The 288,358-nt window shown below is 40.3% G+C and overlaps 4 protein-coding genes across 9 annotated transcripts; 3 read left to right on the forward strand and 1 right to left on the reverse strand.

Annotated features, from left to right (window-relative positions):
* Nucleotides 1–1,918: 1,918 nt before the first annotated feature.
* On the forward strand, nt 1,919–165,168 carry ADCY1 (adenylate cyclase 1). 6 transcript variants are annotated; one of them, XM_068936073.1, is made up of 20 exons: nt 1,919–2,707; nt 49,393–49,542; nt 67,073–67,191; nt 79,505–79,616; nt 94,336–94,463; nt 105,796–105,954; nt 107,467–107,608; nt 119,978–120,133; nt 124,021–124,215; nt 126,227–126,324; nt 129,732–129,816; nt 133,318–133,407; nt 136,294–136,550; nt 137,188–137,318; nt 145,640–145,752; nt 146,962–147,108; nt 147,508–147,606; nt 151,322–151,436; nt 153,624–153,748; nt 154,632–165,168. In XM_068936073.1, the coding sequence occupies exons 1-20, from the start codon at nt 2,039–2,041 to the stop codon at nt 154,968–154,970; spliced, it is 3,429 nt and encodes a 1,142-aa protein (XP_068792174.1). In that variant the 5' UTR covers nt 1,919–2,038; the 3' UTR covers nt 154,971–165,168. The 6 variants fall into 6 exon arrangements, 5 of the variants coding, with proteins under 5 accessions (XP_068792174.1, XP_068792175.1, XP_068792176.1 ...); XM_068936074.1 differs by having other exon boundaries at nt 137,188–137,314; nt 145,636–145,752; XM_068936075.1 differs by lacking the exon at nt 49,393–49,542.
* A 10,012-nt stretch (nt 165,169–175,180) lies between these two features.
* On the forward strand, nt 175,181–176,827 carry CCDC201 (coiled-coil domain containing 201). Its single transcript, XM_068933820.1, has 2 exons — nt 175,181–175,746; nt 176,664–176,827. The coding sequence occupies exons 1-2, from the start codon at nt 175,195–175,197 to the stop codon at nt 176,748–176,750; spliced, it is 639 nt and encodes a 212-aa protein (XP_068789921.1). The 5' UTR covers nt 175,181–175,194; the 3' UTR covers nt 176,751–176,827.
* A 10,917-nt stretch (nt 176,828–187,744) lies between these two features.
* IGFBP1 (insulin like growth factor binding protein 1) lies at nt 187,745–193,307 on the forward strand. The gene is made up of 4 exons (XM_068936078.1): nt 187,745–188,169; nt 189,234–189,412; nt 191,084–191,212; nt 192,383–193,307. Exons 1-4 carry the CDS (start codon nt 187,785–187,787, stop codon nt 192,512–192,514), a joined length of 825 nt encoding a protein of 274 aa, XP_068792179.1. The 5' UTR covers nt 187,745–187,784; the 3' UTR covers nt 192,515–193,307.
* A 9,415-nt stretch (nt 193,308–202,722) lies between these two features.
* On the reverse strand, nt 202,723–218,113 carry IGFBP3 (insulin like growth factor binding protein 3). The gene is made up of 4 exons (XM_068936079.1): nt 217,708–218,113; nt 213,457–213,683; nt 210,636–210,755; nt 202,723–203,505 (listed from the first exon to the last, which is right to left on the reverse strand). The coding sequence occupies exons 1-4, from the start codon at nt 218,096–218,098 to the stop codon at nt 203,380–203,382; spliced, it is 864 nt and encodes a 287-aa protein (XP_068792180.1). The 5' UTR covers nt 218,099–218,113; the 3' UTR covers nt 202,723–203,379.
* Between the last annotated feature and the right edge of the window lie 70,245 nt (nt 218,114–288,358).

The raw sequence follows: 288,358 nt of genomic DNA on the forward strand, positions 1-288,358 counted from the left end.
CCTCAAACATGAAATATTTTGAGTCTGTAACACACAGACTCCAGCAATGTCGATTCATTCCCTTTTCCAAATGAGGTCCATACAAGTTGTTCAAAAGAACAACTGCATACCAAGTCTGGAGGGCTAAAATTAACATAAAATACTAAAATATTAATGTGAAAAACTATCTTGCTTTAGATCATATATCAGAGATTTTATTTAATACTATTTTACTATGCAGAACTGAAATACGATTGTCTTCCCTAGCTGTAACAAATGTTAAAGAAGCCCTGCCTGCTGTTGGTCTTAAGGCTGTAGCTCAAATCAAGAACGGGAATCTGACTTCAGTGACACTAAAACCAGCAATTAGATCTTCAAAATATCCTTGGTAGTAGGATTTTGCTTGGATTTTGGAAAGTATTGCTACAATACTTTTGAAAAACCAAATGTGATCTGTCTCCATAATTTGTAAAAGTATCCTACCTCTGTGCTTTCCTAACAGTATTCCTTAAAAATGCTTGATCCAAAGCCAGCAGAAGTAAAGGAGTCCTTCCCCTTGTCTTGGTGAGTTTGGTATCAGGCTCATAGGGTCTAAATTAGACGCAGTGCTTAGAGAAAGTAATATTGTACTGTATTCTTGGGTGGCAACTTGACTGTAGTGGTGTGGAGTAGTAGTGCTGTAGGCAGCGCTGAAAGTTTTTTTTCAGAACGACAAGCAGACTGGGAGCTCGTGTTCTTGATGAGGCACTGAGTGCAATTCTGTGTGGGATGATAATTAACTCCTGTCACAAGTGTGGCTGTCCACAGCCCCTGACTGATTTGTACGCTCAGGCAGGCAGAAGTGCTGACAGAAACGTGGTTTGGTTTGGTTTGGTTTGGTTTTAATTCTCTTTGGCTGCACTTTTTCCAACTGCTTCACAATCCAGCAGGCAACACTGGTAACATCAGCGAGTTCACTCAGGCAGATAGACTTTATTTCTCCAAGGAATCAGGATTCACCTCTCTCTCTCTCTCAATATTCATATAAATATATATATATATATTTGATAGCTGTCAAGGCAGACAGGGCACGCAGGGCAGCCTGGCAGCAGCCGAAGCCCGGAGGCTGGCACGGCGGCAGCCCCGGTGGGCTGGCGGCCCCTGGCACAGCGCGGGGCGCGGGTGCCCGGCGCTGCACAGCCGCGGGGTGCCCGCCTGTTGTCGGTCGGCGTGGCGGTGCCCTGGCTGGGGGACGTGTCCGGCTTCCCGAGCGAGCGGCGCGCAGGCGCCTGTCGCTCCCCAGCCCCGGTGCGATGCTCTCGGACGTGGGAAGGCGATCGCCCTGCCTTTCGCTGCCTCTCTCTCTGGCCCCTCTGCCTCGTTCTTCCTCCACTTGGTCCAGTCCCCTGGCTGGGCTTCCCTTGTTTGTTTGTTTATTTATTTACTTGTTTATTTGTTTATTTATTCCGGTGGCGTTGTTTGGGTTTTATTTTATTTTTCTGAAGTGTTGTCCACACCCTGGGAACCCATTTACCACCGGCTCCGTGTAGCTCCTGCAGACAGCAGTACCTGAGGGAGACCCGCCTGTTGCTTATCCCCCACTCCCCTTCTCTCCTCTCCCCCCCGCCCCCGGCCCCCCACACCCCCTCCCTCCGCCTGATTCCAAACCTAAGGATGGTGTTTTGGTGTCATTAGGAGATTAACATCCCCGGAGCACCAGGGAAGGAGGAGGAGGAGGAGAAGGAGGAGGAGGAGGAGGAGGAGGAGGAGGAGGGTGGTGGTGGTGGTGGAGGGGCGAGCGAGCAGGCGAGGCAGAAAGCGGCAAGGTTGGCGCGCTGACACCAGCGCGGCTCTCCCTCCTGCCGCCGTCCCAGGCAGCCCGGCTCCCGGGCGGCCTCCGCGGGGGGCGTTTGCCGGCGCCCGCGGAGCCGCTGCGCGGGGGCGGCCGGCGGGCGGGCGGGCGGGCGGCCGCGCTCCAGCTCGCAGCCCCCCTCTCTTCTATGAGCAGCGCGGCGGCGGAGCGGCGGCGGCGGCAGCAGCAGCGGGGGACACCAGGAGGAGCATCTCTTCCCCGGGGTTTATGAATGGCCCTGACATGGAGGAAATACCGTTTCAGAAAGTCAAGACCAAGAGGAAGAAGTGCTGCCACTGCTGCTGCTCCCCGCCGGCTGCCGCGGCGGCGGGAGCGGGCGCCGGGCTGGGGGACCCCCCTCCCTTGCTGCTGCTGGATGCCATCGCCTGCGAGGACGAGTTTGACTGCAAGGAGCTGGAGGCTCTCTTCCAGAGCTACAACCTGAAGCTGGAGCAGACGTCCACCCTCAAGGCGCTGGCCGTCCTCATCGTGCTCACCGCCAGCCTGGCCCTGGTGGAGCTGCTCTCCGGCCCCAGCCTGACCATCTCCAAAGGCTCGCACCCGGTGCACTGCATCATCTTCCTCTCCCTCTTCATCGTCACCAATGTCAAGTACCTGCAGGTCACGCAGCTGCAGCAGATCGTCAAGCTCACCTTGCTCTTCAGCTTCACCTTCTCCTTCCTCTGCTGCCCCTTCTCGCTCGGCGCCTATGGCATGGAGCCCCCCAGCGCCCCCGAGCAGGGCATGTGGCAGCTCATGCTGGTCACCTTCGTCTCCTACTCGCTGCTGCCCGTCCGGACCCTGCTGGCCATCGTCTTCGGGCTGGTGGTGTCCGTCTCCCACCTCATCGTCACCGCCACCTCCGTCAGTGCCAAGCGGCAGCGGCTCTGGAGGACGGTGAGAGCGGGCCGGGGCACTGCAGCAGGGCACCGCCGCGCCGCGCCGCGCCGTGCGCGCCCGCTCCTCCGCGGGGCCCGCGGTGGGGGGCGCGGGGAGGTGCGCGGGGAGGTGCGGTGCGGTGCGCGCCCGGCGGCGGCACGGAGCTGCCCTTTCCGCCGCACCCCGCTAGTTACAGAAAGTTGCAAGGGGCGGTGGGGGGCGGCTGGCCGCAGACGGGCGCTCTCAACTTCGCGGCGGAAAGGAAAAGCTGCGGGGAGGGCAGGGGCGCCGCGGCCCCGGTCGGCGCAAAGCCGATGCCTGTGTAGAGCCCCCCCCCCCCCCGCCTTGCCTCGGCGCACGCTGAGCGCGGGCAGTGCGCTGCGTGCGCAGGTACCAACTTCGAGTTGAGTCGTAGCCCACCTTGGACCCTGCGCGCTCACAGCCCAGCTCAGGGCAGCGGCGGGAGAAAAGGGCTGAAAGAGGCAGGAAACCCAGAGGGGGAGCCCCCCTCGCCTGCTCTCGCAGCGTGCGTGGCAGTCCCCAACACAGCTGCTGCCCCCTCTCCACCCACGGTACTTTGCATGTCGGTGAACTTCGTAGCAGTTCTCCCCCCCCCCCCCCGGGCTGAATTAATCCGGCAAAACCTCCCTCTGCAGCAAACATCTTGGGAAACGTGCTGCTGCACTCCCCCCCTCCCCCGAGCAGCTATTTATAGCCCTGCAGGGCTTTCTCCGGCTCCCGTGGCCTCATGGGCCGCATTGGCGGGGGGGGGGGGGGAGGAGGAGGAGATGTGTGTGTTGGGGGGGGGGAAGCGCTGGGGCTGAGAGTCGGGGTTTGCTGCTCACAGCTCCGCTATCTGGTGCCTCGGAACCATTGGGAAAGAGAAATCGAAAATTTGTGTGTTCTCCCTCGTGTTGTATCGGTTATGTTTGCCCTCAGGGGAAGCACACGGGGTCTGGGGTCTAGATTAGTGTTAAATAATAATTCAGTGCATAATTGAAGTACTTAGTACATTACTTCTGCCGAATCCTCGTATTATTCTCCTTGGCCGTGTGGGGCTGTGTTGTGGTGCTAGGACATACGGAGTCGACGCGGGCGTAAACATTGCCATGAGCAGATGTGCATTTGTACACCTTCACGCCCAGAAGTGTAAATTCCTTCTCCCTCCTTCCATGCACGCGCAAACACACCCAAACATGACATATATGCACATAATGGAGGTACACAGGGCAAACGAAGACAGTCGGGTTGCTGAGACGTACAGGATTATTCTCGGCTTGATGCTGCTGAGCTGGTGGACAAAATAAATTGTATATTTCGAAGGGGAAGAGAGAGATAAGCTGAGCTTTATGATTTACCCAGATAATCTGATGGTCTATTTTTAAATGCGTGATTTAGAGTTTCCATGAGGGGGAGAGCTGATGAAATGCAGGAGCACTGACAGGAGTTGTCTTTGATAGCATCCAAAAGGATACTAAAAGCACTAACACATTTCCCTTTGAGTAGGGCTGCAGAGAGCCCTTTTTACTGGGTACCAGTTTAGTCCTTCGGGAAGTCCAGACTATCCTGGCTCTCCTGACATGGAGGCAAATTTTCCTTGATGGTAAGTTGCAGCTCAGTGTGGCACCTGCTGTTCTAGACAAACAACATAAAGAAGCTGACAGTAATGTCTGCGCACTAAATTATCTAACCGAGGGCTTGAATGAGTAATATTTTGAAGAGCGACAAGCTGCTAACTTTTTTCTTCACGCGAGTTTAACTCAGGTATTCAACAGGCAAGAAGCTAGCTTAAAAATGCATAAAATATTTGACTAGGGGCTGATATAACACATGTAGGTTTCTTCTTCATCACCCTCTCCCCCCCAACCAAAGTAATTTCAGTAGTTTGTATGCAGTCCCCTGAGCAGTATGCTTTGCTGGAGGCAAACAGGAGGCAGAAAGCAGCTCTGAGTCAGGCAAAATAACTGGTCTGTGAACTTGCATCGCACAGAAATGCACATCGATTTGTCACACATTTGCAAGCAAAATGTCTTATGGACTAACCCTGATTATAGAAGGGACCTGTTCTTTATAGAACAGGTCCTTATAGAAGGGTCCTCCTCCCCCCCCCCCCAACAACGATTTCACAATGTCTGGAAATTTGAAGCTGTATAAAGGCCACATCTTCTTAATTTTATTTGGCTGTCCTGAGGGTATCGCAGCTCTTTTTGTAAAGGCTAGAATAGATGCTCGCGCTCAGCCTCGATCTGCTTTCCAGCCACTGGATTTTATCACGACCGTCCCAGTGCGCATAGACGCAGCGTGCAGTCAGACTGTCAAGGAGGCAGGACTGCTCCGTGCAGAGCATGAGTGGCTGTGCTCTTCCCCCCAGCCCTTTGCCCCTCAACCCCTAACAGAGGGGTAAATTTCAGTCTTTAAATACAAGTCTGCTGTACGCAGAAATGCAGAAACACCAGCACTGCTGAGACCAAAGTTCTGTTAAAGAAGCCTCTGATTTTTGAGCGACTCAGGCTGGGACCCAATTTGAATTTTATTTGGCCTGAGCTTTAAAAAAGTGCAGATCTAATAAATTCCACTAAAGCTGAACCAGCACTACAAGTAGTCAGCAAGACTGAGTATTTCATGGTGTTTCAAGTTCAACACTTTAAAAACAGACGTAGGCAAGTGAAGGGGTTTATTCCAAAGTGGACTTTCAGTGTGTGTTTTCCTTTCCATGCTGCATGAAGAATCACTGTATGCAGCTCCTTGAATGCCAGAGGTCTCATTGACTTCAATTGTGTTGAATCAGAGCCTGCCTGGGCCCCATGGTGTGCTTAAAATTTGCATTCGTATAAATGTACGAACATTTCAGCGTATTAAAATCAATAGATCAGCTCATTATGGGAAAAGTTTGTTATGAGGTTTACACTGTAAAGCACATTTAATTCAAGCGTGATAGTTTCCTGACAGTGCAGTGCTGTCTGTGGGTGGTCTGTGGAGATCGCAGGCTCGTTGCTTCTAGCTCTCTCCACCATTAGAGAGGGTTTGTCTTGTCAGAGACACATGAATGCAGAAAAAGGAGAGGAGGAATGGGAGTGCTGGGAGGCGAAGGGAGAGCAAGGAGTAACATGGAAGAGCTTGAGATTTATCTTTCCGGTTTTTAGACAAGTGGCAGATTCCAATCTGCCCATCTTTCCTGCTGACTTCTTACCTGAAATGTAATAAAATATAACATATGTATGTAAAATCTAGAATATGAATAATACAGAAAATACTTGCTGGCGACCTTGGCCCCATTTGGAGTAAGTTCATGGCAAAAGATGTGTTGATTCCACATCTGTTTTTGCATATCTTATGTGATGCTGTGATAAAGATGTAAATGATGTATATAATCAACAGCTTATTAGTCACATTAGACAGACTCCCCTTCACTTCCTTTTGGAGCTGTGGAATAAAATGTTCTTGCCAAATATTGTCTTGGGTAAAAGTGTGAGGAAGTAACCATAGAAGGCAGAAGCTACAAAGAAAGGTCTAAGAACGTGTACTCTAGTCTTTCTTTCCCTGTAATGTCCAAATATATTGTAGGTGCTTTAGAGCAGTTACAGAACTACAAAACGCTGCCCCAAGGAGCTTAATCTAATTTTTGTTGTGATGCAGTGAGTGGGTGTTAGAGACATGAAGGGCAGATGGGGTGAGGAAAGTGGAGGCTGCTCACAGAAGTTACTCGGTTGTGGCACGCACACATTTTGATGACTTACTATTAAATCACTCTTTTTTAGCCCTTTAAATATTTTTGTCCTTTTTTTAAAAAAAGTATACTTTTTACAGAAAATTCATAAGCAAATCATATACCTATGAAGTACCGACACATATGATGTAAATCTTTGTGAAAGAGCAGACATTTGTTAGCACCCTGTTGACCCAGTTCTTTTGGAAAACCAAAGTTGCAACTTGAGTAGCAAAGAGCAGAAGAAGGAAGGGTGCTATTAGTGAAAAGATATTTTGTTTTCCACTGTGTCGAGAAAACAATGTTATTGTATATTGGCTGTATTTAAAACAAGTTTCGTACATCTGTTATTTATTTATATGATTTGTGCTTTCATTGATTTCAGCAAGTAACAAAATTGTAGTGGGGAACTGGTAGACTATATAAAGTGTAACATGAAGAAAGCTGATGGTTCAACAGTTGGCTAAAATAATGTATTTAATACTTACAGTTGTATTTGCTAGCTTAACTCTTTCCAGGTCAGTGTGATAGTAATCTGGTGTAACACAAGGAGTCATCGTTATACTGTTGTATAGTTATTTTTTCTTCTGCTAGTGTTAAAATGTAATTAATGAACACATCACTGAAGGAACTGTTAATCTCCACACCTCTGTTTCTCTCGCGTAGAAGGTAGAGTCTAGCAGCCTAATAGAAGGGTTGCAAATCAAAGACAGCTCAGCTCTCTATTCCAGTGCCTATTAGAGTTTGGTGCAAAGCTTAGTTTTTCTGCTCCACACCTATGGAATACCGCTGAGGGACCGTTTTCGTTGATTCTGTATGGTGTTTCTCAAAGATTAGTATTAAGACTATCTGTGAGTCTTGCAAGTACCCCTGTACGCTAACAAGCCATTTAAATTTCCTGTTTGCGTGCCTTTCCAAACATTGATGCTGCTATTGTTAAAGAAAGATTCTCAATATCCATGTGTAACTGTAGCTTCAAGTTGACTTTTGGTCCACGTTAAAAGATTACTTAAACTTCCTTTTTTAATGTGTGGAAGGCACATAGCTAAAAAGGGATTTTAATCTTCATTTGTGGCATGAGGGTTGCCAGGGATTGACCACAGTCCTTTTCCCTAGGTGCTGAAGAACAGGAGTTTCTGGAGTATAGCGCTCCATGTAGAGATTAATGTGCTTTTGGCTTCCTGAGTCTGCAGGCTGCTGACACTGCTGTTGTTCATGGCTTTCTAAACAATATCAGCATGCTAATGGTCCTGCCTGCTTGAGAAACAAGGAGCCTTTGGGGAACTGGCAAGAATCATACAGACTTGGAGAAGTACTAAATAACAAATAATTTATCAGATAAGTTCTGTTGTTTTTCTCCTGCTTAATAGGCTGGGGAGAATGCTGCTTCCCTCCAATGTATTTCGCCATATTCACAAACTCAATTTTCAAAGAACTGAATTTTTTTTTTTTTGGAGCAATTCTTTGTGATGATTTGCTGCATAGCCTGTGCATGGACAACTATGGCTAGTATATTGTTGTTTGTGTTGCAGTAAAACCTATGGATCCCCATCATGGACCAGATGTCGGTTAACCGGTCCAGTGAATGGTCCAAATACACACTGAAAGCACAGACCCTCTCCTAAATGCTTATAAGTTTGTTACAGAATACTTTCTGAGCACAATGACTTTAAGAAAAAGCAACTTTACTACCATGTGTCCAACTCCGCAAACCTCAGAGGACAGGAAATATTACACTAATGTTAGTGAAAAACTCCAAAACTTCCCCCATATAGTTTTTTTTTTTTCTGTAAATAAATTCATCATGTCTTTTGCTATACCAAGATGACATGTCTCGCTTTGCTGGATTGGAGGTTTCTAGCTCTCTAGTAGTGTTAAGCACCAGTCTGTAGCATGAGGGTTGCTGCTTCTGGAGGGAGATTTGTGAACAGCATATACACAAGTGGAATGGTCCAAAGTTAGTACTAAGTGCAATTTATTAGCCAGTGCCACTGTTTAGCAAATTAATTTGGAAGCACACATAATGCATATGTGTGCCATTGTATTTCATAATGCATTAAGGAAGAGCTGATCCCAACAGCATCGTTCAATATACAAAAAATGTAAAGCATCTTATCTGTGGTGTTTGGCTGCACAAACACTTTGCATGAGTTGGAGCTTGTTTTATTCCTGGAGTTTCTGGATCTTTCCCTTAGATATCAAGCTATTTCTTTCATTTTTTTTTCCATTAACATCTGCATCTTTTATAAAAAACATTTTCTTTATATTCCTTTTTTTATTAGAATTTTCTGCATTGTCAGGGTACTTCTGATGTGAATTGAACTGACAGTTTATATTGCTGTTTCTTTCTTCATATGGTTACTGATACTGTTAGTCATTCAGTATGCCTAGTCATTTAGGTTATCTTTATTGTCCAGTATGCTGATCTGTCCATTGGTGTTAGGTATTAGTAGTTGAATCAGTTTTAGAAAAAGGTGGTCTTCTGGCAATTAGTTAATGGATTTTGTAAATATATTTCACTGGGATATGACTTTCCTGTACTTCCACAAGGTATGAACAATATGTTTTATGGTCTTGTAAATGTATAGTGCTCAGCAAATCACATAATTTCTTAGCATCTCCGTATGTTCTTGTTTGATTTCATATTCAACTTAAACAGTCCACAAGTATAAGCATCCGCAGGATAAAACTGTAAGTGATTTTGGAAGAGTTATCCTTTACTTTTGTAAATCTGTGAGTCTCTTCACTCTCTCTCCCTTGCTCACTCACTCTTTCTTTCTCCTTGGCTCCACCTCTTCCTCTACCATTTTGTGCATTTTCTTTGGAAAAAAAAAATCTGAAGGCAATTTGCATTGGTTTTATTAATGGTGAGATCTGAATGACTTGTCAAACATTTCTAACATATCTTGGTCTTGTTATGCTCAAAATCTTGTATGGGCAAAAAAGGAAACACGCCTTACATATAAAGTCAGGAATCATTTTTAGTATATTTAATAGTCAAATCCAATAATCATTGTTAGTCTAGATCTAATTACTACAGAAAGAGAAAGAATACTTCTGTGCAGAAAAATAGTAGTAGTACAGTTAAAATTGTTATACCCACACTCCTTAGTTTCTTCCCATTTTTCTAATGTTATGCTCACCATTCCCCTGCTTCTGTGGGTGTTAAGGTTGGTGGTTTCTGGTGGTGAAGGTGGTGTTATGGCGAGTGGTCAGCAGCTGGAGTCCCTCACTGGGAGGATGTGATGTTCGTGTTGCTGATTTCTTCTTCCTTGCTCTAGGATCTGCTTGGGGTCATTTGTACATGTTTGCTAACGCTCTTTTACACCTCACTGTTCCTTCATTGGTCTGCAGCTGCCTCTTACATCAAATTTACTTTATATGGTGCCTTTTACGTATGTTAGCTGTTCTCTTTGCTACCCCTAAAACCAGTTTTCTCCATGTTCAGGTCTGCATTTCTTTGATTGCCCATTGGTGAGTTTTTTGGAGCCTGTGCCCCACCTCTTATCATCCTGTACCTGTACTCCTCTACACTGCACCGTGTCTCCACTTCTCACGGACTCTGTTATCATACCAAGCCTGTATTTCTATATGCTACAACTGTGTGCTAGAATCATAAAACCATGGTGGTACCATGCAAAGATAAACAAAAGGAACACAAATTAGCCATAGACACCTGGTAATTTAGAAAAATTGCTGTTCTGTCTAAACCAAGTGAGACAAAGTTGCAGGCAGGCCGAAAAAGTTCAGAACAGAGCAAGCCTGACAAGGCTCAGACCAGAGGCTTTGCAAACTCAGCACAAAGCTTATGACCTATTGCTAGCAACAGTACTGTGCAGTACTGTATTACAGGGCTACATGGTTGCAGTGTTTGTTCATATAGGTGCGTTTCAGACTGTCTCCATCTGTCCCATCATTGCTTTTATTTTGCTGCTAACAAAGTGGGCTAAATGGTGGCCTCGTTTCAGAATGGTAAAATGTCATTGTCTAGTCCCTGGTTAATAAGGGAAAGTTGCACATAACCTTAGGAATTAGGGGCTGTAGTTAGCTTCCATACTTATTATGTGAAAACTCAGTTTGTGCAGCTCCTAACTCAAGGGCACTCAGTTTGAGGTTAAAGACCTTTGAGGCATCTATTGTAAAAATTATTGAGGGTTTTTATTTTTGTTTTGCGGAGTTTATTGAATTTATTATGTTTGTTCCTTCCTTTACCTATGCACCCTGATCTAGCAGGTTTTGTGCAGTTCTGCAGCAGTGGGGACACAGTCGTAGAACTGTGCCAAGAGTTTTGCACAGTAGAAGATTCACTGCTTTCATTAACCCTCCGGCTTAATAACCAGCTTCTGAAGATGTGATTTTGCATATATTCACTGCTGGCTTCATGCAAAAAGATACTGAGCATAAGAAATAATTGTCTTTGTGATCTGCTGTGTCTTCTGAAGTCAACCCCCCCCAACTCATTTTCCCCTGCTGTTATTGTAGTACAGTGCCTTGCTGCATAGAACAAGTGCGGTGCGGCATCTGTCTAGGGTGGGTTTCAGTTTATTTTCATCTGCTTTAAACACAGCCCTGGATGTCTGTATTAAATGGTCCTCATTAACTAGAGCAAAAGTTTTCTTTCTAGACCCTTTCTTAGCTCATTCTGTCAGTTTAGATGCGTCGCATTCTCAGCGTTAGATGTTGCTGCTGCCATTTCAGAAAACGTCAGTAAAATAATATCTTCTGCTTGTTGCCGTTAGTTATTGTCTTATGCTTTCTTAGATTCAAAAGCCGTGTGCTTCTGCCTCCTCTACAGGAACAAAGTAGCACAAATCATAAACAAGTGCGAATGTCATGTGTTTAAGGTCAGAGGTGAGCCTGAACAGCATTATTCCTTATTGCTCCTCAGCTCTAGGTGCCAGAACAGGACAATTGTTGAGAGACTCTTTATGAGGGTAGAGAAGCTCAGGAAAGGGGTAGCATGATTCTCTCCTACGCAGGTTTCATATCTTGATTAATTCATAATATTTAATAAGAAAATTTCATCAAGAACTTAAGAAGTTCATGATTTACAAATCTTGAACATGGCTGGCAGGAAGAAGTCAGGTACTGCAATTCCTGGAAGACTCTTGCTGTTAGGAAGAAGAAGGGAAAATGCAAGTGGAAGAGATTGGTTCAGATTTTAGGGTTGAGAGCTATCTTTGGCTTGATACGGTGGATAAATCTGTGAGAACATCGAAGAATGCAAGTCACTCAAATCTTTTATTTTAAAATTTCTGAACTATGCAGTTTCCTTCTTTCTTACTTTCTTCCTCTGGGCCACTTTTCATGGGAGAGGTTGGCTATGCTCCCAATTTTTAAGATACGTACCTGGAGAAATATGAAGAAACAGCATAGCCACTGCCCTTTCCATCTGGAAATGGAAATAACCGATGACAGTAGCGTTACCTTGGATTTACTCTGGTGTAGTATGGGCTGAGTACTTCCCTTCAAAGCAGATTAATACAATATACATTTTAATTCATATATTATATTTAAGCATTTATTTGAAATTTTATTCATATACATGCACATTAAATATAATGCAGGAATATTTATGCTGTGTGAAATTTCCACATGAGCTGTTCCTGAAAAAAAGAAATCCACCAAATACAACGAATAGAAGGAAAAGATATTTTCTTCAGCAGCATTTGAAAGAGTAGAAAATCTCAGAAGTTTAGATCCCATGTGGCTCTAAGGCAGGCAATAACGTGAGGGAAAGCTGTAAGAAATACAGTTATTTCTTTAGTTGGGGTTCAGGAGCTACAGAAGTTCTCTGAGATCCAGTGGTGCGTACTGCAAGAACTCATCTAAGTATGGCTAATATAAAAAACGTCATAGAGCAATATTCCAGTATAACACCACCTTTCAGACATTAGCTCTGGTACAGTGTTCATTATTGGATTCAGTAACAAATGCTTCTGTGTCCTCCTATAAAACTGCTAAGACTATAGAAGTAAACATAATTAATTATTTTTTACAGTGGTTAGCACATAAAAATAAGGGGTGCTTATAGCCAATCTGCCAGTTTCTCTTTTTTACATAGGTTGTTCATTCATACACTACAATAGCAGAGAAATGTTTTTCAATTTCCATAAATTTGCTTGTGATTCTCTCTAAGAAGATGAAAGTAATTATCCACCCACACAAAATTAGGAAATGAAATAACATTAATAAACACAGACATAAAAAAGGTTTACTTAAAATATACCCTTAATTTGAAATATTAACAAGAAAAAAATACTGTGCTGGACTGGAACTTGTGTAATTTGCTCATATAAAATTGAGAATAGGCCTATGTCTTCTAAGTAAAGAACATCTTTCTGTACATGTTGGAGCTAATCTGTATAAAATATAGTGGGGCAAAATGAAGCTTGGAGATAGACTGATTAATGCTCATCCAAACCAAAGGGTATGGGCCTCAGCCTCATACCACTTCTAAACCCTGAAAGCTATCTCACAGGGCTTTGGGGGGATTTATGTGATGTGCCAGAAATTATTCTTTCCTGTAAGCATTTCATCCTAGAATGCACTTAGATGAAGTGGCACACCATTTCATGTGAGTTATGTAGGAAATCAAGATATGTTTAACTGCAATAGTAACTACATTGAAAAGAACCTCTCCTTATGAACAGACTGGCTGGCAAGATAGGGAAGATACTTCTGTATTAAATTGCCGTTACCTCTCGAGAGTCATCAGTGTCATGGGCTGTTGGGGTTTGGGATGCTGCTGCTGCCATGGGCTCATGGATCCAGGGCTTTGGCACTGTGCTCTGAGGATGGAGGATCACCCTTCGTGGGTCTCTGATATGATACCTGGCATGTGGCTCTGCAATAGCTGTGTTTGTGTCTTTGCTGATACATGCTGTTTTAGAGCAAATCAGTTATAGTGGGTCTATGGGAGCTGGAATAAACCTGGTTTCTACTCTGTGGCTGGATTAGAGGTGAAGTGACTGGTCTGTTTGTCATTCAGCTGTGCTTTCAAATGTAAGGAACAGTGATGCTTTACAAAATACGCAAACACAGTCAGTGTTATCTCTGCGTTCAGTAAGAGTGTTGCCTCCTCCCACCCAGTTATGTAAGTGGAAGTGGTGGACACAGGCTGCTTGTGTTCCCCAGTTTGAAAGTTTACATTAGTTTTTTCTTACTTTCTCCATGCAACTCTCCCTCTATTTCGGGCAGCAGTAGTTTGAGAAGATCACAGCCAAGTTAATTTGCCTCGTCTGATAGCCAAAATAAGCTGCTTTATCGGTAGTCTATTTCTTCTTGCTGGTGCTGTTAAAAAAAAAAAAAGTCTGATTTACCCTTTTAGGAGACCACATCCTGAAGAGAGGATTCCTGTTCTACATTGCACTCTACAGTATGTGTTAATATTAACACATAGGCTGAAATAGCTTTGATAGGAAGGTAATGCACTTTTCTAACTGAAAGCGCCTGCTCTTGTTGTGACAGCTTCTAGAATATCTTTCACTGAAAAGGACAGTTGTGCTTAAGAGGAGAGCGAGCTTCCTTTGCTGAGATTTTAATCAGTTCCATTGCTGCTGCTAAATTTGAAATCTAGAGGGGGGTGACTGATTGATAAAATTGTTTGGCTTGGGTTTTTTTTTTTTTAAATCTCAATAGCATTATTCTAAATCTTACTCGATATCTGACAGAAACATTAAGCAGCTCATGCACATGAGTCTCTGAATACTCACTGTTTAGTACAAACCTATGCGTAGTTAAGGTATTTATTTGGTGAACAATATCTAGAGTAAACCTTAGGATTTTCCTAGCTTGCTAACAAATAAGGATGTGAAAAACACACTGCTCTGATTCTTGGAACTTAGGAAAGTATATGCTGAGAAATTTTACAGTTGTTATTGAGTTAGAGTGAAAAAAGTACTGAAATGGGCAATGACCGCTTGCAAAGCTATGTATTATTCACATTCCCAATTAATATTTCCATAGCATTACTGGCTGAGGACCATCTGAGGACCTAATCATTTAAAAAGAAAAACGTGTTGCTTGCTTGCTGACTTTTTTCTTTTTCTGCTGCTGCTTTTATGCAACCAATCCCTGTCGGCTGTGTGCCAGGTATTGCAGTTCTTGGTCCAGTGACCTCCATTGAACTTGTCCCAAGTGAGAACATCAACCAGATGCAAGAAGATGGAGCGTTCTCCTGGGGTGGGCATGACTGCAGACAGGATGCTGATCTTTTCTAAGTTCCCCAAGGGTGGGCGATATTCAGTGATGGGACTTCATCTGTCTTGTCAGTTTGTGAATCTGCACTCATGAACCTTAGCCCCAAATCTCTATGATGTTATTTGCGAAAGCCTCCATTTCTCTGGTGCAGTCAGGTACTGAAGAACTGAGCTTGGCTACTGATCATGAGGATTTGTCCTTCTTTTGGGCAAAATGTAAGAAACTTTAGGGAGAAATTGTCTTTCTCACAACATATCTCAGATGCCCCTGGAGCTGTCTTTTGAAGTTTACATAGAGCTTGTGCTGGCCCTCTGTAAAGGCAAGGATTTGACGCATACATAATCTGTGATCTAAAGTTCTCCAAAAAAATTCTTTCATGGGTAAATATCAAGTACTATCATGGCTTCTTTGGCTTTGTGCCTGATAGTTGCTGCCATTCCACATGTTAAAACAAAAGAGAAGGCTAAAAATTCCAAGACTTATAACTACTTTCTACAAGACAATTGAAAACTCTTTTTCCTAAGGCTATAAGTTTTAAAGAATAATTTCAAAGCTGATATAGAATGCACTTCTGAGTTGCAGTAATCTCACTGTACACAGTCCTTGATGCAGATGATTTTATTCTACAGTACAAATGTTGGTAAATGTATTTTTTCTTATAGCAACTAAATGGTTCAAGAGCAGAGCTGTACGATGGAAAGGCTTTTTTTTCTTTAGAGTCATAATTGAAATTTATGTTGATACTGTTCGAAATTTTATTACCATCTAAAGGGATTTTGATAGCCTACCAACATGTGTAAGACAGACTGACGACAACAGTCCGGTTTCTGAGATGCAAGCATGAGTTTCACGTAGCATCACTGTTGGAGAACCAGAAGCTCACTAGCAAAGTATTAAATGCTTAATCCTGAAAGGACACAGAATGAAGGATCTTACTCAGCTTTAGTGAGAGTTCCCGGAAAACTGGGAGTCAAATTTATTACCATCAAAAATACATTGATGGCTGTGGTGGGGACTTCCTTTCAGGCCTGAAGGGATGCTAATCACCTTCATAAAAACCTCCCAGATTGAGCTGATCCATGAGCTTGTGCCTGTTTTGGTGCCATACTGAATTAGTCATTTTCATTTCTATGGTACTTGCCTCACTAAGACTGCAAAATTTGACTTCCCACATACCTATCAATGTAGAGACCTCCTAAGCAAAACAGTATCACAACCAGGATCTTCTCTACAGCTAATTCCATAACAAGTTGCAGCTCTAAGTATAAGACTACTTATTTGGTGCTTGCAGGTACCAGATTAGGCTAGATTATTGTTTATGTTGTTTCCTTAGTCTGTGGACAGTGCTGCTTTACTAAAATTTCTTACGCGGTAATATACGTATCTTACATGTAATTATAATGAAAGTTCGCAAGACCTCCTCTCTGATAGTATTAATATGCATAACAACAGAATGGGAGGGAAACATCTCTCTGAGTTGGTACAAAGTCTACTATCTTGTTTTTTTTTTTTTTAATCTGTTAGGTAAAGGCCAAGATTTTTACTCTGGCAAAAGTCACACAGAGCCTAATCAGTCCCAAGGGAGAACTGAGGGCTTTGACACGTCAACAAGTTATGGCAGGGTAACGCATTAGGACGGCATGTGGCATGCTGCAGTAAATGCAAAGTATTTTTAGGTTGTTATTTCTTTAAGGAAAAGGGGTAAGTCGTCTGGAAATGGCCAGGTACCGTGGCTGAAAAGCAGGCATGCAGCAGGCTGTCTTGGAGGAGCTGAACAGTGAAAGCCCTGAGGGTCAGGTTACTCATCCTCAGCAAAAATAGTTATCTCCGTAGCATTTGGAGATCTCGCAGCTGTTTTCACAGAGTTGTTTAAACTGTCTCCTGTTGGAAAGCTTCTTGGGATCAAGGTAGATCTCAGAGGTCTAGCAGTGGCTTAGGTATATCACTATAGGTGTTGACAGGTATTATCAGAGTTTGTAGTTTCTGGGTTTACTTCTTTTAGGGATTTTGCTGTGACAGAAAAGTACCACAGGAAAAATTGACTTTAGTTAAATTTTTCCATCTTTGTCCAATGAGCACAATGGATCATTTGTATATACTATGACCTATTCCTCTACTGAACTCTCTTCAGGGATGGATTTCTAGCCTGGCACAGGATCCTCTGAGCGTTAGGAAGAAAGTGGGAGTGTTTTTCTTGAGACTGAATGAGTGTTTTTTACTGTTGAGTTATGAACTGATTCCAAGCAGAGCTCTAGATTTAAACAATACATATTTTAAATGATGCCTGTATTCCTATGAGGTATAGACTTAAAACAAAAGCAGAAAACTGAGGGCTCAAATATATCTAGTGGCTTTTATCTTTTTCAGAAATTTCAAGTTCTTCAAATACTTTGATGGGAAAATTTCAGAAAGCACTTGCTAAAATAATGTACTCTCTAAGGCACATCTCATGGAAAAAATTGAAAACCTCAGTTAATATAGGTAGTGCAAATGTGTGCATTGGTGCATTAAGTGGGAATATATCTGAGAAGTATACACGGGCAAAAATTGACTTGATCTTTTGTTAGTTAACATTTTTAACAGTAAGCAATTTGTATTTGAATGACAAACAGATGTTACCCTTGAAAAGTCTTCTACAGCTGTAGCCAAACTGCAGCCTAACCCATTTCATTGTAGAGACTGCATTAAAACAAGATTATTTTCATACCACACAAATTCATGTGTTCTTCTTGTTCATATTTTCCTTAAATGTAACATTATTGAAATTATTTTTGAAAAGTTCTGAGATTTAAATAAATAATCAGATACAAAGACTTGCTTTTATCAATTAACAAACACCAGCGGCTTGGTCCTACCTTCCATTTTATGGATTAATTTAGTCCTTATTAAACTGATGGACACAGAAGACTGCCAGTGACAATCCTAATGCCAAAGGCAAGAAGCAGACTTCTCTTCGCACTAGCCTGTTAGTGCACTTGGGGTCTAAAGCATGTTGTCCCACTGCTGAGCGTTGTATGTACGAATGTTATCTCACATTTGTACCTGCTGTATAATGTGTGCAAATATCACAGTAACTCCAACTAACAGATTTTCCCCTGTGGCAGGGAAACTGGAACACAGGGCTTTGTATACAGAAGGTGGTGAAAGGTATGGGCACCGTACCTTGGTGTGCCATGCTGAGGCAGTGATGGTGCATTCACTCTAGGCACTCCAAAGTCACTCCCTCCAGCTTTCATTTTAGGTTAGTTGTGCCTATGGCACTGGGAAGCATGTACAGCACTCCATACGGTCCCATCTGAGGTAACAGGTATGCTATGAGCTGGGAATCTGTCAGTCCAGATTAAGTATGTGAGTTTATGGACTCCATCAAGTAACCAGCTTCCTTTTGGCAATTCAGCCTTTCCCTTCTCTGTTGTAATCTCATCTATGTGCATTATAATGTGCATCTATGTGTATTATAAAATGACAAAAGAGCGCTGGCACAGCTCTGCACTGCAGCTGAGGACGGATTTGTTGGGGAGTATTTAGGAGATGTTTTGGCAGGAAAATTACGCCAAATTTGTTGGAACCATCTCACAGGCACTCACACCATCTCACAGGGAGCTGATCCGGATTTGAACCAGTCTAGCAGCAACAGCTCTCGGATGAGTCTGCTAGTCTTGATCGTGGCTGCAGGGACTTTGATGCTGGCAGGATCAGGTGGGAACAGGGCTGAGGAACCGGGGAAGCAGAGAGGGCAGAGCTACTTAGATTGACTGTTCAGTCAGCTCATGTCCTCATGAAGTGCTGCAGCAACACCCATGATAACTTCAGTGGTGTGTGCACATCAGTGGGAGTAGATTTAGCCCCTGGTGACATCTTTTGTAAAGGCAGCCTAGCTTTTCAGTTTATCGCTAAACACAAGCGCATTAATTTAGATCCAGCTGTTTGGAAAGTAGGTAAATCAGGCGATATGCTTAAAGGTTAAACTGATTAAGTGTGTGCTCTAAAGCAATGGTTTTCACTGATGGACCCGTGAACGTTTTGCGGCAGAGGTGCCCAACCTTTAAACAATTCACTTACATAAATTACTGTTAAGGACCAACGATTATATTTCCTTATGTTTCAAAGACCTCTTAAAAGTAATCCAAGGACTGCCCACTTTAGCTGTTTGTACAGAGAGACTGCCAGAAGTAGGAAGTAACTTCCAAATGGCTTTAGCAAATGAATTTGAGTTCAAGGTTGTGAATTCATACATTTTAGGCATCTTTCAATGCCCCAAAACTTTTAACAATCATCTCAGCATCCATAAAGAAGTTTTGTATGGATATCGATTATGGCAGGCTCAATGAGTGAATCACAAGAATCTGTCTGTTCTGGAGCAGTTAAAGATAATAGTGTCACTGGTACCAGTTGTGCATGATGGTGTATTTTGGTATGGGAAACCAATGGGTTTTTCATATTATTATGGAAATGTTATGTAACTATGTTATTTCTTTCAGAACAGAGGGAAACTAGCTACTCTGCATACAAAATAGTTTCTGCCTTTTACTATTACTTTGATTATATTTGGTTCTGAACACCTGAGTTACAAGAAAGACACCCCAAAAAATCTTAGTTATGGTAGCAAAGATGACACTCTGTAATTGCCCGTGCTCCTCGGCACTGAAGCATTCTCATACAGTCAAGAGTTTTCTGTTAGTTTGGCCCGCAGTATTTTTCAGGAAGAGGCCTTGCGTAGTAGTTTGGATGCATATTTTCAAATATAAATGTCTTGCAGCAAATTCATGGAAAAGGCAAGAGAGAGTTTACTGAAAATTAGTGATGCAGTGCTTTAAAATATACCTTGAAACCAGTCTCACTTTGTAGTAGTGTCTCAGGGAAGCACTGTTTGGTTAAGATGTTTGTGTCTAAATCACAGTTTTCTCATTACAGCTGAGACAATATTAACACAAAACAAACAAGGAATTGCTCAAGAACCTTACTCTTCAAATTCTGGTCTGAAATTCAGTTTTTCTTCTTATTATTTACCATTCATGTTATGGTAATGCCTACAGGTGTCAACTTCAATTAGTTTTTCAGTTTGCTGGTTGTTACAAGTACACAAATAACAGGCAATCCTTTGTCCTCTTGCTAGACGTGGCAAAGAATAGGAAAAAAATTTGGAGACATAGAGAAATGAATTAATTTGGCAGAACTTAGAGATCAATGAGAATAGAGCACGTCGCCTGACTCCAGCTGCGGTTGTCTGGGACAAGGTTTTCATAAAGTAAAGGCTTCATCTTGAGCATCACAAAGCCCCAAGGAATAATTTAAGATATTTCCATTTACTCTGGGCTAAGCTGTACTGTCATGTCTTCTTTTCAATTACTTTGAGATGAACCTTTTCCTCTTGTCTGCATGATGACTTGGGGCAGGATGTTCATAAAAGAGTGAAGAGTTTCATGTTACAGTTAAATGGAGCATGTTTATGAGCCACTTAAACTTTTTTCCAACATATTTGCCTCAATAGCTTTGTTATTAACAGCACAAGCTGTAGATGAGAGGTTGATCTTGTTTACCCGAAGTGATGGCATCAAGGAACACAGCCAAGAATAGCTATTCATACATATATTTTCCAATAACAGTTGGAATTGTTTCATGTCATAATTTTTTCTGTCTTGGGCAAACTGAAGCTACAAGTATGTTTTTGAATATTTTTCCGTCACATTTTATAAGAAACCAGCTATAGTTTGTACTTTATAATGGCTATTCATTATAATTTTACATCCCAGATAGAATGCAGAGATACAGATGAATGGTCTTTTCCCAGAACATATTGTATTTTAATTATGACAGTGCTGAGAGACTGAAATTGTAAGACTAAGTGATGTGAAACCTGAAAAAAGATCCTTAAATTCTATGTTTTCTAGAAAAGTAATTTTAATTTCTGTTTGATATTTCTAAAGGAATATTAATAGACTTTTTTGGAAACAGTTCACTGGTTTACCTGCAAAGAATTTTGTCTTCTCTTTGCTCCACTGCACAAAATGAATAGATGTAGGATGTGTGTACCTGGCCAAGTGGGGAGGAAGCTTAGAGGAATCAGTGGTTAGTCAAACGAAAAAGAGGAAGGGAAGCTGCCGTTTAACCCTGTGTTAATTGATATTGATTCCTAGAAGCTGTTTTAAGCTATTTTGTATTAGGAGAAGACATTATCATACATGTTATGGCCTTTTACCTGTAGTTTTGTGTTTTGACAGCACATGGTTGAAGCATACGTCAGAAAAGCAAATTAAAATAACTAAATAGTAGATGAAAAGTTTACAATATGAGGAATATAAGTGGTTGATTTTATCAAATATCATGCAAAATCACCATTTCCCTTCTTTTGTCTGCTTTCATTTGTGGTACTTCCACTGTGCCTGTTTTGCTGTCTATTTGAATATTACATTTGAATATGGTAAATGCTAGTCTAAAGTCTACGATTGCCTACACAAAGATGGAGCAGATTTATTCTGAAAGATATTGAAAGAAGTATCCTGCCTGTTTTCTATTTTTTCTCTTTCCTCATTCATTTTTTCCCTCCCAAAGGAAATGAGTCAGAGGCCTCTTAATTTCTGCATTCTGTCTGTCTCTTTTTCTCATTAGTGTTCTTGCATAGCACGCGCACAGATTTCCCCTTCATTCATCTCTAAGCATCTCCATGACTAGAGGAAGGTCTCTTTTTTGATATCTTTTCTGGACTTGCTTATTACACAAGCCGTAAATAGAGATTTCTGCAAATTGTCCACAACTCCGTCTTGTGCAAGACCCTCAGAAGAGGAATTCATCTTGGTGCCTCTTCAATTCCTCACTCTTTTCAAGAGTGGAAATTGATGCAGAAATGGGAAAAATCAGGATAACTCTTTGTGTGTTTTACTTCCTCCTTGAATAAGCAATTCACGCACTGACTTCAGTTATGAGTTTGCTTGAGTATGAGCATCAAGATTCCTCCTTCAATCGTTTTCAGTATCTGAGTTGAGGAAAGAGTAGGAAGTGGATGGGCTCTTTCTGTTCTTAAATCATCTTAAAACAACTAAACTGAAATTTGTGAACCTCTGACAGAGTATGCATATATATATTTTTAAGTTGAAATAATTCTTCTAAAAAATAAAGCCCTTCCTTTTCCTGGCACTATCACAATTTTGTCAGTTAAGTACTTGAACTTTTACTGCCTGCTTAATTTTAGCTTTCTGAATTTTAAGTTTTTTGTAAGGGACTCTCCTTTACTCTGTGATTATACAGTAGCTAGTAATCTGACTGAGGTGTCTGGTCTGGGTGCAAGCTCAGTTTCATTGCTGAACAGTGGTAAACAGAAATGGTGACAATACTTAAAATGTTGGTGTTGCTTTTTTCTTCTTCTGTCTGGTTAGTAAGCTCTTCGTGTAACCCTGGGCAGCAAGTGTAACATTGTAGGTGTATTGCTCTTGACTTTCCGTAAACACGTCACAAGTGTACAACTTCATAGTTTCTTATTTTGCTTCTTGAAAGATCATTTATCATCAACTAAGAAAAAAAATACACCACTCCACCTCCTTAAAGTGAAGTTTGTTTCTTTTATGAATAAATACTCCCTGGCAGTTCTCATTTTCTGAAGCTTTGATGCAGATGTTAAAAGCCTCAGGAACAATATAAATTGTGGCCCTTTACAAATATAGTTTCCAGGGCAACTGAAGGGCCTGCTGTTTCATAAACACTGTGCTCTCGAGTAGAAGCATTTGTCTGTCTTCAGGAAGACTATTTTATATTTAAGCACATTCATTTTGAAGTCATATCCCCCAGTGAAAAAATGCCTCTATCATACTCATTCGGATCTGGATTATTTGAGAGGAAAGCTCTAAAATGTATTGTATAACTGCTCTTGTAAGTGAGGTTTAGACTGTAAATATGACTAGTATGATGCAAGATATTTGACAGATTTTCCCATGTGCTGGCACAGCATCATTCCTGTAGAACCCAATGAGGAGGCTGCCAACAGCCCCCTCTGAACGCAGTGCTGTTAGCCACTCCTCTCTGTCAGAAGATCGTCGTTAAAGCCCAGGTGAAGTTTTTATTGCAGTTAGTTTGTGAAGAGGGGGATTTTTTCGGTTAATAGAATATATTTGGGTTGTAGCTGTGCTATTTTGTGTATGTGTGTGTATGTGTATATATACATATATATATATATATTTATATATATATAAAATTTGCTAGCATAATAGCAAACAATAGTATAATTTGCTATTGATAGGAACGTGTATACTTTTCCTGTGCAAAAAGTGATTGTGTTAACAGGCTTGTTTCAGACACTTCATATACACCCTTATATCAATTAAATAACATCCGTCTTGAACGATTTAATCTCTTTCAGTGACTTGCACCATTGTCGACCTTTAGGCTTTGGAGTAAATTCTTTACTGTTCTTCTTTGGGAAGTAGGGGTGGGGAGAATAGCTATACTACTCTGTGTGATCACCAGCATTACAAGCCTTTCTTTGGATATCGTATTTCAGTCTTTATGCAGGACCAAGAGACAGTATGTGAATCCTACCTTTCTTTTATGGAATAATCAATGTGGTGTCTGAGCAGATAATTAATTGACTTGGCTGCACTTAAATAACTTGTGAATAGATTGAAAATCAAGTCCAAAGCAAAGATGCAGTAAATGAGTTGAATGGTTTTCTAATTTTGCCATGGATCATGTATTTTCAGTATTTGCAACGTAACTAATCTTGGTAAGATTTAGAGAATGTATTAAATACTGTTATAACGTTATTTAGTTTTCTGCTGCAACTAAAGAGTATTTTAAGGCACAGTCATTTTGGAAAATGAACTAGATTTTGTCCTCAGTTATTATTTACATAGTTCTTCCTGATATCTGTACCAAATTTGTTCATGCATGTCTGAGTACTATGCAAAAAAAATGGCCTAGATCAAAAGCTTGTTTTCGTTATGTATGCTCAAAATAATTTGGTATTTTTTAAAGAGTTAGCTCAGATTTTCACTAATTTTAAGTGAGACGAGAACTAGACTTTATTTTAGACATCTGTCTCTGGTGAAGTTAGTTCATGCAGGATTCGGGACACTATTACCTACTCTTTCTCTACATGCGTCTGTCCGTCCATCCATACATTCCTCTCTCTCTCTTTTTTCTCTCTCTCTCTTTTTGCTCTCTCCCTTTCTTTCTCCCTCTCTTTTTCTTTCTCCCTCTCTCTCTCTCTTTTTTTTCTTTCTAATGTGATAGGGTAAAGAAAATAAACACTATTTTATTCCCTCGAGTACAAATGTTGATTTCACTCTGCTAATGAAGACTGCTCAGATAACGATTAGCGCAAGACTAGCACACTGGAGAATCCATAAAGAACTGTACAGGGATGAAGCCAGCGATCTTCTGGAGGAATGTGGTCGGAGGCTGACTTCAGTGGGAATTTTGACTGGAAAAGCCTAAGGAAAAGTGAAATACAGATTTCAAGATTTGATCTTCTGGCTACTTGTAGTCTTTTGCAGATTAAAGCGTTTTAGCTTCTAAGGCTTGAAACAAATACTTGGCTGAGGGTATTTTTTTATTTTGTTTTGTTTTGTTTTTTTCCTCCATGAAAAGCAGTGACCTAGTCAGGGCTCATCACCAATAGTAGTCAGTAAATGTAAAGCTGTTTAAGCATAAATATCTAAACCCACTGTTATGAAGGCTAAATAACTCTACAGATAATTTAAGACATGTTGATGATTACATTATGCATTGAGATACTACATTATGCATACATTGAATGAGACTTGGGCTGTGAGGCACAGATCCTTAACGTTATTTATGTCTCAGAGCCCACAGGTTGCTTTCAGAGACGATTAGGTATCTAAATACCTCTATGGATTTGTATCCAAGTCAATTGTGCTGGGCTGAACACTTTCAGCTGCTTTGCAGTATTCTCCACAACCAAGTTTTCATGAGCAGACACCTTGAAAAACTTGAACGCTGGTGAAAGTTCTGGTTCACACTGAAGCAAATTCTAAGAAAAGGCAGAAAATCACTTTTTTGCTAGTAGGGCGAAGTTTGTTGAATGTTGACTTGGGAATTACTCGTCAGAGCCCACATCAGGAGCCGTATCCAATCTGTGAAGTAAAAAATAATGCAGACAGAAATGGTTCGTGGAGTCCCTATTGCTTCAGGTATTTATTTGGGACAAGAAGGCAAAGATGGTTAGACTCTGAGAAGTGGTTTTAAGTGCCTTTCCTTCTGCCTTTGATTCCCAGGGAGGCCTGATTCTCTCGGGCCCTTGATCAAAGACCTTGGGCTTCCAACATGGGCCCGAGGTAGATACCCCCGATGACTTGCTCTGCAGAGGTTGTATTACAACAGCGTTACAACAGCATTCCAACCGTGCCAGGAGCATTTCTTTGAACACCTTTGAGGGTTGCGTACAAACCTCTTCTGAAGTTAGACGGTGGCTGTTGAAGTCAATGTAGGCCAAAACACTTGAAAGCTATCATGAAAAGTCATAGAAAGTTGCATGACTTTGATTCATGATTTTCGGGAGAGCTGATCCTCTAAACCTAGAGCATTGGTTCTTGCAACGTTGAACAGAGCAGTGCAGAAATAACTTTAAGAGTTTGAGCTACTGTATCGTATTGGAAGATCATGGCAGCTTTATAGGACCAAGTTCCTACTGCTAGGCCATCTGAGTCATGTCTTTCTCAGGGGAATTTCCGTGAGGACCACAGACTGATAGTTTCCTAGATGTACACGTGAGCACTGACTGTGTACTGCAGGTCTAGTCAGTTTGTGATTGGCCTTTGTTAATTATTAGACTGCAGAAAGATGCAGTGTTTCAAAGGTCAGTGTAAGAAGTACTAGTACCAGTCAATCAGAAGTGTGAACTAAAATGGTACTGGTGTAATAGTGCAACTGCTTGCTCAGGCACTGGCAGTAAACGTGTATTGATAGGTGCTTCATTAATTATGGAAGCCTATTCAAACAGGAGAGATATCTGGGTTTGTTTATACATTCCACTATTAAGAATTGAACTTTATTCCCTGATCCAGAATATACTTACCACCATAGCACTTTTAGTTTATATAAACTGAAAATCTACTCGATGCTGTTTTTTTGGTTTGTGAATTCTGTGTCTGATTATATCCCTTTATTGAATAAGCCAGAATACATTTCCCAGCGCTGAATTAGTACTCTGAATATACTAGAAAAGAAGCATTTTAAGACCTTTCTTATGGCCATGTGCTCAGTAACAGGGAAGAATATAGCTTGTCAGGCTGAGATCATACAGAGAGGAGAAAGAAAGATACGATCAGAGAGAATGGCACAGATAAGTGCTATTATCTGGGTTGCCAGGAGGGATCATGTCTGGGCTATCATATGGTTGTAACTGCACAGCTTACATTTCTGTTCTTAATCACACTGAAGAGTACAAGCAACACAGCATCAAGACTGGGGATTTCCAGAGCCTTAGCAATCTTTGAAGACAGAGCATATGAGAAGCACATGCTAAATTTTCATGCTAGGGAGTCTAATGAGTCTATGGAAACTGGAGGTCTGGATGAGTTAAGCTGGTACAGAGAAGTTACTCCTTTAGAAAAAGAATAGTAATATTTTTGGAAATTTCTTTGGCTCCATTTAAAAATGGCATTATAGGCGCTATACTCCTGAAAGGGGAAACTTTAGGTTCATAAGCTATGATACAGGAAAGACAGCATGGCCTGTAGGTTATCCTATAGTGCTGTCCTAGTGTTTCTTAATCATTTCCCATTCAATTATCAGGGTATATAGTACTACCCCTTATATTAGTAATCCCTATGAAATTAATGCAATGCAGAGAAATCAAAGGGGAAGTGAGGGGCAGGCAGATGCTAATCAGACAAGCAGATCACCCCCTAAAACCTTACACCTCCTTTCTGCAAAACCTCCTTCCTCCTTTTGACCAGAAAACAAAACAAACAAACAAACAAAAAACCCCCCAAATTTCCCAAGCAAAGGCATAGATCAGGACTGTGTTGAACTAGGCACTATATTAACATAGACTAGAAAGATGGTTCCTGTCTCCTCCCAAATGATTTGTGTGCTTCATAGTAAATAGTAAATATTAAGGCACTGAAGCTTGATAACAAATGAGCATAGCAATCATATCATTAACTCATTCACATTGCCTTAAGGTAGATTGTTAATGTCTATATATTAGAAAGAACCTGACTGCAGGGAGGGTAAGGAACTCTGTCACCTCTGTCCATAAGCTTCCCATGTCTTCTATCAATAATTTTTTCTCTCTTTATTGCCAGTCACTGTGATATCTTGTCCCTTACTTTTCTCTGCAAGTATGCTTTCGGTTACGTGGTTATGAGCTCTTTAGTAGAGCACTCCTAATACCGTTGCTGGTTTGCTGTGTGTATAGATCTCAGGCACTGATCTGTTCCAGGAAAAGTGTATTTCCTTGCAGCTAGAGGAATGGTCGCAGTTGCCTGTCATGAATACAGGGATTTATACAGCAGAGAGTGAGGTCAAATACACTATTAAAGGATTGTAGGGAGAGAGAGGGGAAGCTAAACTCAAACTGAGAGTTGTGTAAGGGAAGCCTTCAAGAAGCCAGCTGAATATTAGGTGAGGATTGCAGCATGTTGCTATTTTTCAACTTGGAACTCAGCTAAGTGAGCCTCGTCTTAGCTGTTCACTATGTGTCCTATGGCTGAACGAGACCTGTGTCTCTTACAGAACCGGAGTCTGTGCTTTTTGTGTGTGTGTCTATGTGATTGGTGGATTTCTGTCTGATTATCTAGCCTCCCATATCACATTACCTTCATGGAAATTATGATCAAGAACATGGTATGTGTAATTGTCAAAGAAATTCTTGTTTTATGGATTGTTGCCCACGTACCGTTTTATGCTTGCCTCACTGTGCCCGATGCCTAGGACACACTGGGTAATATTCTCAGTAGAGATCTTTAGAAGAGATTTTATTGATGCCCATGGTGTTGGTGGCAGACTTGGAAACTCCTGCCCCACCTCTTTTAATCTGTATCTCCCTTTTCTTTGCATCAGAATGTAATGATCTCTCAGTAAAGTTAATTCAGGCCATTGAATTGTGTCAGACTGCAGAACACTGTGGGAAACAACGCGCTGTGGTCTACAAGGGTAACACAAATTCCAAATCAATATACAAGTTGTATCAGCTACTTGCACAAAATCCTGAGTAAGGTAACAGCCAACTCAAATAGTGGTCGTGCATGATCAGTTTTAATGTGAAAAAGGCTTTCTATGGAACTGCCCCATACACTTAATCGATATTAGTTGTAAAAAAATCCCAAACAAAATACCCCATTGCAAACAAACCAAAAAGCGTGATATTAACAGATAAAAGTCAAAAGCAAACACGGAGGCAGGTATGTTCTCTTCTTGTTTCCTGAAGTTATTCCTGGCTTCACAGACCACGTGCGTCAGGTTGATTAATTGTGAACTCTAAAAGTGTACTACAGGACATTAAGTAATCCGTTTTTAAGGTATTTCAATGTATTATCTTCTTTCCTTCTCCATCCCATTAAATATAGAGGGTATACAATGCACACCTCTCAGGGTTGAGAAGTGGTGTAGGAATTCTGCAAGACCTACACCCTACAACCTTCCTCTCTGTCTCTCTTTCGCACATGTATGCTGACGATACGTACAGGGGACACTAGAGCTGATGTGATGTCTCCCCTTGCTCCTCATTTTGAGGCTTACGTGAGGGTGAGGATGAAGGAAGAAATTGCAAAGTGCAAACAACCAAACACATTAGCTCAGAAAATGAAGACTTTCATATAAGTTCCTATGGTTTTCACTGAACTGTCTCTGGCCTACAGTGACTAGCAATTTTTCCCTTCACATGCTCTTTGCCTTCTCATAGCTTCCAGGTACCATTCACACTTGGCCGTCTACCTTTTATTTCTTCTGTCCTTTCCCCCTCTGTTACTTTATTTCCTTTTGTCCATGTTTTTAAGACGGTATCCCATTTCCCCTGCTCTTCTCTCACTCCCCTCCAAAAAGAAAAAAGTCTGGAAAAATCGTGCCATTTATTATCTTCGCATTCTTTGCTTTGTTAATATATTATACGTATTTCCCCATCCTGCGTTTGCCTTGTCTGAGTAGAATATTACCGTGGAAGACAGTGACTGTTGCTTTCTCTTTCTGCTTGGTTGGTCCAGTGAACCCCAAATCCAGATTGGTTCTTAGATGCAATTATGGTTCTGCATATCTAATAATAATAATAAATGACAATTTAATGATAACTCTGGCACGTAATCATCACATAATTACCACTTGATGGCTGTTCAGTCCGGTGACTAAAATGATTTGGTGTTCCTCTTGCAAACAGGCCACACTGGTGCTAGTACTGGTAGGGAAACTAGGGACAGCCCACGGGCAGCATCAGGTCTTTTGCGGTAGTTGTTGCTGCTGGTTAGAATGAGATCTGCGGCAGGGCAGATATCATCATATGCCCTGTGGTGCCTTGTTTTTAAGGACTGCCAAGCCAGTTTATACTTCTGACGTATTATGAAGTTCCCTTTTTTGCGTTTATGGATTGCATTCAGTTTAAATTCACAATAACTCATTGACAGGTCAACAGCTAAGCACAACAAACACACATCTGAAAATCCCCAGGCTGTACCGCAGTTCTGCTCTTCGTACCCTCAGTAGAAATCCTCTGGGTTCCCACAGTAGAAGCAAGGGTAGTTCTTGGTATGTTTGTGCCTGAATAGAGTGTCACGGTACATTCGAATGAGTGGATAGTTGCTGTATCAAAATTGGACCTTACGTTATGATAAGTAGATGCTGGATCACTTGGCAATAATTACACCTTTGAGTAACTGTTTCAAGCAGAATTGCATGAAAATTATAAATTCACGTGTGTTACTTCTGATTCTAGTTTGGCCAGCACTCATTATTCCACCTATTTTTGTACTAATACTTAGCGGAGAAACATTTTGATCAAAATGCTAAATCCCTGTTGTAAACATTTAGGTTCCTTAAGATAATTAATACCATCTGCATTTGGGAGGTAGGAGGTTTGCATGTAGATTTCCAGGAAGGTGGGAGTCATTTGCAGGAGCGTAGAAGTGTGAGGTACACTCATAGAATTACATGTGTCCATATTGCTGTGTGGGATTGCTAAGCACATAATGAAAAAAATAAAATAAAAAAAAATAAAGCTTGTCAAGGGCTATTTTGTAGGAAATGATATCAAAGCGTTAGTATCTCTTGCTCGCTTGCAAGGCAATCCTGGGGAAGATTGGCTACATGAAGTGAGAGTGGGCAATATGGTATGAGAGCATGGCAATTTGGTTTGGGTGATAATTAGAAGTGGTCAAATCTGTTGCATGCATGATTTAAATTTAATGTGTTTTGAGTTTATAATAATATTTGGAGTGGTTTTTTTGGTCATTCTAAATTGTGGGGGGGGGCACAACCCCCCCCCCCACACTCCAACACACCCCCCCACACCCTCACCTCCATCTGTCTCTCTATCTCTCTCTCTCTACTATATTTATCTCTTTGGACCATTTTAGAAATAAGTTTAAATTTAAAACTCTTTTAACTAGGCTAAGATATTCCAGTTTTCTGATCAATGAAATACATTCGCTGTTCTCTGACCTACATTCATGAAGAAATAATTTTAAGGAAAATACTGTTTTAATTGAAAAAGGATCATTAATGGAACATATCTGGCAGCCTACTTTGCATTTTAGATAACTCAGAATTATTAATTATCATATTTTGCCCAGGCAGACTTCTGATTTCTGCAGAAAAGTATCTAGGCCTTTACAGCTTGAAAGGAGACAACCAAAACCAACTATGCAACAGGGGATAGCTATATGGGATAAGAGGGATTTGATCTCCTAGGGATTTCCTACTGTGCTATTTCTGATCTTTTGACAGGGTTACAGGGCTAGCCCCACTTCTTTCTCCCTGACCCAGTTTTGGCCTTGGTCCTTTGCCATGTCTTGTCTCAAAGTGGAGTTTCGGGATTCTTTCGTAAACACGGGTCTATCTCCACGATGAAATTGTCAACATGATTGACTTACTTGGCTATACAGAATAGTTTGTCTGTTCCTTTTTTTCTGTTTGTTATGTTTTGTTTTGTTTTTCAGAGCTAGTGTCTCACAACACTTTGTTGCTCTCATTCATCAGAATTGCTGACCAGGGGTCGTGCATCAGAACAAACCCAAACATCCAAAAAAATATTTGAGCTGTTAGAACCATTTGGTCTATGTTGTCATCAGTGTCAGAACTGTCATCTCTCTTGGAGGTCAGGGTGCAGAAACTATTTCATCCCATCTGAGAAGCCAAACGCTTAACTCATTTTTTGGATCAAGCTGAAAATACAAAATCCTTGCACGTATTCATGGTTATATTTCATCATAGGCACCACCATAACGTAATATAAAATGCAGTTACTTCAGGCTGCCTAGGACCAAATAGAATGCCTTGTGCAGTTGTTTGTTATAATGCTGCAGCTAGTGGGCTCTACATTAATTTTCTTTAGTGGGTCTAAGCCACCCTGTATATCACACAGGAGAAGAATTTAATTCCTCACCACGTTTACCAGAGTGCAACTGCAGGGCGAAAACGTCCAGAGTGAAGTGCTTTTCAGGGAAGGCAGCTGGAGGGGTGGAGAAAGCTTTCTTTAAATGAAAGGAGTTGTGCAAGAGAAAAACAGCTGAACTAAATATTGCTGACTAGGAACTGTATGAAGTACCTTTGCTAGAGAAGTTGGATATTTGCGCTCCTCTCCTGGGGTGCTTATGTAAATGAAAAATTTTATCAGAATGCTACACAATGCTCATAACGTTCAGCACCTGCTGAAAACATTGATTTTGAGTAAGGAATTATTTAGGCTGGGAACTGTAGATGTGATTGTTTCACCTTGTAGCACTTCAAGGGAACTCTGTGGCGAGTGGTCGTCTGTCCAGGCTTTTCAGGAGGTAGTGCTGTCAGCTGGTTCATTCCCTAATCTTCTGATTAGTTCTGGCGGTCCTAGGAAATGTGACAGCTGGCTTGGCTTGTTTTCTAGCTGCCTGCTACCAGAATCGTTTGCACCATGCACGTTGGTTGCCTGACTGATTTTTTCAAACGAAAAGCGGCAGTATTGCTCTCTTTTGTCTGCCTTTCGGTCTTTAGGACTTTGAAGCAGGCTGGCTCTCTATTGCTTGTCAGCCTGTCTGTAAGCATAGAAAATTGAAATGAACATTTGTTTGTTTTTAACTTTCTATTACTTTTTTACTTGCAGCTTCATCACTGCAGATTTGAAGTCTCTGTAGCTCTCAAGCGCTTGTGTCTAAAATCTGTGTACTTTTACTATTTTGTTTCACTGACCCTGGAAAAATCAGTTTGGCCTACCTTTATCAGAAAGGCACTTCATATTTATATACTTCATAATAATGGTGTGAAATATTTGGAGTCTTTCTGAGCAAATAAAATATTACCTGGTAGATTTATTTCTCCTATGGGCCCAGTCCTATTTCCCGTGTAATCCAGTAATGAAACCTCTATTGCTCTCAGCTGGGTAAAAAAAAAAACAAAACAACAACAAAAACAAAAACTAACACCTTTTCTCTAAACTTTCTTCCCATAAGCATCTACTTTTCTTGAGGAAATACTCCTCAATATTTCTCCCTTGTGCTCTGGGTCTCTGCAACTTCCTAAAGCGTTCTGCTGTAGCCCTCGATGTTTTCAGACTGCACCTCTGCTTGCCAAAGTAGCTCTTCAACCATGATACAAACTGTTCTTCCTGTTTGTAGTGGACTATTTTGTTGCATATTTGGGCCCTTTCAGAAGTGTCTTCTGGAAGAGTGTGGTTCCAGTGCAGTGGATCCCAAACATTCTTGGTCTGTAGACAACAAGAGTGGTAGGGGGCAAATGCTGCACTTGGTTCATAACTGACCTCAGTTTGGGGTTTGGAGGTGATTCCCCCCTGCCCCTTCCTGCAGTGGTCATGGGCGCCGTGCATGAGAGCTGTGGGGGACCAAATCTCTAAGAAGTCACTGTAGGGTTCAGAACGCAGGTTTATTATCAGTTTAAGACAGAGTCTGGATTATGCTCCTTAAGTAGTGTTCTTGTCAGAGCTGAGGCTTAACATGGAATACGGTTTTCATCTTGCTATTTTGTACCTGTAGTGTTAAATCACCTTGATGTTTGAAGTCCTTTTCCAGGTTCTTCTGCTGTTGTAACTTTAATGCTCTATACAGCTTCCAAGTCAGTACCTTTGTAGTTGTCACTAACCTCCCCATGGAAATAAGCAGGGCCAACATTTTATGACTTAATAGGAGTATTTGTGGCATCTGGCTTTATTAATTTAGCCAGCTGGAGCAGGTTTCCATGCTGTAGCACATCTCACGTTGCTTCCTGTTGAAAAGCATGTGACCTCTCAAGGCACACAGTTACGAAAAGTAAGATTATTTGTAAAGAGTGGGTAGCATTTTCAAAACCGCCTAAACTCCTTCAGACCCTAACGATGCAGTTCCACGGCAGCTGAAGCCATTCGAAGTCGGCAGCTGCTTTCCGGTCCGGCCTTGTATATCTACCACTCCTTTCCTGCTCCCTCCTGCACTCAGTGGTTCAGGGAACTGATCCCCACAACAGCCCTTCTATTTTGCTAGGCCTGTTTTGGCCAGGTGAGTTCCCAGAACCGGTTCAAGATGTGACGGCACCAGCTCGTCCGCTGGCACAGGAGAGAGCAGGAGCCTGCAGAGGGGAAGGCAGCGCCCCCAGCAGCACAACATTGCGTTCGGAAGCGTAAACGCTCTTAAGAGACGTTTTCAAGTCTCTCACGCAGAGCTGTGCTAGTGTGGCTAAACTGTTCTCAGATCTCAGTTGGGGTTAGTGCTTTGCAGCACTGTGCTGTGCACAGGGGACGTAAAAGCACTGGTCAGCCGTAGGGCCTGTACCTTTGAACCGTGTTAGGTGACTCACTCTCTGTTCTGGACTATGTGAAGAAGTCTAACTCCTAAATAGACTGACTCATTAAATTACGTAATGCTTTTTGCCAAAAAGTTGCATTGCTAGATCAGATTATTGATCCACTTATTCTTGTATCCCACTCCTATCATCAGCCATGCGTTGATTAGCCAAAGTACCATTCTATACTGTGTGTATACGAGTTACTAAAACACCCAGAGCACCGCCAGTGTTCCCTGCCAGTAACGCAAAAGAGCGCAGTGGTGAGCTCCAAGGTACTGAGTTGCTACCAACCACATAAGGTCATGTGACTGGAGACAGCAACAGATAGGTTTAGCTAATTGTGCCATTATACAGACGAGTTACATTTTACGTACGTTGGTCCTTTTGAAAGCAGGGTACAATTTTACAGGCTTAGAGGAATCATTTTGCCCGCTGCAGCGCTGAAAAGCCGCTGCTCTTGAGGTGAAACACAGCAGCTACCTAGCAGTTGGGAGAGTCCTATAATCAGCTGAACCTACGAGGTAATTTAGGTGGGCAAAAATGTAATTGCTTGATATATTTCATACACTGAACTAACTATGCAATGCCTTACGCTGGAAAAATGCCTCATTCGCCATCCCTCTCAGCATAGGCCTCCAAGGGTAGAGCTGTATATGATTTGTGTAATCTGAATACAGTCAGAAACATTTATTAACATGTATAAAGTTATTTAGACTTCTTTTTAAAACTTTAGTCTCAGTCTTTGCCTCAGTTCTTGTGCTTAGTTAATTCTGACTATAAAAATAGTCCCTTTAGATATTACTCAATAGGAAAATATACATTTTAAAATAACTGTCTTTTCAAGATGACGAAACAAGACCATATAGCAAATGCAACAGGAAACAAAAGAAAGGATGAAATAAATTTCAAAATATTGAAGTGATGTAGACAGACTGGCAATAGTGACATAGCTGCAGTAACTCAGATGATAGTGTGGAAGCCCTAAACTATTAAGGCAGAAGCCATGCTATCACTTTGACTTGCATGTAGACACATGAGTAAGTGAGACTGTGAAGTCACTAGCAGAAGAATTTAGTCCACTGACTATAGACTTTACATTGCGTTTTGGCTCTTAGAGATGATCAAAATAATTGCATGGGGGCAAGCATTATGTCTTATTGTAAAGGATAAGGTCGTATCTCTTTAAAGTTGTCAGAACATTGAATGAAGGTCATGAATTTGATCTCTTACTAGTGTTTTAGCTGGCATTTGGACTTATCAAAAAATACTGCCAAAGTTGCTGGAGGCCCCTGAAAAGAATGCAAGTAGGGTTCCTGTTGTAGGTGTTTGTGTTAGTTCAGATTATTTTTTAAATAAGAATGCCCTGCAGAGTCAGACCTATTGTTCACAGAATTAGGAGGCATGCCTTTCCTCTAAAAGCTCTATGTTTACTTTTCCCTGACTATGCTATTAGTCTGTTTTCTATAGATTCTGTTGTTGTTCATAATTTTTACTAGTTTGCCCAGCATAACGTCAATAGTTCAGGAATGTCATATTTGGGCTTTGCAGGAATGCTTAGCAGAATATGACCTGATCCTGGCACTGTGGTCCCTCCTCCTGGGATTTGTTAGAACCTCTTCTACTGTGAGTTTGATCTAAGACAGATTTCCCTGATGTTTTCTCTGGAAAGAAGAATTCAAGCAATGGAAACCTCCAAGACCTCCTCCACACTGAATGCAGTCATGAAAAACCTATTTAGTTTTTACGTATAGGCGCTCTGCTCTGGATGTTTTTGACAAGAGGATTTATTACTTATTTTTATGCCATTAGCAGGCTGTTGGGTGGGGATGAGGAGAACAGAGGAGTCTTATTGGTTTCTGTATTTGACTTATCAAAGCTTATATATTTTTGTGTGTGTTAGTCTAGTTTTTGTGCTTCTTGAGGAATAGCTTGGATACCTATAATGTTGTTTACTCTGCTATTAAATCACACTGATAAATTTGCAGGGGAAGCTGACAAGTAGTTTGCCTATAAATCATCTCCATGTCTCTGGCCTGGTTAATACCCTTCTGACTGTTTCTTTTAATTGATATCCTTTTCACAAGCATCTTCATTTTTGTGTAGTTCTTTCTGAAATTAAACACTATGGTAGATTGTCTATGCTTTCTTTTATGGGGCGTGTTTGCTTTTACTTTTTATTTTATTTTATTTCTTTTCCCTGCAAGGATATCTGTGAGTACATTGTGGTTACTGTGACGGTTACATTTTGAACTAGGTACTAGAGCAGTACTCAGAATGACTTTTCAGAAGGGCTTCCCCTCCTGTCGGTTGCCCAGTTAGCTGACTGGTTCATAAACCAGTCATTTAGGGAATCTAAAAGTTTGCCTTAGGTCATGCCCCAGTGTTGTCATTACTGAGTCTCCAAGGAACTACTGAAGCCTCCCATTACTGGCTATTCCACAGTGACAGCCCTTTTGGGAGCTCCTAGGTGAACCTCATTCCTTCTCTTCATCCTCCTCAGGTTGTGGTAGTATTGCCCTATTAAGATGCTTTTCCTATGTAAGAATCAACTTTTAATCCATAGTTGTTAATACAGTTAGTTTATTTACCTGATTGGAGTGAAAGCTTTCTTTAATGTATAGTACCACTTCTCCAGCCTTGCCTCTTTTTTTTTCCCCTCCATGTAGTTTGTACCTTGGAAACACAGTGTCCCGCTCATTATTTTCTTTCCAGTGTGATTCTGGTATGGTATTTCTAATTCAGTATTCAGTTCTAATTCTTTCAAGTTCTCCCATTTTGTATGTGTAGGGGAGCAGATACCCATTCGATCTGGCTGTCTGCTTTCTACGTTCTGTGTAGACGGGACTTTATTGGTTCAAACTGCTCTTCATTATTGAGAGAGTTTTCATTACTTCACCTGCAAAGGATGAAATCTCTTGAGATGTGTGATCTTCCGCCTTGCCAAAATCTCCCCAGTTCATAGTTTTGCTTTGACCTATTTTTTATTTATATGAAGTTCATCCTGCTTGAACGGACGCATCCTGCTCCAAAAATCTCTGCAGTTGCTACTGATTTAACACCTCCATTTTTAGTAGGTCCCTGTTGAACTTTGATTATTGGCTGAATCTACAAGTAACCTTGACACGATATTCGATTACATATTCTTTTAAGTCAGTACTTCAAATTACTTCATTGAGGGATTTAGGATCAGATCAATAGTATTAAGTTCTACAGGCAGTAGAACTATCCCTAATAAAAATGTCTGTATAAGAACCTGGCCAAAAAAATTTTCCAAGCATTTGACATAAAAGATTAAAAAAATATCTTTAACGCTATCTTCGTATCAGAAATGAATCCCATAAAGCGTATTAATAATGAAAACAGTAAAGCAAAATCTTCCTAACATAACCTAATACATACAATTCTTTACTTATGCTTTTGTTGCAATAATATATGCTTCACATCTGTTTTTATTCTCAGGCATAGATAGGGGAAAATGAAGGAGAAAAGGGGAGCAGTTGTAGTCTACTGTGACATTATAGTTTGCTACTTATGTTTGTGGTCTAGATGTGTTAAGTCCTAAATATCTGCACGGTTATTATGAAGTCTTAATTCGATGCCGCGTATCTTATTGCTAAATCCCCTCTTATTGGGATACAGACTTATAATTTCCGAGATTGTTTCTAACATCGTCCAAAAATGATTGAGGAACTACTATTTAGTTACTTTTCTAGACCATTCAGGAGATATTAGAAAATATTAAAATGATTGGGAAGTTACTGAATGCGTTGGCAATTAATACTTTAATCTTTCTTTATAAGGTAAAGGTTTCCCATAGTAATCCTTATTACTATAAGGATCTGCCAGACTTTTGCATATATTTTAGCTTGCTCATATACAAATAAATGATGAATAATTATATCTGCTTTTATTATGAGCTCTTTTTTTATCTTTTCAAATACGTTTACAGTTAATATATTTCAGCACGTATCCCTATGCTGTAAGTACCATCTTTTCCTGTAAGTGTGCATTCTTTATGATACAAGTCCTTTGAGGCTTGTAAGCTAGTGGATCCTTTCAAAAAAGGTCATCACTATTTGTGCCATATTGAAGAAAAAAGCATGAATCTCTTGTCTTTATTTTTCTTTTTTATTCTGGTAACACATCTTCTGTCTTTAAGAGCATGGAATTCAGTGGGAAGTGGGCTAAGTGACATTCAGTCCGTAGGACCAAACTTGAGCTAGTCCAGAGTAACCTTTCCCAAAATAGACGTAGCGCGAACACCAGGTCCTCAGCACCACCTCTTTCCCTCTACAAGTACACACATGTTGGGGACTTTACTTGCTGATTTACACGTAGTCGAGCACAATCCTGGATTTCCCTTGTGTCTTCAGGATCAGACCAAGAACATATGGAGTCTACAGGAGAGGAAAACAAAAATAAAGCAGGGCTGAGGAGTTCATGCTCTGTTCTATATTTTTTATTTTTCAGTTTCTTTGTGCACAAGAGCGTGCAGTCAGAAAAGCCTTAAGAGGGGATTTGTGTATAGTTAAGAAAGAAGTAATATGACCTAATAGGACATATTAGAGCAATTGCAATATACTTTTTTTTAGCAGTGAACAGCTTGCTTTGAGGCTTAACAAATGAAACAGGGGAGACAATATCTTCTGAGGCAGAATAAGAAGTTACTGATGCATTTTGTCTTCCCCTATATTTCTCAGAGTTCTCAGTAATTCAGTTAAATCCTGCTCTTTTCCAGGGCATGAAATTCTGCTGTTCTCAATCTCTTATAATGCATATATGGAAATATGACCATTTCTCTTAAGAGTATGCTTTCTTGATTTGATGGACAGTATTAGGCTCATCAGAATTGACAAGACGTTCAAAGTAGAAAAGGGACCCACCAGACGGTCTGCAGGAAGGAGAACTTTAATTGTTTAAATGAGATTTGGGAAGAGTTTTTGGATATATGGTAACTATAAGAGCAAAACACAAACAAACGAACAGGAAAACAACTTACCTGTCATTCTCTTTTATTCAAAATAAACTCCATAATACAGCATTGGCAAAAAATAAAACAAGCAAAAAAGCCAAAACACCCCACTGTCTTCAAGACTGTATGATAGATTTTTCTAAACGCAGCATCATATCTGTAATTCTAATCCCCTTATTCTTTAGCTCTTCTTTCCAGCTCTGAGTAGACGTATTTCACTTCTACTTTTAATCATTCTGTTTCTCTCAGTCCTTCTCTCTTTTTTCCCTTTACCCCCATTTATTACTCCTCTTTTCTAAAAAGGAGTAATATATATTACTCCTCTTTTCTCCTTTTTTCTATTTTTCTATTTTCTCCTCTTTTTCTCTACTTTTAAGAGATGCAATTAGCTCTATGTTTTTGAATGCTTGGCATCGACAATATTTTACCTTTTTCCCAAAATATTTTTTGCATGCAAATAACGATACATTAAAACAGAACCAGAAAATCTACGCAGGACAAGAAGATCATATAACTCAATGAGATATTAATCAAGTACTCTCATGGTGTTTCTTTAAAAGCATCCTGTTGCTCACAAAATCAGAACATTGTTTCTTTCTAGGCTCCTGATCCAGCAGTGAGATTTGTATGCATCAATTTGGAGTGCTACCCAAATTTCCAACCATAGAATCATGCCTCCATTTCTAGCACAGTTCAGCTGTTTTTAGTCATACAGCTTAGAGAGTTTCTAACAACCAGCTTGATTTGTAGAATTACTTTAAAATCAGTAGACTTTGGTTTTTAATGTTTTATCTTTATAATTTCTTCAACTTCTCTTGAAATCATTGGCTGATGAATTGTTAAATAGAATCATTAAACAGTAGTATAGAATCATTAAAAAGATCCTTTTGTTTTCCTAATAATTCTCTCAAAAAAGGGACAGAAAATACATATTTTTTAGATTTTCCATCAACTTATTGTTTGATCTGTTGGTTACTGACATGCTATATGGATGGGTTCTCTTTACAAAAATAATTTTCAAAGTTGAATATGAAAATGAGTAGCCTTCTCTATTTTTTCTGCTTAAATTACTGCTTTGCAACTTTGTCAGAATGAAAGCTCTCAAGTGCCAACACTGACAGAAGATGCCATAGCTTAAATGACCCTGCAGAGTGAAAAATCTTATTAGCTGCAGAGACAGCTCTCGCAAGTTGTAAAGCACAATAGGAGAAAAGTAAACGGGCTCAGTGTAATAGAACATAGTTTCCTCGAGGCAAACGCTTTCATCTTTTCAGGACATTCGACCAAAAGTGACATCATTCACCAAACAGCTTCAGATACCTACACAGAGAGGAAAAAAGAGAGAAGAGACACAGGAGGACATTTGTCACGTCTAGGAGGCAATCTTTTTGGCGGAAAAGGAAACTGATTGAGATCAGTCTAGTCCTAATGCAGTCATGTTTTCACTTAGCAATATGCAGGCAGCCAGAGCTGTGTATGCACTTTTTCCTGTCTTTATCTCTGACTGCCCTCATTCACCTTGAAAAGGACCAGGTGTTTTTCCAGTGAGTGAGAACCAAGGCCTTACAGTTTGATCAATCAATTTAATTTGCAGGTGAGTTGTTAGAAGACCTCTGTATATTTCTTGACTTTTATTTAGCAATCTTTTTTAAGTGGCATAAAATAAGTATGAAGTTCTGTGCTTGATTAAAAAAATAATGTGTGCCTGACACTGTCTGGGTCACCAGAAGTGACTTGGATTTGCTATATAGGTTCCTTAACCTTAAATAATGCATTTCAACATGATTTCCTCATGATGAATTCATTAGAGTGTAACATTTGGACAGCTTCTTAAACTTACCCCGTGCTGATTTTTTCATCTGTGATATGCCTGTGATCCTACGTAACTGACATGCATGACTTGGAAATCTGGCTGTAGCCTTGGCCCTATCCGAGATACCCTGTTAGATCTTGAGAAAGTGCCCTGAAGGTAAATTCAGAAAAGGCACTTAGAGACTTTAATGCTGGGGATAGCACTTCCTAGATTTTAGGCACCTGACCTTCCAAGAATAAAATTCAAAACCCGCTTTGGGACTAGGCTATGTACAGAGCAACATAACGCCATTCCAGTACCAAATAGATATTTCAATGTCTATGTGTAGTTTATAATATGACACTGTGACAGTATTTTGTCCTCAGAGGTACAGTTCCTAGGTTTGAAAAGAACTACTTTAACTGTTGGAAAAGAGAAATGGGACTTGGACGCCCGTGCTTTGTAATCAGCTCTGCCATTGGCCTGCAGAATGACTACTCCTCCCCTACGAAGCCTCATTTTCCCAGCACTGCCTATTGGGAACGCTATATAAAGCACTTGGAGTTTTTACGGAAAGTACTTCAAAAGAACTAGAGGCCTTCAGCTAAGGGAACTGAATTAACTTTTAAGAGGTACTTAGCAAAAGACCGAAAGTGCATTCCAGTTACCAGACCATGCAGGAACTCTAGGCTAATTTTATCAATCTTCAGTAAACCAAATCCTATCAGATGCAAATGGTGGAGTGTGTTTGATGGATAACAATATAACCAAGTTATGGCACAGGTTGTCCAGCAACACGAGGAAGGTAGGAGCATGAAACGGTGCTGAGTTTGCTCTGCCAGAGGCACACATTGGGCACAACTGGAGCCACTGAGAGCCTAGGAAGGAGGCTGTCGCGCTGGAACTAGATAGTCTCCTTCCTAGGGTATTACAGAGGCAATCTAACACTGTGGTGCCCCTTGCTGAACTGAAGTCTTGGCCCCCTTTTGTGTCTCTGTAGTCTCAGAAATGCACACAAGGTAAGAAATGCTTTCCTGCAAGGGGCCAGACTGAGGCTGCTACGTGTCATTTCTCAGTCACACATAGGACTCAAATGAAGAAAAATTGCATTTAAGATCTTAGGGTGCAGTCACCTAGCAACTATATTCCCACCAAAGATTTCAAAACTAGCTTGGATTGTATATCCTCAGAAGTCATTATTTTTACGAATTTAATGTACTATAGCTTTTAAAGAAAACGTTTCACACGTATTAAGAGGTCTAGATGGATTTTTTATGGGAACAAGTCTTGGAAAGGAGTCACATGTTGCATATAGCAAATGCAAACAAATGCTGGACAACAACTTTCTCCATTGTGCTCTTATTGCACAAAATGGCATTATGCTAACTAATGGGAAAAGGGGAGAAAGCTGCACTTTCCTATTTGATGCAGAACAGCTTCAGGACTGATCACAGGAACTCTGCCAAGCAAGTAAAAGACTTTTGCATAAATAGACAAAAATATGCTGGTCGTAATTTCTATAGAAATGGTTGAAAATAGCTTTGGCACGATATACTAAGTTTTTTGTGATAGCTGGAAGCTATTCGTAATGCTTGGGAACAACTGCAACGTCCAAAAAAAACCCCCAAACCATAACAACCCACCCCCAAAGCACAGACGAACTGAGGGCTTGTTTGTTCTATTATGACTCACAATATACTACAAAAAAGAGAATAATAGGTAAATCAGGAAAGGAACACAAGTAACATTTTCCTTTCTTCTCTCAGCATGAAGAAATTTGTGAGAAACGCCATGTAAGCCAGTTTGCAAGAACATTTTGACTTTTTTTCTGTGTGGCTCATTGCTGCAGCTTTCCACAGATGGAAGAGATTGAGCCCGTATCATTACGGTTAAGGTATATGTTCTGCAGTGAACGTGTTACACACTCTAGAGCTCAACGCCATGATGTAACTACAAGAGAAGTCTACATCTGAGATAGCACCATATCTCTCTTATCATATCTGGGAGGTATGGAGGTCAGCCTGTTTTTCTGTGTACCTAGACTTGACTGATTTGTCTAGTTGAATGTGAAATTGCTTTGGCTTCTTACATGATATTCTTCAAATAGTCTCTTCTGTCCACCGTAGCCCCTGTACTTCTGTGGGCTTTGGGGAGAGTTTGTTGATTTGTGTAGAGGTAACCTGCAATTAGCCATAGGGAAGGTCTGGTTTGATAAACGGAGATATGGCTACTATTAACTTCATCTGAGCTTAAAGGAAACCAAGAGAAATAATTAAAAATTTTCAAACACTATCAAGTGACAACTAAAAAATGTGTGTTAGTACACACATATTGTGTATAAGAATAGGCTTCAGATGGAGGCAAATCAGGGCATTTTCTTGTGGCTTTTCTGAATTTCTGTAGTGTGACAGCCTAGTGCTGCACTTAGCAACTTTCAAACATTACAGTTGTAGTTGGACCAACCATCCCTATTGGAGTGCTGCTATATGTTTAGCTTCTTTCCTGAAAATATAGCTTTTATGAATTCATTCATTATTTGGAAAGGTTGGAAGTAGCAGAGAAATTATGTCTGAAGGTGTTTCAGCCTGTATGTTGCTTGCATTTTTTTCCACCTAGTCCTTTATTTCTTATTTGTAAAATTCTATATTTCAGTGCTCTGTTGTGTATTAAGCATAGGTCCTTTGTTGTACATTTTTCCTTTTCCCCAATGTGATAGCTAAAAATTAATAGTCAGCTGCCATTCATTTTCTGTTTAAAATGAATTCCAAAAATGCAGACAGGAACAAAAGGTGTTATTGTGAATAAGTACACCTTTCGCTCTTCCTAAAAAAAATAGTTTCCAGAAGTCTTTGTACACCAATTAAAATTTGTATTTGTTGTTACTGCGGTATGGGAAAAGTGATGGAATTATAAATTCCTTTCAGAAATTCATTAAGAAAGGCACAGCAGCTCAGAATCTGAAAAGTAGGCATTTAAAATTAATGTCATAAATCCATATTTCACACATTTGAGTGAGAGTCTCCATGAGCAGGCAGCTAGCAGTCTAGGATGTCAGCAAGAAAAAACAAATATTTGGTAGCTTAAGTAGTCAGAAATATCTTTTTTGAGAAGCTTTTGGACTGCAGAACTACACAAGGTTTAGGAGCCTAAATTTATGATTCAGTCAGTCCTAGTTCTGATATTACATCATAATTCTCTGCTGCTTCATCTTAGCGGTAGTTGCTTCTGACACCAGATAATCGGCCAACAGCGTAACTTCAACGAGAAATGCGTGCTGACTGTTCTTCCAGTGCCTGTTTTAAAGTTGAAAGTACTTCTGAGAAAGGTACAAGAAAACCAAAAAATAAAACAAAAAACCCTGTTACTTTTTAACACTGTGGAGCTTGAAGGCTTTTGATGACGCTATTTTTGTAGTATTTTTTCAGAATGATTTACAGTGTGCGTTTTCAAAAGTAGTCATATGTTGTAACTTGTGCCTTAGTCAAACAGGTAAACAGAGGGAGAAGTACATGGTACCTTTCTGCTGTTACACATTTTGCATATACACTTTAAAAAATCCGGCCATGACTAATCAACATAGCATCCTGGATCTCTGAAAGGCCTCTCTTCGCTTCTCAGGAGACCCTGCTGATACTATCTTTTCCTTGACAGTGACATTAGCTTTCATTCAACACTAACTCCATTTGTCCTTCCTTAAGCACTTCCTTACCGCACCGTGCACAAATTGCATAGTCTTGATGTAGAGCAGTTTCTTTCTCATTGCTGGAGGATAGTTTGTGAGAAACGCCATGCAAGCCAGTTTGCCAGAAGTTTGCCTTCCTTTTTTAATTCCTTTGCAAGAAATTTGCAGTTTGCTTCCCCCTCCTCCACCTTTTTTTTTTTTTTCCCTGCATGCCCGTCTATGCATGATAAAACAGGCTTATGACCACAGAAATGAGAAAACTGATGGTCAGGAAGGCTGAGGCTTGCCCAGGCTCACCTGTGGGATCACTGAAATAACTAGTCACTGACTCCTCTTAGCCTGTGCTGTAGATTAAGGAGTGAAGTGAAGGAAGAAAGAAACCAAGGAGAATAGTACAGCAGAGCATTTCTTTAATAAGTTGCATATACCAATTGGGAGAAAAATTAATAAAAATAAGAGAGTATTGCGTATTGAAAATAGGAGGAAATTTGTGTAATCTGGAGATAATTTGTATGGCTGACTTTTTCTGGTGCTGGGAATTGCTTTCTGGGAAGCAGTCAGGAGCGAAAGGAACGTCTCTCTACTCCTGAGTTATGCTACTTCAGTACAAGGAGGGAGCAGATGTAGTAATTAAGTGTTCTCAGAAGGTTGCAAAGTGAGTTGATTAAGTGAATAACTAGAGTTAACAAAGCCATGTCAAGTTCAAGACGCAATTGTGCATCTGAAAATATTAGAATTGATCTCTTTTTGAAGTTCTCTTTTATGCAGTCTTGAGCTGTAAATAAAGCACTGGTCTAATGGTAGCATATCCCATAACAGGAAAAAGAGAAATGATTTTTGCTTAAGCTTACAGTAGACCTTGTTCATGATAGCACTCATTTTCATACACAGTGCAGTCTTGCCTTGCTCTTCAGCAGTTTTAATGGTGGAAGCACTGACTCATTTTGGTACGAAGTTCATGACTCTTTCCTTAGCCTCACAAGAGAAGGTCTTATTTTACAGTAATGCATTTCATTGCTATATCTCAAAGTATTTTGATGGAATGAGTAAACGCTACTTTGTCTGCATAATGGGAACAACAGTAACACAGAAATTACTGGTAGTAAAATTCAGTAATGTGACAAAATTGGAAATAGAATTCGGGCCCTCTGTACCTCTCACTTTATCAGCTATCTCAAGGTTAAGGCATACAAAAACTGTCTTAATCGTGCTTTTTCAGCAAATTTCAGCCTTCAACTGGAATTGCTGGCCATGTTTCCTACCTATTCTCCTTTATTTGTGGGATGGCCTAACAGTTCATGCTGCGGGCCAATTGCCCTGTTAGCACTAGAGGACCGTAGGGCAGGCTTAGGAGCAGTGATATTCACTTTGCTTCCCCGGGCACAAATAAGGTTAGGAGCACCACAGACCACAGCATCACTGTCATGCTTGAGAATTAAATTCTTCAGAGAAATTGGACAAACCAGGAAGGCAGCTGTCATGAGTACAGTGGTTGAATTGTAAAGTATGTCGGCTTATGGGGGAGTCTTAGTGGAGTCAATAGCTGTAGGGCATCTGAGTGCTTTTCTGGTTCTTTTTCCATTGAGTGGTAGCAAACAAAGATGGGGAAATGTCACAAACCTAACCTGAAACCTGTGAAAGTCAATGGCAAGAAAAAATAAGGGACAGAAACGTAGCCAATACCTGCTGGAGCTGTCAGTCTGTTTTCAGTGACTAGATAGAAGACAAGAACTAGCTCTCTGTGTTCAAAGCCTACCTTTCTTAACATCCTCCAGGGTCTGCGTGACAAGGAACTGTGCCACAGAGTCCATCCAGAGATGGAGATGGCATTCTGCTAAGAACTAGGGAAGCTTAAAGTTCAAGATGTTGATATCTGAGTGCAGCAGACTTCACACGCAGGACAAGAATCAGTGACAACAATCAAAAGCCAAAAATAGCTTTCATGACCCTGATGCACGTGTGTTATTTCAGCTGATGGGTAATCTCAGGTAGCACAGGTAGCACAGTTTGAAAGAAGTTGCAGAATAAGAAATACCTTTGTGTTGCATTAAGTAAATAGAAATTATTCCTTCTTCAGTAATTCTTTAGGTAGAAGATGATGGTGAAACGTAAAGAAGAGCACTCTTCTTGATACTAAGTAGTAGTGTAGTGAATAATGTAGGAGGGATTTCAAATGAAACTCCTTGATTTCAAATGAAACTCCTCAGCAGTTTTGGATGCCTCAATGCCTCTTAAAATATCCTTAGTTTTAAATGCGTGTCTCAATCTTGCCTGGAGTTATGTCAGATAGTATGTGTGGGTTATATATGTATGTGTGTATATATAGAGTGAGATACACTATTTACATACTAAAGTGAAAGGGACCAGAAAATAGCATGCATTTGAGAAACCTACAGAGAGAGAATATATTTATGGGGAAAAATAGTAATTAAGCAGAAGGTGGGTTGTGGAGGGGAGGAATTCTTACCTCAGGAGACAATCTGCCCTACTTTCTTTTCTCACATTTTGAAATCTATGAATCTTTTACTTGCTTTATCACTTTCCCCGATTCCCTGCAGGCCAGAGCTGACAGCTAAGCCTCCGTTTTATCTTAAACTGTTCAAAGTTTGTTGGAAAATGACTTATCGTGCTGTGTTTGAAAGTGGTTACGTGACTGCAAGATCCCACCTACTGGTTACTCAGGGTCCAGGTGATCACTGTTGTTTGAGTGAAATCATAATGATAGTCCCAGAACAGCTGGCAGATTGTTAAAATATATGATCTTTTACTGCTTCCAGTTAAAGACCAGGAAATGAGTTGACTCTTTTTTATTCCCTCTGATAGTAGTAACCTGTTTCTTGGGCCACTCTGATATCAGTATGTAAAGATTAGTTCTTCACTCTATATTATTAATAGCTGCTTTGTATATGGAGAGGGTCAAGCAATTGCATTGTCCATAGATGTCTTGATTGTTTATTCTGTGGTCTCTGTTCACTGCCTTTGCATATGGCTTCTACAAGTCCTTTCTGGTTTTATTCCATTGCACTTCTAAGAATTAGCTTTGTAATATACTGTTGTTGCTGCACTTCAGCATGATGAAATGCAGGCATAAGATGAGCGTGGCAGCATTCCTGTCTCTGGAAATAAGTTTCTATTGGAATTTCTGTAGTAATTTCGTTTTAGTGGGTTTTAACTTTTGCTGAAACTTGATATACTTCAAATAGCTCTCTGTGATGTAACAAGATAAAGCAGGATAGGAATTGCAGGCTGTTTATGTTCAGTCTGTATCGTGAAATAATATGCTGATGTACTGCTTTTCATCTTCAAAGATTTTTTGTAAATAGTAATTCCTCTGTATTACCATCTCTAAAAAGTTATTATGTAAGTAACCAGTGTATGAGATTCTTAGGTTGAAATTCGTCTGACTGATGGCAATTGAACTCATGTTGCTCAGGAGGAAAACATAATCGCTAGCTTGTTGTTCCTTCTGTGGATCTAAGCCTTATTTCTCTGTTGTTGTTAGTTCCAGTGGGATAACTGCCTCTCTGTGTGGACTTCTGAGGAGAAGGAAAACATTAATACTAGGCACAATTCAGTTCTTGCCACAGGATATTTTTTGTTTTGCGCTGGTGAGAATGTTTTCTGGAAAGTTGTTTTTGGTATCCTATTAACTCATAACAACCAAGTAGGTTCACCTGCTTTTACCAAGAGAGTAAAAATTAGGGGACTTGTGAATCCATGGAGGTCTAGAGAACCTGCCCAGAATGCGTCTTTCAATACTCCCCATTATACTGAGACCACTGGGAGATGGCGATGTGTACTGCCATTAGTTACACACATGAAAAACTTCCTTCGTATTTTTATGGAATGAAACTCTTCTAAAAGGTTGTCCAGAATCAGTAGGAAGTTCCTGGATGTCATTGTTTTGGGTCTTTACTTACTGGATTGGCTGAATTCTAGCCTTCAACCCTCGCCCCATTAAAGTCAGAAGGAAACAGTGGCTGTGAGCTGAATAAAGTTGGGACTTTATCCATAACCCGATAGTGTTTTTTTCTTCATTATCTACAGTAATGTTAGTAGGATTTTTTTTTAATTTGATTTCATTGTTGGCACAGCTGGGCTTGCTATGCAATGCAAACAGTGGCAAGGGACTACCCTTCAGTTTACTTTAGCAGAGCATGTGACAGTAGAGAGGTACTAGCTCAGCTGTAGTATATGATGTTTACCTGAAATTGAGAAGTAAGTATCAGTTATATGGATTTTATGACAGGAATTTTACATAAATTGTATTTTTGTTACAATGTCTTTCTTTACTCTTATTATGCCCTGTCTTGACCACTTCATGTTCCTCCTGAACTCTAAAATTTTGGAACTTATGAAACTCATACCATCTCCTCCCCTCTCCCTCCTCATGATGCTGTGGTAGTAACTATGGTAAATATGGAACATCAGACTGAAAGGATATTAGGTAAACAGGCTTCACTGCCTCCTTTCTAAACAATCACTACATTACAGAATTTACCATCTAAAGACGTCTATATGTTACACATTTTCGTTCTCACCGTTACTCTATAACTGCATCACTTAAGTTAACAGAGAAGTGGTGAGAAACTTGGTCAGGATTGTCTCAGACTGAGTGCAAACCAGTGTTATTGAGCTTAGTTAATTAACTTATACTCACGTATTTAAAAACATCATAAACCAAAAGGGCAATTGGGTCATTTATGTGTTCTTCATGATGGCGATGCTCATACAAGTAATTCCAAAGTAATTCACTGCTCCTATTTGTAACATTCCTGCAGGGCTTGGCTTGTGCCACAGGCCGTCGTTTCGAAGCTCTCAGTGTCTTCCCAGAGGCACAAGGCAGTATCGAGTCAATGATGTTTTGACTCATTTGATGGGGAAGCTTTCAAAAATTCAGTATGGTCACTATCAGTAGGGATATGGGAAGAGAAGCAGGTTTTCCAAGTGCCACCTGTGTAATATAAAAGCTTAGAGTACCCAGGCTTACATTTTGATACAGCCACAGATTTTGTCAGTTTGCTTCTCAACTGTAAAAAAGGGACAATAATTTCCCTGCCTTACAAGGGCATAGGAAAATAATTTCTGTCTTCTGGGTGTCTCATAATTACATGAATGCTGAAGATAGTGCTCCTAGTAGACGGACAGGTCCAACAATAGGCTGGTGAAAGACCGGATGGTGAATGAAAAAAATAAGTTATCATAAGAGAAATTAACTTCAGCAGATGAGAAATTCTGTAATACTCAGTACTGTCTGTCTGGAGTTGTGGTAGCTGGTGTCATTACTGTTTCTGTGTAGTTGTGCTGTGGGAACAGTTCTCAGTTACGTGGCTAACAAGGCAGAAGTTTTAGACTGTGAATTTTCTATTTTGCTGAGTAGAAATGTAAAATAAAAATCTGCATTTTAAAATATTCATTTCTTTTTCTTTCTTCCTTACAGCTTGTGGCCAATGCAATCCTTTTTGTCAGTGTAAATTTGTATGGGGTCTTTGTGAGGATTTTGACAGAAAGGGCTCAGAGGAAGGCGTTCCTCCAGGCCAGGAACTGCATAGAGGACAGGCTGAGGCTGGAGGATGAAAATGAAAAACAGGTCAGTTTCAAAGTATTCTTTCTTTTCTCTGTTTCCTTTGAGATCGCTACAGTTGCATGAACTGAAGGTCAGGACGTTGCTTCTGAGTGCTTGATAGGAAGTGTGCCTTTCCCCTGCAAAAGAGGAGCGTTCCCTCCTCCCCTGCCTGCTTCAGCTCTTCCTCCCCAATGTACGCGCATGCTTGTCGCTTGATCTGCAGCGCGCACAGCGCATGTAGGGCCCGCCCCACTGTTGCTGTAAGTCCCAGCACCGCAGTGGAAGTATTTGAGGGCTGCGGAAAAGCTACCATTGCAATCTAAGATCCTGGTTTTTTTCTGCATGTGTGTTATAGGGTTGGTGGTGGATACACTATAAAAATGTCTCCTGCTTGTTGGTGCTATATCCCGTTTGCATTCAGGATAGCTTTGAAAAAACCTGTGTTTTGGGAATAGTGGACTGAACTGATATACCTGAATAAAAATGAGAATCTATTCCTATTCTCAAAAGCAATATTACTAATATAATGTTTTATTTCACTCAGTTTTATCAATCAGCCTTCCGAGCAGACTCAGGAACAATGAGAAAAGCCACTACGTAGCAGAGCTTGCTCTTGCTCATATGCTGCTTATATCTTAAACCCACTAGTATCTGTTGATTCTGGGAGCTTTGGATCAGACCTTTCTTTCTCTCTGGGTGATAATAGAGGGCTGTTCTCTCAGCTGGAATAAATAGCTCTGACTTCAGTGGAATTATGGTAATTTCTGCCAGTAGAGGAGTTAAGTGGTATTCAAACCTTACTGTACAAGATGTTGGGGTCCTCAAGGCTTATATACTCTACCCCTTCACTTCCAGTTTCTGTAACAGGTTTGAAATAATGCATGTGCTTAAGTGCTGTTCCAATATAGATTGAGTGAATGCATTTTTAATATGAACATACTCTATAATAAGTAGAGAAAACTGCTCTTTAAACAGTTGCACACCTTGGTTGGCTGGGTAGCATAGTGCTAGGATCAAAACCTTTAAGTCTGACTCTGAACTTTAGTTACCCAAAGCTGTGGACTTTTCAAAGGCATATGTATGAAATGAGTGAATTTCAACGGGATTTAGGCAACTGTTTGCAGTTTGTGCCTTTGAAAACCTGCCTCTGGGTTCCAACATGAAGTTATGCTTGATTTTTGTATTTCTCTAATTAAATCATTAGCAATTTGTCTTATTTTATTTTCATGCTTATAGAACCACAAGAAAGAAAAAACATTACACATAAACTATTATTGTTTATCGTATGCCTAAAGAATGCTGTAAATATTTTTCCAATGCAGCAAACATGCCAATGAAGAGAATATGCTTTTCTCCTACACTTGTGAAATGTCAGATTAACTTTATGCATTACAGTGCAAAACTCAATGCAGTAGTGACACATGTTAATTAGCTGTCAAAAGTACTGTCAAAAAACTTTCAGTGACTGCTTTTAAACTACATTAGAATACTTCTAAAACCCGGATAAGAATTAAGACCTTATTACAAGCTACAAAATTATTCTGCATATTCTGTGGCATAATGTAGCTCAAGTTTCCAGCTGGTAAAACTTGGAGTGTTTCAGAGGATAAAGAGACTGTGCTGACCTGGTCCCATAGCTACATTCAGTCCTGTATTTCCATTTTCTGAAGTACAAATGTTGCATGTTAAAAGGACTGAAATTTTTCATCAGACTTTCTTGTCTTATTCAAATGCTCTGACCTAAATACTGCAGCCCTTTTACATTAAGAACTGTAAACCAAAACGCTAAAGCCTTTCCGTGGTATTTCTGTGCAAATCTCTGATGGAACAGGAGAAAAGACGCTGTTGACTTTTGAACATATATACAGCCTTCTGGAGTTAAAGCGTTGACTCTGTGCGACAGATACCACAGCTGTATCTGTAAGTGAGATTGCTTCCTCTGTGCCCTACTTACAGTGATTCTCCTCTTGTGGGATCCATCTGTAGCAATAGTCACACATGATAATTTTGATAAGTCTATTTTTAGGAGCAAGAGCAAAGACCTCATGCTGTAGCCTTTTCAGAGTCCTCATGCAAGAGTTAGCAAGTAGGCTTTGGAAGAAGGAGTACTGGCAAGGGGAAGGGGAGCAGACTGGCTGTGTGTGTGTTTTTTTTTTAATTCAGTTTAATGTTCACCATTGTTCTCTGGTCAAGACAAATGAGTACCCTCCGCTGTGGCAGAATGCGTTTGTTATCTTGCTAAATGGTAGACTATGATTCAAGAGCCACAACAGTAGCCAAGGCCACAGACCAAATGAGTAGAACATGAAGGAATAATTGTGATCGTTCTCTTGGGAAAATCGTGTTGCTCTCGTTGTCTGTAATCTCAGCAGCAACATCATCCTTTGCAGAGCAAGAAGGTAAGAATAGATATAGTGAGTTGGGTTCTTTCCCCTCTGCAACGGGGACTGCGCTTCATTGTGCTTTCAGTCAAAGCACCTGAGCTCTTCCCCTTTATTCTCGCCGTATGTTCTCTCTGTGCTCACTTTATGAAATTAAGATAGGCCCTTGCCCATATGGCAATCGTGGCATTGTCACCCTGTTTGGTAGGAGGACTCCTTGCATTAAAGCTCCCTACCAGTCATGAGAGTAGTCTCCAGGTAATGCTTAAGCCCTTTCCAAGTGAGCAGGAAAGGGAGCGAGCTGGGATGGGGAATGGGTGACATCTTTCTCAACATAGAAAGAGAAGTGGTCTGCTACTGATTTAGACAACTGCCCACCTTATTCAGAGGGGAAACCAGGAAGTTGTGACTCATGATACAGTAATTCCTATTCTGGCTGCTTCTGAGGCAATGCCTTACTTAGAGCAAATGGTAGAATTATAATTTTAAGGTCTTCTTAAGTTAGAAGTACAACTGGACTATAGTATTTAGTGTTCTGTTTTTCTAGTCTCTTTCTCTTAACGTATATGTAGTTTTGTCCTCTACATGATTCTGTGATGGTGAATGTCACTCCAATTATGCACTTCGTGAAAAAGAACTTCCTTTTTGTTTGTTACAGACTTATAGTCTGATGATTTCTTGGGTGCTCTCCAGCACTTGTTTTGTGATTAAATTATAAGTAATCATTCCACAGTAACCTTTTCCATGCCAGTCATGACACTTTAGACTTCCCTCTTATCCCTGCCCGTCTTTCTTTCCAAGCTGAAGAATTGTAGTATGTTTAGTCTCTGTATGTATGGAAACTATTTCTTCCCCCTAATCCTGCTGACTTTGTAACAAATACTGCTCACTGGGATTTTTTCCTGAGTATTTTTATGCATATTCATGCATTGAATTTGAGGATGAAGCAAATGATTTCCATCGATGAAATGCACTTGCCTGCAGCACAGACTGATGTGAAAAGTGCCTGTTGTTTTCATGTGAGAAAGGCTGGAAAAATGTTTGAGTTTGTGCAAACCTACAAAACCCAGAAAGATAGCTTTGATATCTTAAGTGGTTTTTTTCATTGCAAAAGTACAAGTAAATATGTTTGCAAAACAGAGCCATCTTTCTAGCAAGTTATTTAGGTGTTTCCTTCTCTCTGGATCTTTTGTTCTTGTGCAGAATTAGAGCATGGTGATGGGAAAAGACTTGGAGAATAGTAAATTGACAAAAATGGCATTCTAATCATCTAAGAAACTGCTTGTGAATTTGCATTTAGCCAGTCAAACCATCAGGACTGGAGAAAAGTGTTTGGTGGTGGCACCCGCCTTTCACCAAGTAGTTCTGTACTGCACTACAAAGCATGAAACTTAAGTTTGTTGCAGGGTTTAACATATGAAGCTGAAGGAAGGGCTAAAACCTACAGGGAGCTGGGAAGCACTGGGCAGAGACAGCCAGCTCTGCAGCTCCCTTCAGAGCCCAAAGCGTGCCACTCCAGCCAGTCTCATTAGCTCTGCTGAGAGATAGGGCTGTTTGCTTTGGTAGCACAACACGGTGCTGCTGCGGTAATGCTGGTTCTGGGAGACCAACCTGTATCTCGGAGTGGCTCTGCAGTCGTTCTGTACATGCACATCAGATTGTTTGGAGCAAGCTTATTTCTCTTTATGCAGTGCTGGATTGTGTGTGTAAACATGTGTGCATAGATAGGAATTGTAAGCGTCTCCTGCATTTTAGGGCAGTATCCTAAACAGTGTATATAGTAACTGGGACATCATTGAGTCAGACAGTTGATTAATAACTATTCGTAGAGAATGAAACAATGTCAACAAAAAATACATTGAATCTCAGCGCAGAATACTTTTGAGCTTCTGCAAAGGACATTTTGAATTTAAATTCCCCACGGGGTTCAGATTCCCCTTCAGAACAATTTAATCTAGATTTTTGCACATTTTGGATATGTGTACTACTTCCTGTACCTTTGAGTAAAAGGATGATGCCAGTAACAACCCTCCGGTAGTTTCATCCATTATGTTTAGTTGTAAGCATTTGTGAAAAAAGGAAAAAGAATAGAACATTTTATTTGAATAAAACAAAATTTATTGGGTTTTTCTTATGGTAATGGATAACAGGCCATCAGTGGTTTTTTGTTTTGCTTTGTTTTTTTCCCAATTCAGCAACCTAACTGAAAAATTAGTTATTTGCACAGCTTCAGGCAGAAATAATTTCTAGGGTGCCTGACAGCATGCTTATCAGTGCCTAATCAGGTTCTTCTCATGTTTCCCATACTTTTTTATTTTCAGAATCCTGCATCTTTTTCATAGCCGTGCAGAACAAAGTATGAAATGTATCATTAAAACACAGGCCCTGTTTCCATAATCATTCATCCTGGCTCTGTGCATCAGCAAATCACCCTGCAGCAAAAATTTCATCTGGATCATGTGTGGGCACACGAACATGTTCTTGTCAAATTATCCAGAGTGTGCAACAGGGAGGTGATCCTGGTTTTACGCAAATTGCAGAGCAAGAGATGATATCTGATCCTCCGTAAAAGCCAGCCAGTACAATCTTTGAAAAATGTGGGTGGATTAACTAATTTTAGCTGGCAGGGTGAGTCTGTACTACATTAGCACTGTGTGCTATGCTACAAGGAGACCTAAAATTGAATTTATTGTACCATTAAACTGCAGCGTTGCACAGTAAAATCCACCTTCAGAAATCCATTCATCCTTCTCTAGGATCAGAGAGAGGAGAAAATAATGAGTGCTACCATTTCAGACACTCAGTGTAAACTGCTGGGCTTCAGGCCCTCTCATGCAGTGGTCAGCATTGTCTCTTAGCCAAATAGGAGCAATGGCAGCAGAGATGGCAACTTGTCCTGGTCTCCGCATCATTTGCTACTTTTAGCTGCTCAGATCCTTACGCTGAGCTGAGGCAGACTGCTTCACGTGTTATGTGGTACTCCTGGCCCGTCTCCCACCTTTCTCAGCTAAAGGGGCACGTTTCTATCCCCTTTGCACGGGGGCACATTGCTATCCATAGGAACCACTCCGTACTCCTTGTAGTGCAGGGTATGGCAACAAAATAAATGTATTCTAATTTCACAGCTCTATTGCACCTGATTTTAGGCAGATAGACATCTCTGCTAAATGCACGTTGGGCTGGAAGCTGCATTATTTGCCATATCAGTGGGTTTCTTCTCGCCTAACTTTGGCCATCTAAAAGTGAGGCATCTAAGCTAGCCTTGTAATCTATAGACTTCTTAGCAGTAATTGGAACATCTAAGGGAAATTCAGCCCTCCTATCCTGACCACCTTGCTGAAGAGGAGATGAGGTTTTTTTCTGCCTGCAGTTGTAGAGGGAGATTAAAGCTTAGTCTAAACAGCTGTGTAGTAAGAGAGAGATTTCTTGCAACTGGATTGGAAATTTCAAAGTGCAAGAGGATTCAATAACACACAAGAAATAACCTGCAGTGGTAAATCATGCAAAGTACATATATTGTAATTGCGTTGCAATTGTGTTTCTCTATGCACATTCCCTTAATTTGCAAAATGTTAACATATGGTATTATATGAAAAGTATAAAAGCCTTTTAAAAAAAAAAACCACTTATAACAGCAGGTCAAATCAGTCATAGAACAATTGGGCCTGACTTTAATTCATCCTCTGAAAACTTCCTGATGTTAGTAAGTATGTAAATGAAATCACTTACCAGCCATTTCATTTTTTGACACAAGATCTGAGCTTTGCCAGCTGAACGTTTTTTTAAAATCCTGAAAATTTGGCATATTAACTTTGCTTTCTGTGATAAGTCTATGTAATCATTGATACTCAGCATAACAGGGAGATGTCTTAGACTGGTGTTTGTTGCAGTTTGTTTTTCCTCATAGCTATATAGACATATCTCTGTGCAACTACAGTAAGCTCTTATTTGTTGTAATGAGTTCCTAGCTGGCTTACATTGAATAGACAAACATAAATAGATACATTAAAAAATACTAGTTGCATCATTCTTAAACCTGTTGATACTTTGGCTATTAGGAGTTTGGAAAGAAATATTGGGAGATTTCAAACATGTTCTGCTTCAAACAACTGCCAGTTAAATATACTGAAGTTGTTTTGGGTTTTTGTGATTTTTTTCAGTTTGTTTTTCCTACTTGCTCCTTTATTTTCCTTTAGAGAGAATGGAGGAGGAGGGATAAAAAAGAACACACGAACCTGTCATTAGATGATTAAAAATACACTACCATATAGTTTTCAATAGATAACATCTTGAATAACAGTTGCTAAAGGATATAATCATATGATAGAACATCAGATAGCGCATTAGATCCTGAAGTTAAATATTAAGACAGGTACTTGAAATGTACTTTCTTATGGTTATTTTCTAAATTTTCCAAATTTTCTAAATTTGGATCAATATTCATGGCAGCAGTGCTACACGTGTGGACACTCATGCAAAGACGCACACAGAGCCAGTTTAAGCCTTTTCAAACTAAGAGCGAGATTTAATTTTTCTCCAGCTGCTGCTGCTTCTGTCCTGGGGAGTGGAAGGACAGGAGTTAGACGCAAAGCTGAAATGAAGATCCCTGCAGAGCTGAACCGTCTGGTCCTGCTGCAGTTGGAGGGAGAGGGTCAGGGTCAGGGACAGGGACAGCAGCTGTTTCCCCTGGGAGAGGTGCCACCCATCAGCAGCACTAGCTGTCCTCTGATTTCTTCTGGATTAGCAGCCTAATTCTGGTACAGCCAACGAAGGCAGCAAGAGCCAAGGCTGCTTTTCTGGCCTCAGGAGTCTGTTCCTCCAGGCCACAGCCTATGTCTTACCTGTGCCTAGAGCAAGCCTCACAAACACGCGTATGCTACAGGTGGCTAGCACAATGGAAACACAAGTAGACATTTTCAAATCAATGAAGTATTTTATGCCTTTTAGTAGGATGCCACAATACAAAGTAATGCAACCTCAGGAGTGATTTCTGTTGTGGTTCTTCCCGCAGCAGCAGGAAACCATAGGGAGCTTTAAAATGTTGCTAGGAAAGCTCTCTTACATGTATTTTTTTGTTGTTGTCCATAGAATTGTGTTCACTCCTAAAACCATACTAAAAAGCAAACTGCTGCTTTAATATGAGCTTAGCACATCTTTTCCCATGCCACTCCTCAAACTCAAAGCAGTTGTGCTGTAGAGCAGCAGCTCTGCCGTGGCGCTGTTTCAGATTACATCAACAGGTCTAGCCCTATGTGCAGTTTGCCTTAGGTTCATGAATTGCTATATCACTGCTTAATAATAGATATTCTCCATGAAGGGGATACTGAGCAAAGCACTTTGCTTTCATTGTAATGTGTGACAGTATACGCTGCTTAGTAGTACCTCTCCCTTGATCCAGCACACATGCTTTTCCAGACATTTTGCCTGTTCCCTTTGGTCAACCAGCTGCGGAGGGAGGGGGGAAAAAAAAGAGAGAACAGAAAGTTCTAAAAAACATCTTACAAAAGATGTTTACTTACAAAAAGAAAGGATTTTAAGGTTGACTTTTGGTTTAGGTTTACTGTTCTAGAGTGGAGAATTTCTACTGTGTAATTTAAATTCGTTCCAAGGTTTCTGATCCCTCTTACCTCTTTGATAACGTGCTGATTTTCATTTTGGGGTTAGCTTCCCTTTCAGCAGAGACATCTAATTAGGAATTTCCCAGTCTGACAAGGTAAGCATGAATATAATCTGAGCGAAACTTGGTATTGTAAGAGAATGAATACGCTCATTGCTTCCTTAACGTATTAGTGGCTTTTCTCTTTGGAGAGCAATCAGGTTTTCTGCTAATGGGTTAAGCTCAATTCCCTGCTCTGCTGAAGACAAAATGTGAGCAAATAGCAAAGGACAAAGATTGCTAGATTGCTGTGGTTTGTTTCACATGGATGTACTAAAGCTATCTGCAGTTTTTGAAAAAGGAAATGCTAAGTGTTTATCCCCTAATATGTCTTATTTAGATTCCAAAATTATTACTTTAGACCTTTAGGTTCCTATTATATTAAAACCTTCAGTCTGTTTACACCTGCTGCTGAAATCGGTTTCTATCACTTATCATTAAAGTTTTCCTTTATTGAAGAGTTCTTAGTTGTTCCACTGTAGGTAAAAATCCATTATAGGAAAGGATATGGACTGAGGTTGGGTGGCTCCTGCAGTTCTGAATGTGTGGTACAGCAAATGATAGCAATGTTATTAAGCACCACTGCTACCACAGTGGTGCGTGCTTAGTGTCCCTCTGTCTCTTCCCCCTTTCCACTGCCTCGGTGGCACAGCCTTTATGCTGCAGCAGTGAGAAGAGAAGGGCTGGCAATGGCTGCATGCTTTCTCTCCCTTCCTCCCATGCTGGCCTCATTTCTCAGCAAGGTGCCGGAGCACAGCAGATTTGCCACGTGTATATATATATACATGGAATTGTTGTACATCTGTGGATTCTGGTACAGAAACGTGGGGCGGTAGGGTGACACATCTCACTGGGCAGAGCAGAAGCAGAGGGTGCTGCAATCCCAACATCATCTTGAGCTATAATGTCTACAGTGTTCCTCCAGAAAAAATCACACTAGCTGAGGATAGGAGGGTTAGTGAGGGCAGAAGAGGAGGAGGTGTCGACCGTGCCAGGGATTGAGCTCAGTGACTTTCATTTGCTGAGGAATACACAACTGCCTGGTCCAGGTATTCAGTGTTATGTTGGTGGAACAGATCAAGATATAAACTGTAGACTGGAAACAGAGAGATCCTTTAGCTGGAGAGGAAATTTAGCATAGTATGGGTTAGCCGGGGAAATGTCTGCTCTTCCATTTATCCTGAAAGTGAGTGGCATCAATGAAATTGCTGCTAGTAATGCCGTCTTTGCATCTTCAAGAGGAAGGCAGAACCAGGTACAATGACAGGATTATTGTCCGCATCCTATTCATAATGCAGTGCTTTGTTCTGTGCAATGGTTCAGTCCATAGCGAACTTGAACTCACACGTATCAGGACTGAACGCCCGCCTAGGTATTGCAGTAGCACTTCCATGTTCTCTCTGATCATGACGTTGGCACGTCACTGGTATTCTTTGATCATTTTTAAGGTGTCTGTTCATTTGAAACAGAAAATCCTTTTTGTAAAGGAATTATTATTTTTAGTTATGTTTTAAGTGTGTCTTTTTGTTTTTAATGTTTCTGTTCAACACACATACGTACTATCATAGCTAATATAAGCGGATCGTTTAACTGAAAGATGAAACCTGCCCCGCCAGACTCTGCAAAAGAGTAGGCAAAATATTTACCTTTCCACAGAGGGAGATTTAGAAGTGCATACTTGGCGGCTGTTCTGTGCCAAAACAGTTTCATCTTCACTGATGTATGCTCAAGAACCTGCTCTTGAAGCACTCACTGAAGCTTGATAGATAGAAACAAATAAGTGTATTAAACTAGCATTTAATAAATAAGGTATATTTCAAGACCCCCATTTCAAATGTGGCTTTACTGGTAAATTTTTACAGATACAGCATGTTAGTGTCCTTCACATACCCACTAAACTTCTCTGAATCAGTGTTCCCATGATGGGTAGCATGTCTTTTACTGACTCGTACGTCATTTGCACAGAACAGCAACCAAGATTGACAGAAACAGTTTTTGTGAGACTTCAAGTTTTACCTCATAACTTATGTCACTCTGTCCTCAAAACAAGAGCACTGAGCTGGACTATGTCCAGAATATGTATTTCAAGCAGTATGATTCCCTAATTACTGATTATTCCGGCACTGGTGTTTGCACCGAGGGAAGTTGTCAGATCACTGACACACGCCATCTAGAAATATCCCCTCTGGTGCACTTCCTGAAACAGACTCTGAGCTTTGGCCGGATTACAGGCAAGGCAGAAGTTGACAAGAATCAGATCTGTGGGAAACTTTTTGCAGTGGTGTTTTGATTTTCTTATTCTCTGAGAACTTCATCTGTTTAAGCTGAGTTCCCTTCTGCGAAGGAGAGGGGAAACACTCTTTGGTCACAGTGGGCCTTTCTTCCCGTGAAATGCCCAGCTGGCGCTAGTAGCTGAGCCAGGAAAGAACCTCTCTCTGAGCCTACCAAAATGCTGCCTGACCCTGCTCCATTTCATCTCCTTTCCTTCCCCATGTTCACTGCAGAAATGCAAAGAGCTTTGCCGTTGCTTCCCGGCCCCCGGCCCCCCACCTTATCTTCTTTTCCTCCATCTGCCTCTGCTTTCATGGAGCAGAAGAGAAAAACAATGTGAAATGCAGCGTTCCACACCTAGTTCAAAGGTGTCGCTGTGGAAGAAATATCTCTGTAGGAGGGGAACTTGCACTTGAGAAATAGGTATTTTTGCTGTCCCGAGCCATACAATGGAGAGATGCTTTTCTTCCCAGCCAAGCATGAACAGGGTTTCACGGCAAGTTATCACTGCAGTTATCTATCTGCTGTAGAGACTGCATGGCTACTTGCCTGAGCTGTAGTGAAGCAAATAAAGATGCCTTAAGGATAAAGTCTCCATTTCGTGATGTGAATTTAGCTTCTCCTCCCTCCCTTTTACTTCCAGCAGGAGGATTTTCATTAACCGAAATGAGACTCGTCCCTTTCCTGTCAAGTTCTCTGTGATCCTTTTATGGGTACATTGAACCTTGCCGGTTAGATTTCAGAGAGGGAGAATGCTAAGGGTATAAGGTGAAAGCAAAAAGATTGGTGGTAGGCTGATGCTGCAGTCATTTATTCATTGTGCGTTTATACCTTGTGTTAACCGTGTTGGCTGGCCTTTCTGGGGATTAATCCATACTGATATATTTCTAGAGAGTTCTGATTTACTACATATGAGGGCGAACAGATAAGCAAGCTATGTTTAAATTTTAGACTTCTTGTTTCCATGTTTGCCCTCCTATTCTTTCTCTGCTCTTGTTCCTCTTTGAACATGATTTGTGGAACTGATCTCAAAAGCGTTAAGTTTCATCCTGCTAGTAATCTTTCTCTCAGTACCGCACAGACTCACACTTGCCTTTTTAGGGTAACATCACATAAATATTCCACAGCCATTCAGCGCTCAGCTGGTTTGTGGGGCTTTTTCACCTTCAGGGATTTCTACCCCTCACTTTATCACAGTTGTTCTTGTAGATGACACCTAAAATGAACATTGTGCTGTTGAATTTCTCTCATCCTTATTCCATTTCTTGTATCCTGTCCTCTGTAGTTTGTACCTTCAACCATTTTGACGATCTTTTTATGCCCACTCTCCAGCCCAGCATTTCTGCCCTTGATTGCTACCTGTTATTCTCTCTGTTTTAGCCAAGACTTAAGTCTCCCCTAACCCTTTCAGTAATCCCTGCCTTCTCTGTTATAGTAATCTTCCATGTGGAACCATGACAGTGCATTGTCAAACAGTACGCTGATGACCTATCCTGCGTTTCCTTTGTTTTTTTAAAAAAAATAGTTAACCATAGAACGATACCAGATTGGTCTGGCACAGGTCCACTCAGGGTGAATCCATCTTGCTTTTTATCCATGAGATACTGATCACCTGCCATAACAGTATGCTGCTAGCCATCACCCCCGTATGCAAAACCTGTGCTCTTAGAATGCAACTTCATGGATGGTCTTTTACGATTCTGATTTTTATAAGGACTCGCGAATAGAACTTTTCAAGAAATCTCAGGAATGTTCTGAAATACTGCCATCTTGTGGCTGTCTAAGGAAAGCCTCACCCTCTTTTAATTGTGTTTTTTTTTAATACTTCTTATGCTTATTTGGAAGACGGGACAGTACTTCATTTTTTGTAGCAGCGTTTATTTTAACATAATGCATGAATAAAGTCTGCTGTCTTTGTTTGCCAACTTACAGGAAGTATAAATGAATCCTAGTAATTTTACACAAAGTGGTTCTTCAGGGCACTGCAGTAGGCTTCTTTTCTCTCTTTCTCTGTCATTTTTTATTTTCCTTACATGGAATTACAATATCTGTGCAGTCCAGTATAGGGATACAGATGCCATAAAAACACTAAGCAGTAGCTTTTAAAATTATGCAAGAATGAACTTATCAAGGTATTATAAGGTAGCAAGTGATAATATTTAGGATATACTTTGGAGATTCTACTGACTAAGTAGAAGCAGAATCTCAAGTCCACCTAAGAGTTGACTTTGAAAAGGTCTTACTAATTTTGTATGCATGTCTGATGCTTGTCTTCTCCAGGAAAAAGAAAATGTGTGTTAAGTACGGTGGCCCTTTCCACTGAAGTATAGCACTAGCTGTACATAAGATTTCCATTTGATTTGCTCTTTATCTCATGCAGTAATCTACAGGAAATATAAAGCCGCCTGCAGAAGCATAGCAAGTGCAGCCAGTTCATGGGTAGAAGGTTGTAAGGGACCATCCTAACTACACAGCAGGCAACGAGGAAGGGAGGAAAGAATGGGAACACTGAGGCTGGCTGGGAACACTGAGGCTTTTTACTGAGTTTAAGGCTTCTCTCCTGATGAGGGAATATGATTTACAGCTTGTTAAAGGGATTTCAAAATGTGTCACAGTCAAAGCCCATACAGAAGTTGAAATAAATCATTTCATACAACAGTAATAGAATGTGCTACTAGGCTGCATAGTATTCTTTGGGGAGCTGCATAAAATGATTATAAATCAAGGTGGAAACTTCAGAGGGACTTGGAGAAAGTAATGAGTGGCTGGAGAAAGCAGTAAAATGAGAACTTTCATGGCAGCACTGTTCAAAATGGGGCTGTTGCTCATTTGGAGAGAGGAGCAAAAAATGCATTAGGAACATGTAAGAGCAGAGCAGGGCTATGGTTAGGAAAAGGAGATGGAGTTTGGAGAGGGAGATGTACTGAGAAGCCTCTAGCCTGCTGAGCCCTGAGCTCCCCTTCTATGTTAAGAGCCCCGCTTGAATATCGTAAAGTGGTGGGATGGATTCAGTAGCTTCCCAGAAGCCATGGACGTTTTTGTGTTGTGCCCCCCTTTGCCATGTATCGCAGACTGATTAAAAATGTGGGTTGGAAGGGGCCCCTGGAGGTCGTCTAGTCAAGCTTTCCTCTCAGGACAGGACTGCCAGCAACACTAGATCAGGTCAACTGTGGCTTTGTCTACCTAAGTCCTGAATGAATAACTGCAGGAATTAATTACTGAACAAGCTTTTCCTTAAGTCCAGCCTAAAGTGAGAATTTCAGTACAGAAGTTTGTATTTGCAATTAGGGTTGAGAATGTTCCAAAAAACCAATTAGTAATTTAGGGTCTTTTTGATCATTAACAATGGGGGGGGGAGGGGGGGGGGAGAAATGTTTATTTTAATTAATTTCCATTTACATATTTTCCCTGTTTGTCACGTGCATAATAGTACTAGTTGTTGAATGCTGCCAATGTAGCACTGAGCAATTCCTAATTGGCTCAATACACACATTTGGACTTGATGCAGAGTCAAATGTATGTGTTTGTTCCTTTTCTTATCTCTAACAATGCTTCATTGCTGTGGGAGAATGAAATCTGGATGTTTTTCTAAATTGAGTGCTCTTGTAAGAATTAACTAAGTCTTCATTAATGGTGCAGAAATCTTCATTAATGGGGATAAGACAGTTGGCAGAGACAGCCCAGTTTGGCATTCCAGATCTCAGACTGCACTCGCAATTTAAAATACAAGTTTGACAAAAAACACTTTGAATGAAGGCGATATAGGTCCTCATCTGTCATTTCCTTTTCTAAATGAGATTTGTGCAGGGAATGCAAAACACTCAGCAGGCAATAATGATCCCTGAACAGAATCTTTTTTCAGTACGTGATTTCACTTCAGATCATGTTAATGCTGAGTGAAAATTTAATGCAGAACGAAGGAGTGCAAATTCCTGGAATAGCAGAAGTTGATCACAGGGCCAAGATTCATTCTCCAGGTAGAAACTAGCTTCAATAAGTTTAAACAACATTGTAGATCAGAGAGAAAGGTGAAAACATTTTTATCTTTCTACTAGTTCCTGCGTTTTGGATTCAAAACAGGAATATGCCACATGTTGAGGCTACCCCAAGACAAATTCATTTATCACTGAAAGGAAGGCCTGCAGCATGAATGTTGTTTTTATTGTAGTCAAAGTTGTTGCTAATTGATTAGTGCTCCCTATCTGTCTCACTTTTTCAATTTTTTCTGTCATCACCCATCACCATCAGAGGCAGCAGCCACTCAAGCATGAATGTCATCACAAACGTGACCAGCCTTGCTGCTGTGCTGTCTCTTGTTCCCTTCAATGCTCTGTGCAACTGTGCACATCCAGTTTTCCTTTTGGTCTGGTTTTCAGATTATTTTTTGAAGTGGATCAGCCTCGCAGAAGCAAATGAAAAAAATCAGACAATGATGGTAGGACTTGCTGAACAGAGATCCAAACGGAGCCCTTTCCCAAACCTTCCCAAAATTGTATTTGGTGTATATGAATTCATTCTTACAGCTCTGCATCTCTAAGTCCTAAATCATTCCTTAGGGTGACCCGGAAGGCAATACCGCTTAGCTTGACAGATGAGATTTTGCCAAAATAAAAGAGGCTTTTCTTATATTTTTCTTTAGAGAGCTAGATGCTGCCTTTCATTCTTTTTTCACTACAGTAATTTCTACTGTGGGATTGTTTCTTGTATTTGCCAGTCTCTCTTCCAGTGATAATGCTTTACAACCACACTGCTGCTTCTCTTCTTGGCCTGAGAGGTCAATCATGACGACCCTTTGATAAAGTCAAAATTGAGTCTTTACTCACTCAGTGAGTTCAGACTGCCAGCCCTCTTTGTAAAGATTGTCCAGTTCTTCCTCCTTAATCCATCACTTTCTTTTTGATCTCTAATTTTTTAAACTACTTTGTAATATGCAAAAGCAAGCCACCACAATCTGAAATAGGATTTTCATAAGCACCCTTCACATCTTGAAACAGTCGTACTAACGTGCGTAGGAATCACCATTTTTGTAGCCTGCCTTAACGCTTCTGGCAGCATAACCTGCAGGTTTCGAAGCTGTAAGACGATGCAGCTCTCCGATGCTATTTTCAGAGCAACGGTTGCTATTGTTTCCCTGGCCTCTCTGCTGCTTGCTGTGCACTGCAGAAGTTAGTTGTCAGATTTTTATTCACCCCTTTTACTATAATTGCGTGCACAGGCCAAAGAAGCGCTGATCAATCAACAATGGTCTCTACAAGAGCATGTCAGAGCCTGTCCGTATAATTTTTTTTGATTGTTTGTCTGTCTCTTTTAGTCTGGCTTTCTAGGAAAAAGAAGCTGAAACCATACTCTCTCCCCGAAACAGCTTTGGAATTTACTTGTCCGTTCCAGCAGAACGGCAAAGATCTTTAATACCCCCACTCAGAGAAGCTACAGCAAGCATTTAGTCCTTATCAGACATCACAAAATTGACATCGAGGATAATACTGCAATTCCACTATCATCTGGAGTTTATACTCTCTTAAGCACCAGAGAATTTAATCCTCAAGCAAGACTTCTCTCTTGTGTGGATTCTCTGTTGCCTAATAAGGGGTCACCTCATGCTACAGATTCAGTATAATTCAGTTAAAACAGTTAATCAACTGCAAGATGACAAGTACATGGGAAACAGACCTTCATAAATCCCACTTGTGACAAAACTATTTCTTTTGGGTTTTAACCAACACTATACAGTTCTGTTGCAGAGATATGGTGTATGCTTATACTTAATTAATTTGACATAAAAATGGTAGTAATTTACCATTTTCCTAACAAGATCTGAGACTATTTGGTTAACTTGAAATGGATATATACATAAAATGTTCACAAGTATTTAATTCTATCATGTTCTTTGCAGCGTTCTTAGTATATATGTGAGAACAAGAGGAAGTAGATTTAATTAAAGGGAATAACCTTTAACCTCAAGTTCACATGTACTGCCCTAGGCATATTAAGGCACTTCAGTGTAAAACAAGGACAGCAGCAGTTCTGCAAAGTTTAGCTTACTCATCTGTGAAGTAAATATTCAATGTGTCATCTTTCAGAAGCAACTGTGTAAACCAGAACTGTAAAATGAGAAACCTTTTTTGAGTAGTCTAGCATTATTTGGAGTTTTTGGCCAGTGAACACGTGCTTGTGAGCAGTATAGAGAACTTGTCTGTGCAGATACCCTCTTCTCAGTGTTTATTGTTGCTCCTTATTTATGTAATGTTATTCAAATAAAAGGAGGATGCAGTCTGGCCAAGATCTGCACTAGTGTGATGTCTCATCACTGCCATTACTTTGGCTCCAGAGCAGATGTGGTAATGTGAATTCCTTCAGTCCGCTGCAGTGGCTGAAGCTAGCAATCCTGACCGATAAACTGGGAACTGCACACAGCAACAAAAATAGGCATAGTGCATTTTAAATGGCAAAGGTTTTCTCTATGAGAAAAGAGCATTAATAGGTATGTAAGTACAGTACCTGCTATAAGCTCTCTAGGTACGTGTGAATGGGCCAGAACACATGGAGTAACTATGTAAGCCTTTATAGTTAATACCGAAAAGATCCAAAATGTTAGGGGTCCTTTATTGTAAGAGGGTCAGTGACACCTGCTAAAATCTCTCTGTGGGTATAGCAAGCAGAGATGGTTTTAACCAGGGGTTTGTGCTGATGCATTCTGTTACTGAACCTCCTCGAACGGGCATTTCCGTGCTGGATGAGATACCATTAAAAATGTACCTTTATTACTGTTCTGCTGATTCAGACTGTGTGGATAAATCTATCATCCATTCTCGCTGCTTAATAACCAGCTGTCATAGTCCCTGTAATGTAACACTTTCATTACATTCCCAAGTAGTACACACAAAAGGATAGCAAGTGATCCTGGAAATTCTTCCACAGATAGATAAATGGTACTAATGATAAAGTAAGTTATTATTCTTAGCATTGTGATGTTAATGATAATTATGGGCAATTATCTGCTCTTGAAGCTGGCTCTTCCCTTTCTGCGTAGGTTTTTTGATTATTTTTTTTGGTGCAGAGGAATTCAAAAACACACCCCCACAGGCTGCAGAAATCTGAGGGAAACAGTCCATGTTGTTTATGGAGCAGAAGTTCTCGGGAAGCAGGCTGGATTAGGAAAAGTCTGTCTGGTTTACTAGTTTAAAACTGTTGAACAGTGGGGAACATACTATACCGCAAAACTAATGTTGTTTACGTTTTCTTTTAGGAGCGTCTCTTGATGAGTCTTTTGCCCAGGAACGTTGCAATGGAAATGAAGGAAGATTTTCTGAAGCCTCCTGAAAGGATTTTCCACAAGATTTACATTCAAAGACATGACAATGTTAGGTAGGATTGATGTAGCCCATGAAATAATTTAAAACAGGTTTTTTAGTACAAAATATAGTACAAATATAGTGACATGCAGTAGCAATTAGATTTTAGAGCATAAAAAACAAGCAGTACGGTGAAGATTTGTTGTTTATGTGCAGGAAGAGAATGGGCCCACGAGGGAGCCTGCAGAGTCTTCTCAGAAGATAATGTTGAACCAATAAATGGGTTAGAGTAGTAATGCTGGGAGGCAGGAAACCTTCTGCAAATGGGTGATCGTTCTGTATGTGCTGTATTATATTCTTGGCGAACAGAAATACTCCTGTTGCATGCTAACAACAACACACTTATACTTTCCTGAAAATAAGAGAGATTGCTTTTAGTGCAATAGTTTTGCTGGAAAATAGCATGGAAACGTAGAAAGAAAGTGTGGTGTAAACTTAGGAAAATCTACATCAGTTCTCATCATATGAGCATTTCTTCTCAGGGCTTATTGGCTGAGGCCCAATTCTACTTCTTGCTCTTGTTTAGTGACAGACCGTTCAGCAAGTCGCCTCATTCATGCTGATAGTTGTTAAAGTGGAGTGTATTCTCCTCATTTGCTATTCTCTGTCCTTCTAAATGAGTTCCTCACAGGCCTTGTCTACTTGAAGCTGTTTTATCACACTGCCTGTAGTTGCATTTTCTGTTAGTGTCTTGCGTCCCTGCACAGGAAACTGTTTCGGAGAGGTTTGGGTAATGCCACAGAGCTGCTGTCTCGTGTGACTGCTGTGTCGTGTGGACCGTGTGCTTTTGCAGAGAAGAGGGAGTGAACTCCCAGAGCACCTACTCTTCTCTCTCACCCACCGGGAAGCTCCTTCTTTTGGGGTGCAGTCTTCCTCCCATTGAGTTCACTCTCTTATTTGCAAGGATCGCTGCCAGGGGACTGAGCAGTTGAAACTGAATATATCTGTGTCAGGGAATTAGAGATTGCTGTGATGGAAGCGTTTAGTAGAATGACAAATCGGGCAGGCTGTACACTGTAAAACTAAACATTACTGAATTAATTCATTAGCAACACATTTTTTGCTAATGGTTAAATCTTACATAATATTAATCATCATCACTACATATGCAGACTCTTAGTCTTTATCACTCCTATTGTAAATTAGCTGTAAGTGTACGACACCCTGGAGCTGACGCCGCGTAGTTAGCATGGATGGCTATGGTCTTTGGTAGCTCTTAATTGCTGAGGTCAAGACCAATAAGTAAGATATGTTCCCTACCTATTTAGAGAGATGAAGACAACTTTTACGTCCTGAGTAATGGCAGTTCAGTGCTGTGCTGGGTAGAGTTAGGAGACCATTCCCATATTCTCAAGACTTGACCCGGTTATACCAAGCGTTCCATAAAACAGTATTATTAAAACAAACAAACAGAAAAAACCCCTTTAGCTCTAAATTTCTGGAACTTCTAATCCCAAAGCTATGCAGTGGAAAATGGAAAATATGCTGCACTCTTACCTTTTTCTTTTCTTTTTCTCTTACCTTTCTTTTCTTTCTCTTACCTTTTCTTTTTCTCCCAACAAACATCTGAGAATGTCAGAGCATCGTCTTCCAGAAAGGACAGGCTGGAGGAGGTAGGCATGCAATTAGTGAAGTGCATGATTTTCCCACTCTTTGCCTATTAAAAAGAAAAAAAAAAGACAAAATAGAAAACCCCACCAACAAAAAACCCATCTGTTTCAAGCTTCTAAATATCCACCTCAAAAAACAGAAAATCATCAATCACTAACTTTGCATGTGAAAAATAAATTATTCACACAGCTATCTTCTTTATCTTCTCAGATCCCAGAAAAACACAGGAGGATGTATTAAAGTAGAAATATGTATACCTATAGGAAGGGAACCATGGGCTAGGAAAAGATATTGTTGCTCCAGGAGTGTGAGAAGAGACCCCGTAGACAGCAAGGAATAATAAAATATGCAGTTATAGCTCTTGGATAATGTTATCAAAAGATAGACTTTCCAAGTCTCAGTGGAAGAAAAGAGGGTTAAAGTACGTATGTTCCATGGAGCTGTCAAAGGGAAAGATTTCCAGAAGCAGTCTCAGAAGAATAAAATGGATGCATGATTCCTGGAAGTGAATGCAAGGTCTTGGAAAGTCTTACAGGGATGCAAAACAAATATAGCTGTGATGGTACAGTGTGCCCAACACACGGAGTCTGAGACGGTGCACGTTATACTGCAAGTCTCATTCAAATCAGCTTAATGAGATCTCCTGCCCACTACCTTCAACTGAGGTTATGAGAGAGGCATGTTAGAGAGTAGAGAATTAGAGGCCTTTGGATGCCAGCATACCTTTCAATGTTTGGCAGCTTTTAGTCATCATTTGTCACTGAGTTCGTTGTTTCTTTTAACCTTTTTCTGATGTACTTTTTATTTAATTTTTTTAGCTTGCTTGGGGAAACATTGTTAACTATTTGCTTTTATTAAATCAATAAATGCAGTTTATAATGAATTCTCTGGAAATCTACTAGAGCATTTGTTATGCACAGCAGTCCTTCCCTTGCCCTCCCTGTGGCTTGACAAATTGGACCATATAGCAGCAGCGTACTTTCTTGATCCCCCATAACTGCGAGAAAGTCTTTCTGCTATCCTGCAGCTGCAGTTCCTCCGCTGGCCTCGCTGTACAGAGCAAACTCTGTACAGCAAAATGGCAAAAGAAACTGCATTCCAGAAAATGGGGCAAAATGGAACATGGGCCACCTTGTTTTTATACAGGCCCACTAGTTCCTTTTCAACATTTCGAAATGACTGTCACATTCATTTTCAAATACTTAGGGAAAAAAATTAAAGCACTCTTTTCTCTTGCTCAGACATACTTTCAAAGGCTAGCTCTTGAGAAGAGCTAAGAAAGGAGGAGTCATGCTGGATCTCAAAGAAGGATGTTTTGTAGCGTCATGGTAAGCCACGCAGGTAAAGTTCTTAACTTCACTGTAGGGCAGGCTTTGACAGCACTCAGTGTTTCCTCTCGTTATATTTCAGATCTACCATGGCAACACCTCTGATTTATCATTTAGTTGGCAAATATTTTACCAGCAATCAAACAACTGGTAAATGACTGCCCGCAACTGAGGAGAGCGAGCCTCCAGCAGGGAACCGGGAGCCAGCTTCTCCGCACTGAGGGCACAGCTGTCCTCAGGCTTGTGTTGCACTGGGGCGAGCTCTTCCAGGTCTCCAGTAAAGAAAGGCATTTCGTTTGGTCACAGATAACTCTTTAGGTATAAATAATTTCAAACCTCCAGCTTAGTCCCCAGGGTTTTATTTTTCTTTCTGCAGTACAAAGCATTAAATTCCTTGAACCTCAGTTGAAGAATTCTGGGTGGAGCAGGGTCCAGTTTAAAACTTGCTTTATATTTCCATGTGAGGCTATTCGGTGGGCATCAATGAATATGGCCCATAAAAGAGCACAGAGTAGTTCTGAATGGTTCTGTATATGAATATATGGCTGTACAGCTCATGGAACTACAGTGTTATCAGAGAAACTTGGAGGGTCCCCTATTAACTGCAGTAGACTGTAGGTTAAAACCCTTTTCTCCTCCAAAATGATCACATCTAGCAAATGAAAAATAAATTGCATTTTGAATGAAAAGTTTTACCAGCTTCCTGGAGATAACAAAAAACCTGGCCTAAATCACTAACTAAATAATAACAATTTGCCTGCTGCCGCTGTTGAAGAATTTTACAAATGGAGAGCTATGAACATTACTTGCTTAGGTATCGTAATTCCCTTGCGAGACAGATATATTTAAGGCACTGCCAACTCAGTCTTCCGCAAGCCAAAGGAAGGCAAGTTTTAACACCCAAGAAACTTAGCTCACTTTTTCTTTTCTTCTAACTTTCTATTACTTAGGTTTTTGAGACTTGCTTGTTAGGGAAGGCCAATGTACAAGTTTGTAACTTGGGGAAGATCTATCATATAATTTTATGTGAACTGCCAGAAGTGAAGAGGAAGGCTGTAAGCTTGAGCCTTCCAGGTTTCTCCAGTTGCAGTGATGGAATTTTTAGTTCAGCATTAATAGAAGCAGACCCTTGTTTGCACAATGTTTGTGCTTACTGCTTGTGCTTTGCAGAAACAAATGCTAATGCTCCACACTAATCTGAAGTATTATCTGATCGCTTCAGATATTCCTTTTCTTCCTCTCTATTTTCTTTTTTTTAGCTTTTTATTTTTAAGGTAATTGCTCTGAATATTAGAATTTTGTTTAAATAAACTCTTAATCACCTTTGCATTTTATTTTTTATGTTCCTTCCCTTCCTGTCACTTGGTTTCTCCCAGTACAGCTTAGTAGTGATTTTGTCATGATTTTGCAGAGGAAATTAAATGTATGAATAATTGTTTCACACACACACACACACACACACACACGCACCCTCCTAATCTGTTACTTTTGAAGACCATGGAAGCTCTGCGTTCAGCATCAGTTTTATATCAAAAGAGAAAGAGAGGCTCAAATTCACCTTGTATTTGGAGGCAAACTAATGGAACAAGAAAAGGTTGTTATTCATGCCAACCCTGTGAATGTATTTGTGCCTGTGCAGGAGGGAGAAAGAAATCTTTCTCAGCTAAGTTTAATTATCTCCAGTGTAGACTGATATGCGTAAAGGATAAGGATTAAAACCAGAAAATATGGAAACTTTCCAAAGAAGAGGTCAATGGAATTTTCATAATCTGATGAAAATCAGTCCTTTACCAAAAAATTTTTCACTCTTCTCTACAACTTTGCTGCTTCTTTTCCTACATTTTGTGCGGAATACCTGATTACTACCAAGTGGGTAAATCCTGACCTTGAAGATATGACTCTTGTGTCATTCAAAGAGGAAAAAGTATATCTTGTGTATCTACTGCCTTGCAAAGTTTTTGAACAGGATTGCTGAACAGCAGGAAGAGAAGTGCCTGTGTGTTCAATGGAAACAAATAATATAAGGCAAATGCAGTATGCATAACAAGACAAGCAATTGCACATCCCAAACTATTAGAGTGTGAACCAAGTGAGGATGCAGGATTCGAGCATCAGGAAGGAAAAATAATCATGGACCAAAATCATTTCTGTGCCGCGTGAGAAAGAAATAGTCCATGTGCAATTCAGGAGCCGTTTCAGAAACAGCATAGATTTGATCTTAACTGGTGCGATCCCAGCCAAGCTCACGATGAAACATAGGAGGACCAGGTGTCTACTTATTTGTGGAGAATCCCCAGCGTACCACCTCTTCTGTGATACTTGGGAGCGCGCTCGCTTATTTTTCATGGTTTGTTATACAGGAAGAAAAGTTCTTTCCTAAGATTAGGGTAGGTAAAGTAGGATTCATATTTCATTTTCTTACCCCTTGTCTGACTTTGTAGGGCTGAGAGCTTTTCAGGTTACATACCTATACATGCATGCATATGCACATATGTAGGTGCAGTGGCTACCGTACATTTTCCCTAATGGTTGATCTTTGAGGAAGTAGTTTTAGATGTCCTACTCCTTCCTACCAGATTCCTTTCTGAAACAGCATGTTCCATTAACATATTGTTCTTATTATAAGTTGTACTCTAATTAAATAAATGACCTAAGCAGAAATAAAGAGCAGGGCACACGATGCTTCCTTGTTTTGCTGAGCATCTGTTTATACAGCCAGTTCCCTTGAAGGCAGCAGGACTATTCCTGTGAATAAAGCACATGAATGAATCCCACTAAAAGTGAACATTTACCGCCTACAGGCTCTGAAATCTCCAGTGGAACGTGGCAGGATTTCTCTTTCAGCATGCCCCATCGAATGACTTAGAGAAGAGCTCCTCGAGTGATGCACACAGTTTGGGGACAGCGTGAGTCTCTGCAACTAGGCAGCAGGGTTTCCACATTCAGTTTTAGCCAATGTAGTGGTTTTCTCTAGCGCTGCAGCAGGGCTGCTGAGTCACCACCAGGGCAGGTGCTGCATATTTGTGACTACAGGGATTGCAGGGAAGTGGGAGAAAAACAGGAATATAATAGGTCCTGGAGGGACAGCTCAGGGCTTGCTGGTGCAGAAATTCCCTGGGGAGTCAAGGAGTATTTGGTAATGCTGTGACACTTGCGTGCCTATGCTGAACCAACTCAAATTGTTGTTTGTGATATAGATGCAAGGAACAACTATTGATAAGGCTACCTTTTTTTTTTTTTCTTCTTCTCTTTCTTCTATTGAGTTGCTTATTGGAATGCTGTCTTGTTTGTATTCAGAAATATCAGGAACAGTTGGAATACAATAGCTATTGGAGTTGGGGACTGCATGTCAAATCTGCAGGTGACTTTAAAAAAAAAAATCCTTGAGAAAACCCTATTAAATTTAGGAGGTAAAGTAATAGTCAAAAGAAGAACATTCCTCTTCAGTACTTACAAATCTGCTTTTACACACTAAGAGAAATAGATATTTATCTCTGCTGCTTTATTGTAATATTCTGTTTGGCTTATGGGGTTGTGCTGAATTAATGTGGATAGTAGAGGTTATGTATTTTGTCTGTGTAAAGAGTGTGTAGTAGGAACTGCTCATCAGTCATGCGTAGATGAAGTTACTATGTGTTTTAATTGTAGGAACTATTTTTTTCAAGCCTTTTTCAAGCTATTTTTTCAAAGTTAGCTTTTCTGAAAGCTAGATGGGTTTCATTAAGAAGGAGGAAATGCCCTAGGATCAGAGGGAAAGAAGCAGTGCTTAGCATTTGTAGGAAATGTTTTGTAGCAAACTTTTAAGTGTTTTGAAATGAGACAAACTTGGAATTTACTTACAAGAAGCTACTTCTCAAGAAACAACTTTTTGAGATCACTATGTATATTTCAAGGTGTTTTAGAATAACTTATTGTGAGATCATCTAGTAGTATTGGTAACTAAAGCCATTTAAGTATAAAATACTATTAATCAAAAAACTAGATAGCTTTCTATCAGGAATAAGCCCATTTTCCTATCAAACGTAGAAAGGTGACTATTGAAAAACTGTTAAAAAGAAAGGCAGTGTTTTCACTGGGGAGTATTTAAGCTAGGCTCTAGGAATCAATACATTAAAAAAAATGCTAGAACTAAAATATTGTTATACAAAAAAGCAAACAGTTATAGGCTTGCTTTGCTAAGTGTGAGCAAGACTGGTAGGATGTTTCCAAAAAGAGCCTCACAAAAGTTTAAGTGAAAACTGGGTTTTATCCCTGCTCTGAGTGCCACAAGAACAACGGCAATAACAAATCAGCTGCAGCTGTGCTCATAAGCTGCTGTTATTCATGGGTAGAAGGTGTTACTGGTACCACTCAGGAGAGTTTTATGCTACTGCAAGGGTAACCCTGGTTGTTACTTTTGTTACCGGTTGTCTGTTTTAAGACAAAATATCTTGCATCTGTGAGAGAACCATCAGGAGAAAAGATCTTAAATCACTCTCCTTCTGCTGCTGGCTTTAGTAATGCTCGGTCTGTTCCTCTGATCTCCTGCAAGGAAGCAAGCTGCATCAGGAGCAAGCAAGCCTCTAGCCTCAGACGGCGCTGCCTCTGCAACACAAAGACACCGCGTGGGGGTTAAAATCAAGAGCAGAGCAAAAGTTTGTCAAAGCACTGCTCAGTAACTGATTATTTTTTCCCCTAGGGTTTAATTGGAGTAGTGATGTGCTGTCGTAATGTATGCTGCTAGTAACTTATCTGTCCAAAAGCCAAAGTGATTTAAGATTTTACTGGGTTAGCCAAACCTCCTGACCCCATCAATGTAGTAGTAAAATCTTCATGTGAGTGAAAACTACAGCACAAATACTGAATATCTCGGAGTGCATAAGGAGTGCAGAGTTTTTGGTATAGTCCACAAGCAAGAGAGAATAACGGCTCCTCTGGGCCCCTCGGTTCAGCTGTGGGAGTGAGGAATGAGAGCATTGCTGAGTCCCTGGTTAATGAGGCAACGCCAGTCTTGGTACCCTCGTAACTACTTAGCCTGGCTAACCATCACATCGTACACCACTTGTCACGGAGAGCTGCTCTTGAATTGTGTGCAAGTCTCATTGCTGACAAACAGAAGTAACCTTTGTTCATTGTTTTCACTTTCTTCTCATTTTCTTTTTCTCTTCTTTCTTTAATAGTCACAGTTTAATTGAGATTGTTTTGTTGGTTTTTAATCAGAGGTTCCCCTAAGGCATGATGAAGAATTCTGTGGAATTAAAGTAGGGAGAGTTGCATCCCTGAGCAGACATTAAGAGAACCAATTGTTATCACGTAGCTTGTCATTACTTTTCACTACGTGTATTTTGCTATTGTCTCTTGAAAAGAAAAATGCATGGCAATCAGTGTGAAGTGTCCCTTTGTATACTGTACCATTGTGTGGATTCTTTCATGCCTAAGTAAGGTAGCCCTAGTTCACTCTAGGCTAATCCTTCTTGAGGAAGCAGACCTCTGTGGTGATTAGCAATTAAGTTACAGTGAACTAAGGCTACTTTTCTTTGAATGACTGTGTCTACTTGAGAGATTAACGTGCCTTAACAGTGATGTCACTACTATTGCTAATTTGTCTTAACTTTCCTAAGTGTACCGATGGCCTAAGTCTAAGACTCGCCATTTTTGTGTGAATAATGTATCAAAATTGGAGGAAAGGGAGTCTGAATAGTCAACTGTGTTCTGCTGACAAATAGGTAGGGGCTTGGACTTCTCAAATATTGGTTGATACTGGAAACATTTGAAGCATGGCGTATCAGTGTAACTCTGGTATTATATATCTTATCATTTCTCTTTGGTAACCTTACTAATTCCATGGCCATAAAAGTATTATAATCTTCTGTTCTTACCCCGTGTAGCTGATTTTTAACACTTCCTGACAAAGACCTTCTATATCCTTTACGTTCCAAAAACCTGAGCAGGGTGTAACAGAAGGGGGGGGAAAAAAGTGCACTGCATCAGGTGAATAGGTATTTTACCTCCATAGTCAAAAACACTTGTTGCAGACCAAGGTTCACTTTTTCTTTTCCTTTTTTTTTCTTTTTAAGGCATTGTACAAATAAAGAACAAGTGCAGTCACTGGCCCAGACACTTGTAATCCAAGTACAAGGAAGAGATAACAGATGGACACAGACAGGTGAAGGAGTGCAGAAGATAATATTGGTCAGCATGCCAGCTGAAATAAAATGAACTGGCTAATGAGTTTCGATTCTATTTTTAGGATATTAGAGCTCAGTATGCATCAGACGGACTCTCAGCACTGCCCACCCCCTGCATGGTGACAGACCGTGGAAACAGCAGGCTCTCAGACAGGGACACGCTTTGGGTCTGTAAAGCCCCTGCTCATCCACTGGAGGCTTTCTGCCTTCCATGCTGAGACCTTGCTTTTGCTCTTCTGTGCTTCAGTCAGCATTCAAACGATATTCAGCAGCTGCTGTGATTTTAACAATTTGTGGTGAAAGAAGGCAGAATTTACCCATAAAAGGCAGGGCTTGAGGCAGGACTTATACTTGCAGAATTGCCCCCCCCGTGCACTCTGCCTTGTCCAGTGCTTGAGATATTTCCACAGTTTTCAGGCATGGAAGTTATAATATTCTTAAAATGTGCAGAATATATTAAAAACTATCGGCTGCAAATATTTTTTTAAAGAACTTATGCCAAAGAAGTGTAACAGTGGGCAGGCTGCCTAATCTATTCCATTAGCTTTAAAATGTATAGTATGGTATTAAATAGTTCGCAAGCATAAACCTAGCCTTGTCTCAGCGTGCTGTAATTACATATTTTACTTAAATTTATGTATTACATGTTCCATAATGTGTTATGGGTCCTTGTAATTATGTGCCAAACTGAAGGCCAATACTAGTATTTTGAATCAAACACTGATGGCTAGGGATTAATAAAGATAGCAGTAAATACTCCCTTAAAATGTTTAAAGGATTAGCAAGGATATCACACTGACTTGCGAAGGTGCTTGGGTGTAAAATAACTTTCTTTTTGAATGACTAATGATGCATGAATACATTTTCTGCACTCGTGCGTAAGTAATTGAGACTTTCTGCTGAATTGTGCGTATCAGTAGTGTATTAGTTGCTCTATTAGTTGTTAACCCATGAGTATATAATATCTTTAAATGCTTGAGACTTCTGTTTTGTGCGTGTTTGATGGCGCTGAAGTAAACACCGTGATAAGCAGGTAACAGTGTCACTACATTCAAGGTCTTAAAAAAAAAATAGTGCAATGCTAATTTTTTTAAGTGGAAATTGTTGGTTCTGTGGGAAATATTGGACAACTACTCTTTCCCATAGTAATAGTATCTAATTAAAATCTGAGCAATGCATGATGTGTTGGTATGCAACAATTTAATTTTCCCTCTGTGCCTTTTTCTTGGTGACTATATGAATTTTGATGTGATTATGGATCATGAAGCCAATGGGTTAGAAGACTGTATAGAAGACCTTGGTGTATGTTTGAGTAAATCTGAAAATCTTTAAGGAACTTAGAAGGATGATTTGATATTGACTGATGAATTTCCAGAAGGAACATCCCAGCCAGGGCTGTCAAACAATGAGGATGCCAATCCAGAATTAAGTGAGTGGCTAGATCTTCACGGGCAAAGTTGCAGAGCAGTTTGTTGGCATTATTGCATTTATTGTACTCTGATACCTTTTACCTCACCCGTTATGAGGGTGGTTCATATTCACGATAGCAAAGGCACAAAATAGTTCAACTGACTAAATGCTGAATGTCTTATTTTAAGGAGTCTTTTTTTGATGTTTAAATAGTGTAAGAATTAAATAGCTATTTTTATCTTGACAGTTTTACGTATGCTCAAGGAAGAAAAGAGTGAAGGATTAATATGACAGCACGTATGCTGTGTTTGTAGATGAAAGCCAGTAAACTTTGGAGCAGTCAGTTTTGTATTGGGATGTGTTAGCTAACCTGTTCTGGTAGAGAAGGGATTTTTTTGCGTTTAATGGGTTAAATGGAATGGAGTTATTTGTTCTTTTCCGTGGCTTTGTGTGAGAGTTCAGAGTGGGTAATGGTGACTGGGAAATAGTAGATTTGTTGGTCCTTTTCTAGCACTAGTTACTTTATCTACAGAGTGAAGGTTTCTTGATGGGAAGAGGAGTGTGTAATGTTTAACGTAAATTACAGCTCTCAAGCCATGTTTTACACTATGTCAAGTATACCTAGGCCATGTGGCATGGGACTGCTCACTAGCATTTGCATAAATAAACACTTATTTGACGTTTATAGTCTGGGTGTTGGAGATAAATGTATTAGGTTTCTGCAGCTGGCTCTGGGCCTGTGCCAACGGATGAAGGAATCTAAGTAATTAAAATGATCATAGCTCCGTACACTCTCCAGTTCCAGGGTCAACACAGGAATTCTTACGCTCTCTGTAACTGTAGTATTTCTTCCAAGTGTCTCCCCTTATCATTCCAGATGGATAGGGATGTTTTATTAAAGCAGAATAAACTGTTATACGTTAAAACTTGGTGAATGCTGATGGAAGCTGGACGCTTACCTGAGCATGCAGCGTGGTAAAAGAAGCCTGTCCCAGCGCTGTGCGTGCTAGCTCCTGAGCTGGAGCAGTAAAACCACATCACAGAGCTACAGTATGCAAGTTATTAACTCAGGTCTAGCAGTGCTTAAGCCGCAAGCCAGGTTTGTCGGTTTGGCCGTAGAGCTGTACCAGTGCAAGACCTGTCTTTGGGATCCACCTCGGCACTTCTGCAGGGCGCTGCAGGCTCTCATTGCAGCTGGCAAGGAAATAAGTAAAAGCTGCTTTCCTGATTTGAATCCAATACCTTAATTCTTCCAACTATTTTGCAAGTGTTTGTCATTAGGCCTCATAATATCTGCAAAGACTAACTGCAATACAGAAAAGATAGACCTCCGATAAAGTAGTAAGGAGTGTCTAAAGGTGAAGGCATTAGTTACGTGCTTGGAGGACTACATTTCTTTCCTTGCTCTACCACAGATTTAACAAGACTTGGCCAAGCTGTTTAGCCTCCCTTGTGTCTTGATTCGCATTCTGTAAAGAGAAGTAATTGTGCTCTGTGTTCCTGAAGTACTCAGAGGGTAGATGCTTGAATCTGGTGTTTTGTCTTATGTATGCCTTAGATGGGCATAGAGACATTAAGCAGCGTCCCAGGACTCTCTCCACGACAGACCAACAATTATCAGCCCTAAACTCATACCCAGTTCTCTGCTTTGAGTATGTGATGTTTTTGTTTCAAGCAGCACTTTATCAGTAGCATTTCAGGACTTGATTGTGTTTGTGCTTTGCGTTGCATTTGGTCTATAAAAGAGGATAATGAGAATGCAAAGATGTCTTCTGTACCAATATCTCTGTTTTTTCTTCCTTCTCTACAGCATTTTGTTTGCAGACATTGTGGGGTTCACGAGTCTGGCATCACAGTGCACTGCCCAAGAGCTGGTGAAGCTGCTGAATGAACTCTTTGGCAAGTTTGATGAATTAGCCACAGTAAGTACAGCATTCATTTTTCAATTTAATTCAAATTTCCTTTTGCATAATGATGCATGAGTTACATACATTAGAAACCTGTAATAGACTTATTTTAGCCCTGTGTGTCATGAATTTCTAAAGCTTCCATTTCTGATTAATATTCTAGAGAGAAAAACAACACTTTAAGTGTTTAGGAAAGAAGCTAAAGTTTCTATTTTAAAATGTATTTTTCTTCCCCCTCCTTGGAGGCCATCAGTGTTCTTCATTGGTCTTGTTTACACAAAATAGAGAGAATATTTCAATATTTACATTTTTATCCTGCATTGAGGGGAAAAAAACCAGGATAATGAAAAGTATGAATATTGGAGGTACAACATAAAACTACTTTCCATAATGTTAAAAATGTAGACACTCAACTTAGCTCTTCCCAGAGAGCCCTACATGTCAAATAAATGATTGTAGATTTTCGGAGAGGCTGTTGTAGGCAAAATGGGATCCATATTTTTACTGATGCTTGTTTTGGTCATGGCACTTACGTTGTGCCAGATTCCCCAAGGAAAAAGAACATGAGAGAAATGCTCCTTGCCTATGACTCCTTCCAGTCTAATGGTACTGCAGAAATAGAGTACACGAGCATGACAAGGATTTGACAAGAAATGAGAGGAATGGATGTGCCTGAATAAATTCACACTTCTTATTCCAAATTACATTCAACAATATACTGAAAATGTGTTTTCCCCTTGAGCAGCTTTGTTAGGACAAAGGGAAACTTAATCAAATCCATCTTGTTTACCAGCCTTATCCTCAGAGCCTTCATTGTGGGAAAGTATCACCGCTGCATAAACTATGCCCCTCCACTGTACGGCTATCTCCTTTTCTGACTCTACGCAGCAGCCTAGAGCACATATTTCTCTGGGTCGCCAACATAAATGGCATCCACGTTTCCTCCATCCAAACTCACTTCTCCTCAATGTAGCCTTGCACATGGGACCTCTGAATCCTGTGGATGCTTTGCATGTATGGCTCCCTGTTGATTAAAAGATCTCAAGGACTCCAGGCAGAAATGAATCTTGTATTTCATAAGATGCCAGGGTTGAGGAAGGCTTCTTCCTCTCTTAGCTAAATGGAGTAGCTTTTGATCAGTTGCTAGGTTGTGGTTTGCACTAGATCTGTTCAAGTCAGAACAGAAAGGAACTGCTGTATGTTCCCTCTTCCAAGAAAAACAGAAGGTTAACTTAGACCCTGAGTAGAGAGGCAATAGAGGCATTTTTCGGTAAGAATTTATAAATTTACTCAAAGCCTTGTGTAACAAATCCATCACTGGAATGGCTGGCCATGCTCATGTAAAGCATGGGGCCCCAGCCTGGAATAGTTCAGAGAAGTGTAGTTTTGAAATGAATGGGGCTGCCATGTAGCTGAGCATTGGCAAGAAATGGCTTTAAAAGTTCAAATAGCTGCTCTCACTTTTCATTTCATTACTGAATTTCATCCTCCAAATGGCAACAAGCCATCGAATAAGCCCTTTATGAACTTACAGTACTGATCATTTGTAAAGTCATCATAGCCATGAAACACGAGGCAGTGTCGTATGTGGCAGTGCTGTGGTTGCATGCATGCACGTACAAAAGCACGTGCCTATGACAGAACATGGCACTGAAGCCAGGGAGGTTGCTGCTGTGCTACACTTGTTCCAGGAGCCCTGGGCAGGTGCTGCTAACTGGAAATGTTGATGACACATGACACCAGGGTACCAGGCAGATGCCAGCTCTTGCTGCTGGGTTAGTTCTTTGTAGGGTAGTAGATCAGAGATAGTGAAGGAGCTAAAAAAACCCCTTAGGTTTCTGTTCAATCTGCATGCATTTTTTTTCCAAATCTGAAAATAAATCTCTTGTCTTTCAGCAATGTGGGGAAGAATTGCCACTTACATGTCATTCTTGTTCATACTGTGCTGCATCAGAGTGATTAAGGGTAGAACATATGAGCTTCTCTTTATCGCCTTCTGCCGTAGTAATGGGAAACTAGTTATTGTCTCCTGCAGTCAGAAGAAGCATGCAGAGCTCTCTAATTTTTTAGGAGGATTCTGATCTGCTGATTAAAACAACTTCTAGATGTTCATTAGACTATGGACTGTGTTGCTTTAAAAATAGTGTTGTGCATTAGTATTCAGAATGATGAGGGAGGAAAGCTCAATCCCAAGGATAATGCAACGGTGATGGATGCGGTCCCTGTGATCTGTGAGTGTGTGTGCTGTATGCTGTTGGTCCTTAGGAAGGAATGTCAACTGCAAGTGGCAATTTGTGACAGCCCTTGCTAAAATAATTGCCCTGTCTTACAACTGCAATGCCTAAAAAAAATCCCTGTCACTGCTGAGGGAAGTATAGTAACAGGAGCGAGGAAGTGTAATGCAGCATGTATTTGTTGGAAATCTCATAAAGACAGTCTTGGCATTGTTTAGCATTGGCACGCTGGAAGATGTTGTTTTAGTAGCACTTTTCCTCTCAGTTGATGTAAAAGAATTAAAATCTTTTAACAAATCAGTGGTCAGTCTTGACTCTGGATCACTTTGTACTACTGCCTTGTTGAAGAATGTATGGAAAACATTTTTTCATTCTCCTGATCTTGCTTTGCCAGGACCAAAATAGTAAGTCTCTGCTTTTTGGCAGTGCAGCTCTGAATTTGGCCAGAACTGGATGCTTCAGAGGAACATATAAAAATTCTTATTGAGAGCCCTGGGACAATTTAATCCTAAATAAATTTATCCCTTAGATATTTAGGAACTGGCTTATGCTTTAAAGTATTTAGATTTTTCTCTCTTTCTATATGCTGTTTGTCTGATTTTTTTTTTTTTAAAGGCAATAGCTTTGCTGTTTTTAAATGCAACTGTAACTATTCCTTTTTAAATCATAGTAGCTTCAATTATAGTTACAGGTTGTAACAGGGAACCTGCCTAAAGACAAATCTTAGGCTTCAAATTATTGTCTTTCAAATCCTTTGAAAGTTTGCTTTTTAGAGAGTGAAGAGAATTCCTGATTTACTTATTCCATAGTAGGAATTATTTTCTGTATTTTTTAGCATGTCCCTTTTTGACTCATCTCTAGAACAGATATGTTTTTCACGCTCTCATCTTGTGCAGGTTATTTTATCTTGTAAATCATTAAGCCTTTGCACTCTGTTAGAAGAGGTGATCAGAAGAAAATGTTTAAAATGATGGCATGTTTTATGTTTTCACAGTAGCAGTGTTAGATTGGGTTCTTAAAGAAACAAGTCTTTGGTAGTCATATTTTGTGTGAATTTGTGTATTACCCTTAACCTCTGAATCTATTGGCTAATTTCAGTCCCTTGGAAGAAGGAAAAAGGAGTCTCAAAAATATTAAGGCAAAAGGAACTGACAATATTAACATCCTCAGTGGAGTGTAACATTCCTCTAGACAGACATTAGAGAATCCATATGGATGGGAGTTGTTAGGTATGTCGCAGACTTCACTGATTCGTCTGATCACTGAAGCACTTTTAACAGTCTTTCAGCACCCTTATTTTCTGTCTGCATTTTGGATGAGTTAGCCCATTCCACAGAGATCTTCTTGGGGCTGTACACAGTGATGTGAAGTCACCTACCTCGATACATGCAGTTAATAGAGATTCTCATAAGGCATATGGATTGTTCAAATAGCGCACAATAGATCGAGTAATTTTACATTAGTTTCTGATGAATTTTATCTGCTGTTCCTTTCACTTAGTTCAGGCTGTCGCTCCTGAAGTTTCTCAATTTTTTCCAGTTTTGGTTAAGCAAAGCAATTTTGTGCCATCTTGAATTTTGCACTAGTGGTCATTCTGTTTTACGAGCTGTCAATAAACGCTTCAACTGATCTTTGCATGGAGTCTTCAGGTACCTTGTAGTTAGACTTCAACAATATGGCTAAAGGTAACGATGGCTACTGGTCATTCACTTTCTCTTCATTAGCCACTTACTCGTCCATGGTAGTAGCATGCTTTTCTAATTAGTAAGCAGGTAAATCGGTAATTAATAAGCAGTAATAAATAATAAGCAGTAATCTATACTCTGCTGTTTAAGTCCTTTTCAGAAAGGTCTCTGAAGAGGTCAAGTAACTTATAAAAACCATATATTCCTTTGTTTACTGTTTCTATTGAACTCTTAAAATATTTACACAGGTAAATGAAGCCTGGATTTTTCCTGTTAAGAGAATGATGCTTGAATAAATGCAATTGTATCTCATGAACGTTTTAATTTTAATTAGACCCTCAATGATGTTTTAGTGCAAAGAAGAAAGGTTTACTATTGTGTAAATCCTAGATTGTTCTTAAACCCTACTGAAAGAGAGATTCAAACTTGTCATTGTTCAGTTTACTTCAGTTTTAATAAGAAATATGATCATCTGCATCATATTCCTCTTACATTCCTGAGGAAATCTTGGACATATGGCATCTAAGCTGGGTGACTTGTTGCTTTAATACACACATTTCAGTGCATCTTCTCTTGATGCTTGAGCTGTGGCATGGGTTTATGGTGAATGAGGGAGGTTTATCAAGGCTACAGTTAGCCAAATAGCATCTTTCAGAATTGCACATGCCTCTGGACAGTTACTGTCATGGTCGCAACTCCATTACCTTTGGATACATTTCAGAAATACCCACAATATTTTAACTGTGATAAGTCAGCCTTAATAGAAAAGACGAGATATTTTGACAGCATCCTGCATGGTAAAGATGAATGCAAAGAAACAAGCATGCGTTTTACAGAAGTTTTGGTCTTTTTTTAGTTGTTCTTTCCCTGGTAGATTTCCTCACATACTTCCTGCATCTGATCCACATGGAGATCTGTTTGTGTTTACAGATTTAATTATTTCCCTCTCAACTTCTGTCTTACTGCAACTTGGATTTCTAAGAATTGCCTTGTACAAGGAGATAAGAGTAAATGCAGTTTATTCTTTTGCAAACACCACTACAGTAGGATTTCAGTGATTTGAACGAAAGATTTTACTTGTTCATGTCACTTTGAGGATCTCAACAGTTAGCCAAACTGACACACTTAACTTCCTGTTGTCCTTTCCATTTGCAGTTAAATATGCCTTCAGGCTCTGTCAATATTTGTAGGCTAAATCTATTTTCATTTCTTTCAATTTTAATTTAGGATCTTTTCCTGATTAGCTTTGCATTTAAAGATTTTTTTTACTTTCTGAATTTCTGTTGCTGCAGTGGCTTTTGTACCTATTTTCCTTCAAAGATATTGAATTTAACATTGCCAGTGGGTCTTAGGCAAAGGGTCAGTAACTTACATTTTTAATCGGCTTCTGTGGTGCCTTTTTTTGACTGTGTCAAGAACAGCCAGTCCTTTGCTGTGCTGTAGAAGTAGCTGTTCCTAGAAGGCATCATTTTAAGAAGCTGCTTCTACAGAGTCTACAGAACACTTTTAGTTTATATGCTGATAATTATGATAAGTTCTTAAAACATAAAGTATATAAAGTGTTGTGGGCTGGTGTGGATGGGGAAGCTCATATTAAAAAATGCTGATATAAACACTTAACAACACTTAACCCTTCTTTATGGAGGTTGCAAGTATGCACTAGGCAGGGATATTTACAAAGGCTAGTTTTAAGGAGACTTATCTCCCCAGGTTTCCTTTAATAGACAGGGCAGTGACAGGGTCCCTCTGAGGCAGGTCAGGCACATGAGCTTGAGTCCTCTTCTGAACTGCCCGCTGGAGAGGTCTTCTAGGGAAGACCTAGGGAAGCTAGCTGTCCTAAATCAAAGTGGTCTTTTTTGCATGTGCCTATATAACTGTATAGGATCAGTGAGTGATGATGTGTATGCTGTTATGCTGCAGTGCCTGTGGGGCAATTTCCCTGGGGAAGGTATGTCACACACTTCGTATAAATATGTAAAGAATATACCTGTGGGCAGGTACCATCCTAACTTTCTTTATAGTACTTTTTAAGTTGGAAGATACTTTGCTTGGTATGCTAGTTGTGGCTGTAATTCTCATCTTAGTTTGGATGCTCATGGTAAAATTTTACCAAGTTCTTCCAAAGCTCGTGTTCTGGAAATTTGAGACTTGTGCCTTTATATAGGGCTATGTTGGATTATTCTGATCAACTGTACATACCCGCAGCACGGGCATTTGTGCTGAAACTAGTTGTTTAGACACCTGTAGTCAGCATAGAGAAAGGTATTTCAAAGGCTCAATCTGTGTCGTCCATGAGAGATGTCTAACTGTGCTCTAGCAGCACCCGCTTCATTTCATTAACTATCAAGTCAATTGGGCTGATTAACCCAGGTGCCTCATTTTAGCTGTGTAACGTTAGAAGAGATGACTATTACCTTGCCTGTGGAGGAGACCTCTGCACAGCCCTGTTGTACAGGGCAGGCCCCTGGCAGCAACTGTCGGCTGTCTGCTTGACCGGGGACAACCATGCCTCTTGCGCTGGGTACCTGCAGCGCTGTCCACAGAGTTACCTTTGCTTTTCTCAAGTCAGGCTTCTGGCCTTGAAGTCTCTGGAAATGTCTACAACAACTGCTTCCTTTATAGCCAGCTGTTGCAGCCTCTGCCTAGTTCTTCTCACCTCAGCATATTTCAGAAGAGAATGGCTATTTCTAGTGATCCCATCTTGAACATTTTTCTCTGGTTTTTCATTTGGAGCATGACTGCTTTTCATATTTTAGGCTGTGCACAAAATGACAGTTTTTTTTTAAATCCTCTCTACTGTTTTAGAAGCACTTGGGAAAAATATCCTTTCCATTTCCTGAGCTTTTAGAGCTAATTTTTCAACCTTTTGTAGCATGTTTGTTTTAGGACTGTTTCTCCTAGGATATGCTTTTTCATATAAAGACAGCATCTTAAATGCTGGTTGGGGGACAAGCATGTGTATCAGTCATGATTGTATTCTTGCTAAGGTGCTTTATCATTTTTCAAGCAGGTAAATTAACATATATGACTGTTAAACAGATTCTCATCCTCAGGGACTGAAAGCATTTAACCTTGTAGTGTTGTTAAATGATTCTCCCTGTGGAGAAGAGAGGGACTTTATGGTGGTAATGGAAATGCACAGAAGAGAAAGGCCAAGAACCAGTAGATTATTGTAGATTAACAAGTATAATTGCCAACAAAATTGATGGAAGAATATGAAGCAAAATGTCTTCCATTTTATCGCTATCCTAAATAATTCTACATTTTTTCACGCGCTGTATGGCTCCCATGATGGCAGATAATGTTTCATGACTTCAAAAATGTATTACTAAATTACACACTTCATATGCTCAGCTGGAGATGGCCAGTTTTCCTCGATCAGAACCATCTAAACCTTTGCTGGGGTCCTTCCTATACTGTACCCAGATTTGTTTTCTACTATTTCTATAAATCTGTAAAAGCTCTTTTTAAGTCTGTACTTGCTGTCAGTGCTATGAAATGTCTCCATTACCCTGTTAAATTGAAGTCGATGGAGCATGACAGTTAGTTCAATCTGGAGTTTCTTTACGCTGGGACTAGTGAATGTGAGAGAGCCGGTGTAACTTAGTAAAGTTACTATTGCAGACATTATTCTGTTAAGAGGCTAGCAGAATAGTTGTTTCAGATTTTAAATCCACATCTCAAAAATTGGATTAGAAGAAATATTAAAATGTGTATACAGTAATTGACAGGATAAAATTAAATCTTCTTATGGTCCAGAGGGTTTTTCAAAGTGTGTTATTGCTATTGGAACGTTGCAGGGTAGTGAAGCTACTGCTAATTTCCACATCACTTCACTACAGTCAGAATTTGAATACCAACTTACTTTATCTGATGAGTGTCATTCAATAAGCTATTGCATTTTGTGGCTCACATTCAGCACAGTTATTAAAATAGACTTGGATACTACAAAGAGAAGCCATAATAGCGATTTTTTTGCTTTACTGGAGGGAGGAAAAAAGTAAACTAGGGGAAGTGAAACTATTGTTTGTCATTAACGAAGTATAGTGAGGAAACTGTGGAGGATTTTCGCAGGCTAAGTTAGCTGATGAGCTTAACTAGGCTCTTTTTTACTTCCACAGAGAAAGAGAGGCCCTTTCGAAGCAGGGTTCTAAGGATTGTTTTTCATGTGAATCTAAACATTTCTTTTTTACTCTGAATCCACTGATCTGGTATTTCTTCTGCATGCTTTGTGAACACTCCCACACTCTAAGAGATTTTCAGTGGGTTCTGTGCTGATTTTTTTGTTTTGTTTAATTTTATAACAAAAATTAATATGGCAAGAAAGTATAAATAACAAGAACATAAATTGATCTCTAGGAAAGATTTTCTCATTCTCACCTTTCCTCGTACTTAATAACTTGGTACAGTATTGTTCAATTGCAGTTGGCAGACAAAATACGGCCCTCTGAATAATACCATCCAATTCACTCACTGCCCTTCCTTCTGTGATCCTGAAGGAGGGCTGCTTGCCTTTACTCATTTCCCTAACAGCTAAGCACTTCTTACTATATGCCATTTCAAAGGTGAACACTAAGTTCACCTTTGAAACAATAAGTCATTATATCTCTGCATAAAGGAGGAGGTGGATGCAATGCCTGGGAGCAGATATCAACACCAGAACTAGGGTGTGGGTAAGTTTGCAGAACTGTGTGTGTATACACACACATCTATGTGTATGAATGCATGTGTTTGTACAGCATGATAGCCAAAATACTTTTTCCTCGCTTCTTTTCTAATGTTACCGAAAAATTCAATAAGTGGAATAGAGGTAACATTCCAGCTTTAGAGACTATAATAGAAAATACTGTTCATTCTGCAAGTCTCTTTAGTGTCTTTATACAGTTCTGTAATATAGATAAACTGCTAACTTCTAGAGTGATTCAAAGCTTTCTACGCCAATTTTCTACTGAGATTAATAGCCCTCTGGCATAATGTGCTATAGATTTTAAATACGCTAAATATATTAAGTACACTGAAAATAAGACTGATAGCAGCAGTAGCTTCTGTCTTTTTCTCACTCAAGTCATAATGTCTCTCTGAGCTCTGTGGAAGCAGCACTAACTTCTAGGCTTGCAAAGACAGTTCATTTTATTGCTGTTTATGTTTGGGGGAGTGTTAGAGGTGTGTTGTTTTTTTTTTTTCCTAATAGTAATTTTAGTTCTGTAATCACTAAGCAAGGATTGCAACTGCGATGTGTTTGGTCTGGGCCATCGGCCTAGGGCTTGGATCCCTGGGGAGAGAAGGACAGCTGGTCTAAATTAGCATAGTTCCACTGAAATCCGCAGTGCCATGCTCGTTTATGAGCTGCAAATTTGATCCACTTTGCCTACCTGATACAAACAATCCAGCTCTGAGCACAGCAGACTGCACAGAGGATGTTGTGGAACGGGGCTTTCAAAAAAGAAGCTTATTGATAAGCCAAGAAGGGAGAAGCATGAGAAAAATACAGAAGGAAAGAAAGAACTGAAAGGTACTCGGGCCCTAACTCCTTTCTCAGCATCACTGATCTTTCCTTTGGCTCACTGAACGTCTCCATAAGAGAGGCGACCGTGGGCTCTTTTCCCCTCTCCAGTACTGGCTTGCCGCAGCTCCTTGCAGTATTTTGAGGGCCATGAGAGTGGTGTAAATGCCCTTTGCATCCTACGCACTACTCCTCCTGGAAGTATTTCTATTCCCAGTGAGAAACTGAGCCATCCGAGATTTTCATTTTGGTGATTTCCCTCTCCCCAAGACTTCTTTGATACTTGAAGGAAACATTGAGTAATAATGTTCTTCTTGGGGAGCAGGAAGATGTTTTTCTTCCCCTGATTCAAACAATTTCAGGCAGCAAATGGATGGGGGAGGGAGGTAGGGTTTTGAACTGGGGAGCTGCTGCCTGCGGTGGCAGAGCACCTCCCTCCGCTACGTGCGGTGCTGCACCTTGCAGTTACGCAGGGGCTGCGCCCAGAGGTCTCCCTGAAGCAGAAATCTGTGGCCAAAAGTCTGAGATTTGGCGAGGATACTTGAGCCTTCCCCCGGGGGAGCGAGGTCTTCAGCACAAGTACGTGCCTAATAGATTCCCTGCCTTTTACCCCAGCGCTTAAATAGCTGAACATGCATTGCATGCGTGTTGGTTTGGGCCTTTTCATTTTTTAAGGCTCCAGCTTTGTAATCATTAGGCATCTGAGGCAGTGACCAAACTCTTGTTCACGTTTCTCTAGCCTAAGCAGAACTGAACGTTGCTGGTGATCATGTCCCAGAGCGTTCAAGGAAAGGGTGTAAGATTGGTAGGGTCTGAGTTGGAAGAAATGTGAATTACTGCATTTACATCTTTTCATAGGCCCTATTAATCTTTTCTCTTGTTCTGAACAGCGTAGCTAAGGCCAGATTGGTTGAATATGGTGAGGAAGCTCTTTATGTACCTTAGCTGATGTGCCTTAGCTTAGTTTTTATTAGGAGAAAGAGCAAAAAAATGTGATTCTAATTTATAGGTAAATAAATTCCCTCTTACTCATAGACTGTGATTCCAGAAAGGCAGGACAATAAAAGCTTGAGAAGCATACCCACAAATCAGGTTGCTACAGGCTTGCAGAAAAGGAGATGGATGTGTACAACAAAGACGAAATATATTGCAATTAAGTCACACGGTCAGATTCATCGCTGGTGTAATTCCACTGCAGCTAGTGGAGTTATGAGAGAGAGAAATACTATGTTTAGCTTTTAAAATCTTGCTCATTTTAGTTGTTGGATACCTGATCTTCATTTTTGGCTCACTTTGATAGATGCTCGTATACCACGGTGGCACGCAAATAACACAAAAAAAAAATTGTTGCAGTGACACATAGCAGAACAAGGACTCTTTCTTGCATTAGTATCTGTCTTCTGTAAAATAAACAAAAGCTTTAAAGAAGCTGTTCTTCTGCCATACAGTGTTACAAGAAACAAAAAATATTCTGAGCATCTTTGCCTTTGGATCTACTCATGTAACAAGCAATTACTTACTTGGATAACCTATTCCTCCCCCCCTCCCCCGGCCCAAAAAAAGGAGCCCCAGCAACAATAGAAGGTCTTAAAAATGTCTCTGGATTGTTAGAATTTGGCATTTAAGGAAGACCCTCATTTGAAAAACTAAGCACTTATCCAGCACCCTGTCACTGTTCAAGGGAACACCTAGTTGTGTGCGCTTAGGTATTCTGCCGGGAGAGGTCTGAAAGCTCCTTAAACTTTATTGCTTTGAGATGGTCTTTTTTTCACAACCTGTAAATTCTCTTCCCTTTATTTTGCTTTAAAATATCCTTACCCTTAGCATATGAAACAACATTTGACTTGTGTAGTACCAGGATATGGAATTAATGGTCTGGATTTCCAGTGTTACATTTTCAAGTTGGCACACTGCACTCTTTTTGCGAAATACATTACAAAAAATAAACACTACACCACCACCACCATCAGCAGAGTTCTTCGATACAGAAAGCCCCCCCGTAGTACCTAACGGCTAGAGATGAACTGTTTTATAAGGTATTTGGCCGAAAGTGTAAAGAAGGCCCTTAACTTTAAAGGATCCTGTGCAAATCCTGCCTTAGCCGGGTGGGTTTCTGCAGCTCAGTTTGGTAACGTTTCAGCGAGACACCGCAGGTGGGCAAGCTGCCTGGCTAATGCAGCGTACTGGGAACGCTAGCAATCTTGGGCGCTTTTTATCCTGCGTGTAAAACCAAGTTATCAGCTGTTTCTAAACAGACGTTGCTTATATCAACTGTGACTGGAATTTATAACTATCACACTGGAGTTCATCTCTGTCAACAAATCTGAGAAATATTGTTGAGTCATGGGCTTTTTTGGAAGTTGCTGAGGAGACAAAGCAAAGAGAGGAAAGGGGTTTGTTTTGTTAATTTGCATATCAATCTTTAAAAAGATTGTTCTTGCAAAGCTGCACTTTTTATCCTTCCTGGAAATCAGCCTCACATGGTGAAAATGAGAAAACAAACAATTTTGCTAGAGATTATCTTTATTTTCAACAACCAATTAATATACAGTACTGAGCAAAACATCTGATAAGGAACAGAGTGGTAGTTTCAAAAACAGCAGGTGATTTAGCCAGGTGTCTTCCGTCAAAATTAATATGTCTCCAGAAAATGCTTTAGTCCTCCCTTTCCCTTTCTTTTTTTCTTGCATAAAGAGTGAAGTGACTTGGAAAGGTGGTTATAGATCAAGCTCTGTCCTGGTTTCCCTTTCTTGGAACCTGTAGCAGTCTGCTAGGCTGTGCTGTGCCCATCTGGCAGCCAGAGTAATTTTGGCTAATTCTTTATGAAAACCACCGTACTGCTGTATAGCACAGTAAGCTCTTCAAGAGAACCAAGTCTCTTGAAATAAGCCATTTTGCAGGTAGACACTAAACAGGATAGATCGCCGATCGATTGACACAGGTATAGTTTACATCTTCTCTTACTGAAATGGCTTTTCTGAATGTTTTTCAGTTGGGTCAAATAGTCGTTGCCTGGCCACAGACCGTGCATACCAAATTTGAAGATGAAAAGGGCTTTATAGAGGACTGTAAGGTGTGGGCTGAAACTGGATTTATTTTGGAAAGTAGGTTCCAGCCTCAACTACTCCAGCCTCAGAAGTTGCCCACAATTTAAAAAAAAAAAAAAAAAAAAAAAGCTTATTTTGGCAGTGTAATTTAGTAGTTTCTATTAAAAAAACTAGTGGTTTCTATTCAAAACCTTTGAGTTGGAAGGCTTGTTCCGTGTCAGGTTGGATTTTGCGGTCTAAATATTACGTGTTTGTATCGATAATTCTTTTACTTATATAATGCAATTTAGCCAGGGATCTCAGAATAGTGAGTTAAAACTCCAAGTAAAATCAGTGAGGCGTTCCCTGGCTGTAGGCTGCAGGAATGCTCTAAGGCCCAGTGATAATGCTTCTGGAATAATTACGCTCATGATCATTAAAATATATATTAGGAATGATAAATAGTGGTATATTTAAAACCCTACTGTACAGCAAAAGAAATGTTAAGCAGGCACTCTCAGAAAAGCCTTCCCTGCTAGTTAAGCATACCCAAAAGATGACTCTCTTCTTTGATTCAAGATGTGGATTTCCTACTTTATTAATAATGCATGTGGGAAAAAAAGGGATAAACCTTTTTTCCTAAACAGTGTCTGCACGCTCTCTTCCAAGCCTGGACGGAGGTAACTATTATTTTATAGTCTTTGTTCTTTATTCAGAAACACTCATAAAGAAGGCAGACATGGGAACGCCTGCAGCTGAAAGTGTGTGTAATGACAAGCCCTGAGCGCTTGTGTACGGCATGTCAGAAAGAAAGGGAGCGCTGCAGACTAACCATTGCTCCTGAGCTGGAATAAGGGTAATGATGTGGAGAGTGTGGTCAAATCAGGAAGCCTTTGATTCTTGTAGGCAGGAGACAGAGTGAGAATATGCAGTCATATGAGAAGCTGAACAGGTATTATTAGGCCATTTTTCAGACATTTTGAAATTTTATTTTATTTATTTGTTTTCCTTTTTTCCCTTTTGTGTCAATGAAGTCAAGTCTATTTAGTACCCTGCTTCAAAGGGGGAAAAAAATAGATTTGTATTAATCCTCTGTCATCATATTCACACCAGGTAATTTTGCAGGGAACTTATCTGCATAGCCCCAGCTGTGTAAGCTGTATTCCTTTAACTAGGGCATTCGCTTTTTTGTGCCAGACTCTAGATGGGGAAGAAGTTGGCATAGGCTAGCTTCAGTGGATGCCATCTTGTCTCCTCATATTTTACCAGTTCCTATAGCTTCGTGTGCAGCAGTACAGTAAAATTGCATTGAATTTTCAGATATTCGGGTTTCTTCAGAGTTCTGACTAAATAAGCAGTAAACTTGCGTATAGGTGTGATTGGGAAGGGACTGCTGGATCTCTTGGTTATGTATCTGAGAACAGTGCAGAGACTGCAGAAGTACCCCCACTCTAATGCTTTGTTAAAGGCACTTTATGCGCTCTGCGTTGAGAAATGAACTTTCTGCTCAGGCTAATACAGCAGTCATCACATCCCAACCTGAGGGATTTAGACAGATCTCTCTAGCTGTGGAATTTACGCTGTACGTAAATAGGAGATGAGTTCAACGGTAATGAAAGTTGACTGTGTCGACTGATCTTCAAGTGTGTCATATTTCAACTGGGAATGAGTATGTTATGTTGTAAATTGTGATTTACGGATCGGTAATGCACGACTGTGTGTACTTTTAGAGATAAGTGCACCGTCTTTGCTTGTAAGCTGGAACTGGATTTGAACCAAAAACCTACAAATTTCCAATGTGAACTTTCGCAGAACAGTTTAACAATACAAACTTTTCCCAATATTCAGTAGGTGTTTGGCTTCAGTCTTTTTGTTTGAATTTATACAGACATAAAGTCTCACTGCAAATCTTGAATTCAGACTGACCTAATATGAGAGGAAGGGAATAGATAGTGTTTCATTTTAGTCATTTCTGTTCACAACCATACTGTCAATGAATGGTAACCCACGTGTACTGAACAGTGCTGGGCTGATCTCCAGTATATATCTATATGTATATATCTATATTGGTTTATGTATGCATGCATGTGCATACACAGGTATATATACATATTCATATATGTTGTTCTGTACAGGAAATCCAGATTTTGTGAATTATAGCTTATTTATTTAATTTAACAACAAAAGGATTGTCTGAATGAGTGCATATATTTGCAGGAGATCTTCTCCAATTATTGGAATATTTATATGAAAAGTAAAACTTTTCCCATTCTGTTTTTGTTAAAGGAAAACCACTGCAGAAGGATAAAAATCCTAGGGGACTGTTATTACTGTGTATCAGGATTGACCCAACCCAAAACAGATCATGCCCATTGCTGTGTTGAAATGGGACTGGATATGATTGACACCATCACGTAAGTATTCCCTACGGTGAACCTGAACATGAGTGCTGCAGTGACTTTTCTGTGGCATTCAGGAAGTGTATTTTCAGAGGAACAGCAGTGTCTGCTAGCACTGCCCAGCTAACAATTCACACTGTTAAATTTAGGTCACAGCATGCTGTTTTTATGCGGGGTCATTCTAGGCATTGATTTTCCACTCCATTTAATCACCGTGAGGAAAAAGTATAAAAGCATGAATATGTAGAGACACATAAACTTACAGACTAGGAGATGAAAAGAAACTGGGAAATCATGAAATATTCCTGTTATCATTTGCCACTAAGAAAGAAGTCTCACTTCTTGTCTTAGTGATAAACACTGCTCATTTTGTGTACCGGTATGTAAATTCAAAGCCAGCCCTGATGTATGCTTGTTGTTTGTATTCCCCAAAGGATAGCTTGCTGATTCCTTCTTTCTGTATGCCATTTTAAACCTTTATTTTGCTTTTCAGAAGCGTAATGGGAAATTCACTTTGCTGATCAGAAGAATTTTTTTAATGCTTGAAAGCTCTGCACTGATCATCGCTTTAGCAAGGGGAAAATGTGAATGTGAGAGGACTGTGAATAAGGTTCTAGCTTTCAGTGAGAGCTGGAAGTCTGTTCCTTAACATAGGAGGGAAGGGACAAAGATGGGAGATTTCTCCACTACTGTCTTGCTGTGTGAGTGTGTGTTTTATAGAGAAGCTATAAGGAAGAGTGCACACACATATTAATGCTGTATATAAATAAATACTGGTTAGCACAGTGCTATTGTATCTGGGATCACGGAATCACAGAACGGCCAAGGTTGGGAGGGACGTCTGGAGACCATCTAGTCCAACCTCCCTGCTCAAGCAGGGTCCTCTAGAGCATATTGCCCAGGATCGCATCCAGACGGGTTTTGAATATCTCCAAGGATGGAGACTCCACTACCTCTCTGGCCAACCTGTGCCGGTGCTCTGTCACCCTCACAGTGAAGAAGTTTCTCCTCAGGTTTAGGTGGAACTTCCTGTGGTTCAGTTTGTGCCCGTTGCCTCTTGTCCTGTCACTGGGCACCACGGAGAAGAGACTGGCCTCATCCTCTTGACACTCCCCCTTCAGATACTTGTACACGTTGATGAGATCGCCTCTCAGTCTTCTCTTCTCCAGGCTAAACAGTCCTAGCTCTCGCAGCCTTCCCTCATAGGAGAGACGCTCCAGTCCCCTAATCATGAATTTGCTTTTCAGGTATATCCTGTATGAGTGGCAGCATGCAAGTGTGTCACATCCGGGGCCTTAGGCTGCGCTGTAGTGGAAAGTGTTTGGCCAGTGTTTCCAGTAGCCAATTTTTCCCTTGCTCTCTGGTGTTAGCTGGACTGTTGGGAATCAGGAGTTGATTTAAGATTCTGCTTTGCTGCAGTTAATCTCCATGTTTCTGCATTGCACACAAAGAATGCCCTGCCTTTTTGCAAAGGTGAATAGGCCACAGTGTAATATCAATTTAAAAATAGATAATAAACTATTAAATACAGAAAAAATATTTCAATACAATAAACAAACATAAGACTGTGAGCATATGAATTCAAATTATGCATTTAACAGTTCCAAATAGTCCTTAGTAACATGCAGTGTTATATTAAAGAAATAATCTGATAAATCTATACAATACTTCTGTATGTTGCTTTCTTGTCTCAGTCTGTCTTCTGGTCTTTATCTTATGCATGTTCATGTGATATCACATAGTAGTACTCAACAGCCTTTTGATGAATGAATCAGTCGTGTAACTTGAGCATTTCATGTTTGCTCTGTCTGTCATTTCCCCCCTCCCCCCACCCTGGGAGCTTGCACTGAAATGTTTAGTTTTTAAGTAGATCTTAAGCAACTGCCATGTCTCATTGCATGTAAATCAGCCTGCCACAGAAATATTTCCTCTTCATCTCCGAGATGGAATTTTCACCCCCCGCATATAGTCAACAAGTATTAATTATTGGAATAAACTAAATGAATATTCATTTTTCCTCAGATAAGAGGAAAAACAAATTTCAGGTCTTAGTCAGTGCAGACTTAAAGGCAGATTTCTCACAGATTTCCATATCTTGGATTTGGAGAATTCCCCCTTGTTTCTTATTCTGATAAAGTTCGTGCCACACCGTGGATTCTGTGTCTTCCCTGTGTATTTGAGAATGTGCATGCACGTATATACCGATTCATCCACAAAATGGTAGGTTTTCAGAATCAAGATCATCCTCCTTGGTGGAGAGGTTTGATATTAGAGAAAAATGGAGCAAGAGTTTACTATAAGTTTGGCTCTTGAAAATTGGGTTTGTCTCTGTAGAAGTAATGGCTGGTTCTTCAAACCTTGCTAGTACCTGAGGGGAACATGAATGTCAACACATGTTTCTGTACTTTCATTTCAACCTTAAACTTTTATATTTACCTGGATCTGTTGATCCTCTTTCTTTGAAGAGGACTTTAAAGCATAGAAAAAGGGCAGAAGAAAACACAGCTGCAAGCTGATTCTCATTTTCAACCCAATCCAGGTATTTTTATTGTAATGTCCATTTATAAAATATTTTACTGTGTTAGGAGTTGGGTAAAGGAGTCCATATTCTCCCTCTCATTGAATGTAAATTCCTGTCATCTTTGTAAGCATTGTAAAACTGATGAAAGGCACTGGAATCTATGATGATATAAAATCCCAAAAGAACTCTTGTGAGGCACTTCTACTCCCTATAAACACAACAAAATGGAGTATTTAACAACTTGACGCATACAGAAAGAAATCCTGAAATATAAAGGAGATCCCAAGCATGCAAGTGAAGTATGCATGCATTCTCCCTGTGGTAGAGAGATACTCCATTAATAAGGAAGCCTTGCACTTTAGAAGTACAACCATATGCAGGCCTTGTACACGTTTTCCAATGCCTGTCTGCCTTTTTCTTTTTTTTTTTTTTCTTAATCCCTGGAAAGCTGTGGCTACTGCTCTCATCCTCTTTTAAGCCTAACATTAATCATTATTTCATTAGCTGTACTGTCTTTCATGTATACAAGTAAGGTATTGATATAACTACTTAAACTTCCCCTTTTTGAATGTTTCAGTTTTAGTTTTACTAATATCAAAAATGAAACATGCTCCCTTTCTATATTATAATTTATTGTCTGCCATCATGATAATGTGAACTTCAATAAAGAAGTTGAATTAAAAAAGAAGGAATGAACTGGGATTGTTTAGCCTAGAGAAGAGAAGGCACAGGGAGAATCTTATCAGTATGTATACGTACCTAAAGGGAAGGATTAAAGAAGATGAATCCTGACTCTTCTCAGTGGTATTCAGTGACAGGATGAGAGGCAGTAGACACAAACTGAAATACAAGAAATTGCACGGAAGCACAAGTAAAAGCTGTTTTACTGTGAGGGCAGTTGAACACTGGAACAGGTTGCCTGGAGAGTCTGTGGAGTGTCCATCCTTGGAGATATTCAAAAGCCAACTGGACATGCTCCTGGGCAGCCTGCTGTAGGTGACCCTGCTCTGAGTGGGGTGTTTGGACCAGATGTTTTCTAGAGGTCCCTCCCAATCTTAACTATTCAGTGATTCTCAGCAGATGGGCTGTAGTGTATTTTCTATGTCCCTCATGGCGGGAGAGGGCAAGATGGAGAAGAGTCAAGGTTATTAGAGAGCACCGGATTTATTTAGGGTTGTGGAATGGGTAAAGATCTTTTCTGCATCCTTTATACATAAGCACAATGAATTACTCTCGTAAATGAGGAATTAGCAGCATAGGTATTGTAAGATGCAGGCTCAATGCATATTTCTTCTCTCAGTTAAATGAACGCATCTATTCTGCTTATGTTAGAAAATGAAAAGAGGGTAAATTTTCAAGTGCTGTTGCCCTTGATGGCAATAATATTTTTTTCCTTTTACTGCAAGTGGAGTGTCATCTGTTCAGATATTATTGGATTCAAAGTGCAGATCTTTTGGTGATGGAAGCTAATCCAGTTGTACAGAGCTGCAGAAACTGGTGAGCAGATTCTGTTGAAGATTAGGAAAAACATCTTCCCTCCTAAGACTAAGGTTAGAAGATGGATTCCCTAAATTAATTTGTTTGAATATATAATAAGCAAATTAAAAGGAAAAGAGTTTATGATGTTGAAGTTGAAATGCAGCATCCTATTTTCCATTAGTATGACTATTAGATGCTGCAGTTTGTCCGTCCCGTGAGATGTAGAGTCATTTTTGTTTTTTAAACTTTCTCCTTTCATCTAGTGCCAGAGCTGGGTGGCAGCTGTTGGTCTTGTAAAAGTCTGTTCACCCTAATGCAGAAGTAATGCCCTGAAATTGTAGATTTATGTTTAGAAGTCCTCATCCCGAGTGACTGCTTTCTCATGTTTTCTGGAATAAATAAAGTCATCTGAGTTATGATTCATCTGATGGATCTGCAGAAAGTACCTATCGCAGAGATAAGTACCATTGACTTTTCTGGTTTCCAATAGCTCAAGGAATAGAAATTTCTAGTGGTACAATTCAAGCTGTTAGTGTACAATAGATCTATGATTTGACTGAGATGAATGTTAGGATGAGTTCATATAAACTGATACTTTTAAGTATCCTTTTATATGGTGTTATATGTGAGTATGGTCTGAGAATGTTGCCTCGTTTGATTTAGTTTAAGAAGTTCAGGGTAATCTTCAAAGAACATTTGAAAAAAACCTTAATCTTCATAATTTCATCTGCATTCTACAAGGTAGTTTTTGCAAGGGCATAGTTAAAGTTAGACAAAAGTCATTATGGGAGTTTTTTTTTTTTTTTAATAAAGTGGAGAGTGTTATATTCTGTTTATTCTCGTAAGGAATTTGTGCTGCCAATGAGTTTTGTGTCAGTGCATCCGTACAGGCCAGGTGTTTGTTCCACTTCAGAGTCACTTAAATGATCATGGCAGCTCTTAAGTTGGAGTCAAGTCTTGCATATGGCCTATGTTGCTATCGTCAGGTGAGTTTTTACTGTCAGATTGTGTTAGTAATATAATTAAAATGCTCATGCTCATTAGCATCTCTAATGTGGCAGATGTTGTCCTTGCCTTAGTTTTGAACAGACTGTTAGGCCAAGTGTGCTCTTCACCTTATTTAAATTACTTGCCACATTTGAAGGTTCCAGTCAATTTGCTACAATATTTTGCTTTCTAAATGGATATATTTATTAGTTAATTGCCATGCAGTAAAATTTTGCCAAGCTACCAAGCTCTTCCCATCCCACCATATAATGGCCAAAATTCTAGATTTGATTTGTTTTAGAGGGGGGAATTTTATACATTTTTAATAATAATTCATCTTTCCTTCTAGAGCACTTCATCAGCTGATATAAATTATATCTAAAGAATCCTTTTGCTCAGTCCAGAAATGTAACATGTTAGGAGATGAAATGTGGGTGTTCCTCAAATGCACTCAATAATGCTGTAGGGCAAGAAATGAACTGTAATGTTTCCAGTTGAGAATAAGGAGGGACTTTGAATGACCACAACATAAATACTAGAACTGGGGCTGGGCCAGAATGCTATGTTTAACATCCATAAGCTTGTGGAAAGTGTAATGGGATGCTGCATAATCAATCATATCATCATATACATGGTACATTTCATGATACTCCTTCCCTTGACATCTTACTGGGATGCTGCTTTTGTAGTGACTCGGAGGGAATTCACCACCAGCTGAGTCACTGGCTATGTCTGCATTAGCAAGTAGCATGGCATAACAGGAGCACATCAGTCTCCATCATCTTTGAAAGGTCATGGAGAGCAGGAGAGGTGCCTGAGGTTACTGGAAGAAAGCCAGTGTCACCCCAGTCTTCAAAAAGGGCAAGCAGGAGGAGCCAGGAAACTACAGGCCTGTCAGCCTCACCTCCATCCCTGGAAAGGTGATGGAACAGCTCCTCCTGGAGGGCATCACTAAGCATCTGGAGGACAAGAAGGTGATCAGGAGTAGTCAGCACGGATTCACCCAAGGGAAATCATGCTTGACCAATCTGATAGCCTTCTCTGATGGGATGACTGGCTGGGTAGATGAGGGCAGAGCAGTGGATGTTGTCTAGCTGGACCTCAGCAAGGCTTCTGACACTGTCTCCCATCACATCCTCCTAGGTAAGCTCAGGAAGTGCGGGCTAGACGAGTGGACAGTGAGGTGGCTTGAGAACTGGCTGGATGGCCGAGCTCAGAGGGTTGTGGTGAATGTGACAGAGTCAAGTTGGAGGCCTGTGGCTAGTGGTGTCCCCCAGGGGTCAGTCCTGGGTCCAGTCTTGTTCAATATATTCCTCAATGACCTTGAGGAAGGGACAGAGTGCACCCTCAGCAAGTTTGCTGATGATACTAAACTGGGGGGAGTGGCTGACACACCAGAAGGCCATGCTGCCATTTAGAGGGACCTGGACAGGCTGGAGAGCTGGGCCGAGAGGAACCTCATGAAGTTCAACAAAGGCAAGTGCAAGGTCCTGCACCTAGGCAGGAATAATCCCAGGCACCAGGACAGGCTGGGGGTTGACCTGCTGGAGAGCAGCTGTGCAGAGAAGGACCTTGGAGTCCTGGTGGACAACAAGTTAAACATGAGCCAGCAGTGTGCCCTGGTGGCCAAGAAGGCCAGTGGGATCCTGGGGTGCATTAGGCAGAGTGTTGCCAGCAGGTGGAGGGAGGTGATCCTGCCCCTCTCCTCAGCCCTGGGGAGGCCTCACCTGGAGTCCTGTGTCCAGTTCTGGGCTCCCCAGTACAAGAGAGACATGGCACTCCTGGAGAGAGCCCAGCGGAGGGCTACCAAGATGATGAGGGGCCTGGAGTATCTCTCCTCTGAAGAAAGGCTGCAAGAGCTGGGCCTGTTCAGTCTGGAGAAGAGAAGACTGAGAGGTGATTTGATCAACGTGTACAAGTATCGGAAGGGGGGCTGTCAAGAGGATGAGGCCAGTCTCTTCTCCGTGGTGCCCAGCAACAGGACAAGAGGCAACGGGCACAAACTGAACCACAGGAAGTTCCACCTAAACCTGAGGAGAAACTTCTTCACTGTGAGGATGAGAGCACCAGCACAGGTTGGCCAGAGAGGTAGTGGAGTCTCCATCCTTGGAGATATTCAAAACCCGTCTGGATGCGATCCTGGGCAATATGCTCTAGAGGACCCTGCTTGAGCAGGGAGGTTGGACTAGATGGTCTCCAGAGGTCCCTTCCAACCTTGGCCGTTCTGTGAACTGTCAGAGCAGTATTTAGGGAGATGGACGAAATTCCTTATGATAAGGGGCACTATTATCGCTTAGAATTTTGCATACATAAAAAGCAAATGTATTTAAATGAACGGAAAAGCTGGTCTATGCTTTTATCAGGAAACATCTACTTCTACACAGATATTTTTGGATCAAAAAAGAGCCCTAAATAACTTATGAGAAATGGGATACTGAGCTTTTATTTTTATCTTCCATTGCTTCAGTTTCAGCACAGGTCTGCTGAAGTGTATTTGCATCACATAGCTGTTCAGCAGCTTATCTAAATGACTTTGATAGTTTGTAGCAGCACGTAAAATATTTGTTGCTAAGTAGAGGATCTAAAATTTTAAAGCTAGTTAGGAGACTTGAGTTGTCAGGGTAGATGGTTTTCTTCCTGTAAGTCATTTACATGGACTCAACATACTTCTAGTTTTAAAAGAAGCTATTTTTCAATATCCATTTGTTTCTGGGCCTAGTGTTATGTCAACATTTGCAAAAATTTTGAGCATATAATATTTGAGCTTAGGAGTGAATAATTTGCAATGAATAATTTGAGAAACTTCTTTTTTTTTTTCTATTCATGGCTTGTCTGCTATTTTTTCATAAATGTGTTTGTAATTAAAGTGTCTCGCTATATGCTTTTGTGATATTTTCATAACGAAATTTTGATTTTCGTTGGAAATATAATTGCGATACTAGATTGAAGTGTTCTAATTTTATATTTGGGAGCCCATTCTTTTGATATTGCTCATTTTTCATTCTTCAGTAGAAGAATTCGTGGAAACCAGTTGCATACAGGGCACACAAATATTCAAAGTACATTCAAAAAGTTTAGTGAACTCTTTGTGAGCTTTTTGCTACTCTAAATATAATAATAATGAAAACATCACTGAAACATTTTGAAGCTTCTGGGAAAAATGGAGAAATGTATTATCAATTTAGATTTTTTTACTAACTGATAACTTTTAAAAATGCCTTATTCAAAACAAAATGTTTTCCCATTCTACTTCATCATTTATTGGTACATTAGACAGTCCAGCGTTTTTAACAAGTAATATGATCAGTCATGTTGTATTTTTCATGTTTCTTTTTCTTTAATTTCTATTAAGATAGTCATACGTCTAAAACCGCATCAACTTCCCCTCACCCCCAAACCTCTGGAATCAGCTGGAACAAAGAACGGTCTTGAGTACTTCGGTCTTGAGTTCTTCACCAGTGTTTGAATTTCATTTTCGTTCCAGATGCCTTTACCTGAATTTTTATGTACTTTTTAAAATGAAAAGGTTTTTTTTTTTTAACTTTAGTTTATGAATAGAGAAAGGCCTATACTCAGGCATCTGCAGGTACGTCAGTGAAGATAATTACATAGCTACTTAGTTACGTAATAAAATACAGATAAGCAACAAGGCGCTAACCCTGAAATGCTTTGGCTTGCAGACTGCAGGGTTTGGTCTTGGTATAAGGTAAGTCTGCTAAGGGTAAAATACATGTGCGCATGTGAAGATGCCAAGGTTAAGTTACTGTCAGGTGGCATATATTATTAGCTCCTTTCTTTTCTTTGAAGCTTTGTCAAGGATCCTGTGTACACAACAACCTTTGCAACAGCTCACAGGTAGAGATGTTTTTAGGACAGTTTGGAGACCTTTCTAAGGCTTAGCTGGAAGCAGATCCTGAAAAGAGAAAGGAAGGCAGACGTACAGTGGGTAGAAAGAGGACAAGGAAATGTTTAATCTTTTAGAAAGCCATGTATAAGCCTCTCTGCTGTTGCATAAATTATGACCGGAAAAAAATCTGGTGGGCTCAGATTCCCAATGGGAACAAAAGAGATTTCCATGTTCTTCACATTCATGATGGCTGACATGGTATGTACTTCTCCATTTCATGGCTGCAGAGCTCCCTACTTAAAGTGAGACCAGGAATCTCATTCAGCTCACCGCACATCTTGACCTGTGCCACGTGTGCCTTTTTATTTAATTATATTTAAACAAGTACATTGTACAACAGAGAAAATACAATAAATACCTCTGGAATAGTTGCAGAGTTCTCTCCAAGACTTCTCTGCCAAATCCAGGGTAGCAGGATGATATTTTTTGAAAGATATTAGTCAATGAAAGCCAAGGGAAAATTATAGCCAGAGCCTCAGTTTAAGATCTTCTCCTCTGAAATGCATTAGAGAAAGTAAATCTAAAAGCCCTACAGAAAATTAAATCTTACACTGATTAGCTAGTGTTTTTCATCCCCCATTTTATTTCTTTCTGGAATGCAACTTAGCTGTGGATTTGCTGCCAGGTTCCTCTGTAAGAGAAAAAGCTGCAAAGACTTATGCACAGTGTTATCTTTATATGTACTGTGTAAGATTATTAGCTTCAAGGCTCCTTTTAAGAGTCCACAAATCAGTGTAGGGTGAGAGTTATAGCTTGTTCTCTGTTCAAGGAGGTAAAGATTTCTTCCTCAATGTGGCACCAAAATTAAAAATGCCTATAACAGTGACTTTGCAAATTAATTCCTCCTTTCCCAGATATACAATGAAAATTTCTGAAGATTAGGTGTAATTTACAGGTGCAGATCCAAAACTACAGGTGATTGTTGGGCCGCGCTTGCAGGAGCATTTGAAATATATTAGTGTTTATAACAACTCCTTATCTACTGTTCTTGCACTGATACATCATAAGTGATATAGTGATTTCATCCTTTTGTTTGTCTTATACTCCCATAACAGGGTAACTGAGCTATCTAGAGCATGGTGAAGTGCAGTCACTGCTTTTTCATTTACCTTCTTGACTAGTGCCTACCTGTTTTCTTGCGGAAACCGTTAAAAGTGGTAAAGTGTAAGTCTGTGCCTTTAGCTGTAAGCATACTGTAAAGGTAAAGGCACAATACAACTCCATGTGTTTACTAATAGTTATAACAGCTCCTAGGCAGTAGCATAAAGATCAGGTGAAAAATGCCATGGATTGTTAAATAAGTACCTTCCGAGATGATTGATAATTTGAGACACTTGAAAAAAAGAGACTTGACCTGAGTCACACTGTGGTAGATAAGACTTTCAGTTTCTTTCCTTTTTTATGTGACTCAAGTTTAGATTTTACTCACAACACCAATCTTTTCCTTAGTGTTTAATATTAAACCCGTACGTGATGAAATTCATTTTACCCATATAGTATCAAGCACGGTCCTTATATGAATGAAGTGTAGGTAGTAAAAAGGACTTGAGAGAAAAATCCACCAGCCAATAAAACCAAGAGCATAGTAAAGAGACGTATAAACAGATATATGTTTTTGGTTTAAAAAATTTAAAAAAAAGTCATATAGTCCGTTTTAATGCTGAGCTGAAAGCAGTCCTTAGTAATGAGAAAACTGAAACATGTCTTCTTTCTTACATGTCAGGTTAAAATTAAACCCAAGAAGATAGCTTTAAAAATCTTTTGATTCCAGCAATCACCTTGTGGTTACTTCTGATCCTGCCTAAGATAAATAAGCATTGAGAAAAAGAAACATTTATGATGGGGGAAAAAAAAGTAAATAAGTGTGAGACAAGATAAACAGGAAAGTGCAGAAGTTAACTTGGCTGTCTCTTGAGGTATTTGAGCTACAACTAGAAAGTTCTTTGTTTGCCCCACAATAAAATATCTAAGTTTCTGTAGGAGCTTGATAGCAAATACTGAAAAAGGGGCAAATAAAAACCCCAAAGTTATAGTCTCAATGAAGTTTCATGGCAAAGCTATTTACCACTCTTGCTTTGTTGTCACTTTTTTTCTGGATTAAATGAAGAGAAACATAATATCTTTAACTGACTTTTACTGAGTTTCCTTGAAATTTGGAAGGTAAAATCATAACACAATTGAGCCAAGAAATTAAGGAATAATGAGATTTTGGTTCAACAGCGCTTAAAATAAGACCAACAAAATTATTTCTTTAGAGGTACAACTGGGGCTTTGAAACTACCCTAGGAGCGAAGGAGAAGAACAGAACCTAGATAAGTCATTCATCAGAGATTTTTAAAAGAGCCTTTCTTTTCAGTTATGTTTTTATGTGTTAACTTTTGGAGAAAGAGAGAGAAAGAAAATGAAGAGCAATCTCTACCTGAAAACTAATATCCTGATGCTATCTCTTGCAGATCTGTTGCAGAAGCCACAGAGGTGGATCTCAACATGCGAGTTGGATTACATACAGGCAGGGTGCTTTGTGGGGTCCTGGGTCTACGGAAATGGCAATACGACGTCTGGTCAAATGACGTGACTTTAGCCAATGTAATGGAAGCTGGAGGATTGCCTGGGTAAGTCTGAGGAAGAACTGTAGACCTGTATGGGTGAAGGAGTTATTTTGTTCTCTGAAGCATTTTGCTATTTAATTGCAATTGATAAGAAGGGCTATCTCAGGTAAAAGCTATCACTGTGTTATGTGGTGTCTCCTGTGGGATTCTCCAACTGATCTTGAGATTTCTGTTAGTAATAGATTAGAATAGATGTAAATTATTTCTTTTAAAAGTTCTCTTAATGCATAAACCTTCTCCAAACAAACTCCTTGTTTGAAGCTGCCAAATTTAAAGAGTAGGAACCAGGCAGTGCTAAACCTTCCTCAGAAAATCTCATGAAAGTAAAACTCTCTAGATGCTCCCTAGAGCCTAGGTTGCAGCTCTAAGCATGTGGAGTGTGTGACTTATTCCTTTCACAAGATGAGATTTCCAAAACTAATTGTGTGCTATAGCAAGAAAGCACCTGTTAATGCATTCTATATATACAAATATATATGTATATGTGTGTATGTATGTATATATTTGAATGCACGCTCACACATACACTCAAATATTCAAGGTGTATGTACATGCAGTGTACATTAATGCATAAATTTGTAGTCATTCCATGAGGCATGTCTTGGGATTTTAAGTACTCTTTGGGCACCATTTAGATGCACACAGTGCACTTTTGCACAGGTACGTAGGTGTGCTTTTGTGTGCAACTCAGTTTTAAATTTTTACAAGATTATGTTCTGCTGAGCAGGAGGACAATGGAACCTCTTAATTTTTTTCATTTAGATGAGTGACTTTGTTACACATACATATGTCTCAGACAATTTTGGCAGTGTATTTTTGTATGTTCCTTACTTTAAGGATTCCCAGTGAAAATAATCTGAACACATGTTTAATAGAGGAAAGCAGTAACAGCTTTTCATATATCTTCTCAGAAGAAGTTTCCTGTATAAGGCGTCTTGCAGGAGAAAGTATGAAGACAGTTTTTGGGATAAGGAAACTCATGAATAGTATCAAAGATGGCTGTGCTGCCATAACACAGTGGATTAGAGAGCCAAAAAAATGAATGAATAAATAACACAAGTCAGAGCTGTGAAGTGGAACAGAGAGAAGAACAAGAAGTTTTTCCTTTATGCAGCGGAAAAAGAACGCAGAGATTGAGAGTGTGAAGTCACAAGTTTCAAACAGCAGGCTGTTATACCTAGTAGGCAGCTAGGTAAACACTTAAGAAAAGCTCCTAAATATGGAAGATGATGTGCAGGCCTGCACTGTTTACAAATCAACAATTCTGCAAGTTTTTGGACAGCCAGCAGTTATAAATCTTTGCTCAAAGCATCTGCTTAAGTTTAGGAAATGTGTATAATAAAAATACTTCTGTTTTCTGGTTGGCTAAGAACACAGATCTGCTCTACAATAAAAAAATAATTTTTGCTTGTAGTTTGACCCTGTGATAATCTTCTGCACAGGAGTGTATTTCAGCAGCAACTAGCTCATAATGTATCTTTGCTTTCAATGACAACACCTAATTTTTCTCTCCAGGAAAGTTCACATAACAAAGACCACCTTAGAGTGCCTAAATGGGGACTACGAGGTAGAACCAGGATATGGCCATGAAAGGAATAGTTTCTTGAAGAAGCATAATATTGAAACATTTTTTATTGTGCCATCCCATCGGAGGAAGGTAGGCTCCAAAAGTCTAGTTTAGTCTGTGATACAGTTTTATAGTTTAGCAACTGTTCTGTCATATTCTGAAAGCAGAGGCAATACTGGTATTTCATAGTTTTAAAAGCTCTTCAAACTCTCTCTTGAAATTAGATATTTTGGTTTTGATTGAGGAGGGATTGCTAAAAATGTTAACCTTGAATGATACTTAGAGAAGATGATCAATTTACTGTCAAGCTTAAAAATAAAGCTGCTGTCCTCTTTGGCCCACCAAAAGGGAATCTTAGTTTATTCAGACTGTAGTCATTCTCTCAAAAATGATACATGGCAAAAGCGTTACTCTAAAAACGTAATTCATTCTTCCCTTCCACTTCCCTTCAAAAGAAAGTTTCAGAACATTAATGCTGACAATTTGACTACTATTCCTTACATTCTCTAGTTCCTGTATTCTCATCCCTAATTTTTCATTTGGGTATGTTAGCATTCTCCTTTATACTCTCCTAACCCTTTCTACAATCATTTGTCATACTAGTAGCCCATTTACTATGCCTGAAGGAGTTCCAAGCAAATAGAAGCAGAAAAAATAGCATTTACAGTCATGTCATGCCCACAGCAGAAAAGTTAGTGAAACAAATTCCGCACTGATTGTACTAACATCCCCTGAAAGTCTGAAAAAGTTGTCCTGTAAGCTCTACAGCACCAGCTTATTTATCAAGGTGAAGGGCAAAAGGCTGGAGTTAACTAGGCTGCTTTCGAATGTATATACCAGTGTACAACAGAACAGATATTCATGCTGAAGTAGAGCAGATTTTCTAAGATTATTGCAACAAATGCTATATTTGCTCTCTGCAACATGCCTGTGTTTTCTCCTGCTAAACTGGAGGCTCGTGAGAACCTCAATCTGATTTTCCTTGCTTGCTCTTCTACCGCAAACAGATTCCCACAGTGAATTTGGTGATCCCTTTCCTATCCTAACTGTTCTTCCCCCAAAATTTTCTTAAGCTCCCCTCTCCCTTTAGCCTCTTCCTTTTGTCAGAGCCCTGGAGATGTACAGGGGAAAGAGGAGTAAGTCAGTGCTGCTGTGGAGGGACAATAATATTTTCTGCTCTTGTCTTCTCTTTGGTGGAGAACCGAAAATGGAAAGTGTGGTGGAAAGAATAAGGTAAGAGAAGATTGTAGCTCATTTGAGCAGGAACGTCCCTCCTTAGATGTTGCTCAGGATTTAGCCACACCCGACAGAGAGATGGATGTGACTCCTTGCTCTAGGCATATCTTTAAGGATAAGGAGAACAGAGGACCAGCAGTGTGATGGTAGTTTCTTGAGTCTCAGCATGTGGTGAACTTTGTGACAGCTGCGTTCAAACAGGTTCATGTACAGTTACACCTTTCTTCCTCGAGCCAGTTACTGAGTGCACCTCAAAAGTAAATCCTAAAAAAGGTGGAAATTTCATCCCATTGGAATTATCCACTGCAAACAACTAGGCAATGATTCTGTCTATGGCAACCTTTCATTCTGCTACAAAAACATTTTGTGACCTCAGTAGGAGCCTTGAAAGTCCATAATCGTCATTTAAACACGTTCAGTTTGTTCCAACCTTTTCCACATCAAATGAGGCTTACCTCACAAGTCATCTTCCGTAACATGTTTACAGGTCAAGAGGAACTTTATTGCTCTTTATCTCTGTCAGACAACTTAGGATACAGACTTCTGCATGCTTGTCTCCTGGGACTGCCTAAACAAGTTTCATTCAGGGATTTGACCTTTGGGGGAAAATTACAATATCCATTTGTAAAAGTAAATACGGAAGCAGTAAGGAGGAGGTTTTAAAGTCATGTCAAAGCTCCATGCTTGAGAGTGTTAGCTAGCCTTCCATGAATGGATATTTGACAGAAGTGGGACCAGGGAAAACTTCTGGGGGATGTGGGGGGTCCAAAGGTTAGAAAACTGAGCTGGAAACAGAGAATCTTGAATTCCAGGCCTACAGTCAGTTTCCTGGTCTCTGCTTGATGACTCAGGGAGTTTTTTACAGAAATATTAGGGTGATATTTGAATCAGGAAGTGAAAACTCCCATTATTTTATCCTGGAAGGGCTGTTGCAAGGGCTTTTTATGCAGTTCCTCTAAAACATCTTGTTATTGGAGAGATGAAGTGTTCTCATCCACTGTGAAAATCATATAATCTCATGGTTTGTTCTTCTGCTGGTATATACGGCTAAATTAGTTCTTACACAGTATGAAAAAAAATAGCCCATGCTACTTAGTACTACTGGGCTGGATTCTGTTTCCCTAGTCACTGAGAGTTTTTCTGAAACCAGACTTAATTTCCAAATGAACCAATACTGATATGGAAGAAGTAGTAAGGCAGGAGTTAAAGATGTAATAAGAGAGGAGATTTGTTGCTTATCGGTGCTAGATTTATTTGCCTTGTTTCTCTGCTGCTTTCGCTCCTACTGTATTATAGAAAGGATTTCATTTCATATTGAGACAAGAAATAAGAACTGAATTTCAGGAGAGTGTTGATAGGTTGGTGCACAGAGAGAAGTGGAAAGGAGGGGGATAAATAATATAGACAACCTGTCTTCTGTCAACTCCACTATATAAGACTGTGATTGAGGAATTCACATATTCAAGTAATCCAGGCCAGCACGTTTTATGTGCAAGGATGAAGACTAATAGTAGGTGAGCATGCGTTTCTTTGTGTTTGCAAGGAACATGGTGGCTACTTAGAAACTACTGATCAGTTTGTCATCTGCCGCAAAAACCAAACGGCATCTTCTTCATTACGGTGTCCCTGACTGATTCGTGGAAGTGGCAGATGCTGCCGTACAGCTTGGCTAGCAACATTAGCTCTCCGGTATGCATCAATGGAGTGTCTGGGAAACTGGCAGGAAAAAAACACTTCATGAATTTTACTGGTATTGACTGGCTTCTCCACTAGGCTCACAGATCAATCAGTGTGTCACATTGCAGTTTGTCACAGTACATCACAGCCTTCCTTGGCCTCTGTATACTGGCATACTGGTTGTTGGACCTCAAGCTACTAATAAATATATTCGCAATAGCATATTTACCTTCAAAATAAATACCTGCTGTCCCCTCCTACCTAGATTCAACCATTAAACCTTCGGAGAGTTAGAAGGCTGCCCCTGTAGCACAGACAAGATCAAGTATCTTTAGGTGAATTCAGGTATCTGCTGGTTTAATACTGTATTTCTTCCTCTGGAGCCTTAGCTGAAATACAGCCACATTTTTTATTCTTTATGCATCATCTCTGACATTAATATGAACTGACTTGAGCAGGTATGATGCCAAGAGGAATGAAAATCAATGTTATCAGCAACAGATGGCCAAGAATCTGTTGAATTTGAAAGGTAAATAGGCCCAGGGTAGTGTTTTTTTTTTTTTTTAATTTAGAAGATATATACCCCACGTTCTTCCATATTTGGTCTAACAGAATGATCTTTCATCACAAGGATCATATAAGCCAAGACTGAGGAGAACAGTATATGAAGACTCATTCATGTACCAGTTACATTTTAAATGGGAGCAGATTATAAAATATTCACAACTTTTAAATCTTTTATTGAATCCACCAAAGATCAGAATTTTGTGGTCTGATGTGATTGCCGGCTTGTTATATAGGCTAGCAAGTGAAAGGGCACTTACAAATGGCCACTGAGTGAATTTTTATTTTCTTTTTATTTTGTTACAGTGTTTATTTTAGTGGAGATGATGTTACTCTATTATTCAGCAATAATTATGCAAGTTTGACAGTCTAGCATTTACCTTCTAAACCTATTTAAATAATTCATCTGATATCCAAAGGCATGCAGCACTGTTTCAAATCAAATCCAATCTTTTTACTGGGCTTCATAGTTACAAATTCATGCAAAAGTATTTTTTAAATATAATATAAAATGATATAAGGCTCTGCCAAAGTTTCTAGTTCTGAAAATGCCAACACATTTCTTTAAGTAAAGTTTAATGAGTTCTTCATGATACAGTATACCGATTCCAAAGCATAGTGATGTGGCCAAAATATTGCACGGATACAAAATTTGAAAGGTTTGGTAAAAGTAAACAGCCACAAGTCTGAATACATACATGAATGTCTTGGACATTTAAACCGGATTTGATGATGTGAGAGAAACAAATTTCTTTCTCATATATCAAATATTCACAAGATCCAAACTCTGTGCTTTAGATATATGGACATTCTCTTACTTTTCAGAATGTTCTACCTTTCTGAAATACTGTGGATGTTATTTCAGAGGAGGAAAAGAAATAAATCTAGGCCACATCCTGTCGATCTCAGAGCTCATTACAAGAATTCTCTACCTCCACTTAGATCCAGCTAAATAAGTTTCTCCATTAATGATTCCCCAGTAATCTATCTGACTTATCCTGCTCTGACTTTCAAGTTATGTGCTTAGAATTAAATTTTAGAGTGGCTCTGGCTTTCACCGTACTTCTTTCTTTGATTCATTGGTCTTTCATTACAACCACTGGAGTTAGTCAGTGTACCTTTGCCTCAGGTTTACCTCTGGCATGTATTCTAGCTGGTTCCCAGATGCACAGCTTGAAGTCGTGAGCTTAGCTGGACCCTCTGCTTAAATTATGTATTTGCTCTGGGAAGTACTGTTCTCCTGCAGCGTAGCACATCCTAAGGTTTGGCCACAACCTCAGTGATAGCCAGGTGATTTTGTTCTTGGCCTGACTTCTTTGTATTTGTTGCAGTAATTCACTCTCTGCCAGTACCAGTCTAGTTTTGAAAAGCCTTGTTAACTTCACTAGCTGAGAAAATAGCCCAGCAGATTTTATTATGCAACATTCCCAAGATAGTTTTACAGATAGTCAAGCAGCGGTCAGAAATGATCAAATTTCAGTGAGGTGAAAGATTTTTCAGAGTATTTTAATGGTTGCATTTACAGGAATGGACCTGCCATCATTGTTACTCGTTGCTAGGTTAAAGCAACCTGCTTCACTGAATAACTTTGCAGGCTCCAGAGCTAAGGCTAAGACAAATATTTCCATCGACCATTAACAGGAAACAAGACAGCTGTGTCCACTAAAGGGCATTATAAAAATTATAAAAAACGTAAGTAAACAGCATAGGTACATTTTATAAGTGATTACTATATATTCATAAGTGTTTCCTGTAGGTTCATAAAAGTCTCATGGATTTTTAAATTGTACCTCAATTATAATGAATAATTAGCTTCCAATCACCATCTGCAGCGTTTCTACTAATGTGCTAGTGAGTTATTCACCAACTAACTGTGTATTTGAAGATGTTCATTATCTTTTATTTGTGGCAACATAAACCACGTGGTATCTGCATCTAATGTTTGAATAGCGCACGTTGATGGACGCTCATGAAAAGTCACGTTCAGAGTGATTACAACATCTGTTCTTCACCCCTTGGAAACTGTTGTAAAATGAATTTAATGGAAAAAAAAAAGATTGAAATGACAGAAAAAAAAAGGACACATTTATGTTCACTTTTTCTCTGTTTAAATATTTTGAAAGGGCTAGCATTTGCCCTTCTTGCTGTACCCTCTGCATGCGCAGCTGGGCCAGACGATCCCAGACAATTCTTTCTCTAGCTCTGACCGCCCTGTTCTGTTAGCTGAAATCTCTCGGCAAGACTGTGACCACTCTGAAAATCTCAGGTGAAAGGGTCTAGATTTTTTTTTCTTTCCTAAGTTCTCATCTAGTAGCAAGGAAGTAAATACTGGTTACGTTAATGTTTCCAGTCTGGTTTGCTGTGGTAAAGCATTCCCAAAACATTCCAAAGTAGACTACTGAAATTTTTATTTCATTTGTATCCAAAAACTAATTATAGCCAAACCCAAATACAGGCAGATGAAAACAGAAGTTAAAGCAATAGCTGGGGAAGTGTCTTCTGATTTTAGGAAAAATCTGTTGAAAACTTCAAGAAAGTTCGAGAATCCTGTCAATAAGAAAACATAACTGAGGAGCATCCTTTGGAAAATTCTGTTTAAAAGTTAAAAACGGATGTAAATGTCAGAAATATCTAAAGCAATTATCTACAGCACACACCTGTGGCATAATTTATCATGAACTAGAGTTGCATTTAACAGCTCAAAAGGTTGATCAGTTAATTTCTTTGACTCATGATCTAATAGGCAGAAATTCAGCAACCTGAGATTCGTTCTAGCTTGCCTGACAGCAGCTGCAAGAAAAGTGGCAAAGGCTGTCACATCACTGTCATACTTTGTTGTTTCATCTGGCATAAACAGATGTGATTTTAAACTTCCTGCGTTGCAGCCCTGTCACCAAGGAGTAGCTGGAAAGTAAACACATTTTCTATCACTCTGCTGCTTGAAAAGGCAGTATTTTTGACTTGGAGTATAGCATCCTCATCTACTGTTAATCAGCCTAGCTTTGTTGTATGAAGCAGATGATCTTTCTTCTATGTTAAAATAAATTACTAGGCTCCATGTCTTTCTGCCACAAAGCAACGGATCTTTGTCTTCTTATGTCTTTGCTGTGGCTGATTTGATTTTTTTTTTTTTTTCCTCAGCCAGTGTGGAATGAATTTTATGCAATATAGCACAGAGCAAAAAACACAGAGCAGACATAACTCTGTCAGCATTCAGAACAGCTCTTAGTCTTCAGGGATAGGCAGAGGGTTGGGGGTTTTTTGTTTCTTATTTTTATTTTTTGCTATTTAGCCGAGCATATCTTGCACTAAAGTGTTCACTTTGAATCAGAGGTCTCTCAAGCATAAAATAGCCACATACAGAGACTTCACAAATTTAGGATCTGATGCAATATTTTGTTGTAAATGGGGCTTCATTCATGATTGCTTTTGTGCTGGTATAGGTGGGATACACAGTTACTACATGTGCTTGCCATTAGAATTTGTCTGTGAATCACTGCTAACAACTAGCATGTCTCACATGCGCATCTGCTCATATACGCTCTTGAGATTTGTTCTACCGTGTCTTAAAAATTCTTTCATCTAATGTTTTAAAGTTACTGCAATTTGATATATATGAATTAATCAGATTTTTGACAGCAGGTTATTGCAGGACTTTTCTGACATATTTATAAGGTTTTGTCTTGGTGAGGAAATAGAACTAAATAAGATAGAACTAAACTATAACTAAATAATAGCACTAAAACTACTGCACTTTATTCTTTTGAATTTATAATATACATTCAAATTGAGGTTCCATCTATATTTGTAGGAAACCTCCTTCTCTACAAAGTAAATTTAATGGAATCGCTCTAGTTAGGTCTACATGAACACGTTGGGCTGTTCTCAAATTCTTTTCCTTTTCAAGCCTGCTAAATTTTTGTTTTCTTCAGAGCACTTGCAGCCCAGTAAATCCATCCACCTTGCTAGCAGTTCCCTAGGACTTTCTGTACCTGGCTATAGTAAATTTATCCAGTCCACTTTGTCTCAAGAAAGTCTTCATAGTTTGCCAGCTTTCTGGACTAATTCGTTCTCAGAGTATTTTGACGTTAGTGACGTTTGTTTACCAGTACTTTTGTAGCGGGAGAGCTCTGACTCAAACTCCACTATTTAAGAGACTGGAGAGCTTTGTAATAAATGCAGGGCGTGCAAAGGCTCTCCTAGCTACTCAGAGAAACTTTCTTTTTTGCTAGCATGCTGCAAGCATAAGTATGTTTGGCAAAAACGCTGTAGTTTGAAATGCCCGAAGTTGGGCGTCCGAGTCCGTAGCTGGGCACGCACTGCTGGTTTCTGTTTCCTAAGAGGTGATGACGGCCTGCAGCTGCCACTGCTGTCAAGTCTGGGTGAGCCTGGGGTGCTTGGTGCTCTGAACGTCTGACAGCTCCCACTGAGGAACCGAGCTGGAGACCTGAATGCCTAACTCGGGCATTCCAAGTTTTACTGTGCTGGTCGTAGCAGATCTGATGCAGCAGATAGACTCGGCCGTTCAGTGGGAGCTCTGGTTCGTTTCTGGCTGGGGGCTGATCCATCCATGACTGCGGCTTTACGTTGCCCAGGTTGTTAGCGCGTGCGTAGCCCAGCGTTGCAAGTGGGGCTGCTTGTGCCACCCTGGAGCAAGCGAGAGGCAGGAAAGAGGCTCACGGTGCGCGGGGTGTGTTACTCTATGGCTTCCAGATCGGTCCTGTGGCTAATGCCGTGTTACCAGTGTGGCAGCCCACAGCTTGGAAATGCTCTGGTTTTACATCACTGCCACTGGTGGTGGAGTTAATGTTTTCTTTTGACTTCTTTTTCTTCCTCCAGAAATGTGGAATCTGTGGAAGGGAGAAATACAGGGAACTGGTAAAAGATTTTTCTCAGTCCGTGATCTTCCAGAAATTATTTTAACTTCTGCAGCTGCTTTAAAACATTTTCTGTATCTGTGTTGAGAAAGCAGGTACACTGCTGTGAACAGTGAAGCTAGGAATTTGTCTTATAGAAGCGGCATTATGTACTGGTGAAAAACACTAATATACTTTTCTGAGGGTTAGCTGAGAAGTAATAAGCAAAATCTATAACAAGAGCAGTAAAGAGGGATGGAAAAGCAAATGCCTAATGATTTTGGGCATAAGAATTAAAAAACAAATGACGTTTGCTCACCTATCTCAGGACAAGGTAATACCCAGCAAAGTTCAATAGCTTGCAGGTAGTAATGGAGCAGATACTGCTATCAAGAGACATAGTCCTGCCTAACTGAAGATTGAAAGCAAGGACAGACACAGGGTGTAGCATTTATGGCTTCTGTTAATGTATTTTGAATGTCATTAGCATCTTCTTTCCCATGCCTTTTTAAGCACCAGGGTTGAATACAGTCAGGGGAACAGCAGTCTGCTGCTGTTTCTGAGAATCCCAGATAAGCAGCAGTGAATCCCTTACCAGTGTATTACAAGAGATTCAAACACTGGGGTGTTTTCCCAGAATTTTAATCAATGATTGTTTGTTTTCTGCATGCTCACAAAGCTTTAGATACTCTCTCTGGCTGCTTTCATACTGCTCTGGTAGAAAATCCCAGCTCTTAACCTGATTTGCTGGCTGTGTTGCAGCAAACAAACAACCTTTCCTAAAATTATGAAGCAAACGAACAGAGAACAGAATAAGGGATGATCCCTAGGGTCAAAACAAGAAGTGTGAATGTAAAATGCATTGACAGAATGAGCTGGAATGAGAATGCTGCAGTCCAGCTTTCCTGTAGTGCTAGCCTGGAGCAAGTTCAGAGAAAAGGCAGAGTGAAAGATGGCTGGGTTTTTTTTAAGTCTGTTTCAATAGACTCTGCCGCGTTTCTTGTTATTATCAGAGGCTTACTGCAGAAGGTGAGCTCACTGAAATATTCTGCTACGAATTTCATTGTGGCAAGTGTGCTTTCTGCTGTAAAAATAGTATTAAAAAATTAAAGAGCTGTTATTTATGAGATCAAAGTGGGATAGAATTCCTTTCTTTATGTGTGTTTTTATGCTGTCGATATAATAACAGAATGGAAGTTCTTTGGTCCCAGTGCAGAACCTCTATGCCCTGCAATCACTAGATAAAAAAAAAAAAAAAGCCATATATAAATTATAGGTGATCCGGGAACTGCCAGGGTGCCCTGCTGTGTGCGTTGCAATGTCACTTGGGTGATTGGGGCCTAGGCCTGCAGCGAAGAGCAGATTCCATACACGTTCCACTCGTTTTCGTAGAATCGGATGGTACTTTAATTTGGAAGGGCCTTTGGAGGTCTTCTGCCGAAACCCCTGCTCAAAGCAAGGCCAGCCTTGAAGCTTGATCCAATTTTGAAATTGCACCAGGCTGCTAAGGGCCTTGTCCAATTGAGCATTTCGAGCATTTCCCATGACGGAGATCCTGCAGCCTCTCTGGGCAACCTGCTACAGTGTTTGGCCACCCTCAGGGTTAAAAATTCTTTTCTTTATGTCTAAATGGAATGTCCCATGCTTCAACTTATATCTGTTGCCTCTTGTCCTTTTTCTGTGCATCTCTGGGATGAGTGTGGGTGTGCTGTCTCTATAACTGCTGTTTAGGCAGCTGAAGACACAGCTATTAGATCCCTCCTTAGCCCTCTCTTGCTCAGGCTAAACAGACTGAGCTCCCTGAGGCAATTTTCATATGTCACATGCTTCAGCACCCTAATCATTTTGGTGACCCTCTGCTGAACTCTCTCCAGTTTGTCCGTGTCTGTCTTGTACTGAGGAGCCCCAAAACAGACACAGTACTCCAGTTAATTTTGAGTGATCTGAGTTGAAAGACTTTGATTTGAATCAGCTGTATTTCCAACATCCAAAGGTTGTACACCATTGAAATAACACATGCTGATAAACTCTACAAAAGACCAGAACAGTGGATGGTGTCAGCCAAAACTGTTTGCTCTACCTACTTCTTCGAAGACATATTCAGGAATACATAAAAATATATGTGTTTGAGGGAAAGCCATGTGTGCAGGGAGCACAGTGCCTGAGAGAAAATGTATTCACTGAAAATTTTCAGGCTTCTGATTGTTCTCAGAAATGCAGCTGCTGTGTTGCATCGAGGAAAGTTTAAATTCTGCTCTTTTTGTAGGACTTCCAGTCCATGCGGGAAACTATGTTTATGTCCATGTACTTGCCTTTCTCAGTCATGCCTTCTTAGATCTTTTGCTAGCAAGGTGTTGTACTTGGTCTTTGCCACTCTTGCATCTCCTCTGTGGCGATTGCTTAATGGCACCTTCAGAAAGCCTCTGAAGCTCTCTCTACTCCTCTTAAGAGCATCTTTTCTGAGCTAACCTAGTGGAGTCCTAAAAATGAAGATATACTAGCCAGAAGGTCCTCAAAAGAGAGAGTTCATACTGGAAATCTCTTAATGGAGATCTTTTTAAGCTATATTTAATCGAGAAATTATGCATTACACTAGTGTCCTTTTAGACTCCAGCTGGTGATTGTGCAGCACAGTGCAGGTTATACTACCTGGCTTTATTCACCCCTTCAGTGCACAATATAGTACATGTGCAAACTTAGGAACCTTTCCCCATTTAAAATGTCATATGCTTATAACAATCGTATGCTAATGAAAATGTGCAACTATTCTTACAGAAGTCTTTTTGTTTATCATGGTTACAGTGTAAGTGACTGAACAGAGCACTGGTAGCTCAGTAGGATACGCTGTTGATTCTCTAGAAAATGCAAATACGCAGTTGTAGGTGTTAAACAGTATAGCAAACCAATATCTGAGATGCCATTCAGGATATAAGCATGGGGTCCTTTGCCCAGACTCTCTGAATTTAGATATCCATGAAAAAATACATTAAGCAAATGCTTCCAATTTACCTCACTCTTTATTCCTTGATCATTTAAGCAATTATGTAAAGTACTCTGGTAAGTCGTAATATTGTAAAGACTGGACAGCAAATCCTCAATGCTGTTTGTCTTTTAGAGAGCATTCAAAAAATGATTTTGGAGTGTGATTTGCTCTGTCTTTTGTATTTAGGAACACAGGGACCAAATCCTATTTTGCTTCTTAATTATCATTTTGCTCCAGAATAAAACGATTTTACAAGCCTCTGTTCCTATATTGTGATAGTATGGGGTGCTTTCACGTTTCTCATGAATGCTGTTCACGTGCAATAAGCACGAGTAAGAATGGTTTAAATGCCAAGGGTAGAATAAAGGATGTCCCTTAATCTGATCTATGAAAGCATTTGAACAGGTACTTGAGGTATACTAAAGTCAGCACGAGTTAAACACAGGCTTAAAAGTTAACCAAGAACACATTTGTCCTTGCTGAACTGGGAGCTCTATGGTAAAGAGAGTAGGTTGTACAAAACCCTGTGAGAATAATTCTCTATGGTATAATGCTTCTTGCTTTGAAGAAATATGTAAGATATAATCACAGTACCTCAAAGTCTCCTTTTAGGTCACACGTGCACATGCATCTTTAAAGCAAAAGCTATCCTCTTCTGCTTTAATGGGCTTCTCAGTGGCTAATTTAAGAGAATAAATAAATAAGAAAAAGACTGAAATGATATATTTTAAAAGCAATTAATAAAAATGCTAATTTCCTCCTTATTTTTTCCTCTTTGTTTTCCAGAGATTATTTTAAGGTTGAAGAAATACAAATATTGCCTCTTTTGTGTTTGTTATTAATGTGCTTTTTTATAGCCTTCATTTCTATAGGAAAACAGTTTCCAAAACGTTGGGTATGTGCTTAAATACCATCTATTCCATAGTTTTTATGGATAAATAGTTTTTTTAACTTCAAGTTAAAAAAGTGAAGTAGTCTGCACCTGCGAATATAAGATGTTTATCAAGACGGCTTGCTTCTTAATCAGAATACTATATTATGATATTCTTTGTTCTGACCACTAGATGGTGTCAATGTCTGTAGGTACATATATCTGCATGTGACTATAATCACAGTTATGAATATTATTCTTCTGACCAACAGATATTTCCTGGACTGATTCTCTCAGACATAAAGCCTGCCAAAAGAATGAAGTTCAAGACAGTCTGCTACCTGCTCGTTCAGCTCATGCACTGTCGTAAGATGTTTAAAGCGGAGATCCCTTTCTCCAATGTCATGACATGCGAGGATGACGATAAGGTAATTCCTGTGGGCTCTTTGGGCTTGGGTTTTGGGACCACGGGAACCAGCCTTGCTCTGGGAAGACCTGAGGTGACCTGGCCAGCTGATAGTGGAGTTTCTGGGGATCCTCCTGGACCTAGAGCCATCTGGTGCGCACAGCAACGGGAAATACATGTAAGGGTCTCATGGTGGAGATGAAGCTCAGGTATAACCAGTCTCAAATTTGAAGCTTTTTTTGCCTGAGCCAGCACAGACGGCCTCTGTGGCTTCTGTTGAAGGCTTCTTTCACGTAAGTTAGAGTTTCTGAGGCTACTTACGCAGTTACCAAGAGCTAGTCTTTCGTATCTTGAGTCCACCACAGCTTCAAGCTGATGGCATCAAATGTAAAATAACAGTAATTTTGTATTGCTAGGTGGCTCCCTAAAGAGTGAAAGGTAAGTGATTTGTACAAGAGGTTACTCTTAGTCCCTAATAGAGATACCAAACATGGTAGCCTTGAATGGCAGGTAATGCCTTAACTCATAATTGCTATATCTTGTGTTATTTCCTTTTCTGCACAACCAGAAATTTGTACAGAGGGAAAAAAAAATGTTTGAAGAGTTGCTGGTTTCACTTTCTTTGCCAGCAGGTGGCAATATTACATAGGTTGCTAGTGAGTCCTCCTAGTCAGCAGATGGATTCATCTTGACTGGTTGCTCTACTGTTTTTAGTAAGGAATGTCTATTGAAGATTCAATATAAATATTACCATCAGACAGCATTATAAATTTTCTACTTTGGATTTTGTGTATGCATATGTTTCCTCTGGAGGATAGACTATTCTCTTAGTTCCTTTAGAACACAATTCTAGTGAAGATGTTCAGAAACTCCAAGTTTGCTCTTATAAATTGTTCATAGACAGGGCCAGACATAGCTTGAATATGACCTTTCAGTTGTGAAGTAGTACTGTTCTTTGAATATTTAAAAAAAGTAACTCACACATTCTTTGAAACATGTGCAGTCCTTTATGATGTGTCTTGTGTGTATGCATGCATAAATATGGTAGTATACACAGCAAATCCAGATATGGGTTTGCTAGGGATCTGATGTAAATTTTCTCATGTCAGAACATTCAGAGTCAATTTCTAAAATGCTGTCTTTAACTGAACCAGTTGTTCTTCCAAGTTTTTGAACCTGATGGGGGACTTTTATCATGGAACATGACATAAGGCTTTAATATAAATAGACTGTGTTGCAACCCAGGGTCTCTTCAGAGGTCGTTAGTCTTCAAATCGTGTAAAACTAGTTATGGCTATTAAGGCTTTGAAGCCAGCACAATACTGGAGCATTTATTTATCTGTTTAATTTCCAGCAAAATGCTATATCTTAACCACATATGGGAATCATGTAAGTCTACTGTATGAAATAATATTAGAAAAAAAAGAATAGGAGACCTAGCAAAAATAATTATATGTGAGCAGTAGCTAATTTGATTAAGCACGGTAACTGTAACCCTATTTAGAATAGAATAATCGATAACATAGTTTATTCCATATACGAGAATAACTCCCGTTGTCTATTCTTAGTCCAGATTTTCAAATAAAGAAGTGTTGCTTTTTTTTAAATCAAAACTGTTTTTCTCACCCTCACTACTATGTTGTAGGCATCTATTTCTTTTATAAAAAATCTCTCTCAGGAGAAAATATCTTTATCTAGGGTTAGACACGTTTGTAAGAGTTTATCATTGGTAAACTAAGATTTCTGTTGTAAGCAACAAAGACAGACATTCAGGTTTGAAAGGTCTTATCAATGTATGTCTACAAGAGTATTTTTTCATACTGAAATAATCAGTTCTTACACCACAGACAGCATTACAAATAATGGGATCTGATAGTTTGAAGAAAAATGCTTCAAGTAACCTCATAGTCATTTAATACTGATCTTACCTTCTCTCTACATATGTAGCCAGCAAAACAGGACATGGAAAGGTGTTTTATCTTTGCTAAGATCCATTATCTTTGAGATCACAAAGCTAAGTCATCAGGAAGTGGTTACCCTTTTCCACTGTTCATAAGTATTCATATATCATATACATGTAATACAAACTGATATGTTAGCTAATGGACTACTGTCATCCATTTTAGGTTCAGTGAGGATCTTACAAGAACTGCTTCATGTTGAATAAGACAGAAAACTGCCATTCTTACTGAATTACCTGAATAGTGATCACCACTGTGTTTTATCATCTGATTTATGAGGATATTTTGTAATATAACCTTTAAATGTGGGCTGTTAAATGCTGACTGCTCTGAACCAGTAAATTAAGTGTCTTTTTATAAAAACTTGATGATAGGCACTCTAAAGGGTCTGCTGATTATATCCTGAGCCAAAGGTGTCTTTTCCCCTGAGCAGACTTGTCATATCATGTTTTGAACGGTCTTCTTGAATTCTGCAGGTGTTAGATAAAAAATATCTTTTTAACTCTACAAAAGTAGTTTAACTTGCCTGAATGCACTTATTTTGGAGGGCAAACAAGAGGCACCTTCACTCTTCAGTTGCATTTATGGCATTCAGCTGATAATGGGAGGGGTCTGTGGCCTGGTCCTGGCTTCCTCACATCTTTTACCTTAGGTGGTGATTAGAGATAACACACAGTGTGTGAAGGATGGTCTGAAACTCAGGACGTTCATTACCCACGGTCAATCCCCTAAACATTGTGTTGTGAAGTCACGCTTCTCTCTCTTTGCTCGCTCTTTATGAATCTCAGATTATTTACTTTACAAAGGAATCATTCCTGTAGTAGGAATGGATGGAGATTCAAGCCCAGCACAGTCACTATAGCCTGGCTGTTGGAACCCTTTTGGAAAGTAAGGCTTGTCCCCTTTTGAGGTGAAAAGCATATTTAATTGATGTCTCTTCCTTCCCACTCAATGTGCTAACCATTAAGGTGATTGTTTGGTTTTTCTTTTAAAAGGCTGGCCTACCTCTTTTTTACTCCATGTTTAAGAAATGCTGCAGCTGCAAGAGCATTTTGTGAAGGTCCTGAACCTTTCAGGGTGTGTTAAGGCATGGACAGACATGCTAGTGCTGATCTACGCCTAGTGGTGTAAATTGCACCTCCCTCAGCTGAGGTTACCAGCAGCACGGCTGAGCGTGGTTGACTATCTCTGTGAGTGCCCTAGTCTCTCTCAACAGAAAGTGAGACAGATTGTCTAAAATCCCTTTCAGATATGCTTTGAGACAAATCTTTCGCACTATAAAGAACTGTAAGTGACCATCTTGTCAGTTGTGCTATCATGGAAGACTTAAACCCAGTGAAACGCGGTTGTGGATAACTGATCATTTATTAGACTGCTCCAGCTGGATCTGCAAGTGCCCTCAAAGCATGTCCAAGAGGTCTTAAAAAGAGAGGCACTCAGGTGAGTTAGAAGTAGGAGTACCTGGTATTTTGAACTCTCTCAAGTCGTATGACATATGTGACATATGATCGTTATGGAAGAGGTTAAGAAACATTTTCTTTTCCAGTACGTATTGTTACCTGGAGAGCTTTGGAGAGTAGGACTCTCCAAGAGCTGTGCGTCTCTCTTTATGTAAAAATTGCCAGCTATTTTGCTGAAGTCACACTGATTGGGGTCAGATGGTTTATTTCCTTAGTGGCAGAAAGGCCAGTATGTAAAGGGAATTTCTGAAGATGAGAGTTAAAATTCTGGAATGCAGTGGGAGTTGTGTCATTGATTTTAATGAGATCAGGTTTTCAGCTAAGGAATTTTAAAGAGCTGGTAATCATACTGAGACAAGATCTCAATCTTTTGCAGTGCCCTGCTTAATGAAATCCTCCTCCTGGCTGTGAACTTGAGATAATAAGAATAACAGTAATTAATTCCAATATTAATAAAATATATGCTTCTTTCTTCATCTGTGCTACAGAGGAGAGCATTAAGGACAGCCTCTGAAAAACTCAGGAATCGTTCCTCTTTTTCTACAAATGTTGTATACAATACTCCAGGAACTCGAGTAAACAGATACATCAGCCGTTTGATAGAGGCCCGGCAAACTGAATCTGAGATGGCTGACTTGAACTTCTTTACCCTGAAGTATAAACAAATTGAACGTGAGAATAAAGTAAGTTTCTTCAAATTATTTTTGCTGGTTTTGCTGATGATGGGCCAGCTAGTATTGTTTGCCTGGGTGTTTTCAGACAGTACCTAAACTCTACTCACTGTCTTCAAATAATGTTCTAGACTCTCTCTTAACTAAGAGGAAGACAGTATCTCCACCTTCTGGGGAAGCACTTGGAGGGGATAAAAAGAAAGATCCGTATCTTTCTCCTCATAAAAATCCTCCCCTCGTTATATTACGTTGCCCATGTTTTGGTCTTCCTATTGCTTCCCTGAAGTGCCTGGTCTGTGTCGCCCGTGTAATGATGTCTTGTGGCAGTGTGGCTGTCTCCTCCTTATCTGCTCTGGAGAATGGCAGGCGGAGGCTTCCCTCCGCACATATAGGGTGATAAGGGTCGATCCCACCCGTCCTATGAAATATAAAGAAAAGGCTAAATCTCGGATAAAGGTTGTGATCTCATGCCAGTGGAAAGAGTGCAGGCACTCCAGTTTATAAGTATATATATGGCAGAAGAGTTATCAAAGTAGATAACTCTTTCAGAAACTCTGTTCATTCCTACATTGTGTGGGTTTTGTTTGGGTTTGTAGCTGTATTTTAAGTGAGAAAAAGCAAAAGTAATATGGTTTTGGGTTAATTTGGCAGTAACCTTTAATTTATTTTTCCACTGCAAGTCACGTCATAGTCTAGGATACTATAGGTAGTCCAGATACCTAGATAGTCCAGGATGCTGTTTCAAGTCAGGAGGCTGTGTGCCATATTGGACTGAATTTTATTTAAAGTCTTGAGCTTTAACTTTGATTTCAAGTTTCCATAGTGATTGATTATGGAATTTTTACTATTTGTGGTCAAAATGAATAAAGTTCTTTGTGTATAACAGTTAAGCTATGTGAGGGTTACTGAAGGGAATGGAATGTTTCAGTTCAAGTATATTGTGTCTTTTGGAAATATTTAGAACTTCAACAAATGATCTTTCATGTGGTTGATATTTTCTTTTTTAATCTTGCAACACAAAATATCCCCAGACTTCCAGGAGCTGGCTTGTCATTTCTTAATGCAAAGAATGTTTTCCCAGACAGCTCTGCATTTCACACTTTTACCTGTTTAAAACTAGACACTTGTGTAGCAAGTATTTAACAATAATATGAACATACTATAATCTGGAACCATTTGCTGTAAACTCTATTCCCTGAGAAAATCTTTTGGGGATGTTGCAAGATGCGCTGTGCTACGCTGTACTTGTATTATAGGGTTAGAGTATATGAGATGCTAGCACCAGTTTCTACTTACTTTTAAAAATGATGCATGTATTCTTACTTGGCTGCTTGCCTTCTAAGGTTATAATCACATCCCACTCTCAGTTGTTTTGATATAAAATTAGAATAATTCTATCTAACTGATAGAGTTTATGCTTGTGTAAATGAGATTGAAATCTGGATGTTTCTGAGAAAACACTGACATAATTTTAGCCCCTGAAATGTGGTCTATTGTAAATGTCGTGATTTTTGTGAAATCAGAAGCAATAATTGCTGAAAAATAGGCCTGGAGCTCCCATTAGGAGCTATTTCCAATTCACCCTTCAATGTACTTTTGAGAACAATTCTGGGGACAGTGCCCCTTGCAGGCAGCCTTTGGGGTTTTTGGTGTTGTCTGTGACAGCGCGGTGGAGGAAGGAGGGAGCACCTCCTCCTTCTGCCTCAAAATGCCTGGATGCTTTTTGCTTTGAAAAACAAACTCGTGCCTTGGCCTAGCCCACCTCTGACTAATTCCAAGATGAAAAACAAATGTCTGGACTGATGGGAGCAGCTGAAACAGGTGGTTGTTAAGGAAAACCTTACGTAGACTTGCCTCATCCATTTTTCATGTGAGTTAAGAGATGTTTATTCCTATGTTTTTAAAAGGCTAGAGGCTTGTTCTATTTTAGGCTATAGTTCTTCCTTGCCGAGAATCACTAAGCATGGGTGGATGAGTGTATGTACAGTGCTCACTGTCTTCATCTGTTTCCTTTCTTTAACAGTATCACCAGCTTCAGGATGAGTATTTCACCAGTGCTGTAGTTCTCTCACTAATTCTAGCTGCCTTATTTGGCCTTGTCTACCTTCTGATAATACCACAGTAAGTTCGTGTCTTTTGCCCTTATGATTCCAAGTGGAAAGTCCTCAGGCATCCTGCGCAAATGAAAACATTAAAGTCTCTGCAAGGAGAATTCACACAGTGATTATTAGTGCCAGGTCTGCAGCTTCTCGAACCGGAGAGTCTCTGTTGGTGTATACTGAATCTGACTGTTATCTCTTCCATTTGCCAAAGCAGCCAGGGCGTTAGTCATAGCTGGCTTATTTAAAACAAATTCTTCCCTCTTCTCTTCGTTTTAGTCTTTATAATTTTTGGGAGGATGTGTTTAGAAGAAGAAAATGCTGAAATCTGGGAAACTAAATTTAATTTAAAACATTTCCACACTGAAAATAAAGGTGTTACTGTAACTTTTCTAGATGCATGTGAGCTGGCTTTGAACCAGTTACTTCAGGTATTGGTAGCAACATAGATAAAGCTAAACAGAGCTTATCAGGGACTAAGCACTGAAGTATCCATCCAGCTTTTCAACACAAATTTATAGCCTGCATTGAGCTTTTTGCTATCGGTGCTCTCACTACCCAAGCTGCCTAAAGCAAGGTTAGTTTGTCCATTTATATATGAGCTGCAGTCAGACCTTGGCTGCTCTAAAATAGACATAGCCAAATACTCATGATGCATTTGGGGGTGTATTTTGACTGAGTGCTTATTTCGGAGTGATACAATTTAGCAATTAATTCTGAGTTTTGTCTGTTCTGTATAAATGCTTACTAAAGAAAAAAGAAATTAGACTTTACTTTCTCATCTGAGGGTTATAATAAGTAGGTATAATTATTTTTCAGATTATAAAATGATTAAAAATACCTTTTTTCATATGAGAATATCAAAAACATTCAAAGTTAGATTTTCATCACTTTTACTAGAATTTCAATGGGAATAGAATTGGCCATAGAATAATGCTTTTGAAAATCCCATTATTAGCCCAGCTCTTTTCTATTTACAAATCTCCAATTAGAATAATGCTTACTTTTTATATGGTTTTATCATTTTTAAATGAAAGTTTAAGAGACATCGTTATTGCTAAATGATGATAATCACCATTTAAAGTTGTTCTATAACACCTTTCATCTGAAGAATTCAAAGCCACTTACAGAAATCGTGTAATTACCATAGACCTCTACCGAACAACTGAAGCATGGTAAAGAACTGTCTCACTTTCTTCTGAAGTAAAGTCCCGCTGCAGTACATAGCATTTTAGAACAGCGAAAGACAAAGAATAGTAGCATAGTTGAAACTAGAATGACATTTATTGAATCATATGACATGGCAGGTTTGTAACCTTTCCAAAAAGTAGCATCACTTCTTAAAGACCAGCTGGACAGAAATTCAGTTTAACCGTTAATCTGACAGGCACAGGAGCTCCAGCTGAACCTGACCGCTGAACGCCACGCTGATCGGCGTTCGTGGATTGGTTCATCATTGGTCAGTTAGAAAAGCCAACTGCTGAATCGTCAAAGTTACTTCTTCCACTGTGTATGGGAGGTGTCCTTAGACAATAAAAGTACCAGCCTGTTCTTACTCTTCTGTAGCTGTGACACCAGATGCAACCACAAGCTAGACTGAAACTTTGGAAGTACCATAAAATTTCCCCTCTCCACAAAACTTTGAACTTTAAGTTGCTGATTAGATTGCCAAAAGTGGTTATGAGTATGATGAGAGAATACAACAGCCAAGACAAGTGTAATGTGTTACTATAATGGGAGAGGTGATAATAATAGTGTTTGACATGTATCACAATATTCCAAGGAGGAGGTTCAAAATCTAGAGAGGAGACAACCTTGTAGGAAAGCCGGTTGCTGCATAAATACACAAAAAGCAGTGGGCTTGACATTCTCACAGTTCTTGTGATCATCTGAACAAAACAGTTTCTCAGCTCAAGAGGTATTTATGTCCCCAGATGGAGCTGGTGAAAGTAAGGCTATGTTCCCATCAACCTAAACTGTCCAGTTATGGGGGCATGCATATACCGTAGCCCCTAGAAGCACTGGTGATGAACCTTTCTGATATCCTATGCTGCATTTATTTTTAAAAAACAATGTGACTCTTTGTTGCTAGTGCCAACCCAAATCTCTGTCAGGGTCCAACTTGGAACAAGCTCTGTAGTTTGCTGTAACTGCCTTAAAAGATGCTGTTGCAGTCATACCCCCTCCATTTTTTTTGTAGTGTACCGCCATCCTGAATAAAAGCCAGTTATCTAAAAGAATGGAGGAGCCTGCTGTCTGTTATTACTTGTATTTAGAATTCGCACTGTGACAGCATTTAGAGTCACCTCCCTATTCTGGATATGCATAATATGCAACAGCCTTTTCCCTGCTGGTGTGTTAAGGGGAATTCTTATATGAATTTGGAGTCAAGGTCAAATACTAAGAAATTCTACAGTAGGAGGGACACCCTCTCTTTCTTCCAGTGTTATGATCCTATACTACCAGAAGCCTTTTCTCAGTAACAGTCAAGAGCACATATAAATGCATGCATGCAGCCACAATTCTCATCTGATCTAACTGAGTTCTTCTCACAAGAGTATAAAAAAAGATGTGAAGGTCATGCTATGCTACTGTTATGTAGCCTCATACCCATGGCTGTCAGGGGACCAGGCAATTCCCTAGCATAAATCGGAGCACCAGCACTGGTGGTCTAATTTTTGCCAGATTGTTCACATCCATAAGGTATTATCCCAATAACACAGGCTTGCTGGAGGAAGGAAATGGTGGGCCGGTACCCCTTTTCTTATATAGAGCAGGCATATTTTGGAAGATCAGGAGAAGGAGGATTAAGAATTATAATAATTATCACAGCATCTTTGTGAAATCTAAGATCTTTTTAACCATTGAGAAAGTCTCAAAAGGAGGAGGTTGCTTTGTTTCATTGAAAGAGGCGATCACAATCTGGTCTGATTTTATTTGACTTGTTCAGCGACTGAGTTGACTGACCTCTGATTTCTGTATCTTTGAGGAGAGAAACGAAAAGAAAAGGGTCTGGTATCTGTTATACAACTGCCAAGGCCTGAAGGCCAAGTAATTGGGTTGCCCTCTCCACAAATAGAATATTCTGCATTAACCTAAGATTAGAAAGATTCGCTCCTGAGACACTGTACAGTTGAATTTTTGAGATACTTTGCTCTCCTTGCTAAAGTCCTAGTGGGTATCACATACAAGAACGTTTACACATTTCTTGTTCTTGAGAGCAGCACGTTTTGCTGTCAAATTTGAAGTAAAAGAACAAGGAAAGAAACTACCAGAATTTCCTCTATGACTGTTGGTTTTACAGCAGGAGTGAGGGGAGGGCACCTTCCAGCATTTATCCAACATACCCTTTCAGAATAACCCTTATTCTGTCAGTTCCCATCTGCTATGGAGTTGCACCGCTCTATTTCTGTTGTGTTTTGATTCTAGGAGTACCGTAGTTCTCGTTCTCCTGGTGTTCTGCATATGCTTCCTAGTGGCTTGTATTATGTACCTACATGTCACACGAGTACAAGTAAGTGATTTGAGATTTTATGACTATTCTTTCTTTTGGTGGCGATGCTTTGCTTGTCCTTTGGAACGTGGAGCATCGGTGCCTGCTTCACAGCATCAGAGAGTTTGAAGTCCTGTTCTGAAACCTAATTTATCCTAATTTGTTGCAAAGCTATATGTGAGGAACTCCAGAAAGAAAGAAAATTCCCATGAAGGTATAGTTTTTACATGAGCAATCTTCACAGCAATGCAGAGAGGGTTCTGCGCCATTAACCCTATGCGTTTTCTTTTGCGGCATTTTACCTGAATATCTACCACTAGCTATCGGATCATTCCAGTGCCCAGATAAACAACTGCTTTGACCTGACTTTTTCTCCTTTCTGACTACAGAACGTGCTAGTTGTCCCTTCCACGCTGACTGATGTCTGAGTGTAAAGTCCTGCTAACTTCCTTTCTGTTTTCAAAACTTTTCCTGCCAGAGCTCCCATTGACTGTAAAGGACAATGTTTTACATGCGCACCCCTGGCCTTTACAAAACCTTTTGTAATGATTAATTCTCCTGCATTACATTTTCACAACAGTAATGAAGCGGAAGGACATTTGGTTGTGGTAGAAAGAGAAAACCTGCCAGATCAGAAGAAAGGATTTTATGGTGAAAGAAATCCTTACTGGCTTGATCTAAATTTAGGCTTTTCAGACAAATATCAGGATAAAACACCTACACAGCCACTCAGTTCTGCTGATTAGCACACACTCTGTTTTAGTTAATGCTCTTTGGCAAGAGGAGAGTAATTGTTTTCATGGAAACATAAATAGTTTAATTAGCAGAGTATCTGGTACAGACTAGATCTTTATTTTTAAATTTACACAACTACTTGGAAGTAATTTTGATGATCTCTTTTGTCTCAGAAATGCATAGCAGTTTATCTTCTGTTGTTCTGTGTGTGAGTGCTAGAAATACAGATGAACTTGGTAGGAAATCACTCCTCTTTATGACATTTCTCTGGAGCAGTCAGCAGGTTTTGAATTTATTCCAGACTCCTCTAGTGAACTGAATCGTACCTTACAGGATTGGATTCTGCATTAGAAAAATAAATACAAAAATTCAGATATAGCAGTTTGAAATTGTGTGGAGAAGTTTTGCCTCATAAAATCTGTATAGGAGCGTAAACTGGGTATTCCTCTATTTTAATCAGTCTTTTGGCACTTATCTGCTATTTAGCACTGGGCAAGTAACTCAACTTCTCCATGCTTTTGTATCTCCCTCATAAAATCGCTATAATAAAATTTAACTCTACCAGTTACCTACCGTACAGGGGATCTGACAGCATTTCTTTAGCTAATAATAATTCTGCAAATAAAAGAAAACAAAGAAAATGAAGCTCCAAATGGTATGCTAACATGAAAGAGCTGATGCAGTCTTAGAAGGACCAAACATCAGAAATATAAACTTTTAAATGCCAGATAGAGCTTTAATTGAGACTTGTCTCTCATACTTTGCCTTTTAATGTTTTATTTTCCTTTTTAACCCAATAGACTAACATATCAACTCTTATAACGTATATGCACCACAAAATAAAATGCCTATGTAGTGTGTCAGACCTCTCTTTGAGTCAGCATTTTGCCTTGTCGTTATTAACCATGCGACGTTATCTTCAAATTATGGAGACTCTCAGCATTTTGTTATTACTGCTTTTATCTGTGTGAGTGATAAGGAATTCATTCTTAAATTTCTTCTATTGCAAAATGAATTAATGCAATATGTGTATTTCCTTTGTACAAAATGTTTATAAAGGCGTTTTATCTATATAGATAAAGATGCGCATGTTTCATGTCACATGTGCATAGGATTTCAGTAGAGATGGCTGGACAGCCAGATGGGTGGGCAACTAAATAGGTGAAAAACAATCTGGATGACCAGGTTCAGAAGGTAGTGGTTAATGAGTCATGCTCTACTTGGAGGCCAGTAACAAGTGGAGTACTCCAGGGTCTGCACTGGGACATGTCCTGTTTAATGTTTTTATGAATGCAAATTTTTATTCTACAATATGATCACTGTTTTATTAAAAGTGTTAATCTCTAGATATCCCAGATTATTTTAGTGAAGCTGACTAATAGTTAAGCTAGTTGCTCATGTAACCCATTTAATTTGGGCCCATTCTGTTTTTACTGTGTTTATACAAATCTACTGCTGATATTCATTGGTTATTTCCCAGCTATGTTTATGTGGACTTAATCCATATTGAAGCCAGAGTGTACTTGCAAATCGCATAATACGCATGTTTTTTGTTGCTTCTCTGTTTGCTATGTTCTGATGTTTTGCAGTGCAGGTGAAGCCAATTCACCTGTGACTCTCTGACTTGAACGCAGGTCACACACGTAGTGGAAATTTCTGTGCCTATGTAAAAGAAAGAGGAGGTGTTTCAATGTATGATTTCTGTTGTCTCAAGTGTACAGAAGCCCCTACTCTGTGGCCTGTGGGAAGTCTACATTTGTTGTTGTTGTTACCCAGCAGGTAGACAGGTTTTATTCAAAAGTCATGACTTGCGTCCGAAAATTAATCTTTCTCTTGCTCCATTTGATCACAAGTCAAATCCAGCCTTGATGAATCTGAGTCACCTCCCTTTCAGGAAAAACACAATTGTCCCCCCTTCAAATTTCATTGTTTCCTCGAGCTAATTCTTGCCCCTTGAAGTCACTGAAGAATTCCTGTGGTCTCAAAGACATATTGTGGATACCCTAGATCCCCCTAGATGTCCCAAACACTCCCTGCCAAGGGGAAAAGGAGGAAAGCAGCTTTCCCTGAGACCGGAGTAGATCAGTATGACTAGAACAAGCATAAGTACTAGTGCTTGACAGACTTATGCTTCTTTTCTCACCTTCTGTTACTGGCTTCGTGTGTGCTCACAGCACTTCACACTTCACACTGATGGACTGAGAATAGAAGTGGAGATGAGCAAGAGATTCACAAGACTCCACTCCACTAGACTTTTTTGTCCTCTGCTACTCTTTCTGCTCTGACAAATTCAATATTTTTAATGGATCCTGATAATTAAAACTACCCTGGCTTTTAATGTGACTGTTATAGCAGAAGACAGAAATATCACTCCCAAATTCCATGCTACCACAGTATGTTCTCTTGGATCGCTATCTGGAGCTGATAATTTGCAAGGCAAAAGATGCTTTGTGTGTTTTCCCCATGAAAACAAAATCAAGTGGCGTCCTAACTTAATGTATTCATTGTGGGCAGACATCCTACTAACCTTTCAAAGAATTTTAAGTATAGTGAAAAAATGTATAGTAGTAATAATTTCAAATTTATTATTCTCAAAAATGCAGTTACCTTTAAAACACGTACTCATTTATATAACTGCATGCCTTTTTCATAATCTACAGTGCAGGCAAAATTCCCATATTCTTTCTTCACTTTTTTTTTTTTTTATAGCCCTTTAAACAATAACAACCACACTTTAAAACATATTCTTAAAATCTTTATCTTTAAATCTTTTTTTCTATTCTGTAGTGTTTTCCAGGGTGCCTGACAATACAAATTCGTACCATTTTGTGTATTTTCATTGTGATCTTAATATACTCTGTGGCTCAAGGATGTGTGGTGAGTATTTAAATGAAATATTGCATAGTTTAGCATTCTGTTTAAGAATAACTAATTACAGATACCATTAAATGCATACCACGTTCTGTTCTGTGAATGCCTACTCTTATTATTTTTTATGCTTGCAGAGGACATTTATTTGAATTTAAAGTTCTTTGCTATAATTTAAAATTTCACTGCCATGAATCAGGGTGTTGAGTGGTAAAGCTGTTAGCAAAATGTGCAGATAATACCTAGTCTGTACCTAGTCTGTACCTAACGTTTATATCAGACTTCAGCGTTACATAGTATGCAGATATTATGTTCTTGATGGGAAAACTACTTTTAAATACTCAGCTTGCTTACTAGTTTAATTGCTAATATTTTGTGACAGATAGTGCATGGTGTCAAGCAACATTACTTATTTCTTCATGGCAAATTGCAGAACATATTTCTGTGTAATAACAGCACAACATTTTTAGTCCAGACGGATCAGAAATGATCATGTCTTAAATTCAAGACAATATTGTGTAATGAGATGTTTACCCTGTGCTAATTAGAAGATCCTTTAGCATCTAATACCTAGAAAGCTTCTCTTGTATGACGTGAATTTGCTCAGTACTTCTGAAAAGTGAGCTTCTTTTACTGTAGATGATCAACTAGGTCTCTACATGGTGGAGTTTCATGTCAAAATGGGAGTTGAACTTGCACCTAAATATTTAGCATTTAGTTGGCTTGTAGGATTCCCAACACTCAGTTTCAGTGTTTTGGTTGCTAATGCTAATGAGTGAAACATGTTAAGGTACCCAGAGGAACGAATCCACACAAAAATAGCATGTTAAACACGAATGGAGGTGCTGAGGAGGCAGATGTCTTCATCATGTCTTTTTACGGGAGGCAGGCAGTGCATTCTGAGCGATAGAAAGGTGCTCTTTTCCTGAGGGGTTCACAGTGCTAGTTGAAGCGCCAAGCCCTTTATTTTATATTTTGTGTATTCACTGGTCCTTGAAGGTATCTTGCCAAGCTGATCTCTAGGACCTGGGATCACTGGCAGTGATCTGCCTGTGGATCTCTTGCCTGTGAATTCCAATGGCCTGAGTGAGGGACCAGGAATTACTGATGTTCAGATATTTCTGGGAGGGAATTTCTGAAGACAACTGAGTGAGAAACACACATCCCTAAGCACATAGACATGCATGTGATTGCTAGCATGCCAAGTGCATAGAGATATGCAGTACCTCCAACCGGTCTGAGCAAGGGTTCTGTATATCCAACTTTGCCGTTTAGTCGAATATTATGGTAGCCAAGACTTTTTGTGGCTCAGCCCCAATACACCTTCTGCTTACTTTGACTAAGTGAAGCAAGTACCACTATCTCCACCTGAAGACAGTGAAAATGAAATACAGACATTGTAAGGCCTAAGGCAACGTTGCACATCAGTAGAAGAACACAGACTAGAAATTAGAAGTTCTGACCTCCAGCAGACCTGTGGTCATTCAGTTTTACCTTAGAATACCTCATAAACGTAATTTACCCTTTAGTGAAGCAAAAATAGCCTGTAGCCACTGAAATGCTTAGGGGAAATGTGTAATCAGTAAAAATTATTAGTTTCCGCAAAATAATGCCTCTAGAATTCTCAGCTATGAGAGTTGCTAGGCGTTGAGATTTCACTTGTCTTGTTACACAGCAGATGGTGTTTTCCTGGATGGATTGCACATCGTTTACAAAGCCCTCGTGCATGCCTGTGTTTTCAGATGTCTTTAGTATGAACAGCATTTTTAAGAACACTGAACCAAATGACATTAAATGGATTTTTCGCTTCACTCTTTCTGATCTCATTTCGTATTATTAGCTGTTATGAATTTAACTCATATTATATCTATTACGTCTCATCTTTTTAAAAGACTGCACCTCCCTGTAAAGCATACTGCTTAATCATCCTTCAGGCTATCAGTTATTTCACAGCATGCTATAAAATTTCATCACCAGTGGTTAGGATGAAATAAAAAAGGTCTCGTAACACACTTCTGAAGAGATGCTTCATTACAGGTGGGGCTTATGTGGAGGTACCTGTTAAAATCAGTTTCATACTGCCATTCCGCTCTCCCCCTTTATGTTAACTCTTATCCTCTCCTTTGATAAAGGGCTGAACATTGGAGTGCAATTAAAACTGGAGCTCCAGGGACTTGCACTGTTTGCCATGGATTCCTCCCTTCCTTGCCTAACGGATCTGGGATGTGTATCTGATATTGCCTTTGGAAGAATAAGATCAAATTTCCCAGAGGAAATGCACCAATTTTTTTTTCCAGCCTAGGGAGGAGGTGGCGCTCCTTGGATATTTGAAATGGGATGGATAATTAAAGATGAAGCTTTGTATTAGAATCATGTGTCATAGGAGAAGCAGCTCTCAGGTGTAGAAAAGGCATTATTCATGCTTAGCTTGTCCATCAAAGATTAAAATATGTTTTTAGATTTGATTCATTGACATTGGAATTACTTGTTCAGTCTATAAAACAAACACAATTATTTCTGTCATTTATGCAAGAACTTTTCTCACCCAAATAGCCACAATGTTTACTGAAGTGTTTTACTTTAGGAGAAAGATGTTGGCTTTAGAACTTCTTGTTTTTGAGCACTGAAAGGGAAACTATTTGACTAAGCCCAGACTTTAATTGCTTGGCCTTGCTGGCATCTAATGAACAAAGAGTGTGTCTCCCACCTAAAACTGAGTACACTGTTCCAGGAAAAGGAGGGAGATTCTGTTAAAGCAGAGAGCTGGCTATCTGAGAACTCCACAGCCATGTTTTCCCAGTTAGAAATGAACTACAGTCAGCCTCCATGGCAACTGCCTTTCTGAGTATTTCATAGTTAACTTTCTCCCTTTCTCTCCTCCACTGTCCTTTCTAGGTTGGCTGCATGCCTTGGGTTTGGAATACGAATTCCAGCAGTTCCATAGTTATCATTTCTCCTGGCGGAACAAACAAAACGATGAACGAACTTCCATGTGACACGGCCCACTATGCTTTCCTTTCCTGCGTAGTGGGGACTCTCACCTTGGCAATATTTCTGCGAGTATCTTCCTTGCCAAAAATGATCCTCCTGCTTTTTGTTACAATTTTGTACATAGTTATTCTGGAACTCAGTGGTTACAGAAAAGCAGTGGGGTAAGTGTCTTGCAAAGCTAAAGCGATGAATGTTTCTGTATAGACAGTCACAAGATTGGCTGTTCATCTGTGACCTGTTCTCTAGCAATCTGTGCCTGCGTTAGGGCTATATATTTGTTAGTGCCTGAGAAATACTTGACCCTTCATCTCTCAGCAATTGTAGGATCTAGCAATACTCATCAACAGGGGATCAGTTCTTGGGAATGAGCAACTGCCCTCCCTGTTATTCTGTAATTTTCTCCTAGCATAACTCAGCTGATCACACTGCAGTCTGATTCTAGTATGAAATGGAAAAAAAACTGTTATAACCTTCACTTCCATATTTTACAAGCCCTCAGCCACTTCCAATTTCATTTAAGCTTTTGAGGTTTTGAATTTTTTATATCCCTAATTAAAAGTATGCGCACACATTACAAAAATGCATATTAGGACAAGTTCCTCGAGAAGCTGAATGTCGATAGGATGCAGTGATCAGATTTACTGTCACCTATGCCCCTGTCTGTATGAGCCTGTTCAGAAAAGGCTAGCAATTAGGGGGTCCCTGCTTGTTTCAAACTAAAGATTTGATATTAAAAATATCCAATATTTGGTATTTAAAAACCTGCAATAACCTGTTTGCTTTCCTTTTATCTTAAAGGGGTGGCTCCTTTTATATGCGTGGCTATGAACCAATACTAGCCATTTTGCTGTTTTCTTGTGCTTTGGCACTGCATTCCAGGCAGGTGGACTTGAAGTTACGTCTGGACTACCTCTGGGCTGTGCAGGCAAGTCTCAGGACTTTTCTTTCCAGTACTCCCATCCACAAAATGCTATCTGATTTTTTTTTTTTTGAAACCGTTTCCAGGATAAGTTGCTTGGACAAAAACACTTTCAAGACCTTTCATATTTGTTGAGGTTTACAGTGGGAAACTTATTGCAGCTTTCCTTCCATAGACCTATAAAAGACATTTGCTTTGGAGAAGTGATTTTGTTTGTTTGTTTGTAGTTGTTCCATAACAGTACATCGTTAATGAGGTAATACGTTTATATCTAAAGTACATTATGAATAAAAAGAATTTCAAACATGGGAATTTGACTATTAGCGACAGAAACTTGAGAAAGACAAATTAATTCTATTTTTGTTTATTTTGTCTTATGATGCAAAAATGGGTAGAAAGAAGTTGATGTTCAGTTAAACTGAAGACTAGCAAACAAAATTGATAAAAAGAGATACTTATATACCCATTATGGAATAAGACTATGGAACTTTTTCCCAAAGGAAGATCAGAAACTTATTTAGACACCAAGAATGTGGATCATTTTGAAGAAAAAATATTTTTCTTGATTAGCATAGGTACAGCAAAAATTATGAAAACTATAGTAAGTGTAAGCAGGGGCTTCAGAAAATGTCTGGCTACCTTCCCCTAACCGGCTGTCACCAGAGTGTTTGACACTGGCCACTGTGGAAAGCAAAGTTGGAGAAAAAGGAAGTTTGTTTTAATGGAATTTGGAAGTTGCCTATAGGATAAATCTTACATTCTTGTGTTTTCTAGAGGTCACCTCCTGTTCTCACCTACCCTGTTAACTGTGTTGTTAAGAGGACTGTCTGGAGGACAGAGGACTCTGGATTTACAGAGGGCTGTATAAATCACCACAGTGCTTGCTTTTACATGTGAGAACAAGACTGTAACACATGGGTTAAATACATCCCTGACTTTTCTATCTTGCTTAGGATGGAGAAATCAGGAGATTTCAGCTCTATAATCTTTTACTCTCAAAGCTTTTCTACTTAACAGTTAAGTTCTGTTGGGCTATTTTGTTTGCTTTGATGCCCAGGACCATGTCCACCTCCTTTATGATTTAAGTTTATCTTGTTCTATAATTACGGTGGACTCTGTGCTGTTTAACTTAGTCAACAACGCATGACCACTTCATTTCATTTTTGTCCTATGACCCACAGTATTGATAGGTGCTGTGCATGACAGCCTCAGAAGTTTGTTGGACCAACTGATAATAGTCTTTGCTTGTTGTGGTGCCAAATATTGTTTTCAGGAGGAAAATAATATCCCCTGACTTTGCAACTCAGTGCAGCACATGACTAGAATTACTGGAGAGCAGCTGCCTTTATGTAGGCTGGCATATGGTGGAGGTTTGAGAGCACCAGCTGATTGACGACTCTGAGCCCTAGGTATGCAAATATGTATTTCTAGCCAAGAAGTACAGTAACAAGTGGGAAGATACTGCTTTGCTATCCTATTGCTTGTCCATAAGTCAATAGTGAATTAAATGCTGTTCGTCATTGCAGCTACCATGATTTGCATGGTGAATTGCGCATCCCTAAGGACCATGCTGCGTAAAGATCCTTAGTTTTAAATTATAAATTAATAAGTTATGAAAATTCAAGTGCAGGAAACTAATGGGAGGCTTGCCTCCTGAAAGAGCAGAACTGGATAATAGTGAAGCAAGACATAGGAACTTTCTCCGTTTTCTTGGAGCCAGGTTATACAGAAATGCCTAGTAATCTACCACAATCTTTAAAACCATTATGCACTTACTCCGAAGGATAATAAAGGGAGTTAAGACATACGGATACCTATCAAATTTCAGTAATGTCCATCAGCATCTTCAGGTACCTAGAAAACTTTAATTCAAAAAGGGCTTTTCGTCCTTGAAGATAGAATGCAGTTTTCAGATCTCCTCAATTACAAAACGGGTACTTAAGTGATACCATCCTGTCTGTGAGATTTGCATGATAAAATCAGAAAGAAAAAAATTAGTGTAGGTAGGAAATTCAGAATTAGGGATCATCATAACTGCCACTCTTTGAAATCAGTGCCCTGGGTGTTTGCTCGGCCTATTTACCAATCTAGGCACCACTCCTTTGTTCTCCTTGATTCTCCATGGAAGATCTACTCTATGCACGATAAATAATGGTGGATACTGTATTGTAAAGTTTGTTGAACTGTTTTCCACTCTGTGTACCAGGTGGACATGATACTGAATACTAGGGCTAGTAAATGCATTATAGTGGTAGTTATAAAATTGCTTATGGTGCTTAGCTGTTCAAATGAATAAGTAAAAAACATGATCTTTGTTCAAATTAAGTTCTTTGGCATAATAACCTGAGTATTAAAAGCTCTGTGTAGACTGTTAGTAGGAAGTATCTATATTTTCAGACTGCCTCTGAATAATTGTCTGGTTCCAAGCTACTAACGGTTTAATAATCTTTAAGAGGAGATAAGGAAGAAAGAACCATACTGAGAGACAATTTTCTCTGGTTGCTGGATTCCAGGATACCTATATGGAGTTTCCAGAATCTCTGCGTACGGTTTAACAATATCCCTTGTTGTTTTTTTCTGTGGCTGCAGTATTACTTTTCTCTGAAGTATGTGGGCTTTACTGGGTTACATTTTTCAAAGTAGAAGTTTTAGCAACACCATTTCCTAGTCCACAGGGACCATGGAGAATTTCTTCCATTTTTACAGAGTGAGTTTGCTGGTTCTTTGTGCAAACACTGAATTCCACAAGCTACTGATAGAGCTGAAGACTCCCATCTCCCAGCTGATGCTATAAGAAAAGATTTATGAGAGGCTACCGTGGATTTTAGGAAGTTTCTCTGATGTTGGCTTTCAGCTGGAAGAACTTCAGCCTCAAGGGCTGTTCTGGAAATGGGAAGCACTTTGTTCGCTTAGCTTTAGTAAGGTTCATTGTGGGGCTAATCCTGTAAAATGTTCTCAGATGAACAAATCCGTATGTGGCATAAGCTGCAATATAAAGGATTTTGGAGATTTTTTTTATTTTTTTTTTTACTTCATCCTGAACAACAAACAGTTTAGTACTAACTAAATGATATTTTAAACATCAAAACTATCCTGAAAGTAATGCCATTAGGATAAGAATATATAGATAGATTATCTGTGCTCAGCAAACAGGAGCTAAGGTCTGAGGAAAACCCATTTCCACAAACTTTATCTTAGCCCACATAGCTGCAGTTGCAGCATCAGGAAAAAAATATTTTGAGAAAAAGCAGATTTAAGAAAAGCAAAACTTAGTTTAAAATGATGCTTTTCAAGCAAAAGTTAATGTAATGCACTTGCATCTAGGTCACATAACCAGAACGGGGATAATACAGTGTGATTTATGCACATCATTTGAAGAATACATTTTGTGACTGATGACAAGTTGTTAAAACATTTATGTGTGTTCTTACTATTCACGTATCATGGGTCATATAGGTTCTTGTTGTTTCTGTTACTTCTATTCTGTGCTAAGTTTAACTGTTCCAAATATCACAGTATTTTCTTTTTGTAAAAAAACTGCTTTTTTAACAGGCAATGGGACAGGAATACAAGTTTCTACGCAAAATGGTTGAGTAACTTTACATACTTCATTGTGAATAGCAAATAGAGGAGCATTTTCCTTATTTGTGACTGATAACGTTGCTTAGACAATTTATACAACAAAATTAGAAAAAATTGACAAATAAATACAAGTAACAGGTTTGTGAAGAAGGTAAAACCACCAAAAAATGGAGTTGCTTATCCAAGATTTGTCAGGGGAGGAAGATAAGAATAATTATATGCCATGAGTGATTGTTATATTCTTTAGGGAATAGTAGAATATCGTTCAGCTGTCTTTTCTAATCCATGACAGCTGTACGAAATATTTGCTCTGCAATCTGCAGGCCATAATTTCAAGGCTTGCTCACGCTCCGTGTTTAAGATGTGGCCAGATCATGAGTCTCTTTCCTGTGGATTTAGTGCCCCCTTCAGGTAAAGTGATGTTTCTGAGGCACTGGTGCCCAGTTTCTTTTTAGCTGTGTCTTGGGTTTTGATGAGGTAACTCTTTAGTCAGTGACATTGCTACAGCGTTTTTATGCCTATTTAATAATCACCTGATATCTCAGGTGATAGACTAGTTATGTTCACTTCTTGAATATAGAACGTGTAACGAGTTCTCGGCATTGTCAAATAGTGGTTTGTTATGTGACTGTATAAAACGTGGTAGGCGCTTATCACATTAATGCTGTAGTACCAAGGAACACGTTAAATTTTATAACCAAACCTGAAGCAAAAACCAAGCCTGCTTTTAGATACTGCAGTTCTTCAAATACAGTAAGCTCTGTATAATGACTTAGCTGCCATGAATGCCAAACAGGCAAAAGCAGAACATTAAAAATGATGTCTCTCATTCCTTTGGAGTTTCCTTCTTGTGCATTTTCACAGTATTCTGCCTTGTTTTTTTAGCTAGCAGCTATTGCATAAATATCATGCTGGCAGCTTTCTTGAATTAACCAATAGAAATAGGGACAAATAGAGGAAGATTTGGATGCTATTTAGCTGTCTGGCTAATATTTCCACCAGGAATGTAAATATATGTGATCTCTGTTACTCTAATCTTTTTTTCTGCAGCCCCACATACTCCTTCTTCCTTCTCAGTGTCTGTCTTGCCTGGGAAGGGGTGATGCCTACACATTCCCTTATCTCAGCGCCTCAAAGAGTAGGCACTAGGAGTTCATGAGTCACAAGAAGGGAAGACAGTTTTCATTTGCATTCCCCTGAAGGGTGGAAAGCAGAAAGCCAGAAAAAAAGACCAGAATATATAAGTAAGCAGCTTACTTTCTTCTCCATAGGGCCTGGAGATAGGGAATTTTAGAGTCCTCACTGCTGAACGAAATCAAATATTTTTGTACCTCCCCTTCACTTCTTAGCTTCCCTTGCAGCGGACATGGGGGAATCATTCCTCTTTTCCCAGGCAACTCCTGAGGAGGTGCATGTGAGATCCATCTTAGGCAGTGCAGGAAGAGAAGATATTCAAATTCTGTGCAGTATTAGAGAAAAGGTACTCTTCAGTTCGCTTTCCTGGCAGGCCTTTTTATTAAACTTGGAATTATCCACACTAACTTCAGAAATTTGGCACATCTACGTGGCATAAGTAAATTCATGCAGAGACTCTAGTCTAGGTACCAGCAGCAATATAGCAGTATTAACCCTGTTTGCTACCATTCAAGAGCCTTCCATTATCTTAAGGGGCTTCATATCCTTTCTGGCAATTGAAACTTCTCAGAGTCAAAATTTTACTTAACATTTTGGCATCCAAAAAGCGGAAGAGAGGCTTCCTAGGTGTACTGCAAATGTAGCGTTCTACCACGTTTCATAGCAATGGTGACATTCATGATGCCCTTCCCTGCTCTTAGAGGATTTCCTCTTTTTAATCAACAACCTTTCAGTCATGTCTTGGTGGCTCGGTTTGAGCCATTAGCTCTTCACCCAAGAGCTCAGTCTCAGCTTCTCAGACGTGGCTGTGGTCCCATCTTTAGGAGCATTGTCACATCCATACCTGAGCACGCATAGTGGTATCGTTGGCATCTCGCTCACAGTAGTTTCATGATTATGTTGAAGAGAAGTGCGGCAGAGACGAGAAGAAAAGCCATCAATGTTTTCTAAATTTATGCCAGAAGGAAATGCCTGGAAAGCCAGTAGGCTGGACTGTCCTTTCTCCCCTATTTTCTGTGGGTGTATTAGAAAGATTTCTTATTTTCTTGTGGCTGGACAGAAGTCCAGCACCAAGAGCAAGGTCACAGGGAGATAACGTTTCAGTGCTGGCAGCTTTGTCCTTGTGCTGTGGCTTTTTCTGAACCCTTTATTGTGAATCACCCACAATGTTAGGAAATGCCACACATTACTGAAGAACTTTCTCAGTCATTTCATCCAAATGAAAAGTCTTGGTCCATGACTGGGCAAGGCAGAAGAATCCGATCGCACGCTTCTAGCTCAGAAGTGGACACTAAATACCAGCAATTGAGTAATTTTGCTGTCCATGCTCCGTCAAACTGGTTACTCCACTTACAAGCCCTTGCTGGACTACTCTGACTTGTTATCTTTATGTCCTACCCCGAAGCTGAAGCTGTATTGTTCCCTAGGCTCCTGTTCTGCCTCGTATTGTATTGGGAGCTGCAGATCAGTATCCCTCAAACGTCCCTAGGACAAAGATAACAAAAGAGATCTTATTTAAAAAATAGAGGAATACACAGGCATATGCCAAACCCAAACTGGAATTTGATTCAGAGCCTGAATTCAAGAATTCACAAATCTCATTGCTGTAGTCAGAATCAAACTCCCCATTTCCAGTATGTTGCAAAAACTGAATTGTAAATTTGGTTTGGATTTTCAGTCGGAAAAAGCTTTTCAGTTTTACTATTAAAACATTTAAATTCCAACAATAAGATTACACAATGCAGGGGGCCATTGCACACATTTACAGACAACAATAAATCAGAGGCAGGTTTTATACCTCCAAAATAGAGGAAAAGAAGGATTTTAAGGAAATAGCATACAGAATTTAAGCAGCAAAAAAAGTGTCAAGAAAACACCTCACAGGCAGGAAACAGATACTTACTTAGAATACAGATTGCAGGCATATTCCTTGCAGGGCTTAACTGCTATTTAATGGTTACTGATATTTCATCTCTGGAATAAATTATAATTCTTATTATGCAAATTAGAGGAGAAGCTGATAATTTATTTTAAAAGGGCGTGTTTCCTGAAGAAATTACATTTATAAAACCAGTTTTATTTCAGCATTTTTTTCATGTAAAGAATTTTAAGAATGTAAAAGAAAACTGTCAGGCAAAGTGGCATCACTGTGTCATGTGAATAAAAAGGATTGTCCCAAATTTTTATCATGAAAAACAAAAATTACTGTCTTGTCCTCAGAGTTTTAAACTCTTAGAAAAACTAAAAAAAGTTTTTCACATGAAAAGAGAATACACAGGCGTGAGATGACTGGCTTTCTCCTACTTAGACAGGAATGGATAGTGAGAAAAGTATGTGGACTTTGCAATAGATCAGGATAGCAAATTCTAGATAGAAAGGGACACAAACAAAGATTAGAATAGATCCTTAAGTGGTTTATGAGTCTTAGTTTCACTGATACCACCTGAGAATTTGGCCTTCCAGTCTTCTGCTGACTGTAACTAAATAAACAAAATTATATTGGGATTACTGCAGAAGATTTGTGTTACAATTCCGTGAGTGTGATTGAAGAGCAAAGAACAAAACTATCTTTGCTGTGATTTCCATGAGATGAATTGTACAGTACTAATCGAGCGTTTTCTAGATGAAAATGAGAATTTGGGGCCCAAAGTCACTCTGATAACAAGGAGTAGATCCTAGAAAAATAGTTTTGCAGTAGAGTTTACGAAGGACGAGTCTGGAATTTGCAAACCTAGGTGCCCCAAATGCAGTCTCTAGATTTTTATTTTTTTTTATTATTAAGGTATCTAATTTTCAAAATTACTCCCTAATCTCTAGCTCCCAATGACTCCTGTGAATCAGGTAACCTAAATGTGACACCAGGACCTTGGGTTAAGTACCCCAAATTTGTTCACTCCCAGATGCTCTTCCTGAATATTATCATTCACGAGAATGGCAGAACCCCTGTTGCTTTTGCCTATAGGAATTTCTGTGCACAGGAATTGTACGTGCGTCCGTAACAAGTACCAGGGGTAATTAAAGTCACCTCTAAAAATGCATACTATTTCTATCAAAATCACTTTAAAAATTGCATATCTTTCTTAAGGATGCTCAACTGTAAAAACAGTACTCTCTGTTGAAGCTACTGTCTCATCGAATCCATTTCACTGAAAAATGATACGGGTTTGCTTAAAACACTGGTGATTCTCCAGGCTTCTTTTTTTGAAAGGTGGATCAAATTCTGCTGTTATTGGTTCGATCCTTACTGAGAAAAAATAATGGGCCTCCAAGGCCAATGTGACTTAGGTGAGAATATTCCAGCTTTTTAGTCTATAAAAATATCAGGTGGGGCCTATTTAAAAGAACGGAGGTCCATGGGAGATGCCAGTACACTTAGCTGATCAAGCCCTACAAATAGTGATTTCCTAGTGACTCCAGCTTGAATTAATAAGGCCTTTAAGGGATTTTGTCGCGGAGGTAAAGACATGGTGTAGGAGAATTGTTCCCCCTCTGCTTCAGAGGTATTATTTTCCCAGTTTAATTTCAAAGCATGGAGTAATAGAAGCTATTTGATGGCTTTAGATAACTTTTTCCTTTTTGGAAAGATTTTTCTTTTTCCTTTGTCCCAACAGGCAGAAGAAGAGAGAGATGATATGGAGAGAGTCAAGCTGGACAATAAAAGAATTCTCTTCAACCTGTTGCCAGCACATGTTGCACAGCACTTTCTTATGTCTAATCCAAGGAATATGGTAAGCCAAGATAAAATTTAAATACATGAGAATGTTGTATGGGCGTGGCCCTGTGTAGCTTAGGTCACCTTTCAACTGTGTTTTCAAGAAAACGTTGGAATTTTTAAAGTATCATTCATGTTAAAATGAGTAGGTTTGTAAAAACTTGTGTTCAGAAATTAGATCAGGGTTATCTCTGTAGAGTCCTCCTCCTTCTGTGAAGGATTTTAATAAGTTATTGTTTAAGTGAATGTTGTGTCATTCAACATCAATTCAGCCGAGTGCCTACCTGCAAGTGAGCAACTTCCTTTTCAATCAAATCAAAAGACTTGAGCTTCTTACAGTATTTCACAGAGTTCAGTTTTGCTCTGGATGGTGAAGTGTGTGAATTGCCAGGCGCTTCCATCGGAACCGCTCTAGTTCTGAAAATATGCTTCCATTACAAAACCCATCAGTTTAAAATTAAGGAATTGTACATCCCCAAGGAAGATGTAGTAGCTTTAATCTCTAAGGCTGCGGTGACTCGTTCAGGACAGTGTCATCAGGGTCCTTCTAAGAGAGGCTGCAGTATATGGCGAGGCCATGATGGCCATGACGCTGCTTTTTCAAGTGATAGGTCTCTCTGCTTGAGAGTTTGGCCAAGTGTATTTGAACCATAGAAAAGTGGTTTTACTTTCTGTGAGCTCTCCAAATTCTTACTCAGAAGCCTTATAATGCAGAATATGTGGTTAATGCCAAATCCAGGACTCTGCAACTCAGAGGAGAAAGAGGTAAAGGAGCAAGGCTGATTTTGTACCACAGGGAGAAGAAGAAGAAGAAGAAGAAGAAGAAGAAGAAAAAAAAAAAACTGTTCTGCCTTCTATTTTAGTTTTAAAACAAAACTGGGAAAACCTAATGAAATGTCTCATACAGTAAAAAAGTTCTAAAACTGTTCAGACTTTCTATTTCCTGCTACATTTTCATTCAGTATTTCCTTGCCTAAGCAGTGAGAAACACTAAGTTGACTAAAATGGATTTGATAACTTAACCATTAATTTTCAACTGTGTTTTTCAAGGGAGGGAGCCTGCAACTCCTGTTGTTTGCTTTCTCTCTAGCAAAAGTGATGGCTTTTGTCCTAGCTAGCAAAACAACCTCTCTCATTGCTTAGCACTAGAATAGATATGGTGATAATCTTGTCTATTTTAGATTAATCTTTTTAAATAAAAATTATATCTGTTCATGAACTGCAGGACCTTTATTACCAGTCATATTCACAAGTGGGAGTGATGTTTGCTTCCATCCCAAATTTCAATGATTTCTACATCGAACTGGATGGCAATAATATGGGAGTGGAGTGTTTACGCCTGTTAAATGAGATTATTGCTGATTTTGATGAGGTAAGGTCTAAATGCATTGTCTTTTGACCGTAGGAGTTCTACCAGACTCTGTAAAGAAGGATTATTTATAGAAATTCGGGTTACTTTGCACTTCCTAATAAAATACTTCTGTGAACTTCCTAATTAATGGGAGTGGGTGTCCAGTGGGCCTCCCTAAGAGTTTGTTTTGTACTTTTAGGCACTTAAATCGGCCCTCAAATTTCTCTAATATGTGTAGTCTATGTGTAGAGTCTTTAAAATGCAAATTACTCATAATTTCCCCAATGACATCAAAGTGAGAAAGCCTCAACTTACCAGAAAAAAGTATGGTTTAATCAACTGTGCACATATTATCTGATAACTATGGTTGTTTGTCTAAAATATTATGTAATATTTAACAGTTTTATGTTTTAAACAAAGCTTATGGACAAAGAATATTATAAGGACATAGAAAAGATCAAGACAATTGGAAGTACGTATATGGCAGCTGTGGGACTTGTACCTACTTCGGGAACTAAGGTAAGTAGACCTTACACAACTGTCATTTGTGGTGGACAAACGGTGCTCCTCCAATTTCCGGAGGAACATGTGAAATACATCCAGTTCCATATGATTATGTACATTTGTTTTAATTCGTTGCAACAGCTTAAATATGAAATTCAAATAGCAGTAGCGTGCAAATAAAAGTTGCTCTCCTGGCAGCTGTTCATCGGGCTGAATTTGGGATTTGATTTGTCTGTAGCTCTGGATTCTCAGCAAATTGTTTTAAAAAGCTCCTAAGTCAGAATGTTCGTATTTTAAACCTGGCATCAGAGATGACCTTGTAAGATGCCGGGCAAGGGAGAATCCAGATGTAATGTATTGCTGCTAAACGAACACAAAAATATTAACATGTGGTGGGGTTTTTTTTGTTTTTTTTTTTTTTTAAACATTGCAATCTGGGAGCGTTCTGTAGTCAAAGCAAACGGCCTCCTACACTCCCATCACAGACCGACCCCCGTCACAGACGGGAATTTAGTGCTAGATACATTACTGCATTTTATCCCAGCCCCTCCAAATTAGCTCTTCTTTGTCTCCACTGCTCCATTCTCTTTATTCCTTTAATGACTCAGCAACAACAAAGTCAGAGTAATTTCAGAGCTGCTAGGTCTGGGGCACAGTTCCCCATCTGTCTCCTCATTACTGCTCCTGTGCATGTTTCCCACCTTAAGTTCGGGTCTGGGGATCTCCTAAATTTGCATGCAGCATCTTGAATGGCAGTGAACCCTGTGCGCAGTGTACAGAATTGACTGTATACAGAGCATTATATAAATTAATAATGCAAGTAAGCCAGTGAAAATGAGAGCAGTCCACGTCCTCGGTCTGCCCAGAACTGCCAGAGGCTTCTCCCCTGCTCTGAAGTGCAAGCACATATGTTGCAGAGGTATGGCTGATTCGTACGGTTAAGCATTGCAAAATAACACTGAATTAAAGGGCAAAAGCAAAAAAGGGCCGGAAGACAGCCTGTGAACTTCCTAGCAACAATTATCCTTCTTAAGTAAATGAAAAATAAGGACACATCGGAATCAACTGTTAGAATCATGTAGTATATCGCATACAACTAACTTTCTGGTCTGCAGGGTATCTAGAACTGATGCTTTTTTGGTATCATTCTTAGCTTAGAAATCTAGACATTGCAAAAAGTGTTTTTTAAACATTTTATTTATGTGGAAATGTTTGTCTCCTGGGTCCTGAGAGAGGAAAAAGAAAAGATCCTTTTAATTTTGTTCAGTGTGGTGTCAGACAAACAGGCAAAGGCATGCCTGTGTGTCTGCTATAAATGCTCTTTGAACTATAATCTTGAAAACAAGTGTGTTATTGGGTAACTTTGGCAGCATATGTTCCAAAACCTAAACATGTTTATCTCATGCGTTTTATAGTTGCTAACTGAAGGGTCAGCTGAGTTAGTCCAGTCCTGAAGATACCACTCTAAGCTTATGACGGTAATGCATTTTAAATCACTGCAGAAGGTCTCTGCACAGGACTCTGCCTTTCTCTGAATTTTAAGGGGCCAATTTTGATCTTTTCTGTATAGGTAGAATTTATTTAATGTTCCATATTCCAGAAAAGCTAAAGCTCTGGTATAATAACAGCTAATATTTTTGACTACAACTTAGATTTTCATCTCTTCTGTGCTCTCTTCTTACTGCTTGTGTGACACAAACAAGTAGAAGTTATCCACCTCGTGTGGGCAGTTTCCTGCTAAGTCTTCCGCATACAGCAGGGTATTAGAAATATGGTAATCCAGGGTAGCTCGACAGAGTAGGTGCGCTTAGCTGTGTTCCTAACCGAGAATACTTGTGCACATAACAACCAGGTGACTGTAATAAATTTATATTGCCTCTGTCAGAATGGTTTTGCTGCGATGCTCTGGGCAGTCTTTCCAATAACTATTCCTCTGAAATATTAAATAAATAACTGCTTGCCAGTTACACCGCCACGGCAGCACACAAACCAAGCTCCTTGTAGACCTATAGCTTCTTTCTGAACGTGGAGCCCTTTGAAATTATGTCTGTGTTTTGAGCAAGGGTCCCAACTTTGCGGGGTTCTTCAGCGGGGTTTCAAAAGAATTTGGTGGTGATCCTTTTGAGAGATGTCCGTTGCTTGACGTTCATCCCATATTTGTCACCAATCCTCTCTCCTGCCAGCATGTAGGGTATTGCAGGCAACCAAAGTTTGCATGAGGCAGCAAAGAGGTTAAAGGAAAAGGAATATAAAGAACAGTAGAGGATTAAAGAAAACTGTAGAATCCTCCCTCTTCCTCCTCCGGATCTTTCAGTATTCTTCACCATCTCTGTTGCAAGTGTGGCCGTCAGCGCTTCTCACTTTAAATTTAACTCCTGTTCTTCCTTTGTCTTGGTTGGGCTGGAAAAGAGTGGAGTTAGCTGACATTATAAGATACGGGATGCCAGAGAGCCAGGCAGGTATTTAAAAATGTCCTTCCTAAAACCTGGGAGTGGCCCAAGGCTGGCTTTCATCATTTTTTGTTAAAGCTTTGCTCTAATTTTTAAAAATTTCCCAGCCACTTGAAGGATCCCTTTCTAGCTGAGCCAAATAAAGCAAATAGCAACTTGTTTCTCAGGTTCCTCAGTGACTCTCGGCTACTCCAGTTATAAAATCTCACCATCATGACAACAACCCAGAGAGCTCTCATCTCATGCCAGCTGCCACAGCCCTGTTGTGCAACATCCTACTGAAGCTATGCTGCCACTGACCTGGCATTGCTTTCACCATCTCCTACCTTTAGCCCACTTTCACTTTGCAAAGCTGTTCAAGAATTCATATTTATTATTCGAGTAAGAGCATAACAGAAGAGCACCCATACTGCGTCAGGTCAAAGGTCTGTCCTAGTAACGTGTCTTTACTAGCCAGCAGTAGCTCCTGAGGGAAGGACATAAGTAACAGGACACATGCAAATCTTTATTTTCCACCTTCTAACAATGTGCAGCTTAAGAAGTTCCAGAGGTGAAGGTAGTATCTTTTTAATACCTTATAACAGATATTACTTCCACAAATATAGTCTAATTATTTCTGAATCTAGCTAAACTGGGATCCATAGTAGCCTCTGACACTACTTAGACTATAGCTATAAAAAGTATTTCTTTGTGAACATTTTTTTAAGCTTGATACTTTATCGTTTCATTTGGTTCCTTATGATTCTTTTGCTGTACTTCATTTAGGTATGTTTCATAACAAATCACTTCAGCTCGCCTGGAAAGGAAAGAAAATAGGGGTATTCTGCATCCCATGGGATTAAACATAACAGGAGTTTTGTCAATGGGAACAGCATGCACCCCATGGAGCTAAGACCTAGAAAAAGCCCCAAAGGGAGAAGAGGGCAGAAACTATAGTTATTAATAATCACTAGGCAAAGCAGTTTTGTAAGAAAGCAGGTTGTATTCCCTGCCATGTTCACAACAAACATCTGCAGCTCTCTAGCAACAGAAACACTTTACCACGGGAACTTTGCTTTCCATTCTTCCCAGAAATCGAAAAGAGAAAAAAAAATTCAGTACTTGAGAAAAGAATGCATGTGCTCTAGCCACCATCGAAAGTTCCTTTTCACAATCAGCAAAATAGGTTAGATTCCTTTCCTAAGCCATCCCGTCTGAGCCTTTCATTGTTTTTCAGTTCAGTATTTCACCTGATTCTAAACGTCATGCAAATCTAATGTACAACATTATTTTGTATCTAGGCTAAAAAATCAATTTATTCCCATCTGAGTACACTGGCAGATTTTGCAATAGAGATGTTTGACGTTCTTGATGAAATCAACTATCAGTCTTACAACGACTTTGTCCTACGAGTTGGTAAGTCACGTTTCTACAGTTATCCCGCAAGTGGAACAGTGTTGTGTGTTGGCTTTCCCTGTGCCCTCTGCAAAGGATTGCCTATCCTGCACGCTTGAGTAAAACTGAAAAGCCTCCTTTAGTGCAAGATGTACATCCATATAGAAGATAAGCAGGCTTGGATGGTGGGCATCAGTTTTATGGTTTTATACTTGTGTCCAGTTCTAGTGTGTTTATTATATAATCAATGCACACCTCAAAGGAAACTGCACTAATACATTTTTACAGTATAATTATTAGTGTATGTGGTCTTGTGACCCATATCGCTTTGCGCTGCTAAACTGCTGCAAACTGGGGCTGCTGTACTTAACTATTATGTATTCCTGCATGTGCAAAAGCCATGCTGGCATTAAAGTGTGGTGGTGGGAGTTTTTCATCCACAGATGCCAAATCACCTGTCCTCTTTGTCAGGATATAGTTTGAAAAAAAAATTCTGATAGGAGAAGCTTTTTAGTTTCAGGATGGAATTTTGGGTTGGAGAAAGCAGGAGGAGAGAGAAGAAGACATTTGCTAAGGCATGAAGAATCAGACCCAAGTGTCTGAATCCCTAACATGCTTTAATCCCCAAATTATTGTGCTGTGCTGGCAAAAAGCACTCTCAATGTCTTTTACTAGTATTTCTCCATGTAACTCATGAAATATTAATTGATTGATTGATTGAAAGAGAAGCATGACCAAATCTGTGCCCCATGAGTTGTAACACTTGATCCAGATTCAGTGGATGCTCAAGGCTTATTGGGATATATGGATATTTTCCATATATGGATGCATATTTCATTTCATTCAAATTAAAAAAAAAACAACAACTGACATCTTGAAATTTTTCACTGGACAAGGAAACTTTCCTGTTGAATCCTAGGCTCAGGCATATGGTTTGTAAAGTTCTCCCTTTGATTTTTTTGTTATGCTGCTATTATACATATTCTTTTGCCAGTCTTCCCAATTATTTTGGTGAATGGGTGCTATTCTCTAGCAAATTCAATGCTCTGGCCTTCACAACACAGAATTCCCATGCAATCCTCTATATGTTATTTTATATCTTACCTTTCTGAGTCCTTTCTCCCAGCCTGCATGGAGAGCAATTTCCCCTCCTCGCTGCCATCCGTCCATCCAGCTCCTCTCCAATGGTACATCCGGTGCTGTTACCATTTCACTAACTATTCTAACACAGCTAGTTTTCTTCAGGCTCTCTCTATACATGCTTTCATGGTTTAATTTTTGAGAGCTGGCTGGACAAGGGGAAAAGTGAGGTTGCTAACAGCAGGGTAGTGAGAAAGACCAAAGACATCAAGGGCAGCAATAGAGAGTTATACGTCTTTGCCCTCCCATACATCCCAGTAATTGCAAGTCCAAAATTCTCTCCAGAAATGTGTTCTAACTGGTCTTTCCAAGTTTGCATGTGGGCAGAGACCACAAATATCTTTTCCCCCTTTTCTGTGCAGCTTGCCTGGGAGAGACCTTGCACAGAGCCTCATGGAGTATTTAGCACCTGCAGCTCTTCAAGACACTCAGGAAAAGGAAACCTTTTCAAGCAAAGAGCCAAAATTGGTCAGAATTATAGCAGTGAACATTGTGGTTATTTAGAAAGATGCTTGAGCCATTTTCACATACTCCTCTCTACTTCCGGGGTTTTATTGGCTGACAGTGCAGGATCTGAGCTGTCTGGTACTGATGATCAAATGTGACATGCATCCCTTACCCCATTCCTGGTGTTTCCCAGGCTACTGGCTTCTGTTTAGCTTGGAAAATCCTCCGTTCGAAGGCTTTGTATTGGCAACTGCAGTGGAAGTCATAGGAAGCAATGAAAGATTTTTAAACATTTGTCCTGAACTGGTCCACAGCTAAACTCTGCACTACCACTAGTTTTCTTCTTTTCTTAAAACAGGCAAAAGGGAAAATCCACAGATGGGCAAAATGTTTATGTTGTCTATCATATTGCATTTCCAATAACATCATCTTCATTTTGTTTCTAAAAGCCTTAAAAATCCAGAAGTCCAAATGGCATTAATTTAACATATATTATGTTCTATGACCAGGAAGAATTCTTAGGCACTTCTGTTAAATCTAATGTACGGGATCAATGTTTCCTTCAGATAACACGCTGCAGTTTTTGAAAGAATAACAAAAGCATTATTATTCTGATTTTAGGTATTAATGTTGGACCTGTAGTGGCTGGAGTCATTGGAGCCAGAAGACCGCAATATGATATCTGGGGGAACACTGTAAATGTTGCCAGTCGAATGGATAGTACTGGAGTGCAGGGGAAAATTCAGGTGAGTGCATTCTGCGAGCCCTTTGCAAGCTTTGTGTACCTCGTGGTTCATATTTGGTTACATTTTCAAGACTGCTTAGAAAATTCAGCCTCACTTGATCTTGTGGTTTTTATGAAAAGGGCAACATTCTCCAGATGATTCGGGCATCAGATGTATAGTTATTTCCCGTTATATATGCTTCACTACTTGGAGGCGATGAAATCCTCAGATAAATCATTTCCCATCCAGAGAAACAGAATTCATGTTTAATTCTCTGCTGCATTTTATTCAGTTGGAGGCAAGCCTGAGAATGCCGACACAGCATGGGCCAATTCTTGCGCTGCAGGAATTTTGCCTGAATAAAGACTGCAAGGAAGGGATCTACGTCCATTTGCATCCTGTTGCATTTTATGTAGTTTTAAAAATCCTTAAGATTCTGTGGATCGGAGGGGCTACAGAGGCAGAGGACGTTACCGGTCTACTAGAGCTTGGCTAGACATAATGCTTCACTTCTGAAAATCTCAAGGAACTTTTGGAGTCCTTTATCCGAAATACCTACTTTGTCTCCCAGAATTTCTTCTGGAGTAAGTTAAACTCACTGGAGCTGATCCAGCCTACAACAGTAGAGAATATGGCTACGTATATCTGAAGGACAGAGCTTAGTTTGACTGTATAATTCTTTAGCCCAAGACCAGAAGTTTTGCTTCTCATATTCCAGTTTGGTATACTGATTTCCTTTAGGAAATTCTCGGTGAACTGAAGAACAGCAGTAGCTGCTTACTCGTTCTGCCACATGTGTTTCATGAAGCAGAAGTAAAATGGGGAGAGTTTGGGCAGTTCTAGGATTAACCTTATACAAATAGAAAAAACTAATAGCTCTTTTTTTTTTTTTTCCTGTCTTCAGGTGACAGAAGAAGTTCAGCGGATATTAAAGAGGTGCAGTTATGAATTTATGTGCCGGGGTAAAGTCAGTGTAAAGGGAAAAGGAGAAATGTTGACCTATTTCCTGGAAGGAAAGGCCGATGGAAATAATTCACAAACACGGTCTTTAAACTTAGAGCGAAAAATGTACCCTTATGGGAGAGCAAACATTCAAACGAAACTGGGCACCAGCTGCCCGTCGGTGTCCTCAGTTGCTGGCTTTACTGCAAAAGCTGGGCTTGGAGCAGCCCAAGTGTCTGCTACTCACACAAATCAAACGCTACATTATCTTCCTTCTGTGCCAGCTGTGAAGGAGGCGTAGAGCAAAGGAGGTTTGGTTGTGCCATTTGCAGTGAACCTGGAGAGCAGCGGTTGCCTGAATTTTTACCAAGAGGTCAAGGGTCATAGGCTGTGGCATTAACCAAGGACCACTACAACCCAACCAAAGAGAACTTGGGGACCGTGTAATGAACTCTTGGGATGGAACATATAAGGGCTAGCAATTCTGTTAGGAAAAGTCAAAACCTGATTTTCTGGAAATAAGGAATATTTTCTTGGCATTTTTAAAGGGTAAATGAAAAAAATTGAGACAAACGTGCAAGCAATTCTTTATGTGTGTGTGTATATATATGTTTTAATCTATATATGCACATATACAAAAACTCCTATGTAGACTTGATAGAGATTTATATATATAAATATAAAAAATGTATTTATTTACACATCCACCTGCAATGACATAGCAAAGAGATTTCTCTTCCTGTCATAGCCAGCACTGTTGGGTCTGAGATTAGCAAAGCTGCATTTAACTGGGGAGTGTAGGGCAGCTGAAAGCTCTCCGGGGCTATAGCAAGAATTAGAGAAACTGTGCTCCCAGTGCTTGAATTCAAGCGATCAGAATTTATCAGTGACAGATTAATGAAGTTTGGATTCAGCTAACTGATAAACCCAATGTGTTTTTAAAAATTCTACTTACATAGTCCAAAAACTTTGAAAAATTTCCAATTCAAATCGTGACATGAGGATATGAAGTAGATAAATGACAGAGCTTAACATTTTGTGAGGATAGCAATTGCTATTCTTAACAATAAAAAAAAAAAAAGAAAAAAAAAGTTGAGAAAGTTTTAAAAGTTGCTGCTTCTTCACAGGTCATTTGATTCTGTGTGAGACAAAAGTGCCACCCTGCCAGCACAGCAATATGCTTACCCAGTATAAACATTCCTTCCTGCTTTACGTACCATGCCAGTTTTTCTGAAGAGCAGAGGAATATTATTATTTCAGACTTTTACAAACAGCATAGGTCCTGAGGCTCAGTTCCAGCTGTACCTTTTTAAAAGCTCAAAGAGTAGTCCTGCACTGGTGACAAACGTGCTGTTGTTAGGCCTGCGATATTTGTATGCTTGCCAACATAGTCTTTCTTGTTAATTGATTTTTAAATTGATGCCACAGTTTATTATGTCTTGATTCTACCCAGGCTCACTCTTCAAAGCTGTACAATTATAGAAAGTTATAATTCTGAGAAACAAGCACAGTCGAACTTTGCCCAAACGAGGAGCACATTGGTAAACTTGCCAGGAGAGTGAGGGCTGCTCTTAATCTGCATAAAAGGGAACATATTTTGACTGCTTTTCCCTTAATGCAGCCCATATCCTATTGTTCAGGGTTTCATCTTGAAACGCTGATCTGGATGTGAAACATGGAGTGCAGCTCTGTATTTGAGGCGGGAGCAGTCCCAGGTCATCCTGCTGAGGATGGCTGGCGACGTGGTCCATGGACTGCTGCCATAAGGTCCTGATGGGGATATGCAAGCTAACCAGCTTGCTGCTTCCCAAAAGAGAATCAAAACTTTGTCTAAAAAAAGGCAAAACTTCCTTTTAACTTTAAAAAAAAAAAAAAAAAGCTTCAGTTATTCGCAATATACCGTTGAAAACTTGCATGTTCTAGGTGTCACCTTCTCCTGCAATCAGCTTTTTTTCTTTTCTTTTCTTTTCTTTTGTGTTTTTTTTGGAGCAGTCACTGTTTCTGTTTTAAAACTATATGGACACATATTAAGTCAATACATGCAAAGCATTAAAGAAAAGCCACATCAGGCTGCTTGTGGGATTCTGCAGGTTTTCAGCAGGGTTTTTAATTGGCTATCAGCTAGGTGCTTCATTACAGAGACAGCAAAATTAGTGTTGTGATTAGAGCGAGCTGAGGAAACTGAGGACTGATTCCTAGCTGTACTAGGTGTATGCAGCCTGGCTGACCTGCCAAAAGACACTGAATCTCTTTATCTCCCCAGCAGTTATCCAATTCACAAGCATTCTGCTGGAATAATTAAATTCTGCTTTTGAGGCATTCATAGCCATTTAAGTAAATACATTTATAGAACATAAATTTCAAAGAATGAATATTTGCGTAATTAAACTAAATAAATGGTATCCACGTAATGTGCACTGCATATTTTATATTTTCTAATAGCTTTGTAAGAATTAAATCATCCCACAGTAAGTTAAATATTTAACCAACATGGAAAGCATTATGCACAACAACGTTAAGCACCTAACTCCACTCACAAAGAGCCCAGGTTACACAGTCTGTGAAGCAGTGGACTTGATGCAACTTCACTGATGTTAATTAAACTTTATTTTTACATGTACTGTTATCACAAAGAATCTTTGGACCCTAGGTGTAGATCAAGTAGCACATAATCACATAGGGAAAATATAGCCATTGTCCCCCTGTCAAAAGCTTACAATGAGAGTGTTTTTTGTTGCTTTTTGAATGGGTCCAAAACACAGGTATATTGCCATTGTTTCATACATCGCTAAGCTGACAGTGAATTGTTCCCTTTGCTAATGTTTTCAGGACTTTTCTGTAAAGCCAGTTAACAATACAATGGCAGGTGGCAGATGCCTCAAAAACTGCAGCAACACGGATGTGTCAGGACCTACTACTTTGAGTTTTCACGAATGCAACAGCAACTTTACAGGAAGAATTTTTGTGCATTTTGTCCAGGTCTTGATAAACTCCTTCCCATCACAGCAACGCGAGAGCTGGAAACTCGTTCCCAGCCTAGTCCTGGAGTAAGGTTAGTGTAGGAGACCATGAAACAAAGTAAAAATGGATCATCCGTTTTAATATTTTAAAAGATTAGCAGGTGCTAGTGGGATCACTTAGAAGTTTTTCTAGGCCTGATCCTCCTCTCCAGCAGTTGAATAAGGCATGTGCCTTCTGTAAGGACGTTTTTTTATGTTGCATGGAAAGGATCAGACAGAGGCTGTCTAGCACCAGCATCTCCTGGGGTCCTTTCGCAGGAGTTTGTTGCTTCTGGGGCAGGCTGTGTGGAGCAGGACGGGTTCTGCAGCTGCAGCCGCTCCAGTTAGCGCAGACTAGCTGGCACCATCAGGGATGGTGGATTTGGACTCAGGCTCCAGACTTTGTTTGCTTGAGTCCTACCCTTAACATTTTCGGATTGTTGTTGATGTTGTTGTTGCTGTTTCGACCATGGGGATGACTGTATTTTTCCTATTTCTTTGTAGCCCAGGACTGAGCAGTGCAGAATCAGAAAAAAAGTTCAGCCAAGACCCAAATGAATAAAAAAACATGTGAAACTAATAGGAAGTGTTTAGCAGCTGTTTCAGCAGGGAAGACTAAACACCCACTGAAATCTTGATATAATAAAGCTGTGCTCTTGCCTTCATGATTTCCCTCCCTATTCTCATCATTTTCCCCCATTTCATTTTTTGTGTACATTTGTTTTATTTCAGCTGTCATATGATGGCTTTAGATGACAAATTTAATCTCCCTTCTCTTTTGCATTCTTTGATATCTTTAGCAAGTTCTATTCAAGGAAAGAGATAGCAATAATCATTCTGCTAACCCCACAAATGCACATTATCTACCCAATTTGAGGTGCTGGTCCTAACATTCCTGTTGGTAATTGGCTGAAGACAATATGTGGCCCACTCCAATACTGAAAACAATCTGAAAGATTTCCTTGGAGTTTTGTGGGATTTGGTTCTGGCCCACCTTAGCGCCTGCAGTAGCATTTCCTATATTGCATTCACTGATTTTGTGGTCAAGCGTTGTAACTTTTGACTGGGTGATCTTGCTGTAGCCCCAGCAAGGGGCCAGTTCTGCCCCACAGAGCCCCAAAAGCCCTCACTTCTAATTGAGGGTCATTACGTGGGTGTAGCGTGAGCAGAATAGCCTCCTGCATTTCTATTTAATCTTTTGTGCAGCTGCTAGCTTGAAACAATTAACAGATATGAGCCCTACAACAAAGTGGTGCCATTTTGGCATGCTAATGTCTGTCGGTAGCAAGCACAATATTTCACATGAGTTTGCACGTTTTCTCTTTAAGAAAATAGTAATAAATGAAGTCTTTCGTTCTTTATATAAGCAGATAAGTATCAGAGTTCTTCAAACTTACTTCACTGTCTTGGGAGCTAATTTCAAAATGTTCCTATGCTACCTTTATCTTTAAATGATTTTTTAATTACTGTTCTACTGCTGAGATTACAAACTGGCATTCAGTTGAATTACCGGCTAGATATTGCCAACCATTTTACATTTGTATGGACTAGAAAGCTATTTTGTCCAGCCTGTACAATGCTTTTTTTTGTAGCTGCTTCCCGCTGCGACAATTCGCATTCCATGGTCTTCACCAAAACACGCGCAAATTCTCCCTTACTTATTCCTCTAGGTGAGACTGCGAGCCAAAAGCTTCGGCTCTTTAGGGCTGAACCTCTGTTCCTCATGGACCCACAAGGCCTGCAGAAATCACCCAGAGCTTAGCGCGGTTAGGAAAGTCAGGATTTGAACTTCTGTAGGCAAAATTCTGCTTTGGGTTACGGTGGTGCCTCGCCATGGTACTGATCCGAGGTCACTATTTTACGACACTGTAACCCAGAGTAGATTATGAGCCTGAGTCTCTTTCCCACTTTTGCCTATAATGCAGCTGTAAGGCAAAAGAAAGTACTTGGGAGTAACTGTAAGAAAACAGTCTATGACCTGTGCCATTTCAGCGCTTTGAGGAGTTTGAACACATTGGTAAGTAGTGTGACTCATTTTCACTTGTTGATTACCGGCTTGTAGCAAAAACAAAGCATTTTCTCTACATCAGCAAGTCCAGATTCTGTATGTGTTCTGCCCAGACAGGAGGACTATTTAGCCATACTGTTCTTTCAAGTTAGAGTTTTGTATTACAGTGAAAACCAACATTTTTTAATTTGTGATAAACCTGTATTATAATGCCTTATTTATTTTTAATCTTGTACAGTGTTACAAAACAACAAAAAACATTGGCCTTTCATGTATTATTCACTTTAAAAGATGTATTGTATGAAATTTTGTAAATAGTTTTAGCTCTGAGAGGTAATTGCATGTACACTTGTATAAAAAGATGCAAAAAGGCACAGTTTTAACAAATGTCAATGATTTTTGTAACAGACATTTTACATGTGCATGGAGATTATAAATCCTTTGGAAACAGACATCCCTTTGCTTTTCCTTACAATCTATTGCATGCCACTCATGCCTGACTTCAGTAAAACAAAACAAAACAAAACAGTAAGTTTTCCTAAATGTTTTTGACATATCACTTCTGGCACAGAGTTAAATTCACTAGTTGCATGTGCGTTCAGCAAAGCAAAATCAAAATGCAAACAGCAAAGTAAGAAGAAAAATAATTTAATGATCATGATCTGCCAACTTCAGTGTTCCAAGGTCCGTAATACAGTATATGAAATGTGTTATCAACACCTATGCTATCTTTATAAGGTACCTTTTGGTTGTTAGAAGCAATAAACTCTATTTACTGTAATATAAAAAGCAAGCAGATATTCTAGTTCATAATGGTGTAATATCTGACATTCAGTGGGTACTCTCTGGTACCGCATTTGATGTAGTGTAGTCATTGAGGAGAAGGACCAGATGTCAAATCCATCATTGCTGTATGCAGGTGCAACGCTATGGAAGTTAATGGAGGTGAATTTGGCCCATTGATGTTACCCAGAGTATATTTTTAGTGTGGTAATAAGTTATTGTATCTGAAAAGTACACACCGCAAATAGATTCTTTTCTTAGATATATAGCTATATATTATTTATATATATATATATATATATATATATATACACACACACACACACACACACACAAATTTATTTTAATGCCTTATTTTTGTTAGCTTCTTGACTCATTTTCCAAAAAAATTGTTTTGCTGAATAGAAAGTATTGATCAGAACTTCTAGGATAAATTCACTGGGTTCTCTGGTTTTGAGTCCCTTAGATATCGTAGCTGAGCCCAAAGCTGGAGTCTGACATCGGTTAGCGACATGGGAATATCCAGTCTTCTAGCTGATTTTTCCCATATTGCTGCTAAACAAAACTTTAAATTCTGAAGATATTTTGCATGCATTGTTTTTAAATTGATCATATCTATGTCACTACAGCTAGGGACTACCTGATGAATTACTTAAATATTTGCTATATGATAATTCAGGAGTATTGCAGAAGCATAATGCAGTGGTTGGTTGCAGAGGAAAAAGGGTCTGTACTGTGAGTACTGTCTGCTATGGATTAACAAGAACTTCTTACATTTTACAGATTTTAGTGCTACAATAGGACTTACAAATCCTTTAATTTGTTTAGTTAAATTAATCAGATGACTATGTGGTTAACTAAGCAGTACAGTTTCTGCAAGTAATCTTGTCATCATACATTAAAATGTAGATTTATACATTATGTCTCAGTTGGCTGCGTACAAGAACCATTACCTTGTGTTGATGATTGGCTTCATACAGCAGTTCAGGGTTTCTAACAGTCATAAATTAATTCATCTCAAATTCAGTGGGTTTTGAATGTCAGTGTGGCATAAGCATTGTGACTAACAACAATCTGGACTCTGCTTCTCTACCCCTAGCTCTGTTTATGGCTGGCTTTTTCCAGAATTTTGCATTGGCTTTTTTAGTTCTTCGTTCCTTTTAAGCCCATCTGTCCCTGAGCTTTCACACCACTCGCTCCTGACCAAATCTAAATGATGAATAAATATATAAATCTAAATAAATAAGGTACACATAAAGGTGGGGAGGGGGAGGAGGACTACAAGAAAGCAATTGCCGAAAGGTGAAAAGAGGAGAAGCCCGTACTCCTTCTGAAGTCAGTGGTAAAGCTCTCAGTGGCACAGGGCAGGCCTTGAGCATCCAAGCTGGCAAAGAACTTAACCAAATTCCTAATGGAGCCAGATTGAAACTTGTGCTCACGTGCATGGCCGGATCCATTTCTGAGTTTTCATGTCTGTTTGCATTCAGAACAATATTCAAGATCTCTCAGTGAACTCCTTTGAGAATTTCAGACAAAATCATTAGAAATGGTTGGAGTTGATGCCTGTTTTCTAATCACAAGGAAGCATCTTGAAATCTGAATTAGCAGTAGTTATTATGTGTAGCCAACGTGCTGAAGGGACTTGGCTTTGCTTGTGCCTTACTGCATGCCGGAGGATCTGCTGCTTTATCTTGGGATCCCCGTTTTATGCTTTCTGTGGCGTTAGACATGTCACACTAGCATAAAACTGAAGGAACAAACAGTGCTGCATCACTGTGAAACTTCTTTTACCGCTTCCTTTTCCACTTTGGTTTACTACCAGTGCAGCTGTGCCAGTGCAAGGGATGATCCAAGTGTTCATGGAGGGAGGCCACGCACAGGTATATGCGGGTCCAAGCTAAAAAAGAACAGATTTTCTAAAAAGCTCAGTGTATACAGTAAGCCGAGTTTTGCAGAAAATCTGGCCAGATAGTTTGGAGCTCCTCTGAAAGAGCTGGCTCCCCTCGTCCTCAGAGCAGTCTTAAACAACATGACAATTAAAAAAAATCCAGAATGCTTATCTATACCTTATAACTGCACTGCCATGTTTGCTATATGTAGGTTAAACTACTGGTGGTAAAACAGCTAACAGTTCTCATTGTGGGCAAGGGCAAGGTGTGCTTTAATTACTGCGGTTGTGCACGCTGTCGTGTCTTACTGTTCAAGTGCCTGACCTGCTACTTTGATCCCAGACCTGCCAATGGTGGTGGCATCAGTGAGGAGAAAGCTGAGCTGGCACGTGGAAGTGATTTAGGTGATTTCTCACTTTTTTTTTTCTTTTTTTTCCCCTCACTCTTTTATGAGCATGGGTGGGAAGGTTATCCATTTTTACATTTCAAATGGCATTCGAGTGATATATCGGGAAGTTTCAGCTGTATGTAGGTGAGGATGAACAGCCTGTGTGATCACAAAATTGCCTCATGATAATTACCTTTTTTAAAAAAAAGCCACAGTAGAAATCCTTCTGCATTTAGAATCGCTGCTTTTGTTTTACAGTGATACTACTTGTGTTCAACTGAAGACAAAGTGTAAAGCAATTGTGTAACTTGCTCCCGTGTTATGTGTATTTATATGCACAAATTTGGATATAGACAAAGCAAATGGTGAATTTTCTGTTTGGCATTCAAGCAGCTGATTATTACAGAGGTAGCTTTGGAAAATGTAATAGAGTAAAGTAGCAATGAAAGTCAAGCTTTCACAGTTACTGGTCTAAAAAGCGGAGTCCAATGGCAGTTATCATTTATAGAGTAATTTAACACTATATAGGGAAAGCTAGAGCAGAGACGCTATTTTCAGTGGAATTCTGAAGAGAAGTCAAAATTTTATAGACTAATTGTATGCTTCAGGGAGGTTTTTCTTACATAATATATTTACCTGCAGCTTAGTGTGCAAGTCATTGATTTTTACACAGAATTGGGATAATGGTGCAAAACAGTAATAATGCACAGATTTCAAAATTTCAGCAGGCTGCACCAGATTTGACCCAGCTCTCAAAATCCCTGCCACTAAATCTTGCACTGCCACTCAGATCATCTGTCTGGATTTTGTCTTGTTGATTCGTCCTTGTGCTCTCTGGCATCAGGAAGTTAATTTTTGTCCTCCTGGTAAACGTTCATAGCTTCTGCTTGGAAATTAGACGTTGTTAATCATTTCTCTAATCTGTTAATTGAAAAGACTAAAAAGGGTATGTGATTCCTTCTTTTTTCATGTGATCATGAAATAGCCAGCAGCCTAAGCTAGGAAGCAAAAAAAAAAAAATGCAGCAGATGTTCGGCATTCAAATTGATCTGCCTGCAAATGAAATGATAGTACAATGTCTGTTGCAGCCATATCCATAATTTTAAGCATTCTAGAAATATTTAATCTCCTTAAACACCATAGTACTAAGATGAAAAAAACTAGGCATGCATGCCTGCCTCTCAACACAACGTAATTTGGCTTTGGACATTAAAATATGACTTGCAGCTCATAAACACTGCACAGCTTGCTAAGAAGTAGCTGTGCCTCTGCTGCCCCTCACTCACCTCAGTTCCTCAGCTCCCTCACACTTCTGTTACAGGGACATGGTTGTCAAGCTTTTTTTTTTTTTTTTTTTCCCCAAAGAACTCATGATAAGGGAAATGAAGTCTAAATCATGTTAGATGGTTATTTAGCTGCATGTGTGAGTTTTCTCATCTGCACAAAACGTGCAAACCTATTTCAGGGGTCGTCATTTAGTCTGTGTCTCAATGTCACTTTTTATCCAAAAATCAAGAGTAAAAACAGATACTTGATTGTACAGTTTTGGGGTTTTATGAAGTTGGTTGAACTGAGGTATTCTATAGGAAGACCATGCTAGAGAAATCCTGTCAGCTGCTTAACCTGCAGATGTTTGCTTTAAACTCTATATTGCTTCCAAACTAACTTGAATTTATGAGTTAGACTTTGATTGCACCAGGTAGAAATACTCCATTCCTTCAAAGGGAAAACAAATGTACTCTTCTCTTTATTTAATTGACATAAGAGGTTTCAGAGGATCTTTTTTTTCTATTTAAAGCCCAGTAAGGTTGATGAAAACATTAACTTCAATGAATGTTAGATCTGGCCTTATTTCAAGGTCTGTTCCTCTCCCGCTGATGTCAAATGAGGTGTTGCCACTGACTTCAAAGGGACCGGGAAGAGGTCTACTATATCATAATAGAAACATCTACATAGGTAAATAAAATGAATAGTCCTAGCTTTAAGGAATGAACTAGTAAGTCAAGATGTCATTTTTCCAACTATTGTAGTCCACTGACACCTATAAATATTTTTTATATCTATATAGCTATTCACACATACATTCACACGCACACAAAATATATATATATAATATATATATATATGTGATATAAACAGTATAATACAATAACTTAACACTGGGTAACTTCTAATGATAGATTTGCATTAATAATACGGGTCTATTTTTATGTAAATAGAATATTATAGAGTATCTTCCAGTCTTTTTCAGGATTGTTAAATTGAGAAGAGCAATTGAATATTTGTCCTATTTTTATGTTAAAAAGTGAATGGACTGAAATGTTAAATGTGAATGTAAATTTCTTATTGCAACTTTTATACTGAGTGTTTGCACTATTATAATTTCTGGAATCTAATTAAAAATAAAGGAAAAAAATCTGCTTGAGTAAAAAGCTGTTCGGGTTTTTTTTTTTTTTTACCAAGTTGCATGTATTACTTTATACTCACCTGCCTTTCAGAGAGTTCAAAAGAATGCTTTTAAGGTTTCAAGCAAAGAATATACATCTAGAAATCCTGCAGTTTTACTTTCACAATTACCTTGGACTGAAGAACCTTGTGGGACCAATCTAGCTCCCTTTTGAGTCATGGGGACTTTTTGCATTGACTACATGGGAAGCTGGCTCGGGCCAAATGCTCCATCCATTGTGCAAGCAGAGGAAAGTAAACATGTGCGAATACTGGCAAAATACTGGCCACAGAGACCAGAAGAAGAGGAGGGGAAGCTGATCTCTCTCTCCCTTTCCACAAGCCAGCAGTAACTGGCCAACTTGAGCCAGTTATGCAGATATAGTAGATCATGGAGGCGGCTCACGTGGAGCAAATAGTGCAAGAAGATAGAAAGCAGGCCTTAATGCAAAATTGCATAGGTTAGCATAAAATTAGTTTGAAAACTGATAAAGTTATATCAGGTAGCATGTTCCTCAAGGGAGCCTGTAAGTTTGGGCACAGGACCAAATTAATTCGATTGTACTGCTTCCAGATCACAGCAGACTCCCATCTGGCCAGCTCGGAGCAAAAGCAGAGGCGCTTGGGTCCGTCACGCCTGTCCATGCAGATATGCCCTGAGATAACTTGGAAATGCAGAGTCCCTTGCGATGGAAAACAGCCTGGGCTCAGATGCAAGGCTTTTTATTCCAAACGCTGGACGAAGGCTCCCCAGCTGTTTCTCTTGCGGGTTGGAGAGCACACAGTGTGGGTTGTATAGACTTATTGTGATGACAGCAAATGTGATGGAACTGGTCTTGGGTTACCCTAATACCAATGAGCAGAGTTGCTTGTGGCCTTATATAGCCATGTTTCATTCTCCCCTTCCCCTCCGGAAGACAATGTGCCAGATCTTCACACCTGTCAATCGGAGTAGCTCTGCTGAGGCCACGAGGACTGTACTATGAATTAAATAAACTCAAAATCTGCCCTTCATAGTTAATTTAACCTTCATATTTAACAACTGGACCTATTTTGTCATATTAGCATTTTAAGTCTTTTCCTTAATATTGAAATGTGCAAATCTCACTGTGTCGTTTCAGGACTTTTTATGTATATAAATATACATATAGCTATAGATATATATCTAATATATCTGCACATACATGCACACATATATACTCACGTATCTTAATGAGATACTTAGTGTAAATTCTGGATTAATGGCTCTGGTCAGGTACTTTGGAGCAATTTTCTGTCATGCCCCATTACACAGCTGAATCACCTCAGAGACCTAATCACACACCATGAGAATTTGTGTTGCTTAAATAATGAGTACTACTATCAGCAGTGGGTTGCTCATGTCCTCTGGTAACAATTTTGGACAAGAAAGCCAGTTCCCGTCCTGGGTAGTTTATGCTATAGAAATGTAGTCTCTGGAATGGTTTATTGTTATTTTGAAATAGGCAGAAGGGGAGAATGGAAAATGAGAACATTGTGTACATTGTCCAGGCATTATTGGTGCATTGCCATTTTATCTATGTCAAAGCATTCCAGTTTTGCAGCCGTTCCCTAGGTCAGTAGGTCACCTAATTCGCTATTCCTGCTGGTGGAACACAATGTTCTGTAGTACAGTGTAATGAAATAATTATACAGGTACCAATCACGGGCCTTATTCTGGTCTGGGCTTTTCTGATGGAAAAAAAGCCATAGCTGGAAAGGGAGCCATGTAGTGGAAATTGTCTGTGACAATTCTGGCACTCATTAAACCCACTGAACTGTGGAGAGAACATTTGAGGATGGGGAGCTGGAGGTACACCAGACTACTTAGGAGTCCTGGTCTTATCCTAAACATCCGGTCCTCTGCGGATTATTCCTGCTGTCTGCTGCTTAGGTTTTCATAGTTTGAATATGTTTTCAGGCTCAAGGCTCAGAGGAAACAGAAAGGACACATTTAACCTTGCTTTAATGTGAACCTCCTAAGCTTATGCTGTTTCTATACTCATAAGCAGACATTAATCTGCTATTGCTAGATTTAGCCATAGTGAACTAGCGATGAAGAAATAGAATGACCTAGTAGTTGTGACTATTATAAATGTTTACCTTTTCATTTAGTAGGCATGATTTGAAGATGCCGATGAGTACTGTCATAGAAACCGTCTGCCATATTGATTACTCCACTGCCACATACAAAGTGGAAGAGCTGCCCGATCGCAAAGGCTCTGCTTCCCTGAGTCGGTGTGACTTCAGTGACTTCATTAGCATTCCCTCACCTTAGATCACCTGCGGATTTGTCTGAGCAATTCTAATAAGGCAATGAAGAACCACTGATAGTCATCTGGCCCAACCTCCTGCACAGGACTACACTCAGTCTGGCCACGCTACTGCACTGCACAAACATAGCATTTTTTTGTTTATTATTAGATGTAATAAAGTAAAGCAAATTCATCATGTTCTGGTCGCTGAGAGATTTGAAGCTAGACATTTGTTTGGCATTCACCAAATTGTGCTCATACTGTTGCCAAAGGTCGTGAAAGCATCATCGACTGTTTTCCCCCAAACTCTATAGTTACTCTGTATGTTTATTGAACTTTGGCAATGATAGTCTGTGCTCCTCAGCAGCACTGCCAACATAATTAGAAAGGAGCAGTCATATCAGAAAACACACAGCAAGTTACTGAGGAAAGGTCCCCGTTGAATATTAACTCAGATTGACTTCTGGGGTGTAGAAACACGTAGAAAGTGTATAGGACACCGTCTAGTGAATAAACAACATGGAGATAGAACACATCGTGGCATTCTGGTAAGACTAAACTGGGTAAGCATAAAATGAAGAGGAATCATTGACGTAATTACAAAGGCAGATGGTGGCACATTGATTTTGTGAAGGTGAATGACCTCTATGGCTACTAAAGTGTACCTAGTTTCTTACCACTGAGGTAATTAGACTTTTTAAAGTCAAATATTAATCAGCCAGACCTCTGGATAAAAAAGAGACTTTTCTCAATTTGGCATTCCCTGGAACGTTTTCAGAATGGCTATTTGTGTATTATAAACTTGTTTAACCAAAACAGTCAACAATTTTTAATGCCTGTAAGCTTTCTCATTAGAATGTAGCAGCATCTATAAATATTCACAACCCAATCCTCCTCTCAGATGGATGCCAAGCACTGTATCTGATGGGAGAGCTAGGTCCTGCAGAGGCCATGGAATTGATTTCTGTCCTTGCCTCTGAATTCTGATCTGTCCAGGTGAGCTATAACACACAAGTAAAGGAGCACTCCTTAAGGCTTTTGTTTACTCAGTCTTAATGCTACATTAAAGCAGAAAAAATTGGCTAGCAGAATGCTAACTTCGGAACCCTGCAAATGATGGGCTTGGAGGAAAATTTTCGTACTTCAATGTCTAGATTAAAAGCATTTAAGAATATTTGCAATGGTTCCGAGGCAAAGACCTAAATCACATTGATTTTCAAACTGTCACGGACCTCGAAGGGGATTAAGACATTTAAATAAGGTTTTAACTTTCTGAGCAAGCACAAAACCTTAGCAGGATATCAAGACTGTATTTCTGAGTGTTCAAAATCAGATTTACTGTCCAGCTAGACAGTCTTTGCCATAGCAGGGGTACAGTACCCAAAATAAGTGGAACTGTGTAACCTGAAACACAAGCCATGACTCAGTATACTGCTAGTACAGTTTTTTTTTTTTCCTAGTAGCTTATGAAACCACCAAACCATCTGTCTAGAATTCCCTGAGGCCTCCCCTTCAGGCTGTTTGTGAGATGCTCCTATGGCAGGAGTTGGAGTGGGAATTGTTTCTCACTCAGATCTGTTCCTGGACAGCCCAGCCAAAGATTGACTTTGTCTCTGGCCAGAAAAAAAGTCGTTGCTATGCTGAAACAGGCTATTCCAACAGATGCAAAGGTACCTTTTCCCTGCTACTGATATAAGAAATGCCATTTGTTTCACTGATGATAGTAACATCACAATTCAGCTTTCTACTGACTATGAGAAAACTTCTCCAAAAGACCCAAACTTTAAAGCTGTTGGAGCACAAGGTCTTAAATGTACAGAGGTGCTTTTCAAGCGTTGAAAAGTACAGAGCTTATTTAACAAAGAATTCATTTGATCCTTGGCTTCCAAAGGTTTCAGCAAAGTGACTTCAGAACACACATACAAAATGGCTGTCCCTATTAAATACCCTATCACGAATCTTGGGATCTTCGGTAGTGCCCAGGAATGTAATTCCTACTGAAATAAGTGGAAATAAAGTGCTAAGGTGCTTTTGAAAGATGCCACTGGGCTCCTGTGTGCAACTTCATACATATAGAGAGGCTAATGCCCCAAGGAGTGCTCGACTGCTCCCCTTGCAACGTCTGCAGCTGCCCAAGGAACCTGTGACTTCCAGGGACGAAGATGCCGCTCCTTTCACGTAGCCCACTGAATCGTAACACTGGAGCGACTAAGGCAGGCAATAAAGCTGTAGACATTAGTACGTGCTGAAGCGCCCTGCTGTTTTCAATTTTAGTATCTGCAAAGGAGATGTTCCACTCCTATTTTCACTGGGGAGTTCAATTTGACTGATGTTCTTAGAGCATTCTTAATTGATTTGACTATACACAAAACATCGACGCAGGAAGAGACGGTTATGAACATTTCAACTGGATTTGCCTTTCCGAGGGATTTTCATCCATAAACAACTAATAATCTGGGTTTAAGTCATCTAAATCATTTGGGAAATACAGTTTAATTTCCTTTCTTATATTTTTTCCTTCTTCTTGTCCATTCCTTTAGTCTGTCCTCTAACTTATTCTTTCTGTATGGCTGTAAATTCAGGAAAACATTTTCCTCTTTGTCTCCCTCTCTTCATTTCTTTGTCTTCTTTTTACCATCTTTTTATTCTACCACCACCACTTGTATTCTTCTTCTGGCTCTTCCTCCTTCCTTCCATTCCTCCAAACAATGATCATCCCATCATGATTCATCACATAGAGCAGCGCGCTGAGCTGGAATCACCCTTTGTACCAAAAGCCATCAGGATAGCAGCAAGAGCGATGAGAAGGGTAGACTTCAGAGTAATACAATGCTGTTCTGCAGAGTCAAGACTGCATCTAGCTTATAACTGCTTGGACACTTGTAAGAGTTATGACTTCTCACGCTAGAATTACATATCCAATCCAACATAGGTGTTACACCAGCATCGGAGCTAAGAGTCACTTCAGCATCCAAAGTACTAAGTTCTCTCCAGGAAAACACCTGCTGTTGTTTTCCTGTTGGTGGCATCATCAGAGTTGGAAATCAAGCAATGAATAGACCAGCAACTGAGGAAAAGTGGTTTCTCAGGTTAGGGCAGAGCACTAAGGGAAAAGGTATTCTATGGCAAGGTATGATATTCTTTGCTATACTGATAAATATATCAGCATGCTATACTGATGAATAATTCCAGTTTTGTCCTCTTCGAGACGAGGCCATCTAGTCATTGCAGACTCCCATGTGTTTGAGGTGAACATATGCATTTGAATTGGAACGAAAGGGTTGGAATTTGAACAAAACACTATTTTGTTTTGGTTTTCCCAACTTTTGTTGATTTTGGAAGTCAGAATACTCAGAATTAATGTTTCCCACAAGGGAATGCACTGAAGACATTTAAATCATTTCCTATGTGGGTTTTGTATTTTTGGAACCAATTTACAATAAGAGATGAAGTTATCTTCTAAAATGAGATCAATAAAGCAATCTTTCAAGCCATAAACATAAAGCAGCAGGAACCTGGATATAAAATATATGGAGATTGCATAATAATATTGGTGGAATTGTGTGCCAACTCACATGGCACAGTAAAAGAGGAGGTAGCACGTAACCATAGACCAAACAGCTGGATCCAGACCCACGAGTTATTGCTCCAACATGTCAGGCAGAGAATGCAGAGGAGTTAGACGGCCATACCATGGACTGCAATAGGTCTGCAATTTCAGTAGGGGAATGTTTCATAATGAAAAGGAGTGAGGGAAGGATGCATGATGCGTCCTTTTTTAAAAATCAGCAAGAAGCATGCAAGACACCACTCACGGCTGAGTTTCGGTATTTCGTGTCCAGGCTACAAGTACACCAAGGCCAAGGTAATATCAACACTGCAGATGGTTTACTGAGCTTAGCATGCCTATATTTACCTTAGACTCTTTTCTCTTTGATCTCTGGATGGCTACGTCTTTCCTGTTCCCCGTAACATCTTGCCATCACTTCATAAAACACTAAATCTGTATGACGTAAGAGAAGCCGCGGATAATAGGGTAAACAACTTGCAAATCTTTTAATGTATATCTTGAGGGCGTTCAGGAAGGAACTAGAACAAGCGGTAAGTAATGGCCTCACAAGCGAGAGAGGGAGGTCATTTTTACAGGGCTTGTGGGAAAAGGCACTGAGGCAGGAGGCTGGGCATAAAATGGTGCAATTACAGACAGCGCTGGTGGACCAGGAGATGCCAAGAAGTGGATGTACTAGAAAGTGAAGGCAAACACAGCGGGGAGGGCAAAGTGCAACCTTGAGCCTTGAAGACATGGTCAGGAGTTTTTGACGGGATCTAGTGAAATGATGCCAATTTTGCCTGGAGCCACCAAAAAGGTTCTGGTGGGGGTTCGCAGTGCCCAGCGTTGTTTACATCACTGCCTTGCTGGGAGAGGCAATGATATGTCCCATTGACACGGCTGGACAGTGCAAACATTGCGACACTGTGACAAGACATCACTCCCTGCTCTGTGCTATATAAGGCACTGGCTTGCTGAGCTCTGCAAGGTACAATGCCACTGACTTAGTGGGTTTGCTCACCAAGCCACAAGGCCACTAGTTTAAAAACTAACTACCAGTATTCAAAATGAGGTAAGGGCTGGTCTACCCTCCTCTATGATTATAAAGGACTGAGAATATTACTGCGAGTTTTTTTTTTTTTTTTGCCCTGCCACAAATATCTCAAAATAGTTTTTGTTTAGTTCTCAAAATATTCCTGTAGGGACCTCTCCTGGGAGTTTAGGAAATAAATAGCTTATCCTGAACAGACTATTTATTTCCAGGATGTTTACTTGTGCAATCCATGTGATTGTAAAGTGCCTCCATTTCTCAAGCTCTCTTTCAGTTCCTTAGGGGCACATAATTTAAACCTAGTGACTTACCCCATATACTGACAGACTGTTATTCCTAAATATTCAACTGGTAGCTCGAATTCTCTATTCATAGTACAATTATTAATACAGCAAGAGAGGGTGGTTTGTGATTAGGTTCAAAATGCCTAGACTCACTGGAACCACAGGTTCAAACCCTGGTGAGATCACCTCAGCCCTTCACCCCGCCGTGCTCCATGCGCTCTGCAACCTCAGGGCAGCTGTGAAATCAGGTCTGTCTGGTCAGCTGAGATCTTAAAGGTCTACAGGTCGTGTCTGGCTGAGACGTACATGCTGTACATGTGCTCCCTCATATCAATGTTTTCACATCCGCTACTGACTGCCTTCCTCCAGGGAGCTGACTGGCGCCGTGCGTAGACCAGCTTTATTTTTCTGCTGATGAAAATTATGGTCCTCCACCTGAAACATACCATTTCAGACCAGTGCAACTGTCATCTAAGAGTCAGTATTTTGGAATCCTTTGCTTCAAGACAGAATGTTGTTGTTTCCACAATCGTCAGCTACAAACTCTGTGAAATTCAGAATATAGTAAAATAATTGTCAGTTTATTCTGACTACCTTTTTTCCTTAAAATAAGAGATTTTGTTCATGGCAGATTTAGCATTTGTTTTCCCATTTTTACTTAGCATAACAGAAGCAGAAAGTAAAATCAGAATGGGAACTGATATACTATAACAACAGTGGTCTTGGGACAGATCCTCAGTGTGCCATAAGCAGCTATGTGAAGCCAATAAATCACTAGATAGACTTCTATGACTGAAAAAAGCAGCAAGCAGCGTAGACTGAAAAGCAATAAATGTAGCTTATAGATATGCTGGCTACCTCATTTCCCTATGATTATTTCATCCTATACTTCTATTTAGTAGTTTGTTCAGTTAGCAATACTCCTAGAAAAACTCCTACAAAAATTCTAAATGTGAGTTTTAGGGACTCTCTGCAACAAAGGATGCTGGGAAGCTACACAGGCTATAAGAATGGAAGTAGCAGCTGAAGCTGGATCACCTAAGATTTAGGAGACTGGTGAAAAACATCAGAGGGGTCTTAGGAGGAGTGGTAAGGCTGTTTTGTTTTGTTGAAGTTGCTACAGGATACATTCTCCAACTGTAGACTCTAATGTTCTTAAATATTTACCTTTTTCTGTTATTTTAGACTTTTCCCCTCCTTTATCTATAACAGTCTTATTAAAAAAACTGAATGGAAAAGGTTTATTGTTTGCATGCATGTATCTCTGCAGTGCAAAAAGAAGTGTGGAGACAAAAAAAAGGCATTTTATTGTTACTATCAGAAGCTTTGTTAGGAAACTTTCTTAAAAAGTTAACTTCAAAAGCAAACATAGCTTTTAATTAAATACTTAAGTTTCTCATTAGTGAATAAAGGTGAGGCATTAAAATGTCCAGCTGATAAGTGTTTTAGATTTAAAAAAAAAAAAAAGAACACAGTTGTAAACTCCTTCTTATACTGATTTGCTCTAATATAATAAGCTCCTATAATAAAGACTAAGTGAAGTCAATCTGGCAAAACAAGGAGAGAGTAATCTGAGGGAAAAGTAGTGTCTCTAGGCTGGAAGTGCTGCTTATGAGGCATCATTATAAGTTATCCCTATTAAGGAGTGGGAGAAGAAGAAATGGCTATTTGAATGAAACTGATAAAAGGAGGTTTCTTTCTCTTACTTTTTCTTTTTTTTTTTTCCTCCCCTCTTCCTCCTCCCACCCACCCACCCCCTGAGTATGAATAGGCTGTTTTGCTATACTGAAGAGTTTAAAGGGTCTTCATTCTCTATTTGCTCTGTGTTCTCTGGAAATACAAAGTGGATGTGAAACTGCTAAACTCATAGACCCTGCACAGGTGCAAGGCATTCCCAAGGAATGGAGAATTGAGGCCTTTGAGTTCAGCAAATGTTTCTCTACCTTCTGACCTCCTCCAAAGGCCTCTGATCTGTGGGATTTTGAATAAGCTTACAAGCTGTTACCTCCTTTATGCACTTTTAGGAGCTGAACAATTACTAGCAATACTTGCTTTGCCATCCAATTAAAATACTTTAACTATATCTTAATTGGGATGTATTTCTTAGGCTTCACCTGTAGGAAGTCAAGTTCCTTTCCTTTCTTAAGGGGAGCTAGGGATGGGCAGCAGACCCTTTAACAAAAAAAATCTTGCCATTGTTGTGGATTCAGCTGAAAACAGGTTTGCACATAGAACAGTTGTTTTAGGATCAAATTCAGGGCCAGCACGAGAACTAAGTCAAACACTGAGCAAGTGGGAGGGAAGGAGAGGTAGGTCTGTGATGCCTATTTTGGGAAAATGAAAGGGCAGTTTTAGTAAGAGATGCTTACCTGAATTCAGAACCTCCTCATCCATCTTTCTAGGGAACTTTTACTTTTGCTACACTATGCTAATCCCCTCTGCATGCAGCAGTTATTTACCTAGCCAGTGTTAGCAGCTGCAATGCAAAAAGCGCATTACGTATATATTCTGAAGGAGAAACCACTGTCTTAATGAAGTTGCAGTTAAACTGCTCAAAAAAATTCTAGCATATGTAGAGCTCTACATGCTGAGGACTGGCACAGGAACAAGTGTTGTGTGGCACACTGTCCTTAAGAGTCATGCTGAAAGTTGAACACTAAAACTTTTGAAGAACATTGATTCATATAAACAATAAATTTCATGTAAAGACAGAATGGCTCAATGAAAATAGGAACACCTTGGATTTGTTTTTTGAATAGTTAGATATCTTACATTTGTGTCATTGTTCACAAAGTGAGAGATTCCAGTTTTTTTTTTTGTTTTTATTTTCTTAAGATAATAAACCTGACTTGAAGATGTCGGAGGAAGAAGATTCTTTTCTAAATGTTAAAAGATCTCTGAAAAAGAGAATGGTGAAACACAGCACTCCAGTGGACTCGAAGCTCTCAAGAACAATGCCATCTCTTACAGACTTGACAAATCAGTCCATTAAGGACCAAGATGCCAGTAAGAGAGTTTATGGATCCCCAATGCCAAAATCAGCTCTAAGTAGATCGTTAGCTCAGGTATCATCAGTACGTGTTGAAGCATACTTCCCTCAAGTTATGTCCCCAAAAAGGCTTTCAACAGTATTTGACTCACAAGAGTCAAGTGAAGAGATAAGCCAAAGCTCTCGGGCTGTATTTTCTAGAAGGAGACTTTCAACGGTGTTGGCCTCGGATGAATCAACTGAAGATCCAAGTGATAAGGCTGTCCTAAATGTGGAAACTGAAGTTCCCACTGAAGCACCTAAGGAGGTCACAGCAACTCCCAAGCATGGACTTTCATGGCTGGTTACTGGGATACCAGGGATAAAAGATCCCCCAATAGCAAAAGCCAAAAAGAAGAAAATTGATAAAGCTCTTGTGGTAATTACAGTCCCTATGTTATGAAATAGCTAAGCTAATTCCTGCAATGCTGAATATATCCAGACCTTTCTAGTAGTACAGGCATGTCTAACAGAACATCTACAACTTTACCAGTAGGAATACCCACAGAGCAGAAGTGTATGACTTGAGCCACAACCAGCTGGGCTGTGTGGTATCAGTCCTAATCACCGACTGGGTGGAAGGCAGTTTTCAAAAACAGTATCTGCTTCGCCTTGTGAAGCTGCATGACTAGCCATGTACACTAGTGCAACAATATAATATTTTCAAGAGAAGCTTAAGAAGGGGAAGAAATTAGTGATTTCACTTGAGAATTTGTCATTAGCATTTAAAATGGAGAAAGAAAGAAACGATCTATTTTTTCTTCTTCAATTCATTTTGCAGTGCTTTTTTTTTTTTTTTTTTAAAGAATATTCCAATTGTTGCAAATGATTTCTCAGGTGCAGTCCTTTGGTCACTGTAGGGTTTCCTGGAGAAAGCTTAGTTTAATAGATTTTACACAGGTCTTTATTTTTCTTTTTTTGTGAAATGAGAGATCTCAAATTCCTACAGCTTCAGTTATTGTCAAGGGCCCTGTGGAATGCCTATAAAAAGGAAGAGGGGAGAGCAAAATAGGATTCAAAAGCTGTTCCAATGGTGTGAGGCCATTAAATTCTGTTGCTATTTTAGTGTAGTCGTACTACTGTGTGTGTGTTGGGGGCAGCCTAGAAACTCATAGGAAAACTTACCTGCTGTGCTAGAAAAGACTTCTTAGCTTAAAACAAATTGAAATCTTCATCCCAAATCTAGTTGTATTTATTTATGATGCTTTTGTTGCACTTATTTTGTTGTTTTGTTTTTAAACATGTGACATCTGAGTGGATTAGGTTGCCTAAATAATATTTTCTTCTCCATAACAGAAGAAGAAGCAAAGAGAATGGGTGCTCCGCCAACTTAAAAACATCGAGGAAGCAACTGAACATGAACTTACAATTGAAGAAGCTTGACTGAATTATCTTTGGAATGAATATTACCACATCCTTCTGGTGGGAATATCTGGTTCCAATAAACCACATACCTGACTACACTATAGTGCTTGTTAGACTTCCTCTTTCTTTCCAAAAGTTGTTGCTGTTATTTTTATTCCTTCTTGGTGTTCTGGGATTCTTTTGTCTCCTAAATCTAAGAGGTGCCAGGTAGAAACAGGACTGCATCTCCTAGGGGGCCAATGTTAATTTACAACAGCTGAAGGCCTGGCATGAGGAAGTGGGGGGAAAATCTTATGCAAGAGTCGCTCTTGATCTTGCCAAAGCTCATGCCAAGCACCTTCTTTCATGAAATAATCAAATATTTTAGGATTGCTAGTGTTCTTCAAATGACAAAGACTGCTGTCCTAGTGGCTGTGTAGGGTACAATGCTAGTTAGCCAAAGGAGAATCTCCTCATCTAAAGAGTAATCAAAACTGATGCAATCAGGGATGTTTTTGCAGCTAGCTGGGGAGATGAGGAAATAGTGAGAGGCACCAAGGAGGGAGGACAGCCTCTGGAGATTACTAATTAATGATAGTTTGTTTTGAATGGTTGGTTCTAAATGAACTTGCTCTGGCCCTGGATTGCAAGTGCACCACAATGTCACACCAGCAGTGCTCTGTGCTCCACTGTACCTTTCAAAGGGCTCCTGATTTTCTGTTTCTCTCTGGAGCTGCTGCATGGGGCAGGGGTGAGGGAGGGGTCCCTGATGACCGCATTGGCAAAATGGCTATTTAGCTCTTGGCAGTCTGCTGTGGAGCACCATTAAGAAATAACACAAAAAGCATAGCACTGATGTTAGTTCCTACTGCTGTTACTTTAGAGCCTAAAGCTTCAGTGATTTATGGGCCATCAACAACAGGGACCTAGAGTGGATCTAATGGCAATATGTCCACACACACACACACACACACACACACACACATACATGCCCATGCACTAGCATGGCTCTAGCACGTACTCTTTCCTGGTAGTTCTGGGTGTGCAGTCTGTTCCACGCACAATCTATTTGCACCTGGCTCTGCTAAGGGGACAGTCTCTGATCCACAAAAGCTGTAAAATAAGGAAAGGGGAAATCACTGCATTTCCTTCTGCACACTTCAGCTTGCAACGTCTCCTGCCCAAGATGGCAGAGAAGCAGAAACACGGCCCACACCAGTGTTACAAGATGTGCTAACCAATGAATAGCTATGTTGTTATGCTCAAAAAGCCACAGACAAGGGGGACTGTGGCTTTATAACCTCTCCCAGGATTTGAGAGGAATTAGGATGTTTTTGCTAACAGTCCCTGAAATGAAACTCTGCAGAGTTTCTCAAGAGAGCATCCTCAGCCTCGGCTCTCTGTGGTAGTGGGGAGATGCTGCCCTCAGGTCACTGGCCAAGGCACCCGCGCTTGGCTTGAAGTTTAGTTAATGTTCTGGTATTTGTTTTGTATGTGTTACCCTGGCTGCTAGTCTGGCCTCCTCAGGTTCCTCTGGCAACCAGGGAGCTCCTGGCTGATGTAGATCTCAAGCTGTTCTTGAGATAAAATAGGCATGGTTGCAGATGTGCTGCTATACCCTTGGGTTTGCAGGCATTTCATCAGCAGCTATGATTCACGCCAGGGGCTGTACTAAGATCAGGCAACTGCAAGGTTAGCATAAAACCCTGCTCTACCCCTGGGACAAGCACAGATTAGTCTGGCTGCCTGACCCAACGCTTAATCCAAATGACCCAGTTCTGTCTCCTGTTTATTTGTACCTTCCGGACAGCCAGTTGCACTTGTTCCTTCTTCAGGCTTCTCATCCTGGTTTCAGAAAGTCTTGGTCTTACTTCTGTTAGGTCTCTCCCCCAGTCACCTCTCAAAGCCACTCTTGGCTGCTGTCCAAGCCCATCCAATCCCTCGGCCTTAACATATCTCCACCAAAAAGCCTTTTCCCATCTGTCCTCTAGTGGCTTCCTTCCTTATTTGTCTTTTATGCCCAATCTTCCCAACAGAATTCCTTGCCCAATTTCAGAGCCTCTCCCTCTAGCGTTTGACGTCAGTCTTCCATCAATGCTCATAATCTCATCTATCAGACCCTTAAGTGCCTTTGTCTGCTTAGGCTGATCCCTCCATGGTGCCAGGCAGAAAGGTCATAAATAGCTGTTTGCACCAAGATCCAGACCTTAGCAGGCCAGAGATGCAATTGCTGGGAATGTCCTGCTCAGGCCCTACTTTGGACTAGGTCAAATGCAGGAGAAATCCAAGGAATAGAGCTACTGGCATCCGGGTTTGGACCAAGCACAATGCAAAGCTTCCTAAGATTTAAAACATGGTAAACACTGGGCGAGTTTGATGGGGAACAAAATGGCTGCCTCCCTGCCAAATTTCTGGAACCAATGGGTACCAGTAAAGTCCCATAGGATTTCCTCAGTGGAGGGAAACAAATTGCTCAGAGAGGCAACACAGAATTGACTTTGACTGGGTCTTTGCAAGTCCCGAAGCTGTACTAGACAGCTAGATGCACAAAACTGATGGTTTTCAAGATTTTGGAAAACACTTCTCTTTCCTTTGTGTGCAAAGTTTAAAAAGAAAAGCAAAAATATTTTATAGCATTTCTCTCACAGTACTTCAGCTCCTCATGAATTTTGAAAAGTCACAATATTGCTCTGATAACCTTTTATGATTGAGGAGAAAAATATGAATAGAATTAGTTGTCTGAAATGTGACTGATACTCTGTCTCCGTCAACAGTGTTATCGTTACTTGTCATTTATAGTACTAGGGGACTTCAATGAGGTCCACACAGTACTAAGCCACATATTATCCTCTAGTCAGTCAACGATATTCCCAAAGAAAGTCTTGTCTCTGAATTTTAAAAGCCAGGATGTTAGGGAATATGAAACTCTGACATATAACTGCTATTGTTTATGCTTCACAGGTAACTATATCCACTAGGGGGGAAAAGAAAAAAATAACATTTCCTTTGTTTACAGGGTTTGCACTTTCATTTCTTTCTCTAGTTGACTTCCAGAAGTTTTAATGGCACAGTTTTCTCTTGCAGTATACACATATAAAGAATAAGCTTTGAGAGAGGCACTAGCAATATGCAGTTTCAATGTTGTTTAATGTTCATCCTCTAGTGGCAACAAGGATGAACTACTGTTTGGTTAGCTCCTCACTTCATGTGCATTTCTTTTATGCGTATTTATATTGCAATATCACGCTAGTGTTAAAAAAAAAAAACAACCCTTAAAGGGAGCCATGGATTCCAACACTTACAAAAAATTAGCCTTTTTTATCAGTGAGCCCAAACATGGATTGCAGGTGCTGAGGTTGGAAAAGATCATATAGACACTAGATTCTTATCAGAATCTAGCCCCCAAGACATCATGTTTTGAAAAAACATAGGAACATAAAAAGCCCATTTTCTGCATGGATGAATGTGAATCAAGAATTGTAACAGGTTCTTGAGTCTTGCTCTTTCAAGTATAACACGGAGCGTGTTCATAAGTTCAGAACAGCCTTCCCACCGAGGGTCCCTCGTTAGGGCAGTATTTTTCCTTTAGAAGCTAAGCTATGACCTTGACCTAGGGTCGATGTTTTTAGTACATTTGTTTCTGGACGGATATTACACAATCTACCTGCTGATGGTGACTAAGCATGATGTTGGATGGAGACGAACAAAAAAACACTACCAAGAACAGAGAGAAGAGATAGATATGTCTTCACCCTTGATTTATGAGCTCGGTTTTGTTCCCACTGCAGGAAATGGTAACACTACTGTTGACAGAGTTAGGTGCTCTCTGCCCATCTGGATTGCTACTAGCTGGTGATCCAGCTGAACTGATCATAGCTGGACAATTTTAGGGTAGCAAGGAAAAGTGGAAAAATCAACTCTCTTAAATAAAAACAGATTATTTTCCCCCTGAGAATCACAGCCTAGTCTCATTCCCGCTATACACAAAACCCTGAGCAATAAGAAACACAGCGGTGTCTGCACTCCATGTGGTTTGTTATATAAGACATACAAGCACAGGAGTCCTTAGCTCCAGCTGTGGCTCCAGTTGCCAATGCCTATTAAGATAGCTTGCTCCTCAATATTTTTGAATTTACAAAAAACCCAAACAAATCAGGATTTTAGATATGGAATATTTGAAGCAGCTACCTTAGAAAAGTTGGGCCAGTTGAAGCTATTGGGTAACAGTTTCCAATGCAACTAAAAAGTAAAGCTAGGCATAGATCCTAGCACCTCACCTAGCACCTCCCTCCGTCTACCAAATCTCTGCTCTGTTGCTCAGCTATTTTATTACCATATAGGCACCTAAAGGCCCTAGACAACTAAATAGGAAGTAGGAGACTTCATCCCAAATCCCCTTTTCCTCTGAAATAGGACCTTGAAATCAAGTGTGCATCATAGGACTGTAATTGCCATGTCCAGCCTTATTTTGCAGTCAGAGCTTTTCAGTATCACTTGTCGTAGCTGTTCTACTTTGCCTAGGTATTCATTAGAAAAGCTTGAACTTGCATCAGAGGTCAGTGACTCACTGTTCTGCATCTTTGGTATTTTATTCCTTGGATGTTTTTAAATTCACGTTTCCTGAAGAAATGGAAAGGGGAGGGATATGCTTCATTACTCCTAGGGGCAGAAAAAATAATAAAATCATGTTTTTCTGCTCCTTACCTTTGCTGCCATTTTGTTCACTTCTGTTGTCCTCTATTTCCTCCTTTCGTCCTTTCCTAGCTCTACATATCCTCTTCTAACTGCCTTCTACTTTCAGCTCTTCATCTCACTGAAGGTTTGTCCCCTGTTTAGTAGAAGTGTACCCACTTCTACTGGCAGATACTGTGAGCTTCCTAAACCTGACATTTAATCTCTTCTCCTAGAGAGGTGAAACCAGTAGTGAAAGGGAAAAATATATATTTCATGATTTTAGGATAGGAAAGCAAATGGTACCTGTTTTGGAAACAGAAAATCCAACTTTCTAGATACGGAAAGGTGATGTGTATTCAGATATAGGAAAGTACGAGCAGGACTGCTCATAAAAACTGGAAACAAGTTTACAAAATGGACTTTAGAGAAAACGGGTTTCAAGATATACTTCCCAGCCGAGAGAGCATTGAGCAATTAATTGCATCATAAACTATGCAGAATGAGAACAATGAGAACATTCATAGAAAGATGACTGGTACTTTAGCACTTTTTGCTCCTCTCTTAAAAAAAAAAAGAGAAAAAGAAAAAAAAAAAGAAGAACAAACTGCACTAACCAGCTAGATGGGTGAAACCATAACTTAGCACCAGAGAGTCTTTTCCACACTGCGAGGGAAGTCAATTGAAATTCTCCTACTATGGCTGGCTATGTGTTATAATTGTAAGTGTGCTAGAGGGAAGAAAGACGGGGTGGAACCAGGGTGGTGGAGAAAGGAGAAGTGCTGTCCAGCATCCTAAATCACCCTGGGTAGCTGAGAAAACGTCCACAGAGAGCATAGGAGTTGAAATTGTACTACAAGTGTTATGATACAAGCAGGTAAATCAATAGTGTATCCTGACCTTTGCTAGTTGGGGTTTTTCTGGCCTCAGCCAGGTGATGAAAAAATTTGATTAAAAAAATTTGATTAAAGAAAAACAAACACAGAGCAAAATCCTTAGATGAGACTGGCCAAATGATGAGATTGGGATAGCTTTATTTGGAGAAAAGATGAATAAGCAAGCAAAAACACAGGTTGCAAACTCAGGATTCCTGAAGGGCAGATTAGCTGCTTTGGTCTCTCACATGTGTTGCGTGTGCTTAATGAATCTGTGGCACTTGCTCTCACTGGATACCTTTGAGGCCAAGGAAGCTGTCAAATCAGAGGGAAGCAAAAGAATGTTACATAACTAAATGAAAATTTAGAAAAATACATTAAAAAGGAGGAGGGGGGGGGTGTCATGTGGTTTTGTAAACAAACATGTCATGGTTAACCAGTCACTAATTGCAATAAAAACAGCAACAATAAAAATCAAATTAAAAGTTTAAAATTACAGTTAACTAGGCATTTTTGCATACGCCTGATTCATCAGATTTCAGGAGACAGAAGGTTTTGACACATCTAATTATTCCCCTCTGTGATTATCTTAATGTTTACAACTGACCCATAGTCACTAAGCTGTGGGTCACTAGAAATTTTATTCTTTTCCATATGGTTACGCTGCAGAAGGTAAGATCACGCTGATTGATTGAATGCAGTTAAATAGCTGTTTGTAAAGAGAGGCGCTCTGCTTTCATCTGTAACGAAGTGCTTTGACAATCTAATCTTGGCTTTTTGCTTTGTTTCATTATACATTAATTATATTGATCTTTTTTTAATCCAATAACTCTGTGTGATCTCTGTGTTTGATGGCAGAGATTATTTATACAGTAGGTCAGGCAAATATTCGTGTGACATTTAGTCTTATCTCCAGTGTGATTCTGATTTAATAACAGGTTGGATTAACCCCTGCAGGTCTCTGTTTGCAAGATGTGCTCTGCTTCAAGGGCCCTGCATAGTTTTAAGCGCTCTGCTGGCAAGCGGCACCCTCAGCCCTGAATCTGGGGCTTCGGTTTTCTCTAAAGTGCTTGCTGAGATGGGTTTGCCCACGAGCAGGACGAATCACGCAGGGCGACCTGCCTGAACCTGGATCCTGCCTGAACCTGCCTGCACTGGATCCTATGGTTACTACATCTTCGTACTACTCTCCTTCCTCTCAGCCCACGGAAGCGAGTTGGGGATCTTTGCTCCTATGGATAGTGCGCATGTGCCTAAATCTCACTGTGGGTCCAGTCCTAAGAGCTTGAAGTAGTACATATACATAGATTAAGCTCACAGTGATCATCAAAAGCTTTCACACTTGTTAAATATCAGAGGCTAATTCAATGGAGACGATGTTTGACTACCTGAGGGAAGGGGTGGCCCTGAGTCCCCAAAGCAGTTAACTTAATTTCAGTTCTCTGTGCAAGCCTTGGACTCTCCAAAACAGACCAGAAACCTCAGTTCTTTGGCCTCCGCACAGGACAGCAATCTGAAAAAATACGCTAAGTGTTATCAACAGCAGGAATACCCCTGTCCCTGGGGTTATTAGTGCAGACTAAGCAGCAGGGGTGAAGCTGAAGCCTCCAACCGCAGGAACTCAGAGCCTGCAGAGCACCTGTAATTTCATCCCTTCTCAAGGCGTTTCTGGATTATTTCTCCAGCTAGACAAACTCTCACTTGTACCATTCATTGCATAGAGCAGCTGAGCCATGGCAGCACATGTAAAGGACTATTCTTTTACCTGTCTTGCAAGCACTACAGTAGATCTTCTTGGCAAATAATTATCTGACTGGCCTGTGCACACAAGACTTTGGCAATGAGATGTTTTACTCAGTATCCAAATGCTTTGGGTGCCGCTAAGAAGGTGGATGACTTTTTCCTCTCTTTTTTGTTTTCGAATATGATAAGGCACAATTTGATGCAGAAAGTCCATAGGCTTCCTATCTAGACTAAATATGAGACAGCCTCTCCCTTTTGACTTTGTTAGAAACTCACTTTGGGTGAGTTTCTGCACCCAAATCAGTTAGGTATTGTTAAAATATCTTCTATATTCTAGCAATTTTTTTTTCTAGCAAAAGTCAGTCTGCAAAAGTTAGACAGTATTGGTGCAAATCAGACTTGGAGCACCTGATTATCTACATCTGGAATCTAATTCTAAAAGGCCTTCATACCCAGCCAGACTAGAAAAATAATACCAAGTAACATGCGTATTATTGTTAGAAAGTAGAAACTATGAAACCAAACAATCAATAAACACTTAAATTATTCATGAATAATTATTTTGCTAAATAATTTTTAGTAATCTATATAGCTGTGAAGGACAAATTAAGGAGAAGAAGGTGCCAGTTGTTTTGTATTTCTAACATAGCTGTTTCTCTTTGTACACTAGATGCCATATATGTATACGTACATATATTATCTAAAGTAGTTTTGGTATTAAATTCAGGTTCAGTTTCTTACTTAAAGAAAAATAATGATGATATTCCATTGTTTGTTGGCTTATTTTTTAAACACATCCAGAGAAACAGTCCCAGCAGGAAATTATTTGGCAAGTCACTTGAATTTTTGGTGATTAGAGGATAAAGAGCGCTTGCACATAAACTTATATAAAACTTTATGTTCTATGAGTTTAAAGAAAAAACAAAACAAACTCTATTTAACATACATATGAGGTCATTGGCTAAGCATTGTTGAGAAACCAATGAGAAAAGTCTTGTAGAAAAGGAACCCCTGCTTAGGATTCATGTGGTGTCTCCCGACAAGTGGTTGAAATTAGAGGACATCAGTTGGAACACCTAAAAATTACTATCAAAACCCTTCAGTAAACACAACTTTACATCGTGGATGTTTTTAACCTCCTGACTCTTATCTGTTTGTGTTCTTTAAAGCAATGTCAGGGTCAGAGATGGAGACTGGTATATGAGTTGTAGTATTACATCAAACAGAGCCTACATAAACATATACACTGCCTTCACTTCATTGATGTCTTATGGCCTATACAAAAACATGGCTTTGTTGATTGAAACTGTCCTAAGTTATCACAACCTGTTCTGAAGTATGTGGGTCATATTTATACAAATAAAATATGAAGGGACTGATTTATGTGTCTAGCTTTCCTGTAGATAGGCATCTGCACGCAAAGTCTCCTTTAGCAGAGTTTTAGGTTTCCTCAGTTTGAATGTACAAAGGACAGCAAATAAAACAGGGTCAGGCCGTCATTTAGAGTTGACCTGCGACTATAAAGGAAACAAAACAAAAATACCTTCAAAATTTTGTATAATCTGTGGGTTTTGTCTGCTTATCATTAGGTGATAAGCTCAAAAAAAATCTGGCCTCTACGTAGCTTCCAGTTGTTAGGAAATGTCTGGGCAGTTCAGATACTGCCAGCTGCCCCACAGCAGTGAAAAGTGCCAAAGGCCTGACAGCTTGATGGTGCTTTGGAAGAATGAGATTCTTGCAAACTAATGGAAGTTCTGGACACCGACCTTTGCAACACGGTCCTGCAAGGTGACAGCGCTCAGGCGAGGAACGTGACTCTCGCATTAAGTTTCTCTGTCTCCTCACAAGCAGTCAGCAGTAGAACGATCCTCAATTCTGTTCATACAAAAGCAATCTAAAGCAAGAAATACGCATACGGATGAACAAATACACACCCATACGTGCATGCATATGAGCTCTTTGGGTCTTTGTCATCTTCCAGCTGGCTCTACTTTTCATTTGGGATTTTTTTTCATGTTTCTTCATGCAAGGGATTTTGTATTGTTTTCTTTTCCACTTACTTTGAGGGAGGAAAGAAGGGAGTTGAACCTAAGCTGCTACTTTTCTGTGGATTCTCACTGCATATTGAAGAGTAAGAGAGTTATCATTTTCTACTCAAGATGCACAAGAAAAAAAGTTTACAAATTAAAGGGGAAAATAAGCATTAGAGCTTGAAAAGCCTACCCTTTTTTTTCCACAGAAATTATTGTGCCCTAGGTCTTCAGCCAGAATCTGATCCAAGTCGCAGAAACATGAATCCCACAGAACTCTTTTAAAGTCTGTAAAACTAGTTTTGTTTAATATGCTTCAAAATGCAAGTCGGTTTTGAGTGGTGGCACACTTCTGGGTATCCAGCCAGAGATCCTGAAAACAACCTGAGCTTTCTAAAAATTTTTTTTTTACATTCCTTTATATGGCTGGAAATTGGACAGCTAAAAAGGATTAGGTAAAGTGTTAGGTGAAAACGTTGCAAATGTCTGTAACCGATAAGAATACTTTCATGGATTGACTTATGCATATAGGTGGTTAAAATGCTCTAGGTACTATATTACAAATAAAGCCGCTGGCATGCATACCAGAAAGAAAAAAAGTGGATAATAAAATATAAAGCAATGCTCTGCAGCTTTGCTTCACTTTCTTTCACATAGTTGATGTACTTGCAAAAGAGGAGAATTGAATGCATTTAAAAAAAAAAAAAACCCAAACAAACAAAAATCATGTTACATTAGATGACTTGACAGTGGAATTTGCTATTTCCAGCTTAGTACATACTGCAGATGCCAGGATAAAATTATCTGTTCAGCACAGCAGAATTTGAACACTTTAGTTTTTATTGTAGTTACAAGCACTGCATGGAAAGGAAGAAAGTTTTCTTCTTCTTCCTTTTTTCGGGTGGAATTGGAGGCGATGCAGCAGGCGACAGGGCAGAGAGAAAACCGGAGCAGCATCCCCGGCAGCACGTGTTTTGGGGCCCGTCACCGCGGGCGGCCGGGGGGGTGCCTGGGCCGCAAGTTGGCGCGAGGGCTCCTAGGTGCACGTGGCGCCGGGGCTGCGGGAGCCCCAGGGCTGCGCCCCCCCCCTCCCCCCCCGGGCCCCGGGGCCTCCGGCTCGGCGCGTCCGTGTCCTCCTAACCTGCCGCCGCGTGATGAAAATCAAACAAGGGTTTGTTGCATGGGTTGCTGTGGAAATATGAAGTCAGCTGCTTGGGTTTCACTGGGGTTTCCCTCCTCCCTTTCCTCCCTCCTCCAGCTCTCCCCCCCGCCGCCACCTCCTCCAAATGCGTGGGTTTTGGTTTTTTTTTTAAACATTTACGTTTTTATCAAATGTCAAGAAAAGGAGACACGTGTGACGGGCAGAAGGGGAGGGGAAACCTCCCTCGTCCCCCTTCCCCCCGCCGCCGCCGCCCGGTTCCCCTGGCCCCCCACCACATCTTTCCCTGCGGAGGACGAGAGGTGGGGGCGAGGGGCTAAACGCATGTCTGCGGGGAAGGGGAGCGGGGTTGGGGGGCAAGAAAAATAAAGCTAAAGGGGGGGGAAAGTGAAAGGGGAGGGGAAGCGTGGTCGGGGACATGAACCGCCAGCCAAATGATGCTCCGCCGGCCCTCCCGTTCGCGTAATCGTTAACTCGGGGTTAAAGATTAACAGCCAGGCACGGGCGCTGTATAAACGGCCCGGCCGAGCCGAACGTGCGCCAGCCGCCCGCCGCTCCTCCGCGCCGCGTCGCCCGGCCCTCACACACCCCTGCCATGAGCGGCGTGAGGTCTCTGCTGGCGTGCCTGCTGCTGCTGCCGCCGCTGCCCCTGCTGCTGCTGCTGCTGCTGCCGCTGCCGCCGGGCCGCGGCGCTGCCGCCGGCGCAGTAGGCCCGCCGCCGCCGGCCCGCTGCGCCCCTTGCACCGCGGAGAAGCTGGCCCTCTGCCCGCCGGTGGCAGCCGGCTGCGTGGAGACGGCGCGGCAGCCCGGCTGCGGCTGCTGCCAGACGTGCGCCCTAGGGCCCGGCCAGGCGTGCGGCGTGTACACGGCCCGCTGCGCCCGCGGGCTCCGCTGCCGCCCGCCGCCCGAGCAGCCGGGCCCGCTGCGCGCCCTGCTGCGCGGACAGGGCGCCTGCCTCGCCGCCGCCGCCGAGCCCACAGGTAGCGCGCCGCCGCCGTCTGCTGTCTGCCGCGCGGTGGTTTTCGCGGCCCTCGCCGCTGCTGCGCCATGGGCGACCGCTGGAGGAGATGGGCCTCCCCCATAGCCTTGCCCAAATAACGGCGGCTGGCTCAAAGCAGCGGGGGCCGTCGGCGCTAGAGGTGGCGTCGTTCTGGTCCGGGGTGGTGGCGGGACAAGCAGGCGCTAAACGCAAGCGTTTAAGCCGTCTTCGGTTAAAGCGGTCCAGTATTTGCTGGTGTTCTTCCTCTGACTTTTATCCTTTCTTTCTTTCCCTCCTTAAATCTTCCTTTTTTCCCTAACGCATCGCCTCGAGGAGGGGAGGGGAGAAAGGCGCGCTGACTGTTTCAGTCCATTGGCTGTTTGCAACCTTAATCCAACAGGCGCCAAAGGCTGATGCCACGAGGCGCCCCCTTTAACCCCCCTGGGAAGAGCTTCTGCTGCCTCCAGCGGGCGCCTCGGCGCGCTCCGAGTTGGGCGCGGGCTGACGGGCCCCCCGGGTCCCGCGCAGCATCTCCCGGTCCCTGGGTCCACCGACCCTCGGCGGGCCAGCAGCGCCCACTGCCCCTTGCTGCGCGCGAGCCCGGCCAAGCGGCAGCACAAACTAAAGGACGCCGTGGCATGGGGTCTGGACCAGTTCCTTTCCCCCCATAGAAACCAAAACTCATCATTCGGATTAAAAGAATCCAGACCTGTTACAGGTCTTTCCTCATTTAGCAAAGCGTCTTCTACCTACTGCAGTCAAGGAAGACCTTTTGTTTCCGACAGACTGGCTTCAGCTTCCTCTTTGGTATCTGGATGATTCCAGAGGGTAATAAGATAACCAGCTGACTGGCAAACAGCTGATGTGTCCTCACATGAATATATTGCAGAACTTTAATTTGATGTGGTACCCATGTAAATTATTACTCTTGCAAGAGCTACTAAAGTTGGTCTGTCTTAGATACAGCATTATTTTTTTATAGATTTTTTTCCTTTTTTCTTCTTTTTTCCTTGGGGAAGTGAAGGCAAAAGCTCACATTTCCACCTCACCGTCATTCCTTTCCAGACTCTGTAGAATCTGAGGATGTGACTTTGGAAAGCACGGAAATGTCCCAGGATCAGCTGCTGAGCTACCAGTTGATGTTTCCCATCGACCAGGACAAATCCATCCCCTGGAACGCCATCACTGCATACGAAAACATGAAAGCAAAGAGAATAGCTGAACTCAAGAAATGGAGAGAGCAGGTGGGTTTTCTGGCAAGCCTTTCAAACAGCATTTCAGTAGATACTATTGAGTTAGAATTCCGAATGAAAAAGTGCGTGACACTTTATCAGCTGCCCTGAGATGTCAATATTTCGGGTAGCCAGCAAACAGACTTCTTCTTTTGAGACGCCTCGATCAGATGCCTAAGGACCAGGCAAAATGGAAGTGGCTGTAAAAGCAGATGTGCATCAGTTATGGAGTCATAGAAACTCCTTGCAGAGGCTGAATCTTGCTCTGCAATTAATATCAGCTTATAATATGGGCCCTTACATTCCAGAAATCTGTATTACAATATTGGACATCTTTAGTGTTTTAATTAGAAAATAAAAGGCATTTATGCCTGGTCCAGCGCTCAGCGAAACAGAAAGACGTCCCTATATGTAAATGATGATGACGCTTTCATCCAAACTACAACGTGCTTGTTTCTGATCACAGTGCAGCACGAGTGAGTAGGCCTATGTGAAAAGGCCAGAAGCTCAGCGGTTAAAATAAGCTTCTACCTTCAGCCCTGCGAAGCTGCAGTGGGTACATGGGGGTGAGGGGAGCGTGCAAGCAGGTCCCAGTTCCACTTGAGGGCACCAGAGAACCAGAGTTAGGCTCGTTCCAGCCATCCAGCACAGCCCTGTGACACGGAGCTAAACTGGAGTTAAACAGGACAGAAGCCCAGTTTTGTATGGCCACAGAGTCAAATTGAAAAAAAAAAAAAAGGCTAGGAAGCCTGCTGACATTCAGAACAGAACTTAAGCACTGACTTAGTTTTCAGCTATTAGATGTAAGTCCTGTTAGCTCCAATCCTGATTTTTAAGGCTTCTGCTTTTCTGAACCAGAACTACAGGTGAACTCATTGACTTGAACAGGATTGCTTATGTGAGGGCCTGACAGGGGAAGGTCTTGCAAAATCAGAGGGCCAGATAATTTTCACTCTGAACTAAAAATATTTGTAAAGTCACTTCCACTCTCCTTTCACCCATTTAAACATGTCAGGCACTGTTAGTAGATGACAGCTATGACTATAAAACGCCACAAAAGCAAGCAAGCAAACAAGCAAGCACGTAGGGAAAACAGGGCACCTTGCAAACAGTCCTCCGTTCCTCAGTCTGGGCAATTCGGATTTGGGTCTGAGAGCTGCAAAGTCGTTCCCCATTCTGTTTCCGCGACAGCCATGTCCCGTGCAAAAGATAACAAACATTCAGATGTTTGCTCTTGCACCGGCTATATATGTCTTGCACCTATTCTCCATACGTCAACAGAACGCAGGGCCATGGCAACCCGGCGAACGTGGCCAGCCTCACGTACACCAGCCTCCCAACGTGCACCTCCCCATAATAGGAGAGATTGTACCCTCCGAGCACTAATGTGTTTACTTAGTACAGGTTAAATTTCCTTGTGTGGGAATTTAAGGACTTAAATCCTCATGTTTCTGAGGACAGAAAATACCTCAAAGAATAAAAACAAAGGCCTAAGTGCAACGCCAGAGTTTCCCAGCTGTGCTGCTATTGAAGCAAGTGGAAACTACACGCAAGGCAGCCCCGTGCAGATTTTATGACTAAGAAGTGTTTTCAGCTCTCAGTCGGCCTCATACCGATCACGTTTTGTTTGCCTGCTTTCTTTGTGATTTCTGCATTGACAACCTTTGCATTGTATTCCTCCAGGGACCTTGTCAGAAGGAGCTCTACCGAGCCCTGTATAAATTGGCTAAAGCCCAGCAAAGGAGCGGAGGGGAGATGTACAAATTCTATTTGCCCAACTGCAACAAGAATGGATTTTACCACAGCAAACAGGTACGTGCCTTTTCCCAATTTGCTCGACCCAGGCTTGCTACCGGTCTGTCACAGCCAGCCCTTTCATAACTTGCGGCTCCCAAACTCACGAGTCTGCAGCTGCTGGAAAAGCAGGTTGTGAAATTAGGGATACTTAGCAGTGGGAGCAGATGGTTTGTCCTTCTTCTCTTAAAAGTGAGCCGCATGTCCTAGATGGACAGAAATGGAGGCAGGAGTCTTTTTCATTCACAGAACAGGTGCACACAAGGCCTTCGCCAAAAGATTTTAACCCTGTGTGTTCCCAGACCAAATCAAGCATCGTACACCTATTTTGTCAGTGTATTCCTGGTTACTGTTAATTTGTAATATCCTCCGCACTGCCTGCAAAGTACACCAAATATGTAATATCACAGTGAGATATGAGGCTCCAGCTCCCAGGGTGAAATACACTGGCAGTGGCAAAAATCTCCGGAGCAAGATTAGACTTCTGAAAGCAGAGCAAAAAAACTCCTTTGTCCTGCCTATGGATTGTATTGCTGATAATACTGCTTAGCATTATGGCATCTAATGAAGCCATTTCACGTTACACTAAGAGTAATCTGCAAACTTAATGACGGCTCCAAACCTCCGCCCACACCCTTACAACCACAGGCCAAGCACGCAATTTGAGTTGGTCTGCAGAAATCCATGTTACCGTGACTCCTTTGTGTTGGACATGCCACCACTGCATTACTCACAAACGCTGCAACCTGGGATCGAACCAGGCACATACAGAAATCACTTTAACCTCCTTTCCCCCAAAGAACCCTATTTCCCTCGGCGAAATCAGACCCTGAAATCATTGCTCTCACACTGCTAGCCAGTATATTTTGCCTTCCCTCAGTTTCTCACAGTGGAACCTATTACTGTTTTATTCTGCTGTTTATCAAGGAGTGGGCAAACGGCTTTAAGTCTGAAGTTGCTCTTATGGGAGGGAGTTCAGCTAGGGTCAAGGCTCCCTAACCAAGCATGCTGGTTAGAGGTTTTTGTCAGAAGAGAGAGCGTTGCACTCCAAAAAAAGTCTGTGCGTGGCAGTTCCCCAGTTTCTAATCCTAATTCTGTCCAAACATCCATACTTGTAGTATTTCATAGTTGATCTTCTGCTGTCGGTTGCTTATTCTGAGTTCTGTTTGGTTTTCCTAATCATTCCAGTGTGAAACTTCGCTGGATGGAGAGTCTGCTGGATGCTGGTGTGTCTATCCGAAAAATGGAAAAAGAATTCCTGGATCTCCAGAATTGAAAGGAGACCCCGAATGCCAACAATATCTCAGTTCACAAGAATAAAACTGAACACATTCATTCACACCACACTTTCCGGGGGGCCTGATCGAGCTTTCAGTTAGAAGCTGTTTCAGTAAGGTAGTTATGTGGTAGACGTTCAGCATATGAGTAACCCCATAAAGTAGCTTTTTTACTGCACTGTGATTACTCAGCTGCTCGAGTAACGGTCAGATATGAGCAACTGCAAGATCAAGTCCTACACTCTTGTATATTATGTTTGTATAATATTATGGACACCCTCGTATGTAAAGCTGTTGAATTATTTATTTCACAGTAAATGTATTTTTGTCTGTATGTTGTTACTAATTTATATCCTCAAACACTTCATAACTTTATATGTAAATACTTAATATTATTGCTCTTAAATGTATGTATCCTATGTTGGAGGAATGTTGCTACTTAAAACTTCAAATGGCATAACTCTGTTGGGAGAAATGGCTTGTAAACTTGCATTTTTGTACTATGTATTTATAGATGTAAAACTGAATTTGAAAAAATAGCTTTCAGTAGAGAACATGCTTAGGAACTTATTTAAAACCTGTTTTGTTTATATATCATGTTGCTTTTGCACCTCTGTTTCAATGTCAAACTGTTTCTTAAAAAAGAAAGTCTAAACCTGGATTATATACTGAAGCACCTAATGGGACAATATTTGTTTCTATTTTCCAAACATATGCACTGGCTATATGGTAACACACAGCAGGATATTCTGTGCAACCTTTGACAGGTGTAAATTGTTCACATGTTGGTATTATCATGTTATTTAAGATGCTCTATTAAATAATTTCCTCTACACCGTCCTGGTCTCTTGCAAGTTTCTCTAGGGCCGCGTGAAACTACACTTTGAGTCCAGCTTGTTGGTGGTGGGAGCAGAAGTGGAGCAGGTCCAATCTCAGTGCGACGTCGCAGCAGGAGTTGGAAGAGGAGTGGAAAATATACCTCTTCCTATAACTCTGCCTCCTGAGCTTCTAGCTCCACTTTTTCTCACCGAGTTTTCATCTTTTGCTTTTTTTTTCCTTCTTTCTTTTTTCTTTTTTTGATTTCCTCCTTACACACACACTATCCCACCTCCTGTCCTTTTCAATCCCTGTTTTGCTCTGGAAGCCTTTGCCCTGAGTGAAGGAGTAGCCTATAAGGGAAGTCATTAAAAGGTTTCCTGCATAGGAAAGCTGGATGCCTTCCTCCACTCCAAAGCCCGGCACGGCAGCGTGAGCACGTCTAGAAGATAACACAGAGACGGACAAGCGCTAGAAAGAAACATTTCCTGCACAGAAACTCAGAGGGTATAAAAGGGAGGTTGTGGGGGGGGGAACCCCAGCTTAACTCTTTCTGCCAAAAACAGAGAAGATGCTCCTCTTGGCTTGGGAACTTGGGATTCGTCCCTCTCTCTGTCCTCATCCTGTCCCCTCGCCTTGCCTTTTCCTTCGTCTTGCTTAGCTATTTCAGAGAAAGAGGGAGAAAGCAGTTGTTTCCCCTGCCTACTTCAAGTTGCTTTTACCCCTGGAGCAGCTGAGGCAGGAGCTGGCAGGGCTTGGCAGTGGAAACGGGCTGCGCCAGCCCTGCCAGAGAAAGCGGCTGGGGAGGAGAGGATAACCTTGTCCCTGAGCCTGGCAGGAGCACAACTCAGCATAACATCCACTCGCAGTTTCTTGGCACGAACTTTGGGTTCAAAATGCGAGTGGGAAGTGGCGTGTAGAAGCTACAGAGCTCCAGCCTGGAAATCTGCGCTCAACGTGTTGCCGTTTTGTGGCATCGCACTTTTTGGCTGCTTGCATGGCACGCGCGCAGCGTTGAACCGCAGTCATAGGGCTTGGTGAAGGCCAGGAGGGAAAACTATCTACCCACGCGGCAGTTACAGCACGCACACAAGAGCATGCTGACTTTTGCCTCCCCGGTCAACCTTGGCGAAAGGTTGATTTCTAAAGAACAGAAATTGGTTCTTGTTGCTGGGATTGTTATTTATAGGGGAAATGTTCACCATTTCAGTAAGTATTAATAGCACCAGTCTATGTGCAGCGTAGCAGTCTAGGGCACAGCTACTGCTAATGTTTTCCAGGGTGGCAGGTTTGCACCCTAGCTGCAAGAAATTAGAGCTTTGACCAGGGAGCAGGTTTTAGGGAATCCTTTCCCATAACGTTAAGCCCCACAAGCCGAGCCATGGGCTAGGCTTCCCAAAGCAGCATTCAGGCACGACGGGCCAACTTCTGAAAGGGCTTTAGCTCCTTACCTCCCGCTGAGAGCAACAGGGGACTGTGCCTCCTCATCTGCAATCTGGCCTCCTGTGACATCTTGCCAGGACTCACCAGGACAGGCTGCTGCTGAGCCGCGCCGCGCTGCGCCGCGCTGGCCTGGGCTTGTCTGACTTGGGCCAGACTCTTCTGTGCGCTGCGATTAGGTCTAACGCAAGGAGGTAAGTTACAGCTCCGCTACCACACTGCTGCCAGCGAGCCTACATTGCGAGGCCAGAGCTACCTCATCTTGTGATTTGTCCTAATTTTTATCGTCAGCATCAATAGTATGGGTAGTTTTGATTTGTTTTGTTTTGTTTTGTTTGAGAGTGGGTTTTTTTGTTTTGTTTTTTGCTTTTGGGTTGGGTTTTTTTTTTTTTTGGCACATGCCAGCTGGCAGTCCTGGCCCCAGCCTTCTGCACCGGCTCCTCCAGCGCTGGAGAGCCCAGCCCAGTGGGGAAGAGCAGGGAGACGGGGACGGTGCTTCAGGATGCTCCAAACGGCGCCAGGCACCTGGAGTGCAGCGGGGAGTCTGGAGGGGACGTGCTGCTCCTGCTTATTTCAGCTCCCTCCCTTCATGCCCGCTCGCACCCCTCCCACCCACAAGAAACTAACTGGTGTGAAGGTCCTAGGTAAGCGCCTGTAACGTTTGGTTTACGTTATCTGAGAACGCTACCTCGAGTTGCCCTAGTTTGTGCTTCTTCCTGCCAAAACGCTGTCAGGTTTGCTGCGGCCGGGTTTGTTCCAGCCATGCCTCCTCCTGCCCCTGGCCTGTCGCTCATAGCAAAGACATGAGGTCACTGCCCTCTCTACTTTCTTTGCTACCTTCTTTTTGCCCTAAAGCTGTCCAAGAGGACCTACGGTCACCTGGTACGGGGCTCCAAGTCAATTCTGCTCATTACTTAGAGGTGCAGCAGAGACCCTTCGATGTAGGTTAGCGCTCGGGGGGAGGGTGCAAAGAAGGAAAGGAAGAAAATGGGGTGGGGGGAACAGCCTTCAGCAACACTGGAAGCTCATCAGCATCTCTACCGCTTCTCGGCCACCAGGGACACATGCACTGCAAAGGCAATATTTAGGGAGCAACTTTCCCCAGGGCTAGCCCAAAGCACCATCGAATATTAAGCACCTCAGGTTTCAGCCTTTTCCCTTCCAGAAAGCAATATATTTCTTTTGACCTTGCGCTTGCTAAGAAAAGTCCTAAACACATTCCAAATTAAAGCAGCACACAGACTGTCTCATATATAACTTACTTTCTTCAAGGGGACGGAAGATGGGGAAGAAAAGTGGACAGCAGCTAGTCACTTACTGCACCCTTGGAAGGCACCCGGCTCCCGTAGTGTCGGGTGTAATACGGGTGCCCCAACAGAACACTAAACCAGAGCTGTTTTTCCTGAGAAGTCAGCACGAGGGATGTTTGTGCTTTACCAGCAATGTTGCTTTCTGATTTAGCAGAATTAGAGAGATTTCTACCCTCCTCGATGCCTGCTAACGCAGAGCCACAATAGGCTCTACTTGCCCTTCCCCCCATCCCCCTGTAGGAATTACAATAATAATAAAAAGAGGCAGGAAAAAAAAATGGCCCAGGTGACTCATTCAGAGCTAGACTCTCAGTGAGTGCATGCTGCATGCCAAACAGACAAGTCCTATCTCTGTCTTATAACAACAACTTTGAAACGGCTCTACTCTTCCTTAGCTATCGCTTCACAGATAAAGCCACTAGCCTAAACAGCCTCCCCAGGCTGCACTGAGAACAGCTCCCAGGCTTTTTATTTACAGACACGTCTTTATTTACGGACCTATTATTTTATGCGCTTGTTGGACTTTGCATTGAGAGTTAGACAGGGAAATAGGCTGCATAAGAGCATCTTAACTTTAACGGACACCTAACTGTGCTTAGCACATCTGCCCCCTTCAAGACTTGTGCAGCAGGTGTACCACAAGGCAATGGAGGGCAGCGGGCAGGCAGAGGGGGTCTCTTGGTGGCATGTCACCACGTATGCACCACTTCACCCAGTCAAATTTCTGGCTGCAAGGGAGGGTCTGACAGGACCACGGCTCGGGGGCAGCTAGCAAGATTTAGCTGGCTAGCTCAGCCGTACTGGAAAGTGCCCAAAACAATTGCATCGCAGAAGGAGCCTAAACTTACCGGCACTTGCACTCTGAGTAATGAAAACAGCTCTGACAATAGCTCTGTCAACAAACAAGGGCTCTATTTTACTTTCCTTTCTTTCTTCCTTGCCGAAGCCCCTCCTCCCCCAGGGTGCAAAGTCCGTCTGCAGGGCAGCCACGGAGAGCAGGGAGCCTCCTACGAGAGCGACGTGCGCGCGAGGGTGCCCGCGGATGCAGAATAAGGTCAAACGAGCAAAGCTAACTTTAGTCTGTTCCAGATCTTGGGTGTTTCGTTTTGCCAAAGTTTCTGTCTGCCGTCTCAAACTCTCCAGCGTTTTATAACCTCTGAGCCATAGTGTGGGTAGCCCAGCGAATGACGGCAGCAGTGAAGGGAGCATTGCACATACACTTGGCTTCTTGCTTTTTAATTATGAAACATGTTTCGCAGCTTAGAGCACGTCTGCGCTGGCGAGCATAGCTGGCGGGGCAGAGTTTTGCCAGCAGAGCCCCCTGCCGAAGACACGGCCCATGGCACCAGCAGTTTTCCTGCTGCTTTTTACCTGCAAAGGCTCCTCAAACCACTCTCAAGCTAACAAAGAGCAGCACATTTGTGCCTACACTGAGGTTTTTTTAATTGCATAATTACGCCAACCGTGATGTGTGATTTTCTTTTTTTCTCTCTCTCTCGCTGGTGGTGTTTTGCAGTTCAATAGGATGCTGCAGTTCCGTGGAAAAGTATCTCCGTGTGGCATGTCTCTGAAGTCCTAGAGCAAATGCTGGCTATATCTTCATCGTCTCCTTCTTTCATGTTTTCTGCTGGCCTGCAGCTTCTGTTCATTGCCCCTTTGGCAGCTGAGCTTGCACCATGTGGCTCCGGCAAGGGACCAGAGCAAGAAGAGCAGCAACATGTCGCTAGTAGTAGGGCAACAGCAGCTGTGGAAATGCGTGGCAGGATCTGCAGGCTGAAAGTTGCGTCTGGCACCCGTGTGATAAAGCAATAATCAACTTTTCAGGCTCAGTCCATTAGGGCTTTTTTACTGGGTGCAAGTTATGTGATATGCAGCAGACATAGGAAACACATCTTCACCTTGAATATTGTCTGTGTGGTATAAGCAGGCAAAAATAGCCACCGATCTCTAGTTACAAGGTCTGAGGGAAACGCATACTCTGCCTGGGTCTAGTAACCAAGCCCCTTTGCTACCCCACTTTTGGAAGGTCTTATGCACGTGGATGTGGGAAACAGCCCTTCTCAACAGCATTTTTCTTCAGCTTGATAGCTTTTCTGGTGGAAATCTCAGCTGCTCTCTGGAACAATAACTTCTTTGCTTTTCTTTCCATCCCCACTCATGGAGAGAGCAGTAAGGTGAAATTAGCCATGACAGTGAAAGGCTCTTAAGGAATCTGGATAAGTCAGCATAAGTGGAAAGCCAGGACACATACTACAGCAGGACAAGCATTCTGCAAGGATAAACTGAGATTTGCAGCATTATCCTTCGCTTTTGCTAATACCTGGTCTCCATTTTTATTTTTTTTTGGCTGCAGCCTGGGAGTCATTTGCACTTTTGAATAAAAGCACAGGGCAAAAGCAAAGTTTTTACAATGAGCTGTTCTCTAGGGCTGGTGCATAGGTTTCTAGAGCTGCAAAATCTGAATGGAAAGAAATGATACAGCACAAAACGCAGAAAGAGTTTGAACACTAAAACTTCTTCTGGGGAGCAACAAATTTGTGTTCTTTACCATTTTACCAGGAAATTTCCCTTTTAGCAGGAAAAGACGTAATATTCGCGCACCCAATCTCTTGTACAATGCAAAGAATCTGATGTGCTGGAACTGGAGATACCGAGTTCCCACATGCTGACAGGTTGAATGCTTTCCAGTTGGAAGAAGATACACAGGTCCACTGGACGTAGCAAAACATTTCTCTTCTAATGGTCTTTCTTAAACAGAATGAATTTCACACGCTTGCAAATGAAAGACTTATTACAGATAGCGACCACAAAAAGCTCGCCTTTGGAACATGCTTGTGTTTTGGAACCCTTTTAGAAAAATTAATATGAAGAGTTTTTAAATGCACAGCAGGCTTACATACAAAACAGCTACCCATATAAACATTTCATTTGAAATACTAATAAGCTTTGGCATCCAGGAAAACTGCTCAGCGCTTTTCATACTTTAAATATAATTTGTATTGCTAACATATAAAATCTCTGTGGAGCCATCCTGGGTTACGCAGTTTTAAAGAGTGACTAGAGATACCAAAAAATGATTTCCCAAAAGATTTGTAAAACCATTACTTAAATTTAGGGCTCAGTTCAATAAAGAATTATGCTGTGTTAAGGTTTCTATGGAATTTAGTCATAAAAAGTTCAGACTGTACTAAAAACTAATTAATTCTGTGGTTTTGGTATTCATTGAAGCCTCCTTTCCCCTGTGCACGAATAGCTAACATTATGCCCTGAAGGGTGTGCATGCCAAAAAGGTGGAAAAGGATATTCTGAGCTCAAAAGACTATAGCACAGTAGGTCCATTAAAAAAGGGAACTTTCTCAAATAGTTTGAAAGATAATAGAGCTGCCTGCAGGCAGCTTTAACTTGCATTCTGGACAATTATAGGGATTTATGCAACTATTTATTACTCTGGTTAAAATAAATACTTACCACATCAATATGGGCTACATATGGTACCCATGTAGCATCTAGAGTTGACGTCTGTGCAAAAAAAAAAAAAAAAAAAAAAAGGCAACTTTTGCAGTATATACATTAAGCCTTTGTGGTGCCGTGCAAATATTTACCATGTAAACAATGTTAGAAGTTACACGGATTTTTCTGAGACGTCGCAATATTCACCTGGATGGCCTGAGAGTCTTGAAAGAACTTGTTAAAAATAGAAAAAAAAACTGGCAAATGTTTACTTGATAAAAAAAAGGATGAACTGAAGGCAGTGAAGGCACCAGAACAGCAGATATTTTTCCAGTGCATTGGTTCCGTTCCTGCCACCACCAACAAAGTCCTGAGGCAGAGGGAAAGGAGCTCTTCCCCTGAACTGGTATTGACCCATCCGTTTGCTTGATGCTGCCCACATTCTCCTGCTCAAATGTAACCCACAAATATTTCGGATGAATTAGGCACTAATTATGCAGGCTCTCCCATAGCCACGAGAAAAACCTTTGAATGACATGTAACGTGCTTGTTGAATTGACCCCTTGTCTTCATAGAAATAGTAACGTTAAACAACAGCAAACGACAAAAAAAACCCAGAAAAGAAAAAAAAGCCACCACTGTTCCTCTTCTTTCTAATTAGTGTGTTTTAACGGGGGGAAATAAGGTTATTTTTTTTATTTCATACCAAGAATGCCAGGTGTCAGGAAAGTCAGGTACACAATGGGAAGCGTCCAAAACTAGTGCAAGTAACTGCGCTCGTACAAAGTACGGAACAGGCAATTTCTGAACAAGGGGTGAGCTTTAAATTACACACGAGAAATACTTTATTTGTTAGTTTTTAACAGTGTCTTTGCTTTAAAAACATCTATTGGAAGCAGGATAACCAAACTGACTTGCACAACCATACAGAAATTCTTATTTTTTTTCCTATGGCTATATGTTTAATATGTTACATACAGAAGGCTAGATTCATTAGCACCACTAAAGTAGCTCAATCATGTATTTTTTTTGTAGTCCATGTGACGAACTGTTTTCTTGAATCGGAGTTTATTTTGAGTTTCCTAAGATGTCTTTTTTTTAAAAATAAAGCTGGTGCTCTGCACGGATTAAAGACTTTTTTGTGCCATTCAAGAACTTTTATTGGCCAACATGTCTTTTATATTTATTTATTTTTAATGTGGGGGCAAAATATAAAAAGCTTAAAAATGTACCAAAACCCACCACTCACAAGTACTGCCATGGGCTGTTAAAACATGCTCTTGCATGCTGGCAAAATGTGGCTTGGAAGGCAGCTGTCTTCCCTGTTTGATGAGATACTATTCTTCTTTTTCAGAAGGCTCAGGAGTTCAGGATCAAAAAAAAAAAGGTGACATACAGACTCATTTTCAGGAACCCAAACCTTATTTTCCTATCTACAGTGCCCAAACACTGCTATATATAACTTTTTTTCTTGTGTGACACTACTCGAGAGGAAATGGTTTGTAACTTAAAAGAAAAGGCCTAGTACTTTTCTTTTTTTGGCCAACAAAACCTTGCAGGCATTACGTTTGCTGCAGCAGCAAAATTGCAATAAATCTTCAACTCAGAAAGCTTTCTGCAACCATATTTTGGGAAGTCCATATTAGTGTGGACTAAGCGTCACCTTAGATATGCTTTTCCTCCCCTTACTCTTCCGAAGGCTTAAAATTTCAGTTTTAATGATGACGGCAGCTTCCATCACTAGACAGAAACGAGGAAGCTGCGCGGAGTACGCGCCGGGCGGTTCAGCTGTCATCTATCAGGGCAAAGCTCGAAACGCCCGATTTGCAGCGATCGACCGCCTTGGTCTCGCCAAGCTGCTTATTAAAAACCTGCTCACGTCTGCCAAGTTTGCAGACGACCCGGGGCAGGAAACGAGGGCGGCTGCGGCTCCCCGGCGCGGGGAGGCTGCGCGGGCACCCGCAGCCTAGGGCACCCCGCGAGGTTTCTCTCGGCAGCCCCTGTCCCCGCTGACTCCCTTTCCGTGGCTCCCCTACGCGCCAGCAGCCCCCCCGTTAGCGCGGCCGCGATCGCGTCGAAGCCATGGGGGAGGACGGCTCCGAACTCGCATCGAATCCCCGCTCCGCCAGGAAATTACAGTGCTGATGGGTTCTATTTTTTTTTGTTGTTTTCTACAGCGACATCAAACATTTATAGTGACACTTATAAGAATATATTATATATTTATATAAATATATAAAATATTTATATAAAATATATAAATAAATACACATACAAAATATGGCATTACTTTCCAAGAGAGCTGTTACATTTCACAGGCCACCTTTCCTTATCCCACTTCCATTGTCATACAGAGTTTGTCATGAAGTTCAATAAACAGTCAGCCTCGAATCGGTGCCAAAGACTTCCTTATGTGAAAGCATCACGTATCAGCACAAAACCAAAACACTTCTCTTGTGATTAAAAGGACATATAACATCATGGCAGAGAACTGGCTTAAATATTTAAACCAAACGGTTCTTATTCTATGCTCGGATGCAGGCAAATCACTTCCACCAAAGTCAAAGGAAGCAACAGTCGTGCAGTAGGAAAAAAAAAAAAAAAATGAAGCGCACAGGTCTCAAAGCTGGGTCCATAATCCCCCATCGTGTTGGCATTGACTTACACAGAAGTTCCTCATACAGAATATGTGCTTTGGTAGAGTATATCAAGACAACAGAGAATAGATACAGGCTTTTAAAAATAAATAAGCAAACAGAAAGAGTCATACTGTAATGGCAATTTTTTGTCCATGAATATTTTATACTAGCATGGACAGTTCTGAAGGAAACAGAGGAAATTTAAGCCCTGTTGCACTAACTGAAGCAAAGAACAGACAGAAGGATGCTTTACAGAGAGCTTCAGTGCAACTGTCAATCTTTCCAGTGGCATAATTCAGTGATGGGTGCGTTAGAAATACTAATAAAGTAAAAAAAAAAAAACAAAAAAAAAACAACCAAACAAACCAACATTTAAAAAAAGATTAGCTTGGTATTTGTAGCTATTTCAAATGAGGAAATTTAACCTCTTTTGGAAACATTTCCTTCACTCCACAAATCCATTTCTATCATGTAGGATAGGTCAGTGTGTATGCATATGAATCTATACATATTTGTAAATCATCCCATCCCCACGGTTTCTCTTTGCATACATAAGTTTACACTAAAATTATTGTGTAATATTTGGTATTCACATGTTACATTTAAATAAAGTTTATTAAAAAACAATTATATTAAATACAGACTAACAGAATATTCATCATATATTTTACAGAAAAAATAGCCATGTCTTTATTTTAGAAATACGTTTCTTTAAAAAGTTCTTTGAGATTTTTATAAAACATTTTACCCGTGAAGATAAGTTTCCCGTCAGACCTGTAAAAAAGCTTAAACTTTAAATCCTTGTGTTTTTTGTTGTTGCTGTTGTTGTTTTAATTTTTTTTTTTAAACAAGCTTACAATCTATAAACTCTTTAACATAAAACACAGTATCTTTCGGGATCAAATTGGTCACAGGCCGTTCTTTAAAAAGTCAGTGGAGACTCCCTGAATCCATTCTGAAGTGCCTTTTTAAAAAATTTATTTATTTTTTCCTCTCTCTCCTTTCTGGGTATCAATAGTGCAGATTTACTTGGGAAGTCAGAGCTCCCTATCCGTGCTATAGGGAGCCCGAAGCGTGTCGGTGGCGGGGTGCAGCTGCAGAGTCCCGAGAGTCCGTGAATGCCCCGGCAAGGCAGGAGGCAGAACGCACAGCTCCACGTGCAACGCAGTCCACGGTTTTTGCCCAGCCCCTCTGAGGTCTCCAATACGTCGAAATGCCACACACGGATGCCAGAAGAGATGGTCTCTACCCCCTCATTTGCTTTCCAAGTTATAGCAGTGGACGTCTCCTTTTCCCTTCCCATCATATCCAGGAAGCGGCTGTCCGTATTTATCCACGCACCAGCAATAACCTCTTTTTCGGCCTTTGGATGGGCGGCACTGAAACAGAAGGTAAGACTCCGTTAGCACCGTTTTTATTTTCTCACTTTGTTTTACATTGCAGGGGTTCCTGCTCATTTTGTAGCTGCGTTACTGTATCTTGGCCATAGCCAACATTGCTAGAATTCGATAGAAACGTTATTTCCACTACAACGCATTACAATAAGAAACTACCTTCTCCATCAGTAAACTATTTTGGGCCTAACTATCTCAGAATAAAAATACTCTAAGAACTACCAAAAAACCAGTCTTTTGAACTACTCCCTATCAGATTAGGCAGCACACTTGTCTGCTGAACAAGGACTGTTTACAACAGTAAGGGCTGGTGACTGGGACCCTTTCTTTGGACCAGAAAGCCCACAGATTTGTTCTACACTAAAGCATAGGTCTGGCAAAGACAACAGCTCTCGCAGCAATAAACACCCTTAGCTTGCATCTGCTTGCTGGAGGAATTTCAGTACTGTAGTTGACATTTATTAACAGATACATAATCCTTCTGTAATGGAGTTATCACTTCAACAACTGCTAGGTATATATTAGAACTTTACACGTATATTTTCCTATAAATAAGGTTGCTTATATATTAGGTCTATAACCTAAGGCAACTTTAGAAGTCAGTTGCCTAGTGGAATTTGCAAACAATACTAACCAACCTGAGACTACCACTACACAAGAAAATAAACAGACAACAACTTTAGAAATAATAATGCAGTAAATAAATGGATAAACAAGTTTACCATGTACTAACTAACAATGTTCCCAAGAAAGCAAAAGTGATAAAAAATAGACTAAAGAAGAAAACCCTGCAGGTTATGCTCTTCATGTAACTCCGGGCCCAGTTCAGCCTACAGGAACCTCTCGGACTCTGCAGGGTTGCCACCTGCGCGAAGGGTGAACCTACCCCTCTCCATGGACATAGACATCTTACTAAGTTTTCCATGGTTAACCTCCTGGCAGAGACAGAGCCTCCACCTATGTCAACTAAAGATTTGAGATTTGATAACAGAGGATTCACTGCAAATGCTAACAGAGAAGACCATTTTAGTCAGGTCAGCCATATGAAGCAGAAGGTGACACAAGCCTACCAAGCTTTCCAAGGTTATAGCTGGATCCATTGTACTGCCAACCTGCAGGAAGAACAGGCTAGACAGACTGAAGCCACTTACGCCCTTCAACGCTCTAAAAGCTATCACACAAACAAGACCAGATTAAACGGCTATTTATATAATTCTTCTGCCTTGAGACTTTTACTTGGAGCATGAAACTGCCTTTTTAAAATACAGTAGAAGCCTATACACATACCTTGTAATTCTCAACTATACGTCACCTCTGAGATCACCCTCCAAGCAATTCAAGCATTTCAGAGGTGTAGGCTGGGTACCAGCCGTGGGTGTGCCATGGGCTAGATAAGCTTTGCCATTACCACTCAATTGCACTGTTCTCCAGACCCTCATACAAGTGTCCTTCCTGCTGTCTCACATGATGTAGCCATGCTCACAAAGCTAGAGTATCTTTTCCAGGTGCAGGTGCACTGGGAAACATCAGGTAAGTGTTGGGCTTCACACACTGCCAGAAGAATCTGACCCTTTCCATGTCCAGTTCAAGACCTCAGGAGTAGAGGTAATACATAGGACAGAAATGTGATTATGGGCAACTCCTGGGACTGTCCAGACCAGCAGAGTGGCCCCTGAGCTTATTAATTTGTGGCAGCAGAGATTAGCAAAGACAGTCATCACTAGGAACTTGAGAAAGTGAGATAGGAATAAATTACACATTAGAAAAAAAGTCCTGAACCTGCCACCATGATGGGACCCTAAGTTTCCACAGCCCTTTTTCAGTGTTTGCATAGATCATTTTGCTGGGCAGATTCTTCTGCCTCTAGAATGTTTGCTTCCATCTTGCTTATTCTGTTTTGGAGTACACGAAATAACATTAAACACCATAACTGAAAATAAATCTACCTTTGTGCTACATTTCTGAGTAGGAAGTCTAGTGCAGAAATAATACAATGCCTTCTCTTCTTTGTGTTTGCTGTCCTTCTTCATTAGTCCTACGCAAATGAATGGCAATTCTGACAGTAAGATTATGAGATCAGGCTTAAAGTAAATATTGGCTTATGTTAGGAAAGGGCAAAGAAGTATAAGCCTATTGAAAGAAGAGCTACATTAATAATTCACTAAACTACATGATTAGTTGTACTTCAGTTCTAGCTATCTGTTCAGTTTGTTTTCCATACCAAACCTTTAAATATGAAATCAATGTATGCTTGCAAATGTTCTCTAGGATTTTAGTGAATGGCTGCCCAAAACTCACTGCAGTCGATGGGAAGTTTTTCTTTTAACTTGAGTGGTGACTGGATTGGATTCCAGCTGAAGTGGTGTTAACATTTAGCACCTTGAATTCTTCATGTACAGAATGAAGTAAGTCATAAACGACAACCTTTGCATGATTTAAATTTTACAGATAAGGAAACTGAGGCAGAAATTCTTAGGTTGTTTTTCCCAAGACCACAGGCACAGACAGAGCCAGAATTAGAAGGCAGGGTTTCTGGCTGCCAGCCTGGTGCTCGGGCGATGAAACTACACTTCTACTAATAATAGTAACACATCCTCCTCTTTTAGAAGCACTATATGAAGTGTGTTACACAACTCTCGCTGATTCATAGGCTTGCATCACTGTCAAAACAAATGATCAATTAAAGTTATCTCACGCTGTTGGGGGTTCCAATTGCTTTTTACAGCCACATAATCAATGTTTGGAATTAAACATACTGTGAAGTCAGTCTGCAGCAACACACTCCATCCTATTAAGAATTTTTTATTTCTTCTAGACAAACCATTTGAAAAAATGAAACCCTTAGATCATGTGGATTAGAGCTTTGCTGCTGAAATGACATTCTGTCTGTGAGGAAACAGAGAAATGATTTACCTTTTCCAGTCTGTGATATTGTACTACCTGCTCAGTCACGCTGTTGATAGCAGAGCACTTCTGGTTCAAAAGGGATGCTTTTATCCTGAAAGGGCTAGCTTGCATTCTCTACTGAAATGACGGATAATTCTCATAAAAATAAAAATAAAACAAAAAACCCCCACTCTTCTAAATTTGGTACTCCACAGAAACTTCAAGGCTCTGCTCAGCTCTTCTATATGACTTCAGAAGCCCAAAAGAGCTGGAAAACTGCCCAAGCAGTGGAGCCAATAATTACTTCTGATAGAAACACCAGCTGCCAGCTTTATGCCACCTGCCTCTCTGCCTTCCGCAAAGAAGTGCCGCAGAGGCATTCTTGGGGCACAGCAAAGCATATGGTATCCCATTTAATTCCTGGTCAGTGCAGAGGTCTCCATGGAGCTACAATTGTGATATCTTGGAACAGACTGCAGACAGCCTTGACATACACCTCGGGCCATTTTGGCTCCTGTCAAGCCCAACTTTGTTTTCAGTGGAACAATGCCAACTCACATTTAGGTGAATATCTGGCTCCAGTAGACGAATATGGGGCAATTCAAAGATAACTCTAATTTCATTAAAACTTTTCTTTTGCCTGCTTGAGGCAGAAATGTGCCTGTATAAACACATTTCATGTAAATATACCTATATACCACAGTTGTATAGTACAGCCTTACATATTTGATGTGTTAAGATAAATCTAAATTTTAACAGGTCTGATTTTTAAAAAGAGATTTATATATGAACACAATGTCTGAAATATTTTTCCTGCTGCACCTTGACAGTTAAATTTACGTTCTTAAAATTTGTTTCACACAGGAAAATTACTCCCTGTGCTAGTTCCTGAAAAGTCAATTTCTAGACAACCACAAATGTCATGAAAATCAATTGCTTTCAACTTGATTAGAAGACCAGGTGACCAGGAAGGCAGATTATACTAACATGCAAAGTGCCCCATGAGGAAGTTTTACTGCTTTCCAGGGGGGTCATAATTTATCAGATTCCTCCCATCACACATCTACCTACATCATCATTCTAGTCCTTTTAAAGTACCTCTCTTTTGCTTTTGGCTTGCAATTCGTTGCCTGGTTCTATACTGAGATATCTCTGTATTGGACTACATGTGTGCACGCATCCACAAAACATATCACTGGCACTCAGAAAAGTAATTCAAAGTATTTAAGAGCATACATTAACGTGAACTTGTCTATCACAATCCCTTTGAGATACGACATTAAATCAAGACACGAAGACCCATTATCTTGTAAATTGCCACATAATTCACCCCAGTGTAGTCCCTGGAGCTGACTGCACAAGGAGTAGAAACAGATGTATCTGCCTTTGTGAAACAGTCTGCTGGGTCACGAAGTAAGTCTAAAGATGAACCAAGGAGAAAATACAGCGGTTCTGACTCCTAATACCTGATCCAAACGTTCAACAGTACAGTAATGTGACTATTGCTGTATGATAGTGAAACTATTTTGGGAAGGAATTAACTATTTTCTCAGACCAATTCACAGCAGCACTCTCTGAGGACCACACAGGACCACAGTGCACTGAACTGCACATCCAGCCACAGAATTTTAGAGATACCGGAAGGGAGAATGAGAAATGCTTACTTCACGCTCGTTTCTTTGATGGCTTTACTGTCTATTTCTTAACAGATTATTCTGAATTTTGTTGTCACAATGGAATATCATGGAACGGCAGACCCAATGCTGCTAATAATAGCAATGAAGGATATCAATAAAACAGCCTCGCATTGTGTTAATCAGATTAGACACCTGCTTACGGTTCCCAAAATATCAGACCTACATTTTGATGCTCCAGAAAAAAAAACAAATACATATAATCACTGCACTGTTTTGCACACAGTGGATCCAATCTGGCCAGGAGTCACTTATTTCTCAAACTGCTGCTTTATTTTTCTGGCAGTTAATTTTAGAAGGGCAATGTAAATACATTATTTTTCATTTCATCCTGTGTTCCCTAAGCCTTACCTGTGAAGGCCTGTAAGGGCTGATTCAAGTTCTTTCAAGTTGATTCTTTTAGAAGGGGAGCACCCACACTGCATTTAATGTAGAATACATGGGCTCCACTTGTGAGCATCTCTTACAAGAGCCTGAGCTGTCTTGAACTACCACTGATACTACAGGGACTTGCGTTAACTTGGCACAGCGCTTGCAAAGCTGGCCACGTATGAAACTGCCCCTGCATCTTCTACGTGTGCTGCCCAAACAGACCGTTACATTTAGTGTAAGAACCTTTTCTAAAGCACTTGCAAAGTCTCCAAATAGCCTGAATACAAACCAGAGTGCAGAAGCATGTCTTTGTTTCACGCCATCAGCTTATTCTGGTAAAGGAACTTCTACGAATGAAGACTAGGAATGGCATGAAAGTGTACTATTCTTGTTTCCTTTCTTTTCTTCTTTTTTGGAATGGAAGAGTGCACGAGCACCTCAGCGGCAGAACTGCCACTGCACAGTAATGCACCTTCACCTGTGTTTGCTGTGGATCTAATTTATTACCTACACACCAGAGAGTGTGCAAACCACCGTCTTACTGCTGATGAAGCAAAGCCCTGAGAGTCTAACGACAGATGAGAGAAAGATCAATGGAACAAAGTAAATATCAATTTGTGGTCTTCTGTAATACCTACCAAAGGATAAGGACTATGATACGCTTGCGTGTCTTGAACGTGATTCAATTATATACTATTCTAAAGTAGCTAAGTAAATGGCTTTTGGCACAGCCACAAAGCACAGAGCCAACCTCGCTCCACAGCGCAGCTCACACAGAAGCCCACAGTATTTTCTGAACAAACGCAGGCTGAGATATGAGTATCACTGGCAGCTCGTCTACATACAATGGCACGGGAATTGACATGAGGGTCTCAAAACTCCAGGCGAGGAAAAGAAACTCCCCCTGCTCGAGAGTATCACCACCTGCTCAGGAAAAGCTTGGGTGGACAGACGAGCTCGGCAGCATGTAGCCAAGGTCGAACAGCACAGTCTCTGTGGGACTGACGGAAAAAGGGAATATCGGGACCCTCGGCCCTTATTGCCAACACCCCACCTGACACTGCTTGCTTCTCGCAGAGCTCAAGGGAAAACCTGAGGGGCAAGACTATTTTTAAGAAAGCTGGAAACCAAACAACACAGGGACACCTTTCTTAAAATGAGGTTGTCTGGTCTGAGGTTGGCCTCTCACCTCCAATTAACAAACGGCATTAGCTAATAACATGTTGAATAAGTCACTCCTGCGGTTACCAGAGATACAGAGGAGGCGGCTGACTTGTGTAAACCCAAATGGCAGACAAAAGATGGTCCACAAACAAAATCTTTCCTTACAGAGGTTTGCCTTGGGGAAAATCTTAAAGAATCTTTGGAATTCAGGAATTTTTTGAATTACACCAGGAAATAGGTTTAGGGATGGGACAGTAATGAAATACTGGGCTTATACGACACGTGTACACTAAGCAAAGGACCTGATATAATTTGCACTCCTCCAAGTTCCCGAATGAGCTTCAAGGGCAGCACTGACTGGAGAACAATGCAGTAGTTCAGTCTGGACACAACTGAAAAGCAGGAATACCTGCCATTTAGGTCTGCATTTTTCAACAAAGGTCACAACCCCAGAGCCAAATGCAAATGGAAAACCAAAGAGGGTTGAGAAGCCACCCTTGCTGCAGAGTAACTACCAAATGTATCGCTTTCATGATAACACGACCTGGATTTTGGAAGTGATCTGTGCAGCATATAAAGGACAGATATATGCCTTTCTCAAGTTGCTTTTTGTAATATGATCTAACCCAGTTCTTCTAGGAACTCTCAGGCAGCTATTTACAATTCAAAGCATTGATCTATTGCAGTCATATGGTGACTGCAACATTTAGCTCTGTGGGTTATTACAGAGGCATTGCTTTTTTTAAATTGAAGGGCATTAGTATCTAGGACACCAGCCAACCCATGTGTGATTAGGTATGAAGTTTCACAAATTAATCTGTTGTCATGACCAACAGCAAATAAAAACACCGTTCCCACTTGACAAGGTTCATTGCCATAAGATCAGGGCCTAAAAGTGGGATTAAACGAGTACCTTGGTAAAACGCTACGTAACGCCTTCAGCAAAGATGCATAAAAAGTAAAACGTATTCACTGAAATGATCAAGACACTGTACTTACTTGCTTTTTCTTGTAGAACCCCTTCTTGTCACAATTTGGAATATGGAAACCCCTGGGACTCAAGACATTCAGGATCTTTAGGTGGTTTAATGTGTCTTCCATTTCTCTGCGACAGGGACCCTGTTAATGAGGATGGTTTAGATAGCACAAATGAAATTTCATTCTCAAATGCTGTTTTTCACACAAGAGTTTAGTAAATCTTTAAACAGGAAGAAGCATGAAACCCAAATATGCTATTAAAACAAAAGGATGGCTAGAAATGTCAACAGCAGACCATTCAGAGGTAAAACTTTGAAATTATGCTTTTTTAAGGATAAACTGATTTCTAAACACTGAATGCCCTATGCTATGCTCAAACTGGCATTTCGAGTTGTAATCACAGCCACTTACACCTAAGGGAAAGCCTAAGCAGTGCTTGAGTCAATCACACATACATAACTTATGTCAGGGAAACAGGGAAAGTTGGGAAAGAAGGCAGGGGACTGGCAATAAACCACTCAGTAATTCTTCCCTAATGCCATTTATCTTTGCGATACTGCTGGATCCAAAAGCTTAAATGAAATGAATTTAATTGAAAACAAGTAGTTTTGCACACTGTATATGTATATATAAAATACCGCACAAGATCTTTCTCCTTCTCTATCTCTGTAGCTGAGTAAATGTCTAAATAATGTAACTTTGGACAACAGTTCTAAATTTCAGCTGGACCAAACAGATGCAGCCTTACAAATGAATGGCTGCATGCGACATTTTCATTAGGTAAGTCAGTCACTTTTTGCATCGCTTTCTCCATCTATGAAAGGAGGACAATAATGCAATGAGGATTAGCTTTAGGACACTGAGATAAAACAAACTTACAGAAGCACTTTTAAGAGCGTGTCTCAAATGCCAACTAATTATTTCTCACTGCAGCCCTTTGAGGTAGGGAGTAAAGCATTACCAGCCCCATTTTACAGGCAGAAAAGCAGGAGCAGAGGAGCTCAAGATTTGCCAGAGGCCAAGAAGGCAGTCAGTGTCAGCAAGGGGATTAGAGTTCAAGAATTACAGCCTGCAAATTCTGGGCTTAGCTGCGCTCCTGTTTGAGCATATTATTGACTCAAAACACCAACCCACTCCTTAAATGCAGACCTGAAGAAATTCCTTTGCATGGTTACATGGGTTTAAAATGTTTAAGTTGCTGTATCAACACAAAGACTCATTAGTGCAATTCTTAATTAGCGAAGTAATGATATTTATACTTTCAAGTAGTAATATTAACAGTTTGCTCATATAAAGTGCCTTTCATCTGAGTGTCTGAAAGCATACAGACCCAACCGTCCTACTGAAGTTTAAAATTGATTTTGTAGTCAGCAAATACCTTCCTTGCAGCTTTCATACATTTTCTTTCAGTATCAATCTCACAAGCTCTGAACGTGTTCTTTAAACTGCTGCTCTTATTGGCAGCTCCTTAAATAAACAAAACTGTTCAGACACACTGACTGCAGATCACACACTTCCAAAGGTTTGGTCCCGAGTTAGGCCTACAAAAAGAGCAACAGCTTTTTTTTTTTTTTCTTCCCAAGTAGACTTCAAGAGTCAGAGGGATCAATATCAAAAGCAAACATACAGACATAGCTAAAAAGGCATTTGCTTACAAAGGCATCTGTCCCAGATGGACTTATTTCTGGTCTTTACAGCCATGAGCAGTTTTGTTAACTCAGTGGGCCTTTGCACATGAGTTCAGGCTACCACTTAAGGGGAAATGCTTTTCCTAGTTAAGGCCGGGACCCTATTTCCTTAGAGCTGCTAAGTTGATTCTTTTACTATAAACAGTTTATTTTTCTGTTTCTGGAAGGAGGATATGCTGAAACTCAGATACGGAAGTATTTTTACTAGAATACTGGACCTTGTTGCAAACTAACAATGCAGTATAATCAGCTTCGCTGTTTTGATGTAAGAGGCCAAATGCCCTTCAGACAGAACTTTCTGCCGCATGCAGGTTTTGAAACCTTCCTTTGCAGATGGGAAACTATATCTGGTTCCACTATGCCTCTTCTGATGAAATGCCAAAGTGTATCCAGCAATTATTTTTAAAGCCATCTGGCACAGGCACGAGAATAACCAGGTCATCGGCCAAGAAGTTCCCAGACAGCAAGTATTCTCTCCTCAAATGCACCATATTCAGGTTGACCCGCGTAGCCTGTCTCTCTGCTGCACGCTGTGTGCTGGTGAGACATCCCTGTTTATGCAACAGGACCACGCAATGGAGGTGGCGTTCTGCATGTCGTACAAATAATGACTAATCAGCCCAGGCCCTTCAGCCCAGGCTAAGTTTCTCTTCCCTGATTTGCTCCAGGGAGTGTGAATGCAGGGCGGCTGCACTGAAAGTAAAGTCTTCCCCTTTTTTGCATTGTGGCAAGTAAATAATGCTGCTTGCAACCAAACTTAATGATGATATTGTTAAGCCAGTTCTGAGCCCACACTTACAAATGCATGCTAATTATAGGTGGAAAGGAGAACTGCTCTCTAAGAATCTACTAGTGAAAATCATATTAAAATCAATGTAAACATCAATACATTAGGCCTCTGTGTTTTCTGAACACGATCTATTTGGTCTGCTGATCATCCGCATTTGCAAGTCTAATAGTTTTACTGGTCAAACCAGTACCATCCAGAATTTCCCAAATGGCTGCAACAATCATCACCATCTGTTTTTTGTATTTATCTTGTCATATGCGCCACATGCATAGGCACGCACGCACGTACACACACACACACACACACACGTACGTGTGAACACTCACATGCAGGAAAATACATTTTCATTTACAAAAATACTTACGTATTCAGTCTCTTGTTTGGATTCAGAAGAGAAATTCAGTGTATCTGTACTTTGTGAATCATATTCCACTTTGTAGCGTTGTGTATTTTTGGCTTGCTCTTTCCTGATGATATCTATTTTGATGTGCTGTGAATGCGATTTGGGATCTGACACCCTGTGAGAGTTTGGGATGGCCTGATTTTCTATGCTACTGGTACTCCGGTCTTCTTCTGAATCACTGGAATTTCCTTCAAGTAGAAAAAAAATCAGTGACGAAAAAACGTTAATCAACTGTCAGTTAAGTCTAGACCACTAAATTAGTCTATCTTCTTAATTTTTCTTTACCAAATAGGAATATATAAAACCATGAACAATTTAGCATCGTGCGTGCAAAAGCATCTTTAGTGCGAAGCAGAAAGAACAGTGATGACTTTTATAACTGAAGAAACTCTTTACTAGATTCTAGTGAATCTTTCAAAGTGCTGCTGAATCCCCAGCCTGCCTTTCCAATTACTCTTTTGAAAGCTCTTTACGTTAATCGGATTCCAAATCGTTTTGGAGTCGCGGATGCTCAAATTTCTTGCTTGCTTCACGCTGCAGTTTTTTTCGCTTCCCACCAGAAGGGGGCAGGTTTGTACCACGGCCTGACCGTGCCCCGAGCTTGGACCTGCCTCAGAACTCCGTCCGCGACTTCACCAACGCCAGACAGGCGCAAAAGCATTCCAGTAATGTATCCCTGACCTAGAGCAGATTTAATGAAGTTTAATGAAATGCAATTAACTTGTGTAACTCATTGGTTTTAGTGTGACTCTGTGTCTTTCCCAGGAAAGTAATTAAGAGAAAAGGCGTTAATACAAGAAGTTCTACCGGGTTGGGTTTGGTGGTTCTAATTAACAATTTCCAACACTGCTTTTCTATCTTAATTCTGCTCCCCAAACTGAATGGCAGAGGAAAAAAATAGCGCCTTTGCACTCTTAAACTGTTTAAAATCAGAAACATTTCTAGGTGTACAAAATAGACAAAAAACTGCCATTCATTCTGTAATGGTGTCAAAGGACAAACATCTGCTTTCATTACGAGCTTTAAAAATATTTTCTCTTTAAACTACCATCCGTGAAAATACAGGAGAAATACTTTTTTCTTAAATACTGCATGAGCACAGTGTTCCCGTACCTTCTGAGGTATTTGTCTACACTGCGTTTCTCTCTTAGGAGGCTCTTGCAGAGTAACTGTAACTGGCTGTATTTCCTCTGTGGAATTTTTCAAGTTTGTATCTTCCTACCCGCTAAGTCACACTAGTTGCTGCTGCATTTCAGTGCCTTGGCTGCTGTCCACTCTTTTTTTTTTTTTTTTTTTTTTTAGAAAAAAAGGAAATCATTTTGGGAGTGTACAAGGATAACTGATGTGCAAGGAACATCCTGGAAATCTGCATTAAAATTATACTCGAGGGCTCACTGAAAAAAACCACAAAAGCCAAGAAACTCAATGTTCAACCTGAAAGGCCATGTTCCTGTAGCCCATGGAGTCTTAAGTATTTCAACACGCAGCCCAGTGGCCCCGGCAATACACACGCACAGGGGAGGAACGCGAGAGGAGGAGGAGGAGGAGGAGGAGGGATCAGAGTTAACATCTCGGTGCCAGTGGTTTTAGTGTAGCCACTGCTGGCAATGGACATAATTGACCAGGAAAATCCAACTCCCAGCGCAAATGGATTAAGGAAGTTTAAGTCTTAAGTCTAAATTTCCTGGCTTTTGTGGGTTTAACTCAGACTCTCAGTGGTATTTGAACATATTTTCAGTGGTTTAATGTCCTGTTTTTGAACAGTGGTATTTTTTTCCACATTCTCAATGAAATGTGCACGAGGTGACACAATAGAACGTTAGAAACCTAAATCTCCTATATATAAATACTATGCCTCATAGGTTTTCTGCAGTCAGTCCCGTTCAGTAGTTTACCAGGTCTACCGCAGAGAGCTAGAAAGTATTCCTAATGTGCATTAAATAATCATCAGGCTGGTCATTTCACAGTTTATATGGACCTTCATGCCTAGACAGCATTTCTTACATTTGAATTCTGAACAGCTATAATGTAACATTTTAATCTGTAAAGCGCATTCTGTCAACTCTGTTCTATCAAACTTGGTGCCATGTTACCTTTAAATTCAGTCCTAATGGAAATAAAAGCGCTCTGTGAAAAAGTTACTTGCCCTCTTTTAAAAACAGACTAGAACAGTTGCATATGCACACTGCATCATCTCATTTTAGCGCCTAAAAAAACTGAACTGTAAAATAAGTCTTTGGCCTACTATATTTGGTATTAAGAAGCTACTGTAATACACACTGCCCACACCATTTCCTAGCAGTTTCTATAAATTAATAATGTCAGAAAGTGCAGCATATGATGCAGGACCTAGCTATGTATCAGGGAGAAGGTCTGACCCTGCCCAGAAAGGGTGTGTGATGTGCGAATCTCAGTTCCTGAGTGTTGGATTTAGAGCTGAAACTCTAGTAGTCCCCCTAAAGAGGCGGGCACAAATCGTTACATGGGTTCAGCATATTTCTTCCTTCTCGAACACGGAGTTTTCAGCATTCAGTCCTTGAACGTGAACTGGAAGGGACCCGCTTTCCACTTTTTAAGCAATCAAAGCTCCAACTGATTTCAAAATAGGCGTGCTCCCTGAGCCAAGAATGCACAAACAGGAACTCGGCATCTTGACTATTTAGGCTGAAAATGGAAAGATTTTCAGCAGGGATCTAAAGTACAGCTCTACCTTCCCTCTTCTCCTTGCCTAACAGTCATCGTCACGAGACAATACTGCTTCATTAAATAGTGCCAAGTCTCGGATATCTGGAGGGAGACTTCCCCTCGCTTTTCAATTCATCTGGAGGATGAATATGCAAAGCCAAGTTCATGGGATGACGGAAGTTGCTCCGTGTTCCGACGAGATTTAAAATTTCAATGAGTACCTTTGAAACCTCGCTCATTCAGATCGTCACAGCTTGGGAGCAGCACATAAATAATTATAATAAGGCATCTCCTACTGCCGGAGCAGCCAGTTAGCTGGAGCCCTGGTGCCACTTCCTCTTGCACAGCTAAGGAGAGGCCAGCCAAAGAGTCCCTGCAACCCAGCAGAAAAACGCCAGGCTTTTTAAAAATGCAAACAGTGGAAAGCCTTTTGACACACTTTTCTATTAAATAAATGTTAACATACTTGCTGTTGGTTAGCAAACAGTTTAATGAAATGTTTGCACAGAGGGACTGTGCTTTCTTGATCCGAATCCCAAGTTTTCCTGTCTCTGAAGTTTCCAAATGTACATGGTAACAGAACTTTTTCCAGCCTTCCCTGCCTCTTAAAACACAACAAAACACGCTCTATGAACGTCTCATTTACAAGACATGCAACAGCTATGGGAAAGTTTCGCTGGACCAAACATTTACTTGCAGTGCAGGGGAAAACAGCGTCCTCTTAAAAATACTGCTGTGCAAATGCTTTGTTCTGAATAACCACCTTCCTGAGCTAGGGAAGCACTTAACAACCCCCCCCCCCCCATCTTTTTGGCCTTTTTTCCTGGGTTTAGCATTCTCCTGAGTTAGAGAGACTGCAGCGCAGGAGCTAGCTCCGGACTCTCCGTTTTCTCGTACCCTCTTTCTAGGAACGCTCCCGCTAAATCACCAGCATTTAACCTTCTTCCCTCAGCGATGCGCAGCCCCGGCGGACCTGCCAACACCAGGCACCCATCGGAGCGACGAGCAGCTCCCCCAGATTTTTTTTAAAAGGGGCAACTCCGCCTGTTGCAAGGCACTATTTCCCAACCTCGATGTTAAAGAAAGAAAAGAACCCCTTCACCAAAAAAAAGGGGGAGGGGGCACGAGGAGCCAAACTTAGTTTTCTTCAGAGAAAGCACCTCTCCTTCCAAACGAGCCCAGCCTTGACTGCCGCGCCAGGGAGGCATGGTTCCCGAGTGGGAGGACTCGGGCTCTTTTAGGAGCATCCTAACGCTGAAACGCCGCTCGGGATGCGGAGCCGGGTGCCGGGTGCGAGCATGAGGGGCTTTCCGGCAGGAATCCGCCTGCAGCAAGCGGGCCCTCACCCCTCAGCCCCGGCGTGCAACTTACTTCCCGACTTTTGGGGGTTTTTGTGGGTTTTTTTTTTGTTTGTTTGTTTTTAACTCTCCTCCACCCTCTTTTTGGCTTCCTAAACCCGACCGAGGCACGCATGCAATTTCCACCTCGCCCTCCCCGCAGCCCGGCGGCGCGGAGCCCGCTGCTTACCTGCGGCGTGCGGTCCGGGCAGCAGGAAGGCCCGCAGCTTGCCGCCGGCCGTGGCGTTGGTGCAGAGCCCGCGGCCCTCCAGCAGCGCTTGCAGCGGCCGCGCCTCCTCCGGCCGCGGCTGGCAGCTGAGCCCGGCGCCGCAGCGCTCGCTGTAGATGCCGCAGGGCTGGCCGAGGCGCAGGGCGCAGGTGAGGCAGCAGCCGCAGCCGGGCTCCCGCACCCGCTCGGCGCAGTCGGGTTGCAGCGGCTTGCACTGCTGCAGCGCCCGCGCGTCGCACGGCTCGCAGCGCACCACCGGCCCCGCCAGCGCCGCCGCCGCCGCCGCCCGCCGCACCAGCAGCGCCAGCGCCGCCGCCGCCACTGCCCACAGCACGCCGGGCCGCGGCACCATAGCAACCGGCACCGGGGCGCCGCCGGGGCCGGAGCCGCAGCCGGAGCCGCCGCCGGGGAGCCGCTCACGGCCGGCGCGGCGCGGGGGCAGAGAGCCGGGCAGAGCCCCCCTCACGCGCTCGCACTAAAGCCCCACGCACCGGCCACGCGGCTCCGGGGCGGGGTGGGTGGGTGGGAGGGTGGGGGGGAGCAGCGCCGGGCCGCCCCCTCCTCGCCTGGGGCAGAGCGCAGAGGCGCGTCCAGAGGCACCGCGCGTACCCCCCCTCCCCGCCCCGCTCCGAGGGGGGCTGCGGGAGCAGAGCCGCCGGCAGCGTCCGAGGCAGGAAAGCCACGCTCCCGGCAGCGGGGCACCGCGCGGGCACAGGCACGCACCGACCCTCTCTCTTCAGCCTCCTGCCTGTGAGAGCATAAGTATAAGAGCGAGCTTGGCTGGCTGGCTGGCTGGCAACAAAGGCAACTTTTCCCCCTTTTCTTTGCCTTTTCACTCCTCCCTGCGCAGCGCCTCAGTCACCTGGCTGGACACTAACTTCTTCTTCTTCTTTTTTTTTTTTTTTTTGCCACACACAATACTGAGCAAAAAAAAAAAAAAAAAGTTATAAAATACCTCGTAAAAATAAAAGATTAAAAAATCAAAAAAAAAAAAAGAAAAAAAAAAAAGCCAAGCCAAGACGGTCTGAGGAAAACTTGGTCCAAAAATGCTTAAGAAAAGAAAGAAGGAGAAAGTGGAGGGGATGAAAAAAGAAAAATAGAGGAGGAAAAAAATAAATTAAGAAAGCAAGGTTCCCTCTTTTTATTCTCTTTGTTGCCTGCTATTTGCTTCTACTCTCTGTAACTCTTTGCTCCCATCTGTTCTCTCATGCCGCGGAGGTCCCCGCCTATATAGCGCCCCTGCCCAGGACACGCCCCGGACTATGAATAATGAACAACCTGGCGCTGCGGGAGAAGGGCAGTGACGCTCAAAATCCACATTTCGGCCCAGAAAGTGCTGTGGGAAGGGGAGGGGAGGAGGACGGAAGCGGGGAGCAACCCGTCGCGGCGGCTGGGCTTTATGGGCACTTCTTGGAAATCAGCGCTAAGGGGATGCGGAGGAGCGGGGCCGCATCATGTGCTTTCTGGTGTCGAGAGGGGGAAAAAAAAAGAGAGCCCTCCGCCTTTCGGGATCTCCCCCCCGCCGCCGTCCTCCTCCCTTGGCACCGTGCGAGGAGGCACGAGTAAAGCTCGCGGAGAGTGCCCTTTTTTGGACTCGGGGCTGCAACGCCGTGCGCTGCGGGCCGGCGTGCCCCGTGCGCCCAGGCACGCAGGTTCAGCGCAGCCCCCGGCGCCGGCTGCCGGCACAGCGCGGCCACGCGCCCGCCCGCCCGGCCGCAGGCGCGCACCCACCGCCCGCCGCCGCGCGCAGCGGCCGCCCGCTCCTGCCCGCCGCCTCGCTGCCTTCGCATGCGCCTTTCCCCCGCGGCCTCCTGGCGGCTGCGCGGAACCCTGCAGACCTCCCCAGGACGGTCCCCCTCGCGACGTCTCCTCGCGAACCCGACACGCGAAACAGCGTAACCCCCCCCCCCCCCCACGCAAAATGCATGTAAGCCGCGGGTTTGGTTTTGTTTGCCGCCCGTGCAAATTTAGGCCCTCGGGTGCGTTAGCCCCCCCCCCACCCCCCCCGGTTAACTCGGCTTCACTTCGCTAGGGAACATCCGCATTGGCAAAGGCAACGTTTGCGCACATCGTTCGTGCAGCCCTCGGGCAAGCTGATGCTGGAGGGGATCGTAAGGTGTTCACGCATACGCTGCGGCCTTTCAGTCACAAAATGCCTCGTGCAGCATTACACGCATAGCGCCCGCAGATACTGGCTAGCACAGTGATTTTCTGCCGCGGAAAGACCACTGCTCTGTTTTCGACCCCTAGTTCGTTAACACTGACGTTCACCTTCCAGTAACTCATCAGCTGTTCATGTGCCTAAATTCAAATGGAAGAGTGAAGTACCTACATTGTCACTCAGTGTACTGCCACTACCAGGATACCGTGTATCTCCAAAACTGCACTTTTTACAAATCAGAATTTTTAGATAAGTAAAACCAACTCTCTAGCTTGTCTTCCCTGTTCTTCATTCAGTAATGATACTTTTCAGGCACTGTCTTGAACGGATTCTGTACATAACAGGATTAAAAGAAAAAGCTGTTCTTAAACAGGATTAAAAAAAAAAGCTGTTCTTATGCATGAAGAACACGGTATAAGAATAAATACAGACCTTAATCTGCAAAATGAAATTAAAGATGTGTTGAAAGAGAAATCAGCCTCGTTTAATACCCCGATGGGCTATTGCACCGAGGATTTTCGGTCGTCTTTTGTCCTCTTGCTCATTTTGTTAATTGACCAAAAGAGGTCGCAGGTTGTCCAGGATTGAATCAGAGACTCACTAAATCTGACTGAGCCCATCTACAAAGAGGGGATTGATCAAGCACTCTGCACTGAGTGCATTTTGTTTGGAGACTATTGCAGGAAAACTTGCTGTTACCTTTTTACTTTTCATTTTTTAATGTCTGTAGGTGAGCGAGTCTGAAAAACTCTGGGATCGTCTTGCAGTGTGCATCAGGAGCACTCAGATGAGGTCCAAAAGAAAGAAGAGAGGCCTTCTTCCTTTCTGCTCCAGCAGCAGCATGGCAGGGCAGCACTGTACACTAACTATGCATATACTGGCATCATTTTCAGTCGGAGAGCTTTTATAACACCCTGGTTTCAAAACTCAAACCATAATGTAGAGGAAGCACTGAGAGGAGGTGGGTAAAACGGGGGGTAAGGGAATTAGAGGACAGAAAGAATGAAAAAAAGAGGAACCCTGTTCCATCACCACAGTTATACACATCAATTATTTACAGGCTAACGCAACTTGTATTTCAAACTGTGCCATGAAAACATTTCTATCTACTTGAAATTTAAAGCCCGCTATCAGAAAGACATTTTTTTTCTTTCCTTTTTTTCTGTTATAACATCTCACAAACTTTATAGTTCACTAAATGAGTGGTTCACCTTTTTTTTTAATACAGTATCAGTGAAGTTAGTTTATATTTGTTAAGTAACACAAACCCAGGTTAAAGCAACATCAAGGTATTCTTCTGAACAAAAAACACTCAAAATAGAAAAGGTGTTATTAATAAAACCAAATATGTAATGGCTCATCTTTGCAGTAAGTGAGTAGAAAGCCAGTGATACATCAAAGATCAATTTGGCCTGATGACTTTTGCTAGACAATGAGATGCTTGCACTGTCTTGACAAATGGGTATTCCATTACAACGCATTTATTTTAATTGGCAAAAAAAAAAAAAAAAGGTTCAAAGCTCTACTTGGCAAACAGAAGACAGATAGCAATGTATCTGGAAAGCCATGTCTCTGCAGAATTTGGCTGAACCAGTACTTCTAGCAACAGCCTACGTAAAGGTACTTCATTAACTAATTCAAGTTCTAAATTTACGTTTTCTTTTGACTCAAGTACACTATAACAGTGTTTGCACTGCTTTAACTGATTCTAGTATGGGAGCTGAAATAAACTGTTCAAGTGGAAGGTAGCTGTGTATGACTCTGTATAGACTAAGGCCTTTATAAGTTTGTTATCAAAAAAAAAAAATCCAACACACAAATTACACTTACAGCTAACAGGGTTATACCGATTACACTTTAAGTTTAGACCAAACCTTAGCAAAGTCAGTGGAACTCTTCTGTCTGGACAACATGCAAGTGGCAAGATTTATGAAAGTGCACCAAATCTGAACTTCCAAATGTACATTTACTGTTAATTCTAGAGGCTTTGCATTTTTTCCGTTTGTTCAGTTTTACTGGAAGAAGAGGGAGAAGCACCACAAGTCACATAGGGCTACAGGGAACCTTTACATTCAGTCCGAGACAATGGACCGCAGGAAAAGAGCAAAGAGCTGAGCTTAGGAGAATCCCACTTCCTCTTCCTATTGCTCTAGAGAGAGAAAATGTAATTTATGGAAGCACAAAAAGGATGTGCTTTATTTCCCCTTCCACCTTATCCCTCCCTCTCTCATCATATTCATTCATCTCTCTTCTCTGATGCAGTGGCTGAATTCACACCTTTGGTATACTTGTTTATTGGCGCCTGTATGTGTTCCCTGCAGGGGCAATAGCTGGGAACTAGAGCTGGGATCAAAGTAGCTCCACTTTCCATTGCATGGTCACATGACATTTTGGAGCAATCTAGACTTTTAAGTGTAGTCTTACTCTACAGCATATGGTTATGCTACATGAAACATAATTCTCAAGAACATGGACTTTCCTGTATAATGCTATTTTAAAACTTGTGTGATTTTGCAACTGTTCTTCAGATCAGAAAAAAAAATTCTTCTTTGAAATCTAGAGGTGTTCAGCTCATCTTGGTTTGAGGCCTAAATACACATCTGTAAAGCACTCTGAGTCTCTCTGCTTTTCTTTTTGCAAACTTTAGAGTTATGTACATGCTAAACTTCTGAAATCAGCAGAAACTAGGATTTCCACAATATGGTCTTATTTTTGAGAGGAAGAATACTTGTATTTGCAATGAAGTCAGTTCATATAGTAGGTATTATAAACCACTGAAAATCAATGTGCAAGGAGTTTCAGACTGGGTACCCACGGTTAGTGGGGATTTGCAAATGTGTTGCCAAAATACCTTCAGTATTAATATACATGATACTTTCTAGACCATTGTTTTCACAAGGGCAAGGATTAACATGTCATTCAAAACTATTTGTCACCTGCCTGCAAATATTTGGTTTTAATGAAAATTTCCTGCGAAATTGCTACAGGTTCAGGGATATACATGACCATGCCAAGCATTTTGCAGCTCCCTGCTCTGAAGCCAAGCGTGCAGGCTTACCAAGTAGGAAACTATATTAGATTCCTCACAAATGCCACCCTATGCTGCTTGTCTGAAGATATTAATCTAAGTAATGAGAGTCGAATTTGAAAACAGATGAAATTGGGAAACTGAGCATAACCAATTGGGAGAAATAACCAATCTTCTGTTTGGAATCCCACTAAATTAAGATATTTTACACATAAGCAAAGACTTTTCAGGATTTACCCCTTTCTTTGCTACGGGAGGCAGTAATGAAAGGGCATACATTGGCAGTATTACAGGAAGAGTTACCAAACACTTTCATTTACTCATCGAGACGCTTTGCTAAACATAACAGAAAAAGGGAAGATAGCTGGTAAGTTCTTTTTCAAAGAATTGAAAGTAGTACTGATGCTCAGCCCCTCCCACTGTAGTGTAAGGAGAAGGGGGACGCACTGTGCCTGCTTCACACATACACTTATAGAGTGGTGGTGAGAGGTGTCCACCTCTGTTTGTACTCACTACGAGTGAGCATGCCATGACAGCAAATTTTACAGAATTTATGAGAACAGGGAGACTGGAGGGAGGAGAAAAGGGAGAAAAAAATCTAGCTCTTTCGACTTCTTCGTAAGAACAGCAGAGGTTGCTTCTCGGCCAGACGTTCTCCACACCCACACCCCAGCCAGCAGTCTGGGTATTGCGTAACTCCCAAAATGCAGGTGTCACAAGAGATAACAGGAGAAATGCGCTGCTTCACAGAGCGTACGGTCTGCGGGAGCCAGATTTACTGACACACATGAACTTCTGTTCACAAGTCAAAAAAAAAAAATCAGATGCTGTTTTAAAATCCCTGTGGGATGTGGAAGTGGAAAGATAAGTGATTTTGGATTACTGGAAAGAGACTGCAGCTGAGGACAGAGTGTTTGGAGAGCTGACCTTCTTCATGTGTATTTGATTTTGAATGAACACATTAAATGTTAGATCATTCTGTAAATAAGGGGTCATGAACATATCAGTTATGCGTTAATGTGTGCTCACATACAATCAGGGTTAGATGACAGAGAATATAAGGAAATTTGTAAGAGTCTAATAAACATTTTTAGCATGAGGTAATTCTCTTCTCAATTCACCAATCCCATCCCCTCATGTCACTATGTTACCATATAGCAATATCCCTTTATTTCTATACAGTATCTTCTATATTTATATATATTAAAGAACAAAAGGCAGTAATTTTAATGCATTTGCCTGAAAACCTAGATGCCTGAACTTACCTTTTGCAGTACAGGCTTCCAAATAAGTCACAAGAACTTCTAAAAGCTTTCCAGAATGTAGCAAAACAAATACAAAATTTTAAAATCTTCTGTCTTCTGAGCTAAAAGCTTATGCTGTGAGTTCCGATGAGAAGTTTCCCCTTACCAAAAGCCTGAAGTTTGCTGGGTCAGTGTGTGCATAAAAGAAGACAGATGGCTCTAAGTAAGTAAGTGTATTGTTTTAATCTAACAAGTTTGAACCTTCTCTGGCTGAGAATGACACCTCTATCATCCATCCCTTAACTGCTGAACTTTTGTTTATAAATTGGCAAAATTCATACTCTCTCTTGGCAACTCTTTTTTTTTGTTGTTGTTTTGCTTTATCTTGGACACCAGACTGTGAATCTTAATCCAACACTGGACAGCAATGGGATACCCAAGGCCTCCATGCTCTCATATATATAGATTTACAATCCCTTCCTCCATGGTCATGCTAGGCAGGTTCCAGGTCAGTGTGAATGCTTACTGTCATCTGTCCCAACTCTCTGGCTGCTAATGACAGAAGTGATAAGTTACTATCTTATAATGACTGATTATTATACACGTAATTGTTACCAGTAACTCATGTATGCAAATAATATCAGGAAAAAAACCAGTCATATTAATTACCATCTTTTCACACTCTACCTCTGTTCACTTACACATTTGCATTTGTTTGATTAAGCTTTTCATCTTTTGGAAGACCACAGTGTTCATATATTCCTTTTTACAAGCAATAAGCAATTTTTAGTATCTGTTAATTAAATCATTTTGATGCTTAGCATGAGAACGCTGACAGAGACCAAATGATAAGTAATTTCCCATCAGCAGATCCCTTTTAAAGAGTCTCAAATGTGAATTCCAAATTAATAGCCCTTTTTTTTTATGTAGGCTCATATTTTTAAGAGGACATCAAAACAGTGTGGTTCTCTTAGCAGATGCAAGGCATACTTTCCATAAAAAAAATAATTTACAGATTTAGAAGCTGTATTAAGCACTTCACAGTGCTTATTGCTCAATGTATGCCTAATAGGCCTGTTTGTTAGGTTTTAAATCTAAAACTGGTTTTCTTTATAATGATATGCAACAACAGTAGTAAAGGACCACACACAGGATATAAAGGAACAAAATCAGGGAACAATAGAAGAATTATACCTTCATGTAGGAAAAATAAGCTCGTCATACTGGTAAAGGATTTCTGTAGATATTTCAAAATAAAGAGAAGCTCTTACGGATCAGAGGTGCTTCATCACCTTTTTTCACAAGCAAGATTTGTTTGGTAGATGCTTTCTTAACTGAAGATACGCCAACAGTGAACATTTCAGCTTTTTCCCAATGCAGAACAGGAATAATAAAATCAAAGCATGGCTAAGCTTTATGCTTTCTGGAAAATCTGAATAGCTCCACAACAGTGGGGCATCTTGTGCTAACAGAAGAATGGTATAGTGCAGTAAATATCACTATGAATGATCTGACCCTGAACCCATCAGAGATAATCCCTTAGCAGCCCTTCAGCAGCCATTAGTTAGGCTCTTTAGGTAGAGTATAGCTTTGTGCATGAATTTGGTCTCTGGAGTTGGAAAAGGCAGAAATGGATCCTCAGATTTGCTACAGACTGAGAGGAAGCATTTCCCAGAAAAACAACAGAAAAAACACTTTTTCTTTTGAAATACAACCATGTTCTCCAGTCTGGGAAGCTATACCTAGAAAGAGAACAGGAATAGATGATATATTCGATGACGCATGCTTGGTATCCCATGCTGTCCTTCTTGTTGTTGTTCTGTTTTTCAAAGTCCCATCTCCCTGAAGGTTAGTCAGAAAATTATTGTAATGTTTTAAAAAAGATTGTAAATAGACTGGCTCCAAATTTCAGCAGAGTTCTCCTTGCACAAAACCTGTCTCTGCAATTCACAAGAGTGTTGTATGTCTTGGTTTTGGCTCTGAGCCACAAACTCTGACAGTTCTTAGAAGACACTGGAAGGTTAAATCACAGCATACAAACAAACGTTCTGGTCCTTCTGTGAACAGTAGTTTCCCAGAAGGATAAATGTCATAACTGGTGAAGGAAAGATACATACATCTCCTTGTTACGTAGTCAGATACCATCGGAACAAAACAGGCTAAATAATCCCATTCCTGCTGCTGAAATCACTGGCAATGTTCCTGATGATCAGGACTGGGACTTGTATATTTGTAATGTGAAGTATCTTGTGGAACAAGAACGAATATTGTATTAAGCTGCGTATAATTTAGCATTTGGGTTCAGAAAGTAGTGCGATTTTGACGCAACCCGCCAGTAGCTTTGCTTTCAGGACGCTGATTTATTTGGCAGAGGGGTTTTGGTGCATGCCAGCTGGATTCCCCTCCACAGGACTGATCTGGAAGCCCGACTGCACCTCGTGCACACTGGGCATACCCCAACCTCTACACGTGGCTCTGAACTAATGATGGGCCCTTTGATCCATGGGTGTAACAGATACTAGGTCCAATATGCTAAATCTTCTCCAAAACACAACCCTGACGTGTTTATACACTTTAGATAGATATATGCAACTTATGTGCAGATATACAGGCTTTTTTACTCATTGCTTCAACCTCCTGATCAGTTAGCATTGCAATAAATTACTTGTAGACTCCTTATTGGTAGCTGACTTTACAGCACAGTCCCTTGAATTTTCTGTTATTTCTAAGATAAAAAGGATTGTGCTCTGTATTTTATTAAATATTATATAAAAGTAATTTGAAACTGTGGGCGCTTGACACTCACCTATTGGCATTTCTGAAGAGAAGTCACTGTGGGGCATTGCTCTACAAATGAAACACTGCTGGTGTTAGTCGAAAATAACCTCTGATAGGGAGTTACTTTTAAGAAGGCACGCTACGATAGTCCTCATTTATGGAATCCGTTTCACTCTGTGCTTGGACTGGTATTATTCTCCTTTCAGTGACATTGCTAAAAGTGAAGAACAACTCCACTGAAGTGAATGGAGCCAGAAAGGTGACAAGTTGGCAGGAGGGGAAAGAGAATGAGGCCCTCACTGGACATTAAATTTGGGAAAATAACACTTTGCAAGGGGGATAAGAGAACGAATACATCTCTCACCTCATTAACTAAAAAAATCTAAAGGATACTAGGTATTACTATTATATGTTGGTATTCAAAGTACAGCTCTTCTAGGAATCTTCCTTATAAAACTACTAAATGATTGATGAAAACTGATAGAATCTGATGAAACTTCTCACGCTGCCCAGTAGTTCCTCCCCATGCCAGCAAGAAAATTGTCCCAGATTTGCAGAAAGATTAGGCCACCCTTGTCCTCATTGGCTTCTACACCATGGTCTCTTCTTTAGTCTATTTCTACCCTAAAAATCTTTGAGTTCAGCCAGATTGGTCAGAAGTATGATGACATGCAATTTTTACTGACATATATATGTGTACAATTATTAAATACTTACATATAACTCCATTATCATGGGAGGAAATGGAAAGGGCTGTATTGACAAGAAATAGCATCGCTTCTACAGCTATGTCCCTACAACGCACACTTTGCACTACATACAATTGTTTCAGTCTACCAGAAAAGTGTTTTCATGCAGATGCTGCCTGAGCTTTCTGGGCCCAGTCGCAGTCAAACTTCCTAGCAAGAGCTTTCATTTTTCCAGGCAGGGACCATAATTAAGGGCTGTCTTTTTTAATGCTCCCATTACAAAGTCTACTTTTCATTATAGCTTTCTCTTTAACCAATCTAATTAATCGCCTTAAACTGCTTCTAGTTCACAAATATCTCACTAAGGAAAACAACAGCATGACAATTACAGTCTCTCTCTTCCATGGACTACATCTGCAACGACATATTTTATCACCAGTCAGTTGAATAAACAATAGATGTCCAAAGTGGTTCTGAAAGCAATAAGCCATAGCTGCACGTTTTAATTAATTAATACAAATGATAATTTGGTCTACTGACAGACAAGGCTGCATAAAGATTTCTCAAACCCCACAAATTATGAGAACAATGAATTCAAGCCTTTTGTATCCTTGCTGGTGATATCACATGCCAACATTCCCTAAGACTTTCACTCATACTGCCATAATTTCATTCAATATACACTCTCCCACAGAATCTCCATTGTTCCTTTATGTGCTTAGCACTACAGAAAATCGGCTTATCTAAATGCAGTCCATGACTTTACAATATTTTTCTTCTTCAGTGTTAGTTTTTGTTATTTAGTGTATTAAGTTAAATCAGCTTAGTGACTGAATTGTCTTATATCAGGCTACGCTGAGAATTTGCTCTTATGAAACTAGATTAATTTAAAGCCAGTTAAGGGAGTTCAGGTCGAATTTTCTAAGTTAGGCAACCTCTATATTAATCTAAGGACCTGATCCTGCAAATATTTATTATTACGAGTATCCTATGTTGACATTCTTGTATTCCTGCTCCTGAAGAGCATTAACTTTACATACAGCTACACTCACTGTTGGCTGTTCATGGGAATGGAGTCTTAAATAATCAGGTAATTTTTTAGCCTCATCTTAAATAGCAGCTTCTTTGGCACACTGTCCTACTGAAATCAGTTGGACTACCGGAATCAGGTAAAATTTCTGATACAGATGTCAGTCTTCCAGCTTATGGTAAAGGACTAGTAATGCTAATGGAATTGAAAGAGGGCTAAAACGATATAAGACAGAAATAGCTATATGGATAGACACTTAAGTATAGACATAAATAACCATGTAAAATATGCCAGGGAAAAATGAAGGCAATACAGCCATACCCAGTAACGTATGTGCGATCGAAAGAAGGAACTCAATGGGATGTTTTTTAAAAATATCTTTTTAATGATCATAATTATCTCCATCGTAATTCTCAATTTGATATAAACAAATAACAAAAAAGTGCAAATATGCCTTAAAAAAATGAGTAGTTTTGCTTTACTAATCCAATCAGAGGTCCAAAACCACCTTTGAGAGAAAAAGAGGAATAATAGCCATCAGATTTTTTCTTCCAGACAACTGAACGGACTAGCAGCTCAAAAATCTGGAAATTATTAAACATATAAATAACCCCCCACCCCCCCTTTGGGATGTTAAAAATATTAAAAACAATGAAGAACGATTTGAACTAAGTCATCTGCTGTCCTATGTTGTGGGATCTGCAAGATGTGGCAATAACAGACGATCTAAAAACACAAAGTTCTTAGAAGAAATCTACATTTGGAATTCATTTGTTAAACTGTGAATTTTGCACTTTCAAAAGCAACAGCACCATGATTTTCAACTGTGCATTAAAAATATGCTAGCAGTAGTAAGATGAAGGCAGTATTTTATGTCTTTTGGAGACATGATTATTTCCATATGGTGCATACCTTTCACACTATTACAATATACTGTAACACCAATTGCTATGGTAATTGTGCCTACTTTGTATTATAGGCATCTAAATAATATACACATTTAAATAGTAAAGATCAGATCCCGTAAATACTGTTCATACACTGCCATAGTTCAGCACAGAATCAAGAGAGTTTTATAGTCCTTCAATCCAAGCATATGGGAGCTAGTTTAAACTTTGCATATTATTTAATTCCATTGCTATAAAAGACAAGCTGAAGAATAGGAAAGCAAATAATCCTTGTATTACATGCAATGGAAAATACTGTAGCACTGAATGAAATGCTCCTGAAGCTGCTGAGTGCAGCAGTTACTCTTCACAAGGGTGCATGTCCGAAGCAGTTAAACTTCTTTATTGAACAAAACTGTTGAAGCAATAGGGAGCCACCGCCCAAAACACAGGCCACATGGATGGCTGATCAGATGTTTGGCTGTGTGGGTGGAGGGATTTCACTGGGAGCTGAACACAAACACAGGGGTTGGGCATTGCTGCAGTAGGGTTGTACGTGTGTGCGAAAGAGAAGCAAACAGGCCAAACACCACGGAAGCAACACAGAAGTACCAGAGACAGCTAGGGGAAACGCTCTACACACGGGTTTTGGAGGACAATGAATAAAGGCCACTTATGCCAATGAAAGGACAGAATCTTTCAAACTTAACTTTTCTGTTTCTTTTTAGGAATGAAGGTAAAACACTGAGACAGCAAAAGAAGTATTTTCACTCTCATGGGCCTTGGAAGTAAAAATCACCAAACAACCCCCACTGCCCCAAAACAATCAAAAAATCCCAGTCCCTAAATCCATCTGGTCTTCTGCAGACCAAATAGAAATAATCAGATATTCAAGAGTGACTGATTTTGATGTCTGAAAGAAAGTGAGCGCTTAATACAGTTTTGTCTATGATTGGGACATTTTTAAAGGTTCTCTTCTGAATGAAGTTTTTATGATGTTCTAAAAGATACAAGCTTACATTATGACATATCTTTCAGTCAAAATGCTTTTATTTTACTTTCTTCTACTTCATCTTTTTTTTTTTTTTCCATGAAACCTGTGGGGCTTTGAGACCTCTAATCTTCTATCAAATTTTTTTGAAATCACCCATAAGAAAGCATCAGTGCATAAATCTTGATTTTATGGGGAAATCAGATTTGGCAAGGCCAGGGCTAAGATGGACCTTTCCCTTTTCTACTTCTTTCTTTTCTCTTTGTCCAGCGAAAGCAAATGAGAGCACGGTTGCACACTGAGCTTTCTATCTTGGGTTCTAAATATGAAATAATATTTAGATAAGATTTCAAATCATATCTGCACGACTTGGAAATTCATGCGAGCTACTGGTTTTAGATTAGGGACCAACAAAGGGTCTATTCAGGGGACTGGACAAATCACAGCAAAGTTGCATAAAGATCTTTCACCACGCGTTGGCCAAGTGACATCCAATTTTAAACAATCTCTCTGTTGCTTAAACTTATCAATAGCTGACAAAATACAGAATTACTTAGGAACTCTTAATTGTTAATGCCACTCTTTTTTCATGCATTTTGCATCTGATAATAGCTGTTAGATTTTGGATATGACTGCAAGTGGCATTTCTGGAGAGAATGATAATCATTTTTTGTTTAGAGAAAAATTTAGACTTCTACCTATATGTGCAGGTATGTGCAGAAATCGGCTCGTATTCCTTTTTACCTATGTTTGAAACTATTACCCCACAAATAAAAAAAATGCAAAAAGCTAGCATTTATTATTTATGCCAAATAATTTGTTATGGATGTAGTAAGGATGAAAGTGTCACAATTCTTCTGTCCATGGATTCTTTTAAATAGGATAGGCAAAATGGGTATTTGCAAATTTATCTATCTTACTTGTGTCCTACTGTTGCTGCCACTGCCACCGGCAACTCCTGCCCTCAAACATAGTACGGAAAAGACAATTTACTCTGTGGGCTGCGTTTATACACCACTTTCTTGTAATGCCTATACCAAAATTTGGAATCTCATCTCTTTTAATCTCAATTTGCAATCTGAAGTATAGGAACTGTTTTTCACAGAAGTCTGCTATGATCTCCATTTTAGAAAAATGAAGACATAGAAACAGAGCTTTTCATTCACTCTAATCTTATAATCCTAGTTACAAAATGTTGCAATAGTGCTGTCATTATTATTTCCATAACAATAGCAGAAGTTCTAAATTAGAATGAGGGCCTGGTTGTGTGGTTAGATGTACAAACTTAAGACAAGAGACAGTCCTTGCCACAGAGATGCTACATATAACAGGAGGAAGAGAGTTAAAGAGCTTGCCCGTGATACAGTGTGTTTTGATTGAGTCCTCTAATGCAGATTTCGAGTACAGTTACATAAAGGTTTTCTTCAGTGACAAAGCCAAAGCATGTCATCCACAGCAAAATCTAGTTATTTGTTTCTGTGCCTACAGAGCAGTTTGTCACCCCTTCAGAAGCACAGATGCAACTGTTCGTTCACACTGCAAAATGCATTAGTGAAATGATCTGCCTCAAGTAAATAGGGGGCATTACACTGTTTAGGTACTTAACCACTATCAGAGTAGCTATCCAATTTATGGTGTGGTCTACAAACACTTCCACTGGCACAGCTGAGGCAGGAGCAAACTGTGCTGTCGGGGGTGGTGGGGGTAGGAACTTAATATACTAGCTTTGCTGCCAGAGGAGCTGTATCACTAAACCACACCTGCAGTATATTCTAGCCGAAAGAGTCTTTCTGCTAGCGTAATTACACCAGCTCCGTCAATGACATAACCTGAACTGACAAAAGCTGCATGGCTGTGACTACACCAGGGGATCTCCTAACAAAACGATGTCAGCCACAATGTGCGAAATTTTTCTCTTAAACAAAAATAGTCTTCTTACACCAACACAGTATCATAGGCTAACTTCTGTTTGCAGAGTTTTGCTTTGACAAGCATAAAGTTACATTATTTGATGGCAGCATGGAGCCATATGGGGAATGAGCTGCTGGTCAACAAGGTTCAGATTTTAGTTAAGAAACATGTATGTAGTGAAAATCTGACTGGCATCTTTGTTGGCATATCATAACACCGAACAAACACTGAATGCATACAGTGAGTTTTTTTCTCACTCTAGATGCGATCTTGCGTTAAAGACAAGGCCCAGCAGTAGAGCAGGGCTGCTGCTGTATGTTGTACCTGCCCTGTGCTGAGGGATCCCAGTGACCTGCAGGACCCTTCCTTTATCACCCAGGCTCTGGTGCTGCAGTCCCTCTTTCTTCTGGAAAGACAACGGTCTCCACGCACCACCTCAACGTCTGAAGTTGGCTGACATATTTTAGTAATTAAGTATGCCTCCTCAGCAGAAGAAGCCACTGTTGCTTATGTAATGCCGTTATCAAGGAATGCACAGAACACAGCAGCGGGGAAGTTGTAGGGGACGTGGCTCCGGGGAGGCTCAGGCACTTAGCAGAAAGCAAGACGGAAGAGAGGGAGGACCGATAGGGCTAGGCGGGATACCCCATTTCTTCCTTGCACTACAGCCAGTGGCAATCTCATTTTACTACTTAACAGGAAGGGCTTGTTACTGAGATTAAGTAACGACTTTTATTTACCTTAAAGAATCAAGAGAACTTGCGTCTTGCACTAAAAGAAAGCCACCAGGACTCTTGTAGTGACTATGTTCTTCTGAAATTAAAAATCCTACTCCAGTCCCTAAGGCCAGAGAAGCTTTCTGTACCACCACTTCTGTGGTACAAACGATGGTGCCAGTCTCTTATCTGCTTGTGCACGAGTAAATAAAACCGGTGAGGAACCATTCTCTGGCCTTAGGACTAACTAGTATGACTAGGCTCACATCTGCACTGCTAAACGCTCTTAACCCCCAAAACAGGGCAGCCACATCCAAACTGCCTAATAAGTCTCCACCAAGCAACCACAGAGCCTTGTTGTGATTACAGGTGCAGTAATGGTCCCAGTGGACAACTCCCTTCCTGCCTCAGACTGGAGGGACACTAGTGAGCATTTTGGGTGCTGATGCTTCAAACTGCCCAGGCTTTGTTTAGGGGAATGACAAAGCCTGTGCCACAGATTACACTAACATTTTAACAGTATTGACCACCACAGGATGGGGCTTGTACATGTGAAATGATTCTGTTTAGTTTAATAGCATAAACACAGACTTTGAGTCTTCTGTGTGCACAAAAGTTACACGGGTTCAAGGGCAGGTCGGACCAGGACTTGGAAGATAGGTCTACTGAGAGCTACTAAACATCCAAACCGCATGCTACAGAAAGCTACAGAAACTCCCCTGAGCTGCAAAGAGCCCACAACTAAAAGAAGAGTGAGGAGATGTGTCACGTATGGCTGCCCTGCTCTTACTCGGTCCTGGGAACCCACTCAGCAGCCACCTTCAGGCACCGGACCCACGGGCCCTAAATCTGAACCCGTAAAGCTGTCTGCCCTCAGGAGTCGCGACAAGCACCGAGCTCAGCTGCCTGAGTGACTTTCTCTTTCTACTTATACATCGATACATGCTGACGGATTTGCTGTGTTCTCACGTGGTTTATATGTCCCCCTCGGCCCCACTGAGGACACCACAACGTGGCTGGAGAGCTGTGCTGCCATTACAGCCCTGGCGTGTCCCCGGGGGAGATCTCCGCCGTGCGCCGGACTGGACTGTGTGCTCAGCTGCACGCTGATGGCCAAAGTTTGAACCTCACCGGGTTTCCTACATGCTTATTATGGAGAGAGCATGTCAGGCTGCTTCATTTGTTTGCAATAAAAAACTTTCCTTTGTAATGTGCCCGACAAAATAACTTTAAATTGAGATTAAGAAAAGACAGGGGATTAAAAGCTTTGGTAACGCTGAGAAACATGATATGAAAGTGGAAAGAGCGAGAGGAAGAATGAGCATTTTATACAAGCAGCCAAAGACTATAACTTTTCAGTCCTAGACTTATTTGGCTGGAGACTGATGTACTTTGTTGGTGAGGATCCACTTGGGGAAAAAAAAAAAAAAATCATGTTTTAGCTGTTTCATTTCATTTGCTCATGTCAAAATGATTTGCTCACGTCCAGACATTCCCCGAAGAAAAATCCAGTAATTTAAAAAGCTGGCTATCACATAAAGAGTTATTTCCGCACCTTTTCCGCTTAGGTAGCGGGTACCAGCGTTTCCAGATTGCTGCTGCCCGACCAGGGAAGATGAGCAGTAAAGGAAAGCGCGGACGCGGCCGGTTGCGAGGCCCGTGGCGGCAGCCCCCTGCCATTAAGCGGCAAGGCGAAGCGCAGCACCTCCGCCAAAGTAGTCACAGAGGGAAGCGGCTGTGCCCTTCCTGCCTCCGCGCCCCCACGAGCCCCGGCGCCAGGCCGGGCCGGGCCGGACCCAGCCGCCCCGTTTCGTCCCCGTCTCCCGCGCGCGGGAGGTGGCTGGGAGCGGCGCCATCCGCCCGGGTCAGCCCGAGGTGAGGATGACCTCGGCCGCGAGGCAGCCGCCGGCGCTGGGGCCGGCCTGCACGTCCCCTGGCCTGCAGGCACCGCTGCCCAGCCGCGGGGGGTGCCGCCGCCACGGCCACCACGGCCCCGCAGGGCGGCGGGGGACGGTTGCGGCCCGGCCGTTGCCCGGGGCTCGGCCGTTGCGCAGCCCCCGCCGCGGCCCAGCCGTGGCCGGTGCCGGGTGGGAGGTGGCCTGGTGCCACCTCCACTGAGGTAATTCGTAGCCACATACCATAACCTCTGTACCCCACATCAGCTAGCGCGTGACTTACCCCCTTTACAACGTATTTTGCTCCCCTTTGCCGTTTCTGCCAAGAAAGGGACAATTTCCTTCCCGAAACTGCCCCGGTGCGGTGCTGAATTTTGAGCCACTTTTCCACGTTTATAGCAAGGCACAACCCTCGTCCAGGAATACAATAAATAGTGTAAATCCGGGAAAAGAACAATGTCCGTCAGGTTATTAGCCAGATCCGCAGGAGGTATATTCAGAATAGGCCCAGCAAGCTTCAAAGGTCCTCCTCTGACCTTTGGCACTTAAAGATCTTATTTTAGGCACTGCCTCATGGAAACATGGACTTTTCCTTCCTTTTCTCTTTTTCCTTCTTTCTCTCTCTCCTTTTTTTTTTAATATATGACTTTTTAGCCTAAACAGGTTTGATTAATCTTTTATTTACACCACTGGATGCCGTTTGCCTTAAATGGAGCTACTCATGATTTATAGCCTGCCCCTGGTCCGAGGAGAAGGAGGCCTTGTGCTGCCTTGTGGGCCAACGTCCTTGTGGCTGGTGGTCATTTGCACCGCGGTGCATCCTGCAGATTTGGTGTGTGTTGACCTGAAGGCTTGACAAAACACACCCTTTTTCATTTCTGTAACTGTGGCCAGTAAACTATGTTTTTTTGAACAGGTATTTTAAAAAAATCCAAGTTTTTGTGGGGCTGTTCCAGAAGCTTGCCTGTACTGACCCTGAAGACAACTTTGTTCTTCAAGGCACCACTAATTTAGATACAGCGTAAATGTCAAAGATGAGCACTCCTAGGAGATATACAGCTACCCCTCCTTTACATTTTAGTGCTTACCTGGACACAGAGTGAGGTATGTGAAAGTCCTTTGCTTGACCACGGGCAGCTGAAGATCTGAGTCGGTCGTGCAGTCTGGAACCTGTGCTTCCAGAGAGACAGCATATTTTCAGCCTGAAATCTAGCCCATGAAGCCATTCCCCCTCGGGCATGGGAGTAATAAAACTAATAACAAAGTACTTACAAGAGATTAATTGCACTATGTACAGTGGGTTTTGGACACTTGTCTGGGGCTGCTAGTCAGGTTTCAGAGAATGACATTAATGCAGTACTTGGAAAAGCAGTGGTACACTGTCACTATTTAATTTTCACCTTTGAAAAAGGTCTGAATATAAGGGCTACAATTTTCTTAATGGTATCGAGGCTGAATACAAAGACATTAACATGGGTGAGGAATATTACACAGAGCCATATTTGCCATTTGCCATTAGCTGGGAAAGCACTGTGCAAAATAAGGTCTAAACTGTGTTAATGGAATAGTTAAGTCAAGCAAAACATGACTTTAGAGACATTTTGCCAGAAATAATACATAAATTATTGGCATTAGTTTTCTAGGTTCAGTGCCTCTTCTGCACTAACACTGCTCACTTCCCTAACCTTGCGAGGAAGACACATAGGAAGGATGCTCCTACCTTGCTGTGTACCTGCTCCAGGACGGTATAGAAGTACTATTCATTCCAGAGCTCCAGTTACAGTAATTGTTTGGACCTTCCACAATTTCAGCATGAGTAGTCACAATCTTGTGTGTACAATATAAATGTACAATGCCACCGTACACATTGTCCTTAAGGCTTTGTTTAATTTCAGCCATATTGCCAAAGGTTTGTAAATTTTGCCAACGGTGCTCTGTGATGTTTGCAGGAAATAGTTTTTCTCTTCTCAATCAAGCAGAAACATCTGGTTTTCACACAGTATTTTGTGATGAGTTCATTTGGACAATTGTTACATTTATGTAGGTGTGTAGAATATGGAACTAGAAATCATCAGCTAAAGCTGAGATGTTGAAATGTGGCCCTCTCCTTTACCCAGAAGGGCAGTCCACTTTCCTTAATATTTGATGAGCAAGATGCCCCTAACCATGTATCATTTTGTCTACTGTTGCCTCACCAACTGAATAGGCTTCTCCCTGTCAAGAGCACAGAAAGCCTCAGTCTTCCAAGACTGTTTACATGATGCTTCCGCTGATGGCAAAGTAGCTACAATAAAATATAACCATAAACACAAAAATGTGCTACTGTATGGAAAACAAAATTGAACAAGATCCAAAAAATAACAAATAACTTTTGTAGTTGCATTCTATTAACAAACAAACTCAAAATACATTGAGGACAGGAAACACACAATAATATTCATATTTATCTAACAGAAGTTAAGATTTATTATTGTATTATTTTACTATATAATACAAAGATGTATAATATATCTTGTAGATCATATTTTAATGTAGAATTTTATGTCTTTAAAATATATTCACATGTTTACGTAACAGCTTCTGCAACATTTGTGGAAACTACTCTGTCCATCGTGTTCACAGGAGCAAGATTCTTTCACTTCAGCTCCAAAGTTACACAGAACCTACCAGTAGCCAACTCTCAGGCTATTTTCTGTGACCCCTGTGGACTTCGTGGCCAATACTAGAGACAGGTTTCTTCCAAAAACAGATACTTTCCGTATGAACACTTAACTGTTAGCATTTTGTATAATCTCTCTCTGAAAGCAGAATCTGAGCTGTTTTATTTTCCATACTTAGTAATGGTCAGCAGCTTTTTTCTCCTTCCTCTTCTGAACTTTTCTTTTCAGTGATCAACAGTTCTTCTCTATCTTCCTCTTACATTTCCTTAATCCCAGTGCCAGCTGTACAAAAGCATTCACCCAATTCCTCTCTTATCCTGCACCGAAAACTTAAGGTTTTAGGTATTAAAGGTATATGCTTTACTGCATACCATACCTGTTTCTTTTGTTAAATCTAATCTAAGTAAATTGATTCCAGCATATCTTTAACTCCTACATGACATTTTCATCAAAACTAAAGACTGCCAGCTGCAAACAACCATTCTCAGCTGCCAAGAGTGAGTCCTTCATTAATTTTGAAGGCAAGACATTTCCTTCATCTTTGAGTCACATCTGAGATTTCTGGTTTTCAAAGCATTAAATAAAACAACACAAAAACATACCAAGCCCCAGAAGCTACTTTACTCATTTCATAACAATAACTGAGAGAAGAAAGTGTAAACAGATAAAGTAGAATTGATACATCTTACCTCTGACAGCCCAGGAGCTATGCAAAGCAAGAGAGGTGTTCAGAGAGGCAACCAAACAATTAAAGGAGACTATGCCAAGATAATCTGACTGAAAGGTGTATGCAAGTATATATTTATATGCCCAATCTACATTCTTCCTTCCTATGTGAAGGTATTGCATTTGAATTGAACTTTGAATTAAACTGAAATGTTTCTTTGAGGGGTGAAAATAGAGTGGGAAGAGAATATCTATTTTTTTTTTTCAATCCACTCTGTAGCTGGTAGTTAGAATGTAAACTTATTGATTACAAGTGAAACAGAAAAAAAAAAAAGAATTTTCTTTAATCACTCCATTAGTGACATTTCCAGTCCAACTGGTAGATACTACTGAGGAACTCCTTATAATCTGTCTTTAAATACCTATGTTTCGGTTTTCTAATAGGTCTTCATGTATTAGCTGAAACATTCTTATAGTGATAAGAGGGATTATATCAGCTACATTCTGGTCTTGCACCATTTTGGTATGGCACTAACTCCGTTAACTCAACTGCCATGGTATTTAGAAAGGATAGATTCAGCTTCTCCAGTGACTCAGGAGTCAGTAAACTACGTGAAAGTAGTTATCATTTATAAGCAACTGGGGAGAAATTATTGGAAGCAACGACCAATACAGTTGCTGGCATTCTGCACATCTGCCCATGGCCTTAATGAGAGTTTTCAAAGGGGTGTGAATGAGCTGGTTCCCTGGCCTCCATACAGCATCAGTCCTTTGGCTCTCCCAAAGTAATGGCTACTCCTACTGTGCTCAGCTTCACAGCTGAGGCAACAAATTGTCCCTTAAGAGCCAATGTGAGTAAAAACATTTCTCCATGAATTCACACTGATAAGAGGAAACAGAATAGAAATAACAGAGATAGAAATGTTTATGGAATAGGCATGTTCTAACGAGAGTTAATCATAGTAATAAAACTGAGATGTAACATTGACACTATTACTGTAATTTGTTTTCACTTTTATTATTCTGTACTTTTAATACTCCATTCAGTGTGTAATGATTGTTTACAGCAAAAATCTATATAAACATTACAAGCTTTGTCTGTAGGCAAGCCAGTAAGGCAACTTTTACATGATATAATGACACTGCACAATAACTACGCCCTAAACAAAATCATACTCCCTGATAAGCATGTGTGTGTGCGTGTCTACAAACCAGACTGCATTATTTGCAAACCTGGATACTTAAGCTTAAATTTAAGCTTCCAAGGAAGAGGCCAAATCTGTAAAGGTGGCCAGCCACTGTTACCTGACAGCTACGAAAATCAGGCTTTTACATAATGTAGGTAACAGAATTTGGAGTTCAAGGTCAAAGTTTTAAAAATATTTAGGCATGTAAAGATGCAGGTTAAGTGGCTTGTGAAATTTTCCAGTGCACCTAAGCAGTTTGGCACTATATTACTTCTTGCTTTCAGTGGAAGACAATAGTGCCTGAATCTAAATGTTTGAAAAAAATATAATTGTGACTCATAATAAGAAGCCCGACTTACTTGCACTTAAGTTTTGTACCTAATCAGAGGATGGAGCAAAGTGCCATTGGAGCATGATGGCCACACATCCCAGATTGACTAGGAAGTCCTGAATACCAGTGCACTTACAGTGTTCTGACACTATTCAGTGTTCAGGAAATTGTTTTATTCTACATTTTCATCTGAGAGACGGGGTTTCTCATTCCTTTTTCAAGCTACAGCTCTCTGACTTCATGTGTGCCAGATCACAAGACCCACTGCAAGGGGCACATTGCTTTTGCTCCTTCCAAAAAACAAACAAACAAACAAAAACAGAAAAGAAACCTGCTCACCTTTCTTGAAAGCTTTCAGTGAGCAATTCAGAATCTTAATTAAAACACCGAACTGAGATCCATGTAGTGCTAGCCAATAGGAAACACTGGGCACTGGGACTTTAACGGAATTTCGATATTTTAAGATCTTTAGATTTTTATGTCTTCCCTTGGCAACTAAACTTTATCTACACAAGTTAGAACATTTTAGCCCAATTGTATTTTCAAGTGCTTTGGCAAGTATTTGTCATTTTTAGATATGAGTCTACCAGCTGAAATAATTGGGATGAGCTGGCATAGGATTACGTTAACAATCAGCAACTTTCTTCCTAACTGTTTTCTTTGGAACACTGAACAGGAAAACAGGATGAGACGGACTTTTTTTTTCCCCTATGATTTATATGTGAAATTTCTAGGGCATGGAAAAGCCACGGAAAGGTCCTGAAATTTCAGAATAAAGTAAACAGCATGTTGGAATATATTTTACAAATAATAATGTAAACCACAGATAAACATATGGAGGAGGTTAAACAATACGTTCCTTGGCTGAGAACTTAGTGAGCATTTAGAGCCAAATTGAGGGGATTGGAACGGGCATTTCCTTGGCTTCTCCCAAATAAATAAACAATTTGTTTATTTTATCTAAAATGGACAGCAGAATATATGCTGCCTTTTTGGGTGGGTAAAGACTCAAAAATTGGAATGACCAGCTGTCAATTTATTCCTCTAGTCTCTTTCAGATATCCCATGCCGCCTTGGCAATCTTCTGCAAACCTGGATGTGGACCTTCTGTCTTTGTTTCATCAGTCCAGCCTCCCACATGTTCGTGAGATTCCAGCTGATCCCCACCCATGCAACACTAGACCTGGAGGTCAGTGGTTGGTGAGTTACAATCATGCTTTCTTTGCCAGAGTCATTGGATGGGAAGCCTTAAATTGATCCCAACTTGATCTGTGAAGCAGTAGGTTAGAGTCTACCCCATTCTCACAACCCGCCCCCCCCACCCAAGTCCTTTCCAGTTCAATAGCCAAAATCTTAGAAACATACATAAATGAGCCTTGTTAGTCAGACATGCTTACAACACTATCTTTGTCTTCCAAGGAAAAGAAAACAACTTACTGGCATGAACTAGCATTATAACTTGGTGAAATCTTATTTCAAGCTGCTAATCATATATTCTCCGAAGCTACCCAAAGCTCAGTCTACATCTTGGTAACATTTTTGCATATGCATTTCAGTCTAGGCCTTATAAAGCTGCTTTAGTTAACCCTTGCTCCTAATCCTGCCCAATTAACTATTAAAAAGCTGAGAATGAAACTGAGACAGTGAAAGAATACATAAACAATACAAAACTGTATTTCTGTATCGTTACTGGATAAAACTGAACTGGAAGAAAGTACAGGTAGTTAACTGAATAGAATATGAAAGTAATTCATTTACATAGCTAAGAGGATATTAGTAATCTAGCCAAGATCAATTCTGTAGCCATACTGGTTCTTAAGAAAATTGAAACCAGCAGCATAATGTAGTTATCAGATTCAGCAAAAAAGCATTGTGCATTTTTTTTTGGTGAAAAAAAATACCCTGCACAATACCCTTAGGATTCAGACCTTTTTTTTTTTTTTTTTAGCAAGATAGAAGAACTTGCTATATGAGCAGCAAAACCAATGATTTTTTTCCCCACAGATTTGTATCAGCTTGGCATTTGCATTCTCTAAAATCCTCTTCTTCCTACAGATGTAGCAATAACACCTGCGTCTGCATTTCTATTAAGAGACAAGTCTCATTCTTTAGCTAGTCCTAGGTTACTCATGCTAATTGGCTAGACAGTTCACATAGTTCACTTGTGCTGATTAATAGCTGCTGCCAAATACTGTATAATGGCTGAATTTCACCTTTTTTTCAGTGCAGACACTGAAACTTGTAACTTAGTTAGTTTTGAGACCTGTATTCCTACTTTCAAATTTGGTTGAAAAGGCCCACTGGATGCAAAAGTTTTGAGGGAATTTGACAGACAGATGGAATGTGAGCTGAGAATCTTTAGCTGAAAAAATAATACTCTCTTTCCACCAGCAAATTTAAAAAAAAAATATTTCATTAGTTGGCCCTGATTTAACTGCAAAGATAAGTCTATTTCTCACAGAAAATGGACTTTAAAAATATGATTCTATAGACATAATTCATCCTAAAATTTTCCAACTTACAGCAATGTGTATATCTTCATGACTGTCCTGAGTTCGTAACCTTTGCCACTAACTTATTTCAGACTTTGTCGAATCAGAAGTTATTAACCAACATGGATACTCTAGTGACTTGCGTAAGAGCTAGCCTTTATCCAGTTACTGGCAGACATGCATAGCAGTCACAATACCCATTAAACATTTGTAGTCCAATTCACAAAAAAGAGTGACCAGACCTGGTCATAGGCTACTTGCCTGGTCCTTAGTTGCATGTATCCAAAAGTTCCGAGAGTAAAGGCGGTTCATGTCAATATGATTTCATACTAATTTGTTGCTGGTACATTTTGTATGACATCTTCTCCAAACAAATTCAGCAGGCAACAGAAATACTTGAATGTAAAATATGTTTTAACAGAAGAAAGGTCTGTTATTGGTAACTCCATATTCAGCTGATACCAGCTTGCCCAATCTGCATCAGTTCCATTGTTCATAAACAGATGGAATACCCAATTTATTGATTTTACTGTATTAAAAGAAAATCTGCTTCAGTTCTCTGTGGAAAGATACAAACGACTGGCAGATGTCAAGAAATTTAGAAACTTGGTTTGGAAACATTCATATCACAGAACGGAAGACCTGGTTTAGAGACCAGGTTTTCTCCATCTTGAACGTTAACCGGAGAAAAAGCACATTTCTGCTAGAATAATATTCACAATATACTTATAGAAGCACAAATACCTTGCAAAAAAGGACTGAATTTCTTTTAGTGAAAAAATAAAGAGATTCGCTTGCACAGAGGAGGATAAATTTCAATTGCAGCTCTTTACCTTGCCTTTACAAGGGGCTTCCTTCAAAGGGAAACATGCACATCTTGTGAACATCGGTGCCAGCCCACAGAAGCACTAAGTGAAAAAACAGATGAGCAAAATACCTTCAGGGTGTGCAAGCTCAAAACCAGCTCCTCCTCCCCTCTTTTTAAAAGTACAGCTTTCAAACGACTGCCAAGTTAGGAAGGGAAAGGGTGCGGTGGGAGGCCGTCAGCTGGGGCAAGTTGCGTTTACTCCCCTGGCTGTTACACTGCAGGGGCACAAGGGCAACTGAGCTGCTTCTGCTTTCTACAGGCTCTCGCTGTTCAGTTTGAGAAGGTTAGGAAGATTAAATGTGCACCAACTTTTGCAGTTTGATCTGAAGTCTCACAGTACTTGATGCCTTGTTTGAAAGTGTCCGCTCCTCTGGGCAATCGATTAAACGAATATCTCTGCTTTTATTAAAAAGAGGAGAAACATAGAAGTAGATCTCTAGCTCTCATGGCTTGATCTTATGTCCTGAAGGAATTTCAGAGGCTCCAAAACTAGAGGCAAATAGCTCCAAAGCTCCTCTTTTGTTCTTCAGCTTGCCTTAATCTTATAATGTGACTGAAGGGCCTGACTCACGAGTTTTGAGTATTTAAAATCAGCAGCTTGGCTAAGCATTGCACTGAACATGGAGAATAGAGGACACACAGATAATTCAAAAGACAATTGATAGGTAATACTTATCAAGACGCTACGACAGAAAAGTCTTTACAGTGCTTTGCTCTTACCACTGCAGCAGCTACTGAAGGCTCAAACACAAGGGCAGGATCAAGGGTAGAAAGAACATGTCCACTTCTCCCTCTGCTAGAAGACAGGGCAGGGGGATAACTGAGACCTGTTGATCTTCCCTATCATGCAGGCAAACAGATCACGAATGACGGAAAGCGGGAAGAAAGCTGTGCATCCTTCATATGGGCATGACAATGTACTTGGAAACCTGAGGAAGAATAGCAACAGTCAGGATACAAAGATGTTTGTGAAGGCAAAGACAAATTAACCAAGATTGTGAAGTTACTATGCTTAATGTTCATTAAAATCTAGGGGAAGATTAAATTACCTCAGATTAAGATTGCTTTTCTTCTGAATTAGAGTGTCTACATAATGGTTAAACATAGATTCAGTTACGTATGAGCAAGCTGATCCTTTTTAGCTTTCCTGTCTGTCCTACAGAATGTGTGTCCCTTCCAAGAGTGGTATGGATGCACCTGAGCTCACTCTGCCTGTCCTAACCCCAGATCTGGAAGTGAGGGAAGTATGTTGCAGAGGTATTGACACTGACAGGATAAGAGCCAGTGAAGGTCCGGATGCAGTTTAACTGTAATATCTTCACACAGTGCTTCAGTCCCACGAAGAGCCAAAGCTATTAGTTTATCTGCAGTGCTAGACTGAAGATTGCATGCAGAACTGTGTGATGTGGACTTCCTCCCTTGGAAAGTTCAGGCTTCTCTGCACCATGTTCCAGTTTGCAAAACAGGCAGCCTTGCAGATCATAAATCCTCTTCTTGGGACAGAGCAGTTCTGTACTGCCCTTTATGCAGGAGTTTACTTTAGAGTTCATCTTTTCCTTGGGCAGCTAAGTGTTTGAATTACCATCTGCCTGTATCTTGGCATACACCTAATGTTGGATGACAGGAGATAAGGACAGTAGGAGTAGCACAAAACTGCTGTATCACCATCATTGCACTAAGCGATTCTACCTTTGGAGAGGGAAATGCCAGTAACATTTACTTCTATCTCAGTATCACACAAGTAAGAAAATAGCCCACTAGCTTGTACAGGAGCCTTTAGAAACAAACTAGAGGTAGAAAAGCATTTATAAAGTCATCTGAATTAGTCTAATGGGATGAATTGGGTGTGGTTTTTTTACTACTCCTATCTCTTGATAATTGAATGGTTCCATTGCAAAAAGATGGTGCATCTCTCATCAAAAATAAAGCAATTTTGCTCGTGTCTGTCATCAGCTTATTAGAAAGACATTGAATGCCCTAATTTCTAAGTCTAAACTAATCCTTTACTATCTTACAGAGCTCTTCAGTAAGTTGCCATAGTTCAAGTAAGGTTCCTCCTTTCTCACCCTTGCTGTTTGAAAGAGGACTTCATGTTACTGGTAGTTAGAAACTTAAGTACATATTCTAGTTTTCTACTCTCCAATTTGTTTATTTATTTGAAATATCCCTTCTCCAGGCTAACCACTCCAAACTTGTTTTTATTCCTCCCATAAGATGGATTCTTCATTATCCATATCATTCCAGTAGCCCTCTTCTGTCTCCATTCCGGTTTAGATACATTTCCATGAACATGAATAACTAGAACTATGCAAAATATCCTACCCTAGCTCTTACCAAGGTCTTGTACAATGTAGATGGTAGTGGCACTTCCTTGTATTCACTGAAAATGATACAATCTAGAGGGTTTTTTTTCCTATTTTTTCTACAGCCACATCAAACTGTCATCCTTCAGTTAACTATTTTATCCTGTTTCATACACTTCTCTTTCACCTCCAGCTGATGAACATTCAGGTTTTAACAAATGCTTTTGTCAGCAGTTACTAAGTGGATGGCATTGTGCTTTGTAGTATTTAACCCCATTGCTGTTCCTCCAGTCTTAGAGGTCATGTCATGCTTTCTTAACTCAGGTCTCAGCAGTATCTCCCACTTGGCAATCAGCCAGAATATCATGAGCACACACCTTGTTCTCACTAATGAGACCATTGAGCAGGATCAGTCCCAAGACTGATGTGTATGCAATACCACTGATGATAACTGGCTTTTTAATATATGCCCACAGTAGGCTTCTTCTTAGCTGTTGCCTTATCTATCTTCCACTTCTTATATTAGCACCCTTCCTGTCCTCCTTAAACAATAATTTCCTGTGTGGCAAAGTACTGAATGACTTAGAATAATCTGCATTATTGGAAACACCACATTTACTCTTATCTTAGAAGAAAGTTATCTCGTCAAATGTAAATTATGGCAGACTCACCTACTGTGCACCTATGATAAAAAAAACCACATTGCAGTTTAGCTCATTTTCCATTTGCCTCCACATCTGATTGTTTTTGACTTAAAAAATCTGTTCTAAGGGCTGCTGTACAATGAAGTTAAACTGAGGGAATGCAGTCACCTAGATTGCAATGCCTGTTCTTTCCCCTAAAACTTCTAAAACTTCTGCAGTCAGAGGGCAAGTTCTCTCATCCTCACACCACTCATTCCTAAATTGATAGAATCATTAAAAACTTCTGCTAATGAACTTGCAATTTAATGTGTTCCTCTTTCAGTATTCTGAGAGAGAAAGCTCAGCTGGTCCTCTTTTCTCACCCATTCTCTCCTTCTTGATTTCACCACCTAGCAGCACAAGCTCTGCTTCCACTTTGGATGTGGTAATGAAATTACCCTTTCTATTCTAATTCCTGATTAGGTACCTTGTCATTACCATCATAAACATTTTCATCTCTACTGAAAACTAAAGTATTAATTCACTATGTAGGTCATTCCCTTATTTGCCTTTAATCCTCCACCTCTTCCCAGGGTAGAGTGGCCCTGTCTTTCTTTCATTGTTCTTTTCTTATGTAGCTGGTAAAGACATCATTTTCATTTTGTTTTGATTTTCCTTCCAAGGTAAAGTTGAATTAGCCTTTTGAATAAATTTATTTCTGTGTTTTCTAACCTTTAAGACTCTTTACTAATCATCCTCTTTCTTTGCTCCAATTCTGTACCTCCTTTAAACGTCCTGTGTGGTGTGCTCTTTCATTCTGTAGTCCATTCTTCTGATCAATCTCTTTCTCCTTGCTTGGAAGTCAAGCTCTGGATGGCGTTGGCACTTAGACTTCATGCAGTTCTGTTTGTACTCAAATCCTAAGCTGCTCTTCCTAATCAAACTCACCAGTTTGTACCCAGTTTGTCCAAATATGTTCCTGTAAAACTGAAAATGTATTTTTGTTTATCATGTAATCCAAAGTGAACTGATTCAACCCCTTCAGTCTAAATCTATCTCCTACAACCAGGTCTTTTGTAAGATGCTTGTCACTTACTAAAATTAAGTTCAGTATGAAATCACTCCTATTAGCTCGTTTACAGAGAGATCGATCAGCCGTCACATTCAACATTTGTGATCTTAACTTGTTTGATGTTTTTCAGAATTTCCATATCCCAAATCTGTCTGTTACATGATACTCATGATTCCTGTTTTAAAAAGTTACATATTCTTAGCAATGAGGAAGAAAAATATGGACTTTTTAAACACTAAATGCTCAGAATCACAAATGTTAAAAATGAATACCTGGAGAGTTTTTAACATGCCAGTTTTCAAACCCAACTCATCATGTTGTGGATTTTTCTTGAATTTTAGACATATGAAATTGCCATATTGACCTCTGCACACGGGTTAGGTTGACCCCACATCATCTGACATTTTCTTTTCCCTTGTAGAGATTTCTTGGAACTCACTATAATCTGTATGTGGCTATTCTGTTGTATAGCATCTCCTCTTCCTGATTCTTTTATTTGTGCAGGGTTGGACATAACTGTTATCATAGCAACTACTGCCTTGAAGAGTGCCGTGAAGAATGTGCTGTGCAACATTGCTAAGAGAGTGGAAAGTAACTTATAGCATTTTACCATCTTCCCTTTCTTCACTTGAATCTTTTAAGTTTAAGATCAACAAGTTATTGTCGGTATTATTTTAGTGGTAATAAGAATAAAAAGGATGTATTTATAAAGGTAAACTTGCTGGTGACAGCTATGGTGAGAAACATAACTCTTCTTTGCAGCTCAGAAGGACAGGATGTGTCACTCATTTTGCATCATAATTTACAACTTAGATGTCCTTTGGCTTTATATTTCTGTAAATCAGCATGGTGTATCCTGATTCATAAAAGTTGCATCTGTATTAAAAGTTTCTATCTTATCTCCTCTCCTGATGTATTATGTTGTGCTTCTTTTATTAAGGACATTACTCAAAGATCTTGAAGGCCAAGGTCACTTGTGTGGGTCTGGATGCTCAGAATTATCAGGAAATTTCCATTTTTCCTTCCCTTTCAAGACCCTGCATATGCTCCTGACCAGGAAAATGTGCTATAGCCTTTCTGTCTGAACCATTTATTGTAATATTTAACAGAGATGCATCTGTAACACTAGTAATGAATCAGGACCTTTGGTGTACATAGTGATTACATTCTGTCCTTATTTGTAAAGTTAAAGTCTCTAAGCATTTTTTTAGATCTCACTGAAAATAATGTAGACATTTTCCTATCTTGATAGCATCCCTCTCTCTCACATGCACACGCACATGCACACAGACTTAGTTAAGTTTCAAATATCCTCAGCAGCAATGAAACCAAATAGCAATGACGCATGTACTGTTTTGTTTAACTGTTCCTGTAGAAAAAATTATACTATATAGACGCAGAGTTGAAACAGGAAATGCAGATGGTGCAAAGGCAAATGGTACAATTCTATCATATGTTTGTGGGTAACAAAAAAAAAGATCTTAAGCCATCTGATAGTGGGAGTTTTATGCTCTATTGTCCTTAATTGCACTGAGTCTTAATGACGTTCATGTCCTTAACCACGCGTCTCTAACTTCAAATCACCTCACTCATTTCAGCAAGACTGCTTTGGGATTAGTTACTGTTCAGTGTAAGAAGGAGTATTACAATTTGGACCTTATTTAGAAATCATTTAGTTAACTGTATGCATTATGAACTATAGCTATGGATCTCCTTTTCCAACTGCACAGCGCTGTCAAGTAATATTCATTTGATAATGTCCATTAGGAGAACCACTTGTGTTATGGAAGTAGTGGAAAAATAAAGACCATTCGGTTCAACGAATTATAAATTCTTTCTGAACTATGTATAGCACTGACCCTGCTTACCTGTAATAATATTTCATTTACTTGCTTTGGCAACGTCTTGGCTACCAGTCAGAATCTGAATCTGAGTCTAGATATAAAGAGACTAACGTTCTTGCATACTGCCACAGAGAGCTTTAGGTCCTGTCCTGACATTGATTTTTAAATAGAATTGTCCATTAAATATATTATGGGAAATTCTGGGCCATATGTAAGAGAGGAAGGAGCTACTGTCTGTGATTCCATTACTATGACAGATTATTATCCTATCCTCAAACAATCCCTTTGAAATTGCGAAAAATAGTTGCCAGGTAACTCTCAATTACCTTCATGGTAGTGCTCTGGACCTTCTTATGAATCATACTGAATCTTGAGGGTTTTTTTCCTTTTATTTTTTTAAGAAATAGACTTCAGTCTTGTAAATGTAACTTGCCACTTGAACTTTGTCTTTGAACTTCATGCCAGCACTGTTCCATTTACAGGAACAAAGAAAAAAGGTATAATCCATCATAGATGACAGCCATTTGTTTTAAATCAAAGTTCTCTAATTTTAGCAATAAGCATAAATGGTGAAATAAACAAAAGCAGAGATATTTTTCCTTAAGAATGGTTAGGATACCACAAAGCTACCAGTTTCACCAGCCTTTCATTCTTTGGAATACAGATTTCAGAGAGAGATGAGGCCAGATGACTTCACACTGTCCTCAGAGAGAGAATTTATTAAGGTCAAGACAAGTCTAAATATCATACTTGATCCACTGACTGTTCAGCAGCAGAATTATCATAATTGTACTGTTCTCTCTGTCACCATTTCTCTGCTTTCCAAAGCACATAAAAATGCAATAAAATAATAGGCAATTTGTGCAAATAAATAACTCAGCATGTTGCTGTGCATTTTGAAAAGAAATTATAACTACTTTTGGGTTTCCTAACTATGATTTGTTCTGTCATTTATTAATACTGTGCTTCTACGGTGATCCACATGCAAATAGAACAGTCAACAAAGCACCTTCTATGCCCCAGGAGCATGTTTATTTGTTTAAGTAAGTCTTCAGAGAGTCATGTTCTACTGCTGGAGAAAATAACCCTGAGTCAGCATTCCCTTCTGCTCTCCTCTCCCCCCTCCCTCCCTCCCTTCTTCACTCTGGCAGGAAAGGAAAACTATTTCAAACAACTTGTTATACAAAATGTGCAGAATTAATATCTGCATCTCAGTACTAGTCATGAAAGTTTATTGGTAGCATGACCAGACATTTCTTAAACTATTCAAAAATTATCACCTGTCTTCTGCACTTTCAATTGCAGGAGACTTTATAAGGTATTATGTTTAAAAAAAGGAAAAAAGCTGCCCTTACCAGAAAGACAAGTTTATCTGCTTTGGTTCTCTAAGAGTTACCCACTAGTTTAACTTACTTACTCCCTTATGTTGCTTTTCTGTTAGTCTCTTCTGTATCCCAGAAGGCAGGAGAGAGAAGTAGATAGCATCTACTTTTGACTCAATGGCCAAACTGAGAAGCAAGATCTCTATCAGTGAGTGGATGCAAGGCTTAAGGAATCTTACCAAGCCCAAGCAAGTTTAAGCTAGTTTAATTTAAATGCTGAGGGTGGCAGAAGAAGGTGCTGTACGGGGTTAGATTCCCCAAGACTAACTCAGGCCTGATCCAAAATTCAAAGGAGAACTTAATGGCCTTTGAAGCAGATCTTTGGATTCCCACCTGAATCTAGTGATGTGGTTAGCTGCCAGCATTGGTATGCTGTCATCGTTGGCTGATATTTTCAGATGTGGTGAAGTAAATAGCCTGATTTCTAGTAGTGTTCAGTACTCATAACCCCTAAGGACTTCATTACCATGTAGCTGTATAATTGGCAGTTCCAGCTTAGCACTCAAGCTTAAAAATTTCATTCACATTGCGTACTGTGTTCTGCTAAAAACAGGCAATGCTCTAGTATAGGAATGAACTTTACACATAAAGTATATAAAGTATACTTTACATATCAAGTATAACTTTACATGTACATATACATGCAGTAACTCATTCAAGCCTTTTCCCCTCTATTTCCACCTTCTCTCACTGATTCTAGATGCCCTAATAGTTTTGGAGGTTGAAAATTTTTAAGCATAGGCGAAGAATAGCACAAGTAACAGCACTGACAACTTTTCCATGTTTCTCTACCAAGATATTTCATCCTTGTGATAAGAGAACAGTCAAGTTTCTCTGCCTATGTTACCCATAGCCTTTGCTGAGATTGTCAGCAAGGTGGCCAACTAGAAGCGATTGTGACATTTTGTTCATGTGCGCGATACAAGACCGGCTGACTAGGAGCTGCTAAAACCACCAGCTCATTTCACAATATTTAAACAGCAAATTACCATACCTAGCATTTTTGTCAACAAGCTGAGGGGCTGATTGAATGGGTGTGTACATCCTGCATGGTGATTATTGTCAGCCATAACTCTTCAGCCTGTAACAGAGCGAGAACTCCTTTTAATTTACAAGACTGTCAAGACACTTGCAGACAAAGTGTTCAGGTAAGACTGGCTGTGCTTACCTTGAGTGACCTACATGTACTCTGCCAGACCTCCTTTGTACAATGAAAATTGATTAATGTGCAGGCTGTGTGAAAAAAAGGCATGACAGAAAAGGAGCAGGAAAAAAAAAAGAAGAAAAGTGCTGGCAGGCTCCAAAGTGAGAATGAAAAACTCTTGGAAAGCTGACTTGTACTCTGCATGAAAAACATTTCTACCCTTTATTGTGCCTATGAAAATGAGAGGGGATGGCAACAGGGCAACACGGTGAAGGATTAGTGCTTGTGGAATAGAAAGCAGTCTCGGAGGGAACACTCCTCACTGCACAAATAAGAAGAGTATCAGAGTATATGTCAGAGTAGAGTATTCTCAGATCCCTTGATACTGAGCCCCGTCACTACTAGTGATGTATATACCATTAAAATAAGTGAATAAATCATGTATATTATATTGGTGTTGCAGCAGACTATCTTTTGGAGAGCTCTTCCTCAGTAATTATTTGCAGTATGTCAGAGACCTGATAACTGACGCAAACCCATGGTCTCTAAGGACATTTACAGTATAAACAGTTTCTTCTCTTCAGTACACTCTTGGTTGAAAATTGCAAGCATATACTTTAATTTCCCACTGTTTTTTTAATTTCCTCCTACATCACTAACTTTATCATTAAAGACCGCACACCTGACCGTAGTTTTCTCTCCCTTCACCTTTGCCATGCTGCAATGAGGAGAGCTTTTAACATCTATTTTTTAGCATATTTACATTGAGAATATGCTGATCTTTCATCATGCATTAGGAAGAATTTCTTGATTATACAGTTATTCACATCTCAAAACATAATACCAGGTCTAGTTCCTTTCATTTTTTGTTTTACTTCAATATAAATTATACAACTTACTCTACAGTGCAAGGCCATTTCCCCCCAGTTTTCCTATTCCATTCTCCCTGTCATCCTTTTTCTTATAGCACTTATGTTTGCCTACAGGGATTCACCACAGCCATATCATCATTGTGGAGCAAACTGAGATCACAGCACTACACTTGAAACACTAGAGGTTGCTAAAGCCTCTGTTCATTGAGTTTTCCCAAATAAAACAACATGATAGAACGTACTGAATTGAAGAGTCATGGTACGAAAATTCCTCCTACTATAAACCTACCTAAACTAGCAGTAGGCAATTCACTCTCCGAGTTCTCTTCCTCCTTGACTGTTAATAAAATGCACAACAAAGGATCCAGTTCCAATGAGTAAAATGCATCTATGATAAATATAGGATAAATGCATGCAGGATCAAGGATTTCATCTTTAAGATCTATTTACTAGTCATCAGACACAAGAGGAGCTAAGAATAGTAGGTTGCCTTGTTTTAAGATACGCATTTTAAGAGTACTACCAGAAAAAAAAAGGCATAACTACATTTTGAAAAGTAGTTATGTAAATTAACAGTAATTTTATGTAAAACCAGATACACATATTGTATATATGAGATTGTGCCTCACGTCAGACAATATCCCCACAAGATACTTCTCCAGATGGCTTTTTTGAATCTTACATTGCATACTTCTCATTGAGTTGAAGACTAACTGCTATAAAAAATTTGAGATATTTAGCACCGATTTAAGTATGTCTCCTACTCTCCTACATGCAAGCATTTAACTAACAATGTCCAGCCAATAGCTTTCTATTACAGTTCTTGCGATTAGCAAAAGCAATACAAGTTGTTACATGGTAGGCTGCTCCTTTCGTTTATTAAGCTTCTGCCTGAGTTGATTATCTAACAAGGGGAGCCTGTACAGAAGCACTAACTATGGCCATGGTAATCAATTTTCACAAAAAAAAGATAATTCTAACTGGAGTAGTTTTGTTCTCTAGCATCCCAGCTCCTGGAGTCAAGTTATTACACAAGGAATTCACATTAGGTTCTCTTGAAGAAAAACTACTTAACCAAGAAAGGTTGGTAATGTGACGCATACCCGCCATGCCCCCCAAAATGACAAACAAGTAGAAAGACACCCAGATGAGATATTTTTGGTAACTGCATGATTTTGTAGACTTAATTTATAATTAGTGAACACTTGGGGCTGCCAATCTGCGAATAGTCTTTGGAGGAACTGCTTGGGCCCCCTTCCAACCTCCCTTCCTGACAGGAATTTCTATGAGGGGGGCAGGGAGTTTATAACGAACTCCCCCTGACATCTGGACTAGGGGAAGCTAACAGGCCTTCTTTGTTCCAAGCAATGCCAGTGGTTTCCACTATGCTTCAAAATCCCCGAGAATTTTCTCTTTTAGGGAAAGGAAAGCAAACCCATGAGAAGAGATCCTGAGGATGGTAGCAAAATCTGGCCCCTGTTTCCAGCAGGATACACATGCAGGGGAATGGCAGGGCCAGCTGGCTTAGTGAGGCTCCCACTGTGGCAGGCAGGATGTCCCATGCGATGACATCAAATTGGAAGATTGCCCAGTTTACGTGAGCCTGTTGCATAGCTTCTGAGCAATAGCATGGGTTATATTTAGAGAGGGAGAATAATAGATGAGACATATGGTACCTGATTCTCCTTCAGTTTAAGGCCTGAACCTCAAATCTACTCATGTACATGAACAGACTCCCATTGATTTCAATGGCTGAGAGTCCTCCATATCAGCACCGGTAACATGACAGACTTTATAATGCTAACGTGACATTCAGCCCAATGAAAATGCGCACAGTTTTGTTCTGTATGCCATGGATACTATAAAAATAACAGGGGAAAGATCAGCTGTCTTAGCTCTACCCTTCTTGTGAGGACCTGTTAACACATTGAAAGCTTTTTCTGCTTGACTTACTAAGACATTGCTAAACTTCTTCAACAAAACTTATTTTATAAATAAACATTGTTTGTTTCTATGGTTGGACAAACAGAGTTGAGTTTCTGGTCAAAGACTGAAGCAAAGTCCTTTTGATGGCTTAGTCATTCTTTGCACTTTAAACCTACATAGTTGGAGGAAGAAAAGTTGAAAGCATCTTGGGCTGAACCCAACTCCTTGTCTTCTGAGAGCCATGGTAAAGCAGTGCAAAATTATTTACAATGCAAATGAAAATCAATTTGAGCCTGTTCCTTGGCCGCTACGTGAAACAGACCCTGCTTTGTAATGCTGCTGATCTCTGTGTAGTCATAAAACAAAGATTTATTTGCTTCTCATCTCCAGCAATTAACTGCTACAGATGTCAGAGAATTATGCTGAATGAGTGTGCTGCGCCTTCGTTACTTTTCTTCTTTTGTCTGAGTTGCCGATTTTGAAAGCTGCCCAGCTATTGAAACTACTCTTAAAGTGCCTAAGATCAGAAACAAGCCTAGGGCAGCAACATGGTATGATACTGGAATAAATAAAGCATTTGTTGACTCATAACCCCTCTAGATCAGAAGCCTTCAAGAGTGTTTTCTGCTAAAATAAATAAATAGATCTCTGAAGTTAACTGATTGTTCCACATAGAACAGGCTCAACATTTATTTTAACATTTGCCTCAGTAGCACAAAAGCAGGCAGAAAGCTGCCCTGCAGGGGCAGCTGAGGCATTCCAGACAGAGGAGAATCCAAGTATGGCTATGCCTACTCCCTACCACCTGCTCTCCCCACCTTCTCTGCAGAAGACGTGTTAGCGCAGGGCAGAAAGTACAGCCTTAGGCTTCTTTAAATTATACAGAGGGCTAAACAGTCCCCAGCTGGCCCAGGATCAGAGAAATGGACTTAAGTTGCTTAAAGTCACCTTTCTCTCTGCTCATCCCACAGTCCTCAGCTGTGCAGAGGGTAAAATAGATTCAACAGAAAAGCCATCCTCAAGCAGAGCTTGGAATTCATTCCTTGGTCATCATGTCATGGTAGATCTTCTTTGACTGGGCTAACAAAGAAAGCCAGTAGTGAGCTAGTCATCCTAATATGTTCCCTTCCTATGCTCTCAGCTGCTGTTCACTCCATGCTGCACCGATATCAACTCTCAACTAAAACAAAGTGAACCCAACATTTATAGCAGCAATTTCACTTTAACAAGACATTGGATTGTGGTCTTCTCAGGACATGATTCTTTCCTAGTTGATTTGAACATGTAGCATAGGCTAAGCACATCGGAAACAAACAGTGACAAGCCATTATCATCAAGCATAGCTAAACAAAGAAGAGGCTGGCCTGGTTTATCTGGCAGTTCCCCACACTCGTAAGTTTTACATATTGAAGCCTTGATGTCAAGTGTAAGTGATGGAGGACCAGGCCCTCTGAGGCAAGAAATCACTTTTTTAGAGATAGATTCCTGAGCTATGGTATAGAATGTCTTACTTAAAGTTCTTTGAGGGGGTATTAGCTGCAAAGTATTTCTTAAGGTGGCTGCAGGGAAAGTGCAGTGATTTTAGCAATAATGACCCACTTCGATACTGTTAAATATGGGAACTTAAATTTTTTAGGCCATGGTGAATTAATGCTGAATTAGCTTCTAGAGATCTTTGTGTGGGATTGCTGTATATAATGCTAACATAAAATTCAATATAAAGTCACTCTCCTGTTTCGAGTTATTTAAAAATTGTGAAGCTGCTACTCTGAGTCCAGCAGAATTCATTCCTGAGTGAGCATGGCATGTCTGTATTGGTCGATGAGTAGGCATTCATCTTGAGATTTTCAAGATGGTCTAGCCTCCTTCTAGCTTCCTCTTACTGCTGTGAGGTCACTGTCCATAGATATCACTGCCTTCCCTGATGTATAGGCTTGGGACAATGTACTTTTTCTTTCATTTGATCACTCGTTGAACTGTGACCTTTCTTTCCATGCATGCAGATCACTCTGTAATCTGACGACTTGACTTGACTTGAGTCATCTATGTTAAACCACATCACTGATGAGCCAAAGCCAGCCCTAAAGTGATTCATGTTTGGTTGCCATATTCTTCATCTTTGTCATAAACTCAACTGCTCTCCACAGAGGCATTGGACCTGCTCAGATTCTGAAGAAAAGACTGTGCTTTTGATGCATATGCAGGGTCCTCAGGGAAAAGTTAAGGAACAATCTCCTTTACTGCGAATCCATTGCTGAGTACAGAGAAAAGAGTAAGAATCTGAAGTCTGCCCAGAGGAACAACAGTAGGTGTCTCCTGCCTCTGTGGGAGCCTGGCTGCAGCTTGAGTGAGAAGACTAACCGAATCCACGTGGATTGTTATGTAGCATCTGGGACTGCATTTTTTGGTAAAGACAATACATCCTTCCTGAGAAAGCAGAACACATGAGAACAACAGTCACGTGAGGATGCTGATGTCAGAAAGTGGGTGTGGGAGAAATAATTTTCTGGGAATCAAGAATTCTTGAATTGCAGGAAACTGGCCCCAGTTTGTCAATCTGTGCTTCCCATACTCATCCTGAAAATCTGACACACCTGGCCAACCTCATCAAGTCAAGAGCCCTGTCTCAGATTCCTCTATACCCTGGGATCTGATGCATCTCCCAAACTCATACTTTAACCAGATGATGGCAATTTTGAGAATGTAAATGCTGGCACAACAATGATTCAGGTATTTGTCACTCCAAAGGGATCTTAATGAAAAGGCTATGATCTTTGACCACTTCCCTGGCAACTTCCAGGCAACAGGTAAGCACAGATCATGCTTCTAATCTCAGCTGTTGCATTAGGGGTTAAAAAAATGAGCATGAGGTAAGGAAATAGCACTCACTTTACGTTTCTGAGGATAACAGATCCCTGCACAAATCTGGGACTCCACTGCATTCGCAACATCATGTGCAATAAAGACATTCAAGCAAGCTTATTTGGGGTCCTCTCGGTTTGAAGGGGAAATTTCACTAACTGGAAATAGGATGGACCAATTTGGCAACACACAGTGGGATATTAGTCTGCAAAGCAGGACAGTCATCTGCAGTTGTCCAACTTCCCAACTCAAGGAGCGTGTGTACATATCCTACCTTCACTAGCCAGCTGCCCTCCTCTCCCAACAATCCTTATTGTTAAACCTTATTCCCCAGTTACACTGGTAGTTCCAAGTAACCTTTAAAAACCAGAAAGCCATTTTCCCTGGAAATCACCCCAATACGGCAATAGGGTTAACATCCCTGTACATAAACATAAACAACAAACACAAAATAAATGAACTAAAGTGAACACAGTACACTGGTGTATGGGGCATTACTCCCTTGGTGAATGCTGGCTTGCACAGAATTATCAGGTTAATTTGGCAAGGGTCTGAGTTGCGGGTTCACATGTAATCTGGGTCAAACCTGCACTGCCATTGAAAGGAAAAGTTACAAAGATCCAGTATTAAAGATGATGGAGCCACAGTTCCATTGTCGGTTCATCTTTGGAAATCTGGAAATCCTTGGAAAGGGAGCTGAATGCAACACAGATGTCTTCATGTTGCAAGCCAAAAAAAAAAAGTTTGAAAGGTCTGACATTTTCAAAAAGAATGATTGTAAGTTCACATTTACAGTAGAAATACACACACAAACCAGCACACATAAGCATGTCTTCACATGCTCATTCTTACTAGAGAGATCTTTAAGATACTATGCTGACAGCTGAAGGATCTGCAGTATCTATAACGTATTTGATAGCCAGACTTCTGCCAGTGATACTCGCCTGGTGTATAAATGATTCATTTTTCAAGACTAAACAACATTTGTAGTACTGGCAAAAACAAAGAAAAAGGCTTCCCTTTCTTCTTAACAAAGAGGCACTTAAAACTTCTAAGTTTATGGCAATACTGATATATATCAGTATTCCTGATATATCATAAAACAAACCAAATTGTTAAATATATCATGGGCCAGGGCAGTATATCTAAACAGTAAGTATTTTAACAAGGTAATTAGATGCATGATAGGAAAGCATTATATGTATTTGTTTTACATGAATATTTTATTCAAAACCATGCAAGAGCTGAATGGGTAGATTTTAATCTAGCATTTTAAATTCACTCTTCTCAGAGGGCAAAATTACCATATTCACCTACAGATTAAAAAAAAGAGCCTAAGTGAAAGAGAAGCATAAAATGTTGATAACTTATGAAAGTCAGTGATATTCACATGGCTTATGCACAAAGCCTTCAAGGGCTGTTTTGCACCACACTAAATAAAATATTCAGACCCTGCCATTCCTGCTTCCTGGCACTCTTTCCTCAAAAGTCTCCCTCACCCCTTCCTACACTGTCTCACCTCTCTCCCTCTCCCTGCACTTAAGGCCAGGACTCTTAAGTACAGGTGACAGCAACAAAGGGTTTGGGCAGGAGGGAGCACCCCAGATCTGGCAAGGACAGGGACGACTCATGGCAGAAGGAGGCTCTCCAAGCCCTCCAGCTAGACCAGGAGAGAGTTGCTCTGACACATTCCTCCCCAGCTTCCCAGGGGTCCTACCAATATGACTAAGGCACTCCTAAAAGCTTTTAATAATTTTGAGTCGCATGAATAAAAATAGCACTTCTCTGGGCCAGATAGTGAATCTTTTTTTCAATAAAGAACAGCTGTGTGGAGACAGTCTCACTGCTTGCACTGTAGGGCTTCTCAGGATATAGGAATTCATTATCTGGACCGTTAGAAAGCTTTGAGGGCTAAGAAACTGCTCCGTTTGATTAAGTTGATCAGAAGGTGAGTTTGTGGATCCTGGTTACTGATTTTTTCTATGCAATTCAAAGCAACATAGTCCTCCAAAGAAAGATGTGATAAGGAGCCCACGGTGACCTATGGCAATTATGTTTTATCCTGTTTTCTGTTGATATATACTACATGCGTGGTGGACAGTTTACGTATAGTGGGCCAGCTATTAATATTAGCATAGTAGCATAGCATTTTGTTTTTTTGTGGTTTCTCTAATAAATTACTCTGAAGACTCTCTGACTCTTAACATGTCATATGCAGTTAATTCAAAAATGAAATTAAAACAAGGAGCTAAGGGATTTTTGAGTGTTTGGTATAATTAGTCTGTGGCCTATGATATTTTTTTCAAAATGTGCATTTAAAATACCCAATTAAATAAATATATAAAAAATACTGAGCTTACCTCATTGTACTGAAAATAATATATTTTCTATATAACATAGTAAATGTATATTCTCTAGCTCTGGCCGAACTCTGAACTAGCTTAGCCTTAGACTCTATAACTGAGTCTATGAGATATGACTTGGATTTTTGGGATAGTATAAGCTACAGGGAAAAAAAGAATAAATGTATAGAACAATCTTCAATCTACTTTTCTGTCACTTCAAACATTCAGACATTGTGGGATCTTATGCATTGCCATCCATTCACAGGTATCTTCCTATGAGTTAATTGAAACTGTATTTCCCTTCAAGCGTCACAACATAACAGGGATACTTAATACTTTGTGCAAGCATAGCGCCTCACTCTATGCAGAACTCTATGCAGAATTAAACACGCATCAGCCCAGTGAAGTAGTTACCACTGCAAGTATTTTATGACTGGGCAATCTGAAAATCCCTTAAATGCACTGATCCCATAGAGAGATTTAAAGATTTGGGGACAGAATCCAGGATACTGTGTCAGTCACCATCTATTTACGCTGTGTACAATACAGGCACTCTCTGAAAATGAATTTAAATGCCACTGATGTTAAAAGTACAGGGAGACCTTATTTATATAAAAAAATGGTGCTGACCTTATATATTTAAAAAAAATGGTGCTGATACTCTTTAAACTGTAAAATGTAGCATGACTGGAGCGTGATTTTAAAATGCTGAATCGCCAGCTATACCAGCGTTCCCATTGTTGCTAAATGAATATGAATAATGATATTTTCAAGCAAACAAAAAAAACCCAAACTGTCCTTGCTAACATACATACAGAGACACACAGATGCACACATCATCTACCATGTATTGCTTGCTTTCCTCACCAGCTGGTACTGATCTGTTTACCTTTGGAAGTACATTTAGAAAACCCTTGCGGTCTTTGCCCTACAAAATATGTCGCAAAACACTACAGAAGGGTTGGATTAGTGTAAAAACCTAGACTCAAGTTAGACAACCTGTTCTGATGTTTCCTCTCCAACGTCAGTAGCTCAGGCACCCATAAAACAGCATCTCCAGATTCAGGCCTGGGTGCAGAACTAAAATCTCCATCTTGCAAAAAATACACAGCTTCCACTCTATATTTTCATGCCAAGGCAAGTTAGAGAGGTAATAATGGGCTGGAATTGGCACTCCCACAAACTGTAACATTCTTTACCTGCAGCCAAGTGGCATTCAAAAGGTGTGACATTCTCCTGCTCCCCCGGAAAACATCAAAGAACGTCAAAAGAAATTACTTTCAATCTGATTCACCTTATATTAATAACTTATTGGTTTGACATCATAAAGAGATGAGCTCTGGGAATCTGTGCCAAACAGATAAGAGAGTCCCTGCCACGAGGAGCCGAGCCTGCAAGTCAGCACAACGCAGACTATGCCGAACAGAGCAGACGCAGAGCCAGGGTGTGGACGCTGAAAGCTGGAATGCTCCACGGAGCAGGTGGGCCTTGGGGAGCTTTCAAGCGAGTAGGAGGAGGGGGCTGACGGAAGATTATTTGAGAGTTGGGGTTCTTTTTTTTTAGTTTTTGTTTTCTTTTCCCAGCAAACTGGGCAGCATGGAGCAAGATATAAAGTTTGGAGTGTGTGTGAAAGGTAAAAAGGAGCAGATAAAGAACAGGCTTCTGCCTCAGGTAGGAAAGGTGTTGGCACACTGAAGAAAATGAGAGAAGAAACATAAACAAAAGGTACAATTGTGCAAAGCCTTGGAACTGAAACTGGCAGGTAGCTCATCTTTGATGCCCCAGGTAAGTGAAAACTAGTTCAAGTTCTTGATGCAATAGTAACGTGCTCACGTTCCACATGCCGGCCCCATCTCACAATCCTACCCAGATAGACATGGTGCCCTTTTGCCTCCAGGAAAGCAACAATGTCTTCAGAGCGAGCATAAACGCAAATGATTGCTCACAGATACTGTGTTACAGGACTGTGGTCATTATTAACTAAGCACCGGCCAGGCAGACTCGGCAGTTAGAACGGGGACAAAGTTGTTTGCGTTGGTCTTTTTGTTTCATACAAAAAAACGAGCCTGTTCCTCAAAAATACTGACTATAGTTCTCGGCTATCAAATGATTTTGAAAAAAACCCAAACCAGGGAAGCCACAAACTTGTTAACTATTGTCTCTAAGCAATTTACTGTCCTGCATGAGATCTGCTTTTTTTGTGCTTGGCTAATCTTCATGATGGGTTCTTCAACTGCCAGTGCAAGGTACATTCAGTGAAATACTACGAATCTGACTGTAGGTAAAGCTTACAAAAATAAGTAATCCTTTTCATTCTCATGTTTCTAGCTGAAATTTTCTCTTTTAGGAGAGGTTGAAAATAACCTTTAGAAATGACACAAAGAATTACCCTCTTCCAAAATGGATGCCGTAAATGGGCTTGGGATCACAGACCTTTTTTGGCAATAACAGTACCTGTTCCATTTTTAAAGTCACTATTTGCTCTAAATTTGGCTCATTCCATTTAGGTAAGTCAAATGGTAGAGTTACCATTTTGAAAAAAAAAAGGCAATTTATTGTATTTCAGTAGAACAAATGTCAGATGTAACAAAAAATAAAAAGGAAAAATGGCTAAGCTAACTAGTTAGGTAATAGATCTAACCTATGTTGAAAAAAAGGGTAAGAGACACATGAAATACTATGTTTATCGGGTGAATGTTTAAACAAGTAAGGTTCTACAGAAAGAAAACTCCCATTTTAGGAATAAGGAGAGGAAGAAAATACATAGTATAATCTTTTTAAAAAGTTATTTTAGAAGCCGTTTTTTTTTTTTTAGGACCACAAATAAGAAAATGCCTTCCTAATCATCTGTTTATTTTATTATTTTATGTTACTTCAGGGCAGAGTAAGGTTTCCAGTTCTTAGTATATATGTGTAAGTCTGAATTCTCTAGGTCTAATCCTTCTTTTGAGAGTAACTTGAATGACTGTTTCTTAAGCTATAATAATGATGATATGTAATTTTTATGGGAAATATGTTCTTAATAACTTTAAAAGGAAAATACTACATAAATATTACATGATGCTACCACTACTGAACATAATAAAAATGGAATACATATCCCAGTTTTCTGGGCTCCACATTGATAATTATAACAATGAAACACAGGCTAGTGGTTAATTTCTTTCTATCTTCAAAAGGCACTGCAAAAGAATTCTTTCCAACGGAGAGCTAGTAATTATTGTGATATTTTTCCTAGTACCTTAGGTTTTCACTGGAAAAAACATAGTCTGTAGTGTTGCTATTACAAAATCTTTTATAAGTCTTCTTCACAAAAATATATAGTTTAATTGATATTCCTCATCTAAAAATAGTAAAATCTATATTAGATTTTTCTCCTAAAGAATTATAAATACATTTTGGTCATGCCTGCAACAGAGGCTGGAAAGGAGACCTGCTCTCTACCTTGCAGAATACTAACTAGGAAAATCCTGTGAAGCTTTTGTTGTCTAACAGAAAGTTTCTGACACAGCAGAAACAATTTCCCGTTCAGGAGTAATAACAGTTGGGGTTGGACTAGATGATCTCCAGAGGTCCCTTCCAACCCCAACCAGTCTGTGACAGAGCAGAAGTGCACATACAACATTTACTTTGTTAAAATAATACCAGGACACATGTATTTCTAAAGTGGAAAGAATAAATATTGTTCCCACTTGGTTCACTGACAGATCATTCAACTTATACAAAGGCAGTACATAAAGCCATACTTTTTTTGATGAAATCCTGAAGTAGAAATAGATATTATAAAAGAATTTGTTTTCAGGAAATATGTAATAAGCAATGTGAATTTCTGCTAATAGTAGACTATGCATACTATTGTAATAGACTACCCTCTCTTTAGAAACATAAAAAAAGATCGAAAATATCCATTTAGGACAAATAAACAGTTATATGTGATGTCAGATACTTATAAAATCAGTTAAATTGAAACACTTCTTTTTTTTTAATATAATGATCAAAAAGCTCTTGAACAAGATGGTAATGGCAAGTCATATCCCTTCCATATCAGGACAAGCTGATATTTTTTCCATGGGCAATACCTGAGTCCCCAAAGATCCACATTTTTTAAAACAGTTCCCAATCCTTGTAATACAGTGATTGCCTTCAATTCTGAGCATACCTTTCAGCATTTAGAAAGCATTTAATGACTTTGGTCATATCTAAAACTCAGATAGGTAGATATCAGAATGACTTTATTTGTACCTTGATTTGATAGCAGATATAAAATTAAAGGCAGGAATTTAAAAATCAAGATCAATATTTCTGATGACAATTGTATTAGTGAAGTCTCAGAAAGTATTCTTCCTGGAATATAAGCCAATAGTTTTCAACTTGTTTTGATGTGCTGACCCTGAAAGAGTACCAGTGGACATAAGACCTTTTTGGAAATGTCACAGTTTTAACATGGTTTGCTGTATATCGCACATAAACTGGATTTGCTTAATCCATGTTCACAGCTCCCTAAAAAGTATTCCGTAATAGTCAGGGATCTATGAATCACAACTGAAAACTATCAATTCCAGCACTTTTCATCAGAAATTATGAATTCTTTGACATTCTGTATTTTTTCCTTCCCAATAAAAGCATAATTGCATAATAACAATTGATAGCAATCTTTTGAAGATGAACACAGTAATAAAAATCACACCCTAATAAATCTTGTTATATTAATTTTGCCAGAATGAAATGTAATCAAAGGCAAAAGATGTCAGTAGATATTTAAAATAATTGTTTGTACAAAATATTTTCTCCCTCTTCTTTTTACCAGTCTTTCATGATTTCAGAATTACAAAGTACTGCTTTCAATCTCAAAATGGACAATCTGACAATTCAATATTCACCAAAATTTTCAAGCGTTTTATTTTCATTCCACCGCAGAAGAGAAATATTGCAAAACTTTGAAAGCAGCCGCAAATTTATATGAATATCTAAGAGGGATATAGATTGTCAGAGCTGCTCAGACTGTCAGTGCAGACCGTTCTGGAAGTCATATGGAAAAGCCTTTAGTTCTTTCTGTTTGTAGACTACATTAGGCATTCATGAGCAAGGTACCTAAAGGGCAAAAAATACATTTTAGTTACATATAGCTTGCTCATGTGCTATTGTGAACCAGTATTTCTACAAAACTCTTGCAAGAGAAATTGGTTAAGATGTGTAGACTGGATATTTCTGGGAGGGTAGCATTTACTAAGCAATGAAGGGAAATGAAGCTTTTCAATCTTTTGAAAAAAATGTCATTCTTTATGAGTTCAGTGATTGAGAAATATCCTGTACCAAAACTGTCAGCAGTTTTAATTTTTAATAGATGTGAGGAAAAAGAAATTGGGCAGAGCATATACTTGCTGTTCCAACAGGAAGCTTAGCCCAAAGGGAATGAACCTTGGGAAAGACATAGCAAATAAAACCACAGACGAGTTGCATGAAAATTGGTTGAATAATAATAAAGTATGAAGGTATGTGGCCCCAAGGACAATAAATAGGTGTAGGAAGAACGGACGACAATTATACATTCTATAAAGAAACTCAACTTTGACAAGAGAGAAAAGGAAAAAAAACAAAAAAACCCTCAAAAAACAAAAGTAGACCATCAGCTCAATTACATGCGTGAGCTGAGAAGTGGAAGGGAGTTGCCAGAAATAAAAGGTAAGTAATTCCAATGGTGACTCAGGAGAAGGGAACTGTAGCCTAGATATAGACAAAAGGTTGAGATGAGGCTTTTCTGATTGTTATGATAAGGATATTCTAAAAACCTCCCGGGAAATCAAAGTAATTATAATCCATATAATAATGCAAACCAATGCAAGGCTATGAAAATAAATCAATTCAGAGATATGGAAAGAAAAGAAGATGGTATTAATGTAGGCCAACTTTTTAGTAGCGCGCAAAGCATAGCGCAAGGAAACAGACTGCTGTTACAAGACATAAACTTGTGGACGTACCAGTAGGGTAAGAAAGAGATTCTGAGGTCTGCAGAGCATTTGAATTACATTTGTGACAAGGGTTCAGTGGACTTGATTTCCACTGAAAGGAATTTCTCTTGATTCCCAAATTAGTGGACCTTGAAAGGTAAGTTTCAACTGAACAAAGGCAGAATGGAATGTCATCTTTTGGTTAACTTAAATGAATTGAGGTTGAACAGAGGATCAAGTTATGGTGATGAAGCTTTCTGAGAGACCCAGGAGAGGCGTGATGATTAAGTTTTACCTGAAATTCAGACATAAAATGAGACATGGCCAATCAAGAGTGGACCAGTGCACAGGAGTCTTGAATATCATAATAAAACTGCTACGCTTTTACGTACATGGCTGTCTGTTAGGCCTACAGACACCACCTTAACTACACCAGTTATGCCTATATTCAGTTTTTTGAAGTGCAGAATCTTGGCCAAAAATTACATTTATGAGCACTCAGGAAGCCTGATATTTTCTGTTCTTTTTTTCAGTCGTTACGAAGCAGATACTTCAGCCCTAAAATCTGTGGAATTACAGCAACTAAAAGTCAGTGCAAGTTAAAAGAACTGGGTAAAAAATTAAAAATTCTAATTCCAGAAATCACCTTGATCATCCAGAGAAGCCAAAGACTGAGCCACATTGATTTGTAATACAACATATTCAGTTGTGCTGTCTTACTATCTCCTGAGGGAGGGTTCCCTATTTCTAGAGTTGTCTTTGACCCATTTCATTCCTGCACATTTGTATGTGACCCCCTCTCTGAAAGTACACCTCCTGCTAAGCTTTGTTCAGTTATAATTTAATCAGGTCTGGAGGCTCATCTGAATTATATCTTGTTTGCCCAGCTGGCAGTTTCAAGGCTCTCTCTGTGCCATTGTCTTTTAGGAGATGCTGCTCTGTATGGGGAGGGTCTTAAAAATAATTTTGCTTCCCACTCGCTTAAAAGGTTGGACTGTACAGAATTAATCATGTGCCTGTTTTATAGAATTGATCAGAACTGGACTTTCCGTTTCATGAAATACCAGCATCTAGAAACTGAGCTCTGAGTTCCAGCTGAACGTGTCTTGTAAAGTAGCAGTTCAGAAAAAAGTGCTGTCTGGAATGTTTCAGTTTAGAAACCATCCTTTAAATATCAAAATGTAGTTTTCATTTCGATTAATATTTTCATTTTATATAACAGGTCAAGTTATGACATTTAAAAAGTCAAACAGCACATTTTAACAGCCTATTCTATTTATTTTACAGTATTTTTACTTTGGAAAGCATTTAGAACAACTGCTACTTAATACTGATTAAAAGATCTTTGCTTTTTTTACTGAATCAGACTATTTTCTATTTGTATTCTAACTAAAAGTTCTAGGTTGTGATTTTGACAAAAAAGACCCCTCCAAAAAGGAAAATAAGTATTCGCTGTCTGAATGACACCCGAACATTTTTCCAGCCTTTTTTTTACTACCTTACAGAAAAATGGCTTGTCATATTAAATGTTTTCACCATGTTAACATGGGAGAACAATAAAAGTAAAATGTGTTTTACAACAAAGCGTCTTGTAAAAAGTAAATTAATATTTTCCCAAAGTATCAAGAATCAAATATATACATGAAGTTTCATCAAAATATAGGCAAATTCCCTCAGAAATCTTATAGCATCAAAATGCCATGTCTGATTGATAGAAAATTTGGAAGAAAATTTTCCAGCCAGTTTTAATTGCTGACTTGAGGAGCATTCCATCTTTCCAGACCAAGTAAAATACTGAAAGACTCCTGTCTTTTTAAAGGGAGGACAAACTCCATATGTCTGTACTGTGATTTTACTATTGTTATTCCTTACTGTGCAACAGAATTGCATCCTTGCAGCTCTGGGGGGCTGTGCAGGGATTTTTTTAAGAGAATGTACATTAGCCTTTTTTCTAAATAGAGGTGTTTTGTTTTAACAGAAAGAAAAAGTTGAGTGCAACAAAAGTAGGAAGACAACTCTTTTTGGCACAGTATTTATGTCAGTGACAACATATGTTAAATTGTAGCACTTTTTTGAGAAATCCATAGACAGAAAATGTGAAACCTGGACCTCACTGAAGTCAAAAGCAGCTTTTCCGTGGCCTGCAATGGGGGTTTGTAATTTCTCCTAGGTCTCTGGGGGAGGCAAAGGAAAAGAATGGCAGGAGTAGATATTCTCTAAAAGCAACAAATGGGCTAAAAGTTTTGTAATCCAAGCAGGAGCTTTGCAAAAGGTTAAAAAGATGTAGCATAGATGCTTCAGATAAGCTTACTTACTGAACATATTATTTCTGGATATGCAAGCAAATAAATGGACATAAGTTTCAATTTATCAAATGCCAGATTTATCATTTAAAAATTTGAATTTCTTATTTGAGTGCCTAAACATCTGCCCTTACTGTGTTTGTACTGTTCACAGCTGTTCTAAAGACTTTATGGTCTAGATACACAGTAAGGAATGAAGTAAGAGGAAAGGTTGCAGTAGTAAAGCCAAATGAATAATGTGAAAAATTAAACAGAATGAAAAGCAAAAGTGTAAGGAATACTAAAGGCAGTAGAAGGTAGAGAACAAGGACATTAGTATAAACTGAAGCAAGATAAAGGTAAAGAGAGAGCACTAATCAGACATGGGAAAGTTTCCATAATTAGCTAGTCTACATGGGCAAAATGTATCAGTCAGATCTGTAGAAAAATCTCTAAGTACTCAGAAAGTTCTGTTTTTTTTTTTTTTTCCAGCTGCCCTCAGGCTGGCTCTTCGCTGCCGGCCTCTCAGTAAAATTACATAGCAGGGAGGGAAAGACCCAGCAAATACCCAGCAAAAACAACACCAAAGAAACAAGAGAGGAGATTTTTGGTTCTCAGCTCCTGATAACTTGCTGAACAAGAAAAGAATTGTTCAGCAAGGCTTTGGTTAGTTTAAGTCAAAGAAGTGCTAAATCTGAAAAACTAATTTCTTGGGCTGTCACCCCTTGGCAGTGGTTTAAACATTATGATAAATTTGCTCTTAAAGCAGAAAAAAACCCACTACAAATTGAGACATTTAACACCAAACACATATCATACAGAAACAGCGATGAACATGGCATCTAACTTCAATCCATACAATACTCAATTCCATCACTAAATCCCCCAGTCACAGCATTTACATCAGTGGAACTGCTGGCTTAGTAAGGGCCAGTGCAACTGCTGAGCACAGAATCTGGCCCAATGTTAATATAGTTCATCAGATATAAAGTGCTCAAACACCAGTAGTTCTGCTCTACCCACTCAGAGCTCATGTCTTTTCTTGCAAATGGCACCACAGAGTTGTTGTAATACTTATACCTCCCAATTCTTTAAAAGTGCAAAATGAGTTTGGGCTCACTTCTTTGGAAATGTGAAATAATCCTAATAAACCTAATTAGCAGTGTCTAGTCACTCACTCATGCCTACCAAAGTGACCTTGTGAAGAAAGTAGCATGGGTGGGGGAAAAAAAAAACAAATATCAAGGAAAAAAAAACCAAGGAGACTGTAGCACTAGAGTAAACTGTAGCAGAGACTCTTGGATGAAACAAACCCCATCAAGCCAGCAGTGCCATGAGCACCTTTAATCTTGCTGCACGGCCCTGCTGGCAGCTCAGAGACAACCAGGCTTCCGCATGCAAACTAAGAGAAACCTTTCAGCAAAAATACAGAAAGCAGAACTGCAATTAATCAGTCGCCAGTCGTTATTATTCTGGGGAAAGAAATCTCCTCTAAGCTCACATGGAAACGCTTGTGAAAATGCTGCTGTTGCTGCTTTCTAACGAAAACTTTGGCCCCGGAAGCCGCTGCGAAGGGCACCGCCGTGGCTGAGGCTGCACTCTGGAATCCGAGCCGCTGCTGCAAGTTGTCAGAGCTGTCTGAGCTGATGCTCCCGCGCGAGGCAGGCGCAGCGCTCAGGCTGCAGCTCTGGCATCGTGACCTCCCTCTGAACCACATTTTTTTTCCTGGGAGCATGACAGAGTTCAGAAGGATATAAAGTCAACTGGGGATGTTGTATATTGCTACTTTAAATAGCGAGATTTCATTTAAAAGCTGGAAAAAAAGCCTTCCTCTTCCTTTCCTCTCCTGACTCCATCATTCAATAGTATTTTCTCAAAATCAGATGTTCAGCTCACAGAAATTGGCATAGCTCTAGTCAATCTTGCAAATTCATGGAGCAAATCTTCAACTGGTATAAAATGGCAGAACTTATTTCAACTCTTTAAGCTCCCAAAGAGCACTTGAATTCTTATGTTCCAGAACAGACATGCACAGAAGAAACTTGAATTAAATCTTGCCATAAAATGGAGCCATCTTGTCTCTTTCTATATGACTCTGAACATTAAAACAGTTTGGCTACAATAGCTGACTGGTTATGAAGGTACGCGCCTGAGAAAAAAATCCCACAGAGTTATGTTAAGGGATTATCTTTAACGAGCCTGTGAAGACTGAGAAAAAATCAGGCTACTAGCAATGTGGGGGGGTGGGGAGGGGCAGAGGGAGGAGGATGCAAAGTTAGTAGTGAAAATTCAAAGTTGCTACAGTTCAGTGGAAATATAAAGATCTCATGCCAGGTCTCTCTTCAGCATTCTTGGTTGTTTGCCCACCTCTGACCTGCTTACAAATCTCCAGAGCACTTTTGCACCAGGGAGCAACGCAGGCCACTGGAAGAATTGTAGGACATGGTGAAGGTAAGCCAGGCACACCTGAGGGCACTGTCAGTACCCACATGCATTCGCACAACTATCTTCTGCTGTGCTGGGATCTAGGTTATCTGGAGAGGTTACTTATGGCCATCTGTTGTTCTTTAGGAGTCAGTCTGTGCACCTGTGGCAATATTTCAGGGTCTTCTCTCCCTTGTACTCCACTAAGCTGAAGCCAAAAAAGAGAGCTACAATAGTCTATGATAGAGGGGACCCTCAGGAAGTGTCTGCCACAGGTAGAGGTGCTAGCAGATATCTCACTCGTGTCTACACATAGTTTTGCCAAGCCCTACCATAAATACATGAATGCCTAAAGGCACGCGATGATTTGCGCTCTGAGTGCATACATACTCCCTTGGTTGTGAAAAAGGTTTAAGCCTAAATTAAATTTTAGCTCAAGCTGGACGATACAAGCAGAAGTCCCTGCTATACTAATGGTCCACCATTGTCTTAAGCTCAATTCTTTTACTTCTCCCCATCCCTTCCCCTGGGAAGAGCAGGCACATTCCCCTCCGGCTGACACAGCTCACTGGAATTCAGCACAAAGAACTGTAGCTAGGTCAGAAGTATAAGAACAAATACAGAAACTCCAGTAACATAATAGAGCTTTTCTGTGCAAAGGCATAGACTAGTCTCATTCAGGTGCTAATTATTCAGGTTTACTGTACAGTACACATTTACTAAATGTTCTGAAAGTTTTTGTACGGAGATATAGTTTGAAAAAGAAACAGAAGTTTTGTCTGTTCCCTAGTCAAGGATAAAAGCAAGTATGCCTATAGGAGGACCAGGTAAAAATTACCCGAGAACCTTAATATTTAGCTAGGCAAGCAAAAAATATTTTGCAATTTTGTTTAAAGCACTTTAATGAATAATCCATACTGTTTGCCTCAGGCAAAATACTTAAAGCCCAGTAAGCACATCTAAAAATGTTTCCTTGTTTAAATTTTTTGAAGGATATTAAAGCAAAAATACTTCCTGTTCAGCCTTGTGTATTGAAACTTTTTGTTGATTTAAGTGATATACTCCTCTTTAAATAAAGCAATTTTTAAAAAATAAGTGCATCCTGAGCTTTATAGCAAAAGACAGTGTATTAGTTAAAGTTAGGTATAACATAGCTTCCCATTATCCTAGTTTCTCCACACATCATCTGCCAGTGCACTTCCTACGCAACAGCTTTGCTATTCCAGTCTTGGCTTACCCTCAGCAATGACTGCCAATTGTGCCAAACTATGCAGTTCACCTATAAGGCTTCAGCAAGTGAAATTATCAAGTGTCTCTTCCTTCAACGGGAAGAAGGCAAAACTGGATCCTAAGAAAAGGTGCCCTTTCGAATCTCTGTTCCACTAGTTTATGTTCTGGTGAGGGGTCTGAGTTCATTTGCCAGATTAAAAAGGGCAGTAGAATTGTTATCTGCTGTCATTAATCAGCTTCAGTCTCTGCTAGAGTTTAGTGAACTGTTCTTGTTGAATCACTGATATGTCAAAAAATGCTGATACACTGACAACGTGGCATGCTGGAAAAACTGCACCAAAGACTCCCAAGTCAGATTTCTTCCGACAGCTCTCACGTAGGTTCAAATTTTATGTAACAAAATACAGAGGATCGTTTATTTAAAATAGTAAGGAATGTACAGTTATGGAAATTCAGAGGAAATTTTTATAATTTATGCCATTGTTGTTTTGTTTATACAGAAAATATTTGACTTCAAAGGCTGTTGTCAGGTAGCTTAGGCCTTATATTCACTGACATCTTGTCACTGCTTCAGTAGGAAACTGTGATTTCCTACAAATATTATAAATCCAAGGAAAACAGTTCCTTCTTTGAATGTGAGCATTCCCTTTCAGTTTTTGCATTCCAAGCATTTCAGCTCAGGAATCCGTAAGTGAAACTAGAAACAAAAGCTGGGATTATTAAAACGGAGCACTTCATTGTAATTGATGAAAGTTATGTGATTTGGCCCCAACGGCCACTAAAGAAATCCCAAACAAAGGCAAGCCTGATTAGGCTATTGCCTAGCATTGAAGTTGGGTAAAGTGCAAAAGTAAGAAACAAAAACTGTAAATGCTGAAAAACTAAACATTTTTCACTATGGCAAAGATATAAAGCCTCTATGAGTTGTTATTGCTAGCAAAGGTAAAATATGCACTGGCTGGCACAAAGAGTCGCACAGGCGATGGCAGCTGAGTGGCTGCAGGGGAGGCCAGAACAGCTGCTTTATAGATAGCTCAGTGCAAAAAGGTGAGGCTGACAGGGATAACATGGGTCTAGCCAAAGGCAGGTGAGATTGTAGCTGTGTGTCTACGCTGGTTTCTGTTTCGTTGCTTCATGGCAGAGATTTGAGGCCTGCAGGACATACATTGGCTGGCAGCTACTGAGGGAGCTTTGCATTTCTTTTTCTCAGTATTATTTGGACCTCAGTTTAACTGCTTGGAATCATTTCTCTTCACCTTTGGGAAGGCGCAATAGTTCTGAAGAAACTGTTGTGGGGTTTCTTTATCATCAGTCACTGGTCACACATTTGCAAAGAAAATGCTTGCAGACATCAAGCCCAGCTGAATCTGTTATCCTCCTAGTTGGCTCCTGAGTTGAACAACCAACAAGTGGTTGACCTGTCTTGAGCTAGCCCTGGAAAATGGATTTAAAGGGAACTTGGGTACAGCTCACCCTGCAACTGTGATGGTGTTTTTTTGCTGCATGTGTTTACAAACTGTGTTTATAAAGGGACAGGAGAGCAGGTAGGAAAGACTTCATGGAGAATGGTGACCAGGAAGATAAAGGAGTCATATGCAAGTCATGCTAAACGAAGGAGGCTGAGTGACAGTCATGTTCTACAAATGGCTGGAAGAAACTGAGGCAAGATAATGATGCCATCACTGACCGCCTTCTTCCCTTTCTCCTAGCTGCTCCCTTATCACTCTTCCTAAATCAGACCTCTCTACCCAATATGAAACAGGGACAGTCACTTCAGAAAAGAACACAGCAACTCCAAGGAGCTGGAAATCACAGTGGCAACCACTTCTGTCACCCCTTTGCAACACTGAGTCTGCCTGAAAACCATATAACCAGCAGGACACAAGGTTCACACCATGTTGACTCTGTTACTGCTCCTGCATCACACTCTGGAGTGTCCTGACCGTCTACCTGTTTGGTCTATTCCTGTGGAGCTGAGGGGGGAGGTAAAGCAAATGGGATATTCTTCACTCCTCCCTTTGGAAGGTTTTTTTTTTTCTTTTACTTTGCAAAAAAAAGTTCAAGTGATTCAGGTCAGTGAGATGTCTGGTGATTAGAAGTATCTACAACAACTCTCTGTGTACTTTACATGAAAAAGACATTGAGTAAAATGCCTGAGCAGTCTTTGGAGCAGGGACTGCAATTTGAGATTCCCTCTTCCCAGGTGAGTACTGCAAACCGCAAAACTGGGGTCTTGCCCACTCCAGGCTATGGATCCTGAGGTGCCTCTCCAGCTGTCTTCAGTATTTCTTACTGGCCAGCCATCAGTGGCTCAAAGTGCTGATTCCTCCTGGCAGCCTCCTAGTAATTTTTGGACCAAACTCTAAGATGTCTAATGCTACTGATGCAGTATTGTAGACAGGCTTAACACAAGCTTCTGGAATCCTGCTCTGGGCGCTCAGGTGCCTATCTCTAATCACTTTTTAAAATCTAGCCATATAACTGTAACATGACACTGGTGGAAAGTGAAATAACTGCCTGCAGCTGAGTGCAGAATGTCCCCAAGTTTGTCTGGTACACTGGGGAAAATTAATTTTCATTTGGTCATTAAACTTACTTTACCCTTCCCCCCTCCCTGCAATGTGATGAATTTTCAAAACAAATATACAGTACATGGTGTTAGGCCAAATGTAGTTCTGATCCCAAGGTATTATTAAAGTTTCAACATTTTGGCCCCTACCAATTTCTTTCATGCGATTCTTAGAACTATTACTCAGACGGTCCATGTTAACTGGCAGATGCCCAATGGCAATATATAAAGTACATATTTTACTGCAGTTTCTTAACTGGGTAATGGATGGATTATAAAAGCTGGTATAAAATGAACACCAGTTTGTCCTCAACCCCTCTCCAAGGCTTGAACCTTTTATATTGGTGTAAGAGTACAATCCTATCGCCCTTTCAATAGTTTCTGCTATCCTTGATAAGTGCTGTCATTCGATTTTTTAGAAGCTTCTAAACCTTAAAAAAACAGAAATATTTATGTAGTCTTAATAAATGTGGATTACTGAGCACCCAGCTTCTGCACCAGTTGGCTCCTGTGTACTGTTTCTATCGTGTAAAGAGGAAAAAACACCACCTGCTTCGTATTGCCTAACTGCAACAAGAAGAGCTTCTCCGTTGGCTTAAGTGAAAAAAGCACAGTGGTCCTAAATTATCTTCCCTCCAAAATCAATGGCAAAGCTCTCACTGACTTCATCTTACAGTACATAGCATAATTTTTTGGATTAGTGCTTTCTTGAAAACCGCTTCTTCAAATATGACTAAGAAACACACTTGTGAGTGTTTTGAATTGCATTAAATACAGGAAGCTTTCACCGTTCCTTTCCTTTGGAACATTTTCCTCAGGATATCACCTGCACAAGGTCCTATGCAAGTGATTCACAAGCCTTTTTGTTTGCCATTGGTATAGGAATGAATTTCAGCCAAAACTTTTTTAAAAATCTTCTTAACCCTTTCCAGAAGGGTAAACTAAGCCATGTCTCAAAGTAGGATTGAATGTCAGTAGAGCTAGGAGAAAACAGGTAAAAAAGAAGAAGAATAACAAGCTAATATAGTCTGTTTCCCTAGTTTTGGTGAAAGGGAAAGAAATTAAGCACAATTTTCTGACCAATACTAGTGTTTGCCAGCAAAAGGCCAAGTGTCTGAACTTTCCACCCTTTGCACCATATTTGAATACATGTAATGCATTGTGTCAGAACAGGATAGTCAACTCTAAGCACTGAAAAATAGTGAGTCAGCCTCTTTCCTCATAATCATGGGGTTTCAGTGAATACAAAATGTTTGCCTTCAATTTGCCTTCTCGCTTTTTTTTTTCTGTTGACCTTTTGAATGTCATATTTTTCACTTAATCTCTTTAGCCACAAGGACAAGACATGTACTTGTTTTTAAACAAAAGCTGACATTCTCACATAATAGGATGAGTTCAAGCAATGAGTCTTTAAGAAAAACAACATATATCACACAAATTTTATCACAACAGTTGGCAATGCTGCTAAACTGTCCACAGCTCTTCCTGATCCGATCCCCTTGAATACAGCCTCTTGTATTACACATACAAAGACCTACTAATGATTTAGCTTTCCTAGATCTTACAACCTAGTGTAAAAGATCCCGGTAAACCTTGTCTGAGAAACCTTACCACTCTAAATATAAAAAAAGCTTTAGAATCCGATAGATAGAAAACCCATATTCAGAGGTATGCCTTCTTTTTTTTCCCCATAGAGTGACACTCAGCTTTGGCTGAGAGGTAAGAATAGCCATTTGCTTTTGAAAATCCTCATCTCCCTCTGAAAGTCCCCATTTCCTTCCTGGTATTTGCATAATGAGCAAAATTCTGGCAGTCTACCAAGTTAACTTCTGACCACGTAACAGTCAGACTGAATGGGAACCCTGAAAGCAGACTGCCTCCCCATGGGGGAGGAAAAGCCTGAATTTCCTAACAACCTCTTCTGCTTCTTAACATAGCATATAATCCAAATAATTACTCTTTTTTTATGCAAAAATCCCCCCCCCCCCCCAGTCCCAGCCCCAGCCATATTTCCTTCAAGCTGGACAAGCTTCAACCAGACTCCACGAGACCCGCTATGTGGCCCTGTGGGGAAGGAAAAGCCTCTTACTGATAGATGATGCAGTTTGTTGGATAATTCAAGCAGTCCTTCATGGATGGAAATTTAGGCTTCACTTCCCAGTGCTGATACATAAGGTCCCAGGAGCTGCCTGAAAACTTGTGTATAAACATTAGAGCATTTAGGCAATGTAGCTGAACACTACAGAATTTAGGAGAGACCAGGTTTAGCTTGCCTGTGCAACCTCAGTTCTACTGAGATACTTTTTGTATTATGATACCATCTTCATCTCAGCAAGGTCATAAATTCTGACTAAAATATGCAAAAATTCAAGTGTGTGTGTGTGTGTGTGTGTGTGTGTGTGTGTGTGTGTGTTTTTTTTTTAAAGATTGCTGATAACTGAAAGCACCACAGCACCATGTTTTTTGCTATGTGAGTTAAATAAGCCTTGGTAATCTCTTAGGAAAGCTCTTCCTATAGTATCCTGAATTTGGGTTTGCAAAGCAGAACTCAATAGGTGAGGGTGGGAATTCTGAAATATTTGACTGTAGCTGTACCTCACCACTTGGTCATTCTTAGAAGTACATACATCCTTCCTAATTTTTCAGATAGCTATCCCAATGCCTCAGAAACTATTGTCTATGTCAATATTCGATTTTCTCATATTCTTCCTCAGTAAACTTCTCTAATATCCCAACAGCAAATGTATATAAATAAACCGCAAGAATAATGGAACAGCTTTACTACTCAGGATATAGAACTGTCAGGATACAGAGATTCTTACGTACTATGAACACATGCTCCAATAAGATGTTTGCTACTTCCTCTTAAGATATTGAGTATTTTATACAAATCTTGGGAATGAGGATATTGTCACTGGTCAATGGGCACAGCACAGAAAACAGGAAGGCTCTTGTGTTTGTACTATACTTAGAGCCAAGAGCTAGTTTCCGTACTAACGACAGGAAATGTTGAGCAATAAGACTCTTGCTCCAAAAACGACTTTGAAAATTAGATGTTGTAATGCTCCCTTTAAATTATAGGGTGCAGGATATAGACAAATAGCAAGTGAAACAGTGAATAGCTTAACTAAGCAAATAATCTCAATTAGGAATATAAACAAGTAATTACATTTTTCTGTTTCCAAGTTACATCCATTGAATACTTCTGCATTCTTTATTCTAAAGCAATATTCCTTAGCCTTGGTATCTGGAAAATCTCAGGCAGGCTTAGTTTCACTAAAACACACTGTTCAGGATTCAAAGGGTCAGTTCTTGTCCAAGCATTTTGAAGCACAATTAAATTGTTCATAAAGCTTATATCATCTGTTAGCACGTTTTGCACAAAGTGGTGGATGTAAAGTAAGGTGGGATTTCTGGCTTTGCTCTTCTACGGTTTGCTTAATTATAAAAGAAAGATCAGTCACTGCAGGGGATGTTGCTACTGTATCAGAAGGAAAAGGATTCATGAGAATCACTCCAGAAAAAAGTCCATAGAATTATACTCACTTAACTATTTAAGCATTTAAAGACATAATAGATTTGATCCTCTGATCGAGTTTAGACGGAGCTGCTATATTCCTAAAATAAAATTGAGTTTAGTGCCTTCTTTGAGGTGAATAGTCTTTAGATGAAGAAAATGGATTGGCTCTAAACCACTACATACATCATTAGGAGGCATAGAGAAAGGATTGAAAACAAGTAGTAAATATTATTTCATAATACTACAATATTCTCTGATAACATAACATGTCACAGAAATGAGGCAAGAAAGAAGGAAAATTGGGAAGAAGAAAGAAAGGAAGGAAGGAAGAAGAAAGAAAGGTCAGAACAACTGGAGACCTAAAAGGGAATTGCTTTTTCTCACTCAGTGATGCTGATTGTGAAAATGATGATGGTATTCCTCTGACCAAATGTAGAAATTTGCACTGTGTATACCAAAGTATGAATTAGTCATCCCTTCATAGTCACTGGAGAGAAACAGACACTTCCAGGAAGTGATATATGTCATCCTAAAGCAGACAACTAAAATAGGTCACGTAAAGCTTGTTGTAGTGTGTCTAATTTTTCCTATTGGCCATTGAATATGCCATGCTCAGTCATCTGAAGTTATGTGAGAATTCACCCCCTAAAGATCAAAGTAAATAATACACAAACATTTGGTTGTTACATAAATAATGTATTATCTCTGTGCTTTTCTGTGAATTTCTCAGTAACGACAGTGGGAAAAGGGAGTGTGTGAAACCTTAAATCAGCATTGGATCCCGTAGACCGTAAACACAAACTTTATCCTTCTTTTCTGAAAGGACTATATCAGCTACAACAGGGAAAATATTTTAGGAAAATTTAGTTTAAAAATAGTTTATTGATACGATTATTCCTGACTCTTCTATTATGTCCTGTCTTACTTTCATAGGAAAAAAGGCACCAAATACATGACTGATGACTTTCAGATGCAACTGAATCTACCACTCCAAATATAATAATGTCCAAATCACTTAAACATCAAATATGCAATATGGATTTGTAATCTGTTCCACAGTCTATTATTATAAATCCTGATAAAGCAAGAAGCAGTATTTCTTACAATGAGAAAACCTTCTATTTTAGATTTGAGAGTCATAAAACATAATATTTGGAATATGGTGAGGGACTGAATATTGTCTCAGCCTAGTGTGACTTTTGTTGTGGTAAGAAGAGGTAGGAGTTCAGATGCTACCAAGAAAAGAGAGAAGCGTTTATCTGGCTTTAAAAATGAAGAACAGCATTTGTTTGAAACTGAACAAGGAATGCTGAAAGGAGTCCCAGTATCATGACAAGCAACAAAGCTGTATTCATCCCATCAATATCTCTATATTTCTTTTGAATGTAAATGGATCCTAACTTCAGGCAACTTTTAACAAATATTTACAATACTATCAACGTTTTAATATAAAATAACGGCTCATCATACCAGCTTGCCCCAAATAAAAAACCACCTTATTTGTCTATAGGATTCCTTAATTCATATACCACTTAAGCACCTAGGTGGAGAAGAATCTTCTCGTATACTTCAAAATTTAATGTATTTAGGCTCTGCCAGGCCAAGATTACTTTCAGAATCAAAGATCAGTTACAGAGATGTCCTGCAACTAGTCTCCTATCATTCAGTCTATGAGCTCTTTAACCGTAGATCCCCCACTGAATGCAGGTATATCAGTATTGCCTAAAAACAAAGACAATGTCACAGTTTGCCACCATTTAGGCAAGCCATTTAGGATTTTATGAGTTAAAAATCCCTACCTAAAAGTCAGCTGCGTGGTTTTAATTTTCTAAGTTATTCCACCATGTAGTTAATTGTAGAACACGCCAAAGTGGTCTAAATTTTGAGGTAACAGAAAGAAGACATGAAGAAACATCTTGGCCCCGGTGCTATGAAAGAACCTCAGGATCCAGAAAACTCTCAGATTTCTAAATCTGAGTAACATGTAGCAGGCAAATATAGCCAGCAAAGGTGGCTGATCCTAATCTCTGACATTTCTGCTTGTTGCTGCCTCAAAGCTAAAAATATTGCTTGCATCATGTCTGAATAAGCTCTAGCCAGCTAGTTTTGATCCAAGACTTGGTAGCCTATAAATCACTCCGCTGCAACAAACAGGCCAAATGAAGGCTGCAGCACCCATCATAAGTAACTATTTTATTTCCTTTTAATGACCTCTGTCATGTTATCAGCTTCTGTAAGTATCTGCCCAAGATGCAGCTAGATCATTCAGAGTGGAGTAATATGACCTCCTGGTTACAATTTTTTTTTTTTAATTTGCAAGCAGACACGTATATCATTTGTAAGATACACAGATTTCCTGGCCTAAGGAACAAGCAGTTCCATGAGCATTGGCACTAAGGAAACTTGGTTTCCTATTAAACAAAAGCCTGTGTAATGTTTCCCTACTTTCAAGGTTTCTCTTAAATGTGTATTCTCTAGTGCCTAATAAGGTGACTGACCTATGTTTGTGGTAGTTATAAGGTTCTCTCTTTTATATCTTGTTGCAGTCTTTCCCACAGTTACAGAGTAATCAGTCTTGCTTTCCTTTGCCAGTTCATTTATCGGGCAGTGACTATAAGGTCTTCATTCTTCTCAAGGTTTCCACTGTTACCTTTATGACTATTTTGGCTGAAAAATTGCCCAATTTTTGCCTGTATTAAAAAGCTTTTTTTTTCAGTTTTTGGAAGACAAACCATTTGACCACCATTTGATCACACATGCTTTGTTTCCACACACACATACACACACGCACACACACACACACACACAAAATCAGGACAAAAAATATCTTTCCTTGAGAACAAGACCTGGCTGATGTTTACACAAGATAATTTTCAAGCAAGCACAAGCACTCTGCTAGAGATTTTAAAAGAATTCAGTGGCATATGGAAAAGGTTGATTGGGAAACTTAGACTTCCAAAAGGTTTTGACAAGACTGGGGTACTTAGACCTCTGAAAGTTTTTGACAGGATCCTCACCAAAGGCGGGTAAAAGGAACCGAACTGCCACAGGATAGTAGGTGAGATCCTCTTGTGGATTAACAACAGCAAAAGACTAATAAAAGGTACGGTTAAAAAAATTTTTACAATAGAAAAAGTTAGCAGTGGTATCCCCAGGAATCACTGCTGACACCTGGATGTTCAAACTATGCAGACATGATTTGAAACAGTGAGGTGACAAAGTCACCATTCAAGTCATACAAATTATTGAGACCTGTCAAACTAAAACTGATCAAGAACTATCTTACAATAATGAATGACTGGGCAGTGAAGTGGTAGATGCAATCTGATGTTGATAAATATAAAATAGGATCATAATCCTAACTACATACATGTTCTCAATGACGGGCTCTATACTGTTATTACCACTGAGGAAAGAGGCCTTGATGTAATAACAATGGTTATACCTGATTAATAATAATGGAAAGAAATTGCTATAGTCTAGCCACATATTGAATACTGCATGTAGTGCTGGTCACTTTATCCTAAAGAGATGAACTTTTCTATAGAGTAGGGGTCTTTTTAGAAAAAGATATAAAGATACAGAAAGGTTATAGAGAAAGATGAGGATTATGAGATGTAAGGAATGGATTCTGCATCAGGAGAAACTAAATTATCTAGGACTTTTCAGTGCTATCATAGAAATTATTATGCATCATGGAGGAGGTGATTTAAGCAGTGATTATACATTACTCCCTGTAACACCTTCCCAGAGAAATAGGAAGCACCAATGAAACTATCAGGGAGCAGATTTAAAATAGAGAGGACCTCATATAACCTAATTTCCATTTGTTATGTTCTGAGGTTCTCAGAGATTAGCTTGTTGCACAGGCATTTGAGGACAGAGGAGTATACTTTCTCTCCAGATTCCTCTTCCTTATTTACAACGGAAGAAGTTTCTCTTCCCTGCCCCAAATGTACCTTGAACGAGGTGGCAAGCAGGCAAAGAAGTCTCCACAGACATGATGAACTTAATTTAAATTTTTACTGCTCTGACCTTTGACGGCCAGAAGCAGTTCCTAGAAGATGGTGAATCTGTACAGCAAGTATCTTCTTTTTACAAGTCAATAAAGCTACTGGAGACAGCCAAAGAAATCAGCAGTATGTTGTTATGGCACTGGAATTCCACCACCCACACTCAGCTGTAGCATCCTACTGCAATCACGTGGCCGGTTCTCTCGGGATGTAGGCGCATAATCATTTTGAAAACAGCTGGAGTAGTTTTAGATGTTCCTACCCTTCAGCTGTTTTTTACTGCTTCGCTGCAGGAGCTATCGGTCCCTGCTGTGAAGCGGCGGAACAGAACGAGAGACTAAGCCTTCCTCCGCAGGGCAGGCTCCGTCACCGGAGCGCCGCGGCCAGCCCAGATGATGTTACATTGCTGCATATTACCAGTCCTCAGATGACTTGTCACTTAAGCAAGAAGAAGCTCCCTGCAAAACTCCTGGCCATTTGGAAATTATGGGCATATGTGAAATAGAGGGCGCTCCAGATCAGATGGTGCATAAAATTAAGTCCTTTGTGGACCCCAGGACTCCCTCTTATAACAGCTATCTATTCTCCCTTCCTTCTTCCAACACTCAGTCCTTTCTGTTTCCTTCCCCACACTCCTTTGACAGCCTGCCAATGCCATTACTAAAGCAGCTACTCCAAGCCACTACTCAGAGAGGTGGCAGCCCTACAGATCTGAAGAATTTTGGCGATTATTTGGGGTATGTTTGTGTAGAAACACACACACACACACACTTTATCTCAGCTCTTAGAGGAGCTGTGAGATGAGTTTGGACTTTTCCCATTATTTCTGTATTCTGCAAGGTTAAAGCCTGTTTTAACTGCACCCCTTTATACCTGGAACAAGTCAGTCTCTTCCTTCTTCTGCACCTTCAGCCCTTGCAATCAAAGAGCATCTAGCACCCAAGATCCACCCTCCAGATGCCCAGCTGAGATGCTGGAGGGAATACCAAGGCCTAAGCCTACTGTGATTGACCTCTTTGATGCAAGACTATCTTCAGCTCTCAGTAGACTAGAGTAGAATCAGTGCTCCCTCCCTTCAGACAAAAGCTACTGCTATTTTCTGAGTTGTCCCTCCTTTTCACCCAGAGGACAATGCCTGCTGTTTCAGGGACATAGCTTTGACACGGATCCTGAAAAATTTGCCTGAGAGAGCATACCCTACCTACTCTTCTTGTACTACAAAGTTCTGCAGAAATGACAAAGGGAAGAAGAAGATCAGCAAGATAGACCAAGACGGAATGTGATATAGCTCACAGTGGTGGTATGCAGTCACCACATCCCTGCAAAGTGCAGCAGAAATCACAGTACAGGAGCCATAACTGACACACAAATAGTTAACAGAAGAGAGTTCCTTAACACGTCCAGCTGATGTTGGCCAAATTGGAGCTCATATACCTCTAAACACTCATTCTTGTTGTGTAGAATAAGGACATCTTTCTTTGCATTTACTCATGTCTGAATTAGAACTTCCATCTTACCTGCAGAGAAGCAGAAAATTAACACTTTGGTAAACATGAAAAAAACAAGGAAATAGGCAATTAATATTTTCCAAGGTCATAAACAATTAAGCAAAGCAAATAAATGTTATCCGTATAATTTTTTCATTAAATTTCCAAGTTTGGAAACATTTCTAATCATTTAAGTTTGAAAAAAAAGAGAAAAGAAAAGAAAAAGAAGAAGAAGAAAATAGAGAAGGCAAATACAGATTTTGAGTGGAAATACCATACATGTGAAAGTGTCCACTAAGTACATTTTTCTTTTTTTTTTCTGTTTCCTTTTGGACATAAAATACTTATTAAATAATTATAATCCAAAGCCTGTACACTAGACATTTCACTTTTGTCTTCTTGCCCTCATTGCCAATAGTTTGTTCTTTGAAGGTCTAACCTCAGGTGCCAGTCATAGCCTGTTAAGGCTAGGCTACATCCTCTTGATCACCTTCCAACAACGAAATGCTATAAAATAGTTTCTGTTTTTTAAGATTCAAGTTCCATTTGGAGTTTGGAGTGAAAGGAAATTTGGAAAGAATGGAATTCAAATATTTCTATGTTTACCCAGCTCAGCCCGGTCCTTGTTATTTAGTAATTTACCGTTCAGAGTTTTGGATCCTGTTTTATGGTGTTTACAGAAATTAATTGCATTTGGTTTTATTTTAAACTTTTATTTCTTATAGATGAATGTTTATTTCTGGCTTTATCCTAAAAGAAAAGGTAAAGGAAAATGGCCTTTGTGCATTTTCTAGGTGTTCAAATCAGTTACTCTGGATCAGTATTTAAATTAATTTCCCAACATGGAGTTTGACTCGCAGACAGTTTCATAATAAAGTGGGGTAAACAAACTGTTTAAAAATGGATTGTTTAAAAGACATTGCACAAGAGTTACTCATTCCAGAGTATACTTTTAACAGAGAGCTACAGCCTTCCTTTGCACCCACACATACCGAGATATGTGCGCAAACAAGGATGGTCACACACATACAGTCACGAGAAGAATGGCTGCACAGACAAAATGGAATGCCTCTTATTTCACTTGTGATTAAATGTACCTTCACTCTAAGTTTCCATAGCTTCCTAAGTTTCCCAAAGTTACATTTGGTTGGCATTTGTGCAAGGTAATGAGAACTGTCATCTTTTCAGCTTATTTTCACAGTTTCCTCCTCTGTGTCATATGCATTATCATCCTCAGAAACTACCTTTCCAGAAGTAAAACCCTCTCAGCTCACTAAGACTCCTATTTGTGGGGTGAACAACTTGCAAAGCTCACATTAAAAAAGTGAGGGTGACAACAAAGGAGACAATAATTTGGATAAAAAATAGATATTCTATGCATGGAACTGAGTATCTCAACCTCTGTTGAGAAGTACCTCTTTTAGATGCATTCATACCATATGAAGTGCACTGAATGTTAAGCTATATTAATCAGACAAATCAGTTTCTGATATCTATGAAAGCCAACATTTGAAAATACATGGATTGTATTGTGTAGCTGGATTATTTCCTACAGAATTTGAATGTTTTCCAAAAAAATTCAGTAGATAGTTGTGTGTAAAAGAAAGACTCAGAGCTGAAAGTTCACCTCATTCTGTTGTACATGTATTATAACTGGAAAATACTTTGAAGGAGACATTAGAAAGCTTTGAAACTGCTTTTTGCCTTTGTCCTTTAATAAGAGTCATGCAGTTTAACACAAAAATTAACTGCTTTGTTTGATCATGGTGTCCGATTTAACTCTTTCTTAGTACTCTGCTTGCCTGTTTGAAGACAACAAAAGCTCTTACTAATTTAGAAACCATATTGCTTCTCTATTTATCTTGCATAGCTGAGATACAGCTAATAATAATAATAAGGTTGATTACATATTTAATGCTTTAAACTCAAGAGAAAAGATTGGCGCCAAGTATGGTCTTTTACTAACTGGCTGTTTTACTTCATGTTAATGGTATGCAGAAGAATATGACCTTTAAGTCTGCTTTCTTAAATCAAAAGAAAAAAAATGGAATGGTCTACCTTATAAAAAGGTATACTTCTAGTTTAAACAAAAGTATTTTTAGTAAAAACAATTGTGGAAACTTTCAGGCAGAGTCTTCTGAATTTTCCAGCTCTTTGAACTATAGTTCACACTGGCATGAACATGTTTTTTCTGGCTCTCAACTGAACACATGTTGAGAACTGATGCATCTTTTCTTACATTTGTACCAGTTAATTGTTTGAGTGAACACTGCACATACACATATAACTTAATCAGGGAGTGCCATTCTGCATATGACTTGAGTATGACATTTTAGTCTACTGCATCAACACACATTCTGTCGACAACACACCATTAGGGTTTATGGCTCCTACCTTGAAGAGTCAAAAATGAAAAAGATAAATTTCGATATTTTTTTAATCACCAGTTTGTTCTGTTCTTGCAAAGAACAACCATAAGCTCTGATTTCTTTCCTTTCAGTTTGATGATAGCTCACAGTATTTTCCCATATTACATTCTCTGCATTACCTTCCAAAGAAATTCTTTTCTTTAAGTGCTCTGCCAGTCTGGTTACGTATATCCCAATGACCTCTTGATTTCTTATGTGCTGGTCCTGGCCCATGAGGTCCTCAGATTCAGACATACAGCAGCTATTAAAAACAGTTATAGGTACAATATGTTTCTCATAGACCTTTTCAGGAAAATAGTCATGCAGCATTTAGAGAGAAAAAATAAGCTCGGCCTCATAGGGTTCACAGATCAGATGACAGGAAGAATATGTGAAAGATGAATTATTCACAGGCTTTTATATCTCCTCCACACCTTTTGAAGTCTGTAATTCAAAAAGAAAGTGGAGTGGATAAATAATCAGGAACCATCATCTTCCCTTCTAACACACTCACTACTCAAACTAATTTGGTTCAATATACGGACCTGTGTTTTCTCCTTTCCATGACATGCCAGCCTCTTTGTAAGAACTTCCCAGTTTAGCTGGGCTTTTCCTGGGTTTTGATACAATTCAGACTGATTTCCTGAGTGGGTCTTTACTGCTCCTTTGTTTCCCCAAATAGGTGACAACATTCAGCTTATTCCACTGAGAAAGAACTAGTTTTGGAATATAAATACAGCACTATCGGTGATCTGCACTCATCCACCCAGAAACATTTAAAGATTTTGCAGTAGATTGTGATATATCTGAAACACTGTCAGATCTTCTTTTTGCTCAGACTTCAACAGTTGGTCTTTTAATTCTAAAGAGCCTGGTTAAACCACTCTTGTAAAAGGAAGAAACATACCGTGAAAAAAAAGAACATCAAGAAAACAACCCCAAAAGGTCAGACATAGGGATACGTTGGAGTAGGCACCCACAGGCACAGATACTCAAGAACCAAGTTAAAATTCGTTGAAACTATTTTCTGGAATCAAACAAGCAGTGGGAAGGGAAAAAAAAGCAGCAAAGCAAAAACAAAAAACCCTAGCAACAACGATGAATTCAGTGAGCAAAACAGGACAATGTTATCTGGCACCCTGCCACCGGCAGTTCTATCCCTTTCCAACATCACTTGCAGCATGCTCTTCAGATTATTGATATATTAATTGTATACTCTTCCGGCTGGAGTTTTGTTCCAGTTCAGATCTGCTCTGTTTGCCAGGAAAAAGTCCTCCTGTAAAGTGATAACATGTTTTAGGGGCATTTTGTTAAAACTGACCTTTGAGCATTTGCGATACACAAAATCAAGAAGGGATACTTGCCCATTTGTGCATCAAGATCTATCATATATATTTTTTCTGCTCTAATTTGTCTATTTTTTTGCTCTACTTTCTGCTACTTATCACCTTAGCTCTACAGGGAAGAATCCGTTCTAAAATTGACGTGCGGTTAGCACGCTAAGGCTCCAATCTTGGTAGGGCTACCTAAGCATTGTTGTTAATATATCTTAAATGATAAGAACAATAAGAAAACAAACAGATAAGAAAAGGAAGGATTGATACTAAATAAAGCAATGCAAAGTGTGAATAATCTGAGTCACCCTTTCAAAGGTGCGTGTGGTGGAACAGAGTGGAGGATTATTCTTTTGCTAGTAACATATATTGTTTACAGTACAACAGCACTTAGGAGATGCTCACGCCCAATTAATTCCCTGGGACACAATGAACACTGCAGCTGCTTCATATCTTAGGTAATTTCCACAAAGCCATAATGAGATGTTTCATAACTGAGTAGTTGCTATTTAAACTAAAGAGGTGGGGTACAGAGCTATGGATAGATTGCATTGTACCAAAAAATCTATGCGCCATGCTTTGTAAAACTTAAAGAACATGAGACTCTCTCTTATGTTCCTCCTTGCATCCTCGCATTCAGTATTCATACAGAAATTTTATGCAGTCTGAACAGTTCTGAAAGAAACGTAAGTACTCCTACATGTGCATATAATGATATAAGACCCAGATATTCTTGATTGGTTAAATGCAATATAAATGATATTTCACTTTGAAAACAATCACTTTCCCAAAAATAACAATCTGAGAAGCTACATAACGAGGAGGAAAATGGACATTAAAAAAAAAAGATTGCAAGTAATTGTCTCTATGAACCTCTGAAAATTTAGTCTCCATTCACTGTTCTTATCTGCTTCAAGATAACTGGACTTTTAACTTGGAAGCAACTTGGGAAAAACACCAAATTAATTCCTGCTATCCACAGCTGCAGCTCCCTGTTTCATCATCAGTGCTATGACTCCACAATAGACCTTTGTGTGCTGGAAACTAAAATTCCTTTTATTTCCTTTATTTTTCATCTACCACTGACTTCCCCAAGTTGGCACCTTCAACTGACTCCCCCTTAGATGGAGCAGAACCTCAGTTTTTTCTCCCTTTCCTTCCAGCATGTTACATGGTCTTAACCTCTTTCATAGCTTCCTAACCATCCACCACATTTCACTGTTGCTTCCTTTTACGTTTCTCCATAAAATTAATTTCTTTTAGTTATGAATAATTTGTTTAAATTTAAATAAAACCAAAGGTTTGCTCTATTAAGAGAGCCAGTAAGAATCATACTGCTATGTTTCAGTAGGCTTCATTGTGCTAATGCTTCTTTCACCATTAGCTCTCCCCAGTTTTCCTGTGGAGTCCTTGTAAGTATGGATAAGATTTGCCATAAAATGCCTGCTAGGACACTTATTCAATTTTCATCAGAACATGGGTGTTGAAGG

This window comes from Struthio camelus, chromosome 2 (assembly GCF_040807025.1).
Source record: "Struthio camelus isolate bStrCam1 chromosome 2, bStrCam1.hap1, whole genome shotgun sequence".
Lineage (NCBI taxonomy): Eukaryota > Metazoa > Chordata > Aves > Struthioniformes > Struthionidae > Struthio > Struthio camelus.

What these genes read in the sequence shown, in the direction of transcription:
- ADCY1 (XM_068936073.1), top strand. Translation starts at nt 2,039, where the DNA reads ATGAATGGCCCTGACATGGAGGAAATACCGTTTCAGAAAGTCAAGACC. An exon ending in TGCCATCCCATCGGAGGAAG is followed by an intron (nt 107,609 to 119,977) that starts GTAGGCTCCAAA and finishes TCTGACCAACAG; the next exon opens with ATATTTCCTGGACTGATTCT. An exon ending in GGTTACAGAAAAGCAGTGGG is followed by an intron (nt 136,551 to 137,187) that starts GTAAGTGTCTTG and finishes TTTATCTTAAAG; the next exon opens with GGGTGGCTCCTTTTATATGC.
- CCDC201 (XM_068933820.1), top strand. Translation starts at nt 175,195, where the DNA reads ATGTCGGAGGAAGAAGATTCTTTTCTAAATGTTAAAAGATCTCTGAAA. An exon ending in AAATTGATAAAGCTCTTGTG is followed by an intron (nt 175,747 to 176,663) that starts GTAATTACAGTC and finishes TCTCCATAACAG; the next exon opens with AAGAAGAAGCAAAGAGAATG.
- IGFBP1 (XM_068936078.1), top strand. Translation starts at nt 187,785, where the DNA reads ATGAGCGGCGTGAGGTCTCTGCTGGCGTGCCTGCTGCTGCTGCCGCCG. An exon ending in TCAAGAAATGGAGAGAGCAG is followed by an intron (nt 189,413 to 191,083) that starts GTGGGTTTTCTG and finishes GTATTCCTCCAG; the next exon opens with GGACCTTGTCAGAAGGAGCT. An exon ending in GATTTTACCACAGCAAACAG is followed by an intron (nt 191,213 to 192,382) that starts GTACGTGCCTTT and finishes TAATCATTCCAG; the next exon opens with TGTGAAACTTCGCTGGATGG.
- IGFBP3 (XM_068936079.1), bottom strand. Translation starts at nt 218,098, where the DNA reads ATGGTGCCGCGGCCCGGCGTGCTGTGGGCAGTGGCGGCGGCGGCGCTG. An exon ending in CCAAACAAGAGACTGAATAC is followed by an intron (nt 210,756 to 213,456) that starts GTAAGTATTTTT and finishes CCTCATTAACAG; the next exon opens with GGTCCCTGTCGCAGAGAAAT. An exon ending in GGTTCTACAAGAAAAAGCAA is followed by an intron (nt 203,506 to 210,635) that starts GTAAGTACAGTG and finishes CTTCTGTTTCAG; the next exon opens with TGCCGCCCATCCAAAGGCCG.